Genomic DNA, 282,346 nt, shown 5'->3' on the forward strand with positions numbered 1-282,346 from the left:
CATAGCTATACCATTTGAAGCAGCTAGAGCTTGAAAATGGTTGTTCTTCAACACATAGGAAAAGAGAAAAGAGAATGTAAAATATAAGGCATCTTCTTTGGTTACTTTGCATCTAAAACGGTAAAAGTTCCCAGCAAGATCCTATAATTTTGTTATTCTGTTTGTTTCTGCAAATTGGTAAGCAAACCTTCACATCATAATCATACACTAGAACAGTAAAGTTACACCAACTATTGTACTTGGCTAGGTTGATAAGGAAAAGATTTACTGGTCTTGAATGCTTGGCATGCATTATGAATTGTAGAGCTTGTTAGTTGCTTCCATAAGGTTTATTTATGTTTTTTTACCCTACAAGAAATATGAACTCTTGCAACGGGGAGTCTCATGTAAATTTATAAATATATGTTAGATCGGTTGATTACAGCAACCTTGACGTATGCAGTATCAGTCAGGTACCATTTTGATCTGCAGAAAAAGTAAAATTTACTAGAATATGCAGCTTCGATTTCTAATGTGCAGAAACATTTTGGTAACACCACTAATTTTGGCTTCGAATTAGTTTTCGTAATTGGTAACATTAAACGAAATAAATCTGGATGTTCTTGAGTTCTTATCATGGTCAGTTCAGAACAAGAATCTATTTGTTAATGTAGACAGATATAAAGAAAGCACGTTTCCTAAAAGTGGCACCTTTTTCGTTTTTCAAATTGTATATAAAAAGATGAATAGAGAGTTTGTTAGTTCCGGTCTCTCCTCAAAAAACATACACAAGAGTATATGTGGAAAAGAGAAACCAGGTATGATGTCCCATGACTTGACATTTACAAAAAAGAAAAGTAGACAGTAAATAGTTAAGATGTATAAATTAGCTTCCTCTTCCAGTGTGTGCTTCACTATGTTGATTTTCAGAAAGAAAGACGGTCCTCTGAAGCAAGAACTCGTTCACCAGGCACCAGCAGTCTAATAATCCATGTGTGCCCTCACGACATCCACAATTGGAGCTCGACATATCGGACATTTTCCATTGTTCCATTGCAACTCATGAGCACACTTGAGGCAGGTGCACATGTGCCCACACCTGCAAAATAAGAAATGATATCTCGACAGATGAGTAAAGCCAGCACAAAATTAAAATGAAGAATTGAAATTCAGATGGGAAGCCTTAGCTTCACAAGCAAGTTACCTATACAAAAGTGAGTCAACTTTCACTTCATGGCAAATGCAGCAATTGCCCTTCTTTGGTAACCCATTAGACGACCTTTTCCTCTCTGCTTGACCTGTAATATAGTTGCACAGTTTGCTGTCAAGAAACTGGTAGAACATAAGGAATGATGCAAACTCTATGCAGAAACTCACTCTTTTAGCCCCGGTATTATAGCTTCGCAAGAGTAATTAAAACTGTTCTAAAAGACCAAAGTAAATCTTAAGGGTCAAAACAAGTACAAGAGTAAGGATGTTTTTAGTGCCTCTTCAGTGGTTCCTTGATAGTGCATTGGAACCAAGTTGTCTGGTATTCTTTTTAAATTGAATTGAAGAGATATTTTAGGGCGACCCGAAAGAGAATTCAAAACAGACCTGAATGAACTTCCTGCTTGATGGATTGTTGCATCATCATTTGCATGTCTACGCAACCCTTTATAGCTTTTCGTAGCTCTGACATCTCATTATAGAGTTGCTCCATCTGCCCTCTCATATCGTATATGAGTTCCATTTCCTGCAAGTTCAGCAGTGTTATTTACACTGACCAGTAACCTCAGAACTTTATACTGGTGTAACTTTAGAGAAGAAAAAAAAAAATTTAAACTCACAATTGAAGGATGATTTGTGGAGGAAGAATAATGTCGACGATGGTAGGATGGGGATGGTGAACATTCCCTACTATTTGGATAATAAGATTGAGATGGCAAATGTCGGGGTGGAGATATAGAAGCAGCTCGATCAGAATCATCCCCCACTTCATTATCTTGATAACTCCATGCCGTCATGTGAGATGGAGAAGGCTGCAATGATGTGCATTGATCAAAATCATCACTGGCTTCTTGATATTGAGCGCTAATTAGGCTCCTTGCTTCTTCTTCATGATGATGATGATGATGATCTTCTTCTTCTTCTGTCATATCCTCCTCTTCTTGTTGCTGTTTTTGTTCTTGCACTTGTTGTTTTTCTTCTTGACTGTCCGCTGGACGCATTTGTTGTTGTCGTTGTTGTAAGAAGGACACCAGTTGATTCATTCTATCTTGGCTAATCTCCTCATCTTCTCCTTCTTCACTTCCAACTGGATATGTTGGTCTTTCTATTCGAGATACCATCAATCGGTCTATTTTGTCTCGGAAATCACTAGCAAGAAAATTTGATACTGTTCTTCTGCATAGATAAAAGGGAAATTCAGATTAGTAAATTTAGCATTATGATTGTACCATTTTTGGAAGGTTTCCAACTAAAAAGAGAGCATTTAGTTTTTAATTATAATAGACATGAATCAATATTCAGATTTACATCAATTTACCCTTCTCTTCATTCCTGTGATATTAGAAATAGGTTCTTGAAATCTGTAAATCAAATTCAAAACAGATAAAGCAAAAGCAATGCCGGTGTACCTTTCAATAAGTTGGCGTATGTCCCCTTTTCCTGAGTTGGAGTCAAGCATCTCTTGGTACCATGCCTTCCTGAGGTCTTCCCAGTAACTACGTGGGCGAGAAATCTCAGTGATCCAGTCATAACTATATTCTCCATAGTACTCATAATCATCCTCTACTTGTTCTTCTACATCATTCTCATCCCAACAAACCAAGGATGTGGTTGTATCCGTGGTTTCTTGCAAATCAAGGTTTCTAGCCGCTGAAGTTGAACCTTGCCAAGAAACTTCTGAACTCGGGCTAACTTCGTCAGGAAGGTCTTCACAAACTTGTGGCAAGGTGTTTCCGGTCACTGAAGTTGTTCCTTGCCAGGTGACTTCTGAACTCGGACTGACTTCTTCAAGAAGATCTTCATTAGCATGTGTGAAGGTTTTTCCAGCCACTGAAGTTGTTCCTTGCCAGGTGACATCTGAACTTGGGTTTGCTTCTTCATGAAGATCTTCACTATCATGACGTAAGATGTTTCTAGCGATTGGACTCGTTCCTTGCAAGGTGGATTTTGAACTGGCTTCATCATGAAGATCTTCTCTAGCATGTGGGAAGGTATTTCTAGCCACTGAACTTGTTACTTGCAAGGTGACTTTTGAACTCAAGCTGGCTTCGTCACGAAGATCTTCACTAGCATGTGGCAAGGTGTTTCTAGCCACTAAACTTGTTCCTTGGCAACTGACTTTTGAACTAGGGATAACTTCTTCATGAAAATCTTCACAAGCATGCGACAATGGGTTCTTTACCAGGGTTGTATTCTGCTGCTCAATAGTATCAACTTCATGGTTAGGAGTGCTTTCACTAGACCTATTTGAGGTGGAGGAGCTTTCTACATGTACACCGATGTTCTTTACTAACTCCCTATGAGGGCTTTTTTGGGAAGCTGCATCATTCCGAGCTGTTGAGCCCTGCTCAACACCAGTGCTAAATTTCTCCCTGAAATTAAATGATATCAATGTTAATCAAAGCCCAAAGAGATATGAATATGGTTGCCAGCTAGGCTAAAAAAAAAACTGCAAGTGTCCACATGATTTCCTTTTTCAATGATACACATTACTGTCATTATGTTGAATATTTAAGATTGAATCTAGCACTCAAATCTGGCTGGCTAGTCTTTTATGATAGCTGCTTATCTGGTGCGCAGCCTTATATTCATGGCCTGGAACAAGTAAAGTGATGACAGCTGCAAGAATTTTAACTTTCTGTGGCTTAAACAGAAGACTAGATTCCTTCTATATCTGCACCTCCTGAATTCTTTACCAACCAAGCATTTCTAAAATCAGAATGATTTCTTTCTGAGTAATGTTCACTGACCCCATTCATTGAACTAACTAGAACTAGTTTTGATTCTATTGCTCTTCCTTCTGCTCGTCAATGACGTATGCTTTAGAATTTCTGGTTTGACTAATGTGGGCACCGACGACCAGTACATTATGTGAGCAATCTGTCTTTCAACTAACATTCCTAAGTGACCATATTTCATCATAAAACAATAATGAAAGCATAAAAAGTTTTCATTTTCCTTATTAGTCAGATATCTGGAGTAAGCTATAACTAAGTCCAACTTGGCTCATTGAACTCAACCCAACTTGGCTCATTGAAAGGCACATAGCGTATACAAAATCAGATTGAACTCTATTTATTCAGCATTTAAAAAGCCACCAAACAATCATGTGTTGCGTAAACTCTGGCTCCATTCCACCATCCTATAAAAGCAATGCAATTAAGACTTTAACTTCAGCTAATTCTACAATAGGAGCAAGCCAACCTAGCATCAACATGTTTCAATGGGGTGACTTAAATAATCCTCCCTCCTAATTATGACATTCAAACCAAGACCAAGCCATATTAATTCTATTTGTTTCCACATACCACAGAATTTAGTTACATAGACTTGCAAATAGATGTTCATCAGTTCATTGAGTCGTGTAAACTAATCCAAATTCCAATCCCATGTTGTAATGCACATGGACCGTACCTGAGATACATGATAGCAGACCTTTGTGGCAATTTGCTCACTTGAGATGCTGCCGGTTTCCGGCGCGGTCCATCTTGACCTATGACTGCCATGCCCCGCTGTAGCAGTTTAAGCCGAAGCAATGACTGCAAACAAACATAATACAAAGTAAGTATGTGGCTGCATTGCAATTTGCATAAAGAGATAAAATGGGTTATACAACTCAGACAATGTAAATTAATAACTAAGCTTGTTTTGGAAAATTTGTGTTGAAATGAATGAGTAATTAACCCACCTGAATTCGGCCTCTTTGCGAAAATCTTGAAACTGCTCTGCGGTCTACAATTGTGTCAAGCTCCCTATGCCTGTCACGCTCCAAATGCATAAGCAAATCAGTAAATGCCTGCCTGCCTCTGATCATCCTTGGTGAACTTATAACCTGACAGAACCCTTTATGCTGCTGCTCTGTCTGATCAAACCCAAGGGACCTCTCGCGATCGCGTTCTCTACACGAAGTTGCAATGACAGTAGATTGTTGTTGATCATGATCATTGTCCTCACTGGGAGAAGATAATGGACACTGTGCTTTCAGCCTTTTAATAATATCGGCGACTCGGACCTTCTCTCTTTCTCTTTCTCTTGCATCCAAATTACTCTGGCCCTCGCTGGTAGTACTTTCATCAGAAGTTGAGTCCTCAAATGAATCCTCAGTAACCGGCCCAGCGTCATATCTTTCATCAACAAAAACAGATTCCCCTGCTTCAGAGCCTCTTAATGGTTGTTTCTCCAAAGAAGGTGCATTGGAAGCATTGGACTCATTCGAAGCATTGGAATCAGGGAAAGCATTGAAAATATTATCATTCTCATTCTCATTACAGCTCAATCCAGAGTTCGACCTGGTAGTCTCTGGGTCACTGCCATTGGAACTCATCTTGAAGCTGTTTGATTGGTTCAGCCTCTTCTCCCAAATTTGAACCAGCGAAGAAGCTCCAACTCCCAGATTGGAAATCTCAGCCAGGCTGTCTGTTCTTGACAGAGTTTCATCCTTCATAGAAGTCGATGTCCTCGAAGACGAAGGCAATGAATTGGGCATTGACAAGAGCTCTGCCTCTTGGCTCTGCCTCTCCGTCGTTGCAATCGTTTCTTTTCCTTGTTTACCAGCTGCGCATCGATGGAGAACCCGAGACTGCCTCGGGGTCATAGTCGAACCGTCATCTCTTTCACCACCAACATTGTTGCTGTTGGTGTTGTTGCCATCCTTGTTTTGAGCCCAGGAATCGACATTTTCGATAAGGCCTTGGGAGTTGTTGTTGTAGTCACCATTGGAGGCAGAGTTTGAAGAGACTGAAATACAGGTATGAAGGTGATCTCTCACCAAGCTCTTCAGATTGTTCTGAAAAGCGGCCTGTGTGGCTCTGGCATTTCTCTCTCTACATCTGTCTCGCCATTTGTGATCTCTCAAAACGCACCCGAAAGGCGCAGAGGCCGCCATTTCAACCTGTGACGATGCCATCTTTCGATTCAAATTCCGAAGCAAATGGTTGTCGAAAATTACTGCAATTAGTGAATTACAGATTCCTTCAATGCCTAATCATTGTGCAGAGACTGAAATCCAAACCAAAAGAAAAGAATTAAAAAACCCATAGCGGAAAGAAAATGGGTGGGGAGATTGAAAACAAAATCAACCTCACAAAAAAAAAATCTGTTATGTCAACAGAGGAATCTGTCTTCTAGACATTGGAAAGCCCAAAGACTCTGAGATAGAACAGAGACAAGCCACTGGTTTAACACGAAAACAGAGGAGCTTTTTTTAGGCCTAAACCAATTTGTCATCCACTAGTATATTACCTCATAATACCCGTTCGCACTTTGCCTATATTTAGAACCCTTTTGTAACTGCCACCAAAACACAGACAGACACAGAGAGATAAACAGAGAGTTGGCCTATTGCTGTAGTGTTCTGATATTAAATACTTAAAAAAAACTATATAAAAAAATAGAAAAAGAAGGAAAACTTGAGCTTTTCTGTGTGTATTGTTTTGTGGGTTGTGCTGGGTGTGGCTAAAATTGAAGGAAAGTGTGTGTTGTGTTTTGTATTGGAGAATCTAAGATTCAGATCCGAGGAAGCTATATATATTGAAGATGGTGAAACAGAGGATGAAACAGAGGATGAAAACAGAGGAGGCCATAATGGGGGTACTAATAAAACAGTGAAAGAGAATTTGGTGAGAAAAAGTGGGGATTGAAATGGGAGAGAGACGTTGGTTTTTAGTCCGTTGTGAATGTGGGGTCAAATTTGTTGTTAAGACCTTAAGAGCGTCTCTCTAGAAATCTATAAAATCCTAGTCATTTCTTTGGGCCCTAACAAAGATTTATATTTATGTTTTTGAGTTTTTTTTCTTCATCAAACCTTAAACTCGTAAAAACAACGATCGGATTTATAATGCACGGCTCAGATTAAAAGTTAAATGATGCAAAACAAGTATGTAAATCCAAAACACTCAATGCCTGTCCTTATTAGTTGCAACTGTGGTTCATTACATTACCCTGTTGACACACCGGCCTTTGATTTTCAGTCTATGAATTGACTTATTACATCTTTGAATTCTGTTTGCTCCGCCATTCATGCCAATTTTGGAGTCCATGTTCAACGTCCCTCCAATTCTTACCCATTTGTTACTCTTTAGATTTGGATTTTGTGACATTTTTTACCTCCTCCAATGCAAATATACAACACATAGGATTAGAATATTTCCATATACTTATTTTTTTTGCGGATTTTTTCTTTTTCTTCTTCATTTTTATATAAATATGTTGATTTTATTCATTTTATAGTTTGTCAAACCATAAAACGAAGGGGTTAATATTCTAATACGAGGGTTAAGGCTTGTCTCTTCTAATTGACGCTAGTTATGAGAAAGACTTTTATGAAACGAGGATAGCAAGCGTGATAACACTTCCATACATAGATAGCATTATTGACCGGGAATAGTAAAACAATATTATCCTCGTTGTAACTAAGTTTTTCAAGGTGGTAATAGATAAGCGGTGGGTGGCTATTCATAATATTCCAAAAGCACAAAGTAGGAGTGATAACTTTAATTTAAAACTTATTGACATTTATGGCCAAGCCAAGCCAACCGCTGATAAAAGTAAAGTGCTTATTCTACAACAGTTTTTTTCTTTGTTTGCTATGTTCCTTCTTAAAGAGGTTAAAGTTTAGGTTTAACAGGTACCCAAGAAGTAAAAATTCAATTAACTTCATATAATGACAGAGACTAGGTTAATAATATCGAGTAATCAACATCCAATAGCGGTTAATTAGTCCCCATTTTAGGCCAATATAATATTTGATGTTTGATCAGTATAAACTAGGAGAAGCTGGCTACCAGTCACATTACAAACCCATGAAAGTCAAAAAGAAAAACAGATTTCTCGAAGCAAAGTAGAAGAGCTAATGATACCTTAAGATAAACTTCTGCATGTTCATCTTATTGGTAAACTATCCAAAAACCAACACCAAAAAACATAAAAAAAGGCTAATTATTTTAGAAACTCCTTGTTAGTGACTTATATAATTAAGATCAACTCAATGCTTAACTCGTTAACGTGGTGCACACTAACTTAACTCATGCATATTATATACACAAATAGACAAGACAAGTTTTGACCAAGGAGTCGTGTAGACAGCAAAACATGGAGAAGTCATTTTGGTCTGAAATCGAGAAGTCAAATTTTGATTTTGTGGATTTTACTAGAATGCAAAAGAGTAATCAAAACTCGTTTGGTGAAAGTTCTTGCGATATTTGGTAGATCTATCTTTTATCAGCTTTGAGTTACATATAAATATACTTTCATTTTCTAATGTAATAATTTTGTTTGTTTAGAGATGACTCTGTCGCGAGTGGCATTTTGGTCCTTAAATATATTTATTGAATTATGTAGTCCTCATACTCTGTCACGAGTTACATTTTAGTCATTATATTATGCCACTTATGTCAATCTAACTGTGAATTTGAAGGGTAAAAGGGTCAATTTAGGTCCATCTTATTCCTTCAATGATTTGACCATAGTTTCCCTCCAAATACATAGCTTCTCTGTAAATATTGTTACTAGTCTTGCCGAAATGACCATCTTATTCTTTGAAAATGTTGTAAGGGTCCTCGATTCAAGTGAATCAAATAGCAGCCCTAATAGATAAATCAAACTAGTCGAGCCTTAATCAGTCCGTATTCTTAACAAATTAAACCTCAATCACTCAATTTTTTTTCTCTATTAAATTCACTTGTGTTGTCAAGTATAATATGTGTGTGCATAAAGTAAATTTAACTCACTCCAATTTAACATCCTGAGTCTGTCCCTGGATCCACCAAAGCAACCCCATCAAAACGTGGTCACCAAGCTGCCACTAGATTGACATTTGAAGACAATGGATAAACATAGAGAATATAATGTACTTTGTCTATATGCTTTGTTCTCTTTCTAGGGTTTTGTAGGATTTGTTTTCTCTTTTGTGTTGGCACCTCTAGTCCTAAGACAAAGTGTGTTGGGCCATCGTTGACGATTTCAATATACACAATATATGTAATTCTTCTCTCAAATTTGAGTTTAGAGCTTTCCTTTCTTGCAAATCATCATAAAATACCTTTAAAATTTTTTATCTAAGGGAAAGGCCATGCCAGGAGTGATACTTTCATCTATCACTTAAAACTCTTAATTCAAGTGCATATGGCTAGCCACGTATCACGACATTTGTGACAATATAAAATTTATGCAGGTGAGTGTGTACAGATGAAATGGAAGTTCGCGGACGTTAATAATCATATTATGAACAGTTGAGTGGCTCAAAATAAAACAAAGGAGCTGTTTGTTTAGAAGCCAACTGGGCATAGTCTGTGAAACAGGTTATAGGTCATCTCCTTGTTTTGTGTGTGGTTATATTGGGAGGAAAGAGACCCTAGGTTTCAATCCTGGGGGTCAAGCAAGGAGGAAGGAGGAGGGTCACAATCACTGTGATAACCCCGCTCGACGGTCATCTCCATGTTGGATTGTCGGTAACTTATCCAAATTACTAATCACGCTCTGGTTCCTTATTATTTGTTTATTTAATTATTAATTTCATCCATTTGACATGATGGAATTCTCATTATTAAGAGCTTCCTTATGAAAATGAAATTTGAAGATGAAGCCCATCAGTTAAACTGAGGCGCCATATTCAGCACCAGAATGAAGTCTAAGGGTACTTCAGAGCCACTGATTGAGCCTACTTACAACATAATCCCCATCAACCACCAAGGCTTTTAGGCCTCTTTTTATGTAATACTGCTTGTTGTCGTTGCTTAGAGTATTAGTATGTTGGGACATTCATTCTTCCATGACTATACCGTACGTTGTAAGCTGGATTATACAGCTAAATAGGATTCATAGTTTTACTCAAGCCTTTGGTGACCTAAACACAATGTGAATTCGATAATGTCTAATCCTCCTAGACTTAAATGTAATAACACATTTTACTTAATCTAACCACTTAATCATGTTAGTACCAAACAGATCTTCTGATAGTCTTCTCAAATCCCATGTAATCTAATGCAAATCTAATCTCAACCTCAATCATCAAACATATGTTTTGTGTACAGAGCCGGCACTTAGCCAGGATGACCGGGCCATAATTGAAGGGGGCACAAAAAAAATAAAGTTAAGCCATATATATAATACATGTATACAACCAAAAAAACTGAAAGTCCTCATAAAAAACTTAAAAAAAACTTAAAGAACCAGGCGTGCATCCTTCCTTCCCAAAAGCGCGTGCTAATAGCCCGCATATGCCAGCAAATATTTTGTTTTTTAATCCTTCGCCATTATCTCGTAACTTCTAGATCTTTCTAAGCTAACCTTGCTTTGCTTTTCTTCTTTTTTTATCTTTCTCCCGCTCTCCTTGTTTGACAATTGCAAGCACTAATTTATTTTATAATTCATGTGAACTCTCCTCCGAGTGCAATTTTTTCCACACCGAGTAGCTTTTGACCAGACATCCATTCATCGGGATATATAGATATAACAATAACAAAGTCTAATTCACAAAATCCCACATATACAATATAGGTAGGAAAATCTGAACAACTGCACAAGGAAATGGCAACAAGAACTGAAGACAGCCGCGAGATCTTGAACATTTTTAGGAATGAAATCGTCGCATCAGGAGGGAGAGAAATTGGGTTTTTCGACATCAACAACGAATTTATTCAAACAATGTTGATTCCACAAGGAAGGACTGGAATCGTCAACATTTTTGAAAATAGAATTGTTGCAAATAAAGTCGAGCGTGTTGGGATTGGCAAATTCGGCAACAAGTACTACAGCCGGAGTAGGGCATTATTATTTCTTCTTCTTCTTTCATCTCTTCTGTCGGCATTGGCATATTTGGGAACAAGTGCTGCAACTCGAGGGTATTATTTTTTATTCTTCTTCTTTTTGCAACTTAGAACAAGTTTAAAAAACTCAGTATGCTATAACATGTGTGTGTGAATAATTTGAGCCAAACTGAGTATTCAGGTTCTCAAAGTCGATGACCTGAGTAATATTGTTTGATCTCAGCTCACATCAGATGATCTTTTCCAAATTAGGGTTTACGGCTCAAGCTCTGCTGAGATTATCTTTTCCAAATTTGAAAGACTTGGTCTTTGCTTTGCTTTCGTTTCTTTGACAGAGTAGGAACTATAGGAATTGAAATATACATCATACTCTTCTTTCTTTTAGTTGCTTCTTCGTTTCTTTGACATCGTAGGAACTAGGAGTTGAAATATACATCATACTCTTCTCTTCATTAACCATATTATTAGATTACAAATAGTCAAGACATACGAAAACAACGGAAAAGTATATATATAGCAGACTACCTTGTGTTAGCTTATGACTAATTAGTTAGCTAGTTGTCATCATCTTGTGAAACACAAGTCCTTGTTTCATGGAATCTTTGTGTTTTAGAGATCCTTGTCATCTTATTTTAGGGAAACCTTATTTTAGGGATCCTTGTCTCCTAGCTTGTAATTATAAATATCTTATAAGTAATACAAAGAAGCTAAGTTAAAGAAATCAAAAAATGTTGTGTAGCTCTTATTCTTTCTACACTCTCCACTCTCTCTACTTGATGTTCTCTATATTTTCCTAACTTTGACACCTTGCCCTTGCCCTTGTTGACCACGGGGATCTCTTTGCTGCTTCCTTGCGTTTGGATGGGGGGCAGCTTTTTGTACCTTTGGAATTGGGAAAGACATTTCGGCGTGATGGGGTGGTCTCTCTCAATGCAAGATACTTAATAAATTGCCAAGTGGCCTTGTGCCAGCCCCTTGTTGGGCGCGCCTGGCTCACTGGTTGCTCTATCAGAAGAGATACTGATGCTCAAGCTTTGATTGCATTGACGTGTATTCTCATTTTCGTTTTGCTTTAGTATGAATCTTTCTTTAGTTTTGTTTGGTAGTTGAAAAAATAAAATAAAATTACTACGTACTTGATAATGTTGCTAGCAATGACAGATTTGTCTCTCGTGTCATCTCCACTAGTTTTGTTTCGAAGTATACTAATCTTCAGACAAAAAAGAGAGTATATTAATCTGTTTTTAATCCCAAATTTAACCAGGTGTACTCTAAATTTGTTCTAGTGTGGAAGTTTAGATTTTGTTTATGTCTGCTATCTTTTAATTTCATTTTTGTTTCATAGCTTACTAGATTTTCTAATTTTATTTTTGTTCTGCTGAATAGCTTTTTATTATTATTATTATTTTTTTTTTGCATTGACACTCTAGGGTCAGAATATTGTTTATTCAATGTGTCTGCTATTTTGTACTAACTTTTTTTTTGGCTTACTTTTCAGTAAATTGTCTGGGGCGACAATTTTGATTAATTATGATGGGAGTTGGGTTAACTCAACTTACCAAAATTGCAAAACTAAAGCAATACTCGTTACTGATCAAATTACATTGGAGGAGCTTCAGAATAAAGTGTATGACATTATAAATGTGGAGCCAAATGAGTATGAGATAACTATGACAGTTATATATGAATCAGTGAAAAGTACATGGCTTGCAGAGATAGCCGATGATAATGATGTGAGAGCTTTTATTTTTGAAAGTCTTTTATGGTATTACAAGATGCCATTGTGCATTTCATTGAAGCGTAAAGCAAGCAATAAACAAGCTCCATCGGTTGACTTCGGACAAGAATCAAGGTCAGTGAACCCCAACTTGGGTACTCAAGCAGATTTAAAAGATGACTTGGGAAATGAAAATTTGGAGGGCACAGAATATAAAGTGGAAAACAAGACAACAGAGCTAGGTGAGTTTCTTCGTGAGAATATGCAATGCGAGGATATGGCATTTGTGCATGTAGACGCTGATAATATGTTCCAAGATAAGGCTGAATTCAATGAATTGCCTCCTGCAAACACAGCAATGTGCAATCTGACAAGGACGGAATCAGGTATTTATATCAGACTAATTTTTCTTTTCGTGTACTATATGAGAGTAAAGTTAAGCGTAGGGGTAGGCAAAAAATTTCCTTTGGGCAATATTAGGCTTGTTTTTATTTATTATTTATAACATGTGTATTATTAACACCAATTTTGTTTTCTTTATTTTTACCGAAGGTGGAGAGCCCATGGGAGCTTTTGACTTGCCTCTGCCCTTGCAGTCTGATGAACCCTACTTGGACAAATCAAACATTCTTGAGTATTTAAGAATGAATATACTTCAAAAGTGGTTTTATAAGCGTCGAAATGAGGCAGCCAAAATAAATACTTTTTTGATGGAGTGGGAGTTGGTGCGAGAAAATAATATGAAAAGGTTATCATTGTAGGAATTTGAATTAATTAAGTTATATATGTTGCAAGTATTTTTTTGAAGAAGTAAAACAAAATTGGACCATTTGACAAATTAAATGAGTGAACTCATTCTTTTATTTTTATTTTTTATGGTGGACGAGACTTATTACTTATTACAGTTTTAGTTAGTTTTACTTTCTTCTTCCTATATATGTCGTACTGTCATTGTTTTGGTCTTCCTCTTCTGTATACAACATTCAAGCTGCTATGAGAATGCCACCAGGGGACCATTTTGAGCATAATTAAAGCATTTCAAGTCCTTTCTAGGTTTATGATTCAGTAACCATCAAAATTTTCTTTTTTTAAATCTGTTTTTCTATGTTTCCCTTTTCTTTTCTTTTTTTTCCGTTGTAACTTGTAAATATGAATAATGGTAAATGAGATTTGAAAGCTCATCCATTGCCAACAGCAAAATGATTCAAGCATTTATAAGTACAAAAAATTGACTGAGAATTAGAACAAGGATCTGTAGAAGAAAGAGAGAGAGCGGCTAGGTCAGAATTTACAGATAACGTGTAAAGCTCCCTATGCCTGTCACACTCCAAATGCATAAGCAAATCAGTAAAGATGGTAGTTCTCAAAACTAGCCTTCGATTTTAGTCAATAGTTTTTTTATTTTTTATTAGTTATAACATGCAACAATGCATTCCTTACACCTTTGAATTCTGTTTGCCCCGCCTTACATGCCAATTTTGGAGTCCATGTTCAACGTCCCTCCATTTCTTACCCATTTGTTTTCTTTTCTTTTTATTTTTTACCCTTTAGTTTTGGATTTTGTGACAATTTTACCTCGTTCAATGCAAAATATAGCACATAGGATTAGAATATATTTCCATAATACTTATTTTTTTACAGATTTTTTTCTTTTTCTTCTTCATTTTTTTAATTACAAATATGTTGATTTGATTCATTTTATACTTTGTAAAACCATAAAACGAAGGGGTCAATATTCTAATATGGGTTTAAGGCTTGTCTCTTAATTAGATTGTTGTCCAATTGACCCTAGTTATGAGTAAGACTTTCATGAAACGAGTATAGTACTATTTTGTTATCCCCAATTGGGAATAGTAAAACAGTATTATTCCCGTTACAACTAAATTTTTCTCCCTAAGTATAGATAGGTGGTGGGTGGCTATTCATAATATTCACAAAGTAGGAGTGACAATCTTAATGACGATTAGTCTTTGAGAAAAATTAAATATTGATTTATGGCCAGGCCAAGCCAAGCCAAGCCAACCACTGATAAAAGTATTATTCTACAACAGTTTTTTCTTTGTTTGCTATGTTCTATCTTAGAGAGGTTAAAGTTTAGGTTTAACAGGTACCCAAGAAGTAAAAATTCAATTAACTTCATATAATGACAGAGACTAGGTTAATAATATCGAATAATCAACATCCAATAGCGGTTAATTAGTCCCCATTTTAGGCCAATATTTGATGTTTGATCAGTATAACCTAGGAGAAGCTGGCTACCAGTCACATTACAAACCCATGAAAGTAAAAAAGATAAACAGATTTCTCGAAGCAAACTAGAAGAGCTAAATGATACCTTAAGATAAACTTCTGCATGTTCATCTTATTGGTAAACTATCCAAAAACCAACACCATAACAAAAAAAGGCTAATCTTAATTTAGAAACTCCTTGTCAACTCAATACATAACTCGTTAACCCTTGTCAACTCAATATATACAAATAGACAAGACAAGTTTTGACCAAGGATAGTCAGCAAAACGCAGGGAGGTAGTATTTTTTTTGGGTCAATCAATGTTGATTAAAACCCCAAAAAGGAAAGTAAACAAACATAGAATATAAGCGCCAAAAGGCTGAATAAAAAAACAAAGTACCACAAGCACAAAGAAGATTAGACTAAAAACCAGTATAATCTAGTATAACAAATCTTTCCCACACAAAATTAAAACAAATACAAAACAGGGCCACGGTTGCCGCAAATGGACCGGAGACTACACCAATATGGCCATAAAAAAGGGGATTCACATTCTCTACACAGGTCAGTACAGCTGCACATAGAGACCCACCAATCTTACGCCAAGAACAAAATTTCCCCGAGAAACAAAAACACATCACCAGAAGAACATTCTTCCAAAAGTCACCTTTTGCTTCACACCCAAGTCTGCACGTGCACCAAGGAGAAAACAACAACCAATCACAACAACACCATGGTATGTATATACCAAAGGATCGACATCAAGGGAGTGGAGAGTATTGGTGCAAGCACCGTAGCAAGAGCTCTATATACAATCCAATAAAGACGCGACAAAGCGCTTCAAGAAGTAGTTGCTGTATCCCAATGGAGAAACCGGATCTGGAAAAAAGAGAAGGCAAGAGTAGGAGGGGATGTTGAGGGAGAAGTAAATCTAGTTGAAGGGGGTGTTTGGCCTAGAACAGAGGACACAAAATCGGTTGAGACATATAATCTCATTCTAGAGCACAAGGTCAAGCAATCACCATGAGAAACTACCAACTCTCAAAGACAGCCACAACACAGCCAAACAAGCTCAAACATAAAATAAGACCAAACCCACAAAAGAATTCAAGGCAGGGGAGGTTGAGAGCTGACATAAACAAAAGAGAAGGATGGGGGAAAAGGGATATACATCCTCCTTCCCCAATGGAGCCGTGCGGTGCTAAGAAGAAAAAAGGGCGCTAGGTTTTTGAGAGAGAGGCACTTACCCGGATAGCTCAATAGCGCTTTACTTTAGTTTCTGGGAAAAATGTCTTCACAGGGAGGTAGTATGGTATAGAAATTTTAGGCCTGAAATCGAGAAGTCAAATTTTGATTTGGTGGATTTTTCTCAGTGGTGGAGCCATTTCACAAGTGACATTTTAGTCATTACGTTGTGCCACTTCTGTCAATTCGACTGTTAATTTGAAGGGTAAAAGGGTCAACTTAGGTCCATCTGATTCCTTCAACGATTTAATCATAATTTCCCTCCAAATACGCTTGTCTATAAATATTGTTACTAGTCTCACCCAAATGACCATCTTATTCTTTGAACATGTTGCAAGGGTCCTCAAGTCAAGTGAATCAAATAACAGCCCTAATTAAACTAGTCGAGCCTTAATCAGTCCATATTCGTAATAAATTAAACCTCAATCGCTCAATTTTGTCAAAAGGGATGTGCATTGACCATTTTACCCCTTGGATGGACGAAAAACCTGATAAATAAAATAGATATGAAGGATGACCAAAATGTTGACAAAGTTTGAGGACTACATAATTTAATAACTGAATTTAAGGGCCAAAATGCAAATTGGAATATAGTTCAATCCATAATGGGATTTTTGTAGAAATGTCACATGAACTTATACCTCAATTTTAATTTGTCACCTTAAAGAAAAATTTAAGAGAAATGTCGTCTTAATTTTTCAAAATCCATGATTTGTCATCTGACTTTAGCACCGTCTAATTTTCCATCTATTTTTAAGGGTATTTTAGTCTTTCCATTTTCCAAGAAAAAAAAAAGATACCTCTCTCTCCTTTTCTCCACCACTCCAACCCCCCTTCCCCTTCTCTCTCTCTGTCTCTGAGCATTTATAAGAATTTTTTTAAATTATTTAAAAGATATACAATTTTTTATATAAAGATTTTTCTATTTTTAAAATACTCTTGAATTTAGAAAGACTAAAATACCCTTAAAGTGAACGAAAAATTGGATGGTGTTAAAGTCAAATGACATATCTTAGAATTTGAAAAATTAAGGTGAATTTTTTTTTAAATTTTTATTTAAAGTGACAAATTGAAATTGAAATATAAATTCAGATGACATTACTACAAAATCCCATCCATAATTAACCCTATCAAAATGTGTTTAGAAAAAGTTTTATCTTTAAAATGTTACTTTTATTATTATTATTTATGTGCATATATAATATATTGTTGCAAAATGTTTAGTTACTGTATATTTTAGCTTCGCACATAAAGAAAGAGAGAGAAACAGACAGACAGTGAACAGTGTAAGGAAAGCTGTGAAGATGCCGGTAAGTTCGACGATGATCGGAGCCCTACTGGGTTTGGGGACCCAGATGTACTCCAATGCCCTCCGCAAGCTCCCTTACATGCGCCGTAAATTTCATCTCTCTCTTTCAAATTCTCGTTTATATCATTATTCATTTCTCTGGTCATTGACTCATGAACCCTAAATCCAATTGTCCAATGATCCGATTCAGATCCTTGGGAGCACGTGCTGGGCATGGGATTGGGTGTGGTGTTCGTAAACCAGCTCGTGAAATGGGACGAACAGCTCAAAGAGGACCTCGATAAGATGCTCGACAAGGCCAAGGCTGCCAACGAGCGCCGATACATTGGTATACTTATCCAACCCAATATCAAATTTGCACAAATTCAATTCATTTCTCAATTTCATATGCCTCATGATTGTATTCTATAATCCAACAATACCATTTGTGTTTTGGTTTCTCAATTTTTAGCTCAGCTTTGCTAAGTGTCATTTTTGAGATGATTTGTGGAATTTTGAAACACGCTATAAGTAATCTTAAGAACCCATGTCTATTTTGAGTGATATGATGAATCAAAGTACTGTTCTTTAGCTAGTTATTGCTTGTAAATTTGGTTTGGACATTGACCGAATGCTGAATTTGAACTTTTGTATGTGTACAGATGATATTTAAGTGAATTTTTTAAGACATAACATATTGTCTCGCTTTCTTCTATCTTGTTCTTCTCCCTCCTTTCTCTCTCTAGCTCAAAGTTGGGTTCACCTCTTAAAGTTGGGTTCACCTCTTAAATGTGGATCCTTTATAGAAAATGTGAATCAAGGAGAGTATTTCGATATTTCAAACCAGGAAATCCATTTTACCTGATAGAGGGTCATCTGGACTCCGAACCTCATGCCAAGGTCGTATTGGACTATTGGTCTACTAGATAATCTTACGGATTATGGAGTCTGTGAATGGTTATTCTCTCAATTACCTTTACTTTCTTTGTTTTATGCTAAGGATTGCAGACAATAATTTTTTCCCTTCCTTTTAATGCGCTAGGATCTTAGGGATGTGAAAGGCCTAGTATAAATAGTCCTTTTACATTCAGAGATTATTTTTGGTCCCTTGAACCCTAATTAGCTTGCCTCCTTTTAATTACCTTTGTGTGAAATAATCTGAAATTTTGGAGCCTTTTTTCTTGATCAAACTGATATGAGATCTGAGATATTGTAAGTGAAAAAAAAAAATTTCATTTGTTGACCAGCCCATCACCGCACCCCAATTGGCAAAACCTTGAAGAAGGATAATAAGCATATAACTTTTGCCATTTTCCAGAGTTATTAAATGAGTATGGATCCAAAACAAAATTTTATGAGAGAATGTACTGATCCTTGGGATTATTTTATCTATTAGGAGGTTTTGATTGTCGTGCTAATGGTTTGGATTCAGGTTTGGTCCTTACTTTTAAGCTTTCTTGTGTTTGACTAGACTATGATTGAATGCTATGATCTTACTTGTAAGCCATTTTGGGCCTTGGAGAACCAGGAAAATTTTCCTTTAGTATTCTCATAATTGCTTTATTGCCCGCTTGCTTCCCGTGCTTCAAACTCGTTTAGTTTTCCTTTAAAAACATTGTGGGAGGTTCCTACAAGAAATCCTCAAATACTTTACTCACAAAATTATGTCGATTTTGCCTTCCATGCTCTTCCACACCATTTATCTGTCAGATCCCTATTCATCATGTATGATTTTTGTGTTACCTGAAGCCGAAAGTTTTGAATTATATCCTTGTGCTTCCAGACTTTCTTTGGGAAATCTTAGCGGGAGCAAATATATAAAGTAATTTACTCATCACTGTAATCAAGAGCACAGTGTAAAGTACAACATTTGGAAGTGGCTTGCAATGGAAAACTTTGTTACAAGTGTTTTTCTCTTTCTGAGTGAGGATCGTTTGCGGATAATGTTTGGACATGCATTTATTCTTGTTTTGTGTCTCTTCTTGATAAGTAAAACTATATTAGAAAGTGCCAAGGGCTTGTAAGTTGTTTGCATACTTCATGTTTAGTGTAGCACTTGAGTAAAACGAAGATATTATTTATGGGATTTAATGTGTGCAAACTTATCTTTCATCAGACTCGTTCTTTTTCCTGATTAATATTTCTTTTTCATCTGCAGATGAAGATGATGATTAGCTTGCATCTCAGTGTGTTGTGGCATGCTCAGACAGGATCCATGTTTTAAGAGAGTGTTGGGCCTTCCAAGTTGTAGGCACTTTTTGTTTTTAATTTAATGTTGATATGTTTGCAAGGCTGTCAAAACTTTCCTATTTTTCTGGTCTTCTTTGTGATGCATGGCAATGAAATGCTTTCATATTGCAAAGCTGAATGCTGTGTCTAGTGCATTGTTAATAAATGAAATGAATTCAATAGTTATCCTAGTTGCAAGATACCTAAAAAATGAAGTCATCTTTTGGGCAATGGGTGAGTGGTCATGCTTTACATGATTGGTAAAGCTCAAATCAAAAGGTATCACCATCTTGGTACTCTTACCAAATGGACAACTACCCACCTAGATCATTTCAGTGATAAATACAATCCTATAAACTGGTGTTTTATTAAGTTTCATGGATCTATTAGTATGGTTTAGTATTCTATTAAACATGCATCTATTAGGGTTTAAGTTTTAGTAATTTTTGTTTAAGTTTATGAACTGATTCCGCAATGTGACCTCGTTTGAGATGGTGTTTTGGAAGAGTCAGTTTGCAGTATTTCTATGTAAATAAAAATGGGATTCTTGCCCTCCAAACAGTGAATTATGAGCTCGTTGTTGGTGTATTGATTACTATTACAGGTATTGTATTTGTAGGTTTAATAGCCTGAGTGAAAAAAGTGTCTTCAAACTTTCTTCTTTGTGAAGTGGTTTGGTCATGCACAGAGCTGAACGAATCTGCATGTCAAGTCTAGAAAAGTACGGTCAGCAAAATATATCTCAAATATGGATTACTCTTAGAGATTTCAGAAACAGTTGGACCAACTGTTCTGTTTGTTTCTGGGTTTTGGTTCTAAACTGTGAACTGTGATGGAAAGATACTAGTTCCACAAGCCTTTCAATTTTGGCTGTGATTGGCTAATTCCAGTGATCTACAGCTTAAATTGTAGTTCTTTGATTCAACGTAACCAGTGTAATGAATACGAAGTTATTGTCGTTAATTACAGAAGAGAAACGTTTGATTAAATTTAGATTCTTTTCATCAAGCCTAAGCTTCCAATGTCACTGCAATACTAAAAAATCCAATATATGGACTGTCATGATGGTTGAAACACTACAACCGTTGATCCACGGATAATAATAACAAAGCTCTAACAATACAATCTAATATAGATTTCAATGCCATCGACATTTGCCTCAAGCAAAACCCTATTCTCAATGCTGCACGATAGTTGCTAGCCCAAATGAAACATGGTATATTTATGCTGATATCAAATGTTCATCAAACTTCTTAAACATGATTTGATTAGTTATGTAGTATAAGAATCTATATTCGTCTTCTCAAACTCCGCCATCCTATGATTAAAAACATGTAATAGTTGTTCACATGCTTGCCGGGACGAAGGCCTCTCTGCTGGGCTGGTTTTTGTGCACTGCAGTGCTATTTCAAGCACTTGGAATACCGCACATTCTTCTCCAGATATGAGTGGTTTCAGTGCAGAGTCTATCAACTCATCACGCTTAGAATCCTGCATTTCAATATTTGTCTCGACCCATCTCACCATGTCCATCTCCAAGCCAAAAGATGCATCCGTCGGCATTTTCCCGCTTACAAGCTCCATTAGCACAATCCCCATGCTGTAGACATCACTCTTTTCTGTTGCCTTGAGTGAATAAGCATACTCTGAAAGCATATGAAATGCGGGTAACAATCAATCATATAGAACACTCAAGTTAAATTCAAATGCTAAATCAGTATCCAAAGTAGTTAGAAAGAATACAAATCAAAGCATAACTGTTTAGTACCTGGTGCTATGTAACCGAAGGAGCCAGCAAACCACGTATTCGATTCTGTGTTAGACTCGTAATTCTCATTAATCGCCTTGGCAAGGCCAAAATCCCCAAGATGTGCCTCCATGTTGGAATCTAGCAAGACATTGCTTGATTTGATGTCCCTATGAATGATCTTTGGCACACAGTCATGGTGGAGATACTCCACTCCTTGAGCTAATCCAACTGCAATCTTTAGCCTGGCCTCCCAATCAAGGCTCTTCTTCTTGCTGGTGGCTGGTTGCTGGTGTATCCAATCCCACACGCTTCCGTTCTCCATGTACTCATATATCAACAGATTGGAGCCTGCTCCTTTGTTGCTGCAATAACCCATTAACTTCACCAGATGCCTGTGTCTTATCCTCCCAAGTGTCTTGATCTCTCTTGTGAAGCTTTTATTTGCCATAAGGTCATCTTTATACAAAATCTTCTTGACTGCCACAGTTTCTCCCATGGACAACTCAGCTTTGTAGATTATCCCTGACCCTCCTGAGCCAATTACGAACTCATTACTGAGATTTTTTGTGGCTTCCATAATATCTTTCCATTTGAAATCTGGCTTGACAGAACCATTTGGGAAGAGCAGTCTTCGCTGAGCATGGGAAGAGCTGGATGAGTACAAGCAGTTCACTTCACTGGCTTTTCTAAAAACTTCTTGCTTGTGTTTCAAGAGAGAAGCAGCTCCAAATATCAGTAGAGCAATTGCAGATAAAGTACATATTGCAGCAATGACTACCACTGCCGATTCGCTCGGGCCTGACTGTTGCCTTCTGACACTGCATTTACCAAGAGGGCTTCCACATAGATGCAAGTTTCCTGCAAAGGCCTCAGCTGGCCAGTGTGAGAGTTGCTTGCTCAATTTTCCTTGCAGATTGTTGTAAGACAGATTAAGCTTTCCCAAACTAATCATCCCAGCAACTGGGGAAGGGACTTCTCCGACAAGTTGATTGTGCGATAGATCAAGTGCTTCAAGTTTTGTCAGTGTCCCAATAGAGGCTGGGATCTGACCACTCAGATTGTTGTAACTGAGGTCTAAAATGCTCTGAAGATTTTGGAGTTGTCCAAGCTCAAAGGGTATGTCACCATCAAATCCGTTCTGTGAGAGCCGAAGCTCATACAGCTTTCCTAGCTTACCAATGGCTGGAGGGATTGATCCCGAAAATAGGTTATGGTTGAGGTTTAGGACATTAAGGGATTCAAGGTTACCAATTTCAGCAGGGAGAGTTCCATTGAGAGAATTGTCATTCAGAGAAAGCACCAGCAGTTTAGAACAATTGAACAATTCTTGGGGAGGAGGCCCAGTGAATCGATTTGAGGAGAGCTTCAACTCTCCCAACTGAGGCAAACCTCCAAGCCACCGCGGAATGGTACCCGAAAGAAAGTTGTTATTCAAATCAATATGGGCCAGTTTCTTGCAGGATGAAAGCTCAGCTGGTATTGGTCCAGTGAGTGAATTTCCTGAGACATCTAACAGTGATAGTTCACTGATGTTTCCCAGTGTCTCTGGGATTGGACCAGTAAATTGATTGTTCCCTAATCTCAACCTCTCAAGAGAGGGCGAGTTTCCCAGCTGGGAAGGAATCTCATGATCAAATTTATTGTCAGTCACATCAAAAGAAAGAAATGAACTTGAGCTACACAATGCAGTAATGCTTCCATTCAACTTGTTTCTTGACAGATTCACTCTGGTCAAATTTCCCATATTAGCTAATGTATCAGGAAGATTACCTTCAAGGGAATTGTTGTAGAGCATGAACTGTTCCATTGCTTGGAGGGATCCAAATGTTATAGGAATGCCACCAGATAAACGGTTGTCTGCCAAGTCCAGAATAGTAAGTTGATGACAGTTGCCCAATGTGGCGGGAAGCTCACCCACCAGTTCATTCTGTCTGATATGAAAAAAGTTCAAATCCTTGAGCCTTCCAATGGTGATTGGAATCTCCCCACTGAAACGGTTTCCAAAGAAATCAATCATTTGCAAGCTTGAACAATTGCCAATCTCAATTGGGATTTCTCCAGAGAGCTGATTATCATAGAGATACGAAATCTCAAGCTTCCCAAGCATTCCCATCTCTCTTGGCAGAGGACCCTGCAAGTTGTTGTGATACAGAACAAGTGTCTGCAGGTTGCTGAGGTTGCCCAAGTAAGGAGAAATTGAACCAACCAAGCTGTTGTTGTGGAGCAAGAGATCAGTTAACTCCCCCAACTCATAAAGCTCAACTGGTATTGACCCATTAAGCAAGTTATTGGACAAATCAAGTTGCTTCATTGTTTGGCACTGGCTCAGTTCTACTGGGATTTCACCAAAAATTGCAGCATCTGATATCATCAAGTGCTCCAAACTGGTTGTGTTGGAGCATAGAGTTCTTGGTATGACCCCAGAGAGATTGTTGTTTGATAAAACCAAGTAAACCAGTTGAGCCATGTTGCCCATTTCCTCTGGAATTCCTCCTGTGAGCTTATTCATGGACAAATCAAGAGTTTGAAGATTACCCAGTTTAGCTAAGGACTTGGGTATTGGACCTTCGAGCTGGTTTCCCACCAAATTCAGGTACCCGAGTTGACTCAGTCTGCCGAGTTGACCCGGAATCTCCCCAGAGAGACTATTGTTGCCCAAATTCAGTTGTTGAAGATTCTGGAGAAGACCCAATTCCTCAGGGACCGATCCATTGAGATGGTTTTGAGCAGCTGTGAAGACAGTGAGGCTAGAACAGTTCCCCAACTCGGCTGGAATTGGTCCCTCGAGTTGATTGAGTTGCATGATTAAATTCTCGAGTTGGCCGAGTCGGCCGAGTTGGGGTGGTATTGGACCGTTGAGACTGCATGAGGCCAAACCAAGAGTGACCAAATTGACAAGATTGCCAAATGAGGCGGGAATATGCCCAGTGAGTTCATTGTCACCGATTCTCATGACTCGGAGACTCACCAGCGAGCCAAGCTGAGTGGGGATGGGCCCACTGAATTGGTTTGAAAAGAGAAGCAAAGATTCCAAGGAAGAGAGGTTAGAGAGGGCTGGTGGGATGGGACCCGTGAGGCCGTTAGAAGAGAGATCAAGGTGGAGCAGGTTTTGCAAACTACCGAGTGAGGGTGATATTGACCCGGTGAGTGACGAGTCGGATAGGTTGAGCCCCACCACTTGAACTGAGCCATCAACCGAGTCAAGCCCACAAGACACCCCTCTCCAAGTACAGAAATTTGGGTTGCTTTCAGACCAAGCATTCAACACTTTTTCTGGGTCTTCCACAAATGACCTCTTCACCTCCAAAAGCACACTTAAAGTTGTGTTGCCATCAAGCTTTGCCTCAGACAACACAAGACCAAATGAAAGATGCACGAACAGAACAAGTAAAAATGGCAGAACAATATTTGTTGCTGCCGCAGCCATTTCTCTCTTCAACAAAGAAAAACAGAACAGCTCAAGATATATACGAAATGCTATATGAACTTGAAACCAACTGTTTCATTGATGGGCAAGTCGAAAGCTTGTATCTTTCTGAGAGAAGTGATCAATATATATGGCGGTGGTTGTTGAATGTTGGTCTTGGGTTGAGAAGAGACGCGTGGTTTTGAGCTGCCATGTGAGGGTGTGCATGTAATATATGGTTCTTGAAGTGTACAAAGATTGAATTTTACTGCAAATTGCATGCATTGAAAAGTTGGGTTTTTGCAGGCTGTGTTTATGATGCCTAAAAATGGGTGCACATCAAGAGAGAGACAGAGAGAGAGAGAGAGAGAGAGATTTGAGAGTTTCAATGAGACCACAAGTTATGTCAGCTGTCAAGCTGCAACAATTCCCATCAATGAGACCACCCTGTTTCCACTGTGCTATTGACAAGTTTTGTGTTTAAATAATGGGATAAAGTTGGATTGTGAATTGAGAAGGTCAAACTGAGTCAGAGAAACAACATCAGAATAATTTATATATAAAATAAGAAAATTATTCAATTCATAAATGAGAATAGGTACAAGAAAGGTCAGAGTATTTAAGAAAGGCACAAACTTGCAGTGAAAATATAGAAAACAGAGCGAAGAAAAACAGAGTGGGGTGTTTCTGTTTGATTGAATATGAAGTTAAAGAAGATACGGGCTTACATGGAGAAGATACAGTAGTTGGGTGACCGACAAGGGACGTTGTTTGTGGGTTTTACAGAATTGGTGTATTAGCTCAATGTGACTCAGTCCCTACTCTGAAAGTGAGCGGTTGAATTTCCCATTTTAAAATCAATCAAACTAAGAACATTTCTACACTAGAAAATTGAAAAGCTTTACAAAGTCAACACAATCTCCCCAAACTCCTGTCATTCCCTACGTAACCCAACTTACCTTCTAAAATTCCTTCCATCTAACTCTTTTTGATTAATTATGGAGGAAGTACTTTTGTTCACTGAGTGTTTTTGTTAGAAACATTGTTATTAAAAGCATTATATAAGTTTTTCCGGAAGTTGATTTTATGGCGCAAAAGTACTTTTTTAATGCTAAATAGCATTTTAGGTTGTTAGAAAACGTTTAATCATTTTAGAATCAATCGCAAACAAATCTCGTTTGGTTATTGCTAGCTTGAGGGTTACATGTATCATATACCCTTTTAAAAGTTCAATACAATATGGTTTATGTCATGCTAATTGGGTTTGAGATACCAAATCCTCATGTCTTCTTGTGGCCATGCAAAGTTGTTTTGATAAGCTTTGATTGGTTTGCAAGTAAACCCTATGTTTACTCCAAAATTGTATATCCTTTGTTTCTCTTTTCCCCACTCAATTATGCAAACTTTGCCAAACTCTTTCTCAAACTCCTGCATGCAAACAAATTCTATGCAACCTACTTCCGCAAATTATATTGGCAAAGATAATGGTTTCATAATGCTTCTCTTCAACATAGAGGTACAGCGTCATCACAGTAGGCACTGCCTCCAATTTACATCAATAATTCTATGTGGTTGAAAATTAATTAAGAAAACGCAGTTATAACTTAGAAGTTAATAAGACGTGTTAATTATTTGGTAAACAACCACTCTCTATACTTTTGCTCAAACCTTAATAAAAGCTGCTGATTCGAAGGCTCACACTCACATATCTCTTTAACTCCTACCCACTTTCACCTTAACGTCCAACAACGGGTGATAGTTGATATGGACAACTAATTCTAATTCAGCCCATTTAATAACCATTGTCAGAATTCGGACTCCAATTCATTGAGATATTTATTTTTGTATAAAATATACGACCAAGCCTGTAAACCATGCATGTGAACCTTTTCCCTTACCCCAAGCAAATACTTGTTTGGTGACTCGGTTTGACCTAATATTTTAGTAATTGTTTAGTAAACTTATAAATTCAGAAACTAGACTTATTAAATTAAACAATAGTTGAACGTATTGTGTCTTACAAGTTTCATCTAGAGAGCTAAGAATCATGTGAACTCACTTAGATTGGATTCCAATTATGTCTAGACCGTATAAGAGAAAGAGATTGTTGCATCTCATATAGACTTTACTAAAATGGGTGAATATATGTTAATTTTTTTTTATCAGACAATCTCATATGTTATGTTGTAAGATTATGAAATTTCCGAATCGTTGAGTACTGATCGTGTAAACTATGGATTAAATATTTGGTCCAAATTGACAATATTACTCAGCCTTAATGGGAAGTCCATACCCATGAGTCCATAATTGCATTCTCAAGATTGCACTTACCAAACATGGGAATGCAATTTCAAACTCATTTCTAAGCTCTTAAAACTTGAACCAAACGGCCCCTTAATTAAACAATATAGCCTCTTTCTTTAGGATCTATTATTCTAGATAAATACAAAATTTTAAGGATTTTTTTTTCTTTGATTCTTGTTTACTCTAAATAGTGGGACTGATTGCTGATAAAAGTGTATGCTTGAGTTTCACAAAAGTTATATAGTTGTTTTGCTTGTTGATTGCAACACCAACTAGCTACTTTGTCAATCAAATGAGTTTAAAGTCTACCCGTGAATCATATGCTGAGGTAATAAGTACAAAAAGAATGCTTACTTTATCCATCATCGATCCCTAATTAAACTATATTACGTGAAGGTCAGAGGAATATTAACTTTTCATGGATTAATTATCTCTAAAATTAAACAAGGCTCTGGATATGCATGCAAAGATTCCCCCATAGATTATTAATACTAAGCATTATAATTAGTTTAAGCAAAGTTATGCAATGTATGTGTATTTGCTAGAGTCATGACCCCACGAGGGTGAAGGCTAGCTTGGAGGATTTCATGAGTGGTTAGACAATTACAACATGGTTGAGATAATTTAATTGTATAATTAGATGTATATGCTTTGTCCAAGAGAATACGACATAGCTCTGATGCTACTTGACGATAACAAAAAGAGTACTTAAACCATGATCACCTGATTCACAATATCATCTGTTGACCCATGATATATATATATATATATATTGATTCATAAAAATCATACACTAAGTTTACTTTCTTGTATATAATCCAAACATACATACATATATACATACATACTTATATATAGCTAACATATCGATTATATCGATACATTTTTGTCAACACAGATACAATATCGATACGCGTATTAACAGTCTGGTTTTTAATTAAAGATCGGATTTCCTAGAGAATTTCAATTAATTGGCAAATGATGAAGATAGCTATAGAAAAAATGAGGGGTACGTATAAGCCTGCTTGCATGATGCAGGGATAGCTAAGACCAACGCTTCTTGTTGTAATATCATCAATTCTTCCTTTATGTCATTGTTTTGAAGTATATGGAATAGACAAGCTTTACTTTTGTCTGATTTTGTTCTACTTCAAAGATACATAAACCCAGTCAATGAGGGTTGGTTGAGTTGGTAAAGATCGTTCTCCTTGCTATCCATATCTAGGTTCAAGTCTCACTGTTGACAATACCTTTTGTAATCTGTAAAAACCGAAAAAAGGGCTAAGACCCTCTCTGTAAGTCCTCAAAGAGACTTTGATATGCCCTTGCACTAGGATAGAGTAGCCTCCCCACCCCCTGAACTTTCCTTCATAAAAAAACAAAAAAAAAGATACATAAACCCCAAATCAATTACCATTCGAGTAGATAATTATATCTTCACGATCACATGCATGGGAAATGAAATGAGATGACAAGTATAACGGCTAGCCCAACTTGTGAGGCTTGCCTCCGCCATCTGTGATTATGGAGCCGATGGACCAAAAGCATGATCTGTGGTCTTTGGGAAAGAGCTAACCAGAGCACCTTCACCAACCTCAACTTTGCCCATTTTCTTCCTTTTCCTTATTAGTTAAAATACTTCCTTCTATTTTATATTTCTTATTCTTAATGCATGAAAATTTGGTCAGTTGGAGCACAATGATTCTAGGTTTGGATGGAATTGGTCCTAAAGTGTATTCGGATTTGGGTCAATCAAACCCAATCTGTACTTGTTTACTGAGTCACAATTGGGCTAGATTTTGTTGACCCAAACTCCATATGCAGTACAACTTATTTTTTTTGGGCCGAAGTGCAACCCAACTAATTGCCTACTTCTTTCAGGCTTTTTCTATTTTCTATCTCAAAAAAGAAAAAAGAAATCTGGACTAATATCTTTTTGTAGTTTCCACGACAAAAAAAGTACAATAATTATCTTTAAAAATTCAGTGCAAATCAAATGCTTGTACATTGAGATTTTACGAAAGTCAATGTTGTTTTTTTCAAAAGAAAAAAAAAATTAAAGCAGCAATATCATTCTCAAGCTCTACATGCTGGCATGTCTTCTCCATTTGCAGGGGGTGCTTCCCACGTAGTCTTCAACTAATTGATAATTAACCTAACTAACATCCTAATTAGATTCTCTAATCAGCAACACCATGCGATATATATAAATCAAAGCTTTGTCAAAACCCTTCATTGGAAGGCAAAGCAGCGTATAGTCTTTCATTTTGGGCAAGGCTGATAATTGCTGCACAAGAATCATGAACTCCATAGTTTCCTTGCTCCTTGTTCTTCTTGTTGTGCAATTGAATCCATCTTCATGTGACCCAGAACATGATTACCATAAAGAAGAAACACATGAGTCTTGGGAGGGAGCCACCACTCTAACACTTCCAAGTTTGTCAGACGACTTGCTGTTCGGAGAGTTTCTTTCCTCTGGTTTCTACGGCAAGAGTTGTCCTGACCTTGAAGGCATTATCAATAGGAAGGTGAAGGAATGGCTTAAGCAGGATTTCAGCCTTGCTGCTAGCCTCATGAGGTTGCATTTCCATGACTGTTCCATCAGGGTAAGAATATTATTACTTCGCATTATTTACCGTGTTATACTTGCGTGTACATGTGTATGTCGCATGTGATTAATAATAAGTAGTTAGAAATTGCTTCAGAACCCAACTCTTTTCTCAACTCGTTTAACTAATCACATAAAGTGAGATCCATGATACAACGAGATTTCAACGACCCCTTTTATGTGACAAAATTGGGAAAAAGAGGAAAATAGTTTGTTTCATTGCTTAAAAAACCAATTTCATATAGTAATATTACATGCATGATATATCACAACAACTATTACTATAATGAATTGATAGTATCTTAGGATTTGGGTATATTCATTTATATTTGCAATATATGTAGGGATGTGATGCCTCCATCTTATTATACCATGAGGGAAGTGAGAGGACAGCTGCGGCCAGCAAGACACTTAGAGGGTTTGAACTGATAGATGATATTAAAGCAGAGGTTGAGAAGAAGTGCCCAAAGACAGTATCTTGTGCAGACATTTTGACTGCAGCTACCAGAGATGCAACTGTCCAAGCTGGAGGTCCATACTGGACCGTCCCCTACGGGAGGAGAGATGGGAAAGTTTCAATTGCCAAGGAAACTGAAATGGTGCCAATGGGTCACGAAAACATCACTGCTTTGGTTGAGTTTTTCCAATCACAGGGCTTGAATGTACTTGACTTGGTCGTTCTCTCAGGTGAACCATCTAGTCCACATGCATCTTGCTTGCATACTATATCGTCACACCATCAATTTGGGCCGCACGTTCAAACATGAATCAACTTAATTATAGGTTCAAATTGACAGTGTGACAACATAACTAATGCGTGACGACAACAAAAATTTCCTACAACCAGTCACTAGAACACAAATCTAACTGCCTTTGTTGCAATAAATGGTTTTGATCTGCAGGGGCACACACCATAGGAAGGTCTTCATGCGGTTCTGTACAACACAGGCTCTATAACTTCAGTGGAACTGGCAAGCCTGATCCCTCCCTTGAATCACAGTATTTGAACTACTTGGAAAGAAAATGCAGATGGGCATCGGACTATGTTGATCTTGATGCTGCAACTCCACATAAATTTGACATTGGATATTACACCAATCTGCAGAAGAAGATGGGACTTTTGTCCACAGACCAACTGTTGTATTCTGATCCAAGGACTTCACCTCTTATCAAGGCTTTTGCTTACCAGCCATCAGTCTTCTACCACCAGTTTGGAGTGTCCATGGCCAAATTAGGGAATGTTCAAGTCCTCACTGAGCAAAACGAAGGCGAAATTCGAACCAATTGCAATTTTGTCAACTCTTATTAAGTGATCTCTTAATTCTAATGACAAGCAGCCTCAAATCCTTACCTTGCTCTTTTTTTTTTCTTTGCTTAACCATATGATATCTTTGAAATTGTTGTTGTTTTTGAATGTTTATGTACCACCTTACAGCTAACAGAGCTGGCTTGATATGATATGGAATTTACTTGTTCACTCATGTTCAATGGACAGAAAATGGGCCTCTGAGAAAGGAAATCTTCTCTCTCAAGCCCCTTCTCTTTTCCTTTCCCTTCATCTATTGGCTGGGTAGTGGTGAAAGGTCACTGTTGTGAGAAACTTTATGGATCTGAAAAATCATATAAGAAGGGCCTGGTATTAATTGAAACACCAACGTGGACCTAAAATGATATATGAAAATAATATTTTGAGACCTTTATCTGCCTCAAGCATTAGCATCTGTGACTCATACTCTGTGGGCTCTATTTTGTCTTCTTTTCAAGGAACTATGGGTTTTTCCAAAGCGCGCCCTCACTGTGTCAAAAAGGTCAAACCAAGCGAACTGTCACTTTATCAGGCCTGCCCCAAAAAGAAAAAGAGCAAACTCTCTCTTTAAATCTAATCTTACTTATTCACACTGTTGTGAGACATCAAATATCTAAATAAAATTGCAAAGGAGCTGGTGGTGGTGTAGTTTGGAGTAAGTGCTCATTCAGGTAAGATCTTGGGTTTGAGTTCTAGCATCCGTGTAGTGCGTGTGAATTTAGTATATTATCGCCCCTCTCAATAGAAAATATCCTAAAATATATATATATATATATATATATATATCTTCATAAAATTAATATGTTTCAATCATATTAACATCTAATTTTTGTAAGTTTATCAAAAAATTCATAAAAGTGATTACCTGTTAATGAGTTTTTGTGAATTTAATACACAAGCTTACAATTTTTTTATAAATAGTTTAAAGAACACAGGAGTTGATTTGTTTTTTTTTGGGGGGTTTTGTTTTGTTTAGTTTATTTATATACTTGTTTAATGAATCATCCCCAACGATATGTAAAAGTAGTCCACAAACACCTTGCTTTCCCCTTTTTATTTTCAGACCTCTTTCTTTCTCTCTCTCTCTCTCATTTGAACTTTCATCTTATAAACCCCTACAAGGTATTTCAAATCTAGTGGCGTCTCTTTTTCTTTTCCATCTTGAGCTATGAGCAGCCTTAGTTTGCAAAGCCAAGCCTTCGTTTCAGCACCTACCAACCTAGTTGTTGTTGCATGATTATCAACTAGAACTTGTTGAATGATTTGAATATTAAAAAGAAACAAAATCATTTTGCATGGCTTGTAATGCAAAATCATCTCCTACCACTTTAGCAACCCTCTTCTTCTTCCTCCTTATGATATTCCACATCTCCATGGCTAGACATCATAGCTTCCCAATCCCATCTGCTACTTCTTCCTCTACCTCTAGATCACATGGAGTTGGAGCCATTCAGAAAAATGTCATGGAACTTGGTACAAGAAGATCATCATCACATGGCGCCAGATATTCAAAGGCTGATGAATCTACAGGCGAATCGAGTCGAAGGAGAGGGCTAGAGTTTCGGGTTCGTCCAGGGAGGCAGCCATTCCCGTGGCAAGAAAATATGTTCAATGCTGGTGCACATGAAGTTCCAAGTGGTCCAAATCCCATTTCAAATAGGTGAGGAGTATTGTGGAAGCTAGCAAAACAAAGTGATCGAAGTAGATATATGATCAAGAAAGGAAAAGAAAAAAACATATAGTCTCTGATTTTCTCCTTCTTTGTGGTTTGTGTTTTCTGCCATTTGATTTATATATAGTGCAGTAATATCACTACAGCTTAATTATATGTTATTTTTAATTTTTATTATTATAATTTTCTAGACAGAACCTTCAGACAATCATTTTGCAATTATAACCAGGATGTACATGATATTTAAGTAGTAATGTTCTTCATGGTCATCATTATGCTATTATTCATTTTTGTAGTTTGCTTCTCTCTTGCATCCAATATTTCTTTTTGGATATATATAGGCAATGAATATGATCAATTAGATAATACTATTTTGCTCTTTTCCATTTTCAAGTGTTCTTCATGGTCATCATTATGCTATTATAACTACCGTGCGGACGCCATTATCCGTGATCAAAATAATTATTTTAATATTTGGAACAAATGTGGCATAAATTATTACATGAGCAGCTTAATTGCTTCAAGAATGGAAGTGGAAGTTCTAAATATGTTCTTATTGAAGGTTGTTTTTTCTTCCTGTTTTTTAAGAGAAAGAAAAAACAAGCATGTTTCTAGTTAAGGTGGCTGATGGTGGACTTGCTTTTTTCATCAGTTGTCAAAAGAGAAAAAAGCAATTGGATTTTGGGAATGTTTATGCGAGTGGGATTATTTGCCAGAGAGCACATAGCTATTTTTGTTCCCTTGGCTTTTGGATAAACAAAGAGTAGGGACATAATGATTCACAAATTGTTATCGTTTTTGAGGCTTTGAGGCAATAATTAAAGAGAAAATTGAAAGCCATTGTTTTGCGTGTAAAGTTAAACAGGCCTGCCAGTGCCATGGCATCCAAAGCAATGGTGAAGAAGGGTCTCTTTAGAATTTATTTTCCCTAAATAGCCCCTGTTCCTTTATTGGAACTTCATTCACACCCTTTATCTGTCTCTCTCTCCCTTTTAAAAGCTGAAGCTGCCCTGCCTTGCACAGTTGCACTGCACCAAACCATAGAACGATGGTCTTCTTCCTCACGTGCCTCACACCAGTGTTTTTACCCTCTTCTTACTTCTTGGTCTTCTTCCTCACGTGCCTCATATCAGTGGAATCTCATTGTTCAAATTTTTATGAAATTTGGTCATGTGGTGCATGTTTTATATGTAGCTTCACTCTCTCCATACTCCTCCTTTTTATATTTCAGGGCTAGTTTAGGTATTTCACATGTCGATTATTTGTTAGCTCATTGAGTTGCTTGCACAATGAGAGGGTGCAGTCTTAGATCACGAATGATGGATGATAAGAGATGAACAAAGCAAGTGATGTCTCTTCTCATTTTGGCCCCTCCCTTTAAATTTAAATAAAGTTAGAAGTTAATCTAATGTACTGTGAAAATTGAGTAGATATCTTCATCAATAATAATATATTAGAGGAAAGTGATATATGAACTGTATACTCCATCATCCTAAAAAATACATCTCAGAAAGCATGTTTAAGTCAAGACAGAGACACAAAGATTTCCTAATTATATTCCCATCTCTCTATGAGAGAGAGAGAGAGAGAGATGGTGTTATTGTCTAGAGGAGGAGGGTTAGGTGGTTAGCTTTTGGCAATCAAAGCATCATTCTGTCTTCACTTTTGATTTTGAGTGAGTTTTATCACTTTAAGAAACTTTTGTGCCAAAGACTCAAACAAGCCTATATGGTCTGCCTGCCCTATGAAAAACTCTTGGTATATTTCCCAAAGAAATTAAAAAAAGAAAATACCCTTGAAAACACCAGCAGTCAAGTCATCCAATAAAGATTAAAGAGATCAAAAGAATGGCTTGTCTCCTTTGATCAAAGTTATCAAAGCGATCAAAGTCTTTTCATAGCTTGCTTTATCATAAGTGGCCCCAGCCAATCAAGGTCCTCTCCAGAGATAAAGAGTAGAACTATAAACACATGACATGCATGCATGCATACTGGATATTTGCAGTTCATTATAGAATATCTTCAACTTTTATGTTCTGTTCTAACCCAAAAAATAAAATAAAAATTCAGATGTATCATTTAAAACAATCACAAGTACCATCCATTCGCAGCACATAGTTTAATTCTTTGGTTTTTGAAATAGACAAGTTAGAAAAATTAGGCAATGAGAAATTGAAGTTGTAATATTTTCACTTTACTGAATTTCACAATATCATTTTACAAAGTACCATTTTGATGTTACAAGGGGGAGAGAGAGGATTTGAACTTCAGCATTGAGAGAGGATAAATGCTCTCAACCACCGAAGCTACAAGCCCCCACATAAATACCACTTTCAGACTCACACTATGTACCAGATTTTATCTTTACAATGGAAACCAAAAAAAAAAAATTGGTAAGCAGCTTCCGCTACTATCACCATCTAGAAAATTTTGCGGTGGTCTTTCTCAAGGCCAACAGTTTCGATGTCTCAGTTGAAAAAGGTCAAAATCATAACTTGTACCTTGTTCATATCTCCTCACACCAGCATTGCCACTTGTTTCAGCTCAGAAATGCGTTCCTGTATGGTGAGCATTCAGATTGCTGCACTCAAGCATCAGTACAAAAAGAAGGGCCAAGCTTTGCACATTTGTAAAAGCATTCTTGAGAACACTCTTGCACACCTCACACTTGCCAGTGCATGTAAAATAGTCCTTCACGCGATCCAATCCATGCCCAACACTCTTGCACACCTCACACTTGCCAGTGCATGTAAAATAGTCCTTCACGGGATCCAATCCATGCCCCCAAACCATAAGTTTTGGCATCAAGGTATTCATAGCTTCGCCTTTCATCCTGCTCTCCCTTAAACCCTACGGAGGAGTAGAAAACTGAAGGTCAATAAAATGGAGAAAATGATAATAAGAATGAGAGCACAAGAGAAATAGAGGGTACGTTCAGCGTTCCGCCAGCACACAGTTGAGGGGACTGTTTTAGAGAATTTATCCTCAAAAAGCAGTTCACCAGACTTGATACTCCAAATTCGTAAATTGCAGTCCTCTCCACCTAAAAGAAATATATATAAGAGAAACTCAAAGGATAGAACTTGCCAAAATAAATGGCATGCACAATAATGATATTCACCTGACATAAAAAATCTCTCAGATGGGTCAACTCCAAGCTGCATACGAGTATGGGAATTCACATGCCCCTCATAAGATTGTACAGCTCCTCTTTGGATTATCCGTTGGTCATAAAGCTTCACCTGCAAAAACAAGAAATTTTCAGAGTGACATCGACCAAAATCGTTGCAGCAACCACAGCAATAATAACCAGATTTGAGATTTTTTTTACTCTTTTTGCTTTTCCTTAAGGATATATGTAATGAATTAGCTAGTACCTACTACCTAGACATTATCCCAGTTTTTTTCCTTTGAGAAAATTGGCTCTCTATAATTTTAGTTGATTGCTAGATATCTGTTGTGTTGAGAGGTACATGGGAATATGTCTATGAAGACCAGTACTATGTAAAAATTCCATAATCTTATGGATGCTTTTCAAGTATTACATATCTAAAGACCAGTGCTGCGGATCATACAAACAAACACACTGAATAAGTTAGTATCTACAAAAAGCTTGAAATAAACATTAACTGTTCCATCCATGGAGCTTGCCAAGAAGTACTGGTCATCAAACCGAAGCGATACCAAACTGGAGTATCAAAACAAACAGAGTGAGCAGAAGATGAAAAACATTAAAGAACAAAATCATCTTATGAGATGATAAAGGCTACTAACCTTGCAATAGATGAAGGCATTTTAGTGCTATGAGAAGGATTCATATTTCCGGAAAGCTGCACAACAAAAAAAAAAAAATTAAAAAACTGGATAACTATTTGCAGTTTTAACTTTTACCTGGAAGAGCAAATATTCATTAAAAAACAATAAGCTGCTTGATGGGACAGACACATCCCTGATGGGCAAAGACATTAATAAAACAGCTCCACATTAAACTAAAATAATTCTGTTGGAAAAAATTTCCACCTGGACAAAAAGAACAAGATGTTATGTCAAAGAAAAGAATTGAAAAAAATTTGAGTTACAGAAGCTCCTGCTATAGCTACACCTTTTTTTATGCTAAACATACTTACGAAATTTAAATCAATGACTTATGGAAATTGCTTGTATTGTAAAATCATGGTCTAACAATTCTTTCTGAAGGAAAGAGAAAAAAGAAAAGAAAGAAACAAAAAGAAACTGCGGTTTGTTATGCCAACAATGAGCATTATACCTTAAACGATTGTTTACTAGATTTTCCAAGAGTGTTATCCAAAGGTGAGGGGCGCATTCTATGTCTAACTTGTCTTGCAGGAAATGCTTCCTGTTTCTCACGAACATCAACTGTTACAATTGCTCCATTTCTGAGTCCGCATAAAACAGCATTTCCCTACAATAATAAACAAAGATGAGTTCCAAAAACCATATAAAAGAAGTTACTACACAAAAAAGTTAAGATAGTCAAAACGAATCAGCAAACCTCTGGATACTTTAAAATAAGAATCTTTCTATCCTGAACCATGCATATTTGCACAGCACCTCCAGAATGGGAACATTATTTTAAAAGCAGTGAGCCTATTTAACTTATCAAAACCATAGTGTTTAGTTAACAGTCTGAAATAATTAAGCTTTATAATCCGTGTCAATACCATAGGAAGGACCATAGCAATACCATAGAGGGGAGTGGCAACATACCACATGGACCTGAAAATTTTCCCTCAATAACCTAGACATTAAGGTAAAATTTCTGGGAGTTTCCACAAACTTGACCAGAGTGTAGCATCTGATTCCTTGATCATTAGCTGACATTGCTACTAGAACTGGCTTATGAAAAGCCAATTGATTTCAACCAATTTTGAATTATTGCTTTGAGCTGCAACTAAAAGCTAACTGGATGCCTGTGTACCTCACTACTGTTCCACAGCAGACCAGCTGACTTCCAGCAACACATTTTCCAAATATGTAGATATCTTCTAAAAGTAGTAAAGATAGGGAAAGGTGGTAAAGAATAGTTAGATACTTCTGAATTATCAAAGAAGAATAATAACTTACCAATAATTATTTATCCAAGAACAACATGAATACAATAATCCTAATATTAATTATTAACAGTAGAAACAAGACTAATAAATTACCGAGTGAACGAGTTGTTGTGCCAAAACATCACTTTTACTGCGTAACAGCCATGATGCCCTCCCAGTTTCCAAATCCACCAAAGCAGCTCCCAGGTTGGTTCCTATAACAAACAAAATAAATTTTCTTAACAATAGCATTTTCACTTCTGAAAAACTGTTGCCTTCAAGCATATTATGCATGCTAGCAGCATTAGCAACACCAAAGCAGGAAAGAAAGCAAATTACTCCAGTATAAGTTCAAACCAGCAAGGGGAACAGTTGATTATCGAAATGCCTTTATGTCACAATGATCAGAGTGTGCGCTGAATTTTTCGAAACAGAGTGTGCTAGTATTGAATTTTAGGTGTCATCCAAGAACTTTGTGTGTGTGCATGCACTAAAATTTTCAAGCCAGAGGATCATATTGTATTAGAAAGTCTCCTATCAAATAACCCGCAGATAAGAGAACATTAAAGCTACCATGAAACATGACTAACACAGTTTAAAAATATAATGATATAAAAAGGAAATAGTACTTACCAATCACTGCACGACTCCCATCAGGTTCACAATCTGCAGTCCAAATAGTGCAGTTGAAAGTTGCAATCTCATAAATGTTTCGCCTTAAGACAAGCCTATTTGGATTAAAATTTAGTAGTTCAACAAGGTTAATAACCACAAGACTCCCACCAGCCCTCTCACACCCCAACGTTGATACCCTGTTTTTTTTGTGTTAAGGCTTTGCAGAAGTAAAGATTAGTTTTTTTTTTCAATAAGATACATACTGGAAACTTTTTTGGATAAGGTAAGAAGGTCTAGAAAGTATTGTAAGAGTTTTAAGTCCAACAAATACATGTGTGAGTGCACAAGCATCAAACTTGTATTCTATATTAAACAGTAAGAAGAACAAGTCTGGTAACGTATGAAAGGATACAACATATGCTGGGTGCGTGAACTTTCATCTTCTGTGCCAGGAGACTGCTTTCCAAACAATTTTATACGAGATATATTCGATGGCATTCGTGGCGTAGCTTGAGCTGGTCTCCATATGTGCCCAGGCACTTCACTACACTCTTGTTGACTTTTGTTCAACAGTGGCCAGACACGATCTGCCTTACATTTCATCCCGTACTCAAGACCCTGCCCAACTTTCCCAACTTCAAAAATACTGCAAGAGCATCATATTTCAGAGAAAGATTAGTAATAACTTATTTGGAAATAGAGATGCCAAGAACCATAGGATAAGAATTCCAAAAGACACATGTGTAATACAAATAAACACCGATACTCATATCATAGTAACAAGCAGATTAGGACAGAAATTGAAACTACATCATTGCAAAAAATCAAAAAACTAGAAATAAATATATAAACCACTCTAAAACATGATGCACATAAAGAGAATTTGAGATGGTGCTTTTCAAAACAGCACAAAGAAGAACTTATAGTGCGTGGCATTTCCACACTATATGTACTAAAAACAGTAGCATTGATCAATCTCACAGCCTAGGAGACATTAGTGCCATAAATCAGCAAGAGCACTGCAAGTAAGGAGCACGGATTTTGAGGGGTCAAAGTGCTCAGCAGGGCCTGATCTCACAATGGAAAATTGTTGAAAGTACTAGTTGACAAGCCCATGGTGGAATGAAATCACTTAGGCTTAGTTATCAACAGAAACCAAAGGCCCAAATGTCACGGAAAACGAAGATGTTTGAAGTAGAGAATTATGTCAATGCTAACACCAACGCTAGTAATATGATAACATACATTGATAGTAACACTAGCATTAGGAAGCTAATAGATAGAAAGGTGGAGAAGGAAAAGATTATTGTATGTGATGGCCATGTGGTGTTATGAATCCACTTGAAATATAAGACACTGGGTTTAGGGTTTAGAATTTAGCATTGTACACATGTTACAATTTGGGTGGATTCATATCCTCACAAAAGAAAAAATTTCTCTAAAGAAGGGGCCAATTGCTGGAATGCTACGAGCTTTGGTTTGCAGCTTTTTAAGAAGTCTTTACAAGTAGTATCAGAGCCAGCCAAGTCAAAGCATTTCCCATATGTCCCTTAAAGACTGGTTATCACAACTGCTCCTTATGGTGAGGGAAAGGGCGCTGCCCTTCTCACTACCTGATATTATGTATTATGAGCAGGTAAATGCTTGTGTTCTGCATTACTAAGGCCCATCATTTATTCCTCTTTCAGAGAGTATGCCATGGCATAAAGAAAAGGAGATTGTCATTTATCTAGGTCCCACAACAGCCACGAGTTGGGGAGATCTAGGATACTTAAGTAAGACTTCCAAATCCAAATTCCAACTGAAGCTAATTCTTCCAAGCAAAACTGGGAGGGAAAGGAAAGGAGAGAAACTCTCTTGAACCTTTCCATCAAAGGAACCATTCCAGATTGACATGTGAACTGTCATGTTGAAACTAGATATGTGAATCATAAAAATCTCTCACCCATCATACATGCTCAGACATGCTTAAATACCGTATACAATAAGACACACTATGTTAATTCTTCAATACCTCAAACAACATGTATTAGAAAATCTTCTTAAATAAAGGCCCCAATCAACACTTTGTGTTTATCACATGATACATGGATTGCAGGCTGTTTAGAGAAATAATGACATCTGACAATTTCCCACAGTTCGCTCCCATACAAAAGGTGGAGCGGTTTCTACATTGTTCTGTTGTTTCATATGTCTCCAAAATGAAACAAAACCACTTCCTTCCGTTTTTATTCTACAGTAGGAAAGTAATAGAATTAATATTTGTACATGCATGGTTCTTTTTGGCTTCAATACATGCGTACCTGGATACATGTCTTAAAGCAACCCCCATTATGCAGTAGCCATAGCGCATTAATACTATTTATTTAGCACTAAAAAACTAAATACTGCAAAGTTCTCATACTATTCTGACAGAACAGATCCATTTTCAAAGTCTCGAAACCCTATACACAATCACTTATTCATGCTACCATACCTTATTCCAAAACTATTATCAATTTATCACAAATTTTAACATATCAAACATTATTAAAACAAGAAAATATGCATGCAAAATTACATTAGACTGCAACTTTATTCTACCTTAAAGAGCCATCAGCGCCACCTGCTAATACAAAGTCCGTATCAGTTAGTCCCTCTCCTGTCTGTACATCCATGCGAATCCGCTCCAAAGCACCATCACCTAACTGATTTGTTCCCTGATACTTCCAAACCTGCAATTCAAAGAACACTGAGATAAAAATAAAATTATAAATTTCCTGCAGAACATAAATTACAACCTGCAATATCAGATATGGGTCATAAACAATCAAGCAGAAAGTAAAATCCGAAAACAAATTGCTGGAATCATAATGGGCTAAATTTGAACATAACTGGAAAACTTAACTTAAAATCCTAGAATGAAGCCTTATAGTAAATCAACATACCACAGGAAGGGATACTTGCGCCTTTTGGAATTCCTCATAAAAGTTACACCTTCCTTTACCAGAAGCGATGAGATTACCACATAACTCCCTGTCATGAAGCAGCTTAGAAGTTTTTACTCTGGTTCGCCTACATGAATTGCTCACCTATAACAAGATGAATCAGAACCAGCACTAAAGTCCTTTTGAAAATATAGTAACCAGCCTAACTAAAAGCATTAAAAAAAAACCAAGAATAAGCAGCAGCTATAAATCTGGAGGGATTTAAGATGCAGATTAACCAGGTAGAAACAGCTGCTGTAAATCTATGTGAATAATAAGTAATAGCATACAAAAATACATACAACAGAAAGGCTTAGGGATTCACTAGTTTCTTTACAACACTGGACGCAAATCTATGTAAAAGTCATTAGTATGTTACAACAGAAAGAAAAAGTTGCACTACGAGTACCTGAACCCGATCACCATGAGATTTTACACTGCTTACCACTCCATATATTAAAAAGATAACAACTTTAATGTGTACCACACAGAAAATTCTCAGCATGCCAAATTTTTTTCAAGGAATGAGATTAGCTCGATTCTAATCATCAATTGTCAGGAAAATCCCGTCAGTGTGACATGAAAAACTCACCATAAGAAACTAAAGAACATCACCAGAGCAAGTGGAACACGACATTTTACTCCCAATCCATCCCCAAACCAAAAAATAAGTTGCAGTAAAATACAAATTCAAGCAGAACCCATATACCACAGAAACAATTCCGAGCTCATTTAAGCTGAGAAGCATAAAAAATAACATAGATACAAACTTTGAAATAGGCAAAACTCTGAGGAAAAATACAAAATTTGGGTTCAAATGTAGAACAACTAGTGTACCTGGGCCGGTGTTTGAGCGCTGGAAGAAGAAGCAGCAGTAGTCACACGACGGGAGCCGGGTATAGGACCTTTGGTAGGGAAGTACCTGTTCTTTTCCGCATCATAGTAAAACCCAGGAAGTTCTGCACCCGAATTCATATTGTAATCAGCAGTGTGAAAAGAACCCACAAAAATTAAACCTACAAAAGTTGAAGGGATGATATATATACCTCCTGCCATAGCTTTTGCACAGACAGAGAGAGAAACGTTGAAAAACTTCTGTGTTTGTGTTGTTTAGTGCAGAGAAGAAGGGAGTAGAAGTAAGACTGTTGAAACGATGGAGGGATTCATGAAAAACGGTCACGAGTCCCGGCCATAACCTGCCAGTTGGTGCCCAGCGCTGAGGTGGCGGAAGCAGAGAGATGTACGTTGAGACCGCATTGCCCTGAAAATCTTAGGGCTACATTGTATTAGGTTTTGGGCCTTCTGTCCGGCCTAGGTTTTTAGGCTGACAAGGTTGGGCTACGACCACATATTGTTGGTTTAGTTCCACCCAAATCCAAATGGGTCGGATCTGTCAACCAGCCCATTGTGTTATCCAAATTCGAATTATGATTATTATTAGATGATATTTTAGTTTTTAGTTCTTACATGTTCGTCTTCATGAAATTTGTACTTCATCGAAAGTGAACTTGTTGAGATTAATCTAGTAAAACTTGTGTACAAACTTTTGGATGGAACAAGTGAGTGAGAGGATAATGTATATATGTATAGAACATTTACATTATCTTGATGTGAAAGATAATGTCGTTTGCATCTAATAAGTGCGAAGCCATGATTTTTATAGAAGTGGACTATTATTGTTTTTCATTTAAGATGTTGTTGTGAACGGGGTCTAATCTAATGATTAAGGGCCTTGACTTTTGGTGAACTGGACTAATTTTTCCTTAAATAAGGTGGATTAATTTTCACTAAATAGGTGAACTTCCTAAAAGTTAGCACTAACGTTATGTTTTTCTAAATATTTGCACGGGACTGGAGCCCACCCTAGTATGAAAGAGTGACTATGACCTTAGTTGCATTGTCATGATAATTAATCAAACACGAATACACTCTAGAAAAAGTGTTGGTATAAAACGTGACCATGTCATTAGTTGCATTGTCATGATAATCGATCATGAATACACTCTAGAAAAGGTGTTTAGCGACGAAACATGTGGCAAGGAGAATGGCTTTAGAGCATCCACAGTTGGGGGTGTAAATTCGGGGGTGTAAAGTCACTTTTACATCCCCTTTACACCTCCGGAGGGTGTAAATATGTTTTTTGCTCTAGTGGGGGGTGTAAATTCGGGGGTGTAGCCGTGGGTCCCAGCCTTTTATGTTGACTTTTCTTCATTTTTCTTCTCTTTTCTCGGGTGGATCCCGCCTGCAAGGGATGTAAAAATGGATGTAAATATATATTTTATTTTACATCCCCATGGTGGTGATGTATATTTACATCCATTTACATCTCACCATTGGAGACGATTCCGATAACTCGGGGTGTATATTTAACATACACCCCCATATACACCCCCCACTGTGGATGCTCTTAGTAACCAAAAATGACCACAACCACAAAATCCATACCACAAACATAATATTATAATAGTGACGATTGTTGAATTGGCAGCGAGACGCCAAAAGATTGGCACACATTTGGTACATAATTGCACAACGACTTCTTCTAAAAGATTAAAAAATAATAATAAAGAAAGAAGGATAAAATCATATTCTAAGCTTCTAAATTAAAATTTGACAATTGTTATGTGTGTCAAAATCACTATGTCACTCCTTTGAAATTAATATTTGCAGAGGAGAGTCTCAAAATTACAAAAGCAAAACCAAATGTTAAAAGCCCCCAACCCCAAAAGGAAAGTGCTAAAGTTGCTAACCATTCCATTGAAGTTGATCCATCATTGGGCTCAGATGGTAATTATACAATCCATAAGGCAATTGTGTAGACTCCACAAAATCAAAGTCAGAGTTAGAGCTCCCAAATGAAGCATCCATATTGGTCTGCTCATCAATCAACATATTTGCCTTTTCGATTCCCACTTCACAAGCCTTCTCCTTCTGCGGTTGCATAAACATTTCTTGATCAGGTTTTGAGGGTTCAAAGTTACCAGTGCCCCATTTGCAATTCTCATTTACAATCTCAAGCTCTGATAGTGGATATGAGTGACAAGAGGAGGTTGGGACACTAGCTCCAGCTGAGGGTTGATTCAGGGCCTCCATGAAAGCATTTGAATTAAGTTTTTCTTGGAGAGTCCAAGCCGTATTATGGTTTCGGTATTCGTAGACTGATGATAGGGTTGAGCTTCCGTGCAATGAGTGGTCAGGGTTGATATGATTAGTATCAGGAGAGGAGGAAATAGAAGATAATGCTTGAAAATGTGCTTTCAATATGTCTATGGAAGTATCTGAGACATGTGAATTTACAGGGAAAAAATAAGAGGGTTTAGGCAGAGTTGGATAAAATGAGCATTCACTAATGTTGTTGTTGTTGGTGCTATGGTTAGTTTTGGAAGAAGGGAGAAGATTGTGCGTGTTGGGATCTAAACCTTGTGCAATGAGCTTCTTCTTGATGCATGAGTTCCAGAAATTCTTGACTTCATTATCTGTTCTACCAGGCAAATGCTTGGCTATCTGAGCCCATTTGTTGCCCAAAATCCTATGAACTTCTATGATGGTTCTCTCTTCTTGCTCAGAAAATGAACCCCTCTTGAGATCTGGTCTCAAATAGTTTATCCACCTTAATCTGCAACTCTTTCCACACCTCTGCAAACCTGCAATATTACTGAGGAAATTAAAACCAAACAAAGAACAAGCTCACGAAACGACATCGTTGAAATTAAGGGAGAGATTTATATAAATTTAAAAGAAAGAATCAATTGAGAAAGGGATTACCAGCTAGTTTTGGGATAGAGCTCCATGAACCATGGCCATAGGTGTTTATGTGATTGATTAGCATTTCATCTTCTTCAGGGGACCATAGTCCTCTCTTGACTTTCTGTTTGCTGCAACATTTATGGCCCATATCCTTAGCTATATTGATCCCTCTAAGTTCCAACCCTTCCTATAGTATAGTGCACTTGTTATTATCTTCTAGTGTGGATGTGGCTAGTTTTCCTTATATATGTTTCTTGAAATCTCCAATTTTAGAAAAAAAAGGTGCATATCTGCTTTAATAAAGTATATATGTTTCATTCAATTTGGCTTTATACGTATGATGCAGATGGGTGGAGAGAGAGAGAGAGAGGAGAACCTTTAATTAACTTTGGGTTCACTCATTTAGCTTCCTAGCCTGTCTCATCAACTATTGCTCTCTCAACTGATTACCACATTTTTCTTTGGTTACATTTTGAATCTTACTTGAGTAAGAGTTAGTGTATAATGCACAAAGCATGATGATTCTCAACGTAAGATCATCCTTCAATTACTGTTTGATTTGAGGATTAATTCACATTATATGGATCATATTTAATATATACTTTGGTAACATAGAGCTTTAGTTGATGGATTTCTCTCAAATAAGCTTATTTGAGGGACACCCTTGTAGTGTCCGCCACACATTGTATTTCAATTATCTGAATCGTCTAGTTTTTAGATATTCCATAAAAGATCATTTCTGCAAAAAAAAAAAAAAAAATTACTTGAATCCGAAATAATCTAACCACTCAATTTGATTATTGTTATTACTGTCTTTTCTTAAAGCACCGTCCTCGTCTATTTTGTTGGTCCTAACTAGATGCCTTAATGATTTTCAATTTGCATGATTTTTGGCAGGATGATCTATGAACTTAAAAAATAAATGGTTTGGATCATTGATAATAAAAAATTCATCAAAAACCCTAAAAGGTGTCCATGAAATAAAATTATTTGAAGGATCCTCAATATAATATAAGGGGAATATAACATATGTAAACACTGGTATATATATGCATGAATTAGGCATGCATGAGAAGCTTAGTTAATCATAGGTATAGTAAGCATAAACTGCTGGTTTAGCAACAGTGCATAATGTAAGTAACAATTAGTTTACCCTAAGTATAATTAAAAGTTGATTTTGATCTTTTTGTTTTACTTAATAATTAAATTCTCTCTCTCTCTCTCTCTCTCTCTCTCTCTCTCTCTCTCTCTCTCTCTCTCTCTCTCTCTCTCTCTCTCTCTCTTAATGATGTGATGTGTTACATATCCTTAGCAAACACACATTTAAATATAAAAATCATATATCTAAGAGGAAAATATTTGGGTATGATCGGATCGTGTTATTACTTTACGTGTTGCAATATGAGTAGTCAACGATTTATGTTTTAAAAAATATTATTAATAAACATAATATTTATTATATCATGAGTGGGGTACTACTATACATCATGTAACAGTGTGACGGACACATCAAAGAATTCATATACAGTTGATTCATATATCGAGGATGAATGATAATGTCCATATGCGGGAAGGCCGAAGAGGGAAGGCCTAATGATTTAAAGGTAACCCCATCATTTGTTGGACATAATTTCTACATTTCTATGTTTGATGCCAGTTATATTCAGAATAGGCGGCATTTTGCCCTTTTCTTCACTCAACCGTTGCTTGAGGTTGTCAATCATATTTTCTTGGTGTCAACGAAGAAGATGGTGATTGGATATCCTTGCTTTCATGATTTTCCTCCCTGCCCCTTCTTGCATTTCCTTATTCATCTGTCTTAGTTAATCCTTTTTTTTCCTCATAGATTAATATATCTGAGGAGAAAATCACGTGGAAAAGCAAAGCAGACAAATCAGAGGAGAGAAAGCAAACACATTCTCCATATCGAATGAAACCAACTTGTTGATCTTTCCACCATGCCCACCTTTCACGTACAATTGTAAAAATTGTCTCTCCTGGCCCCGCTATAAACATCATTGTTGATGGTCTGTTAGTTATTTTCTCGCATTAAAGAGAAAAAACATCATTGATGCACTGAGAGAGCAGTTATAATTTTTTCTCGTTTTCTTCAAGAAGTCCCTTTGTCCTTTTCTTTTGTTTTGGTCGAAAAGTCCATTTTTCTTGTGGAGCATGAAGTAAAATTTTGCGTGCATTCTTTACATACGATTTTTTTAGTGTTTATCAGATGCAACGCAAGTCCGAATTTATAGCTTGTCCTGTTCAAGTGATACACCAGGTTACTCAGACAAGCTAAGATTAGATAGCTCCCTACGCAGAATAAGATAGTACTAAGAAGGCGTTTGGTTTGCGGGGAAAAAAAGGAGTTTGGGAATGGAAAATCATTTCCTTTTTCATATTTGGTAAGTCTAGATCAGAAAAATGAGGGAAAATGATTGCCTATTCCCAAGCCTTTTTTTCCCACGAACCAAACACCTTAGATCATTCACAATCATACTTTCTATTTTTTAGTTAAATTTAGCTAAAAACATATAAAAGCTAATTTAAGAACTCTCTATAAAATATCTCTAATTTAGAGAGTCATAAATGTTATAACTCTTTTTTAATTGGTCCATCTCTATTAAAAAATAATATAAAAAATAGTTAACATTAATTAAAGGTTTGATATACTCATTAAATAAAGCAGGACTAAATTATAGGGAGCCACTATGAGTTATTTCTCCCTCTTCGGATTTAGGAGCTCCTAGAAGTCTCTCTATTTTAGGAGGTGAATAAGGAGCATGGTTGGAGTTGTATTTTTCCAATTCCTCTATAAAATTTGTCTAAAAAAATGATTTAGGAAGCCCATTGTGAATGCTCTTAGAGTTAATAGTTATCCACATGGGTCTCTTGAATTCGACCTTCGTTCTTCACTTCCTAATTTGTTGGTTTGCAAGTGCAAAAGTGGGGTTGCACCTATATGTATTGTTGTATGTCACTCTATTTGTCTATCTAGGATATATGCCTATACGGGGAGGAATATATAAGCTTGATATACATTGTTTGCTAGTGGAAGCTAATGGGAAAGGGCTTAAGTACCTCAACATACCAACTTACGTCAGAAACAGCATTTCATCCACAATTTTTTCAAAGGTATAATGAATAAGTGTATATTAATCCAAAACCAAATATTTATAAGATCTGCATGTTTCCCATGGCTGAACAGAACAGACAGCAGCATGCCCCTCATCACAAGTTCACAAGTTAAATCATCCCCAACTTTTTTTTCAACTCTTTTCTTCTTTTGTTGTTTTGTATGAGTCATCAGTTTACTGTTCACTGTCTTTCTTTTGGGGTTTTATACACAAATGATGCTCTAGCCTTGGCAAATTAATTAAGTAGGTTTATACAAATACCCACTAGTGTAATGGTGTAGAGTAATTGTTCTTTCAAGGAAGGTCCTGAGTTCGAGTCCTAACATTCGTGTAGTATGTTATCGCCTCTCTCAAAAAGGAAAGTTCTTAACAAAAGAAAGAGAGTATGTTTAGAATTTTTAATTCATATGCTTAAGGGGGGCAAAATCATAATCCGGGCTTTCTATGCAGTAAAGGGTCAACTAAATTTTCCATGATCATCATTAATATGTAATTAGAATGATGGACCACCAGTCCATTATAAATTTTACTGTATATAGTAATGTTACCGACAGTTTCCATAATCATCCTTCCTTCTTCTTTTGGCCCTGATCAATTTTCATGATCATCACTTCGAAGAAATTTTATGTGCAAAAGCCAAAACAAGCTTGATTAACCCCACTACTAAAAAAATATCAATCTACTTACTGTTCATGGATCAAATTATTATTATTAATTAGTTTCCCTGATAACCCCCACTCCTTTTCATAACTTTTCTTCCACAACATTTTCTTTCTGCTGTTACTTGTCTCACTGCATGTCTCTATTCCGAAGACTTTTCTTTGATATATTGCAAGGGGTCATTGACCATCATTGCCCCCCCTTGTGTGCTACATCAGCTGCGAAAATTCATAGATCAGAAATCTAAATTCAAAATCCAATCATAGGATCCAAACGGGCCTAATTTCCTTCTAGGGTTATATCGACGTAGCAGTGTCATGTGACCATTTCCATCTGCGCATTTATAAAACACTCCGGTCAATGTCGGCAGCTTATTTCGTGTCATTTTTTAGTATTACTAGTCTTCAAGAGTACTACCCAAGTTATTATTAGGTAAGAACTTCTGATCTTGCAACTCAGTTAATGTCAATGATTGTTGTTTTTGGGATATGCTGAGTTTTGATAGATTTCTTAAGCTTGTCAATGTCTTGTAAACATGATCAATAAAAATTCCAAGTATAAACATAACAGCTCATGGCCCTTCCAGTGGCACCAGAAGCAGCAGCGATACCCTTAAAAAGGTTTTGAATCTTCTGCATAACAATTGGGTTTTGGAAAGAAGGATCTGAGAAGTGGCAGATACAACTACTGAAAAGACAGAAATAAATAAATAGTAGTTCCATCCAGCTTTTGGAGCAACTGGGGCAAAAAAAAGGATAAAGAGAGATGAAGTGTTCAAGTGATAATCAAAGTTTACACTTCAATTATATGCCGTCTAATTTGATCAGCAGCCAATGATTTCTTGACATCTATTAAATCCATTAATATATAAACTTTTAATTACAATTCATCTGTCTTTAGATTTTATGTTTTGTTGCATGTAGTGACCAACGCATCAAGTCATTATTTTATGGTTGCATTGAATCCAAAAAGCCCATATTCTGTTCCAGAAAGCCCATTTCTGCTATGGATATTTGTACAAGTCTGGCTGCTTTCAGTTTATGTCGTGCTAATTCTCAATTGGGTATGTGAAAAAATTGATGGACTAGTTCATCGCTTGTCTTTTCTAGGACATAGAAATATCATGGAGATAGCAACTGTTTTAGTAGATTCTTTTACGTTTCTCAATAATCAAAATTACACCCTCTCAAACATGTGACGGCACGGAACTAGACTTGGTATTTCGGTCTCGTTTGTTAGGAAAGATTAGACTAGATTAGACTAGCAAAATATCTACATTCATGTGCAATCAAGGCATTATATAGATATTATTGTCTAATTTGGAGGACAAAGGAAGACTATGAATAAGAAGTTGATGACTAAAACTTATCCCTCATAATCCCATCAATTTCAAAGGAATTAGGGGGATCAATTATAGTCATTAACCTCTTATAGATAATCCCCATTATTCCTCCAAGTTAGGTAACATAATCATATTATGCCTTCAATGCATATGAAATGTAGGTATTTTTCTAGTGGGCCCGTTTGTTACACCTTCTTAGCTTGGATTGGACTGGACACATTTTTATCCCTTGTTTGTTTTCACTTGGTTCTAGTATTAAGTGGGACTGTTAATACTGGCCTCACCAAAAGCACCTCCTTAGGTGTTCTTATTGAGACCCGCGTGGAAAGGGAGGACAAGACAGTCCCAAGCACTTCGCTAGAGTTCTTTTCCTTATTGCACCTCTCCACCCAAGCGCAAGACACCATACACAACCACCGACCACCCAAGCAGCCAAGAGCCAGCAAACCCACCGAACCCACTGCAACCACCAAGAGCCAACAGACCCACCCACCATAGATGTTTTCTCTCTCCTCCAGCCACCACCCAGATATTTGCCAGATCCTCCATAGCCACTACATCATTGTTCCCAATCAGCCATTGCATCATCGATGTGCCCCTCTTCCTCAAGCTCTTTTCTTTACTTCTCTCTACAAATCCATAAAGAAAATTGCAAAACAGAAAAGGAACATAAATGATTTCAAAAATAGAACTAATAAATAAAGAGAAAATTAAACATAAGAAGAGAAGAAGAGAGACAATGGAGAAGAATAAGATGAAAGAGAGGGGGGAGATGAAGAGAGGGGGAGAAAGAAACTGAACAATATTTATAATTTTCAATTTTAAGTTATATATATTTATTAATATATATTTTATTTATTTATTTTTAGGTTAAAATTTCTAATTAAGGGTTAATTACTGTAGACGTCCGTCAACTATGGCCCCAGTTGCAATTGGGTCCGTGAACTAAATTTTGTGGCAATTTCGTACTTTAATTTGACAAGAGGGTGCAATTAGGTCCTGCCGTAACTGAATTCGTCGAAATTGACCATGTGAGTGTCACGTGGTCTTGTCAGTCGGGGTATAAGTGACTTTTCGTCATTTCAAATGAAACAAATCGAATATAGGGCTGAAGAAAAGGGAAAAGACGTGAACTATCCCTTCTGAGGCAGCCATTGGAGTTGCATACGGTGAGCGATCCCTTCTGATGCAGACATTGGAGTTAAAATTCCTGCAGCAGTGACTGAGTGAGTGAGAAATTTTCTGTGTAAGGTTCGAAATTTGGGGTTCATCGGGGGTACAGTTAAAGGTTAGGGTTTCATTTTGGGGGTAGTTGGGTTTTTGGTCCTTTTGGCTGATAGTGATGGAAGAGTTTGACTTCCGTTGGGGTGGTGTTGCGCCTAAATACAGTAAGTGATTCTGCCTGTTTGAATACGTATGAGTTGGTTTTGTTTTCATCTGTGTGGTCCATAGCTTTTAAAGATTCCTTACACACTTTGTTGCTTTATACTGTCGTTGACTGCAACACTTAGGGTTTTTTTTATCCCTTCTTGTCTTCTATCTATGCCTCACACCAAATGGACTGAAGTTATTCCATAGCAATTTAAAAACTGAACGAAATGTGTACTGTATATTTTGATTTTGGTGCAGAACATTGAATTAAAAAGGAAAAGTTTTGACCCTTGTTTACTGGTGCAGAACATGAGTTGGTTTTGTCTGATTTTAGGTGTGTGTGTTTTAGCATTGTTTTGACCCTTGTTTACTGTGCAGGTAACCATGAAAACTGTAGTTTAGAACTTCACCATGGGGGTGTGTTGCAAAGTGGGGAGTATAAAAAAGGAAAAGTTTGTTACTTGGATAATGTTGTACAAGATTTTCTGTCATTGGTGGACTTAAGAAAGATAGGGAAAGGGCTTGGTTACAATGTAGACATTTCCAACCCCAAACCAACTCTGGAAATATGGTATAGGAAGGGTGGAACCCATGGTGTAGGTGGGCTTGAACTTATCAGCTCTGATGCTAAACTGGTTGACATGCTGGGCCAAATGCCATGTAATAGGATTGTGGGGTTGTACTATATTGAAGTGGGCAATTCTAATATAGTTTGGAGTCAAGGTTTGGATGGTGCAGACAATTATGCAGAGGTGCAACACAATGTTCAGGTGGAAGATGAAACTGGGGTGGAAGATAATGTTGATGTTGAAGATAAAGATGAAGCTGAGGTTGTAGACAGTGAAGAAGATGATGGAGAATTTGTTGATAGTGATTACGAGTTCAGTGAAGAAGAATTTGGGTTTAAGACAGTTGAAGTGCCTGTTCATGAAGGGGCAGAGGACAAAGGAGGCGATAGCAATAGGAGGCCTGGTTTTGAAGCTCCTGGAGAGGTGTCATCAGATGGTGAGCACACCTCAGATTTTGATACTGAAAGTGAGGGTGATGGGGATGATATGGAAGGGGATAATGAAGGGACAAGTAAGGTGAGAAGGAAAAAAAAAACTGCCTCGGTTTAAGCAGTATAGAAGGGCGTTGGACTTAAAGAATCCTGAGTTTCGGCTTGGGATGCAATTTGAAAACAGACAGGTTCTTAAGGAGGCACTCAGGGAATATTCCATTATTCATGGAAGGAAACTGTTCTTTGAAAAAAATGACAATACGAGAGTAAAGGCAATTTGCAACGGAGGATTAAAATGTCCATTTGTGGTTTATGCTTCACAGATTGGAAAGAATGTGCAAACATTTGTAATTAAGAAGTTGAGCTTAGAACACACATGTGGGAGGGTGGAGAAACTGAAGTTTGCTAATCCCAAATGGATTTGTGACAGATTTTCTAGCAAGATTATGAGAAACACAGATTGGAATCTCAAAGCTTTTCAAGGAGAAGTTTTGGAGTCCTCTCATGTGAGGGTGTCCAAAACTCAAGTGTATAGGGCAAAGAAATTGGCTAAAGCATAAATTGAAGGAAACTACATACAGCAATATGCACGGTTGTGGGACTATGCAGAGCAGTTGAAGAAAACCAACAAAGGTAGTACAGTGAAAATTAAGTGTGATATAGTTGGGGGTGAAGCAATATTTCAAAGGATTTATGTGTGTTTGGCTGCTTGTAAAAGAGGGTTTTTAGAAGGGTGCAGGCCTGTAATTGGGGTTGATGCTTGCCATTTAAAAGGTCCTTATCCTGGCCAAATATTGACTGCTGTAGGAGTTGATGGTAATAATGGTCTTTTCCCAATTGCATATGCTATGGCTGAGATTGAAAACAAGGACTCTTGGATTTGGTTTCTGTCTTTGTTGATTGAAGATTTAGGTATTAGAAATGGTTTATCCTGGGCTTTCATAAGTGATAAGCAAAAGGGGCTCATACCTGCCATTGCACATGTACTACCAACTGCAGAGCATAGGATGTGCGTCCTGCACTTGTACAATAATTTCAGAGCAACACATCTTGGTCTCACTCTTAAACACATGTTGTGGGCAGCTGCCAGAGCCACTACTATTCCTTGGTGGGAAGCAGAAATGGACAAGATGAAGGAAGAGGACTTGGAAGCTTGGAAATGGTTGGTGCAGAGACCACCCAATAATTGGACCAGATCTCATTTTCATACAAGGTATAAGTGTGATCTTCTACTAAACAACCTTTGTGAGAGCTTTAATGCAGCTATAATTGATGCCAGAGATAATTCCATTTTAACATGTTTGGAGAGTATTCGAATGTATGTGATGCTTAGGATGGCTAATCGAAGGGCTGCTTGTGGTAAATGGAAACACCCTGTTGGCCCAAGGATATTCAAAATAATTGAGAAGAACAAGATGGGAGCTTCTCAATGCATTCCTAGATTGGCTGGGGAGAAAATGTATCAAGTCAGTCACATGTATGGTGGGGAGTTTGTTGTAGATCTTGCAGCAATATCTTGTAGTTGTAGGAGATGGGATTTATGTGGCACACCCTGTGCACATGCTATTTCAGCTATATTCCACAGAGATGAAAACCCTGTTGAATATGTACATGAGTGTTATAAGCCAGAGACATACATGAGGTCATATCAACCAATAGTTCACCCCACCCCTTCTATGGATCAGTGGGTTAAGGGTGGCTTGCCTCCAATTAGACCTCCATTTCATAAGCGGCAACCAGGAAGACCTAAGAGAGTGAGGACAAAGGAGGCTGCTGAGGTTCAATTACCAGCCCCAAACCCACCAAACCCTTTGCCTCCAGGTTACACTGCTCCAGCAGCAAAACTTAGAAGACTCTTCATTAAAATTAGATGTGGAGCATGTGGAAAAGAAGGCCACAATCGAAGAGGATGTGGAAGACAGGTTGTTTAATAAAAAAGGGTTTTGTTATGCATTTTAATTATTTGTACTGTGGTCCGCTGTGGTTGTGATTTTGTATAGTTGTGCTTGTATGTTGTGCAGGCTGAGGCAGCCCAAAATGGGAATGTTGGCCAAAATGAAGTTCAAGCAGCTGACAATGGAAATGCAGGCCAAAATGATATTGCCTCAGCCCAAACTGAGACTGCCCCAGTCCAAACTGACACTGCCCCAACCCAAACTGAAACTAATGCTGCCCCAACTCAAACTGACACTGCCCCAGCCCAAATTGAAGTTATTGGGCGCAGAGGAAGAGGACGAGGAAGAGGAAGAGGCTTATGGAATCCAGCTGCAAGGATGTCATCTTCACAACCAGTTAGTTGCCTATTATTCTTGCCCAACTCAGATTTTTTATGTTTGCCTATATAGTAATATATTTTGTTTGTGGTTTTTATCTTAAGTGGTAAGGGATATCAGTTAAGGAAGGGTCAATCCGCCAATGACATTCTCACAAGTGCCCGTGCGAGGAAGATTCAAACACACTGTCAAAAGAGGAGGACAAGTATAGACTGTCAATTGGGGTTGATTTTGTGGACTTTTAAGACCTATTTTTGGACTCTTATGTACTTACTATGTGGATGTGTATTTTGGGTGAACAATTATAAACTCAAGTATGCTATTTGGTAATGTTATTTTGAAGGCTCTTTTGCCTATTCTATGTAATGTTCAGGTGTATTTTGGATTGTATGTAATGTGCAGTTGGTGAATGTTAATTGGTAATTGAAGCCTTTTGGATTGTATGTAATGTGCCCATGTTCATTTGGTATACACTGCCAATTCGACACAAAATCAGCTTATATAGCAAAAATCTGATACATTGCCAAATAGGCACAAAATAACCTTAGCCCAGGTTTCTGCCCATTTCTGCACTACCATCAAAAGCTGTTCAAGAGTATATACAACATTATGAACATTTTCTGCCATTTCTAGACTACCAAATCATCCATATTGATGAACAATATCACAATTATTAAACAAAACAGAACAACAACCCAGAACCACCTTTGTCTTTGTCGATAACTCAAAATTTCCCCTTCTAGTACAACAACTTGTTGACCCATTCCCAGATTCTGTTTTTTCAAAATCTTGATTTCTTCTTCCTCTTCTCTCAGTTTTTGCTCTAATTTATTCTTCTCTTCTTCCATCTTTCTGAAATTCTCCGCCGTTGCTCTCAATTCGTCCTCCATTGCTCTTACTCTCCTAAGTAACCCAGGCAAGATTTCCTTTCCTCGTGCGCATGTTTCTTTCTCCACCCATTCGAAAAAATGCACCCCCCTCTTACTGTTCTGCAATTCAAACAAAACGAAACACCAATTTCAGACCCAAAAAACCACCAATTTCTTTCTCCAACCATGCGAAAAAACGAAACACCAATTAACCCTTATGCAATTCAAACAAAAACTTACCCGATTATTGCAACATGCCTCAAATCTTCTTCCGGGATTCAGATCTGTCCATGAAGTCCGCCGTTTGATTCCGACCCACACTCGCAGTAACGACGCCTGCTATTTGAATCTGTCGAACTCTCCGACATTTTTCCTTCCCTTGCAGCCCCTTCTCAGGTCTTCAGTTCTTCAGTCTTCATTTGGGGGTCGAAGCCAAGGATTTAAGGCGAGTGTTCAGATTCGAAGGAGAGTCTTCAGACTCGAAAGGACTTTTTTACCCCTCATTTTGACGGACAAATTGACAGAATTGGACGGCAGGACCTAATTGCACCCTCTTGTCAAATTAAAGTACGAAATTGCCACAAAATTTAGTTCACGGACCCAATTGCAACTGGGGCCATAGTTGACGGACGTCTACAGTAATTAACCCTCTAATTAAAATTAAATATTAAAATAATTATTTTTTAGTCCGACACAGAACCAAACGTAGATCAATACTTAATCCAGCTTAGGTCCATCCGAGCTAATTTAAGACAGTCCCAAAATTTAGTCCAGTCCATGATAATCCACTGTACCAAACGACCCTGTATAGTCTAAGCCTCCCTACCAAACAAGCCCTCAAGGGACTAACATCTTAAAAACTTACTAAGAATCACACATACCTTTGTAAGTTTTACACAAACTTGAAAGGAATTTTTGGAATTTGGGTCACATAATTTGTGCCACTCTTATATTTTTAATTTATACACACTTTGGATCTCGACCCTCTACCATTAAACTTATATTACAAAATTGTAGCCTTAAACATGTGGTTCTAAACTCGTGAGACTGCCTTTAATATAAAATTATTGATAACATTTGACCAATAAATTATAACTAAGTTGATTGAGCTTTTTATATCCTACAATTCATTTGATACTCAACGCTTTTTATATCGAAGTAATATTCCCTTTTAGTGTTTTATTTTTTATTTTAGTTTATTTTTTAAAATGTTTGTTACATGGGAATGGGAGGAAAGAAAGGAGAGCAATGTATGTAAAGCGTTATACATAGAGCAGCTCTAATTTTCCTATGAAACTAAACAAACAATGCAATCCTTGGTCAATCTGTCTAACCATCTGATCAAACCCAGAAACCATGCCTCTTGTTGGTTTGTCCAAAATTTCAATTCATGGGTTAAAGCTATACGAAATGCTCCTTCCCCCCATGAAGCTTTGGGTATCTACTGTCAAATGCAACGTCAATCTGTTCCTTTCGATAGCTTCTCCATGCTCCTTACGCTGAAAGCATGCACCCAATTGAAGAACGATGCAGTCATTCAACATCTCCATGCCCACATCCTTAAACTTGGCTTTAGGTCTGATCTATATGTGGCCAGTGCACTCCTCAATGCGCACTCTCTTGCCTCGCTTGAAGATGCCTGTGTACTGTTCGATGAAATGCCTGACAAGAACACGGTCACCTGGAATATAATGATTTCTGGGTATTTGAGATCCGGGGATGTAAAGAGAGCGCGTTTGGTTTTTGAGGAAATGCCATTGAGAGATATTGCTTCATTTTCTGCCATGATCAGTGGGTACGTGCAAAATGGCAATCATAAGCATGCCTTATTGCTCTTTCGGAGTATGGTAATGAATGAGAACGAAGGTTTAAGACCTGACAGAGGGATTGCAGTCTCAGTTTTATCCTCTTGTGCCCACATGGGTACCCGTGGGCTGTTGTTGGGGAAATCAGTTCACGGGTTTATGGTCAAGAATCACTGGGAGTTGAATGTGGAACTTGGCACCACATTGGTTGACATGTACGCTAAGTGTAGGTCTTTGAAAGGAGCTGCAAGGGTTTTTGAATTGATGCAAGAAAGAAGTGTCACGTCTTGGACTGCATTGATTTGTGGATCAGCACAACATGGCTGCAGCAGAGCAGCATTTTCCTTGTTTGGGAAGATGCAACAAGCCGGTGTGAGACCTAGTGAACAGACTTTCACAGGAATTCTTAGTGCTTGTATGCATAAAGGACTAGTTGAGGAGGGGCGCAAATACTTCAAGTTGATGGAAGCAAGTGGCTTGGAGCCTACAATTCAGCATTATGGATGCATGGTCCATTTGTATTGTAAGGCAGGACTGTTAGAAGAAGCTTATGAGGTAATTAAGAAAATGAGACTTGAACCCGATATTTATGTCTGGGAATCTTTTTTGTATGCTTGTATGAAGCATAAACGGTACGAGATGGCGGAAAGAGTAGCTGAGCATGCCATGAAGATGGTAAAACCAGGAAACAATGATCGGCGTTATTCTCTTGTCTCGGATTTGTATGCTTTGGGTGGAAAGTGGGATGATGCTGACAGAGTGAGGAACTTAATGGTCAAGCAAAATGTGAGGAAGGTTAAGGGCTCTAGGTTTGTTAGAACGGATAGTAGAATGTTACCATTCCATCTGTCCTCGGGCAACTCATGGGATTTACCTGGATGATATTAACTTGGGTTGAGCTTTCAATTTGTTAAGATGTCTCATTTGTTTTGTTAGATTGATCTCAATAATAACATTCTTTGCTTTGATTGTCATAGGATTTTATTGGAATTTGGGCCAGCAGTTGGATGCTCCAATCTGATTGAGAAGTAGTTCTGAGTTGCAATCTGACTTTCCTGTAGCTTCCTCTAAAGCTTGATATCAATTCCTAAGATGGCTCATCCATTTCAATTTGCCAAGCAACTGCCATACCAAAAACCCTAACTTCATCCCTTTTTTAAAACCAGGTGTTTTTCCAAAAAAAGATTTCAATTAGTTTAAAATAGGTTTTTTTTAAAGGGTGAAATACCTTTTTGATCCCTGTTGTGCTTGGATTTTCAATTGGATCACTAATCATTTTGGTCTTTTCCATTTAATTTAATTTAATTTTTTTGCTTTTTAATATTTACTGAAAGGAAAGAATTTCCAAACAGCTAAAACGTTATGCACAGAGCGCGGCAACTACTAGTTTTTCAAATGAAACTATACAAGGCTTACAAGCAATGCAATCCATCGTTGTCTCGCTCTCCAGCCATCTAATAAGACCCACTAACCACGCCTTTTATTTTTTCTTCAAAAGCATCAATTCTTGGGCTTCGGCTATACGAAATGCTTCTCCCCCCCAAAAAGCTTTGCACATCTACTCTCAAATGCACCGTGAGTCTATTCCTTTTGATAGTTTTTCCATGCTCTATACGCTAAAATCATGTACCCAGTTAAGGAATCAAGAAATCATTCAACACCTCCATGCCCATATCATGAAACTTGGCTTTGGCAATCATGTATATGTGGCCACTTCACTTCTCCATGCGTACGTTGTTGTCTCGTTCGTGGATGCCTGTGTACTGTTCGATGAAATGCCTGAGAAGAACACGGTCACGTGGAACACGATGATTGCAGGGTATTCGAGGTCGGGGGATGTAGAAAAAGCACGTTTGGTTTTTGAGGAAATGCCACTGAGAGATGTTGCATCATGGTCTGCCCTGATCACTGCGTATGTGAACAATGGCAATCAAGAGTGTGGGCTGTCAGTCTTTCGGGATATGGTAATGGATGGAGGTATAAAACCTGACCAAGTGACTGCAGGATCAGTTTTATCCGGTTGTGCCCACCTGGGTCATCTTGGGTTGCTTGTGGGGAAATCAGTTCATGGGTTTATGGTCAAGAATGGATGGGAGTTGAATGTGGAGATTGGTACAGTTTTGGTTGACATGTATGCTAAGTGTGGGTTTTTGAAGGGAGCTGCAGGGGTTTTTGAATTGATGCAAGAAAGGAATGTCATGTCTTGGACTGCATTGATTTGTGGATCGGCACAACATGGCTACAGCAAAGCAGCATTGTCTTTGTTTGAGATGATGCAAAAAGCTGGTGTAAGACCTAATGAATTGACTTTCACAGGAATTCTTAGTGCTTGTGTGCATACAGGACTAGTTGAGGAGGGCCGAAAATATTTCAAGTTGATTGAAGAAAGTGGCTTGGAGCCTCAAATTCATCATTATGGATGCATGGTTGATTTGTATGGCAAGGCAGGACTGTTAGAGGAAGCTTATGAGGTTATTAAGAACATGAGATTTGAGCCCAATGTTGTTGTCTGGAGTGCTTTTTTATGTGCTTGTAAGGAGCATAAACAGTTTGAGATGGCCGAACGAGTGGTTGAGCAGGTCATGAAGATGGTAAAACCAGATAACGACGGTGGGGTTTATTCTCTTATCTCAGATTTGTATGCTTTGGGTGGGAAGTGGGATGATGCAGAAAGAGTGAGGAATTTAATGGTCAGCCAACATGTGAGGAAGGCCAGGGGCTCTAGTTTTGTTAGAAGTGGATAGTAGTCTAGTAGAAAATTTCCATTCCGTCTGTCTTTGGGGAACTTAAGAAATTTACGTGGATGATACTAACTTGGCGTGAGTTTTCAATGTGTTGAGATGGTTTACTTGTTTACGAGCGAGAATAATGCATTGATCAGGTTAATAACATTAGCTGGTTTAGTTGTTATGAGGTTTTGAAGACTAACAAGATTGAGGAGCAAAAAGCAGAGTAGTTTCTTCATGCTCTGCAACTGTGCTCAAAGGCTCTATTGCTACTTTTCGGAAAGCATATCAGATATATTTATTTTTCTGCCACAAGTAGGTTTCTAAGTTTGGCAAAGCAACTACTAAGTCGATCAAATACTCATGAGATGGTGGCTAGAATCTGACTGATGTGGATACATTTCCAGGTAAATGAGCATTGACATCGGGACATGGATCAAGTTTCAGGTGTCTGTATCAACTGCAAACGGTTGATCGGGTTTGTTTCCTCAATGCATTATAGGACTTATTTTTTGGTAGTTCCTTTCTTTCAAATCAATTTGTGTTTTTTTTTCTTTTTTCTGTTTCACCCCCTTTGTATTCCTTACACATTGTATTAGTATCTTCACCAATGCTTCCACATGTAAGCCATGACCTGAAGAAGTTGGAAGTAATCGCACAACTGTCCACCTAAATCCACAGAAATAATATATATAGGTGCTCTTGAATTAATATCTTCATAGCATAATTAAGAAAAGACGAATGTGTAAGTGTCCTCAATTGTGAACCTGACTTTGAAAACGACCAACCAAAAAAAAAAAAAAAAAAACTGAATTGTTAAATTAACTATAATTGTTGTTGGTATTTCTAATGGTGCTAACATATAAATTAATAACAATATTGCATATGGTTACTTGCTTATGATGCTGCGGCTACCTTTAGATGAGGGGTAAATAAATAAGAATAGTATGACATGAATTAGCATATCTTTAGAATGAAAATATGTAATATAGATTTTCTTAAATGATAAGATTGAAAGTGCAAATAGAAGAAACGGTGGTACATTACATTCGAATCTAAATTGAATTATGATTGTCTACGAATGCCACATGGTTGCACAATTGCACCAATTTAAGATATTGGAGGAAATTAACATATTGAATCTGAACCTCTGACCCACCAAAATAGGTTTGAGTTTTGCTTTTGCAGATTGTTAGTGAATTGGTTTATGGTTCAGAGGTTTGTAGGGAGCAGGGTTGCTGCAAGCCCACTAAGCATTAAGACATGACCTTGGTTTGAAGGGAGCAGGTTGTTGCAAGGCCACTAAGGATTAAGACATCAGAGGTTATGTGTGGTTCTTTTTGGGGTGGTGGGGGATATAGTTGTTTTGGGGTGGTTGTTGATTCTGTAATTGGAGGTATTGGAGGTTTTGTATTGGGAGGGGATTGGCTAGCTCTAGATTTAGATTCAATGATTTGAATTAGGGTTTGGATATGGAGAGAAAAGAGAGGATGGGTAAATTCTAATTTGGTATCATGTGATTTCACTCGCAAGGCATATTTGTCCTTATCCTCTCAATTTTTACATTTAGATACCCTGGTCTTTCCAGTTGTTGTAATTAGGGGTGGGCATTCAAACCGGCGAACCGAAAATTCGAGCCGAACCGCACCGAACCAAACCAGAAAAAAACCGAGTTGACCAAAAAGTCAACAACCGGTCAAAAATCAAACCGGACCGATTTGGATGGGTTTTGGTTCTAGTTCTATGTCTTCAAAAATCGAACCTGGCCGAACCGAATTAGTCAAATTAAAAAATATATAATTTCAATATTTATTTATATTCAATGCTATATTTTTAATCTCATAACTAATATTTATCCAAGTTCAATTTCAAAATATCTCTCTTTTCTAGCTTAAATATTTTTTTTAATATGAAATTGAATAATTTGTTAATTTTCAAGTTAAATAAATAAATTTTCAGTTGAAAATTGTATTAAAAAATAATTTTTATAATCCGGTTCAAAACTGAACCGAATCAGACAGTTTTTGATTTTTTTTTATTAAAACCGAACCGAACCAAATTGGATGAATAGTACCGAATCGATTCTAATTTGAAGCAAAAATCGGTCCAAACCGAACCGTGCCCACCCTAGTTGCAATGTGATTCCGTCAGATCTATTTTCAATATTGGGGTACTTTACTGTTAAAATTAAGAGGACATGACAAACGTGTTTTACGAGTGAAACCATAGAGTACCTAACTGGAATTGACAAAAAATAAAATAAAATAGAAACACGGTGAATTTAAGTAAGTCTCTTCTATTTTAAGACTCATAGATGTGGGAATTAGATTCATAGAATCAGAAAATTCCTTGAGCAGAGCTTAGCACATTAAACAAGCTACATTTTTTGTTTGCAGAAGATATCAACTATATTTCTCGCAAGGCGTTTTTTTAAAATAACTTCGATATAAAATAGATCAATCAACCTCTCGATTTATGTAAAGATTAGATACATAATCAGACTTCTAATCATTTGCTATGTTTTGTGAAAGGACACACTTTGCTAAAGAATGGTATGATTATGTATCTATTTGGAAAGATCGTGAGTTCGAGTCATAGAATCTGTGTAGTGTGTGAGAGTTTAATTCCTTTCTAAAATCAACACCCAAAAAAGCAAAAAATGGAATGAAAGTTACTTTTTTATTCTTTTATCTTTTTGGCAAATACAGTAGTACATAGGCTACCTTAAGTGGGCTTCCAGTTGGTCATTACCAAAGCCCATATAAGTTCCTGGGTTGGTCCATATAGCATTCAACCAGAGTCCCAAGAACACTAAATTTTTGTTGCAAAAGCCAATCTTGATTTATCTCTATCAGATTAGTGGTTGGTTGAAAATTGAAATGAGTTCGTTGGCATCTTCACTTGGCACTTGCAATCCCAGAAAGTTGAGAACACAAAACATTTTGCTCCAGAGGGATGTCACAACATCAGAAACATCAAGAGTCAAAATCTTAAGCCATCCACAGAGAAGAAGCTCATCTTCTTCTTCTGAACAAGTACTGCAGATAAATGAGAACCCAAATTTGCTTAAGAGAAGAGAAGCAATTGGCTTTGGCTTCTGTCTTGGCCTTCTTGATGTACTCTTGGCACCTCAACCCACTCAAGCAGCTGAAGAGGGCACTTGCGAGCTAACTGTATCTCCTTCTGGCCTCGCTTTCTGTGACAAAGTTGTGGGATATGGCCCTGAGGCTGTTCAAGGACAGCTGATTAAGGTATATATACCATGGGTTCTGTTGCAGAAAATTAAACATGGGTTTTGTTGTTTTTTTTGTTGTATTTGCTTAAAACAAACAAAATTGTTTGGAAGTCTAATAGTTGTTGAGTTGAATTAATTTTAGGACCTAGTGGGCAAATCAGGGTCTTATGTATCTGGGTTCTGTTCTGATCAATTTTGTAATGCAAATGCAGGCACACTATGTTGGGAAATTGGAGAATGGGAAGGTGTTTGATAGCAGCTACAATCGTGGGAAGCCCCTTACCTTTCGTGTTGGTGTTGGTGAGGTGTGCATATCACCATTTGAATATGTTCATAATTTGCAGCAACTCGTGTTTGCCTGGACCAAAATTTTCCTTATTTGTGCTCTGGACTTCCCTAAATTGGGTGGTGTCTCCTGCTTTCAAAATATTGATATGGTTGCTCAAGAATCTTACTTGAGGTCTTTAGGGGATTTGTTTGTGATCAATGTTTGAAACTCTTGTCCACTAAACATAAAAATTGTTGCCTGAAAAAAGGCAATGCCCTTCTCGAATGAAATCACCCAACACTTTCCGTGTTAATATTTTACGCCGAATAGAACTATTTGTACCACATTTAGCAATCACGTTGCTAATCACCTCACTGCATGTAGCACGCATAAGCAAGACTCTTTTAGCCCTCTCTATCTAAATTGAAGTATTGTTAATTTGCATTCTTTGAAATCCCTCAGGTTATCAAAGGGTGGGATCAAGGTATTCTAGGTGGTGATGGAATTCCTCCAATGCTTGCTGGTATAGTAAAAATCCATGAACGCCATGTTTACCCTTATTAATCCCACTACCATTGTTGAATCCATGACAACAAGAAGTTGATTAGTCTTTATAACTTGATTAGGGGGAAAACGCTCCTTGAAGCTTCCTCCAGAACTCGCGTACGGCGTAAGAGGAGCTGGATGCAGAGGAGGTAAGCTAAGCAGTCACATTTTGTTCCCTCTCTTTGTAGAACCAGATGAAGTGCAAGATAGTCTCATTTGGTTACTTACTAACTTACTACTATATATGCCATGGTGCAGGCTCATGCATTATTCCTCCAGATTCAGTTCTTCTGTTTGAGGTGGAATTCATTGGCAAGGCATGAGAAGTGGCCCAAGAGCCAGCCAGCAGCAGTGTCTCTTGTGAATTGTTTGTCCAGTGGTAAAATGGAGGGATGATAATATGTGTATGTTTGGCTGCCTTTGGATATGTCAGCACATTGTTATGAGAAGAAGAAACATCTCTGCCTATGAGCATATTAGACTCTTTTAGCAATTGAGCTGTCTGTCTTAATGAGTCATTGATCAAAGTTCAAACCAAGCTATTTCCAACCTTACCCTTTGAGTATACTAATCAAATAATTAAAAGAAAATTAATGAGGGCCTCTAGCTTAATTTCTTAATTTTCCTGAGTTGAGCAGAAATTAATTTTACAAATTAAGATGAGTGGATTAAATTTTTAAGAGAAATTTCTTTGTCAATACAATTGGGGCTAAATTTGGAAATTCCAATCCGCCCTAAATCATAATAATCCAAGACCAAGTAACCGAACAGAGCCGAACCGGCCGACCCGGACCGGCTGTATGAATCTCCAAACTCCGAAGATATAAATACCTAAACTAAATCGTTATTCGGGTCTCTTTTGTTTCGCAAAACCCTAAACCCAAAATCAAGAGGCAAAAGGCGGTGACAATGGCGAAGTCGATGAGATGTAAGCGAGAGAAGAGGCTGAGAGCCATTCGGAGAGAGATGGTGGAGCCCTACTACGACAAGAAAGACGAAGCTAAGCTCGCTGCCCAGGAAGCTGCCCTCGCTGCCCCTAAGCTGCCTGTACGGCCCCCTCCTAAATCCGCGTCTGCTATGGAGGTCACTACAACTGACAGCACTACGGCCTCAACAAGCAACATGGGTATGCTCCAATTACGCTTTTGTGCTAAATTCACGTTCCCATGTGCTATGTTTTACTTAATTTGTTGGAAATTATGTATTTAGTCCCTATTTGTTGCTAGTTTTGTTTGAATTTGTATACACCCACTTGGTTTTTGTGATGCCCTTTGATGATTGAAAACGGTCCTTTTTGCTAGCTCTTAACATATTCAAAGAAGGACAGATATACATGTTTTGTGATGGATTATTCTCTTTACAAGGTATATTATTGGAGTTATTGTGAAAAATGATCTTTTGGTCGTAAAAATAACTAGAGTAGGTTTGTATTTCAGAAAGATACTATTCAAGAAGTGAGTTGTATATCCGGGATTCTCGTTGTTTACCAGCGTAAACACTATCTAGAAGGTTTTCGTATGGATTTGATTTCAGCTTAAAGCATGATCCGTATGCTTGGTTTATAAAGGTAGTCTGAATTTAGAGTTGATTATGTAAAATGGCCAAGTACACAAACAAACAAGTGAACAAACAAATAGAATTAGATGGGCTGGAGGCCTTGTTTCAGTAATTTATCTCCAAACGACGTAGATTTTTAGTTTCTGTATCCCTTGGTGTTGGATATCTGATGTTTTCATAAAATGTCTTCCCTATTGTTAAGCAAGATATAAGAGTATTCATTTGGCGGGAATCTGTGGCACCATAGGTTTGTTGGATAATAAATAATATATTATGTTGAATATACACTTGGTGCTTTTCATTAGTGTTTAGGTTTTATTCTAGCATTCTTATGCATAATTACAATTACATGATGCCTGCCTTTTGGATGATTATATATTACAGGAAAGAATGTGATTTACGAAATTTGAGTTTTCTTAATGACCTGTAGCATTTTCTTGCCAATCAGCATCAATTAATTTATCTGCTGGCTATTTTCAAGTTTACTGATCTGGATGATGTCTTTTTTCCTTTAATAGATGTGGAGATGTTTGGTGGCAATCAAAGAATGAACTTTTTGAAGCCTGGTGGTGGGATAGGCAAGAAATCCAAGAGGGTATTCAAGGTGGGTAAAAGAAGGCGTCAAGGCAAGGGGGGCAAGGTTAAGAAGCGTCATATTTAACTCTGTGAGCAGATGAATGCCCAATTGTAGCCACAATTGGATATGAGTATCTTTAAGGCTGTCTTGTATTCTGGTTTTATTTTATAGATACTTGAGAGTTATCCTCCGAAAACTGAAATCGAGAGCACCTGTCATATGTTAACTTTGAATTTAAGCAGCATTTATGGATGTTTTTCTGTTGAAACTGCAAGTTCCATCTTGTTCTGATGCTAATTTGGCAGACGAGTATGCTCTTCTTCCCTGTTAGATTTTGTTCTTGGTTTTTCGGCTATACGGTCACAATCAAGGTATTAAATATCGATATTATCGGGGAGATAACTTCAACATTTTTATGAATGATTTGGGCAATGTATCGAGATATTAACGATAATATCCCAATAGAGGGATTCGAACCCCTCCCATTTTACTCCTTCAACACCTTAACCACCATATCACTTATGTTTTTGTGAAAATATGCTAAAATATTTATATATATACATGGTTTTGTTTTGAATTCTTTTTGCAAGAAACAATTTTTCACATGAGATGAGTAGTAACTATGGTTATACTCATAACCAACCATTTCCCTACCCTTCATATCCCATTCCTGTTGGGATGGAATCAAGCGACTCATGGAAAGAATCCGAGACTCAATCTTCAAATGATTTTGCTTATGGACAACGTCAACCAATCTTGGATCCATATGGGTGGCATGTTAACAATTACATGCAAAACTATTTTGGGGATTTATTATTTGATGACTACTCTTCAAAATATACTTACTCTACACATAGAGATGATAAAGATAGTGAAAATTTTGAACATCATAAGAACTCTATGTGGTACTAAGTCACTCATGTATCTTACCATGCAATGTATAAAGTGTAAAATATTGTAGTAATTCATTATATATAAATGATTATGGTGTGTTTAATCTTCTTTCATTAATTACTACATATTTTCTACACTTACAGTGTTTGCCAGCTCGCTATATAATCAACTTAAATCAGTTAAATCCATCATGCAATGCATTTACTTCCAATTTTTTGTGATAAACTAATAGATAATCGAATAAATAAACATCCTGCAAAGTTTCAATAAAATTTCCAAGTTTTTCTTACAATTTCCGTGGTTTTTATTCAATTTTTACCGATACCGATAATATCCCGATATTTCCATCGATATTTCCGTGTTTTTGGTCTTCCGATATTTCCAATACCACCGATATTTTAAACCTTGGTCACAATCAACTACAGATTGCTATGAATTGACGCGAGTGATATGCATTTGGTGTTGGGATATTTCTTCTGTTAAGTTTGTTTCTAGCCGTTTTATGGTCATGTTTGTTAATTTTATATTGATCGAATGTGGGGTATATGTTCTCACTATTTTAGTTGCATCCAAAGGAAATGGAAGTAGTCGATTTGATTTGAAAATAATAATAATAATAATCCACGTGGGTAGCCCTCCAAATATGCATTTTAAATGTAATGACGGTTATGTCAATGTAAGCAATGAACAAATTAGTTCACCACTTGAAATTGGATTATAAATTGTCATGCTCGTAGCCAATTAGCTGAAACATGTGGCGTGGATTCATATGCAACCACCCAATTGCGATTAGAAGGATCAATGAGCTCACAAATGAAGTTGACCCATGATTCTTCTGTCCAATGAGATGCAGTGGGTGAGCAGATTAAATTCCTGCAGTGGCGTGGCATATTATAATTGCTTGACCCTTCAAACACTCCAAAAAACTTGTCTTGCAAGGTCACCAATTTTATCTTTGACTATCTAGAGACGACTTGAGATATAGAAATTTTATGGTCAAGTCCTCCCCTTATTCTTTTTCTTTTGGTTTTTTTTCACGTTCTTCTCCTATTGCAATTGACCTATTCTGTCCTTTCCAACATGCCATTATGTCTGATTGGTTGTATGGCGTAGGAGTAGGGTGGACATCTCATTCAAATTATCCGCGTTTCGATATTTCGGTTTAGTTTGTTTAAATAATTATTTTTTATTTTTCATTATTTTGCTTTGATCCATATCGAAACGTTGGGTTAAAATGATGTAGAAGAGTTAGTATTGGAAATCAACCTAATTAATCATAATTAGATATCATTTTTGCTTGAATTCGGAGAAACCCTTGTTTCTTTACTATAAAGATGTAGAAAAGTCAGTATTGGAAGTCGGGTTTGGATTAGTCTATGTGATGGGAAATCACTTTCAAATTTGTGAAAAAGAAAGAAAACCATGATAAAAAGAAGCAAGAGTAAATATATGTATTATGACAGCAATTTATTTCAAAAATTGACATTTCAAAACTTTATTTTTTAAGGACTTAATCTCCATCTTTCAATCCTTAATCAATAGTTTAAGGCATGAAACATGACCTAGATAGGCTGATCTTAAAAATTTAAAGTAAATTTGGAATCAGATCAAAACATGATGCAAAGCATGAATGCAGCTATACCTAAACATTTTAAAACTTAATCTGCTTGCATCATTCTGCTTTTTTATATCAATAAGCTAAAAGTCTAACATTGGTTATCTCACAAATAATAGTAGTTTAATAATTAATGGGGAAGTCTCTTAGATATTGCTTAGCTTGGTGTACTTTCATTGTTGAATCTTCAAGTCACCAAAGCATGTAGGAGAAAGTTCAATCAGAAAGATTCAGATTGAAAAGGACAGACTTTATAGTTTAAAAAGCCATAATCACTTTTAATTAAAGTGCTTGTATTTCTCAGAATATAGCTACACCAAATGAAACTTTATAATTACGTGCTTGTATAAAAATAACACTGATTTTGGCAGTCAAAATTGGTCCATAGCAGAAAAGTCATAGTCCCTATAAATTCTACCTACACTAATTAATTCTGTAACCAAATAAATTTTAAGAAGCAAAACTCTGTTTCCTTCAAAATGAAGAAATACATAAATAACAACTCAAGCATTAAAAAAATACACATGTTTGTCCAATCAATGAATTTAAAAACACCCATATGAAAAAGAAAAATACTTAAAATTCATTAAAAATTTGTATGACTTCTTCTTCTCTCTCTCTCTCTCTCTCTCTCTCTCTCCTCTGCCAAGAGATTCCTAGTAGAAGTGGTTCCAATGACCCCGTCTACCACCCTTCTTCTCTCTCACCCGTCCCGTTTCCTTTACGTTACAGCTCGAAAGAGAAAGCCAAACCCCTCTTATACGACAAACAAACCTCTCTCTCTCTCTCTCTCTCTCTCTCTCTCAACCAACCTCTCTATTTCACCACCCTCCAACCGTAGACTGTTGCAAAGTCCATACAGACACGTCCTCATTTGCCTCCACCTCTTCTCAGACCCCAAAACACACAGAAGAGAAAAACCCATTACCCCAAAAACACAGAGGAGCCTCGCCATAGCAGGTGATCAAAGCCTCTGCTTGCATGGCTTTTCTCCCAAAGCTCACAGCTTTGCTTGTGGTATTAGCAATTCTCCAGAGCCATGTTCATGCACGGTTTGTGGTGGAGACGGGTAGTATTAGTGTTCTGTATCCAATGAATCTTAGTTCTAAGCATGATGGTGCTATAGGCAACTTTGGTCTGCCAGACTATGGAGGCTCTTTGGTGGGTGGTGTTGTTTATCCTGAGAAAGGGTCTAAAGGGTGTGAAGCCTTTGAGGGTGATAAGCCTTTCAAGTCTCGGAATTCTCGCTCCACCATTGTTGTTCTTGATCGTGGAGGTAAATCAATTCATTCTAATTCTCTCTGCAATTCGTAAATCTCAGAATCTTCTTATGCTTTCTCTCCTAATATGTCACAGTGAGTTGACTTGAGAATCGAGATCATTTCCCCCATTGCTATGCTTGTTAAGAATTTGATTGATGATCATGCAACAAAGTCTGTCTAGAAATGGGTCTTCGTTTGTTTTTGCAATGGGCTTTTTTTTATATATAGTTATAATTTCCTTTTTTGTTGTGTGTTTTGAATTCCTTTAAAAAACAAACAGATTGGGAGAAGGGTGAGCTTTAAGTTTGCTGGTTTGAATTGAATTTGTTTCAATTTAGTGACTGCTGCAGCTAGCATGAGATGTTTTCAAAAATGGTTTCCTTTTTTGGATTTGTTATTGGAAGTTGTGAATTTAAGCATGTTTTCACGTAGTTGCTCTGCTTTTCCCCTGTTCTCCGACTTTTCCTTCTATTTGAGTAACATCGACTTATCAAAAGTCTCTTCTCAGTCTTCTATTCTATGGCCTTTAAGTTTTACCTTTCTAACTGTCCAATTCAGATGCTTTTTTTGTTTTTATTTCTGGGGTCAAAGCAGCATGAGCTTTCGTTTCTTTACGCTATGGTTCTTGCTATTTAAATCCTGAATTGGATGAAATGAATCAGAACAAAATTCCAATAGCCTTTTACATTGTCTAATCTTAAGTAATTGAACCTTGTTGCGAGTCTTATGTTACAGAACCATGCTACTTGGATTCTACTTAGAGAACTTTATTCTATTGCCCTTGTAGATTGCTACTTTGCTTTGAAGGTCTGGAATGCTCAAGAGGCTGGAGCTACAGCTGTTTTAGTGGCTGACACTGTTGAAGAGCCTCTAATAACAATGGATTCTCCAGAGGAGAGCACTGATGCAGATGGTTACATAGAGAAGATAAGAATTCCATCTGCTTTGATAGAAAAATCCTTTGGTGATATCTTGAAGGAAGCTTTAAAGAACAGCAACGATGTTGTGGTGAAACTTGACTGGAGAGAGTCAGTCCCCCACCCCGATCAAAGAGTTGAATACGAGTTCTGGACAAACAGCAATGATGAGTGCGGGGCTCGATGCGATGAACAAATGACTTTTGTGAAAAATTTCAAGGGCCATGCTCAGATTCTTGAGAGAGGGGGTTACACTCTCTTCACTCCACATTATATAACTTGGTATTGCCCTCAGGCTTTCACCCTTACAACTCAATGCAAGTCGCAGTGCATAAACCATGGGAGATACTGTGCACCAGATCCAGAGAAAGATTTAGGGGAAGGTTATCAAGGGAAGGATGTTGTATATGAGAACTTGAGGCAGCTTTGTGTGCATAGAGTTGCGAATGAGAGCAACCGGTCATGGGTTTGGTGGGATTATGTGACAGACTTCCATATCAGATGTTCCATGAAAGAAAAGAAGTACAGCAAAGAATGCGCTGAGGATGTCATGAAATCACTTGGTAAATGCATGTTTTGTTATTGCTGTGTATGGAATAATGCTTGTTTTGTGTTTTTAATAGATTTAATCTGATTGCTGCAGATTTACCTGTTGACAAGATTAAAAAATGTATGGGCAATCCTGAAGATGATGTGGAGAATGCAGTGCTAAAAGCAGAACAAGAAAACCAGGTCATACTCGCTTCTTTTTCTCCATTTCCCTATGTTCTTTACCTCTTTTTGTTGAGACCCACCACTGTTCTTGGATCAATGTACATGTAACCACAATATTCAACAGATTATCTTATTATTGCTTTCCTTTTTATCTTTGTTATATTTAGGTTGGGCGAGGATCTCGTGGTGATGTTACCATCTTGCCGACATTGGTTATTAATAATGTTCAGTATCGAGGTTTGTTACAGCTTCCTTGGTACCTCTATTGATTATACTTCAACAGAATGCTAAAGTTTTTGTTTTTATTGATCTGAAGGAAAATTGGATAGAACTGCTGTGCTAAAGGCTATATGTGCTGGATTTAAGGAGACATCTGATCCTCCAATTTGTTTGAGTGGAGGTTGGTGTGCTTGTTCCATTTTTCCAGTCTATACTGATGTCTGTTTCTTGATGTTTGGATAATGTACTGATGTCCTTTTCCTTTCCTCTCCTTCCCTTTCCCCCTCCCAATCCTCTGTGTTACTTCAACAGATCTCGAGACAAATGAGTGTTTTATGAGGAATGGTGGGTGTTGGCAGGACACCAAATCTAATTTAACTGCTTGCAAGGTATACAGAAAATTTTACATTTGAATTTTATAGTTTATGCCACCTATGACAATGTTCCTATATGAATTACAGATTCTAAGTGCATGTTAATTGGTTCCTTTTGTCAGGACACATTTAGGGGAAGAGTTTGTGAGTGCCCTTTAGTGAGCGGTGTTCAGTATCGAGGCGATGGTTATACATCTTGTCATGGTAAACCTTTTCTTAATAACAAAAAAAGAAGAAGCAAATATTCCTTTTGATTAATTTGTGGAAGAGAGTTATTCCTAAAATATTTACTCCTTTCTTGACAGCTTTTGGACCTGCAAGGTGTGCAATAAACAATGGAGGGTGCTGGTCAGACTCTAGAAATGGATTAGTTTTCTCGGCTTGCTCAGTTCAGTGATGTTTATCATAATCTTTCACTTTATTAGTGGTTCTCTGTGCTTCTGGGACAGATTTCTCATTTTTTGTTTTGTTTTTAAAAGTATTTATTATAGAGAGTTCTGTTGCAGTTTCATGAGATTAGACCTCCAAACTTCATGTTTTTCCTTCCTTATTTTTTTTTCTTTCTCTAAATTCTTTTAATTTTCCCTTTGTTATACAAACAGAATTCTGAGTTATCTGGCTGCAAATGTCCACAAGGCTTTCAAGGGGATGGTCTTAAATGTGAAGGTGATTTTGAGTTCCAATGTGACTAATGTATTGAAGAATAATTTCTTCTTGTGGAATAAATATTCAATTTTTCAAGGCTTTTTGAAACCTAATATCCATAAAACATCATCTTCATTTTTGTTTTCTCACCATGCATCAGATATCAACGAATGCAAGGAGCGTACTGCTTGTCAGTGTGATGGTTGCACCTGTAAGAACACTTGGGGTGGGTACTACTGCAAATGTAAGGGAGGACAGTTGTATATGAAGGATCAAGATACTTGTATTGGTAAGACAGCACATTTGAGTCATTATCACTAATTCATTGTCATGTCCAGAAAATTTAAATGACTAATTATGATATTCACATGATGAGATAGCCATCACTGTTTATTTAGAGGATCGGTAAAACTATATTTAAATGTGTTACTTCATTTCAAACTGATGGGGATGTTGGCCATCCTGCAAGATATATGTCTTGATGTTTGTTTATCCATTTAAATGCAGAGCGGCACGGGTCGAGATTTGCCTGGTTTTTAACTTTCTTGGTCCTTGCGGGTGTCGTGGGAGTTGGCCTAGCTGGTTATATCTTCTACAAATACAGGCTTCGAGTATGTCTAAAGATGTTCCTTTGACCAGTTCTATATCCATCTTAGTTAATTTGTATACTAGACTAGGAACTGTGCCCTTGTTAAAATTTTTTACTTTCACTTGCAGTCTTACATGGACTCGGAGATCATGGCTATCATGTCCCAATACATGCCTTTGGACAGTCAGCAAGCCAATCAAGTCCATACCGCCGAGGCAGAACCTCTACGACATGGCTCAGCGTAAGGTAACTAAATCTTTGACTTTGTGAGCAGTCTTCCTTCCAGTTAGCATGTTGTCAACAATTGTCTCTAAAAATGTTGCCGCTATATGCAGAAACAAAAGCTAAAGAAATCAATTCCGAGGAAAGGCATCCTTAAGCCGGACAGTTTTCATGCAAAAGCTTCCTGTGGATACTCATCTCCATTTATTAGCTAGCTCTTAGGCAAAGCAGGGATAGGACCACTTCGATTACGCGAAACCAGTTTAGGATGAATTTGGGAGATATCTGTATACATGAGATTTTCTTCACATAACACTCTTTTCTGTGTGTAGATAAAAGTGCTCAGATGTAAATTTTGGTTTGAAGAAAATCAAGGATCGATGTAATGATAACAACACACATAAAAGAAAATAAGACAAAAACAAAAGGATTGTGAAACAAGTTCTGCTTGCCTTGTGTCTACAATTAGGAAGATGTTTCAAAATCCAATGCATTTCACTTTTATACTTGTATAGGTGGGATATTGGAAGCAACTAAACATATAAGTTGGCTATTTTGACAATTTTTTTTTCCGTGAATGGGAAAATGTGTCACAAATTCATATTTATTTTATTGAAACTTTTTAACAAGCTGGTCAAGGAGAAAACCTTTCATAATTCTCTGATGGGATAGACATTATTGAATGAGTATGAAGCATGTAACATGAAAGTTTTACTCATAAATCGTAAATTTAAACTCCTAATCAGTGGCAAAGGTTCACATAAGTTTCAACCATTAACTGGACATTCATAAATTCAATAATATGCAAGAAATCTCATGTAAAATCGCTATGCGATGCAAGGGTGCATTTTAACACTTTAGAAGGCACAATTCTTCTGTTAGTCATCATAGAAGTCGTAGAAAGGTACATGATCACATTTGTTGCACTACACAACTCGTTCGATAGTTTAAATGAAAGGAATAGGTGTGAAATTCAAGTCTATTTCCCCATTAACAAAAAAGTGAAAAAAAAGGTATTCAATTTGCACTAGTGTCAAACAAATGATATCATGTGTTTCACTCAATTTGCAGCCCTTCTTCTGTTTTCTATTTCATGTCACATTCGTCCTACCAACCACCAGCAGGTTCGTTAACATGATCAGCCACCATTTGAAAAGATAAGAAAAACTAGAAAAATCTCTGCACACATTCATATATGTTAGACATGAAAATTCCTGTCACAAGCAGAGTTTTGGCAAATTGGCATGCCACAAAAATTTCCTAGCTTTTGTAAACTGGCAAGTTTTATCAGAATAACATCCGCTCTTGGTACATATCCAGCGCTTGCATGACCTTCTCTATGAACAACTTCCGGTGCAACCTATACCTGCATAAGTCCAGATCAGCAATTAAATAATTTGGAATGGTTTTAGTTTGCCCTAGTTTGCCCTACAGACCAAAAAGCTCTGGGATGAATAATGGGATGATTACATACTTGATTGCAGCTTCAAGCGTCCTACTAGCATCTGACATCGAATCTGTAGAGAGTAAGATGGGAAGAAACATGAATTTCCAATGCCAAGATAGAGTTGGTTTTACCCATAAGTTACCACAGAAACCAAAACAAGAAAAATATAATAGCCACGATGTTTTCCCAGATATTTGAGGATCTGCATGGCAACCTCACCTAGAATTTTTTGGTCTTGCTTAGAGTTGGTAGGATACGCTGCAAGCATCTGTCGGCATTCTTCCTGTAACTCCTTTACAGATCTTCTTTCCATGCTTGGGATTGGAGGCACATCCCCATCTGACCAAGCGGGCAATGTTCTTGCCGCTGCTATGATTGCTCCATCAACAAAAGTATCCCCATCATTAGATAGGCGACCTGCTATAAATTTTATACAGACCTTTCAAACTATGATGCTGCTTGGTTTAAAATTTATATGACAACAAATATAGAACAAGGCACAGAGAGATCTCATACTGTTATGATAGTACTCTTCAGGAAGTCCAGATATATTGAATACTGACAAGAAGGAATCCAAATGAATACGTGCATTTCCGGAGAACTGAATCACATCCCAAGGATTCTGCAATTCCAAGCCAGAATAAGAGCACTCAGTTTTAGAAAAGTACAAATATCACCACAATTACGGAACATGCTCAACTGAAGTAGAAAGAAGAAAAATAATCTCCTTCTTATACCATGTTACTCTCTAACTTGACTAGATGGACAAGAGCACATTACCACAGGTGAAGAGAAACCATATCTTTGCATCAGCATGTCATTCTGTTGTCCACTCATGTAATTGACAGTCATCTGTAAATATTCCTCCAAATTAGTAGCAGATAATCTTCATATATGTAAACTAAAAGCCTTAGCATAAGACTCCTTGCAAGCATTTACCTATGAAAGGAAATTATCAACATCAATTGATAAAACAGAATAGGCATTACCTCGTCACCTTTCTTAATCCGTTTTCCAGCATTTATCATCACTTCAAGCATGCGATCCTTAAAACGCCAATGGAAAAAACAATTTGGCTCGAAGGAATGGTTTAGCATATCTGCAGAATTTAGCAAATTGATTAGACAGCCATCTAATAACAAAATGGGGAATATAAATAGTAAGTGAACGCAGATAGTTTAAGGAAACCATTTGCTTCGAAATCCCAATAAGTGAAAACAGAAATAGTATACATAAATAATACAACTAATGCAAAAAGAAAATGAATTTCATACACAAAGTTGTGTCTTCATCAGCATCTTACCAATTTCAAATGGACAAAGATGTCTAAGAGCAAAACCAAATTGAATTAAGAACATAATATATAACTCCTTAGGACAAAGATAAGTTCTTGATTCCCCCCTCCAAATTGCGATTACTCATCTAATTTTATAATATATTCACGAGAATTTTTTTTTATAATCAAAACTAGAAGAGTATAGGTGGATAAAAGCTTACCTGCATATGGAATTAGCATGTTTGCATCTTGAACAAGTGCACCAATTCTCATTTGCATGCCAATGCATCGTGATTGTGCCATACTCAAGGCCCAAATGAATCTCTCAGGATCACGAGCAAGACGTTTAATTTTTAGTGGTACACCAGAGTGCTGATTCAGGTGAGCACACATACAACATATGCATAATCAGTTAAAAGTTAGGGTAAGCAATTTATTCTGCACAATAATAATGATAACAAGAATGCTTTCTGAGATACAAGATACAGAGGCTGCTAAATACCCAATTTTTTTCCCAAAATTCCAAGGCTCGACGTTGCTGTTCTCTCATAGTTGAAGCAAGATTGGGATTCTGCAGTTCTGAAAGCTCCTCCTATAGCATTTATGGAGCAAAAGCAAAAGAAAAGCATGATTAAGAGTACTTATTTACAAAACTTCAAGAGGCCCAAACAATGTGGATGCATTCTCGAAGGCCACATGACAGCTATAGATGTGCCTGTGACATCAGGCACACTCAAGGCCTTGATGTAAATCTTAATAACAAATGACAATTTCAAGTTTAAGCTTTAAATTGGCCTTCTAAAATTTTACCTGATGCTTTGCTCAAGGAGAGCCTCAAATCTAAAAATTGCAATCCTCAAATACATGTTAAAGCTCTAGATCTTATAGGTATAAATCAAAGAAGAAAGATACATGCCTATGTTTATTTTTATCACTTGTGAATGAAGCAAAAATAGAATAAATGGTACTAAACTATGCAAGTTTTTTTAAAAAAAAATACTATAAATAAAGATTTATGTTCTGTAAATTCATCTACCTCACTAGCTAGAAGCAAGCTGGGGCACTCATCTGCACTGGGTAAAAAATCACCATACAACTGCCAAAAGTTATCTTCCCGATCAAATGCGTACAAAAGAAGGCATGCTAACCTCAGATCCCAATCTGTCTGCCACAAAAAGGAAGGCAATAGAAATTGAATGTCAATTCATAATTTGAACAAAATGCTATTTCCATGAAGAAATACTAGAATAATTGACAAATTTTTTTTCCTGGTAAATGAATGATTATACAAATCAGCTATCAATCCTTGATAGCTGAAATTAAGTAAAACACATTTACCTCTGGATCAGTTGAGTTAATGATATCAAATATTGGATGACCCACTGGTACTATATCTGGAAAAAACATCCATGGGAGCTTTTGGCTTACAGTTAACATCAGTTCTAGTGGAATTTCCATTATTACCTGTGAAATTGAGAACAAAGCAACATTAATACCAAAAACTAGCCATTGGAACTCAACATTTCATCATAAACCAAGGGCTGTCAAAACCATCACAGACACTGACACTTAATGTGGCATTATGCATGGAGCTGTACTCACACACACTCCATAGTAAGTGCAACAGATTATTATAATCGGATAGAAACAACTCACTCTAGCCCGGCGAAGTGGTTCAACATCCTTGGAAGCATAAACTCCAAACCCATCTGGCCCTTCTTTAAATTCAATTCCATAAGCTCTCATACTTCTAACATACCCTATCTTGTAGAAATCAGGGTCCGCTGGCTCCAACTGTAGGCATTACAAAATAAAGGTGTGAATGTTGCAGTGAAGTTTAACCAAGTATGGCTCTCTCCCCTATTGGTTGAATACTACATATATGCTCTTCTGGTTTTTTATGAACATAATTGTGTGGTTACCACCAAACACTTCGAAGATACAAACTTTCGTTCATTTAAAAGATGCAATTTTCAGTTAAGAGGCCACAAAACAAAGTGGATACAACTTAATTGTTAACAAAATGGTATCTTAAATTGTGAAAATTGTTTCAGTGTTCTAAATTCAATTTCCCTACATTTTCTGAGCAATCAAACAGAGCATAAAGGAGAACGAGAAATGGGTATTACCTCAGAGGCAGACCCTTCAGCTTCAGGAGGCTGAAACAAAGAAAACGGAGGAGCTTCGGTGGCTCCTTTTGCTTTATTGGGTTGAATTAGAATGCCTTTTACTGCGTCTTTAGTAGGGACAGTATATCTGGGTCGTGGTGACCATCCATAGTTGGAACCTTTCAACTGCTTCACACACACATCAAAATTAATCAGACAGAGATTAAAAAAATAAAGAAAATGAGAGAGAGAAAGAGATGGAACCTGAGGATTGGAGATGAGGCAATGGGAGGGGTGATGCAGAGGAAGAGAAGAAGAGGCCATTGGAGAGAAGAGACAGTATTAGAATTGAAACTCCAACAACATATTTGATGGCAGCAAAGCAACCAAAGCAGCAGCAACAAGTGTTAGAAGTGAGTGACGAACTGGGAAACGTTATCCACTTTGACAGTGTCAGTCTCCTCCCCTGTTTCAGTGTTTTAAACTCGAATGAATGAGTACGAGAAAAGACATGTTTTTGTGCTCTTTTTAAAATATATATATAAATATTTTAATAACTTTGGTTCTTCTACCGTAATCATCTTGTTTCATTCCAAAAATCTTTTCAAGTTTAAAGATGTACTTCTCTTTTATTTTTATTATTTTATTTTCCAATTAGAAAAAGAAAATATTCTAGATGAATTGAAATGCCAGTGTCCTCTTGGAGTGGCCATTCCTACTTACATTATGTCATTCACAATTTATGGGTGTGCAAAAATTTTCCTCTTTGTATTTTCGATGAGTTGTTTTTGTGTATGTGCCAAACTGTGATTTGTAAGACGGAAGTAGTGTCTTTTTTATATCAAGAGTGAGAGGAGATTTAATTTTGAAATCATTCCCACATTAAGAAGAGAAATAAGAGGGAAGGGATTCAAATTTATAATTGAGAAGAGAAATAACTTTGTATGAACGAAGCCCATAAAAATCCTCAGAGGACTCTTGAATATTGACATAAAATGTAGCATCTTTTCCGGTTATGGAATCCAAGTGCCCTCTCAAGTGATGGAGTTGAACATTGCATTCACATTCTGTCTCAGTAAAAATTTACATACCAATATCAGTTGATATAACTTGGCATATTTGGCAATGTCACAAATACACCATTACAATATCAAGTTTGAGGGATCAAGGGAAAAAACAGACAACATTTTTCATGCCTTGACATCCTAGGACCTAGGAAGTTCTCTGAGGCTTTTCTTCTTTTTCGGTTACAATTGATTGTAGAAAGACTCAGCCACAGGTCCACTCAAACAGAGGCCTCCGTCAAAGAATGGGAGCACAACAAAACCCAATGTGCCATAGGCATGATGCTATCTGTGATTTCTTCACGTCTCAGTGCCATGCTTCTACCCTGCTGGTACTCAGCAACAATCACCATTTCAAAAACGCACTAAGGCAATCTTTTCTGCTCAACTGCCTCTAAAACAGAAGATGAAAATGGCATACGAAAGGACAGACACTGTACAGAATGCACGATTATAACAGCCAGACCCTATGCAGAATGCAGGACTATAACGGCCACACCCTGTGCAGAATGCAGGACTTTGTTTACAGCTCTGAAGCCCTTAGCTATGGAACATGTAATAGCAACAGCAGATCCCCAAACATCATGCAGTAGTAAACAGCAATCTTCACAAAAGTGCGGCACCTTACACCTTTCCAAGAGCCAGTTACAGAAATACTAGCATCAATGAAAAGATCAAACAAACACAATTAACAGGCTCAAGTAGTGCATGAGACTTGCTGACTTACAACTTAATAAACAATTTAAAATACAACTCACAATTGCATACCCGCTAAAAGAGATTGGCCATATTTTTTAATTTAGTATGACCTAAATATAATGCTTACTACATAGAAGAAGGCCAGTGATGATACAGACCTAGAGTTTAAGAATGCATGAATCATGTTACCAATTTAAAGAAAACACCTGTTCTCTGTAGAAAGCTACTCTCTTTAACAGTAATAACAGTGGTCTTTACTTGAAAATTGAAATCAAGCAAGATGTTTGACCTAAAAAAATAAACATCAAGCAAAATGGTATCAAGTCTACTAGATGATGGGGATCGGAGTCCGGACATAGGTCACCAACCACACACACGAGCACCGAAATCTAGGGCTAGTGCAAACTCACATATTACGTAGCAAATCCATGCCACAAATAAACTATTTCATTAATCATCAACATAAACTCCCCTACAACTATTACATTAGCCTTATTTATAGGCTTTACAAGACTTGGGCACCAAGGCTACTTGGTCCAAAAGTAAACTAATTAATTATAAAATCACACCTAAATAATAAAAGTTATCCTAAAACTACCTAAATAAGAAAATACCAATATATCATGAAATAACTAATTAAATGGTAAATATCTATCTTGATCCACCCATATGCTCCTGCATCACTAGAGATAGAGAAAGTAATCAGAATTGAATTCATCCTGACAGAGGCAATAGCTAGTAGTCTTCGCAACTATTACGGAACACAAATGGATCACATGATGGATTGCATACACACACAGCATGGTAAAATACTGTTCACAGTTTGGTATTTAAAATTAGTTTCCCGGATGGAAAAGATATAATCCTTTCTGGAAGGCTAAGGCCGATTATCAAACTTTATATAGGAAATATGAACAATATACCTATTGTTGAACAATTGAAGGAGGAGAACGTAATTCTAAGCCACACTACAATTCAAAACCAAACATGTAGTTGAGTACCATATCATGTAAGAAAGAAAATTCTTCATCTTGAGTTTTTAAGTTGAGACAGTAGATACTATCACAATCAACATTGTTCGAAAGATACCTACTCCGGTACATATGAAAAGGAATTATGTTTACATCGAGACAGTACCTGAAATCACACAGAAATGGCTCCCTGTTGGTAAGTGAATATGTAGTTCTATCATAGCATCATCCTACCAAACGGAAGACTGAACAAAAGAAACACTCCAAGAAAGCACTTAAGGTGAGTACTAGCTTGCTAAGACATTCGTTTCAGAAAATCTCATTTTCTGAAAGCACACGAAAGCAGAACATTCCTATCAGCTGATAATGCTATTTATTGGCTATTTTAGTTCATGAAAAAAATTCAGTTCAAATTTTGGCCATATCAATGCAAATATTACAAACTTAGGGTCAAGAAAAAAAAATTGTTCTTCAATTGACAACTGATACAAAAAGTTTCAATACCACACAGATATATTGTCTGCATCTTATAAAAAAGATAAGTAATTTGTAAAAGGTATTCATAAAAGGATCTCTAATTGAAAGAAAAGATAAGTCATTTGAAACCAATCGTCCAGAAACCTATACCTGCTCTATTCTGCCCAATTGCCAATCATGTGATCCAACAAAGCCAAAACCTTCTTCACACACTCTGATTCATCACCTTTCTCTCTATCCCCTACACAACCCAAAGCCTCATTCAACTCCACTGCCTCCTTAATCCTAGCCTCCCTCAACAAAACCTTATAAACCCACTTCTTCAGACCACATCCCGGCACGATATTCGTACTCAGCATGGCCCTCAAAACCTTCAAAGCCTCAAGAACCATCCCATTCTTACAGAACCCATTAAGCAAAACCTCACAAACTCTCTCGTCGAGCACACATGGAGAGCCTGGCCTTACCAACCAGTTGAACATTTTGAGGGCCTCTTTGGGTTTATTTTTCTTGAAATATGAGGCAATGAACATGGTTGAGATGGGCGTGAGATAGGGATGTGAAGGTGGGTTGTGCCTGAGGCGGGTTAAAAGTGACATGGGTCGGGCCATGTCGGGTTGGGAAGTGAAGGAGTGGATGAGAATAGACAACGAGAGAGATTTGAGAGGTGGGTTTGTGAGCAGGGCTGTGATGGTGAGGTGGGTTGCTGTGTCGAGGTGGTTAAAGAGGCAGAGGCGTGGGAGGAGGAGGTTGATCTTTGTGTGCTCTTCTTGAGTTAGACTTTGAGTTTGAGTTTGATTGGTTGGTTTCGGTGCAGTAATTGAATCAATAGCAGAAGTGGAAGTGGAAAATGAGCGTGGTGTGATGGTGGATTTTGAGGCAAGGGAGAGAATATGCAGTGGTTTCTGAACTGATTTCATTCTCAGCCTTGCAATTGTCTTCGAATTGGTTTGATTCTCAGTTGTTGAACTATGCTTTGTTACTGTTTGACCCAAAAAAAAAAAACCAAAAAAAAAACTATGCTTTGTTGCTAGTTACTCTTTTTTAGGGTTAATTGGTGATTTGCCCCATAAATTTGTACTTAAATTTCAATTTACCCCTTATATCTTTTTTTAGAAAATTAAGGACCCGAACTAATTTTTTTCACCAATTTGCCACTTCACATCCATCCTGCTGTCAAGTTGGAGGTTACTTTTGTCATTTCACGTCTCTACCAAAACACCAACTTGGAGGTAGAATGGATAGGCAGTGGCAGATTTTGACGTCCGGGGGCAAATTGGTGAAAAAAATTAGTTTTGGTCCTTAATTTTCTAAATAAAAAAGAATAGGAGATAAAACGAAACTTAGGTACAAGTTCAAGGGACAAATCACTAGTCAAACCTTTTCTTTTTTAATAAGAATTTTGCTAGTTAATAACCTCAATTTTCATTCATTTGGGTATTTCATCAAATTATCCATTGAACTTGTACCTAATTATTAATTTATCCCATGACCTTCTTTTTAAAGAAAATTAAGGTCTCGAACTAACTTTTATTCTCAATGTTCCCTCTGCCGTCTAAATCATCAACATTTCATGCTGCCATTAAATCATTGAAAAAAAATTAGAGAAATGAGAAAAAAAAAAACTCCCCACAGCCGTAGCTGTCTCCCCTTTCGAAACCCACCCCAAGACCCAAGACCCAAGACGATCCATATCCCCACCGTCGCCGAATCTCCTTTTGGCAACCCAACCCCAGACCCAAGACCACCCTCTTCCCCACCACCGCCTCACCTCTCAGCAAGCTACCCTCCCACAACCACCACACTCTCTCTATCTTCCCCCTAAATTTTTTTTACTCTACACACCCAATCACCACAGCCAACCTCTATCTCATCGACCCAGAACAATAACTCCCCATCCCCAGCTCAGCCATTCCAATGCTCTCTCTCTCTGCAAACATGTTCAATTCTTTTTGTTGGACCATCTATCTCTACCCAAATCCTCTGATGCTTCAACAACAACCAATAAAACAAAGCATCACCCAAATTCTCAATTGAAATCCTAGCAGGTAGTGACAATCTCATTCCCTGCCCTAGATCCAAACCCTACCAGCATCGCAACCCAATGTCCACCATCGCCACCCTCTCTCTTGATCTCCAATCAACCTCCACGCCCCACTTCAAATCTGGGTTGTTTGAAACCTAGAGCCTCTTCCTCAAACCCCTCTCTCTTGCACAGACCCATGAAAATTGCACTGATGGGTTGCAGGGTTGGTGGGTTCGACGAGCTAACGAGGGTGGATATGGCTGGGGAGGCACAAATGTGTCTTGGGTCAGAGAGAGAGAGAGAGAGAGAGTGAGAGAGAGAGAGAGGCGGAGGTGGAGGGGGTGGGTGGGTGGGTCTCACCCCTATGTTTATAAAAATAATTTGTTTTTCTTCATTTTTTAGGTCATATTATTTTGTTGTAAAGTATTTAATTATTTTTAACATATGAAATGACCAATTAACTTCATATTTAATGGCAAATTAGATGAAATATTGATGATTTAGACATCATGGAGAACATTGAGAATAAAAGTTAGTTCGAGTTCTTAATTTTCTATTAAAAAAAAGTCAAGAGGTAAATTAATAATTATGTTCAAGTTCAGAGGGTAATTTGATGAAATACCCTATTTATTATAATAATCTATCTTCTATATATTTTAAGGCAGAAAGCCTCAAAAGTAAAATTTTTAAAATCCCCACAATTGACCTTGGGTAATTGGTTGGAACATACCACATTTAGGCCCCGTTTGGTTCACGGAATGAATTTGATGGGAAATCATTTCCCATGTCATTTCCCAAGGGATGTGAAATGTTGATTCCTTTCCCATGTTTGGTAATGCCGGGAAAGTGATATGGAAATATCACTTTATTTCATTTCCCATGTTTGTTTAGAGTAGGAATGGAAAACAAATTTTATTTAGTTTCTCAATTGTACCCCTATTAAAAAAAAAAAAAGAATACCAATAATTGTTGGATAAAAACTGTAATTATGAATTGTTAGTAATGACAAATTAGTCAGAAAAAATTGTATTTAATGCTAGTTTTACTTTCCCATGGGAAGGGAAAGTAAAACCCAAGGAGGAAGGAAGGATTCACTTTCCCTCCTACTTTCCCATGTGCTAGGAATCGTTTTCCCATGCCTGACTTACCAAACATGGGAAAGGAATTGATTTCCCATGCCCAAGATTCCTTTCCCATAAACCAAACGCAGCCTTAAAGGCCGATTATCCCAGAAATTTTAATTTCACGATTGTAATGCATATCGATCGTTGGTAAAATTTAGCTGTCCAACTTTAAAGCGCCTACCTGACGGCATGTGTGGGGCTTTGGAAATGCATCCCACAATGCTTGAGATTGATGGGGGTGTACCATGCATTTGTGACAAGAAGAAACCAAAAGTTGAGTTGGAATTTAATATCAACTGAACCCTACGCACAGCTCAAAAGGTTTTTATTATTTTTAAATAGGGCGTTTGTATTGTATCTGATCTGGTATCCTAGGTACAACATAATAATACTTACAAAAATTCCAATTTACTCACACATGTGTAAATCGGGCTCATATATATATATATATATATATATATGAGAGAGTAGAAGTCCACCGCCATTTCCGTCAATCTCTATCAAATTTCCCACCTCCCCTTATTACACCTTATTTCCGTCAATCCCCACTTTACTATCGAGATGTTTGACAATAATAAGTTTGTGTCTCTGAGTTTCAAATTCAGAGACACGAAATTAGTTTGTTCTTCTCCTCTGGGTATAAACTATAAACAAACAATCATCTTGAAATTGAGTGCTAATGTTTTGGTTTATCAAAGTTGTTTTATTTTCTTCACATTTTTGCTTTGTATCTCCAAAATATAATTTTACCGGCTCCACACATTCACCTTTTTTGATTTATTTTTTTAAAATTTTTATTATTTTGTTTTGGTTAAGTATCCTATGTTCTTCATTTGTATTTAAGTTTATCCTTGAATATTATTTTCTTTCAATTATTTCAACATTATCGGGACACTCCCATACTAAGAAGAAGATGATTTTTTTTATTTATACCTAATCATTTATAAAAATTCAAAAGCGTTAAATAGTCATTTCAAAATACATTACATCTATATGATAATGGGGAAAAAAAGGTTGATAAATACTCCTTATTGTTATGATTTATCTATGGAAATGGTAAGTGATTAGGGTTAGTTCGGTTTCATATTGTGACAACAATATACTGCTACCACTGCTCTCTTTACAAGAAAAAGACACAAAATTCAATTATGTTTTTTTTTTCCTTTTCTAATAGGGCTTTTTAATATGCAGATATTTTGAGCAGCACATGTTACCGTCATATTTTTTGTTAAATTTAGTCATATGAATAGCACATGCTATATTGTCGGAGCAACTAAGATTTTTGACACTCCAATCCCAACCCCCATCCCCTACCCACATCCACCTTGATAGACCCCATACGACTTGAAACTCGCACGAGAATTTAGAGGGTTCAACCCGCACGAATAAAATTCGGGTCATTTTTGGGTCAACTCCCCATGACCCGTTTAATAAACGGGTGAGTTTCGGGTCAACCTGCCAACTCGCAAAAATACCTATATAACCCATTTAACAAAACGGGTCATGGCAGGTCAACCCGCCAACCAACTAAAATACCTATGTAACCCGTCAACCCGCTAAAATACTGTTTTATTAATAACTGACACAAATTAATTTGCAAACAACCAATTAAAAATACCCGCAAGTGCACGAATCTATTGAGGTATAGATTATGTAAGTACGGGGTTGATTCCACGAAGAACTGTCGGCTTCCTACAAGTTCTAATTTGAGTACGTAAAGAACACTTATTTAACACACCACAAATGCACAAATGCAAAATGGAAACTAAAAACACGAGTAAAGAAATGTAAAAGAAAGGAAACAAAACAAGAAACCAAAGATAAATACAAAAAATCACGTTTCGACCTATGTCCAGTGTTTGCCCTATAACTTTCTAACCGTTTGTCCAAATTTCACGAATTTTATACGGTTGGATTCAGCACGGAAAAACAAAGAACATTTTGTGAATCAAATTCCAAAAACAGTGAAAAATAAAAAGCGACCGGTCGTTCAAACTGGCGACTGATCGTTTTTAGGCAGATTTGTTTCTCTGTTTTTCCAGTTTTAACCTTTGTCCAGTTTTTGACCTATAACTTTCTAACCGTTTGTCCAAATTTCAAGTTATTTATACGGTTGGATTCAGCACAGAAAATGGAAGAATACAGCGTGGACCAAACTTAAAAAAACAAATACTAAAACAAACAAAAAATAGTGAAGAAGACACACAACGTTTCAGACAACACAAACACACACAAATTGGGAGGGGGGGGGGGTGGTTTGATTTGGTTTGAGTGACCTATTTCTAATGCTTGAATGTAAATGAACTCAAAATTTAACAAGATGGCAGAGATGAAAATCAAAATGTGAGATTAATATGTAACAAACACTAAGGTTTCGGAATCCAACCTAAACAATTCTACCCATGTTCATGGACACTCAAGTGATGAACTCTAAATGCGTATAGAGAGTATAGAGAGGGGAGAGTGGAGAGTGGAGAGGTCAGCGGCAAGGGTGTTGCCGTCGGCTAGGGAGAGCTTCGGGTATTTTTCTAGGGTTTTTAGAATTGCTCCCACAGCTTCAAAGGGATTTTACCAAAAAATTATACAAAATGATGTAAATCGAATCACGGTTTCAATCTTCAAGGGTCCAAAAACAATTATTGATTTCAATGAACAATATCATGAGGTCCAAATGCACTAGTTCAAACAGAAAAAATGATGAAGAAGGAAGTGAAAGAAGGAGATAGGTTTTTTTCTTTTGATTGTTAGGTTTCTTGCATTTCTTACTTCTTCCTCTCCCAAATACTTTTGCTATTGAATTCAAGTAGTCCTACTACACAAACGAGCTTCACTGCTTCACTACTTCTTGCCTTTTTTTCTGCGCATTTATAATTTGTTAGGTTTCTTGCATTTCTTACCTCTTCCTCTCCCAACTGCCCATTGAATTCAAGTAGTCATACTACACAAACCAAATCCCATCAGCTTCATATAGCTTCACTACTTCTTGCATTCTTTTCATATATCATTTGTTAGATTTCCACTTCCTCTCCCAAAAACTTATGCCCATTGAATTCCAAAATGGGCCGATTGAAAAAAGTACTCAAGTCTGTGCTTGAGACAGCTGCCAAATCTCTTTGAACCAGAAAAAAAGTGAAGAAGCAGGAGAAGTCCAAAAAGAACCCGAAGCAAGTTGAGAAGCTCAAAAGTGACAACAAAACGATTGGAGAAGATTTCAAGGGCAAAGAGCCTCTCTACTGCATAGATAAAACTGTCATAGAATATGCTGGATACATCAGGACCCAAACCAATTGGAAAGACGATGACATAACCTTTCATCCAAAAAGCTTCGGAAGGTTCGAGGTGATAGAGTTGACAAGAGAAGCAAACTTTAATCCCATTGAGGAATACAAGTGGGCCGATGAATATAGTGGAAGACATAACATTTCTAATGATGGAAGTAGTGATAGTAGATATGATGGAAGTGTTGTAAGGCATGTGAAAAAAGGTACTGACGACAACTTCGAGAGCATTTGTGCATCGAAAAAAGGTCAAACAACCAGGCACGTTCAAATCTAACATCTTTTGCCCTTCATTAAACCAACATAAACATTATTAATTTGTGCTTTATGATTAATTGACTAAAATCCAATTCCGGTCCAAAAGTCATGATTCTGAGGCAAAACCTTACTGTACATTGGGTTTAAGGTGGAATCAATTAGTTAACCACCCTACTCACTCTATCTCTACCCGTTTACCATCTCATTAATTTTTTTTATCCTACTAGTGATGCTTTTTTCATATAGCTTCACTACTTCTTGCATTCTTTTCATATATCATTTGTTGGGTTTCCACTTTCTCTCCCAAAGACTTATGCCCATTGAATTCCAAAATGGGCCGATTGAAAAAAGTACTCAAGTCAGTGCTTGAGATGGCTGCCAAATCTCTTCGAATCAGAAAAAAAGTGAAGAAGCATGAGAAGTCCAAAAAGAACCCGAAGCAAGTTAAGAAGCTCAAAAGTGACATCAAAATGATTGGAGAAGATTTCAAGGGCAAAGAGCCTTTCTGCTGCATAGATAAAATTGTCATAGAATACACTGAATACATCAAGACCCAAACCAATTGGAAAGGCGAGGACATAACCTTTCATCCAAACAGCTCCGAAAGGTTCGAGGTGATAGAGGTGACAAGAGAAACAAACTTTAATCTCATTGAGGAATACAAGTGGATCGATGAATATAGTGGAAGACAAAACATTTCTAATGATGGAAGTAGTGGTAGTAGATATGATGGAATTGTTGTAAGGCAGGTGAAAAAAGGTACTGACGACAACTTCGAGAGCATTTGTGCTTCGAAAAAAGGTCAAACAACTAGGCACGTTTAAATCCAACATCTTTTGCCCTTCATTAAACCAACATAAACATTATTAATTTGTGATTTATGATTAATTGACTAAAATCCAATTCCGGTCCAAAAGTCATGATTCTGAGGCAAAACCTTACTGTACATTGGGTTTAAGGTGGAATCAATTAGTTAACCACCCTACTCACTCTATATCTACCATTTTACCATCTCATTTATTTTTTTTATCCTACTAGTGATGCTTTTTTCATATAGCTCCACTACTTCACTACTTCTTACATTCTTTTCATCTATCATTTGTTAGGTTTCCACTTCCTCTCCCAAAGACTTATGCCCATTGAATTCCAAAATGGGCCGATTGAAAAAGTACTCAAGTCAGTGCTTGAGATGGCTGCCAAATCTTTTCGAATCAGAAAAAAAGTGAAGAAGCATGAGAAGTCCAAAAAGAACTCGAAGCAAGTTGAGAAGCTCAAAAGTGACATCAAAATGATTGGAGAAGATTTCAAGGGCAAAGAGCCTTTCTACTGCATAGATAAAATTGTCATAGAATACACTGAATACATCATGACCCAAACCAATTGGAAAGGCGAGGACATAACCTTTCATCCAAACAGCTCCGGAAGGTTCGAGGTGATAGAGGTGACAAGATGAGTAAACTTTAATCCCATTGAGGAATACAAGTGGGTTGATGAATATAGTGGAAGACATAGCATTTCTAATGATGGAAGTAGTGGTAGTAGATATGATGGAAGTGTTGTAAGGCATGTGAAAAAAGGTACTTACGACAACTTCGAGAGCATTTGTGCTTCGAAAAAAGGTCAAACGACTAGGCACGTTTAAATCTAACATCTTTTGCCCTTCATTAAACCAACATAAACATTATTAATTTATGCTTTATTATAAATAAACTAAATTCCAATTCCGGTCCAAAAGTCCTGATTCTGAGGCAAAACCTTACTGTACATTGGGTTTAAGGTGGAATCAATTAGTTAACCACCCTACTCACTCTATCTCTACCATTTTACCATCTCATTTATGTTTTTATCCTACTAGTGATGTTTTTTTCATATAGCTCCACTGCTTCACTACTTCTTACATTCTTTTCATCTATCATTTGTTAGGTTTCCACTTCTTCTCCCAAAGATTTATGCCCATTGAATTCCAAAATGGGCCGATTGAAAAAGTACTCAAGTCAGTGCTTGAGATGGCTGCCAAATCTCTTCGAATCAGAAAAAAAGTGAAGAAGCATTTGAAGTCCAAAAAGAACCCGAAGCAAGATGCGAAGCTCAAAAGTGACATCAAAATGATTGGAGAAAATTTCAAGGGCAAAGAGCCTTTCTACTGCATAGATAAAATTGTCATAGAATACACTGAATACATCATGACCCGAACCAATTGGAAAGGCGAGGACATAACCTTTCATCCAAACATCTCCGGAAGGTTCGAGGTGATAGAGATGACAAGAGAAGCAAACTTTAATCCCATTGAGGAATACAAGTGGGTCGATGAATATAGTGTAAGACATAGCATTTCTAATGATGGAAGTAGTGGTAGTAGATATGATGGAAGTGTTGTAAGGCATGTGAAAAAAGGTACTGACGACAACTTCGAGAGCATTTGTGCTTCGAAAAAAGGTCAAACAACTAGGCACGTTCAAATCCAACATCTTTGGCCCTTCATTAAACCAACATAAACATTATTAATTTGTGCTTTATGATTAATTGACTAAAATCCAATTTCGATCCAAAAGTCCTGATTCGGAGGCAAAACCTTACTCTACATTAGGTTTAAGGTGGAATCAATTAGTTAACCACCTTACTCACTCTATCTCTACCCTTTTACCATCTCATTTATTTTTTTTATCCTACTAGTGATGCTTTTATTCAAAATCAAAAAGCAAATTGATCTCCATTCTCACACCCACTCCCACAATTTCATATTCTTGTCCATTTTCCTCCACAATGGTTCGTTGTGCATGGAAAGTTAAAGAAGAAAAACAATGACATCATAATGATTGGAGAAGATTTCAAGGGCAAAGAGCCTCTCTACTGCATATATAAAACTGCCGTAGAATGCGTTGGATACGTCAGGACCCAAACCAATTGGAAAGGAGAGGACATAACCTTTCATCCGAACAGCTCCGGAAGGTTCGAGGTGATAGAGGTGACAAGAGAAGCAAATTTTAATCCATTGAGGAATACAGGTGGGCCGATGAATAGAGTGGAAGACATAGCATTTCTAATGATGGAAGTAGTGGTAGTAAATATGATGGAAGTGCTGTAAGGCAGGTGAAATCGGAGAGGTTTAACAACAATAGATTCGTGTCTCTGAGTCCCTAAAGAATAGATTGAGGAGTCATATTATATCGTGTGTAATTGCATACAGAGGGTCGACTATTGCATCAATCCTATGTTGTTCGGTAATACGCATCCGATCTCATGTTGTTGGGTCTTGACGCATTCCCAACACATGTTGTTGGGTCGTGATGCATCCCAACACATTTTGTTGGGTCATGCACATCCGAACCCGCATTAAGTTAATGCGCATCCAAACTCGCGTTGGGACATTCGAACTTATATATAAAGAAAAAGCCAATCAATGAATTAAATATCGATATTTTAGGTTTCACCGAAAATATCGCCACCCAAAAATACATGATAAATGTTGCGGATAGAGGAATTCGAACCCCTCCCTATGTGAACCAGCCATGCGCCTTATCCAACTCAGCTGCGGATGTGTTTGTGATTGTATTTTCGGCGTGTAATATTTATAACATCTTTAAATATTACATCAGGTGGATGGATCTGTTGTAGAGGATCGTACCTTTGTAGCTTTGGCTTGCCTTGAGTTGTTATTCTAATCCTTCATTTTTGTTGGAATAAAAAATATAGGATAAAAACAAATAAAAAGATTCAGTTACCTTACATCAAATCATTAAAACCTCATGTCCCAAGTTAGGTGGTAGGATAGGAGTAGGACCATTTCTATCTAGTTCCAAGATTCTGAGATTCGGGGATTCAATTCATGATGCCAACCATCCCATGCCAATGCAAAGAGACAAAGACAATGACATCATAACATTTTTTTTTTAATAAATACATACATAAAAGAAATCCCATAATAATAATTTAATAAAAAAATCCATTAAATGAATAAATACCACTTCATGCCAGCCAGAGAAATACAAACTAGAGAGAACCCTAGCACTATCATTTGCTAGTGATTAGAAGACAACTCTAGACTATCATCTGCGATAGTGCCGAAGACTGATCTAACACTATCAATAGTGCCGAAGACAGCTCTAGCACTTTCATCTACAATAGTACCGAAGACAACTCTTCCTCTTCCTCTACAATGGCTCCTCGTGGTGTATGGAAGGTGGTTAAATCTGTTTTGAAGACAGCTTCAAGAGCTCTTATTTTTCGGAAGAAGAACAAGGAAATGGAAACTTGCGACGAAGCCATCCAGAAGCAAAAGCAAAAGTGTAACGAAGCCGACCAGAAGGAAAAGCAAAAGTGCATCAAAGCCAACCAGAAGCAAAAGCAAAAATGCGAAGAAGATATGAGATTGATGAAACCAGAGTTTATAGCCAATGATCCTCTCTTTTGCAAAGATGAATTGGCGGTAGACGCTGCCAAACGTCTCAAGAAATATGCTAGATACTCTGGAGATACGGTAACTCTACCTTTTTATGTTTTCTTTTCATTACGCTGCTATGCTTTGTGGCTTTCTAATGAAGCATTTTCTCCATAGACAAAAATGAGCTTTACTGCTTCACTGCTTCTTGCCTTCTTTTCTGCGCATTTATAATTTGTTAGGTTTCTTGCATTTCTTACCTCTTCCTCTCCCAATTGCCCATTGAATTCAAGTAGTCCTACTACACAAACCAAATCTCATCGGCTTCATATAGCTTCACTGCTTCACTACTTTTTGCATTCTTTTTATATATTATTTGTTAGGTTTCCTCTTTTTATCCCGAAGACTTATACCCATTGAATTCCAAAATGGGCCGATTGAAAAAAGTACTCAAGTCAGTGCTTGAGATGTCTGCCAAATCTCTTCGAATTAGAAAAAAAGTGAAGAAGCAGGACAAGTCCAAAAAGAACCCGAAGCAAGTTGAGAAGCTCAAAAGTGACATCAAAACGATTGGAGAAGATTTCAAGGGCAAAGAGCCTCTCTACTGCATAGATAAAACTGCCGTAGAATGCGTTGGATACGTCAGGACCCAAACCAATTGGAAAGGTGAGGACATAACCTTTCATCTGAACAGCTCCGGAAGGTTCGAGGTGATAGAGGTGACAAGAGAAGCAAACTTTAATCCATTGAGGAATACAGGTGGGCCGATGAATAGAGTGGAAGACATAGCATTTCTAATGATGGAAGTAGTGGTAGTAGATATGATGGAAGTGCTGTAAGGCAGGTGAAATCGGAGAGGTTTAACAACAATAGATTCGTGTCTCTGAGTCCCTAAAGAATAGATTGAGGAGTCATATTATATCGTGTGTAATTGCATACAGAGGGTCGACTATTGCATCAACCCTAAGTTGTACGGTAATACGCATCCGACCTCATGTTGTTGGGTCATGACGCATTCCCAACACATGTTGTTGGGTCGTGATGCATCCCAACACATTTTGTTGGGTCATGCACATCCGAACCCGCATTAAGTTAATGCGCATCCAAACTCGCGTTGGGACATTCGAACTTATGTATTAAGAAAAAATCAATCAATGAATTAAATATCGATATTTTAGGTTTCACCGAAAATATCGCCACCCAAAAATACATGATAAATGTTGCGGATAGAGGAATTCGAACCCCTCCCTATGTGAACCAGCCATGCGCCTTATCCAACTCAGCTGCGGATGTGTTTGTGATTGTATTTTCGGCGTGTAATATTTATAACATCTTTAAAATGTCTGCAAGCTAATATGTAGTTTCGATAGTAGGGTGCCGAAGGAGGGCATTGCATGACGAGGGAATCCGTGGTCGAGGTTCTTGTATGCACGTTCGGTACGTAGGGCGCCGAACGGTAGGGGGTAACGTCAGTGGCGTCTCGTGTGAGGCCCTTGGAGCATTTACTTTATCACATTACTAAAGGATGGACCCTACCTCTTGCCTCTTGTTGTACGACCACCTCACATAATCAAATAGATTCAATTACATCATTCGATCCTTTATGTTCACTAGATTGACATCAGCAATCCCTTATGTTCTCGAGATTGACATCAGTCATCCCATGCCAACTCTAGTTCGTAAGGGTTGTTTTTTTTATTTTTTATAATGAGCTAGTGGGGCCAAGGCCCAAAAACAACAATTAAAACAGAGAAATACAAACTAGACGGGTTCTTGAGAACCCTAGCACTATCATATGTGATAGTAAGAAACCTAGTTTTGTTCGCATTCTACTTCCTCTTCCTCCACAATGGCTCGTCGTGGTGTATGGAATGTGGTGAAGTCTGTACTGAAGACAGCTTCAAGAGCTCTTGTGTTTCGGAAGAAGAGCAAGTAACTGGAAGCTTGCAACGAAGCCAACCAGAAGTAAAATCAAAAGTGTGAAGAAGATATGAGATTGATGAAACCAGAGTTTAGAGCCAATGATCCGCTCTATTCTAAAGATGAATTGGCGGTAGACGCTGCCAAACGTCTCAAGAAATATGCTGGATACTCTGGAGATATGGTAACTCTACCTTTTTATGTTTTCTTTTCATTACTCTGCTATGCTTTGTGGCTTTCTAATGAAGCATTTTCTCCACAGACAAAAAAGGTAACATATCATCTACAGAGGACGAGTGATAAGGACATAAGGAGGTGGGCAGGTTCCAAATTTAAGCACGTCATCCTGGAATACCGATGGGCAAAAGATGATTTAGAAGGGTATGAAATTCATTTTTATTATCTTGTATATACAAAGCATGCTAATATTTCAAGAAAAATACCTGCAAAGTTCTCTTTAGTTTGTTGTGACTCTCGCCAAAATAAAACTAATAACACAACTTGATCAGTTTTGTTGATGCTCTTTTTGGGAGGTCAACTTAGATAGGGAAGTGTGGTATCTTCAGCAGGGAAGAAGGTGAGGACCTTCGGTAATTGAGTGACTTGCAGAAGACAAAGGGGAAGAAGCAGTCTTTAAGCTTCGGATACCGGTGTGGTGCCTGCCGAAGGCTCTCTGATGCTTAAGTCAGCTATTTGTGGTAAATTTTGGCAAAGTAGCAGTAAATGTGAGAAAATAGTTACCCATTTCGTCTTGGGTACTGTTCCCTATTTATATGAAGGTGAAAATGGAAGGTTTGCACAAAGTTTCGATGTGGGACTTTGTGCAAGTTGCTGTGGTGGTGACACGTGTCCCTGGAGACTAGGTTCAGCAGTCGGGAGCTTCGGCCTGTGTTAGTCACCTTGGAAGAGTGTCTTCCTTCGGCAGGGAAGAAGAAGTGACTTCCTTCGGTAGGGAAGAAGGCGTGTCTGCCATGGTGTTGGATACACTCGGTTGATTATGGCATAAACAGTAGTCCCCTAAGTTGCCAATTGAGGAGTGGCTTCTAGGTTGAGAACTTGTAAAATATCTTAGCGTCATGTCACGTGATGCCCTGGCACGTTCGGCATGGGGGGTGCCGAACAGTAGGGGTAACGTCAGTGGCGTCTCGCGTGATGCCCTTGGACGTTCGGCACGGGGGTGCCGAACGGTAGGGATGACGTTGACGGTGTGTCTCGCGTGAGGCCCTTGCACGTTCGGCCATAGGGCGTGCCGAACGGTAGGCCCTTGCACGTTCGGCACAAGTGGTTCCGAATGGTAGGGGTGACGTCAGCGTTGTCTCGCATGAGGCCCTTGCACGTTCAGCCATGGGGGGTGCCGAACGGTGGGGGTGACATCAGCGTCTCGCTGGAGGCCCTTGCACGTTCGACACGAGGGGTGCCGAACGGTAGGGGTGACGTCAGCATCTCGCGTGAGGCCCTTGCACGTTCGGCATGGGGGGTGCCGAACGGTAGGGGTGACGTCAGGGTTGTCTCACTGGAGGCCCTTGCACGTTCGGCATAGGGGGTGCCGAACGGTCAGGGTGATGTCAGCGTTGCATTTTGCCACGTGTCATTGAGTTGAAACGGTTTTGTGGGGATTGAGGAGTCGCTATGTTGGGTATTAAATGTGATGGTTCGCGTTTCGAGCGTTTTTTATGTGTATAAAAGGAGGAGAAGGGAAGAAGGTAGAGCACTTGCAAAATTTCCAAAATTTTGAGAGGAGCTAGGCGATTTCCGGTGAAGGATTTCTGCGATGGTGCGATTTCCGGCAGTCGTGCGCGGCGGTGATAACAAGGTAATGCCTCCTTTTCTCTTTTTATTTTGGATAAAAGTGAATATATATGTTGAGTTTTGTATGAATGTTTGAAGAACGTAGAGGAACTGAGATGAATTTGCATGAACTTTGTAGAACATGTTTAGGGACTTGCTTTCAATTTTCGCATGCGCCTTAGTGTTTGTATATTTTTGTTTTTGTGGATGTCTGATAATTTGGAGAGAGAGAGCCAGAGTCCACCCAGCCACCATGCCTTCAGTGGGGAAGACGTGGATAGTGGCGATGAGAGTACTGAGTCTGAAGGCTTAGTGGAAGGGATGACAGTGGAGAAGGGTAGGTCAGGGGGAGAAGAACAATTTGTGAGCTCTGGGGGGGAAGCGTACCGAGAGATGCAGAAAAATTATGCCGCCCTAGAGGCTATTGTCAATCGGGTCTTGGGTATAACTTAGGCATCAAAGACGAGTTCAAGTGGGCGGGAGGAAGCTTCAGGGTCTGGTACAATAGTGGTGGCCTCTGCTGGTGTGAGTGCGCCAATGGGGGTTCCTTTACCGAAGAGGAACAAGTTAAACATCAATGAGTTGGAGCAGCTGAAGATTGATTATCAAATTCCAGATTGTGTGGGGTTGAGGCTGCCAACGCCCACAGAAGCTACTAGGTATCCACCCGAGAGGTGTGTGATGGTGTTCTCAGCCATCTACAAGAATGGTTTGAGGTTGCCCTTGCACCCTTGGGAGCAGATGATGCTAGCGAGGCTAGGTTATGCATCGGGGCAGTACAACCCCAATTTTTGGATTATCTTGCATGGGGTATACATAGCCTGGTGGTTGGCCATGTGAGGGGAGCCGTCCTTTGAGCAATTCATGCATCTATACTCTGTCTCAAGGCAACAGGGTAACTTTGGCTGGGTGCAGGTGAACTGTAGAAAGGCGAAGGAGATGGGGTATTTCATTGGACAGCCACCAACGTCTCAGAAGGCGTGGCGGAATCGATGGTTTTTTGTCTTTGGAGATTGGGAATGTTGGCCAGGGAGGGCGGTCCACAGACACGTACCTGCTCAATTTCAGACCATACATTTTTGTTGTTGGTTTTTGTTTATATGTGCTTCGGTATGTATATATGCCGAATGTTTGAAGACTAATATCCCTCTTTCTATGCAGGCTTAGTGAAGTGCAATCCTGTGTCAGGGGAAGAAGAGGAAGAGATAGAATTTGTCAGAAGTGCGATTTCTGAGGAGAGGCTTGAAGCGAAGAATATTGTGACGCCAGCACTTCTGCTAAAGTCAGGGTTGATTTAATATATAGGCTCTTACAACTACCATATCCTAGACACATACCCATCTTCTTCTTCTTTTTTTTTTTTTCTTTTTTTTTGGACTAAACTCTCACACACTACACGGATGCTAGAATCAAATCCAGGACATTTCCTGGGAGAGCAATTGCTCCAAACCACTAAACTAATGGGTTCTTTGCATACTCACCTATTTTTAAATCTTTACTTAAAACCCAAATTTAAAATTGGTTGTCATGTAAGATAGATTTGTCCAAGTATTATTAACTAAATTACAATATATGTCATTTACCTTTCATATTTATTTTCAAGCACGTCATTAACTGCCTCAAATATAATTAATATTCCCTATTAATAGCATATCAATCACCTCTTTCTTTTGATTGGCACTCCCTTCTAATCCATTGGCAATTTCTAAAAAAAGTTTAAACCAAAAACTAAAATCCCTAAATTACATATCCAATAAATAATGTACCTATAAAAATAATATAAATATATATAACTATTGGTACATTCTTTATAGAAAATATAGGTACATTATTTACAAAATGAAATATATGTACATTATTGTAACTATATTTTGCGCCCGCACTAATTTACCTACATATACCTACATATAATAATGCACCAAATATACAACATACCATTCATAATAGGTACGTTACTTTGCAGTTGGTACATTATTATTAATTTTTTTTTTAAACATCCTAGGTAAATTGAAGAAAAGTGATATATTATTGTCCATCAAAATAGTAAACAAAATATATACACATTCTTTATATTTATAAGATAATAAGAAATTTTTCGTTCATGAAAAATTAAATAATTTGGTACATTATATATTTGAAACTATTAGTATGTTTATTCATAAAATGTAACTAGAAAGTTTTCTTAAAATCACGTATAATTCATAAAATGGAAAAAGTTGACATTGTTTTCATTATAAAAAAAATAGCATTTTGGTTCTTAAATTATGTGTAATTTAGGTATAAATATGAAATTTATTGTTAAAATTAACAAACTTCCCAAATTAATACGTACGAACTCAACCAATTTTGACAAAAGAAACATTAATACAAAAAGAAAACTTAACCAATTTTGACAAAAGAAGCATATCAACAAGATTATCTCAAAAGTTCTACTTTTAAAGAAACGATTTTGACAAACAACCCAATAAACAAGAAAAAGAGATTAACTCAACCGATGAAATCAATTTTTTGAAATTTTGTGATCAAATTCCACTCCAAAATCTAAACCTAATAAGCCAATTTTTATACCTGGAATTTAAAGATGTAAGTTTTTTCCAATTTTGACAAAAGGAGCAGATCAACACATGGATTACAAAGGTTTTCATTTAAAGAAACAATTATTCAACTTTTTAAACCCATATACAAAAGAAAATAGATGAATATTTGAAATTACAAATTCCTTAATCCTTTATCCCATAAATTTTTTGCTGAAAAGAAAAAAGACATTCAATTTTGAAACCCATCGATGAATTTTTGAAATTATGAATCCTAAAAGAAGAAAGACCTTGAATTGTACATGGAATTCCGAAGTTCTTTGTAGATCTTGTGAAAGAAGATGAAAGTATTAGGATTTTGGAATTCCGAAGTTCTTTGCAGGTCAGACATTAGGCCTATGGAACCTGAATATACTCAAGGACACAAAATCATGCTCTCTGACATGTATCCAACATCAGGTTAGTCAAGTTGCAATGTGAAAATGCAACTTTTCTTTTGCTTTTAAATGGAAGCTCCAACTTGGTTCTTATCATTATATATTTGGCTTTTTATCACAAATGGTCCTTGACGTTTACGAAATTATCACGAATGGCCCTTAAGGTTTTTTTGTGACACTAATAGTCCTTAACGTTTGGACTTTTTATCACAAATGATCCCTGCCGTCAAAAAATCTATTAAGTGTATGATGTGGAAGATAAGTGGAGCCCACATGTCCAATCACATCGTGACATTTGGATTAAATAAATAAATAAATATTTTTTTGATGAAAATCCATTAAAAAAACCATTTAGCCTCTCTCTCTCTCTCTCTCTCTCTACTCTTCAAGTTTTTCAATCCCGAAGACCAAGTTCAAGCTTAAGTTCATCATCCTCTTCAAATAGACAAAGACCAAGAAAAGCCTGGGATGAATTGTAGAGAAATTGAAGCAAATGAGAAGAAAATGGATCAAGAGAAAATAATCCGTGCATATAGAGAAGAGATTGAAGGCCTTAAAGGCCGTCTATCAGTTTCACAGAAGAAATTTTCTGAAGCAGAGAAGAAAGCTAATGCACCCAAAGAACTAAGAGAGAGAGATGATGTGATACTCAAATTAGAGGAGGACAATCAAAAGGTTCAAGATCAGCTAAAATGGAAGAAGGAGCAGTTCAAACATCTAGAAGAAGCACATGACAAGCTCCGAGAACAGTTTCTTATTCTCTCGGCGACCCACGTAGAGAGAGAGAGAGAGAGAGAGAGAGAGAGAGAGAGAGAGGGGCTAAATGGTTTTTTAATGACGTGGCATTAATTTAAGTAGTTTAAAGAAGTAATGACATTTCATTTGACACATCATTTGGGGAGAAATTGCAAATCTCAGCATTGGAAGACCACCTTTTAAAAGCTAGCCAAAGTGAGAGAAGAGGACGGTATATATAAAAAGACAATTTTCTTGTACCATTGTTTATTTGGATTTCGATGTTTCCCATGATGAAGGCCAATGTTATAACCAACAGCGCTGTTTCTGTTATGAAAGTCTGTTTGATGAGTGGAAGGGACAGAAGCTTAGCTTCAGTCAGGTTTGCTTATAGTTGAAGAGAAGTTGGCCTGCAAATGTAAAAGAGTGAAGCTCTCAAATTCATTTATTGGTCAGAAAATGCCAATCTTTTTCGAGGTTGCCAATCTTTATTTTCTGTTGGTGGGTGTGTTATCCATCAGTTCTTTGGCTTCTTTTTCTCCAATAAGTTTGATTGCCCCTTTGGTCTTTGTTAGTATGATTAAAGAGGCCGTGGAGGATTGGCACATATTCTTGCAGGTAAAACCAAATCACAGGATACAAAGTTCCAGCCAAATCACATTATAAGTAACCAAAGCCACGGACTATAGCCGATTGCTTTGCTAGCAATTGCTCCATTGCGTTCTCCAAAATCCTATTACAATATTATAAACATAAAGTGATAATCACTATTTTTAACTTAATAAGTTATAATTGAAATTCATGGTTATTTGGTTAATTTTATTTATGGCTAACACAGCTATAATGTTAAACCCCTTGTATACAAACTGCATTTGTGGTTAATTTCATTTAAGACGGGTTGGTTCGGCCAATTTGGGCCTAAGCCCAATTCCCTTTCATTTTGTATTTTTTTCAATATTGTTAGTCCAATTATAACCAACAATTTTTTTAACTTGTTCCATACTTAAAATCATTTTTTAGAGTTCGAAACCATCCTAAAGCTCAACATGCCATAAAATTTCACATTTCTTTTTTGGTGAAGGAACGGGGCTAACGCCCAACAAGAAATTAAACAATGGCTCGAGGCCTACAATATAATTAAACAATGGCTAACGCCCTAAAATTTCACATTTCAATAACTAATATAGCTTAGTTCAACTCCATATATATAGTTATTACCTAACTAGAGTATTACATGTAAATTAAAAATATAATTAAATAAATATACACTGTCCGGTTTGGTTTAAGCCGATTTATAAAAGCTCAAAACTAGATTAAAACAAACCATATACAGGTCCAGTTCGATTATTTGACCTTTTCTTAGTTAAAAACAAACCAACCTGATAATTACTATTTGAATCGATCGGTTTTATTACTTCGGATGGATTGATGCCCACCCCTAGTTTGCATGATTGAGTTAAAGTTAAGGATCAATTTGAGTTGACCCAGTTGACTCTTCTCCCTCTATTTCTTTTATTTTATGCCTGAAATTCCTTCATTGCTTGCTTTCCAAAGGTTTTTTTTTTATTTTTATTGATATCAGTTTGTTGGCCTTTTCTATTTGCATGATTGATGTTTCCTTTTAAACATTGATTTTCGAGGAAGGAGGAAGAAAACAAAAGAAAAGAGTATTATATACTGAAAATGGGTTTTGAAATTATGGTTTTGTAGGAAGTGGTGGGTTGCCCTTGTTTTGTGGTAAAATTTATATGAAACGCTCGAGGATAGCACTGTTTTGCCATTCCCGACCAATCATACTATGTCATGTGTGATAAATTCCTTCTTATTTAAGGTTGCTAGTATTTGGGAATTATTCCAATATAGGCTCTTACAACTACCATATCCTAGACACATACCCATCTTCTTCTGTTTTTTTTTTGTTTTTTTTGTTTACTAAACTCACACACTACACGGATGCTAGGAGTCAAATCGAGGACATTTCCTGGGGGAACAATTGCTCCAAACCAATACACTAATGGGTCCTTTGCATACCCACCTATTTTTAAATCTTTACTTAAAACCCAAATTTAAAATAGGTTGTCATGTAAGATAGATTTGTCCTAGTATTATTTACTAAATTACAATAGATAGGCGACCTGCTATAAGTTTTATACAGACCTTTCAAACTATGATGCTGCTTGGTTTAAAATTTATATGACAACAAATATAGAACAAGGCACAGAGAGATCTCATACTGTTATGATAGTACTCTTCAGGAAGTCCAGATATATTGAATACTGACAAGAAGGAATCCAAATGAATACGTGCATTTCCGGAGAACTGAATCACATCCCAAGGATTCTGCAATTCCAAACCAGAATAAGAACACTCAATTTTAGAAAAGTACAAATATCAACACAATTACGGAACATGCTCAACCGAAGTAGAAAGAAGAAAAATAATCTCTTTCTTTTACCATGTTACTCTCCCTAACTTGACTAGATTGACAATTCAATTCAGTAAAAGAATAGGATAAAAAGAAAAGAAAAAAAAAGGTACATAATATTTTTTTTTAGTAGAATATGGCCAAGAGCACATTACCACAGGTGAAGAGAAACCATATCTTTGCATCAACATGTCATTCTGTTGTCCACTCATGTAATTGACAGTCATCTGTAAATATTCCTCCAAATTAGTAGCAGATCATCTTCATATATGTAAACTAAAAGCCTTAGCGTAAGACTCCTTGCAAGCATTTACCTATGAAAGGAAATTATCAACATCAATTGAGAAAACAGAATAGGCATTACCTCGTCACCTTTCTTAATACATATTCCAGCATTTATCATCACTTCAAGCATGCGATCCTTAAAACGCCAATGGAAAAAACAATTTGGCTCGAAGGAATGGTTTAGCATATCTGCACAATTTAACAAATTGATTAGACAGCCATCTAATAACAAAATGGGGAATATAAATAGTAAGTGAACGCAGATAGTTTAAGGAAAACATTTGCTTCGAAATCCCAATAAGTGAAAACAGAAATAGTATACGTACATAATACAACTAATGCAAAAAGAAAATGAATTTCATACACAAAGTTGTGTCTTCATCAACACCTTACCAATTTCAAATGGACAAAGATGTCTAAGAGCAAAACCAAATTGAATTAAGAACATAATATATAACTCATTAGGACAAAGATAAGTTCTTGATTCCCCCCTCCAAATTGCGATTACTCATCTAATTTTATAATATATTCACGAGAATTTTTTTTTATAATCAAAACTAGAAGAGTATAGGTGGATACAAGCTTACCTGCATATGGAATTAGCATGTTTGCATCTTGAACAACTGCACCAATTCTCATTTGCATGCCAATGCATCGTGATTGTGCCATACTCAATGCCCAAATGAATCTCTCAGGATCACGAGCAAGACATTTAATTTTTAGTGGTACACCAGAGTGCTGATTCAGGTGAGCACCCATACAACATATGCATAATCAGTTAAAAGTTAGGGTAAGCAATTTATTCTGCACAATAATAATGATAACAAGAATGCTTTCTGAGATACAAGATACAAAGGCTGCTAAATACCCAATTTTTTTCCCAAAATTCCAAGGCTCAACGTTGCTGTTCTCTCATAGTTTAAGCAAGATTGGGATTCTGCAGTTCTGAAAGCTCCTCCTATAGCATATATGGAGCAAAAGCAAAGAAAAGCATTATTAAGAGTACTTATTTACAAAACTTCAAGAGGCCCAAACAATGTGGATGCATTCTCGAAGGCCACATGACAGCTATAGATGTGCCTGTGACATCAGGCACACTCAAGGCCTTGATGCAAATCTTAATAAAAAATGACAATTTCAAGTTTAAGCTTTAAATTGGCCTTCTAAAATTTTACCTGATGCTTTGCACAAGGAGAGCCTCAAATCTAAAAATTGCAATCCTCAAATACATGTTAAAGCTCTAGATCTTATAGGTATAAATCAAAGAAGAAAGATACATGCCTATGTTTATTTTTATCACTCGTGAATGAAGCCAAAAGAAATAAATGGTACTAAACTATGCAAGTTTTTTTTTAAAAAAAATACTATAAATAAAGATTTATGTTCTGTAAATTCATCTACCTCACTAGCTAGAAGCAAGCTGGGGCACTCATCTGCACTGGGTAAAAAATCACCATACAACTGCCAAAAGTTATCTTCCCAATCAAATGCGTACAAAAGAAGGCATGCTAACCTCAGATCCCAATCTGTCTGCCACAAAAAGGAAGGCAATAGAAATTGAATGTCAATTCATAATTTGAACAAAATGCTATTTCCATGAAGAAATACTAGAATAATTGACAAAAAAAATTTCCTGGTAAATGAATGATTATACAAATCAGCTATCAATCCTTGATAGCTGAAATTAAGTAAAACACATTTACCTCTGGATCAGTTGAGTTAATGATATCAAATATTGGATGACCCACTGGTACTATATCTGGAAAAAACATCCATGGGAGCTTTTGGCTTACGGTTAACATCAGTTCTAGTGGAATTTCCATTATTACCTGTGAAATTGAGAACAAAGCAACATTAATACCAAAAAACTAGCCATTGGAACTCAACACTTCATCATAAACCAAGGGCTGTCAAAACCATCACAGACACTGACACTTAATGTGGCATTATGCAAGGAGGTGTACTCACACACTCCATAGTAAGTGCAACAGATTATTATAATCGGATAGAAACAACTCACTCTAGCCCGGCGAAGTGGTTCAACATCCTTGGAAGCATAAACTCCAAACCCATCTGGCCCTTCTTTAAATTCAATTCCATAAGCTCTCATGCTTCTAACATACCCTATCTTGTAGAAATCAGGGTCCGCTGGCTCCAACTGTAGGCATTACAAAATAGAGGTGTGAATGTTGCAGTGAAGTTTAACCAAGTATGGCTCTCTCCCCTATTGGTTGAATACTACATATATGCTCTTCTGGTTTTTTATGAACATAATTGTGTGGTTACCACCAAACACTTCGAATATACAAACTTTCTTTCATTTAAAAGATGAAATTTTCAGTTAAGAGGCCACAAAACAAAGTGGATACAACTTAATTGTTAACAAAATGGTATCTTAAATTGTGAAAATTGTTTCAGTGTTCTAAATTCAATTTCCCTACATTTTCTGAGTAATCAAACAGAGCATAAAGGAGAACGAGAAATGGGTATTACCTCACAGGCAGACCCTTCAGCTTCAGGAGGCTGAAACAAAGAAAACGGAGGAGCTTCGGTGGCTGCTTTTGCTTTAATGGGTTGAATTAGAATGCCTTTTACTGCGTCTTTCGTAGGGACAGTATATCTGGGTCGTGGTGACCATCCATAGTTGGAACCTTTCAACTGCTTCACACACACATCAAAATTAATCAGACAGAGATTAAAAAAATAAAGAAAATGAGAGAGAGAAAGAGATGGAACCTGAGGATTGGAGATGAGGCAATGGGAGGGGTGATGCAGAGGAAGAGAAGAAGAGGCCATTGGAGAGAAGAGACAGTATTAGAATTGAAACTCCAACAACATATTTGATGGCAGCAAAGCAACCAAAGCAGCAGCAACAAGTGTTAGAAGTGAGTGACGAACTGGGAAACGTTATCCACTTTGACAGTGTCAGTCTCCTCCCCTGTTTCAGTGTTTTAAACTCGAATGAATGAGTACGAGAAAAGACATGTTTTTGTGATCTTTTTTTAATATATATATATATATATTTTAATAACTTTGGTTCTTCTACCGTAATCATCTTATTTCATTCCAAAAATCTTTTCAAGTTTAAAGATGTACTTCTCTTTTATTTTTATTATTTTATTTTCCAATTAGAAAAAGAAAATATTATAGATGAATTGAAATGCCAGTGTCCTCTTGGAATGGCCACTCCTACTTACATTATGTCATTCACAATTTATAGGTGTACAAAAATTTTCCTCTTTGTATTTTCGATGAGTTGTTTTTGTGTATGTGCCAAACGGTGATTTGTAAGACGGAAGTAGTGTCTTTTTTATATCAAGAGTGAGAGGAGATTTAATTTTGAAATCATTCCCACATTAAGAAGAGAAATAAGAGGGAAGGGATTCAAATTTATAATTGAGAAGAGAAATAACTTTGTATGAACAAAGCCCATAAAAAGCCTCAAAGGACTCTTGAATATTGACATAAAATGTAACATCTTTTCCGGTTATGGAATCCAAGTGCCCTCTCAAGTGATGGAGTTGAACATTGCATTCACATTCTGTCTCAGTCAAAATTTACATACCAATATCAGTTGATATAACTTGGCATATTTGGCAATGTCACAAATACACCATTACAATATCAAGTTTGAGGGATCAAGGGAAAAAACAGACAACATTTTTCATGCCTTGACATCCTAGGGCCTAGGAAGTTCTCTGAGGCTTTTCTTCTTTTTCGGTTACAATTGATTGTAGAAAGACTCAGCCACAGGTCCACTCAAACAGAGGCCTCCGTCAAAGAATGGGAGCACAACAAAACCCAATGTGCCATAGGCATGATGCTATCTGTGATTTCTTCACGTCTCAGTGCCATGCTTCTACCCTGCTGGTACTCAGCAACAATCACCATTTCATAAACGCACTAAGGCAATCTTTTCTGCTCAACTGCCTCTAAAACAGAAGATGAAAATGGCATACGAAAGGACAGACACTGTACAGAATGCACAATTATAACAGCCAGACCCTATGCAGAATGCAGGACTATAACGGCCAGACCCTGTGCAGAATGCAGTTTACAGCTCTGAAGCCCTTAGCTATGGAACATGTAATAGCAACAGCAGATCCCCAAACATCATGCAGTAGTAAACAGCAATCTTCACAAAAGTGCGGCACCTTACACCTTTCCAAGAGCCAGTTACAGAAATACTAGCATCAATGAAAAGATCAAACAAACACAATTAAACAGGCTCAAGTAGTGCATGAGACTTGCTGACTTACAACTTAGTAAACAATTTAAAATACAACTCACAATTGCATACCCACTAAAAGAGATTGGCCATATTTTTTAATTTAGTATGACCTAAATATAATGCTTACTACATAGAAGAAGGCCAGTGATGATACAGACCTAGAGTTTAAGAATGCATGAATCATGTTACCAATTTAAAGAAAACACCTGTTCTCTGTAGAAAGCTACTCTCTTTAACAGTAATAACAGTGGTCTTTACTTGAAAATTGAAATCAAGCAAGATGTTTGACCTAAAAAAAAAAACATCAAGCAAAATGGTATCAAGTCTACTAGAGATAGAGAAAGTAATCAGAATTGAATTCATCCTGACAGAGGCAATAGCTAGTAGTCTTCGCAACTATTACGGAACACAAATGGATCACATGATGGATTGCATACACACACAGCATGGTAAAATACTGTTCACAGTTTGGTATTTAAAATTAGTTTGCCGGATGGAAAAGATATAATCCTTTCTGGAAGGCTATGGCCGATTATCAAACTTTATATAGGAAATATGAACAATATACCTATTGTTGAACAATTGAAGGAGGAGAACTTAATTCTAAGCCACACTACAATTCAAAACCAAACATGTAGTTGAGTACCATATCATGTAAGAAAGAAAATTCTTCATCTTGAGTTATTAAGTTGAGACAGTAGATACCATCACAATCAACATTGTTCTAAAGATACCTACTCCGGTACATATGAAAAGGAATTATGTTTACCTCGAGACAGTACCTGAAATCACACAGAAATGGCTCCCTGTTGGTAAGTGAATATGTAGTTCTATCATAGCATCATCCTACCAAACGGAAGACTGAACAAAAGAAACACTCCAAGAAAGCACTTAAGGTGAGTACTAGCTTGCTAAGACATTCGTTTCAGAAAATCTCATTTTCTGAAAGCACACGAAAGCAGAACATTCCTATCAGCTGAGAATGCTATTTATTGGCTATTTTAGTTCATGAAAAAAATTCAGTTCAAATTTTGGCCATATCAATGCAAATATTACAAACTTAGGGTCAAGAAAAAAAAATTGTTCTTCAATTGACAACTGATACAAAAAGTTTCAATACGACACAGATATATTGTCTGCGTCTTATAAAAAAGATAAGTAATTTGTAAAAGGTATTCATAAAAGGATCTCTAATTGAAAGAAAAGATAAGTCATTTGTAACCAATCGTCCAGAAACCTATACCTGCTCTATTCTGCCCAATTGCCAATCATGTGATCCAACAAAGCCAAAACCTTCTTCACACACTCTGATTCATCACCTTTCTCTCTATCCCCTACACAACCCAAAGCCTCATTCAACTCCACTGCCTCCTTAATCCTAGCCTCCCTCAACAAAACCTTATAAACCCACTTCTTCAGACCACATCCCGGCACGATATTCGTACTCAGCATGGCCCTCAAAACCTTCAAAGCCTCAAGAACCATCCCATTCTTACAGAACCCATTAACCAAAACCTCACAAACTCTCTCGTCGAGCACACATGGAGAGCCTGGCCTTACCAACCAGTTGAACATTTTGAGGGCCTCTTTGGGTTTATTTTTCTTGAAATATGAGGCAATGAACATGGTTGAGATGGGCGTGAGATAGGGATGTGAAGGTGGGTTGTGCCTGAGGCGGGTTAAAAGTGACATGGGTCGGGCCATGTCGGATTGGGAAGTGAAGGAGTGGATAAGAATGGACAAAGAGAGAGATTTGAGAGGTGGGTTTGTGAGCAGGGCTGTGATGGTGAGGTGGGTTGCTGTGTCGAGGTGGTTTAAGAGGCAGAGGCGTGGGAGGAGGAGGTTGATCTTTGTGTGCTCTTCTTGAGTTAGACTTTGAGTTTGAGTTTGATTGGTTGGTTTCGGTGCAGTAATTGAATCAATAGCAGAAGTGGAAGTGGAAAATGAGCGTGGTGTGATGCTGGATTTTGAGGCAAGGGAGAGAATATGCAGTGGTTTCTGAACTGATTTCATTCTCAGCCTTGCAATTGTCTTCGAATTGGTTTGATTCTCAGTTGTTGAACTATGCTTTGTTACTGTTTGACCCCAAAAAAGAAACAAAAAAGAAACAAAAAAAAAACTATGCTTTGTTGCTAGTTACTCTTTTTTTAGGGTTAATTGGTGATTTGCCCCATAAATTTGTACTTAAATTTCAATTTACCCCTTATATCTTTTTTAAGAAAATTAAGGACCCGAATTAATTTTTTTCACCAATTTGCCACTTCACATCCATCCTGCTGTCAAGTTGGAGGTTACTTTTGTCATTTCACGTCTCTACCAAAACACCAACTTGAAGGTAGAATGGATAGGCAGTGGCAGATTTTGACGTCCGGGGGCAAATTGGTGAAAAAAATTAGTTCTTGTCCTTAATTTTCTTTTAAAAAAAAGATAGGAGATAAAACGAAACTTAGGTACAAGTTCAAGGAACAAATCACTAGTCAAACCTTTTCTTTTTTAATAAGAATTTTGCTAGTTAATAACCTCAATTTTCATTCATTAGGGTATTTCATCAAATTATCCATTGCACTTGTACCTAATTATTAATTTATCCCATGACCTTCTTTTTAAAGAAAATTAAGGTCTCGAACTAACTTTTATTCTCAATGTTCCCTCTGCCGTCTAAATCATCAACATTTCATGCTGTCATTAAATCATTGGAAAAAAATTAAAGAAATGAGAAAAAAAAAAAAAAACTCCCCACAGCCGTAGCTGTCTCCCCTTTCGAAACCCACCCCAAGACCCAAGACCATCCATATCCCCACCGTCGCCGAATCCCCTTTGGCAACCCAACCCCAGACCCAAGACCAACCTCTTCCCCACCACCGCCTCACCTCTCAGCAGGCTACCCTCCCACAACCACCACACTCTCTCTATCTTCCCCCTAAATGTTTTTTACTCTACACACCCAATCACCACAGCCAACCTCTATCTCATCGACCCAGAACAATAACTCCCCATCCCCAGCTCAGCCATTCCAATGCTCTCTCTCTTTGCAAACATGTTCAATCCTTTTTGTTGGACCTTCTATCTCTACCCAAATCCTCTGATGCTTCAACAACAACCAATAAAACAAAGCATCACCCAAATTCTCAATTGAAATCCTAGCAGGTAGTGACAATCTCATTCCCTGCCCTGGAAACAAACCCTACAAGCATCGCAACCCAATGTCCACCATCGCCACCCTCTCTCTTGATCTCCAATCAACCTCCACGCCCCACTTCAAATCTGGGTTGTTTGAAACCTAGAGCCTCGTCCTCAAACCCTTCTCTCTTGCACAGACCCATGAAAATTGTACTGATGGGTTGCAGGGTTGGTGGGTTCGACGAGCTAACGAGGGTGGATATGGCTGAGGAGGCACAAATGTGTCTTGGGTCACAGAGAGAGAGAGAGAGAGAGAGAGAGAGAGGGCAGAAGGGAGAGGCAGAGGTGGAGGGGGTGGGTGGGTCTCACCCCTATGTTTATAAAATAATTTGTTTTTTCTTCATTTTTTAGGTCATATTATTTTATTGTAAAGTATTTAATTATTTTTTTTTTTTGGTGAAAACCAAGGTATACCCCGCGCGATTGCGGGGACTAACCCTCGAGGTACTGTCGGGCGCAAAGCGGGGACCTCTCCCAACAAAGTCTGCTCTATTCGCAAGCGCCTGGGATCGAACCCAGGACCTCTTGTTTAAAGGATCCAAGCCCCTTCCACTTGGACCAACTCCTGTTGGTAGTATTTAATTATTTTTAACATATGAAATTACCAATTATCCTCATATTTAACGGCAAATTGGATGAAATGTTGATGATTTAGACGGCATGGAGAACTTTGAGAATAAAAGTTAGTTCGAGTCCTTAATTTTCTATTAAAAAAGAGTCAAGAGGTAAATTAATAATTATGTTCAAGTTCATAGGGTAATTTGATGAAATATCCTATTTATTATAATAATCTATCTTCTATATATTTTAAGGCAGAAAGCCTTAAAAGTAAAACTTTTAAAATCCCCACAATTGACCTTGGGTAATTGGTTGCAACATGCCACATTTAAAGGCCGATTATCCCAGAAATTTTAATTTCACGATTGTAATGCATATCGATCGTTGGTAAAATTTAGCTGTCCAACTTTAAAGCGCCTACATGATGGCATGTGTGGGGCTTTCGAAATGCATCCCACAATGCTTGAAGTTGAGATTGATGGGGGTGTGTACCATGCATTTGTGACAAGAAGAAACCAAAAGTTGAGTTGGGAATTTAATATCAACTGAACCCTACGCACAGCTCAAAAGGTTTTTATTATTTTTAAATAGGGCGTTTGTATTGTATCTGATCTGGTATCCTAGGTACAACATAATAATACTTACAAAAATTCCAATTTACTCACACATGTGTAAATCGGGCTCATATATATATATATATATATATATATGAGAGAGTAGAAGTCCACCGCCATTTCCGTCAATCTCTATCAAATTTCCCACCTCCCCTTATCACACCTTATTTCCGTCAATCCCCACTTTACTACCGAGATGTTTGACAATAATAAGTTCGTGTCTCTGAGTTTCGAATTCAGAGACACGAAACTAGTTTGTTCTTCTCCTCTGGGTATAAACTATAAACAAAACAAATAATCATCTTGAAATTGAGCGCTAATGTTTTGGTTTATCAAAGTTGTTTTATTTTCTTCACCTTTTAGCTTTGTATCTCCAAAATATAATTTTACCGGCTCCACGCATTCACCTTTTTTGCTTTATTTTTTTCAAATTTTTATTATTTTGTTTTGGTTAAGTATCCTATGTTCTTCATTTGTATTTAAGTTTATCCTTGAATATTATTTTCTTTCAATTATTTCAACATTATCGAAACACTCCCATACTAAGAAGAAGATGATTTTTTTTATTTATACCTAATCATTTATAAAAATTCAAAAGGGTTAAATAGTCATTTCAAAATACATTACATCTATATGATAATGGGGAAAAAAAGGTTGATAAATACTCCTTATTGTTATGATTTATCTATGGAAATGGTAAGTGATTAGGGTTAGTTCGTTTTCATATTGTGACAACAATATACTGCTACCACTGCTCTCTTTACAAGAAAAAGACACAAAATTCATTCATCAATTATGTTTTTTTTTCCTTTTCTAATAGGGCTTTTTAATATGCATATATTTTGAGCAACACATGTTACCGTCATATTTTTTGTTAAATTTAGTCATATGAGTAGCACATGCTATATTGTCGGAGTAACTAAGATTTTTGACACTCCAATCCCAACCCCCATCCCCTACCCACATCCACCTTGATAGACCCCATACGACCCTTTACACGACTTGAAACTCGCACGAGAATTTAGAGGGTTCAACCCACACGAATAAAATTCGGGTCATTTTTGGGTCAACTCCCCATGACCCGTTTAATAAACAGGTGAGTTTCGGGTCAACCTGCCAACCCGCAAAAATACCTATATAACCCATTTAACAAAACGGGTCATGGCAGGTCAACCCGCTAACCAACTAAAATACCTATGTAACCCGCCAACCAACTAAAATACCTATGTAACCCGCCAACCCGCTAAAATACTGTTTTATTAATAACTGACACAAATTAATTTGCAAACAACCAATTAAAAATACCCGCAAGTGCACGAATCTATTGAGGTATAGATTATGTAAGTACGGGGTCGATTCCACGAAGAACTGTCGGCTTCCTACAAGTTCTAATTTGAGTACGTAAAGAACACTTATTTAACACACCACAAATGCACAAATGCAAAATGGAAACTAAAAACACGAGTAAAGAACGGTAAAAGAAAGGAAACAAAACAAGAAACCAAAGAAAAATACAAAAATTCACGTTTCGACCTCTGTGCAGTGTTTGGCCTATAACTTTCTAACCGTTTGTCCAAATTTCACGAATTTTCTACGGTTGGATTCAGCACAGAAAAAAAAAGAACTTTGTGTGAATCAAATTCCAAAAATAGTGAAAAATAAAAAGCGACCGGTCGTTCAAACTGGTGACTGGTCGTTTTTAGGCAGATTCGTTTCTCTGTTTTTCCAGTTTTTGACCTATAACTTTCTAACCGTTTGTCCAAATTTCAAGTTATTTATACGGTTGGATTCAGCATAGAAAATGGAAGAACACAACATGGACCAAACGTAAAAAATAAATACTAAAACAAACAAAAAACAGTGAAGAAGAGACACAATGTTTCAGACAACACAAACACACACAAATTGGGAGGGGGGGGGGGGGTGGTTTGATTTGGTTTGAGTCACCTATGTCTAATGCTTGAATGTAAATGAACTCAAAATTTAACAAGATAGCAGAGATGAAAATCAAAATGTGAGATTAATATGTAACAAACACTAAGGTTTCGGAATCCAACCTAAACAATTCTACCCATGGTCATGGACACTCAAGTGATGAACTCTAAATGTGTTGATGAAGATGTTCGCAATCAAGACCGGTTTAGTGGCTCAAGATGCATGATTCTCTCTAATATAAGTAGAGTGCAGGGCTAGTGCTACAATACTTGTGCCTTCCCTATAACCAAATCTAGGTGTGCTTAGTACTTCGATTCAATTACAAGAAAAACTCATTAAGTTCAAAGAGAATATGAACACCACAAGAACCCTAATAGTATGATGTTTACATTAGGCATTCAAGAAACCAATTCACATGGATAATTCTTACTTCATCCATTTATTGTTTAGGAAAACATGAAGGTACACATAATCCCAACAACCTCAAGAAGCATGCTTTCAAAGGTGATCAATCAAAGAAAAACATACATCAAGGATAGATTATTTTGGTGAATGGGAAATCATCAACAATATCTATAAATTCATACACTCAAGCATCAAAACAATAAGGTATTCATGTTTAGGGCTTCAACCTAAGCCCTAACTATGGAGTTTAGTTGCTCATACTTATTTAAAACACAAATTCAAAACAAAACTAGAAAGAGTTTACAGATTTTGTGAAAGTGGAAGCTCAAGGTCTTCAATGGTGGAAATCTCTTCCACTTCTTGCTTGGTTGCCTTTGTCTTCCTCCTCTAGCTATCTTGCTCCCAAAACCTGCTCTCACTCTCTGCAAAATTCAATTAATACGTTCCAAATGTGGCTGATTCCCTTTGTTCCCCTCTCTCTCCTCTTTCCGCTCATTACTCCATTGGATCCTTCATTTTCACCCAAAGTTCTTTGACTCTTCTCTCCACTTGTCTTCACTTTCATTATTTTTTTTTACTTTCAATATATTGAGAGAGATTCCAAATTATCTAAGTGAAATATTGTTACCAATTGGTGTGGTAACAAGTAGAAAATGAAGGGTGGCATCCAATGGAGGTAAATGTGGTCCAAACCACAATTTCAAGGTTAGGATAAATGTTGGATCGATTGGATAGGCTATACTTGTTCAATGGAGCTCAAATTCGGATATGTTTTAGTCAACATCCATTGGAACAAGTTTTATGAAGATCTTTACCTCATCCGAGCATTGGAGCATGTTGATTCAAGGCCAAGAAGTTGACCTATGAAAATGAACAAAACAAAATTTATAACCAATAATGCATTTTTAGCTCATTTTCATTCTAACCAAGGTAAAGTCTACGAAAACACAAAAAAGAAGTAAAAAAGCTAGAAAATGTCAAGAACTAACTCAAAATAATAGGTGAATAACATGATAAATCATGTGTAAAAAAGAACCCAACAAATACCCGTGTAACCCGCCAACCCACTAACCCGTTTATTTATTCTTCATTTTTCTTCATTTTTAATATCTTTTAGTTGCTACCACTTAGCGGGTCAATCCGTGCATGACAAGCTTATTAAATGGGTCGGGTTTAGGTTGATCATTCATGTCACGTATATAATCTTGACACGACACGAACCCGACACGACACGACTCATTGACAGCCCTGGATGGGGTGTATGGGGCACAAGATGGGGCTCTGGGCGATGGTTATGAGAGAGACCAAATCACATATTATTTCAAGAATCTCATATAGTCATTGGATTAGGGTGGATAAAGTATTAGGAGGAGGTGTTGGTGTGAGATCATAAGGAACAAGTTAAGCCACATTTACCATATTGTTTTCAATTATATATGTATACCCCTCTTTACACTGTTCTTCATTTCCACATAGCTCCTGTTTGTGCAAAAATCCTCACGGGAGAATATTTGTTTTGTGATTCTTCAACCTTTGATCTTCCTTCTCTCTCTTCCCCGATTCCTGTAAAAAATATTGGTGGGGGGTTATTGGCCAAAGGCTCTCCGATGCCTAAGTTAGTTCGTGAATCTAGGTGAGACAATAGCTAAAAATGGTATGGAAATTTCTCTAGGGTGAGAACTGGGTGGCCGGAGCCGTATGGAGAAAATATGAAGAGGGGAGAGTGGAGAGGTCAGCGGCAAGGGTGTTGCCGTCGGCTAGGGAGAGCTTCGGGTATTTTTTTAGGGTTTTTAGAATTGCTCCCACAGCTCCAAAGGGATTGTACCCAAAAATTATACAAAATGATGTAAATCGAATCACGGTTTCAATCTTCAAGGGTCCAAAAACAATTATTGATTTCAATGAACAATATCACGAGGTCCAAATGCACTAGTTCAAACAGAAAAAATGTTGAAGAAGGAAGTGAAAGAAGGAGATAGGTTTTTTTCTTTTGATTGTTAGGTTTCTTGCATTTCTTACTTTTTCCTCTCCCAAATACTTCTGCTATTGAATTCAAGTAGTCCTACTACACAAACGAGCTTCACTGCTTCACTACTTCTTGCCTTCTTTTCTGCGCATTTATAATTTGTTAGGTTTCTTGAACTTCTTACCTCTTCCTCTATCAACTACCCATTGAATTAAAGTAGTCATACTACACAAACCAAATCCCATCGGCTTCATATAGTTTCACTGCTTCACTGCTTCACTGCTTCACTACTTCTTGCATTCTTTTCATATATCATTTGTTAGGTTTCCATTTCCGCTCCCAAAGACTTATGCCCATTGAATTCCAAAATGGGCCGATTGAAAAAAGTACTCAAGTCAGTGCTTGAGATGGCTGCCAAATCTCTTCGAATAAGAAAAAAAGTGAAGAAGCAGGAGAAGTCCAAAAAGAAGCCGAAGCAAGTTGAGAAGCTCAAAAGTGACATCAAAACGATTGGAGAAGATTTCAAGGGCAAAGAGCCTCTCTACTGCATAGATAAAACTGCCATAGAATACGTTGGATACATCAGGACCCAAACCAATTGGAAAGGCGAGAACATAACCTTTCATCCAAACAGCTCCGGAAGGTTCGAGGTGATAGAGGTGACAACATAAGCAAACTTTAATCCCTATGAGGAATACAAGTGGGCCGATGAATATAGTGGAAGACATAGCATTTCTAATTATAGAAGTAGTGGTAGTAGATATGATGGAAGTGCTGTAAGGCAGGTGAAAAAAGGTACTGACGACAACTTCGAGAGCATTTGTGCTTCGAAAAAAGGTCAAACAACTAGGCACGTTCAAATCCAACATCTTTTACCCTTCATTAAACCAACATAAACATTATTAATTTGTGCTTTATGATTAATTGACTAAAATCCAATTCCGATCCAAAAGTCCTGATTCTGAGGCAAAACCTTACTGTACATTGGGTTTAAGGTGGAATCAATTAGTTAACCACCCTACTCACTCTATCTCTACCATTTTACCATCTCATTTATTTTTTTATCCTACTAGTGATGCTTTTTTCATATAGCTTCACTGCTTCACTATTTCTTGCATTCTTTTCATATATCATTTGTTAGGTTTTCACTTCCGCTCCCAAAGACTTATGCCCATTGAATTCCAAAATGGGCCGATTGAAAAAAGTACTCAAGTCAGTGCTTGAGATGGCTGCTAAATCTCTTCGAATCAGAAAAAAAGTGAAGAAGCAGGAGAAGTCCAAAAAGAACCCGAAGCAAGTTGAGAAGCTCAAAAGTGACATCAAAACGATTGGAGAATATTTCAAGGGCAAAGAGACTCTCTACTGCATAGATAAAACTACCATAGAATACGCTGGATACATCAGGACCCAAACCAATTGGAAAGGCGAGGACATAACCTTTCATCCAAACAGCTTCAAAAGGTTCGAGGTGATAGAGGTGACAAGAGAAGCAAACTTTAATTCCATTGAGGAATACAAGTGGGCCGATAAATATAGTGGAAGACATAGCATTTCTAATTATGGAAGTAGTGGTAGTAGATATGATGGAAGTGCTGTAAGGCAGGTGAAAAAAGGTACTGACGACAACTTCGAGAGCATTTGTGCTTCGAAAAAGGGTCAAGCAACTAGGCACGTTCAAATCCAACATCTTTTACCCTTCATTAAACCAACATAAACATTATTAATTTGTGCTTTATGATTAATTGACTAAAACCCAATTCCGATCCAAAAGTCCTGATTCTGAGGCAAAACCTTACTGTACATTGGGTTTAAGGTGGAATCAATTAGTTAACCACCCTACTCACTCTATCTCTACCCTTTTACCATCTCATTTATTTTTTTATCCTACTAGTGATGCTTTTTTCATATAGCTTCACTGCTTCACTACTTCTTGCATTCTTTTCATATATCATTTGTTAAGTTTTCACTTCCGCTCCCAAAGACTTATGCCAATTGAATTCCAAAATGGGCCGATTGAAAAAAGTACTCAAGTCAGTGCTTGAGATGGCTGCTAAATCTCTTCGAATCAGAAAAAAAAAGTGAAGAAGCAGGAGAAGTCCAAAAAGAACCCGAAGCAAGTTGAGAAGCTCAAAAGTGACATCAAAACGATTGGAGAATATTTCAAGGGCAAAGAGCCTCTCTACTGGATAGATAAAACTGCCATAGAATACGCTGGATACATCAGGACCCAAACCAATTGGAAAGGCGAGGACATAACCTTTCATCCAAACAGCTCCGGAAGGTTCGAGGTGATAGAGGTGACAAGAGAAGCAAACTTTAATTCCATTGAGGAATACAAGTGGGCCGATGAATATAGTGGAAGACATAGCATTTCTAATGATGGAAGTAGTGGTAGTAGATATGATGGAAGTGCTGTAAGACAGGTGAAAAAAGGTACTGACGACAACTTCGAGAGCATTTGTGCTTCGAAAAAAGGTCAAACAACTAGGCACGTTCAAATCCAACATCTTTTTCCCTTAATTAAACCAACATAAACATTATTAATTTGTGCTTTATGATTAATTGACTAAAACCCAATTCCGATCCAAAAGTCCTGATTCTGAGGCAAAACCTTACTGCACATTAGGTTTAAGGTGGAATCAATTTGTTAACTACCCTACTCACTCTATCTCTATCCTTTTACCATCTCATTTATTTTTTTATCCTACTAGTGATGCTTTTTTCATATAGCTTCACTGCTTCACTACTTCACTACTTCGTGCATTCTTTTCATATATCATTTGTTAGGTTTTCACTTCCACTCCCGAAGACTTATGCCAATTGAATTCCAAAATGGGCCGATTGAAAAAAGTACTCAAGTCAGTGCTTGAGTTGGCTGCCAAATCTCTTCGAATCAGAAAAAGAAAGTGAAGAAGCAAGAGAAGTCCAAAAAGAACCCGAAGCAAGTTGAGAAGCTCAAAAGTGACATCAAAACGATTGGAGAATATTTCAAGGGCAAAGAGCCTCTCTACTGCATAGATAAAACTGCCATAGAATACGCTGAATACATCATGGCCCAAACCAATTGGAAAGGCGAGGACATAACCTTTCATCCAAACCGATCCGGAAGGTTCGAGGTGATAGAGGTGACAAGAGAAACAAACTTTCATCCCATTGAGGAATACAAGTAGGCCGATAAATATAGTGGAAGACATAGCATTTCTAATTATGGAAGTAGTGGTAGTAGATATGATGGAAGTGTTGTAAGGCAGGTGAAAAAAGGTACTGACGACAACTTCGAGAGCATTTGTGCTTCGAAAAAAGGTCAAACATCTAGGCACGTTCAAATCTAACATCTTTTACCTTTCATTCAACCAACATAAACATTATTAATTTGTGTTTTATGATTAATTGATTAAAACCCAATTTCGATCCAAAAGTCCTGATTCTGAGGAAAAACCTTACTGTACATTGGGTTTAAGGTGGAATCAATTAGTTAACCACCCTACTCACTCTATCTCTACCATTTTACCATCTCATTTATTTTTTTTATCCTATTAGTGATGCTTTTTTATTCAAAATCAAAAAGCAAATTGATCTCCATTCTCACACCCACTCCCACCATTTCGTATTCTTGTCCCTTTTCCTCCACATTGGTTCGTTGTACATGGAAGATTAAAGAAGAAAAACAAGAACAAAAAGGTTAAACTTAAATTTATCAATCTTATTGTAGTGTCTTTTTGTGAGGCAACTGATGAAAACTCAACCCAATGGAGTAAGTTGGGTTTTTGAAAGTTATACAAGATCAAGCCTCAATCATGTTTGTCTTGTTCCGCAATTAATGTGGTCATGAAAGTATGCGCAACTGAATGGACTGTTAAAAGTTTCGCATTAAGTTAATCTCACATTAGATGATGTTCCTCTAATCCCGTAGGTCGTGACGCCTCTGACCCTATGTTGTTCGGTCATACGCATCCGACCTCATGTTGTTGGGTTGTAATGGATTCCCAACACATGTTGTTGGGTCGTGACGCATCTCGACCCATTTTATTGGGTCGTGCACATCCAAACCTGCATTGAATTAATGCGCATCCAAACTCACGTTGAGACATTCGAACTTGTATATAAAGAAAAAGCAGCCATTTTTAGGTTATCGAAAGTTATAAGGGATCAACTTTCAACCATGTTTGTCTTGGGGTTTAGGGTTTATTTTATGTTTCGGAGAGTTGCCAATTTTTATTTTATGTTAGTGGCTGTGTAATCCATTAGTTCTTTGGCTCCTTTTACTCCAATAAATTTGATTGCCCCTTGGGTCTTTGTGGTGGAGTTAGAGTGTATTCTTGCAGGTAAAACAAACAAATTTTGCCAATAAATTTTTATTTTTATTCTATTCTTCTCATATTCATCATTCTTGAAAATTTTAGCTTCCATTTTCCCATTGGCAGAAGGAAAATGTTATGATTGCAAAAATGTAATGATGTCAACTCAATTTGTTCGATTACACTACTTCATAATCTCTTGCATGCTTTAAAATTTACAATGACTTCCTTCTTTTTTGGTATGTGGCCTCGTTAAAACCTTTCCGGAGAAACTCCGGACTAGGAAAGAGTACCACAAATGCCAAAAATTACAAATTCAAAGCTTAAATAAATAACCTAAAACTTAAAAATGTATTCTTCTATGGGTGCCCACCCAACTCCAAGCTCCAACCACGTAGCCCCGTTTAATGCCGTCTACCCCCAACAATTGCCAAAAATTACAAAATCAAAGCTTAAATAAATAACCTACAACTTAAAAATGTAATTCTTCTATGGGTGCCCACCCAACTCCAAGCTCCAACCACGTAGCCCCGTTTAATGCTGGAGTGCATACACACGCAGCATGGAAAATACTGTTGACTTAGTTGTTGCCATGCCCACGACTCCACCAACGATGCCCACTGGAGTCGAAGCGCTCGGATTGTGAGCGACTCATCTTGCTTCCCTCACCACCGCGATCACCATCAACGGCGTTTGAAGTGCTTTTTCTAGAACTGTAATAAAACAACAATTGTGTCATTTAAGTAACTTTCTAATACTCATAAGTAAAAATTGAATTATAGGTACATATTTTGGCTCATCACAGGGGTCAACTTAATTTATTAAATGAAGAGTAATTGTTTAAGTACAACTTTACTAAATTGTTTTATGTCAAACTGATGAAGTTGTGTTATTAGTTTTATTTTGGCGAGAGTCACAGCAAACTAAAGAGAACTTTGCAGGTATTTATCTTGAGATATTAGCATGCTTTTATATATACAAGACAATAAAAAAAAATTCATATCCTTCTAAATTGAATCTTGCCCATCGGTATTCCGGGATGGCGTCTTTAAATTCAGGTTATGCCCACATCCTTATGTCCTCATCCGTCCTCTGTGGATGATATGTTACCTTTTTTGTTTGTGGAGAAAATGCTTCATTAGAAAGCCACAAAACAGAGCAAAGCAATGAAAAGAAAATATAAAACAAGAAAAGTTACCGTATCTCCAGAGTATCCGGTATATTTCTTGACACATTTGGCAGCGTCTACCGCCACTTCAGTTCATATCTTGTTCCCACTTTGCCTTTTGGTTCATGTTGGATCCTTTGCAAGCTTCCCATTACATGCTCTTTTTTCGAAACACAAGCACTCTCGAAGTTGTCGTCAATACAGACCTCAACACCTTCCATACAAATACTCTCGCACCATTGTGAAAGAAGAGAGAGAAGAATGCGAAATGGTGGTGGGAGTGGGAGTGAGAATCGAGAGAGAGAGTGAGTGAGTAAGTAGTATTAATAGTAAGGGTGGTTGAGTTGAGAATTAAACTTTGACCGAAAAAACAAAAAAGTTGATACTTAAACTAGGCCTCATCACATGTCTACTATAGCAAATTGTATTTGTTTAAAGGTTATATATTGGTTTGAATCACGATGAATGGACTAATAACTAATTCAAAAAAAAGCAAAAAGAAAAAAAGACCAATAACTAAAGCGGAAAAGAAATTGTTAGCATATTCATCAATTTGTTGTAACTTGTATCTCTCTACATTGGCATGGAATTCAATGGCTGATGTTATGAATCTCAGAATCTAAGAATCTCTGGAACATAAGGTTTCAATGATGTGAGGTGATGTAATTGAATCTCTTGGCTTGTCACTAGTACTTGCAACATGAAAATTCTAATATACTTTGAAATATCAATACATCAAACTTTGAAGGGATGAATTTTAATATTTTAATCTAATGGTCTAGAATAAGTTGAGAAGAAAAACTAATAAAATTATTTTTAAAAACCGGAAGATTGGTTGTTGTGGGTTGCCTCTCAAACGTTTTCATCTTCTTCATTCCTATTTTTTCTTTTTTGTTAAACATCTTATTCATTCTTTACTTCCTCTATTTCCATATTTCTACAACCCAAACAAATTCAATCCAAAATTTCAATTTTACACATATGACAATGTCCAGAATGGGAGGGGATGAAGGCTGAAAATAAAGAAGGAAGAGAGACACTGGAAATAACAATTCATTCCTATTGGCAATTTAAGTACAGTGAATTAAGAAGTTTTTTTTTTTTTTTTTTTTTCGAAAGTGGATTTCATTAAAAACCCACAAAATGGCATAACAATGCACCCAAAAGTGAGACCCAACCAACTAAGCTCACTAACAAAGCGAAAATGCCAGAGGCCCAAATAAAATGCAAAAGAACCAACAAGAAAATGCCATTCGGTTAAAAACGTCGTTCCGAATTTAAGCACGTCATTCCGGAATACCGATGGGCAAAAGATGATTTAGAAGTGTATGAAATTTGTTTTTATTGTCTTGTATATACAAAGCATGCTAATATCTCAAGAAAAATACCTGCAAAGTTCTCTTTAGTTTGATGTGACTCTCGCCAAAATAAAACTAATAAAACGTGTGTAATTGCATGCAAAGGGTCGACTATTGCATTAACCCTATGTTATTCGGTCATACGCATTCGACCTCATGTTGTTGGGTCGGGACGCATTCCCAACACATGTTGCTGGGTCGTGATGCATCCCGACCCATTTTGTTGGGTCATGGAAAGCCAATCAATTAAGACAAACATGGAAAGCCAATCAATTATGATCATCTATCCATTGAACATTAACAAGCATATCTAAAATAAGTCGTTATTATATTTGAATTACAATACTACCTCTAGATTAGACCATTGATTCATTTCCTCCGCCAGCAGTTGATTTCTTGGGATTTTTCCTTCATTCACTTAAATCAATAATCCCATATTAGCGTCCCAATAAATATAATTAATTTTCCAATTTGTAACAATTTACAGATGTCAAAGATTTTTTTTTCCCTCCCTCTTATGATTTTATAAGGCTATAAACAACCAACCAAGCAAAGAGTTGTAATGACATAACATACATTTTATTCCAATTATTGTCGCTCAACAATCATTTTATACTTTTGAACTTGTCTTCATCATTATACTAAAGATGTCAAGGCTTTTATCCGACCATTATCAGTATGAATCTCTTTTTCTCACTCTTACATAAGCTATTATTGAATTGACAACTTGATTGCATAGTTCCCACTTGAGAGAGAGAGAGAGAGAGAGAGAGAGAGAGAGAGAGATTGAGAGAGAGAGAGAATTTAACAAGGAACAGCTGATAATATACTTTTTGTAACAAAAAAAGTTTGATATTAACACTCAAGATTGAGCTATGATACCCACAATTCCTTGCTATATCAGTTGATACAGGTCCACTAGTATTTGAACTAGCTCTGTTTATTCTTTATAGGAAATGTATTGCTTCCTTAGTTGTTGATTAACTTATACAATTAATAATCTTACAGGAAATGTTTTGTTCGCATTCTACTTCCTCTTTCTCCACAATGGCTCATCGTGGTGTATGGAAGGTGGTGAAGCCTGTACTTTAGACAGCTTCAAGAGCTCTTGTGTTTCGGAAGAAGAGCATGCAACATGAAGCTTGCAACGAAACCAACCAGAAGCAAAAGCAAAAGTGCGAAGAAGATATGAGATTGATGAAACCAGAGAACGTCTCAAGAAATATGCTGGATACTCTGGAGATACGGTAACTCTGCCTTTTTATGTTTTCTTTTCATTACTTTGCTATGCTTTGTGGCTTTCTAATGAAGCATTTTCTCCACAGACAAAAAAGGTAACATATCATCTACGGAGGACGAATGGTAAGGACATAAGGAGGTGGGCAGGTTCCAAATTTAAACACCTCATCACGGAATACCGATGGGCAAAAGATGATTTAGAAGTGTATGAAATTTGTTTTTATTGTCTTGTATATACAAAGCATGCTAATATCTCAAGAAGAATACCTGCAAAGTTCTCTTTAGTTTGATGTGACTCTCGCCAAAATAAAACTAATAACACGTGTGTAATTGCATGCAGAGGGTCGACTATTGCATTAACCCTATGTTGTTCGGTCATACGCATTCGACCTCATGTTGTTGGGTCGGGACGCATTCCCAACACATGTTGTTAGGTCGTGATGCATCCCGACCCATTTTGTTGGGTCATGGAAAGCCAATTAATTAAGAAAAACATTCCATGAATTAAGACAAACATGGAAAGCTAATCAATTATGATCATCTATCCATTGCACATTAACAAGCATATCTAAAATAAGTCGTTATTATATTTGAATTACAATACTACTTCTAGATTAGGCCATTGATTCATTTCCTCCGCCAGCAATTGATTTCTTGGGACTTTTCCTTCATTCACTTAAATCAATAATCCCATATTAGCGTCCCAATAAATATAATTAATTTTTCAATTTGTAACAATTTACAGATGCCAAAGATTTTTTTTTTTCCCTACCTCTTATGATTTTAGAATGCTATAAACAACCAACCAAGTAAAGAGTTGTAATGACATAACATGCACTTTATTCCAATTATTGTCGCTCAACAATCATTTTATACTTTTGAACTTGTCTTCATCATTATACTAAAGATGTCAAGGCTTTTATCCGACCATTATCAGTATGAATCTCTTTTTCTCACTCTTACATAAGCTATTATTGAATTGACAACTTGATTGCATAGTTTCCACTTGAGAGAGAGAGAGAGAGAGAGAGAGAGAGAGAGAGAATTTAACAAGGAACAGCTGATAATATACTTTTTGTAACAAAAAAGGTTTGATATTAACACTCAAGATTGAGCTATGATACCCATAATTCCTTGCTATATCAGTTGTTACAGGTCCACTAGTATTTGAACTAGCTCTGTTTATTCTTTACAGGAAATGTATTGCTTCCTTAGTTGTTGATTCACTTCTATAATTAATAATCTTACAGGAAATGTTTTGTTCGCATTCTACTTCCTTTTCCTCCACAATGGCTCGTCGTGGTGTATGGAAGGTGGTGAAGTCTGAACTTTAAACAGCTTCAAGAGCTCTTGTGTTTCGGAAGAAGAGCATGCAACTGGAAGCTTGCAACGAAGCCAACCAGAAGCAAAAGCAAAAGTGCGAAGAATATATGAGATTGATGAAACCAGAGTTTAGAGCCAATGGTCCTCTCTATTGCAAAGATGAAGTGGCGATAGACGCTGCCAAACGTCTCAAGAAATATGCTGGATACTCTGGAGATACGGTAACTCTGCCTTTTTATGTTTTCTTTTCATTACTCTGCTATGCTTTGTGGCTTTCTAATGAAGCATTTTCTCCACAGACAAAAAAGGTAACATATCATCCACGGAGGACGAATGATAAGGACATAAGGAGGTGGGCAGGTTCCGAATTTAAGCACGTCATCCCGGAATACCGATGGGCAAAAGATGATTTAGAAGTGTATGAAATTTGTTTTTATTGTCTTGTATATACAAAGCATGCTAATATCTCAAGAAAAATACCTGCAAAGTTCTCTTTAGTTTGATGTGACTCTCGCCAAAATAAAACTAATAGCACAACTTGATCAGTTTTGTTGATGCTCTTTTTGGGAGGTCAACTTAGATAGGTAAGTGTGGTATCTTTAGCAGTGAAGAAGGTGAGAACCTTCGGTAATTGAGTGACCTGCATAAGAAAAAGGGGAAGAAGCAGATGTTAAGCTTCGGACATCGGTGTGGTGCTTGCCGAAGGCTCTGCGATGCTTAAGTAAGCTATTTGTGGTAATTTTGGCAGAGTAACAGTAAATGTGAGAAAATAGTTACCCCTTTCGTCTTGGGTATTGTTCCCTATTTATAGGAATGTGAAAATGGAAAGTTTGCACAAAGTTTCGATGTGGGACTTTGTGCAAGTTGTTGTGGTGGTGACACGTGTCCCTGGAGACTAGGTTCGGCAGTCGGGAGCTTCGGCAGATGTTAGTCGCCTTGGAAAAGTATCTTTCTTCGGCAGGGAAGAAAGAGTGACTTCCTTCGGCAGGGAAGAAGGCGTGTCTGCCATGGTGCTAGTCGCTTTGGTGCTGGATACGCTCGGTTGATTATGGCATAAACAATAATCCCCCAAGTTGCCAATTGAGGAGTGGCTTCTAGGTTGGGAACTTGTAAAAATGTCGCATAATCAAACCGGACGTATTGGCATGGCGGGTGCCATGGGCAGTGCCCGAGTCCTCCAAGTTCTGAAGCGAGAAGTTACTCAGGTTGCAGTGAGGTTTTTTTTTTTTTTTTGGGCCATATGTAGTTTCAGTAGTAGGGGTGTCGAAGGAGGGCACTGCCTGCCGAGGGAAGCCGTGGTCGAGGTTCTGGTATGCACATTCGGTACGTAGGGCGTCAAACGGTAGGTGTGACGTCCTAGCGTCATGTCGCGTGAGGCCCTGGCACGTTCAGCACGGGGGGTGTCGAACGGTAGGGGGTAACATCAGTGGCGTCTCGCGTGAGGCCCTTGGACGTTCGGCACGAGGGGTGCCGAACGGTAGGGATTACGTCGGCGGTGCGTCTCGCGTGAGGCCCTTTCACATTCGGCCATGGGGGGTGCTAAATGTTGTGTAGATACAGCTGCACCAAAATGGATTCAGTTGCATCCTCAACTTGTGATACTCGCAAGTGCACGAGCCGTTGGTAGTTTAGCATATGTAAGTGCGAGGTCGATCCCACGAGGATTGGTGATTGAATGATCCAATTCATTTTCCCTACACAAAACAGAAATGAAAAAGAAATGAAAAAAATAAAACAAGGAAGAAAGAAATAACTAACTCAAGCAGATAAGTTCCCAAGTTCAATTAGATTAATGGATTGATTCTAGCTAAAGTATGATTAAGCCATGGTGTGTGGTCATAACCTTGTGTTCCTAATTCCCTAATTTGATCATTTGTTGTCTAACCTAAAATTAAGCATTAGGAACCCATTAAGCATAGAAGAACAATTTAAACAACCAAGCATGTATCTAATCCCTGTTGTCGAATGTCCATACATACTCTTCCTATTCATAGTTCAATTCGAATTAAAGCATGGTGTCTACTCTTAATTCAAACCAAGATAGCTAACATGCAAGCCTAAATGGTGATCAATCATTCAAACTAGCATATTAACTTATAAGCATAATGAATAAGAACAAAAACCATAATTGAAACTTGGAAACTAATCAAACTTGAAACTAAAGAAAAGAATTTACATAATGAAAAGTAAAGTGGAACTAAGAAAAACTTAAGGAAAATTTCAACACAAAAGATTTCATTACAACAATTGAAAACTAGAAAGAGAAACTAAGAGAATTTGAGGGAGAGAAGGGAAGGAAGCTCTAGAGAAGTGTTTGAGAGCTCCCCCCCTTGGGGTGTTTTTCAAGCTTAGGAAACCTCACTATATATAGGCCTAAGGAAGCTGAAAATCTGATTTAAGTATGGCTAATGCATACAACACTTGTTTTATAAAATCTGAAATGGTTGATGCACTTCACTAATGCATACAACACTTCCATTATAAAATCTGAAATGGTTGATGCACTTCACTAATAAATCCCACCAGCAGCCCTAGCTCATCTTCATGTCACCATGACCAAGCTTCCAACCAGAAATGATAGCTCATACCTAGCTCACCATGACCAAGCATCCAACTAGCACATGCTGAGGTCAGCATGACCAGCAACTTCAAGGGCTTACAACTTGGGCTTCTCTTAATCAAATTAGGACTTTAAGCACTCGAAATTGAAGTTCAGAATGTCTTCTTTCCAGCCATATGTTATTTGGGCCAATCCAAGGTCGGAGGAGGAAGTTAAGGCCAAAACAAATTGCTAACTCATTTTCCGCGCTGATAAGATCCATCCTGAGCATGGTTCTGTGTTTGCTAGGTAACGGACTCCAGATTTATCCAATGGGTCTGAATTTTGGATATGTTATAGTACACACCAATTGGAACAACTTTCATGAAGAATGTGGCCTCATTCGAGCTATGAAGGTTGTTGAAACAAAGCTTGCAATATGACCTACGGAACTGGACTGGCAGGGGGCTGTAGCCAAAATGAGTTTGTCTTTAAGCTCTTCATCCATTCATCCAAATTAGGCCTTAACATGCTTGAATTGCATGAATTATGCTCTCTAAAGCCATCATTATTACCTAAAGCTCAATGAACTGAAAGATAAACACAAAAAGTATTAAAAGCACAAGTTTAACTCAAAAACATAACCAAATCATAAGCTAGAAGGGTACAAAATGATATACAATTATGAACCGATCAAATACCCCCAAACCTAGATTTTGCTAGTCCTCAAGCAAAACAAAAGGAAAACGAAGAAAAATAAAACAAAATAAGAAGTTAACTAGACCACTTTCGTAGGTAACTCGATTGCATTGAGCGTATGCAACAAGCCTTTAAACCTCTAGGCATCCCTAGTAGGAGGAGTTGTGTCTCCTGAGGGTTTAACAGATACGATACCCACAAACGTTTTACTGACTCTGTAAAACAAAGTAATTAGAAAACTTAAAAGATTTGTTAGTTCTTAAGAAAAACAAAAAAAAAACAAAAAAAAACAAAAACGTTAACCTTCCAACCGGACAAAAATGTTAAACTTCATAGACATGGCTCAACAAGGAACAAAACAAGCACTAAGGAAGTTCTAAACATTATTCAAGTGCTACCACAATCTCACAAAAATCATGCTCAAGGTGTGTGTGTGAAGTAGCCATGAAGATACAACTCATGCTTCTCAAACAACAATATGAATTCCTGCAAGAATGAACACAAGTTTGCCAAGCTAAACCAAAATCAATAGGACTTTACTCATGGATGTAATGTAATGGTTAGAAAAGTAATGGATAATGAAGCACAAAGTCTAAGGAACAAAGTAGAGCATGTCATATAAACAAGATCATGGACATTTGAAATGTAAGGCACATAAATTGAAAAGCTCACAACACCAGATTTTGCAATTGAATCACTTCACAATTTGATTTTGACATTTACATACTTTGTATAATATTTGGCCCAATTTTGCGGCTCTTTACCCTAGATCACCTTGATTTCTCCTTATATCACCCTAGGGTCGTGACTACATTGGCCACACTTCTTTTCTCTTTTTCTTTGAATTTTTTTTTTTTTAATAGCTCATTTATTGCCTTGAATACATTACAATCTGAAATACAATCATACTCTACATGTCCCCTAGATGGTAGGATGTTTAATGGATGATAAGGTGATAGAAAGAAATGGCTAAGTGTTTGGGCACAAAAGGGTTTACAATGGAATATGTATTGTATGGGTTGATGGAGGAAAAAGAAATAGGCTTAACAAAGATGGCCTAAATCATATCTTAGTTATAAACTTGACATCCCAGTGAATCACACAAGCAAAAATGCATACAATTGGGTAAGACATGCAAGAGTTGTATAATCATGGCTAAAGTGCATAGAAAGCTCAAGCATAATTATGTGAGACTTAGCTAGCAAAAGAATAAGATTCAGACCTAACACAATGCTTATCAAATTCCTAAGAGCCATATTAGAAGTTAGACTCAAGATTTATCATTGGTGTGGGAAGGAAAACTGAAAATGACTCAAAGAAAAGAAACATAAAAGAAAAACGTGAGGTTTCAAATTGCTGTTCTGCTCAATTTCAACATATAATCTGTTTTGACATGTAACTTTCAAACCACTTGGTCAAATTTAACGTTCTTTATGTCGTTGGATTCAGCATGAAAAAATGAAGAACACAGCGCGGACCAAACTTTCAAAACAGTAGCAGAAAAAAATTTGTAGCAATGAAGAAGCCTACGTTTTCAAACACAAACACACAAACTAAAAAACTTTCCAGCACCCCCAAACTTAAATGAAGCATTGTCCTCAATGTTAAAGCAAAGTAAAGATGATTGAGAACATGTAAATGATAAGGGGAAAAGTTAAGAAGAAGGTTTAGAAAGAAAAAAAAAAAAGAATATATAAGCAACTCACGGATGACCAGTTAAGGGCCTCAGAAAACACAGCCAGGGGATCCGGGAAGGTTGGAGGGGTCACAATGGTCCCGCTTAAAACCCAAACTTCTTAGACACCGAAGGTGTCGCCTAAAGAACTCCTAGACACTGTATTGACGGAAGTGCTCACTGGAGTTACCATAAGTCAGCTTATATGAAAAATCTTTTTAAATTTTTAAATTTTAAATTTTTTAATTTTTTTTTTTTAAAAAAGAAATAGAAATTTAAAATAATAACAAATAAAGAGAAAGGATTGAAATGCTCCCCCTTGAAGCAATTAGGTCGAGCGTGATGCATTTGGAGGTCGCGACTTCTCCCACTACTCCACACTTCCTATCTTTGAAGTTGCCATCTCTCTCCATTTTTATTGAGCTATTTACATTGCTAAAACAAACACACACAAAAACTTGAAACGGAATTAAAGGATTACAAAATATTAAAAAAAAAAAACTAAAAATGAAAAGGAAAAATCAACACAAGTCCAATTCCATGCTTCAAAGCAACCAGCACCAATGGGTTGTGTAAGCTGGGACTTAAACCCAGTTCTCTTGCTTGTTGGGCAATTGTCCTTTTCTGTTGGACTACAAACACAACATGTCCATTAACGTCATTAACTTTAAAACTTGAAATTGTCTAGTTAAGAAAAAAAAATAAAGTAGGAAAGCCAAATAGAATCAAACAATGTTACCGATCCCCGGCAACGGCGCCAAAAACTTGTTGTGTAGATACAGCTGCACCAAAATGGATTCAGTTGCATCCTCAACTTGTGATACTCGCAAGTGCACGAGCCGTTGGTAGTTTAGCATATGTAAGTGCGAGGTCGATCCCACGAGGATTGGTGATTGAATGATCCAATTCATTTTCCCTACACAAAACAGAAATGAAAAAGAAATGAAAAAAATAAAACAAGGAAGAAAGAAATAACTAACTCAAGCAGATAAGTTCCCAAGTTCAATTAGATTAATGGATTGATTCTAGCTAAAGTATGATTAAGCCATGGTGTGTGGTCATAACCTTGTGTTCCTAATTCCCTAATTTGATCATTTGTTGTCTAACCTAAAATTAAGCATTAGGAACCCATTAAGCATAGAAGAACAATTTAAACAACCAAGCATGTATCTAATCCCTGTTGTCGAATGTCCATACATACTCTTCCTATTCATAGTTCAATTCGAATTAAAGCATGGTGTCTACTCTTAATTCAAACCAAGATAGCTAACATGCAAGCCTAAATGGTGATCAATCATTCAAACTAGCATATTAACTTATAAGCATAATGAATAAGAACAAAAACCATAATTGAAACTTGGAAACTAATCAAACTTGAAACTAAAGAAAAGAATTTACATAATGAAAAGTAAAGTGGAACTAAGAAAAACTTAAGGAAAATTTCAACACAAAAGATTTCATTACAACAATTGAAAACTAGAAAGAGAAACTAAGAGAATTTGAGGGAGAGAAGGGAAGGAAGCTCTAGAGAAGTGTTTGAGAGCTCCCCCCCTTGGGGTGTTTTTCAAGCTTAGGAAACCTCACTATATATAGGCCTAAGGAAGCTGAAAATCTGATTTAAGTATGGCTAATGCATACAACACTTGTTTTATAAAATCTGAAATGGTTGATGCACTTCACTAATGCATACAACACTTCCATTATAAAATCTGAAATGGTTGATGCACTTCACTAATAAATCCCACCAGCAGCCCTAGCTCATCTTCATGTCACCATGACCAAGCTTCCAACCAGAAATGATAGCTCATACCTAGCTCACCATGACCAAGCATCCAACCAGCACATGCTGAGGTCAGCATGACCAGCAACTTCAAGGGCTTACAACTTGGGCTTCTCTTAATCAAATTAGGACTTTAAGCACTCGAAATTGAAGTTCAGAATGTCTTCTTTCCAGCCATATGTTATTTGGGCCAATCCAAGGTCGGAGGAGGAAGTTAAGGCCAAAACAAATTGCTAACTCATTTTCCGCGCTGATAAGATCCATCCTGAGCATGGTTCTGTGTTTGCTAGGTAACGGACTCCAGATTTATCCAATGGGTCTGAATTTTGGATATGTTATAGTACACACCAATTGGAACAACTTTCATGAAGAATGTGGCCTCATTAGAGCTATGAAGGTTGTTGAAACAAAGCTTGCAATATGACCTACGGAACTGGACTGGCAGGGGGCTGTAGCCAAAATGAGTTTGTCTTTAAGCTCTTCATCCATTCATCCAAATTAGGCCTTAACATGCTTGAATTGCATGAATTATGCTCTCTAAAGCCATCATTATTACCTAAAGCTCAATGAACTGAAAGATAAACACAAAAAGGATTAAAAGCACAAGTTTAACTCAAAAACATAACCAAATCATAAGCTAGAAGGGTACAAAATGATATACAATTATGAACCGATCACTAAACATTAGGGGTGACGTCAGTGTTTCGCGGGAGGCCCTTGCATGTTCGGCACGGGGGGTGCCGAACGGTAGAGGTGACGTCCGCGTCTCGCATGAGGCCCTTGCAAGTTCAGCACGGGGGGTGCCGAACGGTTTGGGTGACATCAGAGTCTCACGTGAGGCCCTTGCACGTTCGGCATGAGTAGTGCCGAACGGTAGGGGTGACGTCAGCGTTGTCTCGCATTAGGCCCTTGCACGTTCGACCATGGGGGGTGCCGAACGGTGGGGGTGACGTCAGCGTCTCACTGGAGGCCCTTGCACGTTCGGCACGGGGGGTGCCGAACGATAGGGGTGATGTCAACGTTGCGTTTCGCCACGTGTTATTGAGTTGAAACAGTTTTGTGGGGATCGAGGCGTCGCTGGGTTGGGTATTAAATGTGATGGTTCACGTTCCGAGCATTTTTTATGTGTACAAATGGATGAGAAGGGAATAAGGGAGAGCACTTGCAAAATTTCCAAAATTTTGAGAGGAGGAGCTAGGCAATTTCCGGCGAGGGATTTCTGCAGTGGTGCGATTTTCGGCAGTCGTGCGCAGCGGTGATAACAAGTTAATGCCTCCTTTTCTCCTTTTATTTTGGATCAAAGTGAATGTATATGTTGAGTTTTGTATGAATGTTTGAAGAACGTAGAGGAACTGGGATGAATTTGCATGAACATTGTAGAACATATTTAGGGACTTGCTTTCAATCTTCGCATGTGCCTTAGTTTTTATATATTTTTGTTTTTGTAGCTGTCTGATAATTCTTAGAGAGAGAGCTAGAGTCCACCCAGTCACCATGCCTTCAGTGGGGAAGACGTGATTAGTGGTGATGAGAGTACTGAGTCTGAAGGCTTAGTGGAAGGGATGATAATGGAGAAGGGTAGGTCAAGGGGAGAAGAGCAATCTGTGAGCTCTGGGGGGGAAGCGTACTGAGAGATGCAGAAAAATTATGCCGCCCTAGAGGCTGTTGCCAACCGGGTACTGGGTATAACTCAGGCATCATAGACGAGTTCAAGTGGGCGGGGGGAAGCTTCAGGGTCCGATACAGTAGTGGTGGCCTCTGCTGGTGTGAGTGTGCCAACGGGGGTTCCTTTACCGAAGAGGAACAAGTTGAGCATCAATGAGTTGGAGCAGCTGAAGGTTGATTATCAAATTCCAGATTGTGTGGGGTTGAGGCTGCCAACGCCCACAGAAGCTGTTAGGTATCCACTCGAGGGGTGTGTGATGGTGTTCTCAGCCATCTACAAGAATGGTTTGAGGCTGCCCTTGCACCCTTGGGTGCAGATGATGCTAGCGAGGCTAGGTTATGCATCGGGGCAGTACAATCCCAATTTTTGGATTATCTTGCATGGGGTGTACATAGCCTGGTGGTTGGCCAAGCGAGGGGAGCCGTCCTTTGAGCAGGTCATGCACCTATACTCTGTCTCCAGGCAACAGGGTAACTTTTGCTGGGTGCAGGTGAACTGTAGAAAGGCGAAGGAGAGGGGGTATTTCATTGGACAGCCACCAACGTCTCAGAAGACGTGGCGGAATCGATGGTTTTTTGCCTTTGGAGATTGGGAATGTTGGCCAGGGAGGGCAGTCCACAAACACGTACCTGCTCAATTTCAGACCATACGTTTTTGTTGTTGGTTTTTGTTTATATGTGCTTTGGTATGTATATATGCCGAATGCTTGAAGACTAATATCTCTCTTTCTATACAGGCTCAGTGAAGTGCAATCCTGTGTCAGGGGAAGAAAAGGAAGAGATAGAATTTATCAAAAGTGCGATTTCTGAGGAGAGGTGTGTAGCGAAGAATATTGTGACACCAGCACTTCTGCTAAAGTCAAGGTTGATTCAATATATAGGCTCTTACAACTACCATATCCTAGACACATACCCGTCTTCTTCTTCTTCTTCTTTTTTTTTTTTTTTTTTTTGACTAAACTCACACACACTACACGGATGTTAGGAATCAAATCCAGGACATTTCCTGGGGGGGCAATTGCTCCAAACCACTAAACTAATGGGTTCTTTGCATACCCACCTATTTTTAAATCTTTACTTAAAACCCAAATGTAAAAGAGGTTGTCATGTAAGATAGATTTGTCCAAGTATTATTAACTAAATTACAATATATGTCATTTACCTTTCATATTTATTTTCAAGCACGTCATTAACTGCCTCAAATATAATTAATATTCCCTATTAATAGCATATCAATCACCTCTTTCTTTTGATTGGCACTCCCTTCTAATCCATTGGCAATTTCTAAAAAAAGTTTAAACCAAAAACTAAAATCCCTAAATTACATATCCAATAAATAATGTACCTATAAAAATAATATAAATATATATAACTATTGGTACATTCTTTATAGAAAATATAGGTACATTATTTACAAAATGAAATATATGTACATTATTGTAACTATATTTTGCGCCCGCACTAATTTACCTACATATACCTACATATAATAATGCACCAAATATACAACATACCATTCATAATAGGTACGTTACTTTGCAGTTGGTACATTATTATTAATTTTTTTTTTAAACATCCTAGGTAAATTGAAGAAAAGTGATATATTATTGTCCATCAAAATAGTAAACAAAATATATACACATTCTTTATATTTATAAGATAATAAGAAATTTTTCGTTCATGAAAAATTAAATAATTTGGTACATTATATATTTGAAACTATTAGTATGTTTATTCATAAAATGTAACTAGAAAGTTTTCTTAAAATCAAGTATAATTCATAAAATGGAAAAAGTTGACATTGTTTTCATTATTAAAAAAAATAGCATTTTGGTTCTTAAATTATGTGTAATTTAGGTATAAATATGAAATTTATTGTTAAAATTAACAAACTTCCCAAATTAATACGTACGAACTCAACCAATTTTGACAAAAGAAACATTAATACAAAAAGAAAACTTAACCAATTTTGACAAAAGAAGCACATCAACAAGATTATCTCAAAAGTTCTACTTTTAAAGAAACGATTTTGACAAACAACCCAATAAACAAGAAAAAGAGATTAACTCAACCGATGAAATCAATTTTTTGAAATTTTGTGATCAAATTCCACTCCAAAATCTAAACCTAATAAGCCAATTTTTATACCTGGAATTTAAAGATGTAAGTTTTTCCCAATTTTGACAAAAGGAGCAGATCAACACATGGATTACAAAGGTTTTCATTTAAAGAAACAATTATTCAACTTTTAAAACCCATATACAAAAGAAAATAGATGAATATTTGAAATTACAAATTCCTTAATCCTTTATCCCATAAATTTTTTGCTGAAAAGAAAAAAGACATTCAATTTTGAAACCCATCGATGAATTTTTGAAATTATGAATCCTAAAAGAAGAAAGACCTTGAATTGTACATGGAATTCCGAAGTTCTTTGTAGATCTTGTGAAAGAAGATAAAAGTATTGGGATTTTGGAATTCCGAAGTTCTTTGCAGGTCACACATTAGGCCTATGGAACCTGAATATACTCAAGGACACAAAATCATGTTCTCCGACATGTATCCATACATTAGGTTAGTCAAGTTGCAATGTGAAAATGCAACTTCTCTTCTGCCTTTAAATGGAAGCTCCAACTTGGTTCTTAGCATTATATATTTTGCAGGGGTGAGTGTTCCAGCATTTGGCCATGAAATTGCCATTTGCTTTAACAATGTCGATGGAAAAATTCAGTTGAAATTCGTACTTGGTGCAAATTCGCCCCAACAGAAATTTTGTGTTATAAGTAACTTCATACGAATATAACTAAAATGTGTAGTTCAACGAAGTAAAAAGTGACATTATTTACACCCTGTTACGTATGATGGTTTGGCCTGAAAAAAAAATAAATGGATTAATTAAGCAGTAATTCTCTATATTATATCGACGCATTTTGAGATAAAGTCTCATACGAGTTTATGGGCATAATCAACTCTAATGTACCCAAAAGCAGTGAAATGTGAGACAATAACGGTGCAACTATACCACTAAGGACGAGCTAAGGGGACGTGGCTCCTCCAACAATGACAATAATAAAATTTTTTGTTTTCATTTAGCTTATATAAATATTTGTCTGTAAATAATTTAATTATAAAATTTGCAAATTATTAAAAGGGGCGGGGTGAATAAGAATGGGTTTACACGAAGACCCCCTCAGCTAACCCCTTGTTCGTTTTGTATTTGGGCTTAAATCCTATTAACTTGCTTGATTGTAAAAACCAGCTTGCTTCTTCTTCTTCCAATCAGAGCTTCCCGTTAGGCTTCTTTCTGATACTCTGGTTCTTGTCGAACTCAAAATAGTGCAAGCCGCAAACGGGTGATATTTTGAGTTCGACACCATTCAGCGAGTTCACTGGGAGAGTTTGTCTCTCTGTGAAATGCACGAAACCCATTAAAACCCAATACTTTGATTCTGATATCCTTCTACCCATTTGGACTTGTATGCAGGTTCAATCCAATACCCAAACCAAACCCTTAAAAACCCATGCCAAAATGCTCAACTTACTACTGGAAACTCCTCTGCAGGTCAATCCAAGGTGGTCTCAAGAAGCTGAGCCTCTGTCCAATCGCACCATGTGAGTTGTTAACTTCTTCGCTTCACTCTCACTTTTCAGTTCTTGCAATTCCATCAAACCAAGCCCTTCAAACTGAACCCGTAAACAATGATGAAACTGAGCCCCCAATTTCTAATGAAATCTTCAAGAAAGGTACCAAATTGGGTTCTTACAAGTCGGGTGATTCAACTTTCTATTCACTGATTGAGAATTACGCAAAGGTGGGTGATTTTCGGTCATTGGAGCAGGTTTTGGATCGAATGAAACGTGAAAGGCGAGTTTTTATTGAGCAGAGTTTTATTCTAATGTTTAGAGCTTATGGAAAAGCGCATTTACCCAATAAAGCTGTAGAATTGTTTTATAGAATGGTGGATGAATTTCAGTGTAGGCGAACTGTTAAGTCGTTTAATTCGGTGCTTAATGTTATTATACAGGAGGGACATTATTCTCATGCTTTAGAGTTTTATTCCCATGTTGTTGGTACTACGGGCATGAACATTTCACCCAATGTACTCAGTTTTAATTTGATTATTAAATCCATGTGTAAGCTCAGATTGGTTGATAGAGCAGTCGAAGTGTTTAGAGAAATGCCACATAGGAATTGCACTCCTGATGTGTTCACATATTCTACGTTGATGGATGGGTTATGCAAGGAGAAAAGGATTGATGAGGCGGTCTTTTTGTTGGATGAGATGCAACTTGAGGGGTGCATTCCGAGTCCTGTGACATTTAATGTGTTGATTAATGCATTATGCAAGAAGGGTGACTTGGGACGTGCAGCGAAGCTTGTTGATAATATGTTTCTTAAAGGCTGTGTTCCGAATGAAGTGACTTATAACACCCTTATCCACGGTTTGTGTCTCAAGGGTAAGTTGGATAAGGCAGTTAGTCTTTTGGATCGAATGGTTTCGAATAAATGTGTGCCTAATGATGTGACATATGGTACGATCATCAATGGACTTGTTAAGCAAGGGCGAGCGGTTGATGGGACTCGAGTGCTGATGTCTATGGAAGAAAGAGGGAATCATGCAAATGAGTATATTTATTCAGTCCTTCTTAGTGGACTGTTCAAGGAGGGAAAATCTGAAGATGCAATGAGATTGTGGAAGGAGATGCTGGAAAAGGGATGTAAACCCAACACCATTGTCTATAGCACTCTTATAAATGGTCTTTGCCGAGAAGGAAAACCAGATGAAGCCAAGGAAGTATTCAGTGAAATGTTGAGTAATAGTTGCATGCCCAATTCCTTCACTTATAGTTCTTTAATGAGAGGTTTCTTCCAGACAGGTCAAAGTCAAAAAGCCATTCTTTTGTGGAAAGAAATGGCAAACAATATGCGTAATGAGGTCTGTTACAGCGTCCTAATTCATGGTTTATGTGAGGATGGTCAACTCAACGAGGCCTTGATCGCCTGGCAGCAGATGCTGGGCAGAGGATATAAACCTGATGTTGTGGCTTACAGTTCAATGATTCATGGCCTTTGCAATGCTGGTTTGGTTGAGCAGGGTTTGAAACTTTTTAATGAAATGCTTTGTCAGGAGCCTGAATGTCAACCAGATGTCATCACTTATAACATACTTTTCAATGTATTCTGCAAGCAGAGTAGCATCTCCCTTGCCATTGATCATTTAAATAGGATGCTGGATCGAGGTTGTGATCCCGACTCAGTTACATGTGACATCTTCCTGAGAAGTTTGAGAGAAAAGCTTGACCCGCCTCAAGATGGGAGGGAGTTCCTAAATGAGCTTGTTGTCCGGCTATTTAAGCAGGAGAGGATAGTAGGTGCTTCCAGAATTGTAGAAGTGATGCTGCAAAAGTTTTTGCCACCCAAAGCCTCTACTTGGACAAGAGTTGTACAAGAGCTTTGCAAGCCTAAGAAGGTCAGAGCAGCCATTGACAAATGTTGGAGCAGCCTATATTGCTAATTTTTAAGTAAGGGTTTTTTTTTTTTTTTGTTCTCCTCAAAGCTTGGTTAGACTCTAACTGGAACAATATCTTGCTTAATTAGGCGATCAAAGCTTAGATATTAAACTCGTAAGAGTAAAAAAGCTAGAGTTGATAACTTTACTTTTCAGGCCCCTGCCCCCCGCCCGCGCCCACTCCCCCCCCCCCCCTTCCTAGCATGACACAGAGTAAAAAAAGTACTATTAATGTATGTGATTTTTCTTTCAACCACATGCAGTCCACTTGCCTTTTAGAGTTGGGGATGTACCTTATAATTTTGAAGATTGTTTATGATACAAATTTGTCTTTGGATCTAAGGAGACATAGTATTCCAAGAAATGGAAAATCAATATTTCGTCTCTGCATAGAGTAATGTTATTTTAGTATCAGTTATCGTTTTATAACATATTTTATATATTCAGTTGGCATAGTTTCCGTCCATTGTACTGGAGAAGGAAACTAACAAAAATATGGAGGCTATTTTTTGGTTGGAGGATTAATGATATATGTGATCCAGCTTTTCTTAGGTACTTAGCATTACTGCCATCGACATTATCTACTTTACATTTCTACCAAATTGTTCTCATTTGACACTTTTCTGAAAAAGTAGATTTTCCTCAAGGTCTCTTACAGATAGCACTCTTGCAAATAGAGATGTGCGGACATCTGTTTCATGAAAATGTGCAAACCTTCAACAGACTCCCTCCCATTCATTCGCAGAATATGTCAAATCTGCAGATGAGCAAAGGTACTTTACTGAAACTTATGGACTCCAATCAAATCTCTTATTTGTGTTTTTATTTTGTTTTATTTGACTTTATTTTTGTTTCAGAAAGACATAGGCAACTAAGGTTTTAAATTTTTCTTGGTTCTAAGTTGGTGCAGGTTGACCTGGGACAAGTAAACAATAAGCTCGTAGCAGAAATTGAAATTTCTGTTGGTAAAATAGTGAGTTTGTAGTCAGGTAAGGACATGAAGACGGTTCTCTTATCTTCTGCTTGACATGTTATGTCATTGAATTTCTTGAACCTTGAATTACTCTCTCTTTTTTCTTCTTCACTTTTGTGTGTGTGTGTGTGTGTGTCTAAGACTAGATTATCTGTTAATGTATTAATGCTAAAAGAGTGAAAAAGCTTTCATAATTTGACAACCATTAACAGGTAATATCTCAAAATCTGCCCTCTGCAACTTTTACTAGCATATCAAATTTCCAGGATCCATGTGCAATTTAGTGACACTTGTTTAGGTGAGTTGTGAAATGTGCTTGAAAAGTAACTTCGATACTACATTTTGTACTCACTTTAGTTGCTGAGAAGACTGAGAAAAGGAGAAGTTGAACAACAATTTTTCAGTTTTTGTAGATTGTATATTATAAAACAAAATCTCCACATATCTATCATAGTATGTCTTCTTCCTCTAAGTGTGAGAAGGATGTCATGAACCCAGCCTTCTATATTTGAATTTGAACTTTTGTCCACAGATTAATGCATTTGTTTTTATTTTTCATATGTCCAGCGTGCATTCTATTATGTATCCAAAACCAAAGATTACTTTGACATCTGATATTTGTGTAATAATCACACTGCTGCAAGTAGTACAGTTTTGTTTATTGTTACATTAAGAATAATTTGTTCTCAAAACTAGTTGCATCATAATATAAAATGAAACTGAAGAAGCATTCCTACGAAGAACGTTCAGACGGTACTGTGATTTCAAGGCTCTGCCTTCTCTCTGATGTTGCTGTCATTGTCTTTCAGGGATTCTGGCTGGTCTTGCTTATGGGCCATATCATAAGTTGCATGCAGACCAAAGAAGACATAGTAAATAAGCATTACTACGGTGCAGATTCCAAATCTTTCAAAAGCTTTAGAACCCAGAGATCCCATAAGAAAAATGTTTGTTGCAATTGACAAGGATGGCAACCAAGGAACCAGCGGAACCCCCCAAACTTTTGGTGACCTCTGTTGGGGTAAAAATACTGCCATTGCCAAAGTCCCAAAGAACCAAAGAGGAACTGTCACAACATAACCAACCCAACCATTGGGATTTAGTCCCCAGTAAGCCGAAGTCCCCATGGAAGAAGCAATGATGATCAGCAAGAAAATGACTAGCTTCAAAAGATGTTGTTGTGGGGTGATTTCTCTCACGTAGTACCTCCTCACTAGAAGTGCGACAGCCATCATCATGAAGATAAAGAGTGTGCTCACTGATAACAGACCTGCCAAAACATCCAAGCTCGAAAACAAAGCAATACAAGCACTTGGAATGACAATCAAGACTGTAGCATTTATGGGGGTTCCTGTCTTTGGATGGACAAGAGCAAACCATGGTGGAATCATGTGGGCTCGTGCAATATGAGTGATATACCGTGCCTCTCCAAGTGTCCCAACCAGAAGAACAGTGGTCATTCCCTTCAGGGCACCTAGGGCTACCAGGTACTTGGCCCATGTCATGCCCACACTTTGAAATGCTACAGAGTAGGCTGCATTTCTGTCTATATCTGTGTATTTCTGCATCATAGGCAGTGAAACTGCCATTAAACAATATACGACAGTGATGATTGACATTGATCCAATTAATCCTATCGGTATGTCTCTGGATGGATTTTTGGTTTCTTCAGCCATGGTGGCGATATTGTCAAATCCTCCATAAGCAAAGTAAACAATTGCAGATGCTTGAAAGACTCCTTTAGCCCCAAACGGAAAAAAGGGTTTCATATTTGATGGGTTGGCATGGATAAATGCTGCAATTATCACAAACAGAATTAAAACATTATTGACAACAGATGCGATCCAGTTTAAGTAAGAGGTCTTCTTTGTGCTGATCATTGCAATTGTTGCAGCTATTGTCAGAACAGCAACAGCTATTGGGTCAAGTAGATTGAACCCCTCCGTCAGATTTGTATGGATGCGTAATGAGTTGGAGGGACGATTCAAGAGTGATGTGAAGTAAGAAGTCCATGATCTAGCAACTGCTGCACTTCCGACAAAGCCCTCAAGAAGTATGTTTCCTGCTGTTATGAATGCTATAAAGTCTCCTAATTCTATCCGCAGGTAAGCAAAAGCTCCACCTGCCACAGGGACTTCCATTGAAAATTCTGTGTAGCAGAGGACAGAGAGCATTGCCGAGACACCGGAAGCAACATAGGACAAGACAATAGCTGGTCCAGCATGGTCATGAGTTTCTTGCCCAGTAAGCACAAAGATGCCTGCACCAATTACTGAACCAAATCCAAACCAGATGAGACCCCACCATGTGAGGCAACGCTTCATGTCATTTTCACTTCGCTTTGGAAGTTCCCCAATCTCATTGTTATCATCTGATCTGCTTATGAGACGGTTCTTGAACCTGTAGCCTGTTTGTGACAGGGCGGTCCGATATGCGCTCCAACTTTGAAAGGATTCTTCTGGTAGGAAATCTTGTTTGCTCCATCTCCAGTAACTTCTTGGCTGAACCTCTTCACCCACTACTCCCATGGAACCCATTTTTCTATTTTTCCCTTGTGTCCTTCCCTAGCACTTATCTCTTATGGCAATGTGAAATGCTAGAATATGGGATCCTGTCCTGAGATTTGGAATCTTATCTCCTAGTTCCCGAATTATTTCTTCAATTATTGATAGTGAAACTGAGGTTGTGAGCTCAATGCATAAGTCAAATGATGCGGACGATTTAAGAGACTTGTAAAAGCTTGCTTTTACTTACAAGTCTAGTGGGCCGATTTTCTTGGATTGTTTGGTATATTTGATATGATTTGTTCAGAAGTCTGTAATGTTGACTTGAATAATGGCTACTTGCATTGTCATTTTGTGAGAATCTCCTCACTACTTGCATTGCCATTTTGTGTGAAGTTTCCACTGCTTGGCCGGGTTGTCTGTCTTTATCTACCCAAAAATAAATGGAGATGCTGCCGTTTATGAACAAGCCAGAAATAATAAATATCTTTTATTATTATTAAATATCGGTCTTGATTTTCACGAGAGTGATGGGCTATTGGCCTCTTAGCTCATACCACGACCATTTTTCCTGTATTATAAAATACAATATAACAAAGCCATGCGCTTGCTTTAACATTTATTTATATAATCATGCCTCGGAGCTGCAAATTAAAGATTGTTTAGTTAAACAAGAGATTTTGTAGCTCAAGTGGTAAAGTGGTAAATAGCGTTACTTTTTAACATGAGATTTTATGTTTGATTCCCCCGAATATCCCTTTGTAGCAAAAAAAAATTCTTTAATTAAGACAGAAAAAAGAAAAAGAAGGTATTTCAAGAAGAGCCCTTTTTTTTTGGGGGGGTCAAAATTCAAGAAGAGCCTTTGAAATTGATCCAGGATGATGATGAAACGTTCTTTAATGAGCACTTGAAGAAGCAGTAGCAAATTACACTTTCCTTTTTCTACAATTTTTTTTTTCGCGAAGTGTTTTTATTTTATTTTTCAAATATTCTTTCTCCAAATAAGTCTATGGAAGAAAAATTTGCAATTAAATATGTAATTACAAATTTGTAATTGGCATTGCTCTAAGCTTTTAGTGAAGTCAAGGCTGTAAAATTGATGTACCTGGGCTACCATACGTCCGTGAGCAATCCTTTACTTGCAGTGAAGTCAAGGCTGTGAAACAAAATTAAACACTGAGGCCCACATGCAGTGATCCAATTGGAATTTGTAGGAAAATTCAAAGATGAGTTTCAACTATTGGAAACAGCGTGTAGAAAATTCAAAGATATAATTCAAGTTCTACCCTGTGAGAATGAAATCTTGATTTAAATCAATCAGCTGTCAATTTTTTGGACTTAATTAAAGATTAAAATGTACATGTCCTTACAAAACTTGATTTTCCTCCCGCAGTTTCTTATTATCACAAAATGCCCACTGATAACAACTGTTTCTTCTTCCTTGGTACAAACAACAATATCTTGTTTGAATGAAACCTATTGGCCAGTGAACCGTAGGGAGCTCATACAAGTTATGTTTCTTGTTGAATGAGATGAATTGCAAAAATCATGCTTTCCACGTCCCTCTCATGCTAACAGTTTATGGCTGAACAAGACTGGCACTAAAAATGCATAAAAAATTAAATAAAGAACTATCATCTCCAGGATTTCCAAGCCTTGCTCATTTTAGCACCAACATATCTCATGGCAGTAATGCCACCAGCAGCCAGGAGACCAGACACGGCCTGTCTTGCACTTGAAACCATGACCTTTCGCTGCAGAATAGTCTGTATGCATTTAGCAGCCTCGTCTTTGGAGCCAATCACAATTTCCTGAATAACTCGACCTACAATTGAAGTACAAGAGTGTAATGATTGACTACAATCCAGATTCAAGAGTTACAAGTACATATGTTAAACTACCACCCTAGTTAAAACACAATCACTATCGCTTTTCCATTTATAACAAACAAGCAATATTTTCCTAAAAAACTTTGGGATCTGGTATAATCATTAAATCTGAACTCAGATCAATCCTTAAGAAACCTTTGTCCTTATAAGCCACTGCAGATGAGTTAAGGTTCATACCAGAGTCACACAGTACTTTCTTTTCTCCTAGCACCATCGCCATTTGGCTTCTGATCATTGGGGGCAGAGAAGAAACGAGAGATCGAGCTGCTGATAAACCGCCATCCTGTTTTAACTTTCAGAAGAATTAGCCATCTAGTGAAGTCTTAAAGTTGGTATCTAGCTTAAGTTCTAAAACATGCAATGGGGTTCCATACACCCATTAAATCAACGCTTCTGTTTTTCTTTTTTCTTATTCTTTTTCAACATTTATAAGAAGCTATAAATCAACTCTTTGTCAGTAAAAGTAATGTTGGATCGAGTTCACACTGCAACCTAAGGGTCAGAATAGACCTGAGATATGATTGGTTGAGTATTCCCAGATAACGAGCATCTCAACAACTCTTTGGTCTCATACTCTTCAATAAAAGGCTTATACATCGACCGGAACAATTCAAATTGCCCTTGTACTATTTTCTTCACCTGCGGTAGATAATGTAATTAAAGAAAATAGATTATGTTTGGCCATATAATTACAAGACCCACCAACTGAATGAAGGTTTGTGGATTTATGTAACCACTGATTGAGCTTTACCTTATTTCTGTCCTCTGCAAAAAGCATACGCAAGTCGCCCATATATGAGAGGCTACATATTTTGGCATACAGTTCTTCCTGCATTAATTGGAATATGTTATAGAACTTCAAAAAAAATTAAAATCATTGAGCAGTGACAAAGAATCAGACCTCAGTGAACTTGGACGGCAAAAGAAGGAGAGCTGCAGACACTGCAGCCCTCAAATTAACCGAGTTTACATTTGCGACATCCAGATTATCCAAAAGTACATGAACCTGTGAAAACTCTCATGTTCAGATATAAAGACAATATATGACAACATGAACTAGATGAGACAATCCAAATCTTGAGTCTTCAACAGCATAGCATAAGAACATGTATTTAGTTTTCATTAGTTTCAGGCAATTGGCGTGTGCCACAAAATATTTCAATAAGGTAAAAATTTGTTATATCGAATTAGCAAAGGGTTTTTTTTTTCCCCTAGAATTACGACACTACAAGACTATCATTGAATATGATTGAAAGTTCTTAAACTTTTATCATCCTCTTGCAATGTGAAGGGTGCTGCTGCTAGTTATAAAATAATGTAAAGTTAACTAAAATCAAAATGAACGAAGGACAAATATGAAGCTGAAGATCAATCTTCCACAAACATAAGGACACACACAAAAAATGAGAATCAATGAAGAAGACATACTGGTTTTTGTAATCGGCCACTCAAATAGAACCTCTCCCAATTTAGTATGTCCTGAACCAAGTCGTGCATGCGAACAACCCCATACTTGAACATCTGTAAAAATTACTCAGTGTGACGAATGCGTAACAAAATACAAGATGTGAAAGATTACAGAATGTGAACCAAAATACTATTTGCACTATCAGTTTAAAACATGAAATGGAAGCTCAGACACCAAAGCAACAGCCTAGACTTGAATCTACGAGTGACTGACTGATCAATACCTTGTCGTCCCAGCTAACAAAAGGATTGAAGTGCACTCCTACACCAATTTCATCTGCAACGTCGGTAATCTAGCATGGATGGGTATATTGTGTCAGAATCAATGAAAATAAAACTGAACATGGAAGCGGAGAGAGAGAGAGAGAGAGAGAGAGAGAGAGAGCAGTACCAGTCTTGCCCCACCAAGAAGCACCATCCACGAGGCATAATGATCGTTGTTCAATGTCAGATTCTGGTTGTACATACGCAAATTAGTAAACACCATGATTAATTATAGAAACATCTAGAAGAGACATATGGTATGTGTTGAAGTCTAACGCTTACCTCGGAATGCCATTGTTGGGGATTTGATACACCAAGAATGCAATCTACCATGGATGACTATCAATCCAGAAATCACAAATGCAAAGCGAAAGTTCAAAATTTATGTAGTTTAAGTAAACAAACAATTGTTAAAAGAGTGAAAAAGAGCTATAGAAGCAAAGTAGAAACCTTTGCACTGCCAGGATTGTTGGGGTGGAGAGATGAGCCATAGACACAGCAGAACTCAACAGGGGGAAGAGTTTTGAGAAAACTTTGAAGCTGGGCTTTGTCGTGGTTTTCCATACTAAGCTAGCAGTTCACAGGACATTAGTATTCTGAAGAAAGACTGAAGAGGAATTTCATCAAACACATCAAGTGCAAGCCAAGATGTGGTCTTTCATAGTCAAACTCTTCATTCTTGGCTACACGAGTTCCATAATATTTTCGTCTTTCCAAATTTTCCAAGTAGTTATTATTGTTATTTTTTAAATACAGGTTCTGCGGAAAGTGGCAAGGCAACTTCAGGGTTTAGGGTTTTGGTGATTCGGGTGGATACCGGATACTGGACGGATGCTATTCCCTTGTTGGGTCCTTTTGGTAGGTTTTCTTCCAGGCCGGAGGCTAAAACGGTCATTTTATTAGGTTCTATTTTTTTTGTCATTACCCAATTTAACTTGTTAGAGCATCTCCAACCGATATGTCAAAAATGCCACATAGACATTTAACGGCTAGAAATAATATCTCACATCACTCCAATCGAATTGTCAAAGCTGATGTGGAATGAAGGTTGGAGGTTCAGCTGTTATTTTTGACATACCAAAAGCAAGATGTCAAATGAATATTTTATTATTTTTTAAAGACAGTTGGCTGCTACTTTCATTTTTTATTTTCCTTTTTTATTTTTTTTCTTCTTTATCTTGAATGATTTGACTGTTACAATAATTATTTATTTGACATATCGGGTGGAGTGTAAAACTGTGTAAATATCAAATTGCCACATCAGCCATCAAATTTAAATTTGATGTTTGGTATTTGACATCTCCCTTGGAGATGCTCTTAGAAGGAGAAAAAAAGTGTTGCTATTTGAACCTGACCACCTAGGGATGGCAACGGGCCGGTTCGGGGCTGGGTATGACAATAACATTCCGTCCTAGCTCTCTATCCCTGGTAAGAATTTTCAGGTATTCAATTTTTGTGTGTGAAATCTCTCCTTCCTTTTTAGTGAACATAGTGTTGTGTTTTTCAGTCCAATTGAAAGGGAGCATAATCTCATAATCCAAAACAAGAACTTCTGAGCAAAAACAATTAAGATTTTAATCCGCTCAATCCATACAATCACAATGCCGGATAAAAAACCAAACTTGGGATCTTAGAATCCCATGAGAGCCCTTTAAAGAAAATGCAGTGGAATCTCACCAAATGTAATTACAAAAAACAAACCCCCCCAAAAACTTGGACCTCCCACACGGAAAAATTAGCTACCACCTCCACATGTTCCTGAGGACTCAGCAACATCCTTCAATCTCAATGGAGTGGCTACTTGTTCAATCATTTTACCTCTGTCTCCGACGCCATCCACAGCCCTGCTCAACCTCTTCAACCAAATGTCATAGTCAACAGGGTATGGTGTTCCACAAAGGCTATCCACATAATCAGCAAATGCCTTTAGCAGAGCTGAAACATCACCAAGCTGCTGTTGGATCGAACGCTTTGCCCAGCTTGTCTCCCTCCATTGCAAGGCAGATTCGATTGAATCCTGCTGCTGCATCGTTTCCCCACATATGAACAACATGAGGTAAACAAGGCTTTCAGCATCGGATGATGGACAAAGTTTCCCGTGCTGAAGTGCATGAGATGAAGAGAACTGCAAGTTTATAGCTGGACTGTCCCGGTCTTCTAAAACTGCGCGGCCCCATGATATTGGAACATAGAAAATGTTGTTTCTTGAGTCTTGTTCGTCAACAACACGAATTATGTTTTCTGGACAAATATCACCATGTTGAACATTTGCCATTGCTGCACTTCTTAGAGCAGCTAGGCAGTCTCTGCAGCAGCGAATTGCCTCCTCAGGGGAAAGGGGCCCATCTTGAGAAACTACATATGAAACAGGTTCCCCAACTGGAGATGTCACCAGTATTGGAGTCCCACACAATGGATGATCGCATCGACCCCCCGGGGTCTGCTTCTTGCATGGACCAGAATGCAAAATTCGCCCAGACGCAATCATTTCCGGCAAATATTTGCTTGTAATTCCCTGATGCTTAAAGATGTTTAGTACTTTTGTTTGCCTCTGGACTTGATACCAAAGACTCATATCCTCCCAACATGGTTCAAGTCTGGACGGATGGGCACCAATGTATAAAGTCAGCAGCTGTGTTGGATAATCTACACAAACAGCACTATAGAGGTAATGGTTCCCTCCTGGAAGAGAATCTTGTATTAGGAAGGTTTTCTGCTTCTGCTGTTGATCTTCCAGTAGCAAAACCTCACCCTGCTTAAGCTTTAAACGTGATGCTTTATTTTTGAAAGCTTGATTATTATTCTGGTCAACTTCAACAATCTCTCCTTGCTGGTGACTAGATTGTTGGAAGGGAACCAGAACGTTCTCATTCTCACTGAGGCAGAATTCCATCCTACGCTTCTGAAGCCGAAGGCTATGTTCTGAGACTAATGAAGCTATCGACCTCCTTGGTGGTCCATTCCATTGGACAATGGAGTAGTAAGTAGCCAAAAGTACCTGTAGAGTTCCTAGGTCCCCCCAATTTGCATTTCCAAATTTGTTCCATATTCGGTCCACTGGAGAAACACTGATTTCGGCATGATTTTTGATCCATTCAACCATGGACTTGTATGGATTAGTTGAGTTAAAATCAAATTTGCTAAGATCACCACCAAGTTTCACTACCCCTCCATATTTAGAATCTAGAACCAAAAGGAAAACAGAACTGTTCTTTGCAGTTCTAGTCTTGCTCAAAGACCTAGAAACAAGTATATGGAAACCATAAAAGAGGGCTTCACAAATAACGGGAGTCGATAGTTTCAACTCATTTCCCGACAATATATCTGGTTTAAATAGTGCAAACTCCATAATCTGATCCCAGTGAACTTGTTGATCACTCCCCATTTTTGATATCAAAGCTAAACCACAGAGCTCTTTAAGCCTTCCCCTTGATATCGCCTTTTCTACAGTATAAAACTTGGATCCAAGGGAACGTGGACAAGATACAAACAGAGGGAGCTGACCTCTTTTATGCCAAAATGCATGCCATAAACCACTCACTATGGCATGAAGGAAGTCTTCTAATGCAAGATATTCATCTTCATTTGGATCATTGGAAACATAAGGGGAGCATGGCATCCGGAGGAGTTGCTGAAACAAAGCACCCTCCAATGCTACATCAAGCTTCCGCAATTCATCGATCATGAAGGGAGCACTGAAACCATTGTCTGAATCTTCACATGAATTTTCCAGAACCCAATCCTCAAGACAATGCGTGAACAATTCAAGGTCAACAAGCTTCCTTGCATAGTCCTTTAGCCCCTTGGACACTCTTCTGGAAGGAGCATATTTGCTCGAAGCTGAAGTGCCAGATATACTATGTGTGGACATAACAGAGTTAGACCTCCTAAAACTACCATTTGAGCTATGGCCTGGAGATAAGTCCAGATCATTTTGCAGTAAACCAGATGTGAACTTTCTGAAACTTCCACTCAAACTTTGCTCAAAGGATGAATCAAAATCATTTTGTTGATAACCTAATTTCATTGCTAACACTTAGCAGAACAATACCCAGGAGCAGGAATGTAACAATGAGCTGATTCAGAGATCTTTGGGTAGTCTAGGACTTACATTTTCCACAACCCAATAAAGAAAAACATGGTTTGCAAATGTCACAATATGAAGGTGTGAACCATCATTCAAACAGAAGACAGAGGAAAAACGTGCAAGAGAAATGTACAGAAAATGAATGAAAATGAAAGTTTGGAAATAGAGAGAAACTTTACTCCGAACCCATGAGCTTGAAGAGTCCCGTCCAGATCCCTGAAGCACTGATGGTTGAAAAGGTGGATGCAAATGTGAAAAGCATTTCAAGAATGCAGATGGGTTCTTCTTCTTCTCCTTGAAAATGGCTGTTTTTTAAATAACCAAAGAACAAAATGGCTGCTTTTTAACCAACGAAAAATGGTTGTCCTCCTTGTCTGTTGTTGTAGTTGTGGTGCATTGGCTTGGCCTCTTGGGAGGGTCGAGACACTCAACACCTCTCAGGAGTAAGTAGGTGAAGAGAGAGAGAGAGAGAGAGAGGGAGAGAGAGAGAGGGGGTCTATATAAAGCTTAGACAGCAATAGAATAATATAAAGCTGAGGCAGAAGTGGCGATAACAGCGACAAGAAGCAAAACTCTCAACTTCTCAAGGCTGAAAGAAACCCAAGCGAAGCGACCTTTGTCTCTCTAAATCTCTATCCCCACAGAAATGGGGTCATCTTGGTAGCTGGTCCCTTTGGTCCCATTCGACCCAGTGAAAATGACCAGTCTTAATGTAGTGAAAAACTGAAACAAGTTCCGACCCAAAAAATAAAAATAAAAACTGAAACAAATCAATATTTTTACATAACAACATTCTTAAGTGGGGTTATTAAACTAATGAATATTAAAAGAAAAAGAATAATAGAAAGTTTAAAGAAGAAAAAGGGTCAATTAGAGTCAACTCATCACTTGGTGATCTATACAAGGACGGATTGCAAAAGAAATTTATGTCATAGAAAATCAGGTAAAGTTCACTTGGGTGCCAAAATTTCAGGCTGAACTCTTCTTTTCCTGTAATGATCACAGACAGTTGGATTGCAAAGTTGAGGCTGCTTTATTAACGTGACTGATCCCGGATTTATTATCACTATCTGAATCTCAAAGAAGAGCTTAAAATATTTGCTAGTTGTTTGGAAAGGAAGCTAAATGATTGAGTTTAAAGCATATTGCTTGCATTGTAATTTATCAAGATTTACACCATGCCTTCATTTTGCGGAGCTAATGGTCAAGAAATCATGTGTGTTGTTTCAAATAAATCAATTTTTTTCCCTTTGGGACGCATGAAGGGATGGTTGCTACAAAGGCTACAGCTTTCCCTGCTCATAGTCATTGGTTCCATGGTTCCACCACCAGACCAAAGCAATTCATCTCATGAAAACTAAATCTGTTTGCAGGAACATTAAATCATTTTGTTGACTGGTGGCATATTTCCCCATCAAATCAGAGAAAAGTGAGGCCTTACAGTGTGAAGATATGCTACAGAAACAAACTGACGAAAGAGACCCGCCGTTAAGTAAAAGTTATCAAAATTTCATTGATTAGGGGGAAGAAATTACAAATCAGCAGCAACAGGGAAAAGGGCCCTCAGCAGGATGACTTCTCTGAAGTAAGCCATTCTTTTGCTGCTTCTAAGTCAGGAAGCACAACCGCACCAGATTTCCTCCACTCCTCAGCATCAGATGTCTTAAACCTATCCAATAACAACGCATGCATCCCAATACTTGTTGCTGGCACATAGTCTTTGCGCATGCTGTCCCCTATGTGCAGAACCTCTTCCGGGGCCATATTTCCAGCCCTCTCAAGCGCAATCTCATAAATCCTTGGGTCTGGTTTCTCCACACCTTCGATACCAGAAAACACACCAAAGTCCCAATCAGATCCCTGAAAAAACATTGATATGATACCATCAGGGAGAGAATCATGCAAACAAGACAATCCTAAGGGAAGTATGTTCAAGATACCGGCAACTTAAACAAGATTAATTTATTTACCTGGTTGACACCCAATGCTGGAAGAATTACATCTCTATAACGGTATTCCGCATTGCTGATAATTCCAACTTTAAGACCTTGTTCATGGACCCATCTTAGAAATGGTTGGGAGTCAGGAAAGATGGAATAAGGAGCAGAGGAACCAAAGGATGCATATATGCGTCGGAACACTTTCTCAAATGTCTCCTCATCGTAATGATATCCAGCCTATCAGAAAATCAAGATGCCCATTACATAATGCATGAATAAGGTAATAATTGAAGAAAATTTTATGCAAAGTCCTAGCTGATGAGTATTTATTGTCAGAATGCTACTAAGGGGGATGGTGTTCTCATTTTCTAGATTAGCAAATTCTCTGAGTTAGTCGGTAGCACTGTCCCTCAAATAAATCAAGTACCACAAACCTCGCAAGGACATTAAATGATTGGAAACAAGCTAGTTATCACAATGAGCGCGGCCAAAAGATCTACTGGCCGTTTCCATTATCTTACCCTCATAAAGGAGTCTCTGACACAAGCTTTCCACCATACAATGTTGGGCATTTTTGCAGCATGTCCAAAACATGGATACTTGCTGGCCATATCTTTATATGCATATTTGAAGCCCTCATGCACCCTTTGGTAATCAGGGCATGGCAGCCCTACAGATTTGGCTGCCATGCAATAGTAGTCACCAAGCTCCCCCTTGTAAGCTAACAAGGTACCGGTAACATCCACTGTAATGCACCGCAATTTTGACAATAATGACATTGTAAAACTGTTCTGTGGTGAATCCTCAAAATCGAAAATTTCCTATATGTTAGGATCAAAGCACCAAAATTGCCGCACACAGATCAACCAACCACTTCAGCAGTTCCAACTTTCCCTGCATTTTCATAATAGATTTATTAGGTTATGATATGAAAGTTCAAATTACATACAATGAGTGTTGACATAATTCTCTAGCTTTTATCTTATCACATTGCTGTCTGAGTAGCATCAGACTCAGATTTATATATATATAGATGCAAAGGAGTCAAACAAATTACATCATTCTTTTCTCTATAGTTTCTTCCTTGTAAAAATAAAACTAATATGAATGTCCTCTAATTCAAGTAGCTCAATGTACAAAAGTGGAATGGAAAAAGATGAGATGCATCAGCTATGTCTACATTTCCAACCTAAGCAATGCTTCTTAGTCACAAGAAGATTAAACATTAAAAAGCATTGAACCCAGAGAAAAAAGAAAAAGAAGGAATCAAATACCAACATCACAAATCATTAATTACAGAAATGTAAAAGAATCCAAAGTTAGAATGATATGGAAAGAGCCGTAGCTAGAATGAAAGAGTCATTGCTTTAATTATCAGAATGAGTATGCCCTTCACCTAGCATTTGTTTCAACAAATGACAAAAGTAACAAATGCTGTACATCAAGATCAAATGATTTCTGAGTGGCATAGTTAATGGAGATCATTTGAGACATTTGTCAGCTGTTAAAACAAATGTTAGGCCAAGGGAGCTGATAATTAAAGCAAGAATCAAAAAGATAACGTCAATAGGTTTTTATAATGTATTGTGATGATAATCAAAAGGCCTTCCCCCAACATCTAATTTTTGATTTACATAAGAATTAAAGGATGAATCTTAAACAAATCCAACTTCTAAATCAGATTTTCGACTTACCCAGATGCCCAAATCACACCAAATTTTATTTGTATCAGCAAACGTTAGCCTTTCTATTCATCCCCAGCCACCAAAAAGAAAAAGTTAAGGCCTTGCTCAAAAATGCAGAAACTCCAATCCATTTTAGATAGTTATCTTTACCAAAAACCACCCAATATAAAATACATAAACAAAAACAATCGAGTCAACACTACGAATAAAAAATTCAGATTCAAAGCGTTAAAGAAGAAAACTGCAATAAATTATCAACCACGGAAATGAAACTAGTCCACCGATGAGATAAAGAAAAAAACAATATCAGCGAGAAATGCAGCTTGAAAAAGATGAGATATACCAGCTGAGCTGACTCAAATTCAAATTGACACAGAAACAAAACGATCCCAGCATCCCATCAACAAGAAAAAGATTAAAAATTACTGACGAAGAAGAGATTGTGAAGCATATCTACCCAGATGCTGAAAATGGAAGAGAATCCGAGTTTCTTCGGTGAAAACGCAAAAGTCCTTGAAGTTAGCTTGAGCTGCACATTCATGGAGCAGAAGGTAAAAAGCTACTGTCTTTATTATATACAATCAATAATCAAGCACCTTCCTTGCTTATCAAGCAGATTACTTCAAATACAGCAGCGGCAGTTAATTGTATCAGCGTCCCTGGATTTTGGTGGTTGATTCCCTTATTAATTGGTTTTAAAAATTTCACCCCTCACTTTTTCTTTTTTCTTTTTTAAGCCCTATTGACTCTTATAAGTAAACAGAAAATACTTTATATCTCGACTAATTGCACACATTTATCCGAAAATTTTAAAAGAAGAGCAGGTCATAAAAATAGAAAATACTTTGTCAAAATAATGTTAATATAATTTTTTTTTTCCACATAAAAAAGGCTTCTTTTTTTTTTTCCATATGTTAATATAAAGTCAGAAACTTGTAAAACGAAAATCAAAATTTAGTCAATTTATTTAGGGATATTATTGTCTGAGTAAATAAAAAAGTAAGTTTGAATGTAAATAATAGATTAATAAGTACATGTGGCACTATAAGATGCTTAATAGTAATACTGTTATCGGGTGAAAACGTGATCAATACTTTTCAAACCACTGAGAATTATAATTCAGTAGTCTTCTAAGGATGATATTTTTTTAATGAAACTTCTAACGATGATTTGGATCAATGGATTTTTTATTATTTTAAATTTGATTAGCAAGCATTTGATGTGATACGAGATATTGAAAGAGAGATTTTTTGTTGAAAAAGAATTCAAGCTGAGAAGCTACGGCAGAAAAATGAATTTTGGGTGGCAAGTACAAATAAATTTTAATGCGGAGAACAAAAATGAATTTTGGGTTGTAAATATCAATAAATTAAACTTCGAGGGGTCACAATGCAAAGTTAACCAAAATTGAAACATTCAAAACCATGGACGCTTGTTGGATTGCCTCTGGTATTGTGAAACGGAAAGCACATTCCCTCATTCAGGTTTCCTGGTTTTTGGTTTATCCAAAGTTTCCAAACCAATTCATGCCAACCTCATAGGAGAGACCATGAGCCCACCGACCACACCCGTGAGATGGTGACACGTGTTACATACCAGTGTGAGTGGGACCTAAATGTGACATGTGATTCTTTTCCTTTTTCAGATATTGCATCAACATGGCATAACAACATTAGGCTATCTAAGTCATCAATGGGGTAGGCAAATGGACTTCTAGTTCCTCTGGAACATATTCAAGAAACCCAAGTACAATGGATACTTTTACCAAATTTCATCAAGCTTTATGCCAAGAGGAGTTATAACAGACCCAAAATCCATCATGTGTTTTGAAAGAAAGTCATACAAATGAAACATACAATTCAAATGTTATATGCCAAATCATTTTCTCAATGTCATATCTAATTAGAAGAACACAGAGACTTAAGAGGCCTCAGCAGCTGGCTGTGTCACTCCACTCTTCACCAACAGTTTGCTCAGTGCATCTGGTGAGCACACCTGGTACTTCACTTTACCCGAAGGCAGGACGAAAACTTCAGCCAACTCAAGCTTATCGGAAGTCAGACTAGTGCTGTCCATTGTCTTGCTGAGCACCTTCAGTGCAAGCTGAACTGCCTCTTCTCTTGTTATTTCATCCTTGTAGTCCTGCTTCAGCATTGATTGTGCTGCCTGGTTGTTTGCCCCAATGGCTGCAGCCTTCCAACCACCATAGTTTCCACTTGGGTCACTCATGTAAAGTTGAAAACCGTAGTTTTTGTCCCAACCTGCAAATAGAAACGAAACACCAAATGGACGGAGCCCACCAAACTGTGTGTAACCTTGTTTGGTGTCACAGAGAGACTGGACTAGTTGTTCAACGGGCATTGGCTCTTGGTAAGCAAATGTATAGCGCTGTGCTTGGACCCTAGCTGTGTTGATAAGGATGTTGGCATCCGACATTATCCCGGCCACTGCACATGCGACATGGTCATCAATCTTGTACATCTTCTCAGTGGATGTAGAGGTCTGAAGGAGCTTGGAAGTCACCTTCTTTTCACCTACTAACACAACTCCATCTTTTGACAATATCCCAATTGCAGTCCCTGCATTTCCAATGGCCTCCATAGCATACTCAACCTGGTAGAGACGACCTTCAGGAGAGAAGATCGTCGTGCGGCTGTCATACCTTCGAGACATTTGATATCACGCTGAGAGAAGTACAATATTGAGATTGAAGAAAATATCAGCCCATAAGAAATGTATAACACAAAAGTATGTACAAGGATGAGAACGTCTGTGCTACTGGAATATCAGTAGTCTGTATTTGTGCAGTATCAGTAGCAATTATGAAAGTTTACATAAGCATGCACGATTTCAAATGGAATTTTACGAAATGTAAACTTGTCAGTAACGCATAAATTAAGCATGTATAGCCAGTCAGTAATGCATCTAGGATTGAGACAGTATGAACCTTAGTATTAGAACAAAGGAATGACACCTCTCCAAGTGTCTCTTCAAATTAACCCTAAATCTAGAAAATGTGGAAAACAAGAAATCAATATTTCTTGCAGCTTCAAGTTAATCAAGTTCTTATATAATAACATAATATCCATCACTTTATTTGGTGCATACTCAAATTAGGAATTGAAGGGGTAGATTTTGAAAAACTAATGTTAGATTTGGTTTGTGAGAATTACTGTTTCAAACTTATAATGCATTCACTTTTGGCATAATATTATTGGATTCAGAAAATAATTCTTAAAAGATTGACATTCACTACTACTTTTTGCAGCTGCATGCATAAAGCCGCTGCTTTACATGTGGTGCAGCAAATTTGACTGCAAAAACAGCTGAATCTGAAAGTTCTTAACAAAAGTAAAAAAAATTATATAACACTGAAATTTCAACATTAAGGTGGAAAGATACACCTTCACCCCTCTGTCTATTTCCATGGTGTGGAAATACTGAAATATCAGTTGATATTTTGGTATACCGACCAAAATTTAATCATGTACTTGCGTGCAGATACTAAAATCCTAACAATTAAATATAAAGAACACATCTAACATCACTTACTTCAAAATTACTCTCTGCTGCAAAGCGCAATCACTAATGGATTCAGTAAACTACAAATACTACAATTGTCACTACAGAGAATTGCACTAATCCAACTAACTCAAAACTGAATGATTTTTGTTTGTCAATTACTTGCTTTCCCATCATTATGACTCTAGTCTTCTAAAGAGACAGCTATGATATACAGGAAAGTTAATGCATACAAGTCACAAGATAAGTTTCATATATTTTAAGAAATTAACTAATAACATAACCAAATCCCCTATATCTTTATCAGCTAATAACTTAAACAATCTCCTAAATCTTTCTCAGCTTCTCTAAGATAAATCTACCTCCCAAGGTCATTCTATATTATTCTAATGCTCATGTGATTATGTCTTCTCCATTCAAAAAATCCTAAAATCAGTTTAGCCTTACTTGCTTTGTGGATTTAATATTCAAATTCAAAATACAATTTAAGGTAAACAAAAGTTTATTGCACAAAAATATGTTGAAACATAAATTTCCTAGAGTAAATCAATCTATTCAACCAAATAAATGAAACTAAAAATGTTCAGCTTTCCATCTAACCATTTTATAAATATCCATCATTCCATTAAGCGGATTGCTCAACTATAGGAACAATTTCACATATTTACCAGAGGCCAATAAGTGTTATAGCAATAGAAAACTCAAATTAATTTCCACATCCAACCAAGATGTTGTAACTTAACCATTCAAAGAAAATAAATTGACTTTCATTTAGCATCCAACAACGTCTCAGCACAGCAGACAAAGCCACTAGGTCAAGAACAAGCAGAGCTTAAGCATTGACCATTACAGAACACAAAATGGGAAGGAACGAATGGAATTAGACCCAGAACTAATAATCTAGATATTAGCCAGCAGTTTCGTTCTCATGAAATATTCTACTTCAAAGAGAAGGATTTATCTCAATATCCATGTTAAAACCCTATAGCTTAATTAGAATCAGGGGGCATCTTTTCCATTCATTTCTGCCTCTAATTTCCTACCCAAACCGAAGAAAATTACCGAGAACCAACAAAACTAAGACACAGTACTAACTAACAACTGACCTAAAAACTCAGAAAAAGAAAATATTACATAGGCAAACCCTTGGACTGCATTGGACTGAAATCCCATACACCATACCATGTTCAAAAATTAAATAAACAAAAAAGAATTCACCTTTTAGCTCTATTTGACTGCTAAGAACGCTAACACAACTAACCCAGAAAGAATTATGACGAATTCTTCCCAAATGGTGAATAATCTTACTCGACTGACAAAAACAAACGGTACCCATCATGGGTTTTCTCTCCAGAGCCCGAAATTAGACAAACAAAACCATTCTCTAATTTTCTAACATTCTGGCAAGTATCAAACAGATCACTGACGAACAAGGATTTCAGAATAAAATGAAAATAAATAAATATATAAATTCAGGAACAAAAATCAGATTATGCACATAGATATATGTGAAAGAGAGAAGAGAAGTGGACCTGATAGGTAGATCTCGTAGAATAGAGATTAGTCTGAGAAACACGAAAGCCGAAAGAGAGTTGAATGAAAGAGCAAGTGTGTGTGTGTCTATGTGTGTATTTCTTCTGTCTTGCGCAAAAAGCTTAGAGCACAGTAGGTAATCTGGGCCGTCGGATTCAAACATGACTTGGATCAGCCCAAAATCCCTTTTACCCGAACCTTTTGTTTTCGACCCGTTTAAGCTTTAGAAATATTTCCCTCAGTTTAATTGGATGTTGTTATAAAATAGATAGAGTATGAAAGTATCACTGAATATTGGGGTAGGATTGTATTTGCTCTTGTGGTATTACATTGATAGAATTTTCTTTCTCGGATAAAACTTTCTAGCTCCCAAATTTATTTCACTTTTCTCTTCGGATTGGTATATCTTCTTCTTCAGCTGAGGATCCCTTTTCTAGGGGAAGTTACAAGAGCAAAGCAGTTAATGCTTTGTGGAAGAATTGGAGGTGAAAACATTTCACCCACCAAAAATACTATTTCACCTACATCAATCTACTATTGCATGCACAAAAAGTCTTCCTTGCTACATCCAAACAAAAAGTCTCTCGTAATTTAATTATCTGAGCTAAGCTTCTGCCAAACCATAAAGTACCGAAATGGTCTAGGCCCCCAAATGTCCTATTGGATTCTCTGTAAAAATGATGTTGATTCAACATCAACCTTTGACAGAGATTGTTTGATTACCAACTTCCTTTGTGAACAAGTCTAGCAAGAGCTATCACTTGACAACATAATATGTTTAGTCAACAAGGGATGTCCTTTAGAATTGGTAATGACCCTACGCATCATGGTGGATCTAGGATGGCCTAACCGGTCATGCCAAAGCTTAAAAGCATTTGAGTCAATGAACTTCTGGTTCACGACATTATGTGTCTCAATTGTCCGTATGGTTGTATAGTACAACCCTGATGAGAGCGCACAAAGCTTTTCCAGTATACGTTTTTGGATATCATTGAAGGTAATACAAAGATATTCCACATTTCCCTCATTTTTTGTTTCAATGTGGTAGTCATTCAAACGTATATCTTTAAAACTCAACAAATTCCTTATGGAGTTAGATGAATATAAAGCATCTTGAATGGACAGTTTTGTTCCATTTGATAACATAACTCGGGATGTTCCTGAGCCTTCAATCAGATTTGCAAGACCTGATATGGTTGTTACCTTTGTTTTTGTAAGCATCAAGTTTGAGAAATACTTTCGATCTCGAAGGATTGTGTGAATAGTTGCACTATCTTCAAGACAAATATCTTTGCCATTGTTCTTGTTATGGGAACATCCATAATTTATATACATGCCTTCAAATAAATAAAATAAGTTGAATCAATAAAAAATTATTCAATGTAAAGGAAAAACACTGCCACTTTTATTGAATTGAAATGAAAATAAAAAACAGTACTTTAGATAATGAAAATGGTACATAAGGGGATTTAATCTAACTCGGACCCATAAAATTCATTTCCCCCTTCAATAATAAAGTCAGAAACATCCAAATGCGTCATGCCCAACTGACGCGATATTTCCAATGGGTCATTTGTGGCTAGTGGATCTTGTATATCCATCGGATCAACATGATCAATATAATTTATCTCCACTTTCTTATCCTTAAGTGAAAATTGATAAAGATCCACTAAATGCTTCGGTGTACGACAAGTACCTGCCCAATGTCCTTTTACGCCACATCTGTTACAAGCGCCCTCAACATTTCTAGGTGCATGGCTTGTCTAAGCTTTCCCCTTATTCTGGGATGCATTTTTTCCGCTCGTGGCTGAATTTATCCTTGGACCCAAGCCATATGAATAGACACCATGATCTTTTCTATTCCCTTGTCAGGGGCCACGCCTGCCTCCTCGCCTACGTCAGTAAGTACTGCCACAAGAGGAGGTGGCATTCACTTCATGAGACGCAACATACACTTCAGGGAATGGTGCTAAGCTTGTTGGGCCATATTGGTGATTTTTCAACAGAAGCTCATTGTTCTGCTCGACCAATAAAAGGCAGGATACTAGCTCTAAGTACTTTGTAAAACCACTATACCTATATTGCTGTTGCATGAGCACATTTGAGGCATAAAAAGTATTGAGAGTTTTTTCAAGCATATCCTCCTCAGAGATATTCTCCCCACATAACTTCATCAAGGAGGTGATTCTGTGCATCGTCAAGCTATACTCAGACATTGACTTGAAATCTTGGAATCTCAAGTGTGTCCACTCATATCTGGCTCTCGGGAGGATCACCGTCTTTTGGTGATTGTACCTTTCACATAAGGCTTTCCACAAAACCAGTGGGTTATCGACCACCACGTATTCGCTTTTCAGCGCTTCATGGATGTGACGGCGAAGAAAGATCATGGCCTTTGCATTTTCTTCTGGGGATGCATGACTTCCATCCACAATGGTTTTTCCAAGGCTATTGGCATGCAAGTGGATCTTGGCATTTAGGACCCATGATAGATAATTGTTCCCAGATATGTCCAAAGCAACAAATTCCAGCTTTGCTAAGTTTGCCATCTTCAAAAGAAAATGAGATGTATAAGAATATGCAATAATATGTTTGCACATTGTTAGAACTTCAGGTTCTCAACAAGATTTGATTTTTGAACTTTAGGCCAAAAATATTTTGCATATTTACTCGAAACATCAGATTGGAGATCTGGGACATTAAGTCATTTCTTAATAGGAACTTCAGATCCTTTAAGTGTTTGAGGAACTTCAGGTCCCCATTGTACTGATGATTTCTTTCATAAAAATAAAGTGCAGTAAAATAACAAAATTAAATGGCATATTAATAAAATATTATATATTGTGTTTACCACATCGCACACTGGTATTTACAAATGCTATTGCATTGTCTAAGTTGTGTATATCATTGTGGCATTTATATATCCAATATGGCTTATTATCACAAAACATCCCTGACGTTTGTGAAATTATCACATTGCATCCCTAATGTTTTTTTGTATCATTAATGGTCCCTAACGTTAATACATGTACTCTTAAATAGTCCCTCTGTCAAAAAAACCGTTAAATTCAAGGGTATAATCGTCAAATCAATCCAAAACTATATAATAAAAAATTTCTTCCCTTCTCTCTTCTTTTCTTTCTTCTTTCTTCTTTCTCTCCGCCTGGCCCTGCTCACTCTTCTTCTTTCTTTCTTTTTTCCTTCCCTTCTCTCTCTCTCTCTCTCTCTCTCTCTTTTTGTCTCCTCTAGCCACCCAAACCACCACCCCGACCACTCTAGCCACCCAAACCACCACCCCGACCACCAAAGCCACCACTCTATCTGCAACTCTCTCCCTGCCCCCTCCCACAGCCCACCAACCCATCCACTCTAGCCACCCAAACCACCACCTCGACCTCCATAACCACCCCCTCTATGTACTTTCTCTGCAACTCTCTCCCTGCCCCATTCCATAGCCCACCAACCCAGCACTCTAGCCACCCAAATCACCACCCCGAGAGAAGGAAAGAGGAAGAAAAAAGAGAAAAAAGAGAAAAAAAAAAAAGAGAATGAAGGAAAGAAGAAAAATGAGGAACAAAGAAGGAAAGAAGAAAAAAAAAGGGAGAGAAAAGAAGAAACAGCGAAGGAAAAGAAGAAGAAAAGAGGAGGAAAGAGAGGAGAAAAAAAAAGAGAAACAGAGAGAGAGAAGGGAAGAAAAAAAAAAAGAGAAAGAAGGAAAGAAGAAAAATGAGGAACAAAGAAGGAAAGAAGAAAAAAAAAAGGGAGAGAAAAGAAGAAACAGCGAAGGAAAAGAAGAAGAAAAGAGGAGGAAAGAGAGGAGAAAAAAAAAGAGAAACAGAGAGAGAGAAGGGAAGAATTTTTTTTTTTATAATTTTGGATTGATTTGACGATTATACCCCTAGATTTAACGGTTCTTTTGACAGAAGGACTATTTAAGAGTACATGTATTAACGTTAGAGACCATTAATGATACAAAAAAACATTAGGGATGCAATGTGATAATTTCGCAAACGTCAGGGACGTTTTATGATAATAAGCCTATCCAATATTTAATAAGTTATTAAAATAAATGAATATAAATGTTAGTAGGATAAAAGAAATCATATATTTTACTAAGGGTCGGTGGTTAGTAATAGTTATTACTAAAGGTCAACCTTCAGTGATGGTTATTACTAAGGGAATCCCACTTTAAAATTATTGATAACAAAATATATATTAGGGAGGTAGAACCGACACTTTCCCATTATATAAGTTATCACATTGTGGGCAATATAACTGCATCACTATTCAAGATATAATGGGTTTTAAAATCATACTACCATTTTTATTACAATAATATATGTTACAACGTGATGGGCAATGGAACTACACCACCATAAAATAATAGGATGGGGTATAAAACCGCGCCATTCCAAATTACAATACGAAAAAATAAATTAAACAAACATGAATGAAACAACATAAAAATTGAGAGAATAGAAAAAAGAAAGTTTGCATCTCGTCTTAGTAGTAAAGTGGGAGTAGACATATGATAGAGGGGAGACAGAGAAATAACCACATAGTGTTTATCTGGGAAAATTTAGAGGTAAAAAATAGAGACTATCATGCTGATAACGTGTTATACAATAGACAGAGTATGAAAGTACTACTGAATATTGGGGTGGGATTGTATTTGCTCTTGTGGTATTACACTGATAGAATTTTCTCTCTTGGATAAAACTTTCTAACTCTCAAATTTCTCTCACTTTTCTCTTTGGATTGGTGTATCTTCTTCTTCAGCTGAGGATCCCTTTTACAGGGAAAGTTACAAAAGCAAAGCAGTTAATGCTTTGCGGAAGAATTGGAGGTGAAAACATTTCACCCACCAAAAACTCTATTTCACTTACATCAATCTACTATTGCATGCACAAAAAGTTTTCCTTGCTACATCCACACACACGTTTCACAACAGATGTTGTATTTCTCCTGGTTATTTATTATTTATCAACCAAATCTTCACCATTTTTTTCTTCTATGAATTGTTTTGGATGAAAGAATGCATTGACGTTTGATTTTTTTCAAATAAATTCTCTCAGAATTGTTTTGGATTTGTGGCTCTTTTTTTTTCCCTCAATTTTTTCTACTTGTATGTTTATGGTTATGATTAAAATGGTCATTTTAGATTGGCATTTAGAGTTTGGGATTCAAAGTTTTTATTCAAATTGAATTATAACACAATGCAGTAAATCCGTAACTAAACATTTTATGAAGGTAACTTCGAAAAAGGCAAATTATCAAAACTTGAAATTGGTTTCGGAAAATCATCAACATTATAACTTATTGTAATAAAAAACTCAAATGCAAATACACAACCATTGCTCAGTTCCAACATACAGCTCATGCAGGCGTTTTGATTCTGCAACTGATGTGGCGCAAGGAATGATACAAAGTTACAACTGCACTATAATACACAAATATATACACACACAAGGCACTCCCAAGAGCTTATCATTGGCTATGTGTTCTTGGTTGGTAAGAAATAATGAGCAATGCTAGAACCCCGTTTCACCGTGTTATGCCGCTTGTGAGGCCTGATCCAGGCACGAAATTCTTGTTGAATTTCTGGTGGTAACTCGTCAATGACTGAGGGGTCAATTTCATCAATATTGTAACTCCATGCTCCTCCCCTTCTTTGTTCAATTTGAAATGAACCACACACATTAGAATCCCCAGCGTCTTCAGAAGGTCTTTCTTTTGGCAACTCGGATTGATTATGATCCAAACAATTATTACTTCTAGACTGAATACCTGCATCATAAGTCAAGTTTAGAAAGAGAGGCCGTGCAAAATGGAGAGAGAGAGGTGGGACACAAAAATTACCAGGAGATAGTGGTGGTGCTTTGACATCTTCAATATTTTCAACATGTTCTAGTTTTTGTGGAGCATAAGATGGATCTTGATTCTTAAAGAATCTCAATATTGAGCACGTTCCCTGTCATAATGTATCAACACAGAGTTAACCCAAATCTTCTACAAGCCCAACTGCCCAATTATGGGCACTTGATAGCTAAGTCGTTAAAGAGATGATGGAAATGCATATTTGAACCTTGTCTTTCACTGCTTTTCTTTTCTGCTCCTGTCTATTGAGACTAGGCATGGAAAGTTTAACACAAGGTTCTTCTGCAGAATAATTTTTCATCGGTTGGCTTTGATTCATTCCTGAGCAGTGTTCGCTTCCTACGTAGATATCCTTCATTTTAGAGGGGAAAGCAAAAGAAAAGCAGTAAGTGGGATAACCAACAGTAACATCATGTGCAAGATTCTACCTGAGGTTGATACCGGTACAGTTTCCTGGGTGAATTCATCACGTGCCTGATTTTTTGAAGAGCAACATGGATTCTGCACATGAAAGAGTGAAAGATGATTAGCATATCCCCTAGGCGAAGCATTTGATATGAAATGATGAGAATAAACAATTCAAAGATCATGCAATCAAACAAAAGTAGTAAGCATCACAGAGCATAATCTATTTGTCATACAGATATAGTCAAAATACCAAAAGTGTTATTTTCCAGTGACGTAATGCCATGGAAGAGTAGCTACGTTGAGCACAACTAAGAAAGTAGGCAAAAAAGAAAGTAAAAGAACTGTAGACTGAAAAATAAGACCACAAGAGAACAATCACAATACGGGAAGGCAGAGAAAATAGGAGGGCTGTTCTTAATCTCCACAAGAAAAGCGGATACAAATTTGAAAAGGAAAGTGCCTTAACCTTGCTGAATTGCTTCAACCTTTTTCTAGCAAACTTCAATCGTTACATTATAATAATCCATGAACTCAATTTCAGGCACCCCATAAACTTAAGACTCTAAAAAGTAATTTAAAAACCTGGTCATTCAACAAATCTATTTTGTCTTCCAGTTGATCAGAACTAGTCTCAGCATACTTGATCATGGTTTCTTCACCAGGGAACTCAATCTGTGGCTTCATTACATTCATCTCCGAGTAGCTTTCATTGCCTATACGAACAATTTGGTTTCATCAGAGTGAAAATGACTTGCAAATAACAAGAACTAAATACAAAAGGCAACTGGGAGATTGCATACCTGAAGGTGGCACAGGAGTACCTTCTTCAACAAGGTTATTCTGTGATTGCTTTGTCGAAGAGCAGGACAGATGGCCATGAAAGTATTTAGTGATTGAAGCTGTTCCCTGCCAGATTGCATATTTGCATTGTAAAATATGATACAAAAAGAAGAAAAAAATTGATGAATTGCATTAGTCCAAATACTAATTTGGTGATAGAATAGTCCCAAGTACTTTTTGATATGTTCATTTGCTGAAGCACCAACCAGACAATAATGAACGCAAATTTCATTGGGCATTTTGAGGAGAAAGAGAAGAAAAGTATCAAAATCTAACAAATCCTGCAAAGGTTCCTTAAGGTCAAGCTGAAAATGCCCTTTTAGAAGTGTTTAAGTGGCTGCGAATATAGTTATGTGGACCAAAACTAGGGCAGGGAGACCTAGAAATCAAAGTGGAAGTGCAAAACATAATGGATACACCGTCCACAGTATAATAGAAACCAAGTTTTGTAAAACTTACAGATGGTATGGGAACAATTTTACTAGCTGAAACAGAAAGAGACGTTATTCCCCAATGGTTGTTCTGACTTCCTTGAATTTTGGCTGTGTATGAACCCAAGTATTCTCGTAATGCAGCTTGAAAAAGACTAAGAGCATCTTCTTGTATCTTGGCAGTCCCATACCTTAGGGGACAAGACTTCGAAGGAAACTTCTTGTGTGAATCTGAATCACTGACCTGAAGGCTAACTCATGATCAGGACAAACCAAATGGAAACAAATCATACAAAGATTGAAAAGCATCTAAATTGGTCGGGAAAAATTAGAGGGATAAAAGAAAGGTTCAAATACAAAATAGATAGGTACTTTGTATGCGGTAGCATGCAACACTAGTGTGTGAGCAATCCTTTTGTTTTGGTCCAAGTCCAATTGCAGGCGTTCACTTAATTCCTCACAAAGTTCATGGAGCCAATGTTGAACCTGAAAAAAGAGCCAGAAACCAGATATGACGGCCATTGAAGAGAATATGTTCTAGAATCCACTTTCGTCCAAGGTGTAAGAAATGAGGGATTTTTCCACATGCCTTATTTCATTATGGTAAATATAATTACATGAATGACAACTGCAATGCCTTATGCTTGACTGGCTAGAAAGTTGTCATAGATTTTTGTTTTAAAAGAAAAGGAGTTGGGATCTTCCAGCACATGATCTTTCAAGAAGCATAGACTTGTAGATATTTGTATGGGAATCGTGAACATTGAGCTTACTTCAACACTCTATTTGGGGAGGAGTGAGAGCTGATGTCAGAAGCTCAAGGTCGACCATGTCAATACCTTTTGATATGGTGAACATTGAGCTTACTTCAACACTCTATTTGGGGAGGAGTGTGAGTGGATGTCAGAAGCTCAAGATTGACCATGTCAATACTTTTTTATACATCTCTATTTGAACAACTTAAATTCTCAAAAGAATAGCTATTGCGGAGACAGTAAACCTATAGGTGGCATTCCCCATTCCTAGCATGCATTTTCTATCCCTTATGTCATGTCAAAATGAGAGAACTATAAATCTGTGAGTACCTTGTAAACCTAGTTAATCCCAGTACAACAAAGAATCCATAGCTGACATAGATAGTGATATTCGTGCAACTTGAGGTGATATTTATATTGAACTGACAAATTTCAATAGCAAGGAGATTTAGCGCATTTATATTTCTCCTAAGTTGAGTAACATTAAAGACATTAAATCCCTTAATTGCTTAATTCATGAGTTCAAGATGATTCACCGACAAGCGCAAGCTGAAAAGAGTATTTGTCTATTCGAGAAAATTACTTACAGAAGCAATCGTCTTCAAAGCCTGAGGTCCAGGAAATGTCTTCCCAGAACCATGGCTCTTTGGAAGAAGGCGCCCCTCAACTTCATCCCCACTTATCCCTCTAGCAATGTTCCATAACCAGGTACTGTGATTCATGAACAATGTAGAAATCAGAAATGTGATCCTGACAAGCTGTTGAATCAGTTAAGCAAATGAGACATAAAATAGTAACTTTAAACGTTGAAGGTACTTCTTCAGATTAGATTCAGCCTTGAAAATGGAAATATCAATAAAAATTCCAATAATTTCAGCAAACTTAGAAAATACAGGGGAACCAATTATTTTTTATTAATTAGGAAGAAAGACATTTCTAAAAATCAATATGTTGAGCTGAATGTGCAGAACACTATATGTTTGAGGATGCATGCAAGATATACATATATATATACTTCTGATATCCCAGACCCAACCTATAAGTTTAAAAAACACAAAAATTTATTCAATGATAGGTGGTCACCCAGTATTGATTCCATAACGTTCTTGTAGCTTTTCCTCTGAAAACTGCAATAGATCACCAACAGTGTTAACACCCAGGTCACTTTGTAACGAATCCCCCAGTTTTCCTCCTAGCTGTTTCCTGAAAACAAAGGTTGCTTTATGACTCTTGACTGTTTACTGGTAAATATACAACCAAGAAACTTTTGAATTAAATCAAATTTTCTTCTTTTGTATGCATAGTACTTTTTCAAAAATATTTTATTCCACGTAGAACGATGCAAAACTTACATTTTCTTAATTGGCAAGGAATCTAGCAATCCTTTCACAGATGAGAATGGAACAACAGTTTGTTGCGCAGGTTTATTCATACCACTTGCAAGTTTGGCCAGTATCTGATAACAAAATCACATATAAGACAGAATCAAAAAATGACATTAAGGTAAGTGTCTTTGACACCATGATAGTCAGTGAAGGAAAAGACAAAAGAAAATTTGAAACTAAGGACCGCTTAGGTTTCTACCTTATTATGAGCAATACCAGCAGAACAGGTAAATTCTGTCTCCTTCAACACTTGCAACCTAAGTTCTGCAATAATGAATGCCCCACAAGCTAATAGTTTATCACGGCGATCAGCATCATTCCTGCAAAGCCATTTTCTCACACTTTCTTTGGCATCACTGCCGTCCTACAATCATAACCAATTTCAAATACCACTTATTGCCGATGCATGTTGAGCAAGCATAAAACTCGAGGATACAACTGGTCATTTCTCAATATTTCTTTGCATAAATTAGAATGATAAATTTTAATTCTTCATCTTATTTTCATAAATTTTCAGAGATTAGACAATTTCCCAAAATCTCTTGCATCTGTTCATAGTTCTGCCCTATTGTAAAATCCAAAAACTGAATACTTGTAAACGAAAACCCATCCCAAAGGAATAAGTTAAAAATGATACCTAAAAGTTTTCTGGTTTCCCTGGGTATGTAAATGTTAGATATTATGTTGATATGTTACGCTTCTTGATCCATTGCTACAAGAGAGAAAGGGAACTAAAATTCATGTCAAATATTATATTGTGTAAACTATTGATAGATGCTGTTTCTCCATTCCACAAATTGCACACAATAAAACAAAAAGACAACCTAAACCACACATTCATTACCTTATAAGATAAAATTGATAAGGCAAATTGACACTGAGCTATATTCACTAACCTCACTATTGAGCCCCAAAACATGGGACTTGAGAACTTCCTCATCAATTACTTCCAAGATTTGTGGAGGCGCTTCAGCTAACATTGTTTCTGCTGCATCGGTGAGGTCAAGATACACTTCGTCAATTGAAGCCCTCTCACATCGACCCTTCCTTGACAAAATAGAAACCACCTACATATTTAAGGAAGTTCACCGTAAGTCCAACTTGTAATAATGACAAGAAACTTAAAGACATTAATGTCTCTCAAACAATAGAGACCTCGGAGCCCGCATTGCGGTATGTGCTCAGGTCAGCTTTACCACGTGCTACTGGGACTTGGACCAACTGAATTTGTGGGCAGACTTCCTTTGACTCAGCCCCTCTCATCGATCTGAAAGCCATGACAATATTGTTGACTAAAAAAGCTTAGTTGTTCATAATAAGGCACTAGAAAATGTAACAATAACACCATATATACCGTTTAACACCATATTTTCGGGCCTCATAGCTGACAGCAATCAAGGCCCCACCTTTCCATGCGTTATACTGTACCACAGCTGTTGGTAAGCCCCTTAAATCTGGTTGTTTCCTTTGCTCCACTATAAAATAAAGCAAACTTGGCATAGATACAAGTCCACGATATAGCAATCATGGGGCAGTAAGAAGATAAAAATTCTTCCAACAGTGTTCATGATTACATGAAAAATCCATGGACAGTCTCATAATAACGTCGAAGTTATATAATTAAAGGAACCGATTATGAAAGATTGTCCTGGTTTTTCAAAATATGACCAGAGCAGTCTGTGGAAAGCATTTCCTATAAGCCAAAGAGTTCACAATAACAAGTTTATTCACTTAGAGTAGTTGTCGTCTCTTGGATTTCCATCAGGTCTATGTGAATCTACCAGGTAAATTCCTTACTTTTAGAAGAAAAAAATGACAAATTACTGGGTAATTTCTCCTTTTTATTTTAAAAAATTAGTCCCGTACGGATTAAATCCCGATGGATCATTGTCTACTAGTTTTCAGCAGCTTCTACAATTTAAAGAGTCTATAAAAACATTTCTGCTCAGAATGGTGAAGGATTATTCAAAATACCATATAAGCCATGGTTCTCAATGTTCTCCAGCAAAAGCTATGGTTTTTAATCGGAACATCACAATTCAATATTGGTTCAACCAAAATACTCAAAAGGGTATCTCCCCAATTGTGCATTTTAGACTACCGATTGATTTACTCATTTCCAAACCCTAACAGAACCACTCACAATTACAATTAAAGACACACTGAGAGAGAACATAGAGAAAGAAAAAAAGAAAGAGACCTTGAACGTAGAAGCAGTCCATGTCTACATGAGCAATGACTCTGGAATCAGATGTTTCAGGTCTTGCCACCGGCATTTTCTTCTCCTTTCTTTTCCCTCCAAATCCAAGTTTCTCTTTTCTCAGAAATAATGACCGACCGAGAAATATTTCATATTTTGCTGTTTGGGTCTAAAGCGTTTGCTCTCTCCCATTGCTGGGCCTGAGTTTGAGAGGTATCGTTTGGGCTTGACAGGTGGGGCCATGTAAATGTTTTATATTCAATGCAAAAATTGGAAGCAAGTTCAATTGCAGTACCAATTTTTAGAGTGGGAAAATTAACACGAAAAATGACTTTCAAAGGAACAAATGATATGTGAAATGAATCATCATTCACATCCTTGGGACATTTTGTTGAGAGGACTTGAATCGCTGTGATCTGTGACATATTAAATTACCGCATCTCAAGTCCTTGAATTAGAGAAATTATTATATGATACTGTAATACGTAGTTATCACGTTTAGAATATAGTATAAATAAATATTATTAAAACACAGGCACTAATTCCAGAGAGGAACAATTGATATAATTTAAAGGCTTTTTATCACAAATGGTCCTTCACGTTTACGAAATTATCACGAATGGTCCTTGAGGTTTTTTTGTGACACTAATAGTCCTTAACGTTTGGGCTTTTTATCACAAATGGTCCCTGCCGTTACAAATTCTGTTAAGTGTGACGTGGAAAATAAGTGGAGCCCACATGTCCAATCACATTGTGACATGTGGATAAAAATATTTTTTTTATTTTTTTAATGAAAATTCTTTTTTTTTTTTTTTCTGCAACTTTTCATCCCCTTCCTTACTCCGTCTCTCTCCACCTCTGCCCTCGCTCTCCACCCTCTGCTATGATGAAACAACAAGAGGGTCACAAACCAAAAACAGTAGGGTTCTATAATTGGATGAGAAATGCATTATTGTTGTGCTTTTTGAATCAATTGGTCTGAAATTGGATGAGAAATGCATTAAGAGTGGCCCTTCAAATTCATAAACCCTAACCCTAATGCTATGATGTGGGCCGTCTGTACCGCCATGGAAACCATGCCAAAAAAAAAGAACACAATAAACAGAGGTGCAGAGTATATTAATGTGTATGAATCATAGTCCAACCACTAAACATAAAGCCACATATTCTGCCAAAATACCAAATCCTCACGACTAAAATCTTAAAAATAAAAATAAAAATAAAAATTACTACATCAAAAGCCATCAATTCATGTTTCCATGGAATGAAAGAACCAGATGACCCACAAAACCGACAATCCTCATACTGAAAATGAGTCAACATTTCATAGAAAAAAATCCCGACTTAATTAAACGAAAGAACCCAGAAACAGCAGCGTCAGAGACACTAAGGGTCAAATGACAGATCTAAGACCTGTTAGGGTGGAGAGCGAGGGCAGAGGGGGAGAGAGACGGAGCAAGGAAGGGGATGAAAAGTTGCAGAAAAAAAAAAAAAAGGAATTTTCATTAAAAAATTATTTAATTATTTTTTTATCTACATGTCACAATGTGATTGGACATGTGGGCTCCATTTATCTTCCACGTCACACTTAACAGAATTTATAATGGCGGGGACCATTTGTGATAAAAAGCCCAAACGTTAAGGACTATTAGTGTCACAAAAAAACCTCAAGGACCATTCGTGATAATTTCGTAAACGTGAAGGACCATTTGTGATAAAAAGCCTAATTTAAATTTGCCTCATATCTTAGGCACTAATTCCTCAGTTAAAGCTCGTAATGCTTGGTATGAAGATCCATTCTCCAACAAAACCATCCTACTCTTCTCTCTCATCTCCTTCACCCTAGCCCTCACCACATCACCACCGTTCATCAAGTGCTTTATGCTCCTCTCCACCTCCTCCGCCAGCACCAAATCACTACCCTCCCTATAATCCAACCTAATCTCAATTGCCAATCCCAATTCCTTCACCATCTCAAAGGCGTTCATTTGTTGCTCCGCTTTAATCGGCCACGTGGCAATCGGTACACCGTACCATAAGCTCTCCAAAATCGAGTTCCAACCGCAATGCGATACGAACCCTCCGATTGCTGGGTGGGCCAAAATCTTCGCTTGTGGGACCAGCCCAAAAACCAAGCCCAACTTACAAGTCCGTTCCAAGAACCCGTTTGGTAATACGTCGTCCACGCTCGCTAGGTCGCTCGGGAGGTCCAGTTGGGACTTGGGCGGGTCACGCAATGCCCATATGAATCGAAACCTGGCCCGTTCAAGCCCGAACGCTATTTCCCTCACTTGGGGCCCACTAAGACTCCCCATGCTTCCAAAGCACAACAACACGACGGATGATGTGGGCTGGTCATCGAGCCATCTCATGACATTTTCATACCGAGTTGGGTCATGCCATTGGGCTGGCCCGTTAAGATCAAGAACTGGCCCAATCGGGTAAACCCGCGGCAGCGAACTCATAGCCAATGATCTAAGAGCATGTGGCTCCAATTCCTCAAACGTATTCACAACAATACCTTTTGTTTCGGTGTACCTTCGCGCATGGGATAAACACCAAGAGTACGCATCCCCCTTCTTATTCCGCACCGCTGTAGGCAAAACGAGTGGGGGCACCGAGTTAGCGAAACCCGGTATGCTCAACTCGGTATCAGAGTCACCAAACTCAGTGGGGATTTGGGCATCCAAGGTAGGAAGGTGAAGCATGAAGCTGAGAAATGTTGCTGGGGAAGCGGAAAAAAGGTAACAAGGAATGTCAAGCTCGTTAGCAACATCAATCATAGATGTACAAAACATGCCCACGAAAAGCCCAGCAACTCGGCCCGAGTTAAACTCGTCTGACTCGGGCGACGTGAGGTTGGTGAGGGCATTCTTCACGTGGGTTTTGTGGTTTTGTATGAGCAGGGATATGTAACCCATCGAGGACTCGTACTGATCAGGGGAGGGCGGGTCCACCGCAGGCAGGTGGAGGAAGCGGATGTTCGTGCACGTGGCAGCGCGAGATTGGATGTAGGTGTTGACAATGGGCCGTTGGGACATGTTGATGATGAGGATGGTGGCGTGGAACCGACGGTCATGATTGCCTAGGAGCTGAGCGAACTCGACGAGTGGGACTAGGTTTCCGATGCCAGGGGTTGAGATGAAAACCACATGAAATTTAGTCATCGTCGTGAAATTTTTGTTGGTGTAGGGTTGTGTTTGGTTTCTTGGTTGGTTGGTGATAAAGTTATCTTCCTGTTTGTGAATTTTGTAGTCAAATTGGAAAAATAATAATATTTGGTGGGTGGGCACAAATACTTTGGAATTGTAACATGCAATGCATATTATATGATATTTATATTCAGGGTAGGTATGTCCAAATTCATTGCTCCACGACAACATCAACATCAACGGTGGGAACTACGCATGCTCCATTATAATATGATTAAGGATAAGATCAAAGCTAGCCGGTGGTTCTATGAATATTATGGGTCGCTCTCGCTAGTAGGGGTGGGCATCAATCCGGCCGATCCGGCCAAACCGGCCGAATCAATCCGTATTTTCCAGTTTGGTTTGGTTTTGACTTTAAAAAAGTCAACAGTTTTAAAATCCGAACCGAACCGGAATGGTTTGGTTCAGCTGCAGTTTTAATATTTGAAAAACTGTGTTAATCCGAACCGAACCGTTTAAAAATTAATTAATTAATTATATATATTCATATATATTACTTTACATGTGTCAATAGTTGAGTGGTTAATTAGATGTGTAGTCTACACCCAGCCACACTGAATTGGACTCCAAACCACTTATTTTCGGACTCAAACCTCATCTCAGAGGCTCCTCTTCTTTGAACACGCAGCCTCACTCAACCCACTTCAACCCTAGAGAAGCCACCATTGCTCTGAACCACCACAACCATCGTCATCGTCGCACAGCTGATTGATGTTCAAGAACCCGAAGAAGTGTATGTTCTAATATTTTATTTCTGCTTATCTACACATTTTTCTTTTGATAATGTTCTGATTTCAAATTCTTGGAATGAACTTTTAGTAGTGGGCTTGCACATTAACCCCTTTTGTGTATGAACTGGTTGATTCTGGAAAATGGGTTCTCATTTCTGGCAAATCGGGTTGTGTTTCTAGGTCTGTTTCTCTGCTTTCAGCTTCATTCATTCTGTAAATTCACTGGGCTTCGGAGGAGGAAGTATTGAAGGCACTGTCCACGTTAATGGCAAAGATGCCATTGGTAAAATTGATGATGATTTTATTTGTGAATATATATATGATTATATTATATTGAGAAGTTCAAATTTGAAAGTTAGCATAAAAGAAATCAAGAATGAAAAGAGCTGTAGTCTGTGGGTTATGTGCTTTATTGTTGGAATCATCATTTTAGAAGACATTCGTACAATGATGTTTGGAATCTGACCTCTTTTTATATGAGTTGTGGTGGGTTTCTTTTTGTATGAGTTGTGATCTTAATTTTTTTTAATATCATATTTGTCCCACTGAATAATTCTTTCTATTTGGTGTCGTGGGTTTCTTTGCCAAATATCAGATTTCTCTCTGCTTGCCAAATATCTGATTCTCCAGCTTCAACCTTAATTGATTCAAACGTGCTCTTCTCAGTGCCAACAATGGGGTGAGTTCTTCTAATTTTTCTAATGTTCATGATTAGGTGCAATTTATTTAATATGCAATTTGTCTGATTATATAGATGGAGGTAAACCAGGGGGTGGAAGAAGGTTTTGCTTCTAATCAGGTGGAGTTTTATGAAACCATTGAGTCAAGTATATCTGTATTTTTTTTATTAATTGCTTCTAATGTGTGAGTTTTATTGCTCTGTAGCTAAATATATGATTATGTATATTTCTTATATAGAAATGCAGAGATCAAATGCTAATGCGCCTGTGCACATTTTCACTGATTGATTCTCTATTGATGCACAACCTTGCAGTTATGGTAATTTTCTTATTCATTTCTTATTTTGATCATCTTGTATCCTAAAATTTGTATTGATTGAAACTACTTTTATGTGCAGTATGGGGACATGCTGGAAACTGGGCAGCCTTTAGTTAAATGGAAATTATGAACTTGTATTTTGGGCAGCCTTTCATTTCTTACTTAGTTATAATCTTGTATTCATTTCTTATGAACGTTAGAATGTTTGTTTTGATGGAAATTGTGAACTTATATGCATGCTGGAAATTGGACAGCTTTTGATTAAATGGAATGTTGTTGTGTTAGCCTTTGATGGAATGAAATGATATAACGGCAAAATGTTAGCATTATAATGTAAGAGCAGGTTGAAAAATGCATGGTTTTGTGTTAGGCACAAACCGGCCGAACCAATCCGAACCAAACCGTTTATGAGTGGTTTGGATTGGTTCGGTTTTCATTATTGTTTTAGGCTAATCCGAACCAAACCAGACTGTTATTCTCTTATTGGTTCAGCTGTGGTTTGATGATAAAACCGAACCAATCCGGACCGTGCCCACCCCTACTCGCTAGGTCATAGATAATTATTAACATTTACCAACAAAAAAAAAACCACCGTTTGACTTTGATTTGTCCATTAGAAACTTAACCCTTGTTTAAAAAAGGGTAATGATTTCCCCACTTTTGTTTTATCCGCTTACACTCTTTTTTTAGTTACAAAATGGAGTGTAAGTGAATAAAATTGGAGTGGGGAAATCACCACTCTTAAAAAATTTCAAAAAACTGAATTGTTACAAACTTGAAAGGATAGTATGTGCGATGTGATGATGTGAGTAGAGCGGAACAATAAAACCCAAAACTTATGTAGAAAAAAATGATACACACATAAACAATATGAATAGAGTAATTTTAAGTCTTTCTTTACATAGATTTACTTATTACCATACATAGATTAATGCAGAAAATCAAATGAAGAAATGCAAATCCATTTTGGATTTCAAATGGGTATTAAATTTCTGCAATATCCTCACAAGGGTAGGATTGGAAGAAGGAAAATAAATAAAACAAAAAAGAATAAAAGAAAAATTGATGTGCATACAGTAGTCAAAAGAGCAAAACCAATTTTAAATCTTACATGAGGGATTAATAATATATTATCATACAATAATGTCTCAACAGATAAGGGTTGATGTCTATTGTCACTCTGCACTTTAGAGTGAGAAACCATGAAAAAGTGACTTTAAAATAGGGAGCTTCACTAATATACCCAAAATGGGTGCTGAAATTATAAAAAAACCCCATATGGAAAACACTTTATAAACACACCCAAAACCCATTTATTAAATAACAAATTAGTGTTGAAGTTCCAATAAATTACAAGCACTGCCACTAACAAGCCCAACATAAAAAAAACTCAAAAAGCACCCAAAACAACCCCAGCCCAAACTTATAAAAAAGCCCAAAGATTTTACCATCTCCAAAACCATAATTTCGTTCAAAAAAAAAAACAAAAACAAAAACGTAACTTCCAGCCTGCGACTTCAATTAACCATCTCTGCCAAACGTCCCTTCAGTCACCGTCTTCATCAAAGTGTCTTCTTCATCTCTCGAAACCGAAACTCCATAACCACCACCAAGCTTGATCTACTTTAAAAAACAAACACCACACACTGTCCTCCACCTACACACTGTCCTCCACCTACAAAACCAAGACAAAATTTCAGAGAACAATTTCAACAAGAAAACGCTTCAAAGGTAAGACATTTACAAACCAAACCTACACTGTAATTTTGATTAATTGCTATAGAGTTTCAGTCTAGAGTAATAACAGTATTTTAAATTCGAATCAAGGACAAAATCTTGAAACTATATTGGATTTCACTATTGCACTAACTGTTTACTATCATTATTTTAGTCGCTAGTTTACTGAAATTTCTGATTAATGGTTGTAAAGTTCCAATATAGGGTAATAACATTGCTTGTTCCCTCTGAAATCCTATTTTTGATGCATGTCTACCACTGTAAAGTTCTAGTATAGGGTATTAATACTGCTTGTTTCCTTTGAAATCCTATTTGTAATGCATGTCTACCACTGTATAGTTCCAGTATGTGGTAATAACATTGGTAGACGTGCATTAGAAATAGGATTTCATAGCAAACAAGCTGTGTTATTACCCTATACTGGAACTTTACAGTGGTAGACGTGCATTACAAATACGATTTTATAGCAAACAAGCAGTGTTATTACCCTAGACTGGAACTTTACAGTGGTAGACGTGCCTTAGAAATAGGATTTCATAGCAAACAAGCAGTGTTATTACCCTAGACTGGAACTTAACAGTGGTAGACGTGCATTACAAATACGATTTCATAGCAAACAAGCAGTGTTATTACTCTATACTGGAACTTTACAGTGGTAGAAATGCATTAGAAATAGGATTTCATAGCAAACAAGCAGTGTTATTACCCCATACTGGAACTTTACAGTGGTAGACATGCATTAGAAATAGGATTTCATAGCAAACAAGCAGTGTTATTACTCTATACTGGAACTTTACAGTGGTAGAAATGCATTAGAAATAGGATTTCATAGCAAACAAGCAGTGTTATTACCCCATACTGGAACTTTACAGTGGTAGACATGCATTAGAAATAGGATTTCATAGCAAACAAGCAGTGTTATTACCCTATACTGGAACTTTATAGCGGTAGACGTGCGATTTCATAGCAAATAAGCAGTGTTATTACCCTAGACTAGAACTTAATAGTGGTAGACGTGCATTAGAAATAGGATTTCATAGCAATCAAGCAGTGTTATTACCCTATACTAGAACTTTACAGTGGTAGACATGCATAAGAAATAGGATTTCATAGCAAACAAGCAGTGTTATTACCCTATACTGGAACTTTACAGTGGTAAACATGCATTAGAAATAGGATTTCATAGCAAACAAGCAGTGTTATTACCCTATACTGGAACTTTACAGTGATAAACAGAAAAAACACGAATATACTCAAATTCAACTGAAAAAGCAGACCTCAATTAATATGAAAACCAAATCGAATATCACAAATTTCTAACCACATCTCAAACAGCAAATCCACAACCAAACAGAATCTGAAATCAATCCAAATTATAAACAAAAAGAAATTAAAATCACAATTCAAAACTCAAATGAATATCTAAGTACAAATTAGAACGAAATCAGAAAATCCAATAAATTACCTCCAATTCAGCAATAACAAAAATAATTATACACTCCATGAACGTAATAGACTTGGCCTAATGACCTCAATCATTTAAAAATAAATCTTCCCCCAATTCTGCTAAGCGTCAAAACCTTAATTAATCCTTTTAATTATGCACATCCTTCTTGGCCATTGAGGATTTAGTTTAAAAATGTTAAAATCTTAATCAATTCCCAAAAGCCAAACGCAAGAAGACAATTGTATTATACATACAATATGATACTCTTGCTAAAGTAAATCTTTGAACCCATCTGCTGCTAAGGCTGCAATGCTGTTCATTATACCTACTGGAGAATTTTCATGGTTATCACTATAATAATTGATCTTATAGCGTACGGATCCACCAGACCAGACTACTATTTTGTTGAACTTCAGTCAGCCTCAGCCAGAGAACATAAAGCTGAGTTTAATTTTCAAGCATTTAGATAGCAAGGATTATGCCTATCATAGCATCACTCACATAAGCAGAACGTGACAGCAACGTCTGTATTAGAAGGGTACTAGACATCATGACTGCTAATATGGTACTATCTCTAGTATGATTTTAGAAACACACAAACACTCAAACAGTTCATCAAGAATGTGTTGCGATTCTACAAGCATTTGTGCCTGGATACTAATAAAGAAACTTCAATCTCCTTTTTTATTTCCTCAAAGGAAATAAGTCTACAATAAACACTAGAAAATACTGAAATGAGAAATCATCATAAGAATAAACTGTGAAAATACGTACATTAGATGCGTTGATCTCATGGATCAGGACCCGAGTTCACCTCCTTAGTTGTAAAACGACGTTGTCGAGGTCGGCGTATCCAGCTCTTCAAAAAAGAGCTTCTTCAATGGCGACCGTAGAGAGGAAGACGAAGCGGCAGCACCTCTGGCTCTGGAAGTATCGTCGTAGTCGGCATCGGCGAATAGGAGATCCTGGTTGAAAATCGGGAACATTGGACGGATCTAGCCATTTTGGAATATATCGTCGGTGGAAATTGGCAATCCGTCGGGATTGGTGCAGGTGAACGAGAAATCGTCTTCATCTTCGTTCTTCTCGCAATCACCACCGGCATCGGCGTTCTGAAAGCCTTCGTCCGGCGATTGACACCTCAAATCTACAGAGTAGCCACAGAACTCTGCGAGCTTAACCATTAGCTCTGTTCATATCGAAAAAATGGAAATTAGCACCAAATTGAACGAAGAAAATGAAATCGAGTCAAAATTCAAGTAAATTAAGAAAAAATGAAAAGGAAAATAATGAATTGAAGCAGATGGAACAAACCTGTAAAAGAAATGGAGGCATCAGCGGCGAGAACACGTACGTAACGGAGATTGTCGTCAGTCTTGTGTTGGTCCATGGCTCTGAGACTGTTTGGTTTACGTTGAAGGCAGAGAGAGGGAAGAAGGGAGAGAACAGAGGAGAGATGTGGGTTTGAAGGAGGAGAGGGGCTTGAGGCTTCAGACCTCAGGGAGTGGTTTTGTTGAATTTTAATGTTCTCTGCATTCTATAGATTCTAAACGAGATCCAAAACTAATTTAATGCTAAAAAGGGTAATAAAGGTATTTGATCTTATTAATTAAATTAAAAAATATACAATTGTTGATTTTTGGGTTTATTTTGGGTGTGTTTATATATAATGAATGGTATAGGGTATATTTATAGTTTTATGTCTAGGAATGGGTATTTCACTAAATTTTTATTTAAAATAAGCAATGATGCGACAATGTGGCAAGTCTAGCATCAAATATTTGGGAGGAGATTTGGTTATCATTTCTAAACAAGCTTCTAATTATGAGTGCTGTTGAGAAAACTTTAGTACATTTACCAATTAGCTAACACAACCCAAATCATATTCAATTTAGCTTTATTCCATTCAATTTCTAATATGAAATATGAGAGAAATTTATCTATATCGGAAAATGTCATGTATTGTTATATGCTATATTTTTCATATATTATATTGTCATAATGACATTCTCGTTGCATGAAAGTTCTTCTCATATCCTATTTTATGAAGTTGGTAAATCTTATGTCTTTGGAGCTAGCTAGCTACTCAGCCAGACACTCATTTAAGGCCTAAAGGGTAAAATGTTGCACCTGGCCCTGCCATTGTCAGGGAAGAAGAGCTAGCTGTATGAAGAGAGAGGGCTTCATGGCTTCATCTTTTGAACCATGGTAAATGTTGCATTGGATTTCTTTGTTGAGAGGACTTGAATTGCTGTATTCTGTGACATGTTAAATTACCGCATCTCAAGTCCTTGAATTAGAGAAATTATTATATGATACTGTAATACAGTTGCGTAGTTCTCACTTTTAGGATATAGTATAAATAAATATTATTAAAACACAGGCTTGGACCTAAACCCCTTTTTTGGATCTGAAATCTGAATTGGTGGGTGCGCCAGAGCCGTGCTATAGTGCAACGCATCGGTAACGCGGCCACAGTAGCGAGCTTGGCTCTGCCCTTAAATTTTTTTTATTTATTAAAGATCGAATATGATATGCTACCTATCCATAGTGGTTAGGTGGTCCAGTAGAAACAATCTAGGGACAACAGTGTAAGCCTTGGCCCACTTATGCTCTGATATTGTTCCATGCGGCCTCTTTTATACAGTCTCTTTTTTTTTTGGTTACATTGGAGGAAAGAAATCCCACTGGCAATCCCACTGGCACTGGGGTTCGATCATGGGTGCCATGGGGGGAAGGGGGAATCCACCACCACTGTGGTGGGAACCCATTGGCTTTATACTGTCTCTTTGCTTTGCCTTTTATCTAAAGTTGAACCATATGTGGGACTTGCCTACATGGTCTTGACTCTCGTCTATTATAATATAATATTAACGGGTTCGGAATTTACTCGAATATAAAGTACTTCTGTTCATAAGCATTTTTGTTGGAATAATAATTCAAGTGGATAACAAAAACAAAAATGCAGAGAGGAACAATTGATATAATTTAAATTTGCCTCATATCTTAGGCACTAATTTCTCATTTAAAGCTCCTAATGCTTGGTATGAAGATCCATTCTCCAACAAAACCATCCTACTCTTCTCTCTCATCTCCTTCACCCTAGCCCTCACCACATCACCACCGTTCATCAAGTGCTTTATGCTTCTCTCCACCTCCTCCGCCAGCACCAAGTCACTACCCTCCCTATAATCCAACCTAATCTCAATTGCCAATCCCAATTCCTTCACCATCTCAAAGGCGTTCATTTGTTGCTCCGCGTAAATCGGCCACGTGGCAATCGGTACACCGTACCATAAGCTCTCCAAAATCGAGTTCCAACCGCAATGCGATACGAACCCTCCGATTGCTGGGTGGGCCAAAATCTTCGCTTGTGGGACCAGCCCAAAAACCAAGCCCAACTTACAAGTCCGTTCCAAGAACCCATTTGGTAATACGTCGTCCACGCTCGCCGGGTCGCTCGGGAGGTCCAGTTGGGACTTGGGCGGGTCACGCAATGCCCATATGAATCGAAACCCGGCCCGTTCAAGCCCGAATGCTATTTCCCTCACTTGGGGCCCACTAAGACTCCCCATGCTTCCAAAGCATAACAACACAACGGATGATGTGGGCTGGTCATCGAGCCATCTCATGACACTTTCATACCAGGTTGGGTCATGCCATTGGGCCGGCCCGTTAAGATCAAGAACTGGCCCAATCGGGTAAACCCGCGGACTCATAGCCAATGAGCTAAGAGCATGTGGCTCCAATTCCTCAAACGAATTCACGACAATACCTTTTGTTTCGGTGTACCTTCGCGCATGGGATAAATACCAAGAGTACGCATCCCCCTTCTTATTCAGCACCGCTGTAGGCAAAACCAGTGGCGGCACCGAGTTAGCGAAACCCGGTATGCTCAACTCGGTATCCGAGTCACCAAACTCAGTGGGGATTTGGGCATCCAAGGTAGGAAGGTGAAGCATGAAGCTGAGAAATGTTGCCGGGGAAGCGAAAAAAAGGTAACAAGGAATGTCAAGCTCGTTAGCAACATCAATCATGGATGTACAAAACATGTCCACGAAAAGCCCAACAACTCGGCCCGAGTTAAACTCGTCTGACTCGGACGACACGAGGTTGGTGAGGGCATTCTTCACGTGGGTTTTGTGGTTTTGTATGAGCAGGGATATGTAACCCATCGAGGACCGGTACTGATCAGGGGAGGGCGAGTCCACCGCAGGCAGGTGGAGGAAGCGAATGTTCGTGCACGTGGCAGCGCGAGATTGGATGTAGGTGTTGACAATGGGCCGTTGGGACATGTTGATGATGAGGATGGTGGCGTGGAACCTACGGTCATGATTGCCTAGGAGCTGAGCAAACTCGACGAGTGGGACTAGGTTTCCGATGCCAGGGGTTGAGATGAAAACCACATGAAATTTGGTCATCGTGAAATTTTTGTTGCTGTAGGTTTGTGTTTGGTTTCTTGGGTGGTTGGCGGTAATGTTATCTTCCTGTTTGTGAATTTTGTGGTCAAATTGGACATTAAAATAAATAATAATAATATTTGGTGGGTGGGCACAAATACTTTGGAATTGTAACATGCAATGCATATTATATGATATTTATATTCAGGGTAAGTATGTCCAAATTCATTGCTCCACGACAACATCAACATCAACGGTAGGAACTACGCATGCTCCATTATGATATGATTAAGGATAAGATCAAAGCTAGCCGGTGGTTCTACGAATATTATGGGTCGCTCTCGCTAGGTCATAGATAATTATTAACATTTACCAAAAAAAAAATAATAATAATAAAACCACCGTTTGACTTTGATTTGTCTATTAGAAACTTAACTTTTGTTTAAAAAATGGCAATGATTTTCCCACTCTAATTTTATTCGCTTACACTCCTTTTTTAGTTATAAAATGGAGTGTAAATGGATAAAATTGGAGTAGGGAAATCACCACTCTTAAAAAATTTCAGAAAACTGAACTTTTATAAACTTGAAAGGATAGTATATGCGATGTGATGATTTGAGTCAATAAAACCCAAAACTTATGTAGAAAAAAATGATACACACATAACCAATCTGAATAGAGTAATTTTAAGTCTTTCTTTATATAGATTTACTTCTTACCATACATAGATTAATGCAGAAAATCAAAGAAGAAATGCAAATCCATTTTGGATTTCAAATGGGTATTAAATTTCTGCAATATCCTCACAAGGGTAGGATTGGAAGAAGGAAAATAAATAAAACAAAAAAGAATAAAAGAAAAATTGATGTGCATACAGTAGTCAAAAGAGCAAAACCAATTTTAAATCTTACACGAGGGATTAATAATATATTATCATACAATTGTTTGTACCATATCTGACCCTCCACTCGTACAACGACACGTGGATCTCATAAACTCGCCCAAGCACCCAAGGCCTCGGACAATCGGCATAGGCTACTGATGATATTGTCTCAAAGCAGCAAAAGATCATTACAGGGCCCAACACAGCCTACAATCGGTACCCCCTACCGATTCTGCAGAATCAACCTCGAAGCACCCGCCTGAAATATCTAAGGACTCGTGTCAACCTCATAGGGCCCTCCCACGAGTCCCACATCGAAAATGAGCGCTAAGAGCATACTAAATGCCCTCTATAAGTATGCCCCTCCCACTACAATACAGGGGTAAGACTTTTCAGCTTGACTTTTATACTACTATATAGTCAACAGCAAGAGCTCTTAAAAACAATCTTACTCGAGCATCGGAGGGTCTTAGGCTGGTTCCACACCGGTTCCATAGACTTTACGAGCTTCGCTTATCTTCTATTCAGGATCAGCATCCAAGGACAAGAAGAATCGGCATCCAACACCCAATCGATCTCTTGATCGTCCATCCCACTTGTAAGTTGCACTCATCTCTATCTATTCAAGATTTAGCATCAACAGATTGGCGCCGTCTGTGGGAATCGCTTATCGATCAACCCATATCTCAAAACAAAGAACTCTGAGACCAAAAAATGAATCCATCTTCGGCCCTCCCTACCGATGGCCCCATCCTCGGCCTCGTTGGCGAGCCGAATCCAACTCCCTTGCTTCAGACACCTGCTCGACCGACCACCCTGGAGGCTCGGATGGAGACCCTACAGCAGGATATGGCAAGAATGCAGGAGCACAACAATGTTCTCGCCTCCAAACTGGATGACACCCAGAGGCAACTGCATCAACAACAAACACTCTCCGCTCAGTTGCAGAACGATCGGGAACCAGCCACACAGCTTCGGCAGGAGAAATCGTTTAAAAGCGTACGAAAGCCCACTTTCCAGGATAGAGGGAAGCAGCAGGCCGCGAACAGACCAACTGTCTCCCGAAGACTGTTCGTGCCCACTCCGAAGGAACGCCATCCCGAATATCGCGTTTATTCTGATTGCCGCGAGAGGATCAACGATCGGCGCAGGGAACGGCAGTCATCGCCCATCCAGGTCCGGGCGAAGCTAGACGATCCACGCCTGGAGGTACTTGGACCAAAATCCCCCTTACGCCAGAGGTACGGCGCGATCGGCCTGGAAGAGACGGACGAATCAGATTATGTTCCAACATCCCCAGGAACCACAATCTCATCGGCAGGGCCCTCTGCACGACGCCACAGCCACCGATCAAACCAAGACAACGATCGGCGAAAAGGAAATTACGAGAGAAGCCCCAGCCGAACGGCAGACCAAGGAAGGCGAGGTCACAATACTGACCAACGCACAGGGAACCGAGCGATCGAACCCTTTGGTGACGATCTTCCATCTACCGATCCGACTATTCGTCTCCTCCTACAGAAGATGACTCGCATCGAGAAGGAACAAGACCAGGCTCGGACACCAACATGGGGAACGGTACAGCCAGGGCCGTTCACCAATCGAATCCGGACATTCAGACACGAGAAGGAGGTCCAAGCACTCCGCATATCGTTTTATTCGGGGGTCGAAGATCCCGTTACCCACATTCATACCTTCCAATCAGCTCTGGGTTGCAAAGGACTGACGGACGAAGGCCAATGTTTGCTATTCCCCTCCACCCTGACCGGAGCCGCTCTGAATTGGTTCTATCAGATGGAGCCAGACACGGTCGACAATTTCAATCAGTTGAAGCAAACCTTCCTCAACCATTTTATGATTCAGACCGATCGCCTATATTCCGCCGATGATCTATATACCGTTCGGCAGCAAGACGATGAGCCGTTGAGGGAATATGCGGCTAGGTTCAGCCATGAGTACTCCAGATGTCCGGAAACTGACGACAGGGCGGCCTTCGGTGCCTTCAAAAGCGGCCTTCGGTCGTCTCAGTTTCGTTATTTGGTCCACAGCAGCAACTGGACCACCTACTCCGAATTAATGAAACAGGCGGCTATCCACGCCAAGGCTGAGCATTTCAACTCCAAGGGATCGGCTTCGACCCCAATAAACAAAACGGCGTTGACCGATCAGCCTCCAACGCAGAACTACGACCGATTCCCGGTCGACCGATCGGCAAACCAGGCCCCCTACCGAACGGCACCCCCTGTCCCTGCTTTTTCCACTCAGCGAAACAAGCGGAAGGACAACTTCCGGGAACGGCAGGACAACAACAAGAAGGGCAACCACAAGGGGAATCGGCCAGACGAAATCTTCACTTTGCTCAACACCACTTATGAGCAAGTTCTCCTGACCGAAGGGGATATGATACCGAAGCCGAACAATCGGAAACTCCCTCGCCAGAGCGAAAAAGACACCGGTGTCTTCTGCCGGTACCACCAATACAACGGCCATGATACGGAATCATGCATCGCGCTGCGCAAAATCGTTGAACGCCTCATCAATGACGGAAAGCTGGATCAGTATTTAAACACCAAGCCAGCAACGGATAACTCATTGAATCGGCAGATCAATATGATCAGTGGAGGGGCGCCTATTGCCGAAGCCAGCAACCGATCCGTTAAAAACTACGTTCGTGCCGTACGGCATCCACAAATCCTCAGCGTGGCGGGAGGACGCAATGACAAAATTCAACGCAACGGTTGGGAACCTATCACCTTTTCTGAAGAAGAAGAGCGAGGCATCATCTTCCCCCACTCTGATCCTATGATCATACGGGCTGATATATCGGATTTCGACGTAGGCCGAATCCTCATCGACACCGGCAGTTCGGTCAACGTGCTATTCGCCGACGCTTTCAACGCCCTCGGCGTGGACCCTCGGCATCTGAACAAGGATATCACCCCTCTCCTGAGCTTCTCTGGCGACGTGGTTGAACCAATCGGCAGTGTCCAGCTCCCGTTCGCTGTCGGTACCATCCCCAGACGAACGGTCCTCTACACCCATTTTCTAGTGGTCGACTGCCCAACGGCATACAACGCTATCATCGGCAGGACGGCGCTCACAAAAATGAAGGCCATGCTGTCACCACACATGCTCCTCCTCAAGTTCCCCACACACGCTGGCGTCGGCCAAGTGCGAGGGGACCAATTGAGTGCACGGACGTGTTACGTTTCGGCAACCAAGGAATCGGCAAGGGCTGCGCTTCGCGAAACATACTCGGTCGCCACCAGCTTGGGCGTACCGAACGGCAGGGGGACGGACAAACCAGATGACCCCCGAGATGAGACTGTAACCCCGCAAGCGCAACCCGCCGAAGATTTAGAACCAGTCACCCTCTCCGAAGCACAACCGGACAGACAAGTTCGAATCGGTACAACCTTGAGTCCGGCACTCAGGGCCGATTTTATCACCTTCCTGCAAACCAATGCAGAAGTCTTCGCCTGGTCATACGACGATATGCCCGGCATCGCCCCGAGTGTCATCAGCCACAAGCTCAGCATCTGCTCCACTTTCAAACCCATCAGGCAGAAACGGCGGGCCTACGATGCCGAACGGTATGAGGCAATGAGGCTCGAAGTAGACAAACTGAAGACCATCGGCTTCATCCAGGAAGTAACCTACCCAATTTGGCTGGCAAATTCGGTTTTAGTCAAAAAATCAAACGGCGCCTGGAGAATGTGTCAAGACTATACCGATTTAAACAAGGCTTGCCCAAAGGACAGCTTTCCTCTGCCACGGATCGATCAGATGGTGGATGCCACGGCAGGCCATGAACTTCTCAGCTTCATGGATGCATACTCAGGCTACAACCAAATATTCATGAGCCCTACCGATCGCGAACACACGGCATTCATCACCGACAAGGGACTTTACTGCTACAACGTCATGCCGTTCGGCCTGAAGAACGCTGGGGCGACATACCAGCGATTGGTCAACAAAATTTTTTCCGACCTCATTGGCACCTCGATGGAAGTCTATGTGGACGATATGCTGGTCAAGAGCAGAACGGCCGATTCTCATCTCCACAACCTTTCGCTCATGTTCGGCGTCTTAAAAAAGTACAACATGCGCCTCAACCCGAGCAAGTGTGCCTTCGGCGTTTCCTCGGGCAAATTTCTCGGCTTCATGATCAGCCAACGAGGAATCGAGGCCAACCCTGAAAAAATCAAGGCATTACTCGACATGCAGGTCCCGAAGACACAAAAGGACATTCAGAGTCTGACTGGGCGTGTCGCCGCTCTAGCCCGGTTCATCTCCAAGGCTACCGATCGGTGCACTCCATTCTTCAAAGCCCTCAAAGGAAGCAAACGGCAGATTGTCTGGACTGCCGAATGCGATCGCGCCTTCCAAGATCTTAAGGCCTACATGAGCAGAGCACCCCTATTATCCACTCCTCTCCCCGGCGAAGAACTCATCCTCTACCTCTCGGTTTCGGCAACGGCACTTAGCTCTGTGCTCATTCGCAAGCCGAACGGCATCGAACTCCCCATTTTCTACATTAGCCATGCTTTGCAAGACGCTGAGATTCGGTACCCCGAGCTCGAAAAACTCGCCTACGCTCTCGTCCTTTCAGCACGCAAGCTTCGGCCATACTTTCAGGCTCACAGTGTTACCGTCCTCACCAATCAGCCTCTGCGCCAGATACTCCAGAGACCGGAGACATCCGGTCGGCTAGTCAAATGGGCCATCGAGCTCGGCGAATTCGACATCCGCTACCACCCTCGTCCTGCCGAGAAGGGACAGGCTGTAGCCGATTTCATCTCTGAGTTAACCGCGTCCGAGGGGCCAGTTTCGAAGGACGCCGCATCCGATTCATCTTCGACGGTACCAGTCGCCCACCCGACCGAAGGAATCTTTAATCCGTCAATTCCACTTTGGACTCTCTACGTGGACGGTTCGTCCAACCGACAGGGCAGCGGAGCCGGCTTGGTACTCAAGGCCCCTGACCAGACAACCATCGAATATGCCATCCGATTCCAATTCCGGACTTCCAACAACGAAGCCGAATATGAAGCTCTGTTGGCCGGCCTTCGGCTCGCTAAAGAAATGGGCGCTCAGCAACTCAGGATCTGTAGCGACTCACAACTTGTCGTGAACCAGATACTGACTGAATTTGAAGCCAAGGACACTTCGATGGTTGCCTACTTGACACACGCTCGCCGATTGCTGCACCACTTCACTGCGTACCAAGTTCAACAGATCCCCAGATCCGAGAACAGCCACGCCGATGCTCTATCACGCCTTGCATCAGCGATCGACGACAACATAGGGCGCCGTGTGCCGATCGAGGTCCTCACTCGGCGCAGTACCACCGACCTCGAAGTACATGCCGTTCGGCAGGATCCAAGTTGGATGGATCCTATCCACGCCTACCTCGCCAACGGCACGTTGCCTGGCCCCAAACCTGAAGCAACGACTATCCGCCGCCGATCGGCACGATACCTCCTTCTGAATCAGATTCTCTATCGGCGTGGTCACTCCTTACCATTGCTTCGGTGCATGACCCCGCAGCAGGGAAACTACGTCCTACGAGAGATTCACGAGGGGGCCTGTGGGGACCATTCTGGGGCTAGATCATTGGCTTTCAAGACCATTCGGCAAGGGTACTACTGGCCGACTCTCCATGCCGATGCCACCACCCTGGTCCAGAAGTGCGATCAATGCCAGCGTTTCGGCTCCGTTCCAAAGCTGCCTGCCGAACCACTCTCTCCGATTGTTAGCCCATGGCCCTTTGCCCAATGGGGTTTAGACCTCATCGGCCCTATGCCCCAGGGCAAGGGACAGGTCAAATTCGCCATCGTCGCCGTCGACTACTTTACCAAGTGGACCGAAGCCGAAGCTTTGGCAACAATCACTGCAGCCAGGGTTGAACATTTCGTATGGAAGAATATCATTTGTCGATTCGGCCTCCCGAACGCAATAATCACCGACAACGGAAAACAATTCGACTCCTCTCAGTTCCGGCACCTATGCCACCGATTTGGCATCAACCTGTTCTTCGCCTCCCCAGCACATCCGCAGTCGAACGGCCAAGTCGAAGCAATCAACAAGATCATCAAGAAGACGCTGAAGAAAAAGCTTGGGACAGCTAAAGGAGCTTGGCCCGATCTCCTTCCGGAAGCGCTATGGGCCATTAATACCTCCTATCGACGGTCGACTGGCGAGACGCCATTTTCCCTTGCCTTCGGTTCCGAAGCCGTTGTTCCAGTCGAGATCAACGCACCATCGTGCCGAACGGCATCTTACGAGCCAGAGCAAAACGAAGCCCAGCTCACTCTCAACCTGGACCTCATTGAGGAACACCGTTCCCAGGCTCAGCTTCGGAATGCCGCCTACAAACAACGGACTTCCCGCTACTACGACTCGCGCGTCAGACGCCGATCGTTTAAAGTAGGGGACTGGGTACTACGCAAAATCTCCCTCGCCACCAAGGACTCCAACGACGGCACCCTTGGTCCATCTTGGGAAGGTCCCTTACGAAGTTGTCACCATCTGCCGCCCAGGCACTTACCGTTTGCGTGGTACCGATGGTCAAACCCTCGGCCACCCTTGGAATATAGAACATCTCAAATATTACTACAAGTGAACGCCCCTTCGGTCATCACCTCTGTATCATACCTTCGGTCGTCACCTTCGGTCATCAACTTTTGTAATCGGTTTAATTTGGAACTCCCTATTCTATACATACGGCACTACCATTCAGCAATATTATGTCAAACATACTCTACATACGACATGCGCACATACAGAATTAAGGGACATGGCACATTAACCCGAAACAAACTGAACATTGATAAATAAGGGGCCACAGAAGGGCCATCTGTCTTTACAATACGCCGTTCGGCACGCTCAAAAATGTTAAAAACAAAAAGTCTACGAGGTGGGTGGATCGGCTTCGGTCGCTACAACATCGACATCAGCTGACGCAGGCACAGGATCAGTCGACGGCTCGGCAGTAGACGTAACGGCAGCCCTCGGCCCGGGATGACCTTCCTCCCCACTGCTTGAATCGGTGTCGTCGGTTTCCTCGGCCTCGGCATCCTCGCCCTTGTAGGCCTCCACCATCTCTTCGGTCACCCCTTCCGGCAGCGGTGGTGGATCCCGGAGGAAGTTCAGGTTCAGCTTCTTGTCAGCATTATACCGTTTGACTCGATAGAGAAAGTCGTCACATTGCTCCATGCCCTCTCTATCCACCAAACGTGTAAACTCCTCCGACGATCGGTAGTCCGCAACGGCCTTCGCCTTCTCCTCTACCAGCTCCCTGGCATGCGACCGCTCGGCCGCATCCATCGCCACCTCTACCGCTGCCTTCGCCTCATGGGCAGCCATCACGTCCAGCTCGGTCGCCGCCAGCTTCGACGCCAGCTCAGCAATTTTCGCCGCATTCTCCTCGGCACGCTGGTCCGCCTCCTGCAGCATCTTTCCGGCATCAGCGATCTTCGAACGGCCCTCTTCAAATCTCTTTTGGTACCGTTCGGCAGCATTCACAGCTCGCTTCGCGCAGAGCCACATGTCCATATTAGCCTGCCACACCAACGGACACATTAATACATGCCGAATCAAAGTATCCTTAAGCTACAAATCCTACACTTACCGCTGCTTGGAGACGGAAGGCCCGACCGGTTTGTTCACGCAACGTCTTCGTTGACAGTTGCTCTAGCTCAGCCAGCTCCATCTGAGCACCGTCAATCATACAGTTGATGAACGGCACAGCCTTCCGAGGACACGCGATGTTAACCGGTCCCTCCTCTCCCTCCACCTCATCATCAGGGATCAACACCGATGTCCCCTCGTTCGGGCCCCTTGGCCGTTTCGGCAACGGCGTCACATCGATGGGACCCTCGATCTGCCGTTTGCCCGTCATTTGGAGGTGGGCCTCCCGAACGACCTCTGCCTCCGCCGCCCTCTTCTCCCTCCGGCGGTCAGCCACCGTCTGCTCATCAGCCGACGTCCCTCCCGCTGGCCCTGCCGTCTTTCTCTTCTTCGGCCCGGGGGACTGAACCTTCGTCTTTGGCGCCCCTTGCCCCTCCAGACGCCTCCTCGTCGCCTCGCTCATAGGCCTCCCTCCTGCCACTGCAAAACAGGAAAAGCACGAAGTCAAAAAGGAAACGGCAGCATAGAAAAAAACATCGACCCTGCCGAACGGCATCTCTTACTTTGCCTTTTTTCTTCTTCCTCTTCCTCCTTCACCCTCCGATCGTGTTCGGCCCTACCGATCAGGCCTGCCTTGAACAGATTCCGGAAGTAGAGCAGCTCCTTACAAAACCGATCTTCTTCGGCAATCTTCGCTCTCACCCTCTCGATTGCTTCAATCTCTCTGATCGGTGCGGCCGGCCGTTTCAAGGACACTGAAACCAAAATACCAACGGTCAGTACCCAAAAAAAAAAAAAAAAAAAAAAAAAAAAAAACACACTATTAACCCTGCCGAACGGCAGGTTCTACCCTACCGACTGTCTGGAAGGACGTAGGAATCCTCCTCTCAACGATAACTCCGGGTGCCGATTCCCAATCACCGGAGACAATCACTCGACGCTTGCGCCACGTCTTTTGAGAGCTCGGCACCCCCACCACAAAGTGCCCACGCTGCCCTGCCGAGAGACAGTTGGACTGAACCCACCCTCCATGATCGGCACTCTTCGCCCTCGTCACACTGTACAGCTGGGCGAACTGTTCGTAGCTTGGCTCCCCCTCACCGGCCAAGCTGAACGCCGTGATCGTCCCGAGCAGCGTAATCCAAAAATTTGGGTTATACTGCCCTGGCGCATAACCGATCGCCGCCAGGATCTTCTGCACCGAATGCTTTAACGGCAGCCGAAGGCCATGCTTAAACACATATGTGAAGAAGACCACCCCCTTGTCATTGTCACTTAGCGACTCTAAGGGCTCCGGAATTCGCATCCCTACCGATTCCGGAATGTTGTACTCCGACCGAATCTTCGCCAACTCGGATTCGGTCAGTGTGTTCGGCTCTAAGTCATCTACTCCGAACACAGGTTCCGTGGGCTTCGCCATCGGGATCCGTTGCCTACCCCTGACGACCCTCAGCACCCCTTCCCCGGGAACGGCAACAGAGACACCACCCCCATCGGCCTCACGACCCGAGGTCGAAGGCTCATCACCCCCAGGCACCCTCGTTGAAGTACCCCCAGCCTCGGCACGCCCTCCTGCCCCCTCCACTATCTCACAGCTCGAAGAGCTCGCAGATTCAGAACTCCCACTCTCTTCGGCAGAACTCCCCGAGGACGACTCATCCTCGTATGCCCTCGGACTACGCCTACGCTCGGATTCGGTATCTGACATCTACAAACAACACACGAACGTACACTAAGGGCTGTGCTAGAATCCAAATCCTATTCTACCTCCTAAAAACACTACGTTCATACGTGTTCATGCGTGTTCATGCTTGTTCATACATTGTTCAAACATAAATTCTTGCAATTCAACACTTTGATCCATGGGAATACGAAAACACGGCAACATACCTTGTTTGCACGGTGGCTCAAGTTCGTCGGAAATCGCCTCCGCCTTGTTCAAACTTGCCGGAAATCGCCTGCTCAGCCTCAGCACGGTTGCCGGAAATCGCCTCTCACAAGCTCTCTTTGCTCTCAAAATTTCCAAGTATTTGTACTCTCGTCTTCTCCTCACATTTATAAGGCCGATTTAGCATCGGGAAGCGAAGCGACGCATCGGGATACGAAACGACGCGGCTCTTCACAGCCATGCCGACACGTGTCACGCATGCATGGGAGAGACCAAACGTCAGTTGCAACGCTTCCAATCCTCGGAGACGCTTCAACTTCCCGAACGTGGCAGATCTAGCCACCTTCGAGCACAACTCCACTAACCAACGGCAGGCGCACATTGATGAGTTCTCACTCACCTCTCGTGCCGAACGGCAGGCGCACATTGATGAGTTCTCACTCACCTCTCGTGCCGAACGGCAGGCGCACATTGATGAGTTCTCACTCACCTCGCGTGTCGAACGGCAGGCGCACATTGATGAGTTCTCACTCACCTCGCGTGCCGAACGGCAGGCGCACATTGATGAGTTCTCACTCACCTCTCGTGCCGAACGGCAGGCGCACATTGATGAGTTCTCACTCACCTCTCGTGCCGAACGGCAGGCGCACATTGATGAGTTCTCACTCACCTCTCGTGCCGAACGGCAGACGCACATTGATGAGTTCTCACTCACCTCTCGTGCCGAACGGCAGCCGCATATTCATGAGTTTTCACTCGCCCCTTTGCAACAACCGGCCCATCATGCCGTCTCCTATCCAAGCTCACTCCCTTGGGCACTTGGGGGACTACATACCACCATCGGCAATTATGGGACCATTGTGTCCGGGCCAGAATGCCGAATACACATTCAAGTCCCCAACCGAGAAGCTTCTCAATCGGCAACTTGGGGGACTACTGTTTGTACCATATCTGACCCTCCACTCGTACAACGACACGTGGATCTCATAAACTCGCCCAAGCACCCAAGGCCTCGGACAATCGGCATAGGCTACTGATGATATTGTCTCAAAGCAGCAAAAGATCATTACAGGGCCCAACACAGCCTACAATCGGTACCCCCTACCGATTCTGCAGAATCAACCTCGAAGCACCCGCCTGAAATATCTAAGGACTCGTGTCAACCTCATAGGGCCCTCCCACGAGTCCCACATCGAAAATGAGCGCTAAGAGCATACTAAATGCCCTCTATAAGTATGCCCCTCCCACTACAATACAGGGGTAAGACTTTTCAGCTTGACTTTTATACTACTATATAGTCAACAGCAAGAGCTCTTAAAAACAATCTTACTCGAGCATCGGAGGGTCTTAGGCTGGTTCCACACCGGTTCCATAGACTTTACGAGCTTCGCTTATCTTCTATTCAGGATCAGCATCCAAGGACAGGAAGAATCGGCATCCAACACCCAATCGATCTCTTGATCGTCCATCCCACTTGTAAGTTGCACTCATCTCTATCTATTCAAGATTTAGCATCAACAACAATAATGTCTCAACAGATAAGGGTTGATGTCTATTGTTGTCACTCTACACTTTAGAGAGAGAAACCATGAAAAAGTGACTTTAAAATAAGCAATGATGTGACAATTTGGCAAGTCTAGCATCAAATATTTGGGAGTATCATTTCTAAACAAGCTTCTAATTATGAGTGCTGTTGAGAAAACTTTAGTACATTTACCAATTAGCTAACACAACCCAAATCATATTCAATTTAGCTGTATTCCATTCAATTTCTAATATAAAATATGAGAGAAATTTATCTATATCGGAAAATATCATGTATTGTTATACGTTATATTTTTCATATATTATATCGTAATGACATGCTTATTGCATGAAAGTTTTTCTCATATCTTATTTATGAAGTTGGTGGATCTTATGCCTTTGGAGCTAGCTAGCTACTCAGCCAGACTCTCATTTAAGGCCTAAAGGGTAAAATGTTGCACCTGGCCCTTTCCATTGTCAGGGAAGAAGAGCTAGCTATATGAAGAGAGAGGGCTTCATCTTTTGAACCATGGTAAATCCGACCATGAAGAGAGAGCTTTCATCAAAAGCCACAATAAGTGAATAAATGAAGCGTAATTTCAAATCTGAACAACTTTAAGCAAATGTTGCATTGGATTTCTTTATTGAACTTTTTTCTTTCTGACTTAATTAAGAAGTGATTTTCAGATTTCTGTTTCTTCAATTTTGACTTTTACTTGTGTCATACGAAGTGAAAACTGATTTAACGAACTAATAAGTATGCCATGCAAGAGCCTAGAAAACCCCAAGCAGCAGAACATGGATGTGAACCATCTCTCTCTCTCTCTCTCTCTCTCTCTCTCTCTCTCTCACAAGTATCACCACAACAAGATTAGACATGAGTGCAGCAATCTGACGCAGTAATTAATCAACTTTTGAAAGTCTACAGATAAAGAAAAACGTATTTAATTCACAAAAGCTTTGTTTTTTTTACTGGTTTTTTGGGTCTCCTCTAAGAATAGTTTGAAGTCAATAATTCAATACCGAAAGAAAACCTACTCTCACTTTGATTTCCATCTAGAACATCTCTAAATGGAAATATATTTTGAAGTACCACACCTGTTTGCTTGAGGGTAAATATTTGTATGTCTCTTCCCTAAAGAGGGTAAAGTAACAGTTAAAGCTCCATGAAATTTTGGGCAAGTCAAAGTTGCCAAAACCAAATAATGAGAAATGAAATCTTTGAAGCAACTAGAGGAGGAACTGAGGCCAAACTAGCTAGCTAGCCAAAGGAAGAAACTTTGAAAAGAAAGAAAAAGAAATCACAGAGAGAGAGAGAGAGAGAGAGAGAGAGGTGGTACTATAGCTACCGGGTTGCTTGAAGGGAAAACACAATTTCCAAATATGAGTTCACCTTTTTCTAAATATAGAAGTTTCTTGAGGGAAGAAATAAATTTCCAAATATGATTATCACTACTTTTTCCATTTTAGAAGCATGAACTCTGAGACAAATGATAATACTTAAAGATTGACAGAAACAAGACATGGTGATTGTTCTGACTTAGATTTGCTTCCCTTAACAAAACCAAACAAAAGCCAAGAGGCTTACAGAAAGAGAATATTATGACTCAAAGAAAGGAGAAAGAAAGTAGTCAGAAAGAGCAGATTACACAGCTTCTTTACACAGAAAGTGCATTATAATTATTATAATTGTAATTATAACATAATTTGAAGATCTCATCAAGTCTGAAACTTCAAGCCTCAGGGGTCTTCAAAATAAAGTTTTTTCGTTGTTCACGCCATGTACAACTGCAAAAACCCATCAATGAGATTGGATTGGACATATGAACTGACAAAGTCTTTGTGTCATACACCACCTGCATTAGGGTTGCATGATGCCTCTTGCACTAAGTCAAACAGTAGTAATAATACCAACTTATTCAAATAGTGTTAATAAAATTACTCGATTAGGTTTCCTTAAAAGTTAGGGTTATATTTCAATAATTGTTTACGTTGGATGTTTTGACGAATAATTTGAACTTGAGATTCCATGTAACGTTGAGAAGAAAGAAGTAAATTAGATTTTGGGTTATTAAACATGGCAAGATCTAGATGGGATTGTAGTTCACGGTGTTAGTTCCGAGGTCTATGCCTTGAAAACTATAAGATGAGATTTTGGACTCTAAGATCCAAAATTGATAAATCTCATCTTATTAAGTTTATATTAAGTTACCTAATAAAATACTTTTAGTGATCTTAAATATCATCTCTTAGTCTTCCCTAATCCAAAGTCCAAAGTCTCTAAACTCCTTCTTTCCCTTCAATGATACTAGACTGCCAGGAAACAAACATCAAATAGAATATATTTCTTCTTTAATGATTTTCCATCTGCTTACTGCCACATATAAATTATTCATGGTGCATGCTTGTCCGATCCCTTCATGAGGCTTCAACTCGTGGAAAGTTGAATTGGTGCATTCACGTTGAGGAGTTCGTACATGTACAGTGTGAACAATGATCGATATTAATGCAAAGACCTCTCTCTCTCTCTCTCTCTCTCTCTCTCTCTCTCTCATCTTAAAGTTGCACTTATCTTGGCAACCTCGGCCTTGACAGAACAACACCAAATTGACTGATGCATCCATCAGAATCACTGCCCTCATTTCTCTCATAGGGAAAGAAATACAAAAGAAATCAATATGCAACAAAGAGAGAGAGAAATATCAGAACAAGAGAGGAGAGACCAAGTCATCTTTCGTATATATACACACATAATAAACTTGTCCACCCCATTAGTTATTTTGAGTGTTATAGATTTCCTCTTTACTTTTGCAACAGTGATATCTCTTTTTCTTCTATATATGTAGTGACCTTTTAGCACTTTCTCCTATCCTTCAACCCCTTCTCTCCAATCCCATGAAAGTTAACAACAAACCATCCAATTCATCAGGTGACTTTTATCAGCCCAAACCTTTCTTGTTCTCCCAATAGAAATCGATCCCTTCTTAAAATAAAAACCCACCTGAGATTTTCCATCTTTATGTTCACATCATCCTAAACTCTTGGTGAACCAAAAACGAATTTCCAATTTTCTACATTTGAAAAAGCAAGCATGCATGTAAGCCTTTATTTCCACAATTAGCTCACGCTTCAACTCCCTCCATTTCTTCGTTTCAACTCCACTGAATTTAGGCCAAATTTACTTGCAAGCCCCTTGTCATCATACACAAAAAGATGGAAGCTTTTCATCCTTCTATCACCTTTCCCTTCTCCTACACCTTCACTACTACTAGTAGTGGACATGGTGGCATTGCTGAAAATATCAACACATCCAGTCCTAGTCCATGGATGGACGGTAGGATATGGAGTAAGCTCCCACACCGGCTGCTCGACCGTGTCATCGCCTTTCTTCCACCGCCGGCCTTTTTTCGAGCTCGATGTGTCTGCAAGAGATGGTATGCTCTGTTGTTCTCCAACACCTTTCTTGAATTGTACCTCCGAGTATCTCCGCGCCGCCCTTGGTTCCTCTTCTTCAAGCACAAACGCCTCAACAGCAGCTACATATACAGGAACAACAATATTGGAGGAAGCCATGGTGACAACAACAGGGCTGGTACTGATTGTGAAGGGTATCTTTTTGATCCTTATGAACTTGCATGGTACCGCCTTTCCTTTGCTCTGCTTCCCTCTGGGTTCTCCCCTGCTTCTTCGTCAGGTGGTTTAATCTGTTGGGTTTCTGATGAGGCTGGTCCGAAGACTCTAATTCTGTGCAACCCAATTGTTGGTTCTCTGACTCAATTGCCTCCAACTCTAAGATCAAGGCTCTTCCCTTCCATAGGCTTAAGTGTTAGCCCTTCATCCATTGATGTCACTGTTGCTGGAGATGACTTGATTTCTCCATATGCTGTGAAAAACTTAACTGCAGAGAGCTTTCATATTGATGGAGGTGGGTTCTTTTCATTATGGGGCACCAATTCTTCTCTACCAAGGCTCTGCAGTTTTGAAACAGGTCAAATGGTTCATGTTCAGGGAAAATTTTACTGCATGAACTATAGCCCTTTCAGTGTGTTGGCTTATGATGTGGCAGCAAATAACTGGCGGGAGATTAAGGCTCCCATGAAAAGGCATCTGAGGTCTCCAAGCTTGATGGAGAGCAGGGGAAAGCTGCTGCTGGTTGCTGCAGCTGAAAAGAGAAAGCTCAAGGTGCCAAATAGCCTGAGGCTTTGGGGCTTGCAGGCTTGTGGAACAACATGGATTGAGATGGAAAGAATGCCACAACAGCTTTATGTTCAATTTGCAGAGCTGGAAAATGGAAATGGGTTTCATTGTGTTGGCCATGGAGAGTTCCTTACCATAATGATCCCAGGTTCTGACAAGGCTTTGCTGTTTGATATGTGCAGGAAAAGGTGGCAATGGATCCCTCCATGCCCTTATGTTCATGCTGGGATAGATGGTGATTTGCATGGTTTTGCTTATGAGCCCCAACTTGCCACACCAGTCACAGGGCTTCTTGATCAGTTTACTACAATTCCATTTCAGCCTTTCACTGGTTAGGAGAGTTCGATTTGGCATGTGATGTTGTTGTTTAGCAGTAGAAGCAGTGGTTGTGATCATAGGGGAATAGTTGTTTAGTCCAGTTTAGTCAGGAGCTACTTGTCAGAACTTTTGAGTGATATGTGATGTCTTTTGTCAATCTCTTCTCTCTGGTGTATCACATGAGGAGATAATTCGCATGCATGACTAATATAATAATATTCCCTGGAATAAACTACAAGACTGAAGAATATGTAGGTAAACTCAGTTGGCTAGAGCAGTGAGCTCGCCCCAATAAGTTTTCTAACGATAAATCGGACGATTAGTTGATAACAAAACTGCCAGTCAGCCCTACTACACATCTTAATGTTGCAGTTAAAAAACATTTTTTAGTATATTGTTTGCCTGCCAAGTTGTGGAAGAGGTTCTAAGTTTAAATTTTCCTTTCCCCATTGTATTTGCCCTGCTCAACTTTTAATCCGAGCCTTTAATACAAATTCTAATGGTTATCTTAAATCTCTGAGTTTAGACCCTAAATCATACAAGAGAGAAACCTTGAATCTGTATTATGTGGGAGCAATTTCTTCCCACGAGAATATTCGATTGAAAGATTCCCCTTTCTTCTTCGCCGCCTCTTTCTCCCTGCAAAATAGATCGAAATGAGAGGACCACACTCGGGGGGGTGTTGGCCAAAGGCCCTACAATGCCTAAGTTTGTTCAATTGATTCTAGATAAAACCAATAGCTAAATAGGGTACGGAGATATATATGTAAGGTGTAAATCGGGTGGCCGGAATTGTTAGTGGTGGCCGAAGCCTTATGTAAAAGGGAGAGAAAGTATGGTGGCTAGGGTTTGTGAGGGATAATCTTTGCAGAGTTTCAATAGGAATTTAGACGTACCTCAACTCTTGTGTGTAGCCATCTATTTATAGGGGCCTCGAAGGCTAGGGTTTCAGAGGAATAATTCCGTAGATGAAAATGAATTATTCCTCCCCAATTTGGCGAATCAAATCAATCCCAATTTAATTAGGTAACTCCCAATTTAATTGGGTAACTCCCAATTAAATTGAGTAACTCCCGATTTGGTCAAATAATCCCCAAATGGAAGGTGTTATTTGGCCTAGGGTTTTGATTTAATTCGGTTCCCACAAATGCCCCTCAGCTTCTACATGGCACGTGGTGGCATGTACGAGATGTGAATTATCTGTTGTGCTATCCAGCTGTAACCAGGCTTCCTTCTTGGATTTGGGCTCCCAATTGGAGTGGGCTTTTAACTGTTTTTGGAGTTGGGTTCCCAGTATGAATGGGCTTGCGATTCCTTCTTGACCTAGGATGCCCAACATGTATAAATGCAGGGCTTCTCTTCACTCTTCTTCACATCGCAAACTTAACTTCTCTATTTTCTAGCTTGAGAGAGATCTTGGAGAATTTGTATTGCTTGTCGAAGAGAGGAGTCGCTGTGCATCCCAAGGTAAGTCGAGCACGTATATTCCTTTTTCTTCTTTTTTGCTTCGAGGATCAGCTAGGGGAAGCCCGATTAGTTGTTGTCGTGACAGGCGACGGCTGGCAGTGGGCAACAGCCTTGGTGGAGTAGGTGCGCACAGGTGGACCAACCACTGCCTATCGTCGCAGGTCTAGGCTGGAGCATGCTTGGCCTCATGCGTTGCGGGCCTCGTCAGCTAGGCAAGTATTGGGAGAAAGTCAGTGGTCTGCCCCCTGCCCAGGATGTTGAGAGATGGAAGCTAAATGGTCCAGATTGATGATCTGCCAGCTGGGCGGGAGAAGTGTTCTGCCGGACTTCCCTAAAAAAGGAAGGCTGATGTCAAGTCTTTAAGAAATGGAGTTGCGACTTCGCTGGCAAATGATGTGTCTCCGTTGAGGAAGAAACCAAAGCTCCCTTATACTAAGAAGATTCAAGTAGGAGCTGTTCCCTCATCATCTGCTAGGGTTAAACATCTCGCTGGTGCAGATAACAGGAAGGTTGGTGGTATGCATAGTGCTCGGGATGTTCTACTCAAGCCTCCTACTGAAAAGCTTGGAAATCGTGACCTGCTCCGTGAAGTGGTCCGCTCGCGAACTAGTTCACCTATTGAGAGGCAAAGAGATGCAGATATTCCTCTCCGAAGTTCAGGTCATTTGCACCAGTCAAAGAGTGGAGGTCAATATGGGAGGTCTGCTCATCCATCCAACCATCATGATCTAGCTATTGAGTCACGAGTAGTCAAGTGTGGAGTTGATTCGACGTCGCTAATTCCTTTGGAAGTGAGGTTGGCAAAGGCTAAGAAAGCAAGAGAGTCATCTGTCGGGGCGAAGTCCAGGGTGGACAAGTCCAACCCTGCAGGGGATGCCAGCGTGCCTGATCTGCTCAAAATGCAATTTCTATCAAGTCCATCCGCTTCTGCTGCTAACTTGGTTAGTCGAAAATATGCCTACTTCCGTTTTGAGCACAAGAATGCTGACATCTCTCTTAGTTATGATAAGCTTTTGGCTAGATTTCGCGCCTATCATAAGTCTGCTGAAGAATCCAAGCTCGAAGTTACCATGGATGCGTACAAGTTGTGCTACTTGGACTGCGCAATTGGAAATGATCCCTTCTAAGCCATTGGAGATGAAGACATCGAGATGCTTTTGTCCTGACTTGCTCCTTGTGCAAAGCGAGTAGGTTAATACTGTGAACATGGAAGGAGCTGAAGAGCAGGTGGCTGAAGAGGCGGTAGCAGAGGAGGATGCAGTTGATGAGGTGGTGGCAGATGTCACGGATCAGGCAGATGGAGCTACTGAGAACGTGGCTGATCAGGCAGTTGCTGAAGAGGCTATAGATCAGGGATCTCCTGCCGGCGCCTTGGAGTAGATGAAGACTCCTTTATTTCTTTTCAGCTTTTGTAGTCTGCTTTTTGTTTGTTTAGAATAATTGGTCTTGTTTGACCATCTTCTTTTTGTTTGAACTTGGTCAGTTGGTCACTTCGCTATGGAAATTTCAGTTATTATTTTTCCAACTTCAATTTGCATATTGTCTTGTGAACTGCTTGAGTAACTGGTTAGTGTCTTGGCTGTACATTTCCCCTTACGATTTAGGCAAAAGCCAGGGTCCCCCTTGAGGGACTCCGGGTGTATTCGGCATTTTCTTGAGAAATCTTAGAACGCTTCTAGTCGTTGCCCTGCATCTCCCTTAGGACGCTGCTTATGGACAACTGTATGATTATCTTGCCCCCCTTAGGAAACGGATAGGAACATGGATACCTCTCTTAGGAAATTCATGGCGCACCCTGCATCTCCCTAAGGACGCTTCTTTGTGGGCTGCGTCTCCCGAAGGACGCTTCTGGTCGTTGCCCTACGTATCCCTTAGGACGCTGCTTATGGACAACTGTATGACTATCCTGCCTTCCTTAGGAAACGGATAGGAACCTGGATACCTCATTTAGGACATTCTTTGCGCACCTTGCAGCTCCCTTAAGATGCTGCTTTGCGGGCTGCATCTCCTGAAGGACGCTTCTGGTTGTCGCCCTGCATCTCCCTTAGGACGCTTTTTATGGGCAACTGTTTGACTATCCTACCCCCTTAGGAAATGGATAGGAACCTGGATACCACATTTAGGAAATTCCTGGCACACCTTGCAACTCCTTTAGAATGCTGCTTTGCAGGCTGCGTCTCCCGAATGACGCTTCTGGTCGTTGCCCTGCGTCTCCCTTAGGACGCTTTTTATGAGCAACTGTTTGACTATCCTGCCCCCCTTAGGAAACGGATAGGAACCTGGATACTTCCCTTAGAAAATTCTTAGCGCACCCTGCATCTCTTTTAGGACACTTCTGGTCGTCGCCCTGCGTCTCTTGAATGATGTTGCTTATGGGAAACTTTTTTATTTTATTTTATAAAAGAATGGGATGATCTGCTTGCCGATGAATTGTGAGCCATTGTCGGTAACTAGTGATTGTGAGCAGCCAAATTGACAGATGATGTTTTTCCAGACGAATCGTTCCACATCGGCTTCTTTAGTAGAGAATAGAGCTTCAACCTCGATCCATTTAGTAAAGTAATCAGTGGCGACGATCATCATTTCTTCATCGGCTAGTGCTGTTGGCATGGGGGCCACTAAGTCGATGGCCCATTGCATGAAATCGGTTTGTACCGTTGGCAGTGATCACATCTGTTGACATACTTAGTGGAGTCATAACGCATGGTAGGCCAGAAATAGCCTATATTTAGAGACTTCTAGGCGAGTGACCTGCCCCCAGAGTGATTGCCACACTCGCCATCGTGAATTTTGCAGAGGACCTCAAGTGTTTTAGGGTATTTTATGCAGGTGAGATGAGGGCCGGAGTATGATCTACGAATGAGCTTGTCGCCTTGCATGTAGTATCTCGCGGCTTTCTGCTGGACCTTCTTAGCTTCGGACTTATCCGTTGGAAGATTTCCATTCACCAAGTAGTCGATGATGGGGTCTTGCCAGCTGGGGTCTTCATCTATCTGCATTGAGTCGATTAACTCTATTTCTTCGATGGTTGGCCAGTCAAGGTGTTCTACCGAGATGGAGCATCTGAACTGGGTGTCCAACGCTAATCCTAGGCTCACCAGCGCATCTACATGAGTGTTCTTTGCCTGTGGGATTTGTTGGATGGTGAAAGTAGGGAATTCTTTCAAAATTCCTTAGACTTTGTCAAGGTACTGGATCATTCTTGGATGTTTTGCCATGTACTCGCCTGAGCCTTGATTCGTGATCAGCCGGGAGTCTGAGTAGATGGCCAATCTTTTGATCGACAGTTCTTTTGCTAGGTGCAGTCCGGCGAGCAATGCCTCATATTCTGCCTCGTTGTTTGAAGCAGGAAAGCCTAGTGTGATGGCTTGTTCCAACAAAGTTTCGACTAGGGTGATCATGATGACGCCTCCCCCCGCTCCTTTGTGATTTGACACTCCGTCCACATGGAACTGCCACATGTCGTTAGGTAGGTTTGAATCGATGGGGGAGGTATCGTCTTCTTTTCCCTTGCTTTTCGTGACCAACTTCTCTTCTTCGATTGTCGGAGTAAACTCTACAACAAAATCTGCTAAAGCCTGAGCTTTTATAGCAGTCTTTGGCCGGTAGAGGAGGTTGTATTGACTGAGTTCGATTGCCCATTTCATAAGTCGCTGAGAGGCATTGGGGCTGTGGAGGATTGATCTCAAAGGAAATTCTATCATGACAATTATCCGGTGCGCTTGATAGTAGGGCCTTAGTTTTCTCGCTGAAACCACAAGCGAAAAAAATGAGCTTCTCCATTTTCAGATAGCGATTCTTTGCGTCGAGGAGAGCTTTTGAAGTGTAGAATACCAGATGTTGTGCCCCTAGCTCTTCTCGGATGAGAGCTAAGCTGATAAATGAGTCGGACACCGCCAGGTAGATGTGCAAGTCTTCGCCTCGTATCGATTTTGATAGTATGGGAGGTGAAGTGAGGTAGGTTTTCAAGTTTTAAAAAGCTACTTGGCACTCGTCATCCCACTTGTCCTTGTGTCCTTTCTTCAAGGCTTTAAAGAATGGCCTGCACTTATCGGTAGATCTCGAGAGGAATCGGTTGAGAGCTGCTGTTCTACCTGTTAGACTTTATATCTCTTTTGTTGTGGTAGGTGACTTCATGTTGAGTATAGCCTTGATTTGATTTAGATGTGCCTTAATACCTCTTTGGGTGACTAAGTATCCCAGGAATCAGCCGAAAAAGACTCCAAATGTTCATTTGCTTGAGTTCAACTTCATGTTGTATTTTCTGAGCAGGCTGAATGCCTCGGCAAGGTTTTTGATGTGGTCTGCTCGCTGGGGAGCTTTGACTAACATATCATCTACGTAGACTTCCATAGTTTTACCGATTTGCTCCTTGAAAATTTCGCTTACTAGCCTTTGGTAGGTTGCTCCGGCGTTCTTCAGCCCAAGGGCATGACTTTGTAGCAATATGTACCTCCTTCAATGATAAAGGAGGTCTTTGCCTTGTCGTCTTCATGCATCATGATTTCATTGTAGCCGGAGTAGGCGCCCATGAAGCTTAGCAGTTGATTGTCGGAAGTTGAATCGACGAGCTGATCAGTTATCGGCAGTGGAAAGTTGTCTTTAGGGCATGCCTTATTGAGGTCAGTGTAGTTGACGCACACTTTCCACAGGCCTTTATCTTTCTTTGCTATTAGAACAATGTTCGCCAGCCATTCTGCGTAGGAGACTTCCTCAATGAAACCGGCAGCTAAGAGCTTGTCGATCTCGGCTTCAATGATGGCAACCCGCTCGAGGGCGAAGTTGCGTCTCTTTTGTGCTACATGCTTGATAGCTAGGTTGATGTGTAGGCGATGACAGATGATCTGAGGATTGATGCCTGGCATGTCGGATGGCGACTATGCGAATACGTCCTTGTTGTTATGGAGGAAGGCTATAAGCTCTACATTTTCCTCCTGGCTTAGGCGCGAGCCAATCCGCGCTTTTCTCTTTGGCTTGTTAGGATCAAAGGATACTAGCTCGAAGTCCTCTTCGGGCTTCCATCCTTCTTCAGGAGAAACCTCCGGACGGATTCCTTCGACTTGGTCCTGATTCTTTGATTGCGATTAGGGAGTGGCTATTCCCTTTACTTTCTGGTCTGCTCGGCCATCAGGAAAGGGATTTTCCTTCTCCTCTGGTTGCTATACTCCCTTCAAATCTGCCTGATTTACAGGGAGGGACTGTGTTTGTTTGCTTTACTTCAGCCCTTGAGCTGAGCATTTCCTCGTCATTGCTTGATCGCTGTTGATCTAACCAACACCGCCCCTAGGGATAGGGTAGTGGATTTTCTGATGTGTGGTGGAGGTGATGGCGTTGATCTTGCCGATCCATGGTCTGCCCAGAATGCCATTGTAAGGCGAGACTTCATCAATGAGCATGAATATTTGCGAGCTGATTACAGGTGGGGAGTAGATGTCGAGATCTATCGTGCCCACAGCAACCATTGTTGCGCCATTGAAGTCGGTTAGTGACCTAGTTGATTTATTGATCTTTTTCTTTAAGCCCATCTGCTGGATGACTGCCAATTGTAGGATATTGGCTACACTGCCCTCGTCTGCATGGATTCGATCGACCATGGCCTGAGCGATTTGAATGCTGATGACAAGGGCGTCGTTGTGTGATAGATCAAGGCCGATTAAATCTTTCTTTTGGAAGCCGATCACGAGATCGTCTTCTGCCAGTGGGAGACTAGTGAAGACCTGAGATCACAGTGGCCTGTTTGATCTTCCTCTTCTTTTCTTTGCTATTCAGCCCTGATTCCTCGGAGTCGGCTAGGATTGTGTTAATCCTTATGACCTTTTGAGGTGGCTTCTTAGCAGTATCGCGGTCCTCAATTTGTTGGATGGCCTGCTTCTGGATGAATTCCGTGCAGTGACCTTTTCTCACGAGTTCTTCGAGGTGCACTTTCCAAGCAAAGCAATTATTCATATTGTGCCCGTGCGTTGCATGGAAGGCACAATATTTTATGGCATCCCTCTTGTCAGGATCTCCTTTCAAGGGTGATGGTTTTCGTACCCAAGGTTTGTCCTTTACTTGGGCTAAGATTTGATGTATAGGGATGGAGAACTTGGTGTAGTTCTCCTTTGTCGTAGCGTCTCCTTGTGGGCGCGACGTGCGTTTGTCTTTGTCCCTGCTGCTAAGCCTTTCGCTTCCTTGGCCTGCCCGCTTAGTAGGCTGATCTTCCTGCTCGGTGGAGTTCTTCGTAGTGATTCAATCATCATCCCAGAGCACGTAGCGTTCCACGGTCACGAAGACCACTGCCAGAGTCTAGCTGGGAGTGATAGTTAGCTCGAGGTACAAGTTGTGTTCAGCTGGAAGATCTTTCTTGAAAGTAGAGGACGCGATTCGATCGTCACATCCTACAATGTTGGCCTTTTCTACTTTGAATCTCTTGATGTAGTCTCGAAGAGATTCATTGGACTTCTTGCGCAGGTTGTACAGGTGGTCAGGGTTCTTCTTGATTGTCCGGTAAGAAGTGTATTCTTTGGTGAATATGTAAGCTAGTTCCTTGAAGCTGCTGATCGACCCAGATGGTAGGGTGTGGAACCAGTCTTGGGCTGCTCCTCGCAAGGTCCATTGCAAACACCTTGCACATCAGCGCGTCGTTGGCCTTGTAGGGGATCATGATACTTTTGAAGTGCTTTAGATGGCTCTCGGGATCGGAATCCCCTTTGAAATGCACGAACGAAGGCGTTGAGAATCGCTTCGGAGGAGATACCTGCTCGATTTCGGTAGTGAAAGGCGTAGAATTTGCTTGGTCCACCTCCCTGCGCAAAGCATCTTCCAAACTTCCGCCAACCTTCAAGTTTTGAAGTTGGTCGTTCACGAGCTTCTCGTCGTTTTCCGCTAGCATGGCTTGCCGATCACGTCGGCGACCTTCGTGATTCAGGCGAGGATGGTTGATTTCCTCGTCGACTTGCAGACGTCTACCTCTTTGGTTGCCCTCCCTGTGAGGCAAATTGGTGGATTGAGCTTGCGAAGACTCCTCCACGAGTTGTCGTCATGAGTTAGTTCTCAAGCGGGTTGGTGAGCATCGGTCGTTGCGTTTGTCGCGCAATCGTTCATGGACTCGCCCCCCCTGTGAGCCCAGTCTTGAATGGATACTTCCTTGCGGGCCCAAGTGATCGTGGATATTGGACCATGGGCCCAACCTCTCATGCACATTGGTCCTTGGACCTCACCTTGAACGAATTGTCGACTGGCTCAGAGTACGGCCTGGAAATGTCTATGTCTCTTTTGCACGACCTCATTCTCTCCCCTGCCTGTTCGCCCCTATTCGACTAGCCTGGGATCTCTCAAGATGCTCGCGGATCCCTTTCTCTTATCCACGGGCTCCAAGGTCAAGGCCTTGATTCAAGTTGATCTGCCTGAGTAGTTGGCCAATTAGATTGTTTTAGTCTTCGACCCTCTGCGTGAGTTGATCAACCCGTGAGTTGAGGCCCGCTTTACTGCATTGGTCAGGGAGAGAGGCGTGGATCGGGCCCAATGACATATAGGCTAGGGCTCCATTAGACGCGTACACAGGTGCATACGTCAAGTGTGGTGACAGAGGAGGGAGCGAGTGCATTTGCTCCAAGATGGCGTGCTTAGTCCTTGTGGTGGCAAGGTGGAGAAGGCCACGGGGCCATGGCTTGGTGCGGCCGCGAGTGGTGAGGCAATTTCAGCCGCTATTTGGTGGTTCACGGGGGTGATTTGCAGCTGCAAGGAGCTGTCCCCATGGTTTAGTGGCTGTCCGATTGCTATAGCAGTTGTTTGGACCTCCGATGGTGGTTGGATGACATGGGCAGCCACTGGGGGCTGCTGGAACTCGCTAGGGAGCTGCTAGGAAGCGTTGGCAGCCATGGGAGGCTGCTGCAAAAAGCTGGCAGCAGCTGTACCTCACAGTGGCAGTGAGGTTTCGGCCTTTCCAGGGTGTGCCGTCGCGGTGGTTTTGCTCCTAAGGCGTTTGCTTCCAACCATGGTTGTTCGGAAGGCTTTGGTGGATGGGAAAATGGATTTGGAGCACGCTTTGAGTATTATTTCGCGCTCTCAATGAAAGCACCAATTTGTGGGAGCAATTTCTTGCCATAAGAATATTCGATTGAAAGATTCTCCTTTCTTCTTCGCCGCCTCTTTCTCCCTGCAAAATAGATTGAATGAGAGGACCACACCCGAGGGGTGTTGGCCAAAGGCCCTTCGATGCCTAAGTTAGTTCAATTGATTCTAGATAAAACCAATAGCTAAATAGGGTACGGAGATATATATGTCAGGTGTAAACTGGGTGACCGGAATAGTGAGTGGTGACCGAAGCCTTGTGTAAAAGGGAGAGAAAGTATGGTGGCTAGGGTTTGTGAGGGATAATCTCTGCAGAGTTTCAGTAGGAATTTAGACGTATATCAACCCTTGTGTGTAGCCATCTATTTATAGGGGTCTCGGAGGCTAGGGTTTCAGAGGAATAATTCCGTAGATGGAAATGAATTATTCCTCCCCAATTTGGCGAGATTTGATTAATTAGGGATTTGATTTAAATCATTGTGGTAGGAATCAAATCAATCCCAATGTAATTAGGTAACTCCCAATTTAATTGGGCAACTCCCAATTAGGTCAAATAATTCCCAAATGGAAGGAATTATTTTACCTAGGGTTTTGATTTAATTCAGTTCCCACATATTACACGGCTCAAATTAAGAAGTGAAGCAATGCCAAGACAGAATCCATTTCGATACTTACCAAGGGCGTAAACATTTGAATCAATTCGCATATTTACACAGGTGGAATTTACAGTGACACAAGCAAAGTCACATTCATAAATGACTTCTGAACAATCAGAGATATGGGACCTTTTAACAGTCTACTAAAGGACGTATAGATTCAAATAAAAATCAAATGAAACAACCCTGCTTAAGCGTTCATATGTTGCTACACATAAACACATCTTTAGGGGGGAAAACAAAAGGTTAGTATAAAGAGAAAAGAATTCCATATCAAGACAGTGTACATTCTCAAAGATTTCCGGACATTAGTGTTTGCCCGCCATACTGTCTTGAAAGCTCAGCACTAGATGGATGGCCTTCATAAATTTGATGAGTCAAGGAGAATAGAGTAAAGATAGGCCTGAGAAGCTTCTTTATGTACATTTCAAAATAGTGTGGATGAAATGTTGCAATTTTTGGCATTCATCTCTCTATTCACTAAACATGTCGCAAGTCCAACCTTACAATAAGGTGCACTTCCATCTTGTGATGGATCATAGCTCAACCTACCTTCGTTTTCAAGACAGTATGGCGTGAAAAGGTGCCCTTCTTGGCATTCAACTCAACTTGCTAATGCGTCATTTAAGTCTAACCTGGAGAATGAGGTGGACATCCCTCTTGAAGATGGACCTTAGCTCCTCATTAGCTTCCATGCCAATTCTCCTGTTTCGAAAGAATGTATTTCAGACCAATTTGTGTAAGAAGTAAAATAAAGATTCCAATACCAACATGAGTTGGTCCAAGTGGAAGGGGCTTGGATCCTTTAAACAAGAGGTTCTGGGTTCGATCCCAGGCACTTGCGAATAGAGCAGACTCTGTTGGGAGAGATCCCCGCTTTGCGCCTGACCGTATTGTTGAAGTGAGTCTCCTAATTAATCAAGGAGATTTATTTCCTTGATTAATTAAGGGATTTACTTTCCTATTTTATAGATTTATTTCCTTGGTTAATTAAGGGATTTACTTTCCTATTTTATATAGTTGTCAAATCATTGTATAATTAGGAGATACTTTCCTAATCCTTTTCTATATCTAATTCCTTGTAAAGCACTCATGTAAACTCTTATATATACCTCCTTATGGAGAAGAATAAAAAAGAAGAACCTAACATATTCAAACCCAATATTCATATTTTAGCATGGTATCAGAGCAATCGATCCTCGGTTGTCTCTAAATTCTCATATCAAAAATTCTCCTCCCCTCCTCTTCAAGGGGGGGAGGGGGAGTGAAAACGGATCTGTTTCTCTTTATCATGGAGATTTTGCCTCTTTCTTTACTCCGACATACCCTTCTCTTCAGGGGGAGAAGAGAATTGAAGAGAAGTTTCTATGTCCTTAGCCGTATTCACAGGGTTTCTATGTCATTTAGCCGTGTTCACAGGGTTTCTGTGTTCTCTATATCCTCGTATCGTATCCTCGTATCCTAAATCAAATTCCTTGTTTCAGATTCAGATCTAAACCCGAATCCCTCATATCGAATTCCTTGAAACACGAACCCGTTTCCTTGTATCCTGAATCCCTGAATCCTGAATCCCTGAATCCTGAATCCTGAATCCTGAAACCCGAAACCCTGAATCCTGAAACTCTGAATCCTGAATCCTGAATCCCTGAATCCTGAATCCTGAATCCTGAATCCCGAAACCCTAAAACACATCTTTTTTTTATCTTATTCTTAAATCCTTCCGCTGCCATGGATATCGTTTCCAAAACCACCGAATCCACTTTCTCATATTAAAATAAAAAATAAAAAAAATAAAAAAAATCAAATCAAATCAAATCAAATCAAATGGTCGGTCGCCAGTGGAAAGCGACCGGCCCCCCCTTAGTTCTTCGAACACGGAGAATCTGCTTCAAAACTTCCAGTCGCCAGTGGAAAGCGACTGGTAGTCAGAGAAGCTGTTTCAAACCGACCGGTCCCCAAAATCCTGCGACCGGTCACCAGAGGAAAACGATCAATTTTCTCCATGCTGTCAAAATCAGGAGGAGGAAATTGAACCGTCTTATGAGATTTTGTCCACTTCAGCTCCAGTACCACACCAATCACCTGCTGAGGACGTCATTCAAAAGGCACAGAGCCTGCACATCAGATTCCAAAAAAAGGAAGAATCGTGGTAAACCTCCAGTTCACTACGAAGCAGATCTTAATGCAAAGGGGAAATATCACATCAACAATTATGTATCCCTCAACAGATTATCAGAGTCACGGGTACACTTTGTGAAGCAGTTAGCCGACATACCTGTTCCCAACAGTGTAACTGAAGCACTAGAAGACCAAAAATGGGAAGAAGACATGAATGAAGAAATGCGAGCTATCCAGAAGAATGGCACATGGGCACAATGTGTCTCATAGGAATGCAGTTGATCGAATCTTAAGACTCACAAAAGCATGCGGTCAATCCTGATGTTCTACTTTTCATATGTCCTCTCAAAAATTCGCGTGGATTATCGACTTGGGTGCTACGAATTTCATGACTCACTTACCAAGTTGGGCATTTGACGTATATGCACTAACTTGAGGAGGAGTGTTGAAGTGAGTCTCCTAATTAATCAAGGAGATTTATTTCCTTGATTAATTAAGGGATTTACTTTCCTATTTTATAGATTTATTTCCTTGGTTAATTAATGGATTTACTTTCCTATTTTATATAGTTGTCAAATCATTGTATAATTAGGAGATACTTTCCTAATCCTTTTCAATATCTAATTTCTTGTAAAGCACTCATGTAAACTCTTATATATACCTCCTTATGGAGAAGAATAAAAAAGAAGAACCTAACATATTCAAACCCAATATTCATATTTTAGCACGTACCTCAAGGGATTTAGTCTCCGCAGTCGCGCGGGGATATCCTGGGAAACCAAAAAAATAAAGATTCCAATATGTTATAATTACTTAAAGCGCCCAAGTAGCTAGGATACAACTCTTAAGAAAAGGGTGAAGTACATCAATAAGTTCCCAGTAAAAAAAACCTACAACAAATGTCTTCTTTTTGTTAAAATTTTGAACAAATAGTCAAATGATGTGAAAGTTACAGAAGAGCAAAACAAATGCTGGAACCAGGACTTCAGTATTTACCCTATTTTACAGCCCTTCTTTCCTACAAGAATCTTGCGTTGACTTAATTTGGGTGTGATAAGATGCTGTTCAATCCGAAGAGAGCCATCTCGCAACTCCTTCCAGTCCATCAACCGATGTTCAATACCGTATGGGATTTCCTAGAATAAGCAGAGATTGTCATTATTTAGGATTCTCAAATTGCTTATTTTGAGACCGTGGAGAGAATCATTGAGCACACAGAAATGATAGCCTCAAAGTACATAAAAAAGTCGCTGAATCTCTACCTGATGGACATGGTCTAACAACCTTTCTCGGACAACTTCTAATGATATATTCTTCATTACTTCCTCAGTCATGATGAATGGATCTTCCTCCCAAGATCTTTTGACCGCCTAAACATAAAAACCCACAGAAGAACTGAGATGTGGGATCTAGTACACAGCATAACATTAGCTAGAAAGATAAGCAGATTCGTGAAAATAAGTTAGTTTAGGTGCTTTACTCCATCAAGATAAATTTTAAAATACTTTTTCAAACCAAAACTTGAAAACAGAAGGAGGTGCACAAAGATTAGCAATCCAATTATAATTTCAATAAGCAAACCTTATTGGGTTCCCAAAAGACATAATTGCTTCTTACATTGATTAGAAGACCAACTTATTAGTAAAAACAATTAATCTACAATAAAAGAGAGCCCAACCATCATTACTGGGTCCAGGATGGGTTAAATGGAACAAGAACAACCTTATCCTTGTACCCAAAGCTCACTCCCATAAATATAAAATTATATGTTAAAAACTATTTAAAAAAGAAAAAAAACTCAAACTAAAAATTGTAATAGTCTTTCAAATTTCTGACCAGATATTAAGTGAGAGAAAGAGCAGCATTGTAGAATATGACATTTAGCAAACAATACATTTTAAAAAGGCTATTGTAATAGAATTCTTTTTGACGTTCCATTGGAAATTATCGCAATGAAGGCATTACTAAAAAGTACACATGCCTGATCCATTAAGTATTGAGTAAGATCTTTCACTCCACATCCCTTTAGACCCGAAATCATGAAATTCTTACAAGATTAAGGCAATAAACAGATGGTCAGATGTACTCTTAAGAACCATGGGTTCCAAGAAAACAACAAACACCATCTCTCATTTTCTACAAGGAAACCTTACCTTTCATACCCAGGAAGATCTTTGAATTGCTCGGCAACCGTTAATAAATCTTTCTTCTTCTCAACCAAATCAATCTTATTCATACATAAAACTCTCTTTTGTATTGGGTGTGCTAATGCTCCCATACGCTTGATTAATCCTATAACCCTTGCATCAGGTCTACATAGATGGAAATGAAAAGAACCAGGTGATCAGGGACCAAATAATATTTGGGGGGGTGGGGGGGTGTGTTAGGGAGGGAGGGAGGGAGAGAGAGAGAGAGGTGAAAATTTGCCCAGCTGCCATATGTATCAAATGGAATGGACCACAAGCTTTTAATAACGGGTGCTGTTGAGAAAACTTTAGTACATTTACCAATTAGCTAAGACAAGCCAAATCATATTCAGTTTACCTGTATTCGATTCAATTTCTAATATGAAATATGAGAGAAATTTATCTATATCGGAAAATGTCATGTATTATTATATGTTATATTTTTCATATATTATACTGTTATAGTGACATTCTCGTTGCATGAAGGTTCTTTTCATATCTTATTTATGACGTTGGTGGATCTTATCTCTTTGGAGCTAGTTAGCTACTCAGCCAGACTCTCATATAAGGCCTAAAGGGTAAACTGTTGCACCTGGCCCTGCCATTGTCAGGGAAGAAGAGCTAGCTAAATGAAGAGAGAGGGCTTCATCTTTTGAACCATGGTAAATCCGACCATGAAGAGAGAGCTTTCATCAAAAGCCACAATAAGTGAATAATGAAGCATAGTTGACCAAAAAAAAAGAAAAAAAAGAATAATGAAGCATAATTTCAAATCTGAACAACTTTAAGCAAATGTTACATTGGATTTCTTTATTGAACTTTTTTCTTTCTGACTTAATTAAGAAGTGATTTTCAGATTTCTGTTTCTTCAATTGACTTTTACTTGTGTCATACGAAGTGAAAACTGATTTAACGAACTAATAAGTATGCCATGCAAGAGCCTAGAAAACCCCAAGCAGCAGAACATGGATGTGAACCATATCTCTCTCTCTCTCACACAGAACAATCACCACAACAAGATTAGACATGAGTGCAGCAATCTGACGCAGTAATTAATCAACTTTTGAAAGTCTACAGACAAAGAAAACGTATTTAATTCACAAAAGTTTTGTTTTTTTACTGGTTTTTTGTGTCTCCTCTAAGAATAGTTTGAAGTCAATAATTCAATACCGAAAGGAAACCTACTCTCACTTTGATTTCCATCTAGAACATCTCTAAACGGAAATATTTTTTGAAGTACTATACCTGTTTGCTTGAAGGTAAATATTTGTATGTCTCTTCCCTAAAGAGGGTAAAGTAACAGTGAAAGCTCCATGAAATTTTGGGCAAGTCAAAGTTGCCAAAACCAAATAATGAGAAATGAAATCTTTGAAGCAACTCGAGGAGGAACTGAGGCCAAACTAGCTAGCTAGCCAAAGGAAGAAACATTGAAAAGAAAGAAAAAGAAATCACAGAGAGAAAGAGAGAGAGAGGTGGTACTATAGCTACTGGGTTGCTTGAAGGGAAAACACAATTTCCAAATATGAGTTCACCTTTTTCTAAATATAGAAGTTTCTTGAGGGAAGAAATAAATTTCCAAATATGATTATCACTACTTTTTCCATTTTAGAAGCATGAACTCTGAGACAAATGATAATACTTAAAGATTGACAGAAACAAGACATGGTGATTGTTCTGACTTAGATTTGCTTCCCTTAACAAAACCAAACAAAAGCCAAGAGGCTTACAGAAAGAGAATATTATGACTCAAAGAAAGGAGAAAGATAGTAGTCAGAAAGAGCAGATTACTCAGCTTCTTTACACAGAAAGTGCATTTTAATTATTATAATTGTAATTATAACATAATTTGAAGATCTCATCAAATCTGAAACTTCAAGCCTCAGGGGTCTTCAAAATAAAGTTTTTCGTTGTTCACGCCATGTACAACTTGCAAAAACCAATCAATGAGATTGGATTGGACATATGATCTGACAAAGTCTTTGTGTCATACACCACCTGCATTAGGGTTGCATGATGCCTCTTGCACTAAGTCAAACAGTAGTAATAATACCAACTTATTCAAATAGTGTTAATATAATTACTCGATTAGGTTTCCTTAAAAGTTAGGGTTATATTTCAATAACTGTTAACGTTGGATGTTTTGATAAACAAAGACCGGATAATTTGAACTTGAGATCCCTTATAACGTTGAGAAGAAAGTAAATTAGATTAAGAGTTAGATGGTCTTACCTTGTTGGGTTATTAAACATGGCAAGATTTAGATGGGATTGTAGTTCACGGTGTTAGTTCCGAGGTCTATGCCTCGAAAACTATAAGATGAGATGTTGGACTCTAAGATCCAAAATTCATTAGTCTCATCTTATTAAGTTACCTAATAAAATACTTTTAGTGATCTTAAATATCATCTCTTAGTCTTCCCTAATCCAAAGTCCAAAGGCTCTATACTCCTTTCCCTTCAATGACACTTGACTGCCAGGAAACAAACACCAAATAGAATATAAATCATTCATGGTGCATGCTTGTCCGATCCCTTCATGAGGCTTCAACTCGTGGAAAGTTGAATTGGTGCATTCACGTTGAGGAGTTCGTACGTGTACAGTGTGAACAATGATCGATATTAATGCAAAGACCCCTCTCTCTCTCTCATCTTAAAGTTGCACATATCTTAGCAACCTCGGCCTTGACAGAACAACACCAAATTGACTGATGCATCCATCAGAATCACTGCCCTCATTTCTCTCATAGGGAAAGAAATACAAAAGAAACCAAAATGCAACAAAGAGAAAGAGAAATATCAGAACAAGAGAAGAGAGACCAAGTCATCTTTCGTATATATACACATAATAAACTTGTCCACCCCAACCAAAACAAACCAAAGCCCCATTAGATATTTTGAGTGTAATAGATTTCCTCTTTACTTTTGCAACAGTGATATCTCTTTTTCTTCTATATATGTAGTGACCTTTTAGCACTTTCTCCTATCCTTCAACCCCTTCTCTCCAATCCCATGAAAGTTAACAACAAACCATCCAATTCATCAGGTGACTTTTATCAGCCCAAACCTTTCTTGTTCTCCCAATAGAAATCTATCCCTTCTTAAAATAAAAACCCACTTGAGATTTTCCATCTTCATGTTCACATCATCCTAAACTTTCTCCAAACATAACCATACCAACCTTCCTCTCTTGGTGAACCAAAACGAATTTCCACTTTTCTACATTTGAAAAAAGCAAGCATGCATGTAAGCCTTTATTTCCACAATTAGCTCACGCTTCAACTCCCTCCATTTCTTTGTTTCAACTCCACTGAATAAGTACTACAATCTAGGCCAAATTTATTTGCAAGCCCTTGTCATCATACACAAAAAGATGGAAGCTTTTCATCCTTCTATCACCTTTCCCTTCTCCTACACCTTCACTACTACTAGTAGCGGACATGGTGGCATTGCTGAAAATAGCAACACATCCAGTCCTAGTCCATGGATGGACAGTAGGATATGGAGTAAGCTCCCACACCGGCTGCTGAACCGTGTCATCGCCTTTCTTCCACCACCGGCCTTTTTTCGAGCTCGATGCGTCTGCAAGAGATGGTATGCTCTGTTGTTCTCCAACACCTTTCTTGAATTGTACCTCCGAGTATCTCCGCGCCGCCCTTGGTTCCTCTTCTTCAAGCACAAACGCCTCAACAGCAGCTACATATACAGGAACAACAATATTGGAGGAAGCCATGGTGACAACAACAGGGCTGGGACAGATTGTGAAGGGTATCTTTTTGATCCTTATGAACTTGCATGGTACCGCCTTTCCTTTGCTCTGCTTCCCTCTGGGTTCTCCCCTGCTTCTTCGTCAGGTGGTTTAATATGTTGGGTTTCTGATGAGGCTGGTCCGAAGACTCTAATTCTGTGCAACCCAATTGTTGGTTCTCTGAATCAATTGCCTCCAACTCTAAGATCAAGGCTCTTCCCTTCCATAGGCTTAAGTGTTAGCCCTTCATCCATTGATGTCACTGTTGCTGGAGATGACTTGATTTCTCCATATGCTGTGAAAAACTTGACTGCAGAGAGCTTTCATATTGATGGAGGTGGGTTCTTTTCATTATGGGGCACCAATTCTTCTCTACCAAAGGTCTGCAATTTTGAATCAGGTCAAATGGTTCATGTTCAGGGAAAATTCTACTGCATGAACTATAGCCCTTTCAGTGTGTTGACTTATGATGTGGCAGCAAATAACTGGTGGGAGATTAAGGCTCCCATGAAAAGGCATCTAAGGTCTCCAAGCTTGATGGAGAGCAGGGGTAAGCTGCTGCTGGTTGCTGCAGCTGAAAAAAGTACGCTCAAGGTGCCAAACAGCCTGAGGCTTTGGGGCTTGCAGGCTTGTGGAACAACATGGATTGAGATGGAAAGAATGCCACAGCAGCTTTATGTTCAATTTGCAGAGCTGGAAAATGGAAATGGGTTTCATTGTGTTGGCCATGGAGAGTTCCTTACCATAATGATCCCAGGTTCTGACAAGGCTTTGCTGTTTGATATGTGCAGGAAAAGGTGGCAATGGATCCCTCCATGCCCTTATGTTCATGCTGGGATAGATGGTGATTTGCATGGTTTTGCTTATGAGCCCCAACTTGCCACACCAGTCACAGGGCTTCTTGATCAGTTGACTACAATTCCATTTCAGCCTTTCACTGGTTAGGAGAGTTCGATTTGGCATGTGATGTTGGTGTTTAGCAGTAGAAGCAGTGGTTGTGATCATAGGGGAATAGTTGTTTAGTCCAGTTTAGTCAGGAGCTACTTGTCAGAACTTTTAAGTGATATGTGATGTCTTTTGTCAATCTATTCTCTCTGGTGTGTCACATGAGGAGATAGTTCGCATGCATGACTAATATAATAATATTCCCTGGAATAAACTACAATACTGAAGGAAATATAGGTTAAATCAGTTGGCTAGGACAGTAAGCTCACCCCAATAAGTTTTCTAAGGATAAATCGCACGATTTGTTGATAACAAAACTGCCAGTCAGCCCTACTACACATCTTAATGTTGCAGTTAAAAAACATTTGTTAGTATAGCGTTTGCCTGCCAAGTTTTGGAAGAGGTTCTAAGTTTAAATTTTCCTTTCCCCATTGTATTTGCCTTGCTAGACTTTTAATCCGAGCCTTTAGTACAAATTCTAATGGTTATCTTAAATCTCTGAGTTTAGACCCCAAATCATACAATAGAGAAACCTTGAATTTGTATTACACGGCTCAAATTAAAAAGTGCAGCAATGCCAAGACAGAGAATCCATTTCGATACTTAGCAGGGGCGTAAAACATTTGAATCAATTCGCATATTTACACAGGTGGAATTTACAGTGACACAAGCAAAGTCACATTCATAAATGACTTCTGAACAACAAGAGATATGGGTTCTTTTAACAGTCTACTAAAGGACGTATAGATTCAAATAAAAATCAAATGAAACAACCTTGCTTAAGCGTTCATATGTTGCTACACAAGCACATCTTTAGGGGGAAAACAAAAGATTAGTATAAAGAGAAAAGAATTCCATATCAAGACAGTGCATATTCTCAGAGATTTCCGGACATTAGTGTTTGCCTGCCAAGTTGGGGTCTTCGAATTATTTGTCACCTGCTTCAATCCCCAAACTAAAGCTGATAAATTTCGGCCATTGAAAGCTCAGCACTAGATGGATGGCCTTCATAAATTTGATGAGTCGAGGAGAATAGAGCACAGATAGGCCTGATAAGCTTCCTTATGTACATTTCAAAATAGTGTGGATGAAATGTTGCAATTTTTGACATTCATCTCTCTATTCACTAAACATGTTGCAAGTCCAACCTAACAAATAAGGTGCACTTCCATCTCGTGATGGATCATAGCTCGTCACCACCTTCGTTTTCAAGACAGTATGGCCTGAAAAGGTGCCCTTCTTGGCTTTCAACTCAACTTGCTAATGCGTCATTTAAGTCTAACCTGGAGAATGAGGTGGACATCCCTCTTGAAGATGGACCTTAGCTCCTCATTAGCTTCCATGCCAATTCTCCTGTTTCAAAAGAATGTATTTCAGACCAATTTGTGTAAGAAGTAAAATAATGATTCCAATATGTTCTAATTACTTAAAGTGCCCAAGTAGCTAGGATACAACTCTTAAGCAAAGGGTGAAGTACATCAATAAGTTCCCATTAAAAATAACCTAAAACAAATGTCTTCTTTTTGTTAAAATTTTGAACAAATAGTCAAATGATGTGAAAGTTACAGGAGCAAAACAAATGATGAAACCAGGACTTCAGTATTTACCCTATTTTACAGCCCTTCTTTCCTACAAGAATCTTGCGTTGACTTAATTTGGGAGTGATAAGATGCTGTTCAATCCGAAGAGAGCCATCTCGCAACTCCTTCCAGTCCATCAACCGATGTTCAATACCGTATGGGATTTCCTAGAATAAGCAGAGATTGTCATTATTTAAGATTCTCAAATTGCTTATTTTGAGATCGTGGAGAGAATCATTGAGCACACAGAAATGATAGCCTCAAAGTACATAAAAAAGTCGCTGAATCTCTACCTGATGGACATGGTCTAACAACCTTTCTCGGACAACTTCTAATGATATATTCTTCATTACTTCCTCAGTCATGATGAATGGATCTTCCTCCCAAGATCTTTTGACAGCCTAAACATAAAAACCCACAGAAGAACTGAGATGTGGGATCTAGTACACAGCATAACATTAGCTAGAAAGATAAGCAGATTCATGAAAATAAGTTAGTTTAGGTGCTTTACTCCATCAAGATAAATTTTAAAATACTTTTTCAAACCAAAACTTGAAAACAGAAGGAGGTGCACAAAGATTAGCAATCCAATTATAATTTCAATAAGCAAACCTTATTGGGTTCCCAAAAGACATAATTGCTTCTAACATTGATTAGAAGGACCAACTTATTAATAAAAACAATTAATCTATAAAAAAAAGAGAGCCCAAAGCATGAGGCCACCATCATTACGATGTCCAGGATGGGTTAAATGGAACAAGAACAACTTTATCCTTGTACCCAAGGCTCACTCTCATAAATATAAAATTATATGTTAAAAACTATTTAAAAAAGGAAAAAAAAACTCAGACTAATAATAGTCTTTCAAATTTCTGACCAGATATTAAGTGAGAGAAAGAGCAGCATTGTAGAATATGACATTTAGCAAACAATACATTTTAAAAAGGCTATTGTAATATAATTCCCTTTGACGTTCCATAGGATATTATCGCAATGAAGGCATTACTAAAAAGTACACATGCCTGATCCATCAAGTATTGAGTAAGATCTTTCACTCCAGATCCCTTTAGACCCGAAATCATGAAATGCCTATAAGATTAAAGCAATAAACAGATGGTCAGATGTACTCTTAAGAATCATGGGTTCCAAGAAAACAACAAACACCATCTCTCATTTTCTACAAGGAAACCTTACCTTTCATACCCAGGAAGATCTTTGAATTGCTCGGCAACCGTTAATAAATCTTTCTTCTTCTCAACTAAATCAATCTTATTCATACATAAAACTCTCTTTTGTATTGGGTGTGCTTCTGCTCCCATACGCTTGATTAATCCTATAACCCTTGCATCAGGTCTACATAGATGGAAATGAAAAGAACCAGGTGATCAGGGACCAAATAATATTGGAAAAGAGAGAGAGAGAGAGAGGTGAAAATTTGCCCAGCTGCCATATGTCTCTAGGTCTGATGCTTATGTGTGTGTGAGAGAGAGAGAGAGAGAGAGAGAGAGGTGAAAATTTGCCCAGCTGCCATGTGTATCTAGGTCTGATGCTTATGTGAGAGAGAGGGGGGGTGAAAATTTGCCTAAATGGAACCTGGCTGTCATATGTATCTAGGTCTGATGCTTATGTTCATTTCATGCATTAGCGCTATCACACTTATGAACTATTATAAAACAAGCCCATATAATAGCTTGCTAAGCTAGGTTTTGGAGCCAAATGGTGGGAAATATTGTTTGAAGGAAAATGAAGAATAAAGCTTACGGAATATCAAATGGAATGGACCACAAACCTTGTAAGATGCCTATGGACGTCGAAAATAACTATGAGCACATCATATAAATTAACTGAGCTCCAAGCACTTTCTACACGAACCTTGAAATCCTTGTAAGGGCATCCTCTGTTACTTAATGTAATTCCTGGAGTATCAAAGAAACACTGCATACACATAATAGATGAAGGCAGTCAATCAAATGGCCCAAAATGTGGAAAAACAACTATAAGACATTTCATAAGCTTCAATTTATGTGCTCTTCCGTCAGTGAGGAAAAAGAAAAAGCATGTCTACGCATTTTGAGGCACTAAGAAGAAAATTAATTGAATGTATTTTTTACAAGAGAGGTTGTTATTGCTGATGAGGATACTATTCAGATCATCACGCTAGTAATATAAATGACAAACTGCGATGCATTTTAAAAGACTATAAAGGTTATTTAAACAAGATGCATGGCATAAGAATTTATATTGCATGCTTCCATGCTAGATTTTATGATTAAATATTTACAGTACCTTCATTACAAAGCTGGAAAAATAGTTGGGCATTGATAGGGATAGATATGATGTTCTGATATTTAAATGATTTACAGTCTAAAAACTATAACGTCACTGGTTTTATCTCAAAAGATGGGGTATCTGTCAAAACTTTAATCAACACATAAAATTTAAAAACAAGTAACCTTGACAAATCAAATAGTCAAAAGAGAAATGTGCTTTAGAAAAGAGAAAAAAAAAACAATAGAATAACAAGTGCAAGATAAGTTATTTATTCCACGAGAATAATGTATCAAAAAAATCTCATCATAAGAAGGAAATAAGTGTCACAAGCTCATCAGGTTGTCTTTTTTGTGTAATAATGTCATAATTGAACTGGGATAATGAAATCAATAGCATAGAGTAATTCAAATGATGGTGAATAACTTTCATGACACATTAGGGCATAAAGTAACATTCACCAGAAAATTTTCCTACAGAAGCAGGTCAATTATTAACTAAAAACAAGATACATACAATTTGTGTGTCTCCTTTTGTCATCACTCCTAATACTTCATGAGTAGTGGTGTTCGTCTTCCGTGACACAGCAGCAACCTTAGTCCCAACCTGTAAAAAATGCAGAGGAAGTCATCAGAAAGGTTCTGGTTACAATAAATCCAGTAAAGGTATAAAATGATGTTAGATCCATGTTCTAATAAACTTTATTCAAGATAGTACCGCAAATCATGTTATATCCTACAGAGTACATCAAAGAATCAAGGTTAAGAACAAAGGATAATCTTCCAAGCTTATATGTATATCCCAGATGGGAGTCTAAAAAGATTTTTCCTTTGTTTCCCTCCGAAATATAACATTTTGGATTTAAGAGAAATGTTATGCACAGGACAGGTTCAGACTCAATACTGGTGTTTGACACTCAGTTAAGACTCCTAAGAAGAACTCACCTTTGTTTACCTGGAAATGAGTTCAGAGCCACTGACATGTTAAGCCTTCTGTCAAGAAGCTCAAACATGCTTTAACCTTAGCAACTATTTTGATATCTTAACAACCAAAGTCCAGTAATCATGGGAAAATTAGGCAGAATACGGTACCCGTGTTGTTCATCTAATGCCATGCAATATACACAACGCAACAGAGCAACATAGAAGAACCAATGTTATCTGCCCATAAAATATAAACCATGACCAATTAGGCAAATGAAATAATGCATAACGCCAAAATTTCCAAAAGTCTCCAACACTTCATTATACTCAGGCTACAAAACTTGTGTATACCCTACTGAAATTCCCATAACCAAAACATCAAGAAACTGTTAATCAAATTAAAGACTACTTAATACCAAAACCAAAAAACAGCTTCAGAACAAAAACTACGAAAGCCAATTAACCGCAGTACCTTCATCACTCAATACAATCATTCAATAATTCATCAAGAACACCATTAGATTAAACACCTTTAAACGATAAAGGCAAAGAACAAACCATATAATTCGTCAATGCAGACTTTCCGGCATTCGGGGCACCTATTATCCCAACCGACAACGCCTTCTGGTCCTCCTCCTTGACCACTTCCTCCTCATCCTCCTCATCCTCATCGTCTGATGGCAAACATACCGCCGCCTCAAGAAGCTTCTTTGCGAGCGAGCTGTTCTTAAATATCAAATCATCAGGTTTTTTCTTTTGGTCAATCAATTCATCAGCTTTTGATCTGTATTTAGTGTTCCAAGTGGGCTTCTGAGGGATTTTCGGCTTAGAATCTGAACTAATGGTTGGTATGTCGTAATGGGTACTGTCAAAGACTGAGTCTGAACCATTTTCAGAGTCTGAGAGGGATGGGGTGTGACTGGAATCGTCTTCTTGAGGTTGAGCTGCGTAGAACCTGTGAAAGAAGGTTGGGTTTAATGGGGTTTTTCTGGGTTTCGAAGAGAGAGTTCTCAGAGCTCTTAAAGCTTTCATTCTCGGCTGCTAGATACGAAGCATGGAGAGAGAGAGAGAGAGAGAGAGAGATGTCCGGGTGGGCACTTGGGGTTTTAGGGGTTTAGAATGTTGGCTTACTCATGTAACATTGAATTTCTTTCCTCTTTTTTTTTTTTTTTGTTCAACAAAGATAACATAAAAGCCAACCGGCAAAGGCCCAAAGGGGAGCCAAACCCAACCACACAAACAGGAGAGACAAAAACAAACCAAAGAACAAAAAAAGAACAGGAAACCAAACCACCAAAAGAACAAAACAAACAAAAAGAAACACACAACAGAAGATTAAGCACCAAACGGAGGGCAAGGAAGACCATCCCGAGATAAAATATGAACTAGAGAGGATGGAGGTCGCTCAAGCCACGACTCCAAGCACATCCCTTTCCTGGCAAGCGAGGCAACGGCATCCGCAGACCGGTTCTGTTGTATTATAAATATGACCTCTTACAAGAAGAGGAATATATAGAAAATTCTCACAAACAAATATTCTTATATTAGATTTCATATTTTAGCATGGTATGAGAGGGTTTAGGAATTGCTGACTCTAGTTTCAAACCCCCGCCGCCGCTATAGGGGCTGATGATTTTTTCAACCCTCATGAAGGTAGCACCACCGACTCCTTCTCTTATTCTCAACCAATCATAGCCGAATTGAGTGCCCAGGTGACCTAGCCAAATTTCGATCCCGAACTTGATCCTAAATTAGGATCCTATTTTGATGACCCTGAACCCGATCTCGAATCAGAATCCTATTTTGACAATCCCAACCCCAACCCCAACCCTGAATCTGTCTCTGATTCAAACCCAAATCCCAACTTTAACTCCGACTTCAACCTCGACTCAGGTTCAAATCCCGATCCGGATTCCTACTAAACTTATATCCTATGTATCTTCCACTGCACAGATTATGATTTCCCGACTAACGACCCCGACACATTGACCAGATTGCGCATATTGTGGTGATCCGTGACACACTTGTGAGACTTGTTTTAAATTGCATGACTACCCTGAATGGTGGGCTACTCTTAAATATAGAACACAACGCGATACAACTAATAATGGCACTAGTTATTGATTCCATACTTCGAATAAGAGTGATTCTACGAGCTGGATAATTGATTTCGGTGCAACTGATCATATGACGTATGATCTTGATGATTTTTTGAATACTACACAACCCCGACAAACTTGTATTGCTAACGCCAATAAAGTTACTTATCCTGTGATAGGGGCTGACACTGTTGCACTATCATCCTCTCTCTCACTATCTAATACTTTAATTGTTTCATCTTTATCCAATGAATTGATGTCCGTTAGTCAGCTTATTGAACAATTGAATTGATGTGTACTCATTTATTCGAGTTTTTGTTTGCTTCAGGATATTCATACTAAGAAGATTCTTGGTCGTGGTACTAAGAGAGGGAGGGCTACATTATATAGATGAATTCAGTCCCAGCATGGCTAATAGTGTGACGCATCCCTAAACACAAATCTGGATGTGGCACCGTTGATTAGGACATCCGTCTTTTAGTTATATGAAGCATTTTATACTAGATTTATTCTCAGGTTTCAAGGACTCCAACTTCACATGTGACACTTATATTTTGGCTAAGAGTCACTGTGTGCCTATCCGTTGAGTACGAACAAGTGTACTACTCCGTTTACGTTAATTCACTCTTATCTGGGGACCTTCACATATCACTACTTCTGCTGGTGTTCGTTGGTTTGTCACATTCGTAGATGATTGTACACGAATGACATGACTTTATTTGCTGAAGAACAAAAACGAAGTGTTTTCTTGTTTTCAGTTCTTTCACAAACAGAAGCTCAGTTCAATGCTCAAATATAGATTCTTCACTCAGACAATGGTGGAGAATTTTTCAATCATAAATTTCAAGCTTACTTCCAACAATATGAAATTATTTATGATATGACTTCTCTTCAGACACCACAACAAAATGGTGTTGCTGAACGAAAGAATCAACATCTTCTTGAAATCGCCTGAGCACTTCTGATTGGCATTCATGTTCCTCGCCATTACTGGGATGATGCTATTATCACCGCTATTCACCTTATTAATCGCATGTCTTCTAGTGTATTGATCTTTACAACTCCTTTACAAGTGCTTGCGCAACAAGGGCCTTTGCCCTCTGTTTTGGTACTTATACCCCAAATCTTTAGATGCGTGACTTTCGTTCATCTCCACAAAACCAGTGTAGCAAAGTTGATCATTGTGCGCTTTCTTGTGTTTTTGCGGGTTATGCCACTCATCAGAAAGGCTACTGCTGTTATCATCTTTCTACCCAACATACTTATGTCACTTTGAATGTGACCTTTTTGGAATATGAAATGTTCTTTCATTACCCATCATCCAATTCTACGCTGCAGGGGGAGATATAAAGTGAAGAGCAGAATTGGAGTGACTTGGAAAGCGAAGAAATTCGCCTTTGTACAGAAACGATCGATCGTCTCGAGTCTAGAGCACGAGATTGCTCTCTGCCGAAAAGCGATCAATCACCCATTCACAATGATCAATCGCTAGACCCGCTTGACACCTGTGAACAATACAAAACAACGGGATGAAGACCCCCCTCTAACTCAACAATACCAATAGACCAATCTCCTGAGAATATCCTTGAGGTAACTACTCCTACTACACTTTATAAATTTAGAGGATAAATCTATTGGATACCAATTACCTTTCAAGCAGAATCGTGGGAAGCCATCAAACTGTTATTCACATGATATTGGCAAGATATTAAAGTATCCAATTGCGAACTATGTATCTACTGGGAAAATATCTGAACTACTCAAGGCCTTTATGCATCAGTTGTCTGTTATTCATATCCTAACCAAGGTTGCTAAAGCATTGAAAGTTCCTAAGTGAATTCAAGCTATAAAGGAGGAGATGAAAGCTCTTGAGAAAAATTAGACTTGGACACTGAAAACTTTACGATAAGGAAAAAAGACTATCGGATGTAGATGGGTGTTTACCATAAAACACAACGTTGATGGATCTATCGAGCGATACAAAGTAAGACTTGTGGCAAAAGGGTACACACAAACTTATATTGTGGATTATGAAGAAACCTTTGCACCAGTTGCAAAATTGAACATAGTCAGAGTCTTACTGTCCCTCGCAGCTAATTTGGACTGGTCACTACACCAGTTTGATTTCATGAATGCTTTCCTATATGGAGGACTCACGAAAGAGGTGTATATGGACATTCCTCATGGTTATAATACTACTCAGACTGGAACAATATGCAAATTTTAGAAGGCGTTGTATGGACTGAAAGAGTCACCACGACCATGGTTTGGGCGATTCACCATGGAAATGAAGAACAATGGTTTCCAATAGAGTAACTCAGATCATACTCTGTTCTTGAAACATCATAATGGGAAGATAACAGCTTTAATAATCTATGTTGACGACATGATTATTATTGGGAATGATAAACATGAAATATCTCAGCTACAAGACTATTTGACTATTGAATTTGAGATGAAGAATCTAGGTGGACTCGAATATTTCTTGGAGATTGGGGTGACCTGATCACAACAAGGCATATTTTTCTTTCAAAGAAAATATGTCTTGGACTTGTTGACAGACACAAAAATGCTAGTTGCAAACATGTACACTTCTATTGTTCAGAATCATAATCTTGGAGAGTACCCGGATCAAGTTCCAACTAACAAAGAAAGATACCAAAGGTTAGTGTGAAGATTGATCTACTTGTCTCATACCCCGCCTGACATTGCTTATGCGGTTAGCGTTTTCAGTCAATTTATGCATTCTCCGAGTGAAGGCCACATGAATGCAGTTCTTTGAATACTTAGATATTTGAAGTCTACACCCGAAAAGGACTTATGTTCTCAAAATATGGTCATCTGAATATTGATGGTTACACAGATGCAGATCGAGCAGAAAGTATAACGGATAGGAAATCCACATCCTGTTACTTCACATTTGTGAGAGGTAATTTAGTTATATAGAGGAGCAAGAAATAGAAGGTTGTCGCGTTATCCAGTGCAGAAGCCAAGTTCAGAGGAATGACCAAAAGAATTTGCAAACTCATTTGGTTAAAGAGGTTGCTTACTGAACTTGGGTATAGATCTACATCTATAATGAATCTTTTTTGTGACAACAAGGCTGCAATAGCTATTGCACGGAATCCAGTCCAACATAATCGCACCAAATATGTTGAGGTAGATCGACACTATATCAAACAGAAGCTCAAATTGGCAGATATTTTGACAAAGGCAATTTCTAGTAGAGCGTTCCACAATTCACTCGACCAGTTGGGCATTGGCGACATCTATGCACCAACGTGAGGGGGAGTGTTTCTTTCCTTACACACCAAGAATTCCCATTATAATTATATTTGATTTACTTTAATTCCTGATTTCCTACTGTAAATAGAAATATGAATTTATTATTTATTGGGCCACTAAGGCTCCGTTGTATTATAAATATGACATACTACAAGGAGAAGAATATATAGAAAATTCCCACAAAGAAATATTATCGTATTCGGTTTCATATTTTAGCATAGTTGTCTGGTCTCTGTATCGCATTTTCTGAATACACAAAGAAGTTTTTTTTTCCCCATTTTATTAAAAAAAAAAATTCTATTTTTTGGTGTCCTGAATAGGAAGTGGTCTTCTTCTTCTTCTTCTTTTTTTTTATTTTTTTATTTTTCTTCTTTTCTTATTTTCCTTTGTACTTTTGCTATTGCTAGCACCATGTAAATGCATTTTCAAGATATTAATAATTAGTTTTCTCTTAGGTATAAAAACTTTTGACAATGTGACATTCTAACCTACTCTAATATTTATGTAAAGGAGAGACTCAAACTTGAGGGGAAGGAAATTGACACTATTTTGACTAACTAACCTAATTCACATGTGTGATTATCTGAAGAAAAAAAAAAAGAAAAAAAAACCTTAACTTACATATGCAAAATTAAGCTATGATGGGACGAGGAACACATGAGTACAAGTGCTATTACCCAAGAATGGAAGGACATAGACTTAGTGCACCATATGCAAAACAAATTCAACAAAAAGAGTATTTGAAACAAAGTTTCAAATGAAGAATAGGATCTAATTTGAGGCATTAGCTTGAGCACTAATCTTATGATTAGAACTGTCTATATATGTTAAATTTTCTCTAAGCTTTGTCGAAGATCGATTAAACTGACCATAGAGAACCTTTGTACACAACCAATGTGTTACTATTGTGATGGGATTGCTGGCCATAGCTAGAATATTTATCCGAAGTACTACTTGAATGACGAAAAATATATGAACATGACGAATTTCTATTTTCCATATTTTAGGAGGTGTAATATTTATATACAAAATACGTCATCACGTTGATCGACTGCAACACAACACCATGCAAAAGCAAATTTTTGCAAATTGTAGCTCTGGTATTCGTAGATGGAGTAGTTGCTCTACAGTGCTCGTAAAAGAAACAGTCCCAAAGCTAGACCAGTATTGGAGCGTGCTTGGATTCAAGCCCTTCTCAGTTTTATTTATTTATTTATTTATTTTTAAATTTAACTCTTGGGACTAATTTGTCACAATAAGCAACATAACAGCATCATCATCAATAAACAACAATCAAGTTACTATTCACATTTGAAATATAGAACTAGAATACTATTGAATCACTGGGGAAGTAAATGAAATCCTTCAAATGAACATATCCTAAAAGGTTTACATCAAAATCTATGGGAGCAAGCGAAAGGGAAAATGGAAAAAAGAATATCATAACTTAAAATAATTTTCCCTTCCACCTCACATTCTTGCAAAGAATACAACACAAAGGTATGACTGGTTTTACTTGCAAGACAAACCAAAGAACCCGCCTTGCTCATCAAATAAACTAGGCGAAACATGGACCACACATCAGCATGACATTCCAAGGTCCATACATCAGCGTGAGATTCCAACAGTGCATACAATGCCATTGGCCCATCGCTGCTATTTGATCTAAAATGCCATCCGGCCAGCGAGCCGGCTCTCCAAAATCCTTCTGTCTATGGCTGCATCAATTGAACTCATCTGGAAAATAAAACAGCAATAAGATAATCAGAGAGGAACCGGGGGCATCATTCACTTGGTCAAGCAAGATAAGTAAATTGGTCCTATCCAAAGATACCAAACTTTGTGAAAGAAGCTGACCTGTGCCAAGTCTGGTTTCACTGTTCAATAATAAAGTAATGTTGCTACAATTAAACAAAAATCTGTTGGGCTTGATCTTGTTTCACTCAAATCCCCACGCCCCAAAAGAAAGCATAGGGAGAGTGAATAACAACAGATAAATCCAAATTTTAAAAGAACAAATACATAGATTCCGTACTTAACTGAGTACGATGCTAGGTAGAAGAATCCTTGAGCCCATTGCAGCAAGCTTGTCAAAATTGTAATTACTAACTAACAGCAAAAATAATGTAAATACCTACTTGAACCTTTTGATGCAGTTGCGTGGAAACCCGAGAAATGGCAGTTTAAACAAAACAGCATGCCCATCAACCAAGGGTTGGAAAGCAGAAAGATGGAGGACTAAAAGGTTCACATGTTCTTTGCTAAAATTTTCTTTTCAAAAGAAAAAAGTTCAAATTCATACAGTATATGCCTCTCTAAACAGGAAAAATTGGTAAACAAGCCAATCTGAAAAGACAACATAAAGCCTACCTCCTTTTCCAAACCAAAAAAAAAAAACATAAAGCCTACCTATCTGGTTAGAGCAATCCAACTCCGTAAATTAAAGAGGTAGTATGACTTACCTGGCTAGTTTCATCATGCACCTGATACTTCACTAAGGACATTCTTCTTTCCTCCTGCAAGTAAGTCAACTGAACCAGTTAGCCACAACACTAGCAAAAAAGAAACCTAATTAGCATTGTGTAAACTAGAAATGACTTACCATGGACATAGCCTCATCATCCCAAACCAGATACACCTCATTAGCGGCTGGCTGAGGAGCAGGAGCTTTGTTTGCAATTACAGGGGGTGGTCCAATTGATGGACCACCAGTATTTGGACCAGATGCATAAGAGTGTGAATTAATTAAGGTCCCACCTGTAGCAATTAAATGCAAGGGAGATATCAGGTTCACAAGCCTTGCACACATGAAATCAACAATCCCAAGGCATCAACTAGGACAGAAGAGCTATATTTTTAGCAATGTGGGCAGTTTTCATTATTGTAAAGGGCAAACACATAAGGCTTATCATACCAGAACAACTAGTAGCTTAGTTGGTCAAGAAATAAAAACAATTAACAGGATCAATTGGGTGCATAACAAGGAAGATAACAAACTGCCTTTGTAATATATCAAATACACATAAGCCTGCAAAGTACAAATTAAGCTGTTGATGGCAAATCCAAATTTGAAGTTGATCAATTCCCAAAACAGTACTCTGTAGTATAATCTCAAAAGGTGACTTGAACCATAAATAACAAGAGAAAATTCCCAAAGCATCTATTACTTATTTTATCATACATAAGGAAAGCATGATCTGAAAGCAAGAAAATACCATTTTTGTTAAAATCTATGATTAGAATACAGCTTTGACTCCATACTGTTACGAAAGAAAAAAACAAAATTTTGAGAGACTTTAAATTAGCCAAAGCATAGACAAGGGAAGGGCATAAGATTACCACAAAAAACATTTGACAAGACAGACAGTTATATACAATAGAATGTTACACATATTAAATCACTCCAAATTTAAAAAAAAAAAAATTAAAGTACAGTTACCACCAACATATACAAAAAGGAGGGGATACCAGATAAATTACAGCATCATGCCTACTTAAAACACCCATATTATGAGCTACAAGTTTCAATTTTGGAAAATTTTGAAATACCAAATTGAATTACTTCTAAAAAACAAAAATTTACACACAAAAATCGTATCTGAAAGACCATTAAGCAAATAAAACATAGGACATCAAACCTGAAATGCTTAGATAACTACTTGTTATGAAAGTTTTCGCACCTTGATGTGCATCTGTTGAGCCTTTAAGTTCAGCTGGAGAATTTGAGAGAATACTAGTTGAAAGCATAGGAGCTGAAAAGGGAGAACTTTGAGTTGGTACATTATTTATACCAACAACAGGAAACAGAGGTTGTGATACAGGAACAGGAGGCATGGATGTAGGAAGTCCAGGTGGAGTTATATGTGATGGCAGATGTGCAGGGGTTGATGATGGTGGGGGTGGCCTCACATTCTGCACAGGAAACAATGGCTGCGGCACATAACCCAATGAGGAAGGAGGAGGAATTGAGACTGAGGGAAGTTGTGGAAACCATGGCTGGGGACGAGGTTGCCAAGCATTTGGAGGCATTGGAACTGCAGGACTGTAACTGGTGCAAACAAAAACCAAAGAAACATACAGATAAGTTGTTTACGTAAATGGTAATCAGTATGTAACACAGAAAATAGAGTTTTCAAATTTCACAAAGCTGCTTGCGGAGGATATGCAAGAAACCTCACAGAAAACATACATTGGCCGGATTGCACCCAAAGCTGGTTGGGGAGGATATCCAATCCCCATCGAACCTGGTACCATACCACCAACAAACTGGGTTGACGGGATGTCCACTTTAGCTACTTTTGATGGAGCGTCCTCATCTGCAAATATATTTAAACTTAACTTATATGATTAATGCTATAACTTCAAGAGGACATGAAATGAACAACACAAAATGATAGGTACTGTACACTTTTTGTTGGTTCAATTAGTCTTTAAGACAAACCACGACAAAACATTTCATACAGAATTCTTATGCACAGATTAGGACATCCGAATGAGTGTGTACTTGCATGAGTTTATATGTGGATGCATTCTCTTGCAAGTAAATTGGTTCAACCATGAAAACAGGAGAATTTCAACATGTTAAAAATTTCCAACTGGACCAAATACAATCATCAAAGCTTTTATACCCAAATAACTATTACATGGATGTTGCTATGAACACTCCAATAGCTCACCTTATTTAATACATTATACTATTCAAGGAAATTTGATTCAAATGGGTTGGTTTATGTATATTTGCATGTACCAGCACATCCAGGTGAAACTTAATGTGAATCAAACCCAAAGAAGGCATAAAACAGTTCAATTTAATCATTTAAATAAAATAAAAATTTAACCATCACCAAATATCAACGGGGATAACATAACCTAAACATAAAATAAGAAAATTCTCTGGATAAACATCATATTTGTAAGGATCCTTCACCTTCCTCTCCATAATGTGCAGCCAAGACGTCAGGTGGGATTCCTTGCATCCCATATATTTCAATATCCGTCGACTCTCTTCCAGTCTTTGCATTGGGAACTCTGTAAAACATAGTTTTTCCAGTTTGAGTATCAGTAGTGAAAAAGAAAATCAGGGTAAGGAATTATATTGAGGCACAGTTCAAATATATTGAACAAATTGCAATGGCCATTTATAATAGCTCATTTAAATGATCAAGTGAAATAGTTTAATCACAAACAATGAGCAACTACAAGCATCTACGATAATGTTCTCATGTCTGAGTTAGAAAACTTGAAACCGGGTTTTTGAATATGGGTTGTTCTTTTGTATTAATGACAAATTGGTTAGAGTTCAAAAAGAAATGAATTAACATTTACTTTTTGAATACAGTGGACAAAGTCCGAGTTTATCATCAGCACATAGGTATGTGCATAAAGTTCCTCTTACAGTTATATGAGTAAAAGGTTAATACAATACATTAACTTCCTGAGGTTCAGGGGCCCTCTCTTTATTAAGAAGCGTGCCTCATATGCAAACGCATTGACATTTCAGTATATCCCAACATCATAAAAACCAATTTATAGTAACCGCCGCATTGTTTCCTGGAATCCAAATTCTACTAAACTTCCATCAAATACCTACAGCTTGAATTTGCTCGAAAATCAAGATAGCCTATCAATGCCATTGACCATTAAACTTTTGCCTATGCAGCTAACATAAAAACTTTAATCTCAAATTATTTTGCCAGCAAAAAAATTCTTCACAAATCGTTTTTTTAATAAAAAAAAAGAAGTTGTTTTATCTAAAGCCCATTAGAAAGATGCACCAACTGACCAAACTATGATTTTTTTAAGGATGAAGATCATATTTTTACATAGCAAAAATAAAAACAATGAAGATCATAGTTATATATAGCAAACATAAAACTGATCAATATCGTATTATCATATAGTAAAGTCAGCTATGAAAGAACGTAAAAATTAGGGTTCAAATAATTGGGGAAAGTACAGAAGTCAATACTTGGTGACGCTCTCTTTGTGGACCTGGAGGACATGAATGGCCATGCCACCAGCGGTTGATAACTTCTTGTGGCAGACATGGCACTTGAAGTGCTTAGCTTTCTGGTGCTGCACCAGTATCTTCTCATCGTCAAATTCTCTATCACAGTAGTAGCACCAAACCTTCGACGAAACCCTCTTCTTCTTCCTACCCATTTGTCCTTCCTCTTTGCCCTCCTTCTACGGGTCTTCTTGTTGTGTTTCTTGTTGTCCCTCTCTCTCTCTCTCTCTCTCTCTCTCTCTCTCTCTCTCTGAGCCTTCGATTCGGTATTTGGGTTTTTGGAGGTTTCCCTTCTGTGGTCTGTGGGTTCTTTTATTTCATGTCTTTGTATTTGTAGCCTATTTTTATAATCTTATATAATAAAAATGGGTTGAAAATTGGGGCTAGGGCTTTTCCTAGTCCTAATTGATGTAGCAGATTGCAAATTGACCTAGTTGATAGTTGGGTTGACCTGAGCTGAGGCCCAACCAACAATTGACGAAGATTAGTTTTTATTTTATTTATTTATAATCTTTTTTAGTACAAGCAATGGGAGAGAGAGATTTACACAAATATTCATTGGATACCAAGGAGTTTACACAAATTGACCCAACTTAATTAAGTTGGGAAACGTTGCTTCCTATTAATGATTATATAGCATTACTCTCCTTATCTCTCTAACGTATAAAACTGTCGCACAATATTAGTAATCTATATGTTGTAACATGATAAGACGACAAGTTTATACTTTCGGTTGAAATATCAATAAATATACACGTGTTATAACATATACGGTTAACGTCACATGGAGATGTTGTACACCGAAACATTCCTTCTATCACTCATCACCTATCACTTGAAGAGAGATGGAAAGAGGCCTCTAGCTTGCATTTCTGCCATTTTCGTGTTGGACATATTTCAAAATGATCCATTGTCATGCTTTCAAGGAGGAGATTTAACGTGAGATGTATGGTAGGCCTAAAGTTAGGTTACACATAAAAGCAATCTCAATTAGTTGTAGACTTGCAGCCTAAATATATGAGAGTTCAATCGCTTTGAGTCAAAAAGTAAGTGCAGCCATGATTTTCCTCAAACACTAAAATTTATCTGAAAAATAAGGGGTGAAGAATGCATCCACAGTGGCAAGTTCCAGAAAGGAGCTTGTGATAGCAAAATCACATCATCAATAGCAGCTGACAGAAAATGAAAACCAACATACATTAATCAAATGGATTCTTAATCACTATCTATGGTCTGCAGACTGCATGATGCTGTCAAATTTTCAGTGCTTCCGACTGTGGAAATGACAAATGGGATATCCTACTCTTCTTTCTTGGAGGATTGGGAAGAGCTATCAGCTTCACCTATAGGCTGGCTTACACTAGCTTTGGCCTCAGCAAGAAATGCAGGATCAGGCTTATGTTTGTCAGAAGGTTCCTTCATCGCCATATATATATAAAATGCAATAACTATGTTGACAGATATAACAGCAAGGAATCCACTCAACAATGTGAGTGAATAGGGAGACATGTCGCTTGCACCTGTTTCACATGAAGAACACGCTCAGATAATCCAAGAGGAAAACCTAGGAAAGTAACTCTATAAAGCTCCCTTCCTAAATCCTTGCAAAAAATTATCACATAGTAAGGCAAGTTACAAGATCAAAGTTTTTTGATTTAATCAGACATTCACTTGCATGATTGTGATAAGGGCATGTTGGCTGTGCAATTTGGTGATACAAACACAAGCGCCTATGTTTTCTTCAGAAATTTCCTACAACCATAGTACTTTGCACAAGATTACCCATACTACCCACAGGAATACCGATGGCCTCTAGGCTCTAGATAACATTTTACCTACAGCTGGAAATCCAACAGTAGCCAAAAAAAGAAGTAATAATCTTAAGATAGTCGATACATGTAATGGCAAGTTGAGTAATTTTCTTTTGATAAGAAACAAAACTTAAATAGTGAAAGCTCAAGTTGAGTACTACTAAGATGATGCCATTGATTTGTTTCAAAATTTTCATATCCCGAGCGGTCTCAATTTTAAGTGGTAGGGTATTCTGAAAATTAAAAGATGACATAAATGGTTTATAATTGTTCCCATGGATCTTGCTGTGGATCTTTTCATGTTACTGGGCTGTACTTATGCTTCTAACCTCTTTTTAGCTTGGCTTTACTAGTCTCTGATCTTGAGGTCAAAGTCCCATTAAGATTACTAGTTCGAGAAGCTTAGATATAACTCTTTCTGTTTAGTGGAGAATAGGTTTCAGAGAACATCTTCAGTAGTTTTGAAGTGTTCTTAGAGAATCCATGATGAATTATAGCCTTGCATGTAATTCACATGGGGAAATAGGGAGAGTGCCTAGATTTATCTTCTTCTCCTTTTATTTGATTACTAGGACTCCTGTTTTCACCACTAGCCCTTATTTTCCTCCGATCACCCCACGAGCTCATACTTTGTACACAGCTCTAAACCCCAAATCCTTGTATAGCTTGCTACTAGCACATACTGCAGCTGTTTTCTTAGTTAGGTGGAGACAAAATTCCAATTAGTAAAATCATCGAGCGACTAAAGTTAATCTTATAGTAATCCTGATTCTTCCACCATTCAAATCCCAAAATCAAATTTGTTTCCAAAAGCAAAGCCCACAACGTCAATGCTATCCTACAGCAGTATGGCACCACATCATCTTGGCACTAGTTATACTTTTATTTATTTATTTATTCTGTTACATACCCTAGTTATACTTGGTGATAGGATGCCATCTTTATTCTTGTCAAGCACATTCACTGTAAGGATATTATTATGTAATTATAAAAATAAAAAAACAAAGCTTCTAATCATCAAAACTCTCCTCATGGGAACTTAGAGGTCATTAGTTGGAAGATATTTAAAAGGCTTGATTAAGATGAAAATTCCCATGATCACGACATTAAGAGTGACATGGACAAACTCTAAGGTGATCTAGGATAGGAATGAAATGCAGAATGACATAAATTCAAAATGTGAAATGAGAAATGGTCTGCTTATTTAGAAAGAAAACAAGTAACGCAGACAAAATTATCAAAAAGAGGATTGAAAGTAGATAAATTCATTGTAATATAGCATTAAGAAGGAAAACCCAGCATAACTAGTGCGAGCCTATATTTGTACGAGGGACCTCCAATAAGATGCAGTACTAGTTTTATGACAACCAATTAGACATGAGGACTGAAGATGACAAAAAGCTACAGGATTGGCACAACAGCCTTACCAGGAAGCAAATTATTGTTAAACGCATATAATATCGCCACGGGAGTTATCCACATAAACAATGACGCGGTAACAAACTTTTGTATTACTCCTGCCATTGCTATCTCCAATCTACAGAATGAAGAACAAAATAATCAACACCAATAGAAAAATAAATCACGAGGAGTATTAGGGCCACAAACAAACATGAGAGGGAGATATCATAATCGATGATACAATGGACTTTCTAGAATTGTTAACACAAGCAAGTGATGAGTAGGTTAACACATTTTGCTGTAAAAGACTACCGATAAGTCTTGTAAACATGCACTGGGCCAGAGATGTAACTAATGGGCTATAACCATAGTTCATTGGCATCATTGCTAACACTTAGCCTATGCACATGAATTTCCTCAAAGTCAGTATAAATGACTGAAACCCATGATAAAGTCACAGCTATTATGTTTAGTGATCATAAGTTCATCGGAACAAATAATTATATCAAATACCCATACAAACAAAGGAAATACATCATAAATTCATTGGAACAAATAATTATATCAAATTCCCATACACAGAAAGAAAATTCCAACTTAAGTCATAACAATTGCATACATGAGGGAACAAAGTGGGCTTTCCTGTGAACAAAGACACTAAATTCTCCTTGGGATACTTCTATGCAATGCTTAAGTGAAGTATGAACTACTTGGTTTTTACTGAGATATGGTGTACCACTTGAAAGCAATCTCATATTCAAATAAAGACCAAAACTTTTCAGATGCAACCAATCAACAAACAATCATCTTTGAACAAAAATACTAAATTTCAAAGTCACCTGTGAATAAAGACACTAAATTTCAATGACCCAATCTCGCATAGACATTTAATCAAACACTTTGAGCGCATACTTAAGCCAGAAAAGAATGGACTGAGTAAGAGCATACCCAACTGAGAGTATTGGATCGGTAGATTGAGCCGCCAAGAAAGGACTTGACTAATCACTGTTAGCTTGCCTGTCCTGTTCAACAATCCAATCCCTTCTGATACAGAAATTGCATATTCCCTGTGGGGACATAAAATAGTTCCGACTCCGAAGACAAATAACTCAGAAGCAAAGCTTGTTCTTTTGGTGCTGGAAATTCATAAGCAAAGCTTCAACACAAGAGACTTGCCGTCGTTTTACTTCTGGGATGCCAAACCCAAGAGAGATAATTTTGGCAGTGGGCCCTCCATGATCAGATCTAAAGCCCAACAGGCCCAACACCGTTCACATTATACAATTTTGTTTTTTTCTTTTTACATGATTTTTTTTTTCTTTTTGAGTCAACTTTTGCTTTCTCTCTTTTAAGGAATATTTTGAGTTCAACCCCCCTGTATGTTACATCACTGTTTTTAGTTATATGTCTGTAAATATAGAACTGTATTCTAATTGTAGAAAGCATAATAATAATTGAAATAGAAAGAATTATTACGAATATGAAAATTGCGCAATTCTTAGGCACATTCATAACCATTCATAGCGTTGAAATAAAATCAACATGACAACATGATTTGATAATGGCTTCACTATGAAGCAGCCACAAGTATAGTGTGCAGATAACGCCACTTTCTTTTAGACTAGACTTGATGTGAAAATTGAATAGTATCTACAAATGGGATTGACTCAAAGATGGTACATCTACCCAATTTTCCACCAAACTAATTGGTACGATGTTAGTGTTGAATGTATAACTTTGTGAGATTTCTTATCATCGTAATATGTTTTCGAACAAATAAATTCGCGTTTTTTATTCTTTGCAACTAGCTTTTATTTTACTGATACACCTCTACTTAATGATAGAAGAGGTCTCAAGTTCGAATCTCCCTTTTCATGTTGATAAAAAACAATGCCAATATAGGAGAAAAATTTACGTGAAATGAGGGCAATTTGTTCCTACTTGTAGTGGTGAGTGTGTTCATTGGTATTTTGGAACATGTCTTCCCAATATCTTTTAACTCTCAACATTTCAAAACTGAATTATGACATATATCTCATGTTATTTCTTTAAGATATGATCGTTATATTCATTCCATGTTTTTTACACTTTTCTATGGGTGGAAGAATTAGGGCCCGTTTGGTAACGTTTTAAGAGATTGTTTTTATTTTCAGAGAACAAAAATGAGGCAAAAACATGTTCGGTGGCCCAAAACATAAAACAAGTTCATGTGTACTTGTAGAAAACGGAAAAAAGTTGTTTTCATTCTCGTGGAAAACATTTTCATAAAAATAACTCACATATTATTATTTCAAATTGTACTACCAGACACGTTTTCATTATTTTTGTTTTCTAAAGATGTTTTCTAATTAATCTACCAAACGCATTTTCATTTCCTGAAAATGCAAATTCGTTTTCTTGTTTTCATTCTCTGAAAATATTCTCAGAAAACGTTACCAAACGGGCCTTGCACAGACACATTTACGAAATTTCCACTAGACATTTCAAGATGAAAGTAAACAGAGAGAAACCTAAAAACAAAACAAAACACACACAAAAGAGCAATGCCTAAGAAGGATCTTGCTCGATAAACCTATGTACCATACATCTAGCCCTCATTGCATTGAAGCATTTAGGCCCATTTGGCCAAGAGTGACATACAGCCAGAACCCAAAAGAAGTGAAATATTAGCCCCAAGCTGGATCCTTAAATTGCCTTGCATTCTAGGGTTCATGAAATCTGCTGCTAGAAGGTCAACCAGAGCCATGTATATTAGAATCCCAGCTGAAGCAGAGTTGAAAACCCCTTCCACAATCAGAGCAGTTGGGCTGCTCTCATTGTAAATGTTTGATATTCCCATTCCAACACCAATTCCAATTGGGGTGGTGAGGGAGAAGAAAAGCACCATGGTTGCAATGGCCCTGGACTTGAATTTGGCCTGCACAAACAATTGAAGCAACTCACATAAAATTGTATGAAAATAGAAAGAAGATTTATAACCTAAACTCACAACCCTAAAATGTTTTGGGATTGAAACACTTGTGGAACTTGGAACCTCATGGTGAAGAAAAGACACATTAACACAGCTTAATTACCCTAACCCTAGAAAAATGAAAGTTGACTTTCAACAAAATGCTGCACTGAACTGATCTGAGACTGTCCCAATAGTGAACCATGCAATCCGTACTGTACAAATGAAATGAAGACACATATGGTGGTGGAATGCAATGGAGTCATTGGACCCTACAAATACGCATGATCTCTAAATGGGTACCGAGAAGATTTTGTTAACCCTGTTCATATTGGTAAATGGCAACATCTTAGGGTTAGAAAATGATGAATGTTTCCAAGACTATATGCATTAAAAAATTTATATATTTATTTTATTTGTACATTTTCTTATAACCAAGAAAGTTAGCAGAGTTTGCTTCATATATTTATTTTGTATTTATGGGGTGACTAAATGAGACAATGGAGAAAAGGAAAAATCTTGGAGGAAATTGAAGATACCTGAGAGATGCAGCCACCAAGGCCCATGCCTTCAAAAAATTGATGGAAAGTCAAAGCTGCTACCAGAGGTTTGATTGTTCTGGGACTCTGAGAGGCACCTAAAGATATCCCAATGATGACTGAATGAACCACAATCCCAAGCTCCAGAACCTGTAAAACATTTATACAGGGAATCTACATCATTACGTCAGAAAACTAGAGCAGCAAAAAGAACAGGAAAATGAAATTAACTCACAAAAAGAAAAAAGAAAATTGTAAAATTAAAACAAACTAATGAATGCAGGACCACCATAGTTTGTAACCAATTGAACAAAAGAGTTCTTTGATCAATCAGATAAGAAAATGTTTCAATTCAGCACTCACTGAAGCTTTTTCCTTCTGGGAATAATTTCAAATACCTTTATGCTTGTAAATTGTAATTACAAAGTATAGGAAGTAGTTCATAGGAATGGCAGAGCAAAAAACAGTGGAAACAGGGGAGAAACAGAGTGTGCACCTACCCAACAAACTCCATCACCAAAAAATAGTGAACCATAAACAACTAAAAATACAAGCCAACTCTACCTGTGATATCACTCGATGCCTAATAAGCTCGAAAGATGAAGCTGAATCCTCCGGTAAAATCACGCCGGATCCATGGGCATGACCATGTGTGGCATGAGTATGAACGTGCACATGACCCTCATGCACCCCATGCATCTCCTCATCCTCTTTCACTGGCAGCGCTTTAGTGAAATGTGACCTTCTGTAATAACTAGTGGCAAAGGTATCGATCATCATCGTCCCAATAGCCGAAAGCATTGCAATGAAGCCGGTAAATGGGAAATTCCCCCATGGTGTTTGGCTGAGGCAGGGGTTTGTCAAGCTCTCAAATGCCTCAGGCAAGACATGGATGAACCCTGTTGCTAGAATCACGCCAGCAGCAAAGGCTTTGATCATGAAGAAGATATCGTTTTCGGGGCGTAGAGCTGGGATTTTCTTGCCCAACATTGGGAGAGAGACACCAAGCACACTGGCTATGAGGATTGAACTTATTGCAACTAGCTTGAACTTGAGAACCTTGACATTGTCATGGTGTTGGGTTTCTTTGCTACATGTGCATTCTGCAGAAACCAAAATGGGGACAAACAGAAGAAGAAGAAGAAGAAGAGTGTGAGGTGGAGTGAGCTTTCTCATGGCTTTCAGTGAAAGGGAGAGAGAGAGAGAGTAGAGGAGGGCTTCGAAATTTGATGTGGGATGTGAAGGAGTAAGCCTATTGCTTACTGTATATATATGAGTTGGAGAGTTCAGGAAAAGCAAAGGGGTTGAGGTGAAAATGGCGACATGGAATTCAATCCTATTTGTAAGAAAGGAAAGTGGGGGGTTGCCAAGTGTGTGGTTAATGGAGCCAAATGACGACATTATGTGTTAATGAACAGCTTAAAGGAGGTTAGGACTTTAATTAAGCTTTTAATCTCTTTCCGAACCATGATGATAATGATTCATGACTAAGAAATTTTCTTGGTGTTGGCGAAGAAAAGCAAAGAAGGCAAAAAGCAAAGGGGCACTTGAAAGATTAAATTAGTATCCCATCTTAGAGTGGTTATTAGCCAATGCATGAGCATGAATTCTGTTCAGCTAGGGAAGGAATTTGACTTGCCGTGTGGAGCACCATCAAGCACTAAAAAGGTTTTGAATACGGTAGAGCATTTAACTGATTTGTTAGTTTATTTCTCTAACATTTGAAGTTTTTTTTTTTTTGATTCAGTAATTGTTTAATATGGTAGAGGACTTTGGTTGTAGGAGGTTCTGTACTTGAAATCGAGAGTGAGATTGTACTTAAGAGTTATGTTAGCAACAATCGTCCACACGTTCATGAATGACTGTCAACTGTTGATGTATTATGTAATTCATGTAGATCAAATGCTAACTGATGCACATCCATTAATTCCCACTTATATCAATGGCTCACAACCACACGCCAGTCAACGCATTGTGGAGTTGACGTGCATTGCATGACTGCATGGACCATGTTGGTTACATTTCTTTTGTACCCATACTTCTGTCTAGGTCCAGTGATTTTCTAACATTGATGACCACAATAAGACTGATATTGCTTGGACGATCACTGCATTATAGAGATATTGATTATAACACCAACGAGGAAAAACATGAGTGCATGTCAGTGCCGATGGCATTTCAAAATCTGCTACCATATAAAACAAAGCTTTATGGCTTGTATCAAATACCATACAACAAAAGTATAGCATATAAAATGAAAAAGAACAAGTTCTGTGTTAAATACAAGCAAACTAAACAACTCCCATCCTAGACAAGTAGCACAATAAGTAAACTAAATTGTTATTAAATTGAGAAAAGCTAAGATGGGTATCTAGCCAAAAGGCCTAGAACACAAGGCCATTGGCGGGATCAGATTATGTTTTTTTTGTTTTTTTTTTTTGTGTGGAAGATAACAAATTAGACTTGCTTCGTCTTTTTCCCCCAAAACTGATAATTTTTTTCTTTCTTTCACTTATTATTCTTTATGCTATATGCTGGTTACTTTAGACTAGAAAGAGAGATGAAGAAAACTCAGACTTATTCAATGTCGTAGTAGCTCCACCCATTGTGACCTGACAACTTTACGTTATGCATATACTTCATGGAAGGTCAAGGGCCAAAGATCTAGCTGAATCGTACACACTTATTGCTGTTACATTATTTCCTCTTTCTTCATTTTATACTTTGTTAATTAAAACAGGTTATGGTGACATAAAGCTCAAAAATGAAAGCTAGTTGCAATAAGTTCAATGCTTATAAAGGGCACCAGCCACATAAAGATTGAACTTGTTGCAACTAGCTTGCATTTGAGAGCTTTGGCTTCGTTACGATCCGTGGCATCGAAACTGCATGTGCATATTTCTGCAGAAACCAAGAGATTGGAGGGACGAGAAGAAGAAGAAGAAGATTGTAAAAGATAAAGGAGTGGTATAGAGTGGCCTGGTGTGGCTGTGGCTGTGGCTTATTTAAGCCTATTCCATAGCCTTTGTATTTATATATGTATAGATATGAGTTGGGAGAATTTGGAAAAAGCAAGGGCTAGAGTAAAAATGACGACATGAAATTGAAGTGGGGTTGACAAATGACAAGTGTGCTGTTTAAGCCATTTGATGAGATTATGATAGAATTGTTGTGCTTCTGCTGCATTTTGAACAAAACTTGCCATACAAATTGCAATATAGAGTTATCAGAAAAAGAATTTATCCCATGCAACAAAATAGTACACACTCTGTCTAGATGAAATTGAGAAAGCTGAGAAGCGAAGCTCCTTTGTTTGAGGCAAAAACCCTAGAACATAAGGCCCATGTTGGTGGATCAGATATGTCCACACCAAATGAAATGAAATGAAGCATTTTTGGCAATTAACCAAATTCTTTCACTCTCTTTTTCTTTTTATGTTATATGCTATGTGCTGTTTCCTTAGACGAAAAACAAGACACACAGCCTAGGCTTCAATGCTGTAAAGAGGGAACCCAGATTTACTTGGTCGACTTGATTTTGTATCTTTTTCTCTTCATTTGACTTTGTGACCAAAAACAACTTAGAATGACAATTGGGTCTCAACTTATATCATGAAAGTGAAAAACTAGTGTTTTGCCTTTCATGCAACAAAATCAACTTATAAATGTTATCTTCTTTTCAGATTTCATCTCTTAATCATTTTAAAACTACATTGGATTCACAATTTATTTTGAAGTCTCATAGAGTCTTGTCCTTAATGGGTTAGATTAAAAGCGGGGACGGATGGACGGACATATACAATTACCCATCTTGGAACTGTCCCTGTCTCTGTTTACCTATTCCATTTTATAAATAGGAATATACATATATTTTATAATTATTTTCTGATCTTTTAGTGTTATTGTATGGGTTTTGTGTTCACATTGTGTGTCTTAATGTATGATATGTGCTATACTATGTATTTATGGCCACATCTATGTTTTCGAAAAGAAAAAAAGAAGTTCTATCAAGTCTCTGCCCATCCCATTTAGAGGCAAAGACAGAGATAGGATGACAAACTCGACGCTGCCCTGTTGCCATTCAATGTATATATGCTTCCATTTTGTCCCTGCCCCTTTCCCACCTCCTTTTTCAGCCTAAAATGAAAATATAGTAATTTCAATCAAAAAAAGAAACAAGAATATGAAAGTCATAATTTAATTGGTTCAGAACATAATTCCAATAAAAGTTGGTTGGTGGTCCTACAGATTACAACATATTATTCCTCCTGGAATATATTTCACAACCGGAATTTTAGTTTTTGGACCAGTTTCGTAACACACTCTACTGCCACGAATATCAACCTAAAGATTTTAGAACATATTGTTTGAATAATGAGTAAAAAATAAGCTCATAAACAAAAAGAGATTCCCCCACTTTGGTCGGTCCCAAATGGAGGAGAAAGACTTTCATGACAACACATTTTGCTATTCGGACAATAACGCAGTGACACATAAAATAATTTTTCCACATGTCATTGTGTTATTAGTTAGGAATAGCAAAACAATATTATCTCATTACAAGTAAGTTTTTATACAGATGAAGATAATTTATTATCTTGTAATTGATTCAATTCAAGCAAAGCCCTACAATAAGTCTAATGCCATGCTATTTAAAATCTTGTAATTGATTTTTGGTGCACTTGGAAAGTTCAAAAACCCACATTCTTAAAAATGGATTCAATTTTTTTTTTCATTACATAGCATTTTTTAGGATATTTTCGGCGATAGTATTGACTTGCATACCAATTGTCTCAAATTTGAATCCTCATAGTACATTGATAGTGTGTGTATAAGAAACCCCTCTTCCTTTTTATAATTTAAACTATTGCTTATATTGGAAAAAAAAAACACACACACACATTCTAAAAAAGGATTTTAGTTTGCTTTCTTATCTTTAAAACAAACATATGTCTGCATATTGTTTGCAGTTGAACATGAAACCCCCTTCAAGCCAAAAAGAACATGGACCCCCATGAATTGATTGGGCTGATTTAAATCATGTCGCTGCATATATAAAACCTTAGTAAACTAGAATTTAATTAGGATTCTCCCCACTTGGCCATGAGAGACATAAAACATGCTCCTAAAAGAAGAGTAAAATTAGCACCAAGTTGGAGCTTGGTGTTTCCTAACATTTTGGCATTGTTTATAAAGTCTGCAGCAAGAAGATCAACAAGCGCCATGTAAATGAGAATCCCAGCAGATGCTGATAAGAGAAGCCCTTGAACAATTAGTGCAGTTGGGCTGCTCTTAGTGTAGGTGTTTGATACTGCAATGCCAACAGCTATCCCAGCTGGGGTGGTAAGGGAGAAAAATAGCACCATTGTTGCCATGGTTTTATGCTTGAACTTTGCCTGCACAAATCATAAATGTCCTAGCTTAATTAATTACTATCAGATACAGCCTTAAATTAGTTACATTTTGCCAAATTATTTTTCATTTTCAACTTGAAAAAAATTATTACAGAAAAAAAAAGGAAATAAAGAAAGAAGTGACTACATGATAGTATAATAAAGGAAAAAGGATCAATAAGTTAAAATGTGTCAAATCAATTTACTATATTATTGTGAAGAAAAACAATAATGCACTTGGATTGATTTGGACTAACTTGTTGGAGTTTAGTTTTCTTTTAGGAGCATAGTTCTTTGCTTCTTATTATTTGGTTGACAAACAAATTTGCTTGTTAAGAACTGAGAGTACCTGATAGATGCATCCACCAAGCCCCATGCCCTCAAAGAATTGATGGAAACTCAATGCTGCCACCAAAGGCTTGATTGTGTGAGGGCTTTGACAAGCACCAAGGGAGATCCCAATGATCACTGAATGAACCACAATTCCTAACTCCAAAACCTGCAGTTTTGTAAATTGTATTGCATTATTTCAATCAATTAATCAAGTTCATAGGTGTATAGGAAATTCAGATGTTTTTTCGAAGACAATTTACTTGAAATTACCTGAGATATGATACGATGGCGGATAAGCTCTGACGAATTTGATGGTTCTAACACCAATGCAGAACCATGGACATGACCAGCATGATGTGCCCCATGATCACTCTCTTCATCACCATCAACTGGCTGAGATTTCCTGAGCTCAGACCTCTTATGGTACCCAGTAGCAATAGCTTCCATCATCAGTGTACCAATGGCTGATACCATAGCAACAAAACCTGTAAAGGGAAACCTTCCCCATGGATTTTTACTTAGGCAGGGGCTTGTCAAACTTTCATGAGCATCAGGAAGCACATGAACAAACCCTGTTGCTAAGATCACCCCAGCTGCAAAGGCCTTGATTAGTAGATAAAAGTCCTTATCCGGGTGGAGAATCGACGATATGTTCTTCACCAGAAACGGAAGGCAAACTCCTAGAGCACCAGAAACTAGAACTGAAACTATTGCAACTAGTTTATATCGGAGCACTTCCTTGGATTTGTTTTGATCTTTGCGTTGCTTTTCACATGTGCAGGCTGAAGATGCTAAAATTGGAAGAAGAAGAATAAAAAAGAGGATGGTGATCAAGGAACTGTTTGAATCATATCTGAACTTGATCATTGTATATCATGGAAAGAAGAAAGAAAGAAAACATAAGAAAGAATTGAAGAAACTACGGTGGGAATATTTCCATGCTCATTGCTCATACACAGATTTTTTTTTAAAGTGATCTTTGTGATGCTCATTGCTCACAAAGACAAAGACAATTATTGGTGAGTCAACATAGAAACAGAACAGATGACCTCTAGAGACAGAGAAAGAGGCCAAATGTGTTCTTGGTGCTCGTCAAGTACAAGAGCAAGCAAGGGCCATACATTATTATTCAATCTAACAACCACATAACTAAATTCCAAATTCTGGCACTGATTACTGGAGTAATACAGAAAAGTTCCATTATGTACATAATTAAGAATTAATTATGCTTTTAACTCTATGTGCTACTTAAAAATCAGAATAGACAAAACCAACCTACAAAGGGTATCTGATCCTTTCAGTTTCCATCAGTGTATTGGATGCCCTCCAGCTCTCCAAGGTGAAGCCAAAAACTTGTGAATCCATGGAGAAAGCCCAATAGTACTAGAGAGTAACCCTATCAAACACTTTTTTTTTTTTTTGGGTTGACCTCAAACATGAACTTTCGGTTGCCTCATCAAATTTTGATGAGTCTTTCACTACCTAATTTCCTTTCCATCCCACTCACATTTTGCTTAAACATATTGCTTGTTGATTTATAACTCGACTTTTCCTAGCATATCAAAAGACACGATTTTCTTTTATTTTATTAATAGAGGATTTGGGGATTCGAATTTGAGATTTCTTTCGACGTTCGAAAGAGAAGTATCACTAAACTGTAGTAGTTGAGACACAATCAAGTTAAGAAGGGATGATGTGAGAGATAATGCTAATTTGGTTGTCCCAAATACTTTTATTGTCACATGCTAGCATTCCCCATGACAAAGTTAAGGAATGACACATGCTAGCATTCCCCTTCACTATAATAATGAGAGGTAGATTTTAAAGAGGTTTAAACGTCTTCTCAGAGAGAGAGAGAGAGAGATAAATGTGAGATAAAATGATGGACCAAATGAGAAGGAGAAGATCCATGGAATGAGCTCTCAACTTGTGGGCTTCCAAAGTTGGTTTAGGTTTGATTGGACCAATAACACAAACAGAAACATATTGCAAGACTTGTGGGCTTCCAAAGTGGATACCATTCTAGCGATTTGGAATTTTCAAGAATTGGAAATGAACAAGGATCAGACAATGAATAAGAACGTCATCGATTAATGTTCTTTGCAATTGCTGGGTGAAACACATTGGGAAAAAAAATCTGGAAATTAGCATTGACAAGTCATAAATACCAAACGCGTCCTTAAAGATAATGCAATGAACGTACACCAGGGTTTTGGCCAATTATCAAAAAGGCAAGTCAAAAAGAGAATCGGTGACAATAAGGTCAAGGTCTTCCACCACGTGATGGAGAAGTCTTGCCCTTCTTTCCCGTTCGTTGCAGGTCTAATAGCAAAGATGATAATGATAGTGATGGGTTAAGGAAAAATGCTTGCAAACTTGTAGAATGCGTTGGTTAATGTTCTCCAATAAAATAACCATTGACTTGCAACCTTGTAGAAGACCTTCAGATAAATTTTTACACGCTCCTTGCCTTGCCTCCTATATGAGTTCACTCATTGAGTAGCCGTCTGCAACAAACAAATTTAGAGAAACTTTATTTGCATAATGGATACTTTGTATTCAAACTTATTCTACCCTCCCTACATTTCTCACTTTTTGCTCCTTTTGTTTTTGGCATCTTCATATCTGCACACTAGCAGTCACTTCTGTTTCTGTTTGGTTGATGGAGTTCCAAGCACTGGTAGTGTGAGATCATGCATCGAGGAAGAGAGAAGTGCGCTTCTCAGTTTTAAACAGGATCTCAAGGATCCCTCTGGAAGACTTTATTCTTGGGCGGGTCGCGATTGCTGTCAATGGCAAGGGATTTCGTGCAACAATTGCACCGGTCATGTGGCGAAAGTGAATCTCCGGAATCCATATCCATATGTTTTCGAGTATGACGACGAGTTGGCTTATAAGCAGTCTTGCTTGGGAGGTAAGATAAATCCTTCTTTGCTTAGCTTGAAATATTTAAATTATCTGGATCTAAGCTACAATGATTTTGATGGGATTCACATCCCTAAGTTCTTTGGGGAGCTTAAAAGTCTGAGGTATCTCAATCTATCGTATGCATCATTTTCGGGAGAGATTCCCCATTCTCTCGGTAACTTATCAAAATTGAACTATCTTGATCTCTGCTTTTCTTATAATACCTCATTATATTCCACAAACTTGAATTGGCTTTCTCATCTCTCTTTCCTAAAATACCTCAATCTCAATGGAGTGAATCTTAGCAGCACTGGAGTTACAAATTGGCTGCATCATCTTAACATGCTTCCTTCCTTACTGGAGTTACACTTATCTGGTTGCTTGTTTGAAAGCCTTCCACTATCACTACAGAGGATTAACTGTTGAGCAAATTTAGAGTACACAACTCTAATGTAGAGACTTGTTGGAGACAAAACAAGTAAACAATTTACTTGTATTAGACTCACAAAATATTACAACAAGACAACTCTCAAAAGAAAGACAAATTCTTACAAGGACTCTTTCTCACTTCACTCACACTTCTCACAAGAGCTACTAACTCTCTAGCTCACTCTACTTATTCACACTCTTCTTGTTGACACACTTCTTCTTGATTCTATACAATGCATGGCTTCATGCCTATTTATAGTTATGTGTTGCCGACTTTGCTCTCCATTCCACCGCCTTGTTTTACCTTCTAGACAATTCTCCATGCTTCAACTTGGCTGCCAACTTGCTTTGCTTTCCATAGTTTATGCATCTTTCTAGAATAAACTATATTATTCTAATACATCCACTAGTTACAAAGTCGGTGAAGCTTTCTCCAGTTTTCCAGATTTTTCTATAGTTATCTAGCTCAAATGTTGACTTCCTTTTCTAGGCTTTATTTCCTTTTATACTTCTAGAACTTTGTAGAGATTGCTCCTCAAAATAGGTTGAGCTGGGGTTGATACTTTAACACTCCCCCTCAACACCAGCTCACATCCTTCGCGTCACATTGAGCTGATGACGAAATCTTTCCAACTTGCTGGTACTCAGACCTTTTGTGAACAAGTCCGCAATTTGATCATCTGTATTGATATGTCTCATCTCAATCTCTTCTTGCAGAACCTTCTCTCTGATAAAATGGTAGTGTATCTCCACATGTTTGGTTCTTGCGTGAAAGACTGGATTTTCCGCCAAATGAACTGCCGATTGATTATCGCAATATAACGGCACTGAATAATCTACCAATTGATGTAGATCATTCATCAGCTGTGTTAGCCACGTGATCTCTTGAGCTGCCATTGCTGCTGCTCTGTACTCTGCTTCCGTGGTTGACAAAGATACCGTCGGCTGTCTCTTACTGCACCAAGAAATTGTTCCTGAACCAAGCTTAAACACGTACCCGGTAGTTGATCGACGAGTATCATGATCTCCCGCATAGTCAGCATCACAATAACCAACTAGCTTGCAATCTTCACCTTTCTTGTACAACAGACCATAGTCAATTGTACTTTTCACATACCTCAGTATTCGTCGTACTGCGTCCAAATGAGACTTCTTTGGATTTTGCATGTATCGACTCATCACACCAACTGCATACGAAATGTCAGGCCGAGTCAATGTCAAGTAGATTAGACTACCCACCAATTGTCGATACATCGTTGTGTCTTCCAAGTCTTTGCCTTCATATGCGCACAGCTTGACATTGGGCTCCATTGGCGTTGAGATTGGCTTGCATTCAAGCATCCCGAACTTTTGCAACAAATCTTTTGCATATTTCTGTTGACACAGAAATATTCCTTCTTGTGTGCGATCGACCTCTAGCCCAAGAAAGTGCTTGAGTTGTCCCAGTTCTTTCATCTGAAAACGAACTGACAAATTCTCCTTCGTCCGGTGAATTTCTTCCTCATCATCACCAGTGATGATTAGATCATCCACATATACCAGCACGATAGCTAATTTTCCTCCATTAGCTTTGACAAATAAACTAGGATCTGCATGGGTCACTGAATAACCACTTCGAGAGAGAAATTCTGCAATCTTACTGTACCATGCTCTTGGTGCTTGCTTCAATCCGTAAAGTGCCTTTTTCAGCTTGCACACATACTCGGGATGGACTTCGTTCTCAAATCCCATTGGTTGAGTCATGTAGATTTCCCGATCTAACTCCCCATGCAGAAATGCATTCTTCACATCCATCTGGTACAGGTTCCAATCTTTGTTGGCCGCAAGTGCAAGTAGGACTCGTACGGTCACAAGCTTTGCCACTGGACTAAACGTTTCATCATAATCTAGTCCGTATTGCTGAGAGAAACCTCGAGCCACCAACCGAGCCTTGTACCTCTCGACCGACCCATCAGGACGACGCTTTATCTTATACACCCATTTGCAGGATATGGGTTTCACATCTCTTGGTTTTGGCACTAGATCCCAAGTCTGATTTTGCTCAAGTGCAGTGATTTCTTCTCCCATAGCTTTAACCCATTCGGAACTCTGTGATGCTTCTTCAAATGTTTCAGGTTCAACTATGTCTTCTGCTATGGATGCGTTGGCGTATTTTGGATTTTGCTTCCGTACTCTTGTTGACCTTCTGGGTTGTGACTGTGGAGTCGGTATTTCTACTTCACTGGGTCTAACTTCTTCTAGTGCTTGTTGATGTACACCAGTTTGCCAAGGATTCTGAGTAACCTCTTGCTCGTCATCGTCACCGTCAAGCGAATCTTCATGCTCATTTGGACTCGGTCGGATTGGAACAATTTGCTCCCCCAACTTTTGTTGCAGCTTATCTTCAATTTCTCTCGAGTCTGGTAACACCTCCTTTTCTGGGGACCACCAAGATGATGCTTCATCGAACACCACATCTCGTGATGTGTAGCACCTTCCATTTGTAGGGTCACAACACTTCCACCCTTTTCTCTGGTTGTCGTATCCCACAAAGATACATCTGATTGCCTTCTTGTCAAACTTGCTACGTAGATGACTTGGAACAAATACGTAGCACACACAACCGAATACTCGAAAGTAACTGACTGTAGGTTTCATATCCCACAGTTTCTCGAATGGTGAAATAAATTCTAACCTTGGTTGAGGAAGTTTGTTGATCACATGGGCTGTAGTTCTCATGGCTTCAGCCCAAAACCTTCCAGGCACATTCTTGGCATGTAGCATGCTTCGACATATCTCTGCAAGATGCCGGTTCTTTCTCTCTGCTACTCCATTCTGTTGTGGCGTGTTGGCACATGTGAATTGATGACGTATGCGAGTCTCTCGTAGATACTGGCAGAATTCATTCGAGGTATATTCTCCTCCATTATCTGTGCGTAGACAAATAATCTTCTTTCCCACTTCTCCTTCAACTATCTCTTTAAACTCTTTAAACTTTGAAAATGTGTCGGATTTTTCTTTCATAAAGAAAACCCACACATACCTGGAGAAGTCATCAATGAACGTCACCATGTATCGCATCCCGCTAATCGATGGTTGCTTAACAGGCCCGAACACATCAGAATGGATTAACTCTAGCGGTGCTTTTGCTTTGAACTTGGATTCCTCATATGGTAGTTGATGCGCTTTACCATATTGACATCCTGCACAGACCGTATCTGTTCTCACATCAAGCTGAGGTAGACCCTTGAGCATTGACTTCTTCATCATCACGCTTAGCTTGTGATAGCTAACGTGGCCCAATCTCATGTGCCATAAATCTGCTGTCTCGTTCTTTCTTGTCTTGTCTACATATGCAGACTCTGCTGACATTACGTAGACTGACTCTAGTCGTCGTCCCTCCATTGTCGGCATCCCTGAGATCTTGAGGTCTCGATACACCTTCACATCTCTTGGACTGAATAGGACATAGTGGCCTGATGATGTCAGTTGTGCTACTGAAAGCAGATTCTTCTTCATGCCTGGAACATGGTAGACATCTTGAAGTGGCACCTGGTTAGAATTGTATCGTGGTGCTACTATTGTCTTACCGATGTGGGTTATCGGTAACCTTGAGTTGTTGGCAGTCACCACCACACGATTGCCTTTGTACTCAGTTAGGTTCTGCAGCTTCTCCTTATCACCTGTCATGTGATTTGAGCAGCCTGAGTCGATAATCCAATCATTCTTGTAGTCAATCCGTTCAGGTGACATCACAGTGAGAGCTATCTCCTCTTCCTCTATAGCAAGAGATGCTTCCGCGTCCCAAACATCCTCACTTTTCTCCTTTGAGTTGGAAGTAGCAGTATTACTCTCAGCGGGCCTTTTGTTGGACCAACAATCTTTCGCCATGTGGCCCTTCTTTCCGCAGTTGTAGCATTTACCTTCGAATCTTTTAGTATTCTTGGATTGACCACGGTTGCCGTGAAACCTTGAAGCTCCCCCTGGCCGAGAACTTCCTTCTCCTTGATGACCTTTCGCCTTGTCACCATCTCTTTTAGATCCACTACCAAAGTGCTGCTTGAAGTTGCCTTTACTTTTGTTGGTGTAGAGCGCTTCCTCCTCACCTTTTAACGAGACCCCTCCCATTTGCTTAGCCATAGCTTCTTGATCGGCAAGCAAATTTTCAAACTCAACAAGTGATGGTTGAGTAGGCCACCCTTGTACAGCGGCAACGAAGCCTCGGTATTCGGGTCTCAGACCATGGATAATTATCCTTTTTATCCTAGACTCCACAATAGCAGCAGTAGGATCCAAATCAGAAATTTCACGGCATATGGACTTTACCTTGTGGAAGTACTGAGCAATCGTCATGTCACGTTGTGCAACGGATAGCAGCTCGTTCTCAAGAATTTGTAGTCTTGTGTCATTCCTTTTTGAAAAGAGTGTTGCAAAGGTGTCCCATGCTTCCTTTGGTGTTTTGGCTTTCCTTATGTGCTCCAACATTTCTTCTTCAATTGTTGTCTTTAGGGCAAACATGGCTTTACCTGCTTTGATCTTCCACTTACGCAAAGCGTCGCTATTGTCTTCTCGTGGTTGTGCAACATCGTTGCCCCCGACGACATCCCAAAGATCTTGACCTTGCAGATAAGACTCCATGCATGTCGCCCACGTGTTGTAATTTTTGTTGTTGAGCTTCGTGATTCCTCCAACTACGTGAAGATCACCCATCGTGTCGGCAGAATTCCGGCAGTACCGAACAAGCTTGAACTAAATATGCAAACTTGTAGAGACAAACTCTTCACGACTCAAAGAAGCTCCCGCAGAATCAGTCACTGACCGTCCCGCTCTGATACCAATTGTTGAGCAAATTTAGAGTACACAACTCTAATGTAGAGACTTGTTGGAGACAAAACAAGTAAACAATTTACTTGTATTAGACTCACAAAATATTACAACAAGACAACTCTCAAAAGAAAGACAAATTCTTACAAGGACTCTTTCTCACTTCACTCACACTTCTCACAAGAGCTACTAACTCTCTAGCTCACTCTACTTATTCACACTCTTCTTGTTGACACACTTCTTCTTGATTCTATACAATGCATGGCTTCATGCCTATTTATAGTTATGTGTTGTCGACTTTGCTCTCCATTCCACCGCCTTGTTTTACCTTCTAGACAATTCTCCATGCTTCAACTTGGCTGCCAACTTGCTTTGCTTTCCATAGTTTATGCATCTTTCTAGAATAAACTATATTATTCTAATACATCCACTAGTTACAAAGTCGGTGAAGCTTTCTCCAGTTTTCCAGATTTTTCTATAGTTATCTAGCTCAAATGTTGACTTCCTTTTCTAGGCTTTATTTCCTTTTATACTTCTAGAACTTTGTAGAGATTGCTCCTCAAAATAGGTTGAGCTGGGGTTGATACTTTAACATTAACTTCACCTCACTTTCGGTCCTTGATTTGTCATATAATTCGTTCAATACTTCTTCATCTCCCAGCTGGCTTTTCAATCTTACCAACCTCAGAAAACTTGATTTAAGTGGGAATTCTTTCGGTGGTCCTTTTCCCGATGAACTTGCAAGCCTCAAATCTCTGGAATACCTAGATTTAACTTATTTGGGCCTCAAGGGTCGAATTCCCAGAGTCATTGGAAATATGTGCAAACTGAAGTTTTTAAGTCTTAGTATGAATGAATTTTATGGTGAGAAAATTGAACACTTTTGGAGGAGTTTGTCAAACTGTCCAAATAATACAATAGCATTAGAATCACTAGATTTGTCTGATTGTGGGCTCGAAGGCCAACTGCCGGACTCCTTAGGAATGTTAACAAGTCTGCAGCATCTACACCTTTCGGGGCTCTTACTTTGGGGTTCAATTCCAGAATCTATTGGAAACTTGTCATCCTTGAAAACACTGGACTTGTCTTATAATTATATGAACGGCTCCATTCCAGAAAGTTTGGGAAAACTCTCCCAGCTAGCTGAACTGGATCTGTCTTATAATTCATGGGAAGGCATTCTAACGAAAGCCCATTTCATAAATCTCACCAGATTAAAAGCCATTTCAATATCCAATGAGATAAAAGCAAAGCCCATGTCCCTCGTTTTAAATGTGGCTTATGATTGGGTTCCTCCTTTCAAACTCCACACGCTTGACATTGAACACTGCAGAGTAGGTCATGGTTTTGGGGCATTGATTCAATCTCAGACTGACCTAGTAGTTGTCAGGCTTCATAATACTTTCATCTCGGATTCCATACCAGAGGAATGGTTGTCGAAGATATCTTCCCAAGTCAAATATTTGGATTTATCTTACAACAACTTCAGTGGAAGGCTTCCATTACAATTGAAGTTTCCAAAGCTATAGACTTTCAATTTGGGTCATAATCAATTGGAAGGCCCACTTCCACTTTGGCCCACTAGAGTCAACTTCCTTGATCTTCACAATAATTTATTTTCCGGGCCAATTCCCTCCAATTTAGACCAATTTATGTCACAATTGAATTATTTGGATGTTTCTGAGAATAATTTGAGTGGTACTATTCCACTCTCTATTTGCAACATGAAGGATATGGAAGTCATTTTGCTAAGATACAATCAACTATTTGGAGAATTCCCTAAACAGTGGAGTTTGTGGAGTAGAATACGCATTATTGATGTCTCACACAACAATCTTTCTGGTAATATTCCGAGTTCAATGGGTATCCCAAGTTCTCTTGAACAATTTAAGGTGAATAATAATAATTTTGGTGGTGAGATTCCTTTTTCCTTGCAAAATTGTAGTGATTTGGTCATACTTAATCTTGAACACAACAAATTCACTGGAAACCTACCTTTATGGCTTGGATCAAACGTATCCACATTGCAACTGTTACAACTGCGATCCAACCTTTTAAGCGGGCATATCCCCCACCATATCTGCAATCTTCCCTACCTTCATGTCCTAGACCTTGCTCACAACAACTTTTCAGGGACCATTCCTAATTGTCTGAAAAATATGACTTGTCTAGTCGAAGTTAATGTTGCATGCCATAATTTCACCTCATATGATACATATTATGGAAGAACAACAATAACGTCAAAAGGGAAAGAGCTCGAATATGGAGATGGCCAGTTAGCTATGTGGGGAAACATGATTGATCTTTCGTCAAACAATTTTGAAGGTGAAATCCCTGAACAAGTAGGCAGGTTGGTTGAATTGAGTACGTTGAACTTGTCGATGAATCGATTAATTGGAGAGATTCCTCCAAGCATCGGAAAATTACGCTGGCTTGAAACTCTTGATCTCTCACACAACCAGCTTTCAGGACATATCCCTCAAAACTTTTCTTCTTTAACCTCCTTATCTCACTTGAACTTATCTTACAACAACTTGATTGGAAAAATACCTTCGGGAAACCAACTCCAAACCTTCGATGATCCATCTATTTATGAACACAATCCGTCATTGTGTGGGGCTCCTCTTTCAATTGTATGCCCTACAGATGAGACAAAAACAGGACAAACTTTTCATGCAAAAGATCACAATAAAGATGATAAGGAAAGGTTTTGGTTTTACGTCGGCATGGCACTTGGTTTCATCATAGGCTTTTGGGCTGTTTGTGGAACGTTGGTCCTAAAAGAGTCATGGAGGTAAGGGAGATTCTGATACGAAGAGAAAATAAAAATGTGCATGCGTGTTCTGGTGGGCTAGGTCCTCCTGTTGCTGCTGAAGCTTACTTTTGGAACTTGTCTTAGCTTTTAAATTGTTGCTTTTGCTAGTTTTTTATTTGGTTTGGCGTGTTTTGTATTAGCGTGCTTTCCTCACTTTGTGTTTTGGGTCTCTCACGAGGGGCTTTGGATCTTGTCGTCCCTTCTAGGTGTTACTTTTTTTTTTTCTTCAATAAATTTCTCTCGTGCTGTTGAGATTGTCAAAACAAAGGAAAAAGAAAAAAAAAACAATAACACTAAGCATGTGTGCTTCTTTCTATTGTAACTAATTTAATATGCACTTGTCATCGATAAAATAAATCAAAGGAACTAGGATGGTATATTGACATAAGGTTTTTTTTTTTTTTTTTCACTCTTGCCTATCTTATAAGAAATGAGTTAAAAAGAGATACTTCTAATTATGAAACTATTGGTGCGTTTACCTCATCAAATTTTGAACAGTCTCTCACCACCTAATTTCCATCCCATTTTATTCACAGTTTGCTTAATTAAGCCGCATTACATGTCAAAGCGCTCATGCGAGAGCTAATGCTGATTTTTGGTCTACATTTTTTGGCTTTTGTTTTCTGAAGGGGCCTTTCAATATAAACCCAGTCAATGGCCAAAGTGTTGGGAAAAACCCTCCTATTATAGTTATAGAATAAAAACCTAATTTTTATTTATTACTTAATTTTATGACTACTTTGCCCTTGAAGATAAATAATGGAAACAAATGAAAAACACTTTCTTTTCTTTTTTAATACAATTAAAAGTGTTTTTTTTTGTACAATTAAAAGTGCTAATTTGATGCATTTGTTAGTCCCAAATTCTGAATTTGAATTTTGAACATATACACAAAATCAAACTCGACACTATATAATGCACATAATTAATATACATATAATCTACCAAAGCAAAATGTAAAAATGAATAACACACATACATACATGATGAAAATATGCAGAAGTGTAGAAATATAAGATACTGTTACCTTGTTAATAGTAAGCATAAATAAGTTACCTACATATGCAGAGAACTCACAAATACCAACGTGAATGGACTGGATCAGATTAAAGGCATCTCCTTCAACAATCTTAACAGAACACTCCATATATAGAGCAAACCTCATACCTTCTCTGACAGCCGCAGCCTCCGCAAGGGTAGGAGGAGAGGATGGTTTGGGAAGCAAATGACCCTAGCTAGCCTCCGTATGTCGGAAGCCAATGACCCTAGCTAGCCTCCGTATGTGGGAAAACATACCTATGTGGCATATAGATGTACATACCATATCGATGTACATAATCGAGTACAAAAGGAAATAGAAATCAAAATCTAATAAAGATTAGGGATTGACAACAAAAAACTGCAAGAGGCTAAAAATAGCCACACACAAATATTGATTATTCTGAACCATAAATCTCGGCTGACTCATCAGCTCAATATGGTAAATTCGATGATGTGGAAAGATGGTCCGTGGGTTTACATTGTAAATATGTGGGTTATTCATAATAAACCCTAGTACTTTCAGGTTTTAATCTAATTTTCTATTTTTTTAAATAACAAGCCCAAAGCTGAAAAGGCAAATGTAGGTCTCATTCTAGGTTCCACTTTTGCGTTTGTGCATGGTGCGACGGTAATGCTAGACTCCACACTCATGTGCGCTTAGTGATTATAAGTTGTTGATGCGTCTCATAATAATAATAAGAAGTTGAGAGACCCATATGTTGTATGGTGATCCCTGACAACCCAAACTCCTCACAAGTGTATTGTAATATCAACATGCGCCTAAATGTATTCCAATTTCTAGACGTATATAAATAATGCATTGAATAATTTTATCATGGATATTAAGTCTGGTGATTTTGAATTCTTAAAAATTGGAAATGCTCAAATATCAGCTGACAATGTAGACATAGGAGCAGCAGGTTTTGGCAATGTATATATGGGAAAAAAACAAAAACTCTGAGACTTATAGCTGAGTGTTTTCATCTGGAACTTGTGAGTTGGGTCAGAAACAACGAGATCCAAGGGTCAAGGATAGAGAGCGACGACAGGATACATATGGATCATCATCAAATGAGAGGGAGAGAAACTCCATTTATAGGCAAAAGGAATGAGCTAGCTCTCAACTTGTGGGTTTAGGATAGAGACTACTGTATGTATTTTTGTCTTTTTTTGTGTTTGGCCAAGAAGTATCCAAAATCTACAACAGAAGCTGCAACCAATTGGATTCACCGTAAAAACTCTATTCCAATACAAATTTTTAATTTAAAAAATATATAAATAATGTGGTCCATATCCATACTCCATACAAAGGAAAAGAAGGGGATGGCTTTTCTCCGCTGTAAATAGTTGAATGTGACAACTAATGAAGCTAACTTTTTTCTATTTCTTGCAATACACGTTTTGGAAATGTGGAAGCATGACTTGTGAAGGTCAATGCTTTGCCCTTAGCAAACACATGGTCTTTGCCCTGCTTTTCACATGTGCAGGCTGAAGATGCTAAAATTGGAAGAAGAAGAATAAAAAAGAGGATGGTGATCAAGGAACTGTTTGAATCAAATCTGAACTTGATCATTGTATATCATGGAAAGAAGAAAGAAAGTTAGAAAACATATAAGAAAGAATTGAAGAAACTATGGTGGGAATATTTCCATGCTCATTGCTCATACATAGATTTTTTTAAAAGTGATCTTTGTGATGCTCATTGCTCACAAAGACAAAGACAATTATTGGTGAGTCAACAGAGAAACAGAACAGATGACCTCTAGAGACAGAGAGAGAGGCCAAATGTGTTCTTGGTGCTCGTCAAGTACAAGAGCAAACAAGGGCCATACAATATTATTCAATCTAACAACCACGTAACTAGATTCCAAATTCTGGCACTGATTACTGGAGTAATACAGAAAAGTTCCATTATGTGCATAATTAAGAATTAATTATGCTTTTAATGCTATGTGCTTCTTAAAACTTAGAAGAGACAAACCAACCTACAAAGTATCTGATCCTTTTAGTTTACATCAGTGTATTGGATGCCCTCCAACTCTGCAAGTTGAAGCCAAAAACTTGTGGATCCATGGAGAAAGAGTCAAACAATATGGTAGAATATTTTTAGATATATTTCATTCTCCGAAAGGAGGTATTTATAATACAGGTTACAAACCCTAGTAGGGTTTAATTAGGAAATAAGTGGAATCCTAACTATATAATATCTACACAAAGGAAAAATAAATAAAACCCAAATAGAATAGGATATGCTCTACTCGCCAACACTCCCCCTCAAGTTGGAGCAAAGACGTCACGCATGCCCAACTTGTCAAGCGAGTTGAGAAAGATACTTGTAGAAACAGCTTTCGTAAGAACATCAGCTAACTGATACTCTGAACGGATGAAGGGGAAGGACACAATCTCCGCATCCAACTTTTCCTTAATGAAATTTCGATCAACCTCCACATGCTTTGTACGGTCATGTTGAACAGGATTATGAGCAATTGCAATCGCAGCCGTGTTGTCACAATATAAATCCATGGGTTTTTTAGGCCCAAAACCAATGTCTTTCAACAATCTCCTCAACCATAGTAACTCAGATACACCATGGGCCATTCCCCGATACTCGGCCTCAGCACTAGATCTAGACACCACTTTTTGTTTCTTGCTCCTCCACGTAACAAGATTGCCACCTACAAACATAAAATACCCAGATGTCGAACTCCTATCTGTGGCTGAACCTGCCCAATCAGCATCTGTATACCCTTCTACATCCGTATGGCCATACTTGGAGAAAATTAACCCCTTGCCAGGAGTTACTTTCAGATACCTCAAAATACGAGTCACATCTCCCATATGATCTACACTAGGAGAGTGCATAAACTAACTTACTATATTTACAGCATAAGCAATATCTGGACGAGTATGAGCCAAATAAATCAACTTCCCCACAAGTCGTTGATAACGTTCTTTATCAGTCGGAACTTGATCGGGATATATCCCCAACTTATGATTCTGCTCACTAGGGGTATCAATCGGTTTACAATCCAACATTCCAGTTTCTACAAGTAAATCCAAAACATACTTTCTTTGGGATAGAAAAATACCATGTTTAGATCTGGCAACTTCAATCCCAAGAAAATACTTTAAATCACCCAATGATTTCATCTCGAACTCAGAAGCCAGATACTTCTGAAGACTCTGTATCTCTACATGATCATCTCCAGTCACAATCATATCATCAACATAAATAATTAAAGCCGTCAATTTACCTTTATGACGCTTCAGAAACAGAGTATGATCAGAGTTACTTTGCACATACCCAAACTTCTTCATAGATGCAGCAAACCTTCCAAACCACGCTCTTGGAGACTGCTTTAATCCATACAAGGATTTCCGTAGTTTGCACACCACACCCTCCTTAGAAGTCACAGGGATACCCGGCGGAGGATCCATATATATTTCTTCCTTGAGATCACCATGGAGGAATGCATTTTTGACATCAAATTGTAGCAGCGGCCAGTCACGGTTAGCAGCTAAGGATAAGAGCACGCGTACAGTGTTGAGCTTAGCTACTGGAGCAAAAGTCTCTGTGTAATCCACTCCATATGTCTGAGTATACCCTTTTGCTACCAATCTTGCCTTGTAACGGTCAATAGAACCATCAGCCTTGTGCTTCAAAGTAAACACCCATCTGCACCCAACTGCCTTCTTTCCTTTTGATAAAGGAACTAACTCCCAAGTAGCATTCTTGTTCAAGGCTTCCATCTCAACATGCATTGCATCTACCCAGTTTTGATCAGATAGAGCATCCTGCAACTTAGTTGGCACACATACACTAGATAATTGACACAAATATGATGCATATGACTTAGATAAACGATGAGTTGACATATAATGGTTAATGGGATATTTAGACTTGGCATGTATATTAGGAGAATATTGTATTTTAGGTTTCCCACGGGTAGTACGTGGGGGCAAAGAATAGGAAGGCATATCACTAGAAAGTACCTCATTATCACAACTTGATTGAGGCAATGGCAGGGCAGAGGGGGGTATATTATCAATTTCATCTGTACGGGAGTCGCCAATATCACTGTTATTTCCTTCTGAGAGAGGCTCGAGAAAACCATCACTTTTGTCTGGCGACCGGTCGTGGCTTTCTTGGCGACCGATCGCGTCACTCGTAGCGTTACTGTAGTCGCTCGTCGACACGGGCGACCGGTCGCTTCCTATGTGCGACCGGTCGTTTTCTGGGCAGATTGGTTCGCGACCGGTCGTTTCCTCACTGCGACCGGTCGCTTCGCTCGTATCGTTACTGTAGTCCCAGCTCGACGCGAGCGACCGGTCGCTCCCTATGTGCGACCGGTCGTTGTCATGCTGTTCGCTCAAAAATTCCATTTTTTCCATATTTTCCACTCCGAAACTCTTCAATTCACTTCCCCTCTCCCCCTGAATTGAAGAGGAGGGAGAAACATAATAGGGTACTTCTTCATGAAATGTGACATCCAAAGTGACATGTACCTTCTGAGTAGGCGGGTGATAACACTTATAACCTTTCTGAGTAGTAGAATAGCCAATGAAGACACATCGGAGAGCACAAGGATCCAGTTTACTCCTTTGATGAGAGTAAACATGAGCATACGCAACACATCCAAACACCTTCGGAGGTAACTTAGAGACCGAAACCGGAGGAGTAAGAGCACATAACACATCAAGTGGAGTTTTGAAATCAAGAACCCGACTAGGAGTACGGTTAATCAAGTAGGCAGCGGCCAAGACACCATGTCCCCAAAGATGATGGGGAACAGACATATCCAACATCAGAGAGCGAGCAACTTCAAGTAACTGGCGATTCTTCCTTTCAGACACACCATTCTGTTGAGGTGTGAATGGAGTGGTAGTTTGGTGAATGATACCTTGCTCACGAAAGAATTGGGCCAATGTATGATTCACATATTCACCGCCATTATCAGTGCGAAATACTTTAACACGAGCATGGAACTGAGTAGACACCATGGCACAAAAGTCAGGAAAAATAGAGGCAACATCATTTTTATTCTTCATCAAATACACCCATATTAAACGAGTGCAGTCATCAATAAACGTCACAAACCAACGGAAACCATGAGAAGTCACACGAGCAGGACCCCAGACATCAGAATGTACTAACTCAAAAGGCAAAACAGCTTTATTATTACTTAAGGGAAAAACAGTACGGTGGCTCTTGGCCATTACACAAGTCTCACATTTGAAACTAGACTCATCACACGAACTAAATAACGAAGGAAACAAATGTCTAAGATAACCAAACGACGGATGTCCTAAGCGACGATGCCATAACCAAAGTTGTTGCTTATCCTTGACACTGCCACTCAGAGCTTTATTAGCGACACAATCACGAACTGCTGCAGCCGGCAACTGTAAGTAATATAACCCCCCCTATCCGTTTACCATGCCCAATCTTCTCGTGAGTCCTGAGATCCTGGAAAAAACAATGGGTAGAATAGAATGTAGCAGAAGCGTTGAGTGTATCAAGTAAACACCCAACAGATAACAAATTGCAATGAATATTGGGAACCAAGAGTGCATGAGATAGGGGTAAAGAAGGAGTAAGATGGATGGTACCTTCGCTGGTAACTGGGGAAGGTAAACCATTAGCACTAGTAATATATGGGTCACGAGGGTTATGCGACAACTCATCAAACAGTTTATCATTATAAGTCATATGATCAGAAGCACCAGTGTCAATTATCCAAGTAGTAGAACCCATACCTGGCATAGTATCAGAAGCACACAGATTTGCAGATGGAGTCAGAGGACGGGCCTCATCAGGAGTCACAGTGTAAGTGGCCTTGGGACCATACATACGAGCTTTGTAGTCAGCAAACCAATCAGGGTAACCATGCTCCTTGAAACACTTCTCAGAGTAATGATCCCGATTACAATGGCGGCACTTAGGCGGACCTTCAAGAGAGCTAGAGGTGGAGGCAGAAGGACGAAACCCAGCAGAAGATCCAAACTTTTTGGACGGAGAGCGACCGGTCGCGACTTGCGGAGCGACCGGTCGGTGACGTGCTGGATCCACCTTAAGAGCCAGCGATCCTCCTCCAAGCATAGCGGACTGACGGGTATCTTCCTCCATGACCATAGCATAGGCTTCGAGAGGGGGTGGAACAGGACTAAGAGCAAGAATACGGCTACGAACACCATCATACGGTGGATCTAGCCCACCAAGAAAATCATAAACTCGATCGGCTTCAATTTCTTTCAGACGACGAGCCCCATCAGCAGAACAACTAAACTCATTCGGACGTAGACAATCAATCTCCTGCCAGATAGCATGAAGTTTTTCATAGAACACTTTCACAGATTCACCATTCTGACCTATAAGTATGGATTGCCGTCGGAGTTGAAACAAACGAGAACTATTCTGAGTCACAGTATAGGTCTTCCGAGCAGCCTCCCATATATCATAGGCAGTATCACCATGTTCGAACAAGGCACGAACTGGTTTAGTCATGGAATTGAGAAGCCATGACTGTACCAGACAATTGTCTTCTTCCCATTCAACATAGGCAGCGGAATCTTGAGACGGAGCAGGCTTCTTCCCATTGATCCAACTTGCCATACGACGACTAGTAATCGTAATACGCGCACCACGAGACCAAGAGGCATAATTGGAGCCATCCAATTTGTCAGATGTAAGCGGGGTAGAATAATCACGCGAGGGACGTGCCTCCTTCGGTGTAGACGCACTAGTACCAGTCACAACTATGGAATCATCACCCATGATAGCAGCGGAAACACACACAACACGAAGCAGATACGATAAACACAGCACAGGCACGGGCACAAGAACCCTAAAAGAAATTTAGGGCACAGAGTAGAACACGAGCACAAGAACCCTAAAAAGAAAATTAGGGCACAGAGTAGAACACGGGTGGGCACAATACAGGTTACCAGAAAGTCGGCTCTGATACCAAGTCAAACAATATGGTAGAATATTTTTAGATATATTTCATTCTCCGAAAGGAGGTATTTATAATACAGGTTATAAACCCTAGTAGGGTTTAATTAGGAAATAAGTGGAATCCTAACTATATAATATCTACACAAAGGAAAAATAAATAAAACCCAAATAGAATAGGATATGCTCTACTCGCCAACAGAAAGCCCAATAGTACCAGAGAGTAACCATACCAAACACCTTTTTATTTGGGTTGACCTTGTTTTTTTGGTAACTCAAATATGAACTTTCGGTCCTCATCAAATTTTGATGAGTCTTTCACTACCTAATTTCCTTTCCATCTCATTCACATTTTGCTTAAACATATTGCTTGTTGATATATAACTCGACTTTTCCTAGCATATCAAAAGGCATGATTTTCTTCTATTTTATTAATGGAGGACTGGGGGATTCAAATTTGAGATTTCTTTCAACATTCGAAAGAGAAGTACCACTAAACTGGACTAGTTGATACACACACCAAGTTAAGAAAGGATGATGTGAGAGATAATGCTAATTTGGTGGTCCAAAATACTTTTATTAATTGTCACATGCTAGCACTCCCCACGACAAAGTTAAGGAATGACACATGCTAGCATTCCCCTTAACTATAATAATGAGAGGTAGTTTTTAAAGAGGCTTAAACGACTTTTGAGAGAGAGAACCTGGACGACTACCACCTCTTACAAATCAAAATGTCCATAATGTTGGAAGTTTGAAGGCAATGAGCATAATGTTGGAAGTTTGAAAGCAAATGTCCGGAAACAAAAGGTTCCTACGTGCTTTATAAGCATAAAATCTTAACACCAATTAAGTATGATTGGTGGGCTGATGGGCTTGATAGTGAACGTCATACATGGTTGGCTTGCTTGATTAATAATATTTAATTAATCAAGACTTCATCCTTGGGTCTAGCTGCAGTGATTTTCTAACATTGATGACCACAATAAGACTGATATTGCTTGGACGATCACTGCATTATAGAGATGTTATTGATTATAACACCAACCAGGAAAAATATGAGTGCATGTCAGTGCCGATGGCATTTCAAAATCTGCTACCATATAGAACAAAGCTTTATGGCTTGTATCAAATACCATACAACAAAAGTATAGCATATAAAATGAAAAAGGACAAGTTCTGTGTTAAATACAAGCAAACTAAACAAGTCCCATCCTAGACAAGTTGCACAATAAGTAAACTAAATTGTTATTAAATTGAGAAAAGCTAAGATGGGTATCTAGCCAAAAGGCCTAGAACACAAGGCCATTGGAGGGATCAGATTTTTTTTACTTTTTAGGAAAATAACAAATTAGACTTGCTTCAACTTTTTTCCCCAAAACTGATTATTTTTTTCGTTCTTTCACTTATTATTCTTTATCCTATATGCTAGTTACTTTAAACTAGAAAGAGAGATGAAGAAAACTGAGACTTATTTTTTTGGTGAGAAAGGGGGGAAAACCCCAAACAAAACAAACTAAGCAGCAGCGGGTATCATGCGGGGTGTAGCGACCCCAAGGATATCATCAAGAAGGATATTTTCCAGCCAGCTTGGGGCCTCAACAAGGAGACAACCACCTAGCGCTAAGTTATAACTCCAATTGGCAATAGCATCTACAGCATGATTTCTCTCTCTGTATATGTGGTGAATGGAGCAGCCTCCAATCTGTGCAATGAGCTCATTGCAGCTCCTAATCAGAGCAGCAAGGGGGTGATAGTCAAGGAGAGTAGGCTTGTGCAAAAGATTGACAGCAGTGGCAGAGTCCATCTCGATAAGGAGATTAGTGAGGCCCAGATCCACAGCAAGCTTTAAGCCAAAGTACAAAGCCCAGATCTCAGCATCCAAGATCTGTCCTTCTCCAAGATTAACTGCAAATCCTCTGATCCAGTCTCCAGTACAGTCTCGGATCAAGCCACCAGCCCCAATAGCCCCAGAGGCTATTTTTCTAGCTCCATCTACATTTAGTTTGTAGTGACCAGTTTCGGGAGGAATCCAAGTTAACATAACTTGCGCTCTCAACTTTGGTTTTAAAGCCTCTTGAACAGCTCCATGCCACTCACGAACAGCAAGGAGAATAGGAGTTTTTGGAGTAGCCGGCATCTCAAATTCAACATAAAAAACTCTTTGATTCCTCCACTTCCAGATGAACCAGCAAATGAACATGAAAACAAGGTACCAAGGGAAACCACTACCAGTGTTATGCTTTGCCATCAGATTCAGCTTCAGCCAGGGGTGGAAATCCATAAGGAAGAAAGTAGAGGTTTGGTGGGGGTCTAAAAAGGCACCCCAAACCGCCCTTGTCTTAGCACAGTCTCGAAGGATGTGGATCACTGATTCGTTGATCCAGCCACAACTTCCACAAGAAGGATCATCATTTAGATTTCTCCTAGCACGTTGCTCATTCGATAAGATTTTCCCCTGCACAACAAGCGAGAAGAAATAACGCATTTTGGGAGGGACCTTCAATTTCCAAACAAAGTCCCAACAAGAATCAGGCCAGTTAGGGCCATTGAACTGGAGTTTATAAGCAGAATTGACAGTGAAAGAGCCATCAGGAGTAGCTCCCCAGATTTGAGTATCAGCCACCTGGCCAGTAAAGTCCACAGGCGTACTGACAATTTTCTGAGCAATGTTTTCGGGTACCACACTTCTGAGCTTGTCTATATCCCACCAATCATTTTTGAAGAAACTGGAAATAGTACAATTCATATCATGATTATTACGATCAGTATTATAGTGAGACAAGGTATTCTCATCAAGCCATTTATCTTGCCAAAATAGAACCTGGTCACCTCTTCCAATTCTCCACTTCATACCCCTTTTGAGTAGCTGCGCACCATGTAAAATACCTCTCCACGTGGAGGAATAATTCTGTGGAGTTACAGATGTCGTATCCAGGATAGAGTTCCCTAAAACTCAGACTTATTCAATGTCGTAGTAGCTCCACCCATTGTGACCTGACAACTTTACGTTATGCATATACTTCCTGGAAGGTCAAGGGCCAAAGATCTAGCTGAATCGTACACACTTATTGCTGTTACATTATTTCCTCTTTCTTCATTATATACTTTGTTATTTAAAACAGGTTATGGTGACATAAAGCTCAAAACTGAGAGCTAGTTGCAATAAGTTCGATGCTCATATAGGGCACCAGCCACATAAAGATTGAACTTGTTGCAACTAGCTAGCTTGCATTTGAGAGCTTTGGCTTCGTTATGATCCGCGGCATCGAAACTGCATGTGCATTATTCTGCAGAAACCAAGAGATTGAAGGGACGAGAAGAAGAAGAAGAAGAAGATTGTAAAAGATAAAGGAGTGGTATAGAGTGGCCTGCTGTGGCTGTGGCTTGTTTAAGCCTATTCCATAGACTTTGTATTTATATATGTATAGATATGAGTTGGGAGAGTTTGGAAAAAGCAAGGGCTAGAGTAAAAATGACGACATGAAATTGAAGTGGGGTTGACAAATGACAAGTGTGCTGTTTAAGCCATTTGATGAGATTATGATAGAATTGTTGTGCTTCTGCTGCATTTTGAACAAAACTTGCCATATAAATTGCAATATAGAGTTATCAGAAAAAGAATTTGTCCCATGCAACAAAATAGTACACACTCTGTCTAGATGAAATTGAGAAAGCTGAGAAGCGAAGCTCCTTTGTTTGAGCCAAAAACCCTAGAACATAAGGCCCATGAGAAAGTTATATGTAGAAACATTATAAATATCAAATGGTGTAACACATAATCACAAAGTTATATGTGAAAACATTATAAATATCAAATTGTGTAACACATAATCACAAAGTTGTTTATAGCATGGTGGATAAGGTGTTGCAAAGGAATGAAAGTGGAAGGGCTTGTGTGTGTGCTGAAGACTCAATTTCCTTACATTTTCTAGCGAGCGGGTTGGCATGTATTACACGGGTTAACATGACTCGTTTAATAAACGGGTTAAACAGGTATTTTAGTGGGTTGGTGGGTTGACCCGAAACCCTCCCATTTAATAAAGGATCATAGCGGGTTGATCCAAAAATTACCCAATTATTAATTGTGTGGTTTCGGGTTGTGTTTTTTCCGTATGAGTTTCGAGTCGTGTAACAGCTTGTATAGAAAATTGACACCCCTAGTAATGACCATAATTACAGTGATTACAATTTGACATTAGTGAGCTTTTGCTCTCCTTTCGGTGCTTTCTAATATTACTATCTACTTCGACCAAAAACAAAAACAAAATTGATTGATCCAAAAATTATAACACCATCACCATTATGACACTCAAGTTGCAGTTGCAAATTGCACACGCAGTTGATTTCAAACGGACCACTACATGGAGAAGATTTCATCCTCAGCAGCAGCAATTGGTGCAGTCAAAAAATTAACTCTTGGACACCCTTAGGCCATCTCCAATGCAAGGACTCAAACCCAAATTATCCCCCAAAATCTCTCCCAACCCAACAAAATGAAGGACCTAAAATTTGGGAAAACCCAAATTTGGACCCAAATATGGGTCCAAGTATTGCCTGGACCCAATACTGTTTGCTGGACCCCACCTGCATTTTAAAACAGATCACATGGGAGAAAAACTGACGTGGGCCCCAGCTCTTGAGTGGCTGCTGCTTTTGTCTTCTTCCACCACGCCATGTGTCGTGCTCCTATGTAGTTGCCGTTGCAACATTTGAATAAAGTTGCTGCTTTTTTTTATTTTTTTATATACATATAACTTCCAACAGTAACATTTGAATATATATATATATAAAATTGCTGCCCTTTTTTATATATTATTTATATACATATAATTTAATGGAATTTTTATGTTGTGTGTTTACTTTTGGAATAAAATTAAATTTATGGAATTTCAATTTTTTTTAGGTTAAATTGTTCAAAAAATTAAATTATGATGTTATTTAAAAAGATTGAATGAAGAAAAGTTATCCATAAAAAAAAATTAGACTTAAGACAAAAAAACCTTTATGGCTCACCATCAACTACAACACATTAGAGAAATATTATTTTCTCAATTCATATGTATTCTCGTTCAAGATAAGAATAATATGTTAACCTAATTCTATTGTTCTTGTGTTTACAAGTAATATATATGTGAAATTTAATATTTAATATTTTTGCATTTTGCATTTTAGAAGCTTGATTAGTTGATGCCAATAAATTTAAACATATTCAAAATACAAAGGTAAGATTTTTTTTTTTTTTTTTTTATAGAAAATATAAAAAATCATTAAATGTTAAGCTAAAAAATTTTAGCTAACCCACTCACTAAAAAATTCCTAATTCCACCTTGACTAATCCATGTAATTTTGTCAACATATCTTTACCCTCCATTTGGATGATGAAAAATAACTCGGAATTTATCTAAAAGTCAGGAATTTAAGCACGAAATTTATTAAATGACATGCAGAAAAAATCGTGGAAATTGGGGGCATCGAATTTCCGATTTTAATTTTTACCAAAATAGACATCATTTCACAATTTCCGTCATGCCATTTATAAAATTATGTCATTTACAAAATTCGTTATACATAAATCCAAAACACTAAAATCTTCAATTGCCAGAAATTGAAACGATGGAAATCTAAATTCCGTCATTTTAGAATTCTATGTAATTTTTAATTCCTTAATCCAAACGAAAGGTAATGTAATGATCAATCCACTCATAAATACCAAACACGTCCCTAAAGATAATGCAATGAATGAATGTAGACCAGGGTTTTAGCCAATTATCAAAAGGCAAGTCAAAAAGCAAAACAGTGACAGTCAGGTCAAGGTCTAGGAGCTTTTATATCCTTGTTCTTCCACCACGTGATGGAGAAAGTCTTGCCCTTCTTTCACGTTCTTTGCAGGTCTAACATTGAAGATGACAATGACATTGATAGTGATTAATACTGGATTGATCCAGAAATTATAAACCATCACCATGTTTAAGACATTCAAGTAGAAGTTGCAACTTGCACACCGTTTGGTTTCAAAAGGGACCACTACACTACATGGGGAAGATTTTCATCCTCCGTAGCAATTGGTGCAGTCTTGGCAAACATTTTTTAAGTGTTAGGACCATTTATCTCATGTCGGAAAAATAATATATCTTGAAATGGTTTAAACGGTCTGGACACTCGACACTTAATGTTAAGGTAGTTTTTACATCAATTCTGAAAATTGAGCATTTTGAACTCTTTCCCCATCTTTATTTTAGTGCTTTTTCAAGGAGCCAGCAAATCCTACTATTAGTATTATTGCTTTAGCCGCTAAAGTCATAAAAATGCATCACTGCGAGTATTTACAGATACGTACAAGTGTTGAAAAATATGTTTTTGTCTTATTAAGAAGCCCAAAGCTCAAAAAGTAAATGCAGTTCTCATTCTAGGTTTAGCTTTCGCTTTTGTGCGTGGTGATTGTAAGTTTTGGATGCTAGACTCAACACTCATGTGTGCTTAGTGACTATGAACCATTGATGCATCTCCTAATAGTAATAAAAAGTATAGAGACTCATATATTGTATCCCACAATTATAGGTAGTGTAGTCCAATAAGTAGTAACAATTTGAAAATATATACATATTATCAAATTGAAAATGTATTCTACAACATACTTTTTTTTTATATGATCAAATAGAAAGATTCATTCAACCGTAGCACCAACTAATGATAACGTTTACAAACGAACGGAGAGCGTTAGTGTGGCCTCATTAAAACCTTGCCATCCAAAACCCCCAATGGGGGAAAATCCGGTCAAGGAAAAAGAGTACCACCGTATCTCAAAAACAAACAATGAATTACACCATAGCTATATCCTTATCTAAAAGAATGCTTAACCATGGAGGAGCACGGTCTTTCTAAAAAAGGCGAGATCTCACTCTCAACCCATGCTAAGCTAGACTATGTGCCACCCCATTACCCTGCCGGTGTTGGTAGAACACTCCAGCCACCTCTCGATCAACCATTAACCGACGAACATCCTCCACCACATTACCAATATTACTCCACCAATCCAAACCATCTTTAAGCATAGAAACAGCTTCTTGAGAATCAAGACCAATGGTAAACCGAGTAAAACCCATGTATCCCATCATCAATAACCCTTCCCGGACAGCCACTAACTCCGTGCCCAAAACATCCAAACCAGGTGGACCAAACGATGCGAAACCACAGATAAAGTTTCCGGCGTGGTCACGACAAACTCCCCCCAGACCCCGATCACCTTGCTCACGTCCCACAGCCCCATCACAGTTAAGGAGAAGAGTATTGACCCGTGGTTTCAACCAATGGGCCTGCGGAGAGACGAGGGGGAGCTTGGACCGCTCCTCACAAGATTTAAACACTTCCAGCATTTCCATCGTGTTTTCCACCATATTATCCACCCGTGTAATCTGTTTCCCATGCAAAGAATCATTACGTAGTTTCCACGCACTCCACGCACAACAAGCAAAGCGCTCTAAGTCAGCTTTCGACAGCATTGAAGCCACAGCCTCAAAAGCATCAGCGAAGGTGCCCCCCGCCATATTAATTCGCCGGATGAAATGGGTACACTTCCATAGCTTTTGACTCATTTTACAAGACCACAAAGCGTGGAAAGCATCTTCAGGATAGTTCCCACACCTTGAGCACACATGAGACGGAAGCACCCTTTTCTTAAATAAATTGACTGCAGTTGGCAGAATTTCAGTACATGCCCGCCACAGCAGCATCTTAATTTTGTTGGGGACAGCTAGCTTCCAAATTCGCTTCCAGAAGCCTTCTTGAGCACTCTGATCCGATCCTCCCACTCCAAAATCATCATCGCACTGCCTTACCGCCACACGATACCCAGTTTTAACGGAATATTTCCCGTTCTTTGAGAAAAACCAATATTTGCTGTCACCCAGCTGTGAAACTGATCCCAAAGCGATGCTAGAAATGATATCCCGATCTTCCAAGCTAAAATGTTGCTCTAACAATGGCAAATTCCAAGAGCCAGAAGCCGTTAGAAGGTCAGAGACCATAGACGTCTGCTCCAGCCCTCTAGTCATCAATGGTTTAAACGTAAAAGGTTTTGGAATCCACTTATCTTGGAGAACACGGATAGAAGCTCCATTGCCCACCTTCCAAAGCAAGCCATCCTCAATAACCTCACGTCCCCACAGAATAGATCTCCATATCAGTGACGGCGAACTCCCCAAACTAGCCTGCATAAAATCATCCTCTGGAAAATATCGGGCTTTAAGCATCTTAGCCACCAGAGAGGTGGGGTTCTCTAAAATTCGCCAAGCCTGTTTTGCGACCATGGCTTTATTAAAAGCTTCAAAGTGTCTGAAACCAAGGCCTCCCAGCCATTTTGGTTTACACAATTTTCTCCAACCCAACCAATGAATTCCTTTCCTACCACTCTTCCCCCACCAGTACCTTGCAATCATAGCAGATAATTCCTGACACAAAGATTTTGGCAGCTGAAATACTCCCATTGTATAAGTAGGTAGTGCCTGACCAACCGCCTTAATTAAGACCTCCTTGCCCGCCGCTGACAGCAACTTCGTATCCCAAGTATTAAGCTTGTGCCACACTTGTTCTCGCACATGATTAAACATCCGGGATTTGCTGCGTTGAGCTAAGGTGGGCAGCCCAAGGTAGCGTTCATGACATGTAACAATCGGCACTCCAAGCATTTCAGCAATCAGTTGCTTCATCACCGGATCAGTGTTGGGGCTAAAATAAACTGCAAACTTATCAAAATTTATTTTCTGACCAAATGCTCTCTCATACATGCTGAGAATTTGAAGCAAATAAGCACAATCAGCAAGATGGGCATTACAAAAAAATAGGCTATCATCTGCAAAAAATAAATGAGAAATAGTAGGTGCTCCCTGAGCCACGGAAATGCCGCTAATACGCTTGATTCTGAGTGCGTTAGAAAGCAAAGCAGACAGTCCCTCCGCACAAATTAAAAACAGATAAGGAGAGAGAGGATCTCCCTGACGCAGCCCCCTTGATGGCACAATCAGTCCCGACGCCACCCCCCGAACTTGAACAGAGTATGTAACAGTGGATATACAATCCATGATTAGCTCCACCCACCTATCGGTAAAGCCCAAACGCTTAAGCATAGCCTCAATAAATGTCCATTCCACCCTGTCGTAAGCTTTAGACATATCCAGCTTTAGTACCATTTTCTTCAACTTACTCCCACCACGCCGTTTAATAGCATGGATGCTTTCAAAAGCAGCAAGAATGTTGTCCGTAATCAGCCGTATAGGGACAAACGCGCTTTGAAACTCGGAGATGATAAGCGGCATAATAGGCTTCAACCTGTTAACTATAGTCTTGGAAATCATCTTATAGATTACTGTACACAAACTAATCGGCCGAAACTCCGTAACTTTTACCGGATTGTCAACCTTAGGAATGAGCGTCAAAAGTGTGTGATTAATTGCTTTCACACTGGCACCCCCATTCAATACATTAAGGCAGTACCCTACCACATCATTGCCTACCACCCCCCAATACTTCTGATAAAACAGTGCCGACATACCATCCACTCCTGGAGACTTAGTAGGAAACATTTGACCCAAAGAAGTTTCGATCTCCTCCCTTAAGAAAACTTGGTTGAGGCGCAAATTTTGAGATTGAGTGAGTATCGGTTTGACCACCTCAGTGACTGCCCCTGCCTCATGAAGTCCATTTGAAACAAACAAGCCTTGAAAATAATCACAAAAAACAATGCCAATACTTTCCGTAGATGTACGCCATATCCCCTGATCATCTACAATAGTCTTAATTAGGTTCCGTCGTCCCCGCATTTTTGCATGTTCATGGAAAAATCTAGTATTTTTGTCCCCATATTTCATCCATGAGACCCGCGATCTCTGCCTCCACAACATCTCTTCTCGTTCCAGTAACACATCCATTTCCCTACAAATATCTCTCTGTTGAGCCTCAACTATTGGAGAAGACCTTCTGCTTTGGGTGTCATCTAACTTCCGCTGCAGACTTCGGAGCTTTGTGGGTATTCGGCCTACATGGTCATTATTCCACGTCAGCAGAGGCCCTTGACATGCCTTCAATTTCTCTACGACAGTTCCAGTCTCAGACTCCCAAGCATGCGTAATGACATCTTGGCAACCCTCAACAGTAGTCCACATTTCCTCGAACAAAAACCGCTTATGCGTCCGTGCCCAAGTACTTGGTCTCAAATATGACAACAAAGGGAGATGGTCAGACACCATAGAATTCAGATGATGCGTTGTGACCTCAGGAAAGGTCCTAACAAAGTCACCATTAGCCACCATTCTATCCAACCGAAGCTTTACATTCCCATCACATTGCCACCGGTTAGACCATGTAAACTTATACCCCTGAAACCGAATAGTTGTCAAACCACACTCCTCCAAAGCTTCCCGAAAGGCCCTCATTTGTGACATTGGTCGGAAACGGCGACCCAAGTACTCATGAGCCTCAAGTATTTCATTGAAATCCCCACCTACAAGCCATGGCCCTTGAACAGTCCCTGCAATTCGTCGTAGCAAATCCCAAGAGTGCCGTCGTAACCTCGTTTCAGGATTACCATAAAACCCAGTAAAGCGGAAAGTCTCCATATCCACACCCTTTAAAATAGCGTCAATATGCCTTGGAGAAGAAGAAAGAATAGATACTTCCACTCCGTGTTGCCATAACAAAGCTAAACCCCCCGCCCTTCCTTCTCTTCCCACACTGAAGCACCCCATCATACCCAACTGCCGTTGCACACACTCCATCTGGCGCACCGTCTTTTTGGTCTCCGACAAAAAGATGATACGAGGCTTTTTATCTCTGAGAAGGAATCTCAGAGCTCGGAATGTTCGTGGGTTGCCCAGACCCCGAACATTCCAGCATAAGATTGTCATTGCTCGTGATGGGCCCGACCCCCGGGACCCATCACGGGTGTGCGCTTAGCACCAGATGTATTATCAGTCATCACCAGACTCCCCCGAGGCCTGGCATGGCCTCGCTGAAAGCCACGTCGTATACTACCTTTGCAGAATGAGGTTGGCGGCCCCAAGATAGCAGAAGCCGCAGTGATATCTTCCCCCAAAACTGTTTTGCCCTTGTCCAAACGCCTTGGAGCAGTATGAAGAATCTGTGAGATATCTTCATCCAGCCGCAGGGGACCCATATCCGACCTCGCAGCCTCAGTGACCCCTTGGTTCAGATGCACCCTACCTTCCCTGTGGCCAACCACATCACCATCGGCCCCTTGTGAGGAGACCGTGACCTCCTTTTCCTTGTGCACTCGACGCCTTTTAAAGACTTGCGCCAAGGGGCAATCCATCCCATTATCCATCTCCATCATTCCTTGCCCGTCAAAGGCCTCGTCGAAGGATCGAACCACCCCCGTACGCTTGGACGGCATCGAAGCCGTGTCATCCTTTTGAGGTTCGTCATCAAACAAACCTAGCCGCTGGCCTGTTAAAAATAATATTATTCCGTTCTTGAGTAATATGAAGCCGTGTCTCCATATCCACACCCATATTATTCCGTTCTTGAGCGAGAATACATATGAACTTGAGAAAATAATATTTCTCTAATGTTTTGTAGTTGATGGTGAGCCATATAGGTTTTTTTTTCTTCTTCAAAAATCTTTTGCCAAAGCCAACATATAATTTCACCCAAAAAAAAAATGCCTGCAGATTTAGCGACGTAAAAAACCAAAATGCAGTAAACTTGTTGTGGTGGGCCATGTAGATATGGGTGGCTGTGGTTCCGCCCATATACCAACTTGTCTCTAGAAATCAGTTTGTGGCTCTATCTGCCGCAAGGGTGCAGATGGTACAGTCCCAACTCAAAAAAGCAACACCAATGATGATAAAGAGTGGGCTCTAAATGGCTCGGTCCACCGGAGGGTTGCAACCACACCTATATATGGGAACTCGGTTGAAGCCACTGAAACTTGTGGCTGCTCCCTTTTTTATTTAAATTTATTGTTTTGCAAATAACTGGCTGCTCCTAATCACTTTTATTGTTTTCTTGGTTTTGCAAATCAATATCTCTTCTTTTATTGTTTTTTTTTCAATCACTTTTTTTTCTTCTAATTTACCATTTTTTTTCATTAAAACCCAATTCATTTCACTCAAATTTAAACTCTCTTTTATTTTTTCTTTCCCTCTAAATCATTTCTGCAAACAACGTCTATAAATCAAAATGTAGTTTCATAATCTCGTTCAAATATTAATTTTTTTTAGTTAAAATGTTCATAAGAAAAAAATTAACAAAATATAAATATACATGAACAAAAAAAAGTAAGGACATAAATCAAATTTCATCATAAAAAAATTTAGAGCCCAAATATAGAGCCTACCACCATTGCGGGAAAGATACTTTTAAAACACCGAATATTCCTTTGGGGCTCTAAACACCATATTTAGACCCCCACCATTGGGCTTGTCCTAAGGGTTTTCAAGAGCTAATTTTCTGACTGCCCCAATTGCTGCTGCTGAGGATGAAAAATCTTCTCCATGTAGTGGTCCATTTGAAATCAACTGCGTGTGCAATTTGCAACTGCAACTTGAATGTCGTGATGGTGATGGTTTTATAATTTTTGGATCAATCAATTTTGTTTTTGTTTTTGTTTTTATTTTTAGTTGAAGTAGATAGTAATATTATAAAGCACTGAAAGGAGAGCAAAAGCACACTAATGTTAAATATTAATCACTATAATTATGGTCATTGCTAGGGGTGTCAATTTTCTATACGACCCATTACACGACTCTCGAAACTCGCACAAAAAAAAATGCGACTTGAACCCGCACAATTAATAATTGGCTAATTTTCGGGTCAACATGTTATGACTCGTTTATTAAACGGTTGTATTTCGGGTCAACCCGCCAACCCGCTAAAATACCTGTTTAACTTGTTTATTAAACGGGTCGTGTCAACCCCTGTAATATATGCCAACCCGCTAAAAAATGTAAGGAAATTGAGACTTCAGCACACACACAAGCACTTCCACTTTCATTCCTCTCCAACACCTTATCCACAATGCTACAGACAACTTTGTGATTATGTGTTACATCATTTGATATTTATAATGTTTCTATTACAACTTTGTAATAACGGACGTCTACAACAAATATATTAATTAAATTTAAAAATATAGTAATTATCACGGAATCGTGGAGCTCGAGGTAGAAAACACAGAGCGGAAAACAAAATCAGAAACGGGTGTTATAATGGACGTCTATAAAAGGAAACAAGAGGAGAAAAAAAAATCACAACTCCTCAAACTCAAAAACAAAAAAGCTAACTCCGCCCATTTCTCACAACTCCTCAAACTCAGAAAAATCTAAACCCATCTCGTCAAACTCAGAAATAAAATGGCCTCTTCATTCCCATTCTCTCGATCTATACCTAGCTCCGCCAACATAGACATGGGGGCAAGGGGCTGCACTAGTGTGGATGCCCTACTTTGCTTCCTCACAAGGACCAGTGACCTGAAACGACTCATTACTCCTTGACAACGATGCTCCCATTAGAGTTGCAAAAAGTTTGGTGACTCTCAGGAATGTGCGCTTGATGGGAACAAGGGATGATAACCAACTGGTGAGTGATGCCATGGCACTGAGCGTGTAAAGTACGACGTCAATAGCAAGTGTGGGTCATTATCTCATTGTGAAATCTCATGAGGTGCAAGTGCTAAGAAGTCAGTTGGTGGTAGAACGGAATTTAGTTGCAGATTGTCAGAGTACTATAAAGAGATTGAAAAGGGAGAGGGCAAAGACTTTGGAGGAGACGCGACACCAACTTGAAATATTGCAGGAAGATAATCAAAAGCTATTATAGATGGTAGATTTTTACTCTAAGGACATACAAGAGCAGTTAGAGGCCTTAGATCAACCGAGTAAACGTGCACAAGGAAATTCAAGTTTTGCTAAACCTAAGAAAGGGATCTTTGGAAGCTCAAGTGATGAGCCCCAAGAAGTTGTACGAGAAAACCTGAGAGAAGAGATCCAGATGGTCAAACTAAAGTCTCCTATTGTGGAATCAGGAAGTGTGCCACGATGTTGTTGTTGTTTTTTTAATTTTTTTTTAAAATTAATATAGTCCCCTGTTTCTTCATTGCTGTTGTTTTATGACTTTGTTCCTTTTATTTTAAAAATACCGAAAGCCAAATCAAGTCTCAGTTGAAAAGAACGTGGCAAGACTTCTCCCAGGCGCGGATTGAAATGTTTTCTCCAACATGCTCAAGTGTATTGAAGAAAAGAGGCTCAAACCTCAAAAAACATTGTCATTTTACTTGTCCACAAACACAAGCCAAATCAAATATGAAAAACCAACATTTATGGGTTCTAACATGCTGGCTAACCCAATATGACAAAACAAACAAGAAAAAAATATATCACCAATTCGAAAGTTATGAATTTATAAGAAGGAAAGAAAAAAGCTGAATAAAAAAGTGATTAATAATTTTCATTACTAATTATTTGAATAAAATAGAGAATAAGGCACGGAAAAACTGAAAACCATGCCTAAATCCTCCATCATTTCCAGTAAAGCACGAACCAACACAAAGACAGTGCCAACTAAATACTTTATACATAGGCTAAATTATTGAAATGTCCCCTTGAAATTTTGGTTTACAGTTAAGGTCATCAGGGGATTCTATTGCCCATGTAGTGGTTGATGCCAAGTAACTCGTGCGTATATTACATGTTGGCTCCGTGGACGTGCTTAAAATAGGTACGTAGTGCACTGCTCTTTGTTTGCTTTCATTCATTACAAATTGTGAATCCCGCGGCTCTTCTTGTTTTGTACAATTAGACTTGATATTTGCAGCAGTGGAACTGGATCCTTAATGTTTTGAGAACGGTTTTGTAGTTTTATCAATATAATCTCATCCCTAGTCGTCGATGTTTTATAAGCAGTTTGCAATTTTGAGACCATCTGTAAGGTTTGAGTATAAGAGAGTGAGGCAGTTGTCTTGTCTCTTCCACTTTTAGTGGATAGACAATTGCCTAGTTGAAATTAACCGAAAACAATGTTCTAAAAAATTTTCTTTCAAATTTTATATTTTTTTTGGTCTAAACCATGAGGTGGTCCTGGATGGGCCCCAACTATGGGTGGCACCTTTAAGCCTTAACCACAACCCAGACTAATCCCCACTCACACCGGGTCGGCCCGTAAGGGGTAAAGTGTTGGCCAAAGTGGTGACTCCGTACGAGAGCAAGGATCGAACCCCTGACCTCTCTTAAGGAATGAGAGTGCCGAACCACTCACACCAGCCACCTTGGTTTCAAATTTTATATTTGGATATATTGGTAGTTTTATTAAGTCCTTAACTAGTATCTTCATATAATATTTGGTTCAAAGGCAGAGTGGTATTTGTTTGTCGATGATATTCAATCTGCATAATTTTCAGGCTTGCTTACAGCAAGAAGGGCCCTACTCCTAGGCCAATTAATGATGAAGCGGCAAAAGTAAGTTATATTAATGCCTATTGTAGTAATTAAATGGAACAATCAAATAATTATTGCAACTGCTCATTACCATATGATGGATGTTGTGTGTTTTATGCAATGGTGTTTTGTACGATGAGTTGGAGAAACTTGAGTAAGAGGGAGCGGGATGCAGGCCGGAAGATGATGAATAA

The 282,346-nt window shown here is 38.7% G+C and overlaps 31 protein-coding genes, 1 long non-coding RNA gene and 2 pseudogenes across 61 annotated transcripts; 12 read left to right on the forward strand and 22 right to left on the reverse strand.

Moving 5' to 3' along the window:
- Positions 1-683: 683 nt before the first annotated feature.
- On the reverse strand, positions 684-6,843 carry LOC110763624 (uncharacterized). Of its 2 annotated transcripts, XM_088251393.1 has the most exons (8): positions 6,430-6,843; positions 4,877-6,186; positions 4,603-4,727; positions 2,598-3,560; positions 1,809-2,364; positions 1,576-1,714; positions 1,184-1,277; positions 684-1,078 (listed from the first exon to the last, which is right to left on the reverse strand). In XM_088251393.1, the coding sequence occupies exons 2-8, from the start codon at positions 6,092-6,094 to the stop codon at positions 961-963; spliced, it is 3,213 nt and encodes a 1,070-aa protein (XP_088107519.1). In that variant the 5' UTR covers positions 6,095-6,186; positions 6,430-6,843; the 3' UTR covers positions 684-960. The 2 variants fall into 2 exon arrangements, with proteins under 2 accessions (XP_088107519.1, XP_021822141.2); XM_021966449.2 differs by lacking the exon at positions 6,430-6,843 and having other exon boundaries at positions 4,877-6,423.
- Positions 6,844-17,370: 10,527 nt separating this feature from the next.
- On the forward strand, positions 17,371-19,848 carry LOC110763618 (excitatory amino acid transporter). Its single transcript, XM_021966443.2, has 3 exons — positions 17,371-17,540; positions 17,645-17,782; positions 19,592-19,848. Exons 1-3 carry the CDS (start codon positions 17,450-17,452, stop codon positions 19,606-19,608), a joined length of 246 nt encoding a protein of 81 aa, XP_021822135.1. The 5' UTR covers positions 17,371-17,449; the 3' UTR covers positions 19,609-19,848.
- An 822-nt stretch (positions 19,849-20,670) lies between these two features.
- Positions 20,671-25,281, reverse strand: LOC110763619 (uncharacterized). The gene is made up of 2 exons (XM_021966444.2): positions 21,431-25,281; positions 20,671-21,308 (listed from the first exon to the last, which is right to left on the reverse strand). Exons 1-2 carry the CDS (start codon positions 24,837-24,839, stop codon positions 20,935-20,937), a joined length of 3,783 nt encoding a protein of 1,260 aa, XP_021822136.1. The 5' UTR covers positions 24,840-25,281; the 3' UTR covers positions 20,671-20,934.
- A 4,102-nt stretch (positions 25,282-29,383) lies between these two features.
- On the forward strand, positions 29,384-31,091 carry LOC110763644 (Peroxidase superfamily protein). Its single transcript, XM_021966476.2, has 3 exons — positions 29,384-29,728; positions 30,075-30,417; positions 30,633-31,091. Exons 1-3 carry the CDS (start codon positions 29,423-29,425, stop codon positions 31,037-31,039), a joined length of 1,056 nt encoding a protein of 351 aa, XP_021822168.2. The 5' UTR covers positions 29,384-29,422; the 3' UTR covers positions 31,040-31,091.
- A 3,788-nt stretch (positions 31,092-34,879) lies between these two features.
- On the reverse strand, positions 34,880-42,630 carry LOC110763640 (Transducin/WD40 repeat-like superfamily protein). Its single transcript, XM_021966468.2, has 13 exons — positions 42,389-42,630; positions 42,180-42,301; positions 41,304-41,447; positions 40,960-41,090; positions 38,789-39,022; positions 38,395-38,573; positions 37,876-37,976; positions 36,975-37,130; positions 36,482-36,537; positions 36,338-36,395; positions 35,829-35,949; positions 35,640-35,750; positions 34,880-35,557 (listed from the first exon to the last, which is right to left on the reverse strand). The coding sequence occupies exons 1-13, from the start codon at positions 42,396-42,398 to the stop codon at positions 35,439-35,441; spliced, it is 1,542 nt and encodes a 513-aa protein (XP_021822160.1). The 5' UTR covers positions 42,399-42,630; the 3' UTR covers positions 34,880-35,438.
- A 1,205-nt stretch (positions 42,631-43,835) lies between these two features.
- LOC110763637 (uncharacterized) lies at positions 43,836-45,292 on the reverse strand. The gene is made up of 2 exons (XM_021966465.2): positions 45,108-45,292; positions 43,836-44,986 (listed from the first exon to the last, which is right to left on the reverse strand). The coding sequence occupies exons 1-2, from the start codon at positions 45,235-45,237 to the stop codon at positions 44,088-44,090; spliced, it is 1,029 nt and encodes a 342-aa protein (XP_021822157.1). The 5' UTR covers positions 45,238-45,292; the 3' UTR covers positions 43,836-44,087.
- Positions 45,293-56,878: 11,586 nt separating this feature from the next.
- On the forward strand, positions 56,879-58,517 carry LOC110763622 (pentatricopeptide repeat-containing protein At5g66520-like). Its single transcript, XM_021966447.2, has one exon. The coding sequence runs from the start codon at positions 57,046-57,048 to the stop codon at positions 58,423-58,425; it is 1,380 nt and encodes a 459-aa protein (XP_021822139.2). The 5' UTR covers positions 56,879-57,045; the 3' UTR covers positions 58,426-58,517.
- Positions 58,518-58,656: 139 nt separating this feature from the next.
- LOC110763623 (pentatricopeptide repeat-containing protein At5g66520 pseudogene) lies at positions 58,657-60,943 on the forward strand (annotated as a pseudogene).
- Positions 60,944-63,082: 2,139 nt separating this feature from the next.
- Positions 63,083-64,811, forward strand: FKBP13 (FK506-binding protein 13). Its single transcript, XM_021966446.2, has 5 exons — positions 63,083-63,520; positions 63,717-63,809; positions 64,235-64,295; positions 64,399-64,467; positions 64,577-64,811. Exons 1-5 carry the CDS (start codon positions 63,149-63,151, stop codon positions 64,639-64,641), a joined length of 660 nt encoding a protein of 219 aa, XP_021822138.1. The 5' UTR covers positions 63,083-63,148; the 3' UTR covers positions 64,642-64,811.
- A 343-nt stretch (positions 64,812-65,154) lies between these two features.
- Positions 65,155-66,726, forward strand: LOC110763649 (uncharacterized). Its single transcript, XM_021966481.2, has 2 exons — positions 65,155-65,444; positions 66,394-66,726. Exons 1-2 carry the CDS (start codon positions 65,228-65,230, stop codon positions 66,534-66,536), a joined length of 360 nt encoding a protein of 119 aa, XP_021822173.1. The 5' UTR covers positions 65,155-65,227; the 3' UTR covers positions 66,537-66,726.
- Positions 66,727-69,677: 2,951 nt separating this feature from the next.
- Positions 69,678-74,344, forward strand: VSR7 (VACUOLAR SORTING RECEPTOR 7). Of its 2 annotated transcripts, XM_021966466.2 has the most exons (13): positions 69,678-70,237; positions 71,011-71,703; positions 71,784-71,872; positions 72,022-72,091; positions 72,171-72,254; positions 72,386-72,462; positions 72,570-72,651; positions 72,753-72,835; positions 73,050-73,113; positions 73,253-73,381; positions 73,600-73,703; positions 73,810-73,922; positions 74,017-74,344. In XM_021966466.2, the coding sequence occupies exons 1-13, from the start codon at positions 69,943-69,945 to the stop codon at positions 74,027-74,029; spliced, it is 1,896 nt and encodes a 631-aa protein (XP_021822158.1). In that variant the 5' UTR covers positions 69,678-69,942; the 3' UTR covers positions 74,030-74,344. The 2 variants fall into 2 exon arrangements, with proteins under 2 accessions (XP_021822158.1, XP_021822159.1); XM_021966467.2 differs by lacking the exon at positions 74,017-74,344 and having other exon boundaries at positions 69,679-70,237; positions 73,810-73,927.
- Positions 74,345-74,868: 524 nt separating this feature from the next.
- Positions 74,869-79,232, reverse strand: PTAC14 (plastid transcriptionally active 14). Of its 4 annotated transcripts, none has more exons than XM_021966455.2 (13): positions 78,999-79,232; positions 78,756-78,920; positions 78,283-78,420; positions 77,965-78,090; positions 77,663-77,791; positions 77,129-77,218; positions 76,848-76,998; positions 76,340-76,449; positions 76,131-76,202; positions 75,867-75,972; positions 75,570-75,767; positions 75,378-75,420; positions 74,869-75,269 (listed from the first exon to the last, which is right to left on the reverse strand). In XM_021966455.2, exons 1-13 carry the CDS (start codon positions 79,056-79,058, stop codon positions 75,191-75,193), a joined length of 1,467 nt encoding a protein of 488 aa, XP_021822147.2. In that variant the 5' UTR covers positions 79,059-79,232; the 3' UTR covers positions 74,869-75,190. The 4 variants fall into 4 exon arrangements, with proteins under 4 accessions (XP_021822147.2, XP_021822146.2, XP_088108120.1 ...); XM_021966454.2 differs by having other exon boundaries at positions 75,570-75,770; XM_088251994.1 differs by having other exon boundaries at positions 78,756-78,923.
- A 541-nt stretch (positions 79,233-79,773) lies between these two features.
- LOC110763629 (uncharacterized) lies at positions 79,774-82,916 on the reverse strand. Of its 7 annotated transcripts, none has more exons than XR_015835527.1 (3): positions 82,096-82,916; positions 81,587-81,634; positions 79,774-80,428 (listed from the first exon to the last, which is right to left on the reverse strand). XR_015835527.1 is itself a non-coding variant. In XM_088252814.1 (2 exons), exon 1 carries the CDS (start codon positions 82,863-82,865, stop codon positions 82,101-82,103), a length of 765 nt encoding a protein of 254 aa, XP_088108940.1. In that variant the 5' UTR covers positions 82,866-82,915; the 3' UTR covers positions 79,774-80,428; positions 82,096-82,100. The 7 variants fall into 7 exon arrangements, 4 of the variants coding, with proteins under 4 accessions (XP_088108940.1, XP_088108938.1, XP_088108941.1 ...); XR_015835528.1 differs by lacking the exons at positions 79,774-80,428; positions 81,587-81,634 and adding exons at positions 80,911-81,180; positions 81,635-81,713; XR_015835526.1 differs by lacking the exons at positions 79,774-80,428; positions 81,587-81,634 and adding exons at positions 80,911-81,180; positions 81,635-81,794.
- A 19,513-nt stretch (positions 82,917-102,429) lies between these two features.
- On the reverse strand, positions 102,430-106,099 carry LOC110763630 (protein PLASTID TRANSCRIPTIONALLY ACTIVE 14-like). The gene is given in 10 exon segments (XM_088251576.1): positions 102,430-102,763; positions 103,004-103,075; positions 103,213-103,322; positions 103,721-103,871; positions 104,002-104,091; positions 104,535-104,663; positions 104,837-104,962; positions 105,154-105,291; positions 105,627-105,791; positions 105,870-106,099. Coding segments are annotated over 10 exon segments (1,221 nt in total). The 5' UTR covers positions 105,930-106,099; the 3' UTR covers positions 102,430-102,583.
- A 535-nt stretch (positions 106,100-106,634) lies between these two features.
- Positions 106,635-109,433, reverse strand: LOC110768191 (uncharacterized). Of its 8 annotated transcripts, none has more exons than XR_015835382.1 (3): positions 108,608-109,433; positions 108,147-108,225; positions 106,635-107,320 (listed from the first exon to the last, which is right to left on the reverse strand). XR_015835382.1 is itself a non-coding variant. In XM_088252575.1 (3 exons), the coding sequence occupies exon 1, from the start codon at positions 109,375-109,377 to the stop codon at positions 108,613-108,615; it is 765 nt and encodes a 254-aa protein (XP_088108701.1). In that variant the 5' UTR covers positions 109,378-109,433; the 3' UTR covers positions 106,635-107,294; positions 108,134-108,146; positions 108,608-108,612. The 8 variants fall into 8 exon arrangements, 4 of the variants coding, with proteins under 4 accessions (XP_088108701.1, XP_088108699.1, XP_088108700.1 ...); XR_015835384.1 differs by having other exon boundaries at positions 108,134-108,225; XR_015835383.1 differs by having other exon boundaries at positions 106,635-107,294; positions 108,147-108,306.
- Positions 109,434-136,937: 27,504 nt separating this feature from the next.
- EMB1025 (Pentatricopeptide repeat (PPR) superfamily protein) lies at positions 136,938-141,259 on the forward strand. Of its 9 annotated transcripts, none has more exons than XM_021971885.2 (5): positions 136,938-139,289; positions 139,724-139,828; positions 139,912-140,049; positions 140,178-140,265; positions 141,059-141,259. In XM_021971885.2, exon 1 carries the CDS (start codon positions 137,288-137,290, stop codon positions 139,280-139,282), a length of 1,995 nt encoding a protein of 664 aa, XP_021827577.1. In that variant the 5' UTR covers positions 136,938-137,287; the 3' UTR covers positions 139,283-139,289; positions 139,724-139,828; positions 139,912-140,049; positions 140,178-140,265; positions 141,059-141,259. The 9 variants fall into 9 exon arrangements, with proteins under 9 accessions (XP_021827577.1, XP_021827576.1, XP_021827583.1 ...); XM_021971884.2 differs by having other exon boundaries at positions 139,924-140,049; XM_021971891.2 differs by having other exon boundaries at positions 139,924-140,049; positions 140,187-140,265.
- Positions 140,849-143,063, reverse strand: CAT5 (cationic amino acid transporter 5). Its single transcript, XM_021971892.2, has one exon. The coding sequence runs from the start codon at positions 142,784-142,786 to the stop codon at positions 141,014-141,016; it is 1,773 nt and encodes a 590-aa protein (XP_021827584.2). The 5' UTR covers positions 142,787-143,063; the 3' UTR covers positions 140,849-141,013.
- A 1,036-nt stretch (positions 143,064-144,099) lies between these two features.
- On the reverse strand, positions 144,100-147,224 carry LOC110768192 (uncharacterized). Its single transcript, XM_021971882.2, has 10 exons — positions 146,824-147,224; positions 146,656-146,712; positions 146,501-146,563; positions 146,334-146,402; positions 146,071-146,163; positions 145,544-145,648; positions 145,394-145,471; positions 145,153-145,281; positions 144,820-144,925; positions 144,100-144,578 (listed from the first exon to the last, which is right to left on the reverse strand). Exons 1-10 carry the CDS (start codon positions 146,935-146,937, stop codon positions 144,388-144,390), a joined length of 1,005 nt encoding a protein of 334 aa, XP_021827574.2. The 5' UTR covers positions 146,938-147,224; the 3' UTR covers positions 144,100-144,387.
- Positions 147,225-147,984: 760 nt separating this feature from the next.
- On the reverse strand, positions 147,985-151,666 carry LOC148295200 (uncharacterized). The gene has a single exon (XM_088252124.1). The coding sequence runs from the start codon at positions 150,398-150,400 to the stop codon at positions 148,109-148,111; it is 2,292 nt and encodes a 763-aa protein (XP_088108250.1). The 5' UTR covers positions 150,401-151,666; the 3' UTR covers positions 147,985-148,108.
- Positions 151,667-151,948: 282 nt separating this feature from the next.
- On the reverse strand, positions 151,949-154,734 carry LOC110768189 (Haloacid dehalogenase-like hydrolase (HAD) superfamily protein). 2 transcript variants are annotated; one of them, XM_021971876.2, is made up of 4 exons: positions 154,543-154,734; positions 152,922-153,294; positions 152,431-152,637; positions 151,949-152,320 (listed from the first exon to the last, which is right to left on the reverse strand). In XM_021971876.2, the coding sequence occupies exons 2-4, from the start codon at positions 153,177-153,179 to the stop codon at positions 152,024-152,026; spliced, it is 762 nt and encodes a 253-aa protein (XP_021827568.1). In that variant the 5' UTR covers positions 153,180-153,294; positions 154,543-154,734; the 3' UTR covers positions 151,949-152,023. The 2 variants fall into 2 exon arrangements, with proteins under 2 accessions (XP_021827568.1, XP_088108251.1); XM_088252125.1 differs by lacking the exon at positions 154,543-154,734 and adding an exon at positions 154,095-154,514.
- A 1,083-nt stretch (positions 154,735-155,817) lies between these two features.
- On the reverse strand, positions 155,818-159,299 carry PAC1 (20S proteasome alpha subunit C1). The gene is made up of 2 exons (XM_021971893.2): positions 159,140-159,299; positions 155,818-156,769 (listed from the first exon to the last, which is right to left on the reverse strand). Exon 2 carries the CDS (start codon positions 156,756-156,758, stop codon positions 156,006-156,008), a length of 753 nt encoding a protein of 250 aa, XP_021827585.1. The 5' UTR covers positions 156,759-156,769; positions 159,140-159,299; the 3' UTR covers positions 155,818-156,005.
- Positions 159,300-161,038: 1,739 nt separating this feature from the next.
- On the reverse strand, positions 161,039-161,689 carry LOC148295201 (uncharacterized). Its single transcript, XM_088252422.1, has one exon. It carries the CDS (start codon positions 161,687-161,689, stop codon positions 161,039-161,041), a length of 651 nt encoding a protein of 216 aa, XP_088108548.1.
- A 2,737-nt stretch (positions 161,690-164,426) lies between these two features.
- Positions 164,427-171,280, reverse strand: POLH (Y-family DNA polymerase H). Of its 2 annotated transcripts, none has more exons than XM_021971878.2 (16): positions 171,037-171,280; positions 170,191-170,311; positions 169,992-170,103; positions 169,733-169,903; positions 169,036-169,200; positions 168,804-168,907; positions 168,535-168,654; positions 168,039-168,162; positions 167,069-167,182; positions 166,725-166,940; positions 166,226-166,331; positions 166,066-166,138; positions 165,446-165,518; positions 165,226-165,369; positions 165,000-165,111; positions 164,427-164,927 (listed from the first exon to the last, which is right to left on the reverse strand). In XM_021971878.2, exons 1-16 carry the CDS (start codon positions 171,110-171,112, stop codon positions 164,635-164,637), a joined length of 2,124 nt encoding a protein of 707 aa, XP_021827570.2. In that variant the 5' UTR covers positions 171,113-171,280; the 3' UTR covers positions 164,427-164,634. The 2 variants fall into 2 exon arrangements, with proteins under 2 accessions (XP_021827570.2, XP_021827569.2); XM_021971877.2 differs by having other exon boundaries at positions 165,226-165,356; positions 166,008-166,138; positions 171,037-171,268.
- An 845-nt stretch (positions 171,281-172,125) lies between these two features.
- Positions 172,126-174,353, reverse strand: LOC110768197 (UDP-glycosyltransferase 43). The gene has a single exon (XM_021971895.2). It carries the CDS (start codon positions 174,201-174,203, stop codon positions 172,776-172,778), a length of 1,428 nt encoding a protein of 475 aa, XP_021827587.2. The 5' UTR covers positions 174,204-174,353; the 3' UTR covers positions 172,126-172,775.
- Positions 174,354-174,852: 499 nt separating this feature from the next.
- On the forward strand, positions 174,853-176,244 carry LOC148295202 (uncharacterized). 2 transcript variants are annotated; one of them, XR_015835038.1, is made up of 6 exons: positions 174,853-174,981; positions 175,160-175,262; positions 175,575-175,658; positions 175,734-175,778; positions 175,898-175,978; positions 176,058-176,244. It is a non-coding gene; the product is annotated as an uncharacterized LOC148295202 (long non-coding RNA). The 2 variants fall into 2 exon arrangements; XR_015835039.1 differs by lacking the exon at positions 175,160-175,262.
- A 5,416-nt stretch (positions 176,245-181,660) lies between these two features.
- On the reverse strand, positions 181,661-183,728 carry LOC110768198 (UDP-glycosyltransferase 43-like). Its single transcript, XM_021971896.2, has one exon. The coding sequence runs from the start codon at positions 183,581-183,583 to the stop codon at positions 182,162-182,164; it is 1,422 nt and encodes a 473-aa protein (XP_021827588.2). The 5' UTR covers positions 183,584-183,728; the 3' UTR covers positions 181,661-182,161.
- A 14,535-nt stretch (positions 183,729-198,263) lies between these two features.
- LOC110768196 (protein UNUSUAL FLORAL ORGANS-like) lies at positions 198,264-200,467 on the forward strand. The gene has a single exon (XM_021971894.2). The coding sequence runs from the start codon at positions 198,703-198,705 to the stop codon at positions 200,020-200,022; it is 1,320 nt and encodes a 439-aa protein (XP_021827586.2). The 5' UTR covers positions 198,264-198,702; the 3' UTR covers positions 200,023-200,467.
- Positions 200,468-217,334: 16,867 nt separating this feature from the next.
- Positions 217,335-219,305, forward strand: LOC110744721 (protein UNUSUAL FLORAL ORGANS). The gene has a single exon (XM_021944708.2). The coding sequence runs from the start codon at positions 217,852-217,854 to the stop codon at positions 219,169-219,171; it is 1,320 nt and encodes a 439-aa protein (XP_021800400.1). The 5' UTR covers positions 217,335-217,851; the 3' UTR covers positions 219,172-219,305.
- A 488-nt stretch (positions 219,306-219,793) lies between these two features.
- Positions 219,794-225,366, reverse strand: LOC110744722 (GTP-binding family protein). Its single transcript, XM_021944709.2, has 8 exons — positions 224,501-225,366; positions 223,536-223,625; positions 222,541-222,686; positions 221,946-222,104; positions 221,774-221,840; positions 221,045-221,152; positions 220,779-220,918; positions 219,794-220,524 (listed from the first exon to the last, which is right to left on the reverse strand). Exons 1-8 carry the CDS (start codon positions 224,972-224,974, stop codon positions 220,440-220,442), a joined length of 1,269 nt encoding a protein of 422 aa, XP_021800401.2. The 5' UTR covers positions 224,975-225,366; the 3' UTR covers positions 219,794-220,439.
- A 5,218-nt stretch (positions 225,367-230,584) lies between these two features.
- SUF4 (zinc finger (C2H2 type) family protein) lies at positions 230,585-235,658 on the reverse strand. Its single transcript, XM_021944710.2, has 7 exons — positions 235,295-235,658; positions 234,254-234,354; positions 233,516-233,642; positions 233,007-233,374; positions 231,929-232,083; positions 231,789-231,842; positions 230,585-231,063 (listed from the first exon to the last, which is right to left on the reverse strand). The coding sequence occupies exons 1-7, from the start codon at positions 235,486-235,488 to the stop codon at positions 230,992-230,994; spliced, it is 1,071 nt and encodes a 356-aa protein (XP_021800402.1). The 5' UTR covers positions 235,489-235,658; the 3' UTR covers positions 230,585-230,991.
- A 737-nt stretch (positions 235,659-236,395) lies between these two features.
- LOC110744725 (uncharacterized) lies at positions 236,396-239,730 on the reverse strand. Its single transcript, XM_021944712.2, has 3 exons — positions 239,494-239,730; positions 238,572-238,681; positions 236,396-236,853 (listed from the first exon to the last, which is right to left on the reverse strand). The coding sequence occupies exons 2-3, from the start codon at positions 238,666-238,668 to the stop codon at positions 236,633-236,635; spliced, it is 318 nt and encodes a 105-aa protein (XP_021800404.1). The 5' UTR covers positions 238,669-238,681; positions 239,494-239,730; the 3' UTR covers positions 236,396-236,632.
- Positions 239,731-241,004: 1,274 nt separating this feature from the next.
- On the reverse strand, positions 241,005-243,345 carry LOC110748720 (zinc transporter 1-like). Its single transcript, XM_021948666.2, has 3 exons — positions 242,599-243,345; positions 242,035-242,184; positions 241,005-241,462 (listed from the first exon to the last, which is right to left on the reverse strand). Exons 1-3 carry the CDS (start codon positions 243,208-243,210, stop codon positions 241,157-241,159), a joined length of 1,068 nt encoding a protein of 355 aa, XP_021804358.1. The 5' UTR covers positions 243,211-243,345; the 3' UTR covers positions 241,005-241,156.
- Positions 243,346-246,950: 3,605 nt separating this feature from the next.
- On the reverse strand, positions 246,951-248,898 carry LOC148295203 (zinc transporter 5-like). The gene is made up of 3 exons (XM_088252216.1): positions 248,030-248,898; positions 247,776-247,925; positions 246,951-247,429 (listed from the first exon to the last, which is right to left on the reverse strand). Exons 1-3 carry the CDS (start codon positions 248,624-248,626, stop codon positions 247,115-247,117), a joined length of 1,062 nt encoding a protein of 353 aa, XP_088108342.1. The 5' UTR covers positions 248,627-248,898; the 3' UTR covers positions 246,951-247,114.
- A 1,317-nt stretch (positions 248,899-250,215) lies between these two features.
- LOC110754844 (receptor-like protein EIX2) lies at positions 250,216-259,029 on the forward strand (annotated as a pseudogene).
- Positions 259,030-282,346: the final 23,317 nt, after the last annotated feature.

Source organism: Prunus avium, chromosome 4, assembly GCF_965620075.1.
Source record: "Prunus avium chromosome 4, drPruAviu1.hap1.1, whole genome shotgun sequence".
In the NCBI taxonomy this organism is placed as follows: Eukaryota; Viridiplantae; Streptophyta; class Magnoliopsida; order Rosales; family Rosaceae; genus Prunus; species Prunus avium.

What these genes read in the sequence shown, in the direction of transcription:
- LOC110768197 (XM_021971895.2), bottom strand. Translation starts at nt 174,203, where the DNA reads ATGACTAAATTTCATGTGGTTTTCATCTCAACCCCTGGCATCGGAAAC.
- LOC110763640 (XM_021966468.2), bottom strand. An exon ending in GGCGCTGATGGCTCTTTAAG is followed by an intron (nt 39,023 to 40,959) that starts GTAGAATAAAGT and finishes ATGCTCTTGCAG; the next exon opens with TATTTTTGAAGTTGGGAAAG. An exon ending in CAAGCTCCATGGATGGAACA is followed by an intron (nt 35,950 to 36,337) that starts GTTAATGTTTAT and finishes TTGTTTTTGCAG; the next exon opens with GTGAAGCTTTATGACCAACG.
- LOC110768198 (XM_021971896.2), bottom strand. Translation starts at nt 183,583, where the DNA reads ATGACCAAATTTCATGTGGTTTTCATCTCAACCCCTGGCATCGGAAAC.
- FKBP13 (XM_021966446.2), top strand. Translation starts at nt 63,149, where the DNA reads ATGAGTTCGTTGGCATCTTCACTTGGCACTTGCAATCCCAGAAAGTTG. An exon ending in AATTCCTCCAATGCTTGCTG is followed by an intron (nt 64,296 to 64,398) that starts GTATAGTAAAAA and finishes TAACTTGATTAG; the next exon opens with GGGGAAAACGCTCCTTGAAG. An exon ending in AGGAGCTGGATGCAGAGGAG is followed by an intron (nt 64,468 to 64,576) that starts GTAAGCTAAGCA and finishes GCCATGGTGCAG; the next exon opens with GCTCATGCATTATTCCTCCA.
- LOC110763629 (XM_088252814.1), bottom strand. Translation starts at nt 82,865, where the DNA reads ATGAAATCAGTTCAGAAACCACTGCATATTCTCTCCCTTGCCTCAAAA.
- LOC110763644 (XM_021966476.2), top strand. Translation starts at nt 29,423, where the DNA reads ATGAACTCCATAGTTTCCTTGCTCCTTGTTCTTCTTGTTGTGCAATTG. An exon ending in TCCATGACTGTTCCATCAGG is followed by an intron (nt 29,729 to 30,074) that starts GTAAGAATATTA and finishes CAATATATGTAG; the next exon opens with GGATGTGATGCCTCCATCTT. An exon ending in TGACTTGGTCGTTCTCTCAG is followed by an intron (nt 30,418 to 30,632) that starts GTGAACCATCTA and finishes TTTGATCTGCAG; the next exon opens with GGGCACACACCATAGGAAGG.
- LOC148295203 (XM_088252216.1), bottom strand. Translation starts at nt 248,626, where the DNA reads ATGATCAAGTTCAGATATGATTCAAACAGTTCCTTGATCACCATCCTC. An exon ending in GCCATCGTATCATATCTCAG is followed by an intron (nt 247,926 to 248,029) that starts GTAATTTCAAGT and finishes ACAAAACTGCAG; the next exon opens with GTTTTGGAGTTAGGAATTGT. An exon ending in TTGGTGGATGCATCTATCAG is followed by an intron (nt 247,430 to 247,775) that starts GTACTCTCAGTT and finishes TGATTTGTGCAG; the next exon opens with GCAAAGTTCAAGCATAAAAC.
- PTAC14 (XM_088251993.1), bottom strand. Translation starts at nt 79,058, where the DNA reads ATGGCCTCTTCTTCTCTTCCTCTGCATCACCCCTCCCATTGCCTCATC. An exon ending in TGAAGAGTACTATCATAACA is followed by an intron (nt 75,771 to 75,866) that starts GTATGAGATCTC and finishes TAAAATTTATAG; the next exon opens with CAGGTCGCCTATCTAATGAT. An exon ending in GCAAGACCAAAAAATTCTAG is followed by an intron (nt 75,421 to 75,569) that starts GTGAGGTTGCCA and finishes TACTCTCTACAG; the next exon opens with ATTCGATGTCAGATGCTAGT.
- SUF4 (XM_021944710.2), bottom strand. Translation starts at nt 235,488, where the DNA reads ATGGGTAGGAAGAAGAAGAGGGTTTCGTCGAAGGTTTGGTGCTACTAC. An exon ending in TGCACATTATGGAGAGGAAG is followed by an intron (nt 233,643 to 234,253) that starts GTGAAGGATCCT and finishes ATATATTTGCAG; the next exon opens with ATGAGGACGCTCCATCAAAA. An exon ending in CTCAACAGATGCACATCAAG is followed by an intron (nt 232,084 to 233,006) that starts GTGCGAAAACTT and finishes TAATTGCTACAG; the next exon opens with GTGGGACCTTAATTAATTCA.
- LOC110763619 (XM_021966444.2), bottom strand. Translation starts at nt 24,839, where the DNA reads ATGGCTGCGGCAGCAACAAATATTGTTCTGCCATTTTTACTTGTTCTG. An exon ending in CTTCGGTTACATAGCACCAG is followed by an intron (nt 21,309 to 21,430) that starts GTACTAAACAGT and finishes ATATGCTTTCAG; the next exon opens with AGTATGCTTATTCACTCAAG.
- LOC148295201 (XM_088252422.1), bottom strand. Translation starts at nt 161,689, where the DNA reads ATGGCAAACTTAGCAAAGCTGGAATTTGTTGCTTTGGACATATCTGGG.
- LOC110744725 (XM_021944712.2), bottom strand. Translation starts at nt 238,668, where the DNA reads ATGGCAGGAGTAATACAAAAGTTTGTTACCGCGTCATTGTTTATGTGG. An exon ending in TAACAATAATTTGCTTCCTG is followed by an intron (nt 236,854 to 238,571) that starts GTAAGGCTGTTG and finishes CATGTGAAACAG; the next exon opens with GTGCAAGCGACATGTCTCCC.
- LOC110763622 (XM_021966447.2), top strand. Translation starts at nt 57,046, where the DNA reads ATGCAATCCTTGGTCAATCTGTCTAACCATCTGATCAAACCCAGAAAC.
- POLH (XM_021971877.2), bottom strand. Translation starts at nt 171,112, where the DNA reads ATGCCGGTGGCAAGACCTGAAACATCTGATTCCAGAGTCATTGCTCAT. An exon ending in TCCTTGCCAATTAAGAAAAT is followed by an intron (nt 168,655 to 168,803) that starts GTAAGTTTTGCA and finishes CTTTGTTTTCAG; the next exon opens with GAAACAGCTAGGAGGAAAAC. An exon ending in TGCATGCTACCGCATACAAA is followed by an intron (nt 166,941 to 167,068) that starts GTACCTATCTAT and finishes GTTAGCCTTCAG; the next exon opens with GTCAGTGATTCAGATTCACA.
- LOC110763618 (XM_021966443.2), top strand. Translation starts at nt 17,450, where the DNA reads ATGCCGGTAAGTTCGACGATGATCGGAGCCCTACTGGGTTTGGGGACC. An exon ending in CAAGCTCCCTTACATGCGCC is followed by an intron (nt 17,541 to 17,644) that starts GTAAATTTCATC and finishes GATCCGATTCAG; the next exon opens with ATCCTTGGGAGCACGTGCTG.
- LOC110744722 (XM_021944709.2), bottom strand. Translation starts at nt 224,974, where the DNA reads ATGAAAGCTTTAAGAGCTCTGAGAACTCTCTCTTCGAAACCCAGAAAA. An exon ending in CAAAAGGAGACACACAAATT is followed by an intron (nt 222,687 to 223,535) that starts GTATGTATCTTG and finishes ATGTGTATGCAG; the next exon opens with TGTTTCTTTGATACTCCAGG. An exon ending in TGTTAGACCATGTCCATCAG is followed by an intron (nt 220,919 to 221,044) that starts GTAGAGATTCAG and finishes TGCTTATTCTAG; the next exon opens with GAAATCCCATACGGTATTGA.
- PAC1 (XM_021971893.2), bottom strand. Translation starts at nt 156,758, where the DNA reads ATGTCTCGAAGGTATGACAGCCGCACGACGATCTTCTCTCCTGAAGGT.
- LOC110748720 (XM_021948666.2), bottom strand. Translation starts at nt 243,210, where the DNA reads ATGAGAAAGCTCACTCCACCTCACACTCTTCTTCTTCTTCTTCTTCTG. An exon ending in GGCATCGAGTGATATCACAG is followed by an intron (nt 242,185 to 242,598) that starts GTAGAGTTGGCT and finishes AATGTTTTACAG; the next exon opens with GTTCTGGAGCTTGGGATTGT. An exon ending in TTGGTGGCTGCATCTCTCAG is followed by an intron (nt 241,463 to 242,034) that starts GTATCTTCAATT and finishes TTGTTTGTGCAG; the next exon opens with GCCAAATTCAAGTCCAGGGC.
- LOC110763637 (XM_021966465.2), bottom strand. Translation starts at nt 45,237, where the DNA reads ATGGGCCATAAATGTTGCAGCAAACAGAAAGTCAAGAGAGGACTATGG. An exon ending in CTCTATCCCAAAACTAGCTG is followed by an intron (nt 44,987 to 45,107) that starts GTAATCCCTTTC and finishes GTAATATTGCAG; the next exon opens with GTTTGCAGAGGTGTGGAAAG.
- CAT5 (XM_021971892.2), bottom strand. Translation starts at nt 142,786, where the DNA reads ATGGGTTCCATGGGAGTAGTGGGTGAAGAGGTTCAGCCAAGAAGTTAC.
- LOC110744721 (XM_021944708.2), top strand. Translation starts at nt 217,852, where the DNA reads ATGGAAGCTTTTCATCCTTCTATCACCTTTCCCTTCTCCTACACCTTC.
- EMB1025 (XM_021971883.2), top strand. Translation starts at nt 137,288, where the DNA reads ATGCCAAAATGCTCAACTTACTACTGGAAACTCCTCTGCAGGTCAATC.
- LOC110763624 (XM_088251393.1), bottom strand. Translation starts at nt 6,094, where the DNA reads ATGGCATCGTCACAGGTTGAAATGGCGGCCTCTGCGCCTTTCGGGTGC. An exon ending in ATACGCCAACTTATTGAAAG is followed by an intron (nt 2,365 to 2,597) that starts GTACACCGGCAT and finishes TTATCTATGCAG; the next exon opens with AAGAACAGTATCAAATTTTC. An exon ending in CAAGCAGGAAGTTCATTCAG is followed by an intron (nt 1,278 to 1,575) that starts GTCTGTTTTGAA and finishes ACTATATTACAG; the next exon opens with GTCAAGCAGAGAGGAAAAGG.
- LOC110768192 (XM_021971882.2), bottom strand. Translation starts at nt 146,937, where the DNA reads ATGGAAAACCACGACAAAGCCCAGCTTCAAAGTTTTCTCAAAACTCTT. An exon ending in TTGTTAGCTGGGACGACAAG is followed by an intron (nt 146,164 to 146,333) that starts GTATTGATCAGT and finishes TAATTTTTACAG; the next exon opens with ATGTTCAAGTATGGGGTTGT. An exon ending in TTGCAGAGGACAGAAATAAG is followed by an intron (nt 145,282 to 145,393) that starts GTAAAGCTCAAT and finishes TATCTACCGCAG; the next exon opens with GTGAAGAAAATAGTACAAGG.
- LOC110768189 (XM_021971876.2), bottom strand. Translation starts at nt 153,179, where the DNA reads ATGTCATTATTGTCAAAATTGCGGTGCATTACAGTGGATGTTACCGGT. An exon ending in TCAGAGACTCCTTTATGAGG is followed by an intron (nt 152,638 to 152,921) that starts GTAAGATAATGG and finishes ATTTTCTGATAG; the next exon opens with GCTGGATATCATTACGATGA. An exon ending in CAGCATTGGGTGTCAACCAG is followed by an intron (nt 152,321 to 152,430) that starts GTAAATAAATTA and finishes ATGTTTTTTCAG; the next exon opens with GGATCTGATTGGGACTTTGG.
- LOC110768196 (XM_021971894.2), top strand. Translation starts at nt 198,703, where the DNA reads ATGGAAGCTTTTCATCCTTCTATCACCTTTCCCTTCTCCTACACCTTC.
- LOC110763649 (XM_021966481.2), top strand. Translation starts at nt 65,228, where the DNA reads ATGGCGAAGTCGATGAGATGTAAGCGAGAGAAGAGGCTGAGAGCCATT. An exon ending in GGCCTCAACAAGCAACATGG is followed by an intron (nt 65,445 to 66,393) that starts GTATGCTCCAAT and finishes TTCCTTTAATAG; the next exon opens with ATGTGGAGATGTTTGGTGGC.
- LOC148295200 (XM_088252124.1), bottom strand. Translation starts at nt 150,400, where the DNA reads ATGAAATTAGGTTATCAACAAAATGATTTTGATTCATCCTTTGAGCAA.
- LOC110768191 (XM_088252574.1), bottom strand. Translation starts at nt 109,377, where the DNA reads ATGAAATCAGTTCAGAAACCACTGCATATTCTCTCCCTTGCCTCAAAA.
- VSR7 (XM_021966466.2), top strand. Translation starts at nt 69,943, where the DNA reads ATGGCTTTTCTCCCAAAGCTCACAGCTTTGCTTGTGGTATTAGCAATT. An exon ending in AAGCAGAACAAGAAAACCAG is followed by an intron (nt 71,873 to 72,021) that starts GTCATACTCGCT and finishes TGTTATATTTAG; the next exon opens with GTTGGGCGAGGATCTCGTGG. An exon ending in TCTACAAATACAGGCTTCGA is followed by an intron (nt 73,704 to 73,809) that starts GTATGTCTAAAG and finishes TTTCACTTGCAG; the next exon opens with TCTTACATGGACTCGGAGAT.